We start from the raw sequence: 288,358 nt of genomic DNA, 5'->3' as shown, positions 1-288,358 counted from the left end.
TGAGGAGGAGAACATCATGATCTCTGACCCTGCTGTGCTTCTCAGAATGACCCAGTCTTGCAACCGAGAGCACCTCGATGAAGCCCTCAAAGACCCCTCAACTCTACTCCTCATCAAAAATTTGCATAAAATTTGCATAATTTTGCATAAAATTTGCAGCAGTAATTTGCATAAAAATGGTATGTGGGACATTTTTTCAGCTTGGGGCCATAGCTAGTCATTTTCTACACATTTTTTCCAATCTAGAAACACTGATTAGAAGTATATCTCCGGGGGGTGCAGGGGGACCTAGTCTTCCTACTAGACTAAGTAGTTAGCTGAGATGATGCCGTGTGTGTGAGAATTGAACAGGTGTGATTGCACAGGTGTGCAACTGGACAGGTGTGTGGAACAGTGTGTGAGTAATGAGTGTGGTGGATCAGCGCGAATGCGCTTGGGGAGAGAAGGGTGCAGGTGGCACCAGGTGTGAGAGCACAGGTGTGCAAGTGCAGGTGTGTGGAGAGAGTTGGAGTAAGTGGTACGGAGTGGTGTGCATGGTGCGAAGGTGTGAATGGGGGAAGAGTGGACCCCCCATCACGGATACCCGGGGCGGGTAGTGTAAGAGTTAGGTAGAGGGTACAGGTAAATTGTGGTTGGATATTGGCATCTGTGGTGCGGTTGGAAGAATGATGTTTGGATGGGTGCATTAGTGTTGTGGAAATGGCTGGGCGTGTAGCCTGTTAGTGTGTGTAGTTGGTTTGGGCACTCCACCACTGTAAGGATGTCGGCCAGGTGAGGCCGCAGGTGGGCTCTGGGAGCCGGTAGTAGTTGTTGTGGATGGGGCCCGAGGATCCGGAGGACGGACCCGGGTAGCCCAGTGCCAGAGGGCACCATGGGGTGACAGAGCCAGGAGAGGGGCTGCCCCCAGTTAGATAGGTTAGGGTGAGGAGCTAGGTAAGCTCGGGTGGCAACTACAGTGGTGGAGGTGTGCAGGTGGGTAGACCTGTTGGGAGAGCTACACGTCGCGGCCCAGAAATTGTGCGAGGGCACCAGGAGATGAATCGGGGGAGTGAGACCCCAAATTGAAAAGCACCACAGTTTGGCCAATGGGGATTGGTTGTTAGAACCCATAGTGTAAGTGGCCAATGGATTGGCAGGGGAAAGACCCCGGGTAGTGTAAAGTGTGTTAAAGTCATTTAGAAGATAGTTAGGATGAAGGATCTCCTCGCACCATCTGCACCCACTCACCGGAGGTGACAGGTAACTCCACACCATGCCATGTTTTATTATTTTTTATTGTGCAAATGTTTGGAATGTGAGACGCATCATGACGTGGGTGTGACATTGTGCTTTGATGTTCCATCTCTGCCTCCTTATGAGGATTGATGATGAATTGATGATGGCAAATTTTTGAAGTAGAGGGATTGTGGTGACGAATTTGATATAGGGGAAATATGGGGAAGACGTGACAGTAGTGACGAATTGGTAATGTGTAGGTTTTGTACATATGGGGTAAGGGCAAGGGTGGGCTAGGTAACAGGGGGGTGACGTACGGTAGGGACGAGCTTTCTCACTTCGCCCTCCGTACGCATTTCGCCTTGCATTGCCTTTTTGATGTGTACCCTTGAGACCTTACCCCTCGCTCATCTGTCTTGTCCCCCCTTTTGTCTCCCACATGAGGACCTGAGCGCCGTTGGGCGCCGAGGGGAGCGTGCGTGGGTCGGCCATTGTGCGCCCGAAATTCCCAGAACCAGCTGTCTGCATCGATGCACCACATTATGGACCACATGTCAGTGGCCGAGCACCACTTATGGACCCCATGGGTTGGGGCAAGGCCCCTCTGCTGGAACCGGCCATGAGGGCCCGAAATCTTGCTGGCGGACCTTGGCCACAGGGCACCGATGCCCCACAGGTGAACCACACGTAGTCGGCCCTGTGGGCCATAAATAAAGATAAATAAAATGGACACGTTTGGGCAAGCTTTATTGCAAATAGGCCGCCAGTAAGCAAAGCAAATGAAAATGACAACAACTGGAAGAAATAATGATAACCAGCAGAGGGAGCCGAAGAGCAAGAGACACCTGCAGGGTTGGGTTTGTTGGTTTTATTTTATTCATTGAACAATGGGGACTGCACCGATTGGTGCTTGGGTGTGTATTGGTGCGTTGTTGGGTGCTTTAATGGTGCATTGATGCAGAGCAGACTGTCCTCCCCCCAGAAAGAACAATTACGGGTCCTGGGTTAGTTTTGTAAATAAAATTAGCGTCAGTGTAAATAATGCTCCCCACCGTCAGTGTATAGTTTGAAGACCATTCCGCAATTCGGTTAACTGTGGGCGTAAGTCTGTTAGGCAGGGTGCAATGGAGCAGCGGGACACATTTATTTATGTTTTAAAACTGTCGCACTCAGGGTCAGGTTAAAAGTAGAGGGAACTACACCTCCATGCCACACTAAGGTAAAAGTAATAGGCCCGGGACGTGCCTAAGGGGAGGAGGGTGCAGTGTTGTGAATATGAGAATGTTTTTTTATTTTGTTGTGGTGGTAAAATGTTGTAAAAGGTTGTTGTAAATATCACCCCTCCTCCCTCCGTTGTGGTTGTATAAAGGTCAAAGGGCGTTCCCGTAGTTAGTCCATAAAAAACATACATGCAGGACACGATATATCTTTTCTTTTGATAGTTATCTCTTATTCTGTGTTTTAGGATAAGGCTGTCTCCCATTAATTAAAAGTACTCCATTGCACCAGTGAAAGAGAATAGACCCCCTTTCCTTCCCATCCCCAAAAATCTCCCTTTCCATCCCCTCCAAAACCTCCAATGACCTCATATTACATCCCCCTCTCGTCATTGCTGAGCCCTCGATTCCCAATCACCTCCCCTCCAATAACCGCCATTGACCACGAGGCTCGAGTCAGGGAAGAAAGGCGTGTCTCCACCTCGTCAGAGGAGGGGAGGGGCGCGCCCGCCCGTCGTCGTCCGGGGCGGAGCCCGAGGGTCGTGCGACCAGCCAGGGCCGAGGTGAGCGCCCCGATGGGCGTGTCCAAAGCGCCGGGGGCGTGATCGCTGGGGGCGCTATAAAAGGGCGCAACCGGGAAAAGAGAGGAAAAAGAAGAAGAAAGAGAGATGCACTCTGGGTTGGAAAAAGAAGGGTTGTGAAGAGAGGAGGAGTTGGTTGCAAGGAGTTGGTCACAGTCGGTTGCCAGAGAGGGGAGTCGGTGGTGAGAAGTGAGAGAAGCAAGAAAGAGTTGAGGGTTGAGGGACCAGACCAGTGAGACAAGTCCTGGGAACGCAGCGGACGGAGGCCGCCGCAGCAGCGACACCCGGCAACCGCCAAAGGGGGCCTGAACGGCGGTTTGGAGCAGGGCCAACAAAAAGGAACGGTGGCTGCCAAACGCACGATTGAGCTGCAAGACCCCCCCTTGGACCTTTCCTCTCCCGCCAGCCATCCACCTTCTGCCATCCCTGGCATTCCCCGCGTGAGTCAGCGTTCTGTTTGTTCTGTCCTGGGATATAAGTTAAGTCTGTAGGTAAGCTAAATTTGCACTGTGTCACCTGCGTCTTGTGCTTGTAAATAAACGTGACATCTGTCTTTTTGCTTGTGTGTAAATAGTAGGAATAAATGTAGTAGTATTTCAAACCTTTTTTTGTCTCCGTTTTCCTCTTGCATTGCGTCGCTTTTGTCTTTTCCCTCATTGAGCAGCTAGGGTGCGATACAACCAACGTTCGGGTGGAATCGGGTGAGTTTTGTTAGGTCGCGGTTTTAAACCACCGCTCGGTCTATAACATCCTAACCGCGATCTGTAACAATATATACATATTTATGTCGGGAAGTTTGCCCGGCAAAAGCTATACCGGGCATGCCCGGGTGTCAAGGGCGAGCCTTGGAAAGGCGAGTCTGGACCTGCCCGGGCGTATTTGGCTGCGGCCTGGCAAGTCGAGGCTGGGCGTGCCCGGGCGCTCTGGACGAGCATTGGAAAGGCGAGAGCGGGCATGCCCGGACGCTCTGGGCGAGCCCTGGAAAGGCGATAGCGGGCATGCCCGGGAAAGACGAGACCGGGCGTGCCCGGGAGGTTCGGGCGTGCCCGGGAACAGTGAGTCCGGGCATGCCCGGGAGAGGCGCGTCTGGCCGTGTTCTGGCCAGTGCAAGGCGATTGTGTGCATCCAGCGGTAACCGCTACAAGATAACCCTTAAAATAATTTTATTGTCAGATCAGATCTGTGACTTGCTCCAGGTACCATGTAAACCTGTACTAACCAGGTGAGCAGGGTGTATGGATATGCATACCCAGCAGGATTAAAAACAAGACCTGTCAAAGGCAGAGGAGCTTCGAGTGAGCCAACGACGATCCATATCTGGTGCCCAAACTGTGTCTATATGGACATACTTCTGCAGTTGGGTTGCCCGTTTCTAGGAGGTTGGTGGCAGGATTTGCCTTCCAGCCACCATAAAACACTTAATTCCACAACTTAAACAAAAAGCACAAATCAAACTATGAAGAACCCGTTCCGGGGGAGTATCTACTGTGCAGATATCCTTCACAGGGCAGCCCACTGGATGACGGGACTGGGGAAAAGCCTTTGATGATGGGGCAACCCTGCTGGGTCGAGTTGTGGTGGTGTGTGTCGGGTGGTGCTGAGGTGTCGTGCTTCAGGCGGTGATCTCCTCGTGTTAACCTGAGGCGGTCTCTTCGGGTGGGGTGTCATCTGACCTGGCATGACCTCACTCGAAGAGTCAGTCTCTGTTGTCATCTGAACTGCAGCGTGTGAACATGAGTATTGCAGCATTTTCTGAGGTTTGGAGACCGGATAGTGGTGATATATTGGTGGGTGGCTACACCGACTACAGGTGTGGTCGCTCTGATGGTTACCATTCCCAGGGTATTACTGTAGCTGTGTCCAACAAGCTGACTCCTATGGTAATCGAGGTAACACCGGTCAACAAGTGTATTATGTGGTTGAGGATTCGTCACTCTCTGTGGGTGACATTTCCCTTGTCTTTGTGTATGCTCTGACTGAGGCGAATTATCTCACTGAGAAAGAGACATTCTATGTCGCGCTCAAGTCTGTGGTTGATCAGTGCCCCGGGCTCGATACTCTTCTAGTCTTGGGGCTTTCAATGCATTGACTGGCACTGATAGCGATGGTTATGAGACATGTATGGGTCCCCATACACTACCGGTCAAAAGTTTTAGAACACCTCAATTTTTCCGGTTTTTATTGAAATTTACGCAGTTTAATGTCTCAATGTACTCTGTAATTAAGCATAGAACAAATAAACAATTGGAGATAAAAACGAAATCATAGAATCATTTTGTTTAACAAAATTTTATTTAATTTTTTGACTCAGCAAAGTGGCCACCTTTTGCAGATATAACCGCCGAACACACTCGTGGCATTCTTTCTTCAATGGAAATCGAATATTGTTCGGGAAGTTCTTCCCAACACTGTTGCAGAAGTTCCCACAAATGTGTTGCACTTGTAGGTTGCTTTGCTTTCACCCTTCTGTCCAGTTCATCCCAAACCATCTCGATGGGGTTTAAGTCTGGAGACAGTGCTGGCCATTCCATGATTTGAAGCCTACCGTCTTGTTCTTTTCCTCGAAGGTAGTTTTGGCATAGCCTGGAGGTGTGTTCAGGGTCACTATCTTGCTGTAGGATGAACCCCTGACCAACTAGGCGTATACCAGAGGGTATTGCATGGCGCTGCAAAATGCTGTGGTAGCCCTTTTGGTTCAGGGTGCTAGTCACTCTGTGCAAGTCGCCGACTCTGGATCCAGGAAAAGAGCCCCAGACCATCACGCTTCCTCCTCCATCTTTGACAGTTGGTGTCACACACTGAGGAACAATCTATTCGCCTACTCGACGACGTACAAAAACCCTGCGTGATGAACCAAAGATTTCAAATTTTGATTCATCGGTCCATAAGACCTTCTTCCAGTCTTCAGTAGTCCACTGGCAGTGCTTCATGGCCCAGGCAAGCCTCTTTTTCTTATTTTGCCATCTTAGCAATGGCTTTCTTACTGCCACTCGACCTGTCAAACCTGCAGCTCGAAGTCTTCTATTCACAGTTGAAACTGAGACTTGCTTACTTCGACCAGCGTTAAGCTGTGCTTGAAGCTGTTGTCCTGTGAGCCACCTATCACGCAAGCTGTTGACTCTCAGAAACTTGTCTTCTGATTCTGTTGTGGCTTTGGGTGTGCCAGACCTCTTCCTGTCAGAGTTTCCTCCAGTTTCCAATATACTACTTCCTGCAGTGCAATATTGTCCAAATAATGCTTCAGAGGGTGTAATAACAGTCTGTTCCAATACTGCTTTTATACAGACAGGGGGTTTGTAATCAAGTAATCAGCAGAGGTTGGGACACCTGTAGGAATTGTTTGCATAAACTTTCAAGGTTTAATTTACTTACATTGCTGCAGAACAGCTGTTGTTAACCCATTACTTGTTCCCTGAAGAAGGCCTTTTTTTACAATACAACTGTGCAATTTACATTATTTTCTCTCAAACAACTGAAGAATGAACTCTCAAACCTGTCTCCTTCCTCCAAATCCTGGTGGCGTCTGGTCAAATCCGTTTCTGGTGTTTGTTCCCCCTCCATCCCCTCCCTTACCTCAAATGGCCACACAGTTGACATCGCACGTGACAAAGCCGAATGCCTCAACTCTGTGTTTGCCTCAAAATCTTTAGTCCCAAACCCATCTCTCTCTGTTCCCACCTTTCCCAGTCGAACCCAACTGCTCCTGGACTCTGTGTCCTTCTCTCCTGACAAGGTGGAGGAGTTTTTGTCTAACCTCGACTCTGATTCTGCAACTGGACCAGACGGCATCAGCCCACGGGTCCTAAAATCCTGCTCTGCCGCTCTATCTCACCCTCTCTCTGTTCTTTTCACCCTCTCTTTTGCTGAAGGTCATCTGCCAGCATCCTGGAAATCAGCAAACATTACCGCTTTACACAAAAAGGTGCAAAAACAGATCCTTGCAACTACAGACCAATCAGCCTGCTCCCAATTATCAGCAAAGTCATGGAATCCATCATTGCCTCGGATATGAAATCTTTCCTCTTCTCCAATGGCTTGATCTCTGATCATCAATTTGGTTTCAGACCAGGTCACTCTACTCTGGACATGCTGCTTCTGCTGTCTCAACAATGGATGGAGGTCCTCAATGCCAAACAGGAAATCAGAGCTGTCTCCCTTGACATATCACGTGCCTTCGATATGGTCTGGCACCCAGCTCTGCTCACCAAACTCTCCTCCTATGGTATCCATGGAAATCTCCATGCATGGCTTGCGGACTTCCTCTCTGGTCATCGTCAACGTGTGGCCCTGAATGGATTTCTCTCATCTCCCCTTCCTGTTCAGGCTGGAGTTCCCCAAGGCAGTGTTCTGGGCCCTGTGCTTTTTCTGGTCTTTATCAATGATCTCCCCGACTCTCTGGAAAATCCTCTCTATCTCTTTGCTGATGACTCCACTCTCTGCCGCTCCATTCTTCTTCCCTCAGATCGGCAGTCTGCAGCCTCCTCACTCTCTGAAGACTTGGACAAAATCACAGACTGGTCAAACAAGTGGAACATGTCTTTCAATCCTGACAAATCTCACACTCTTACTATGTCTCTCCGAAAAGATCGACTGGACAACCCTCCCATCTACTTTCTCAACCATCCTCTCCAAGAAGTTCTGTCGCTCAAGCTTTTGGGTCTTGTTACATAGTTATGTGAATGTATGTGAATTACCATTCAGGTCTTTGCTTATCCATGTGTAATAGATTAAGGGTTGTTGTGGTTGGAGGGTCAGGAGCCCTTCTGAAAAGAGTCCGGAAATGGAAGTGACCGGAAACGGAAGAAAAAAAGACACGAGGAAGAAAAGCGACGAGTTTTCTTCTTCCTCGCCCCGCTCCGACGAAAGGTGGGATCGACCTTGCGCTGCGTGGAAAAGCGGCGTTCCGAAGCCCGTCTGGCGAGAGGAGTTACCGGGACGTGTACCTACCCGGTGGAGACGTCAAGTTGACGTGGGGCCGTGCATCGACCCCGCGTCTGGCACCGTTCGCGGCACCGTCTAAACAGACGCGTACGGGTCGCACGTTGGGGCCTAACACGCCTTGCAAGCGGCGTGGGGCTTTTGGCTTGCTTTACCGTACCCGCTTCGCGTGGCCACGAGGGGCTGCAGCCTCGCGTGGCCACGAGGGTGCCTGGTACGATACCTGCCCGGTGGAAACACGTCCACCCGGGGTTCGTTCAACCGCCCGAGTGCGGCGACGCCGACCAGCATCTCGGTCAGGAGGGGCCCAGAGACATTGTGAGGGGCAGAGACCAAAAGGGGGTCGTGAGTACAGAAGTGGACACACATATATAAGATGGCCATCTTAATCATATAGGGAATTGATTGTGGATTGGGAATTGTTGATGGTTGTTTGTTGTTGATTGCTCGGGGAATATCCGTGATTGTATCATTGAAATTGTATGATATCCTTACCCTGGAAATATATCATTGAACATCAGTTTCTCTTGGGTGGAATTCCTAGGGATTGCGTTGCGAAAGCGCATATATAATACTACTTTCTGGCGAAGGTCCTCTCACGGTCCGGGGGTCACCGAGACCAGGTAGTCACCGAGGGGACCACGTAACAGAATTGGGGGCTCGTCCAAATTACGAATTCGCAATTGGGTCTACGTCCGGGATCTAAAATTGTATAAAATAATAAAATAATATTTTTATTAATTAAAATTTATTAATTAAGTATTAATTGGAAAATTTTTGGGGAAATTGGGGTAAAGTCTTGGGTGAAGGTTAACAGGTGTTAACGATAGTCGCCATGGCGTTTGTGGCACAGAACTTTGCGGTAACACCGAGTGAGGCACAGTTCCGAGCGTTACTAAAGTCGGACCTCTTGAAATTGGCCAAACATTTTAACTTGGAGGTCCGAACTAATTTGAGGAAGGCAGAGTTGCAGGCCACGGTGATACAATCTATGGTGGGATTAGGAACATGGGACGAGTTAGCCTGGGAGTGGCTACCCGAAGAACCAGAAGATGTTGAGCTCCGGAAACTGGAGTTGCAATTACGGAGCCAGGAACGGATTAAAGAAGAAGAAAGGAAAGCAGAAAAGGAAAGAGCAGAAGAAGAAAGGAAAGCAGAAAAGGAAAGAGCAGAAGAAGAAAGGAACGCAGAAAAGGAAAGAGCAGAAGAAGAAAGGAAAGCAGAAAAGGAAAGATCAGAAGAGGAAAGGAAAGCAGAAGAGAGGAGAGAAGAGAAACAAGCAGAGGAAAGGAGAGTGGAACGAGAACTCCAGGAAAGGCTAAAAGAAGAAGAAAGGAAAGCAGAAGCGAGGAGAGAAGAGAAGCAAGCAGAGGAAAGGAGAGTGGAACGAGAACTCCAGGAAAGGTTAGAAGGGAGAAAAGCAGAGGAGAGGAGAGCTGCAAGGGACCTCGAAGCAGAGGAGAGAAAAGCGGAAAGGGAATTAAAGGAACGTGACATGGAGCTTCAGCAAGAAATCAAATTCAAGGAGCTGGAGTTAATGAGAGAACGGGGAGAGGCACCACCCTTGCTGACGAGGTCGACACCTAACCAGAAAACCTGGGATGTGGGCAGACATGTGAGGCTGGTTCCACCGTTCAGTGAAAAGGAAGTCGCGAAATTTTTTCCACACTTTGAGAAAGTGGCTCGACAATTAAACTGGCCGGAGGAGGCCTGGACCATACTCGTGCAAAGTGTGCTGGTGGGGAAAGCTCAGGAAATGTATTCGGCGCTACCAATGGACCAATGTGCAGATTATGAGGTACTGAAGAAGCACATCCTCAAAGCCTATGAGTTGGTTCCGGAAGCTTACAGGCAAAAATTCAGGAATGCCAGGAAGAGGGAGAGTGAGACCCATGTGGAGTTTGCCAGAGTGAAAGAAAACATGTTTGATCGGTGGTGTGAGTCAAAAGGAGTCGGGAAAGACTTCGAAACATTGCGGGACTTGATCCTGGTGGAGGAATTCCAGCAGTGTGTCCACGAGGACATCAAAGTGTACCTGCAGGAAAAGAAAGTACCAAAGTTGTGGGACGCAGCCACCATGGCAGATGATTATGCCTTAACCCACCGAATAGGGGTCCACAAACCTAACTCCTCGCCTAGACTTCAGCAGGGGAGTTATGGAACACCCGGTGCGGAGAACAACCTTACATGGCGGCGGCCGCGAGATGATTATGGGGACAACTATGATACCCCACCTGTTCGAAATCAGAGGGATGCGGGCCCAAGACAAACTTATAGTTCGGGGGGCCCGAGGCAGACCACGAGTTTTTCCTCCGGGCCTACTTGCGCTTTTTGCAAGAAACCTGGACACTTGATGTCCAGTTGTTACCGCATGAAAAGGGAAGACCCAGAGCGGAGTCCGACTATTACGACTCCAAATGCAATGGCCATTGTGAGAAATCGCCATCAAAAGGGTTACCAACAATTTATTTCAGAGGGGTTTGTGTCACGGGATGGAGCCTCGACTAACCGGAAACCGGTTAGGATATTGAGGGACACAGGGGCACATCAATCTTTAATGCTTGAAGGCATTTTGCCATGGTCCGAGGAAACGGCAACGGGGGATAGTGTTCGTTTACAGGGGATCGGGGGCGGTGTTAGTGCTCCCCTTCATGTCATCCATTTGGAGTCCGATTTGGTGTCAGGACCGGTCACCGTCGGTTTACAAGCCACGCTTCCTGTAGAGGGTGTATCTGTGGTTATCGGGAATGATTTGGCCGGGGGTCAAGTTTATGGTAACCTGAGGGTTGGTAAAGAGCCCAGCAGGGAAAATAACACCACACCAGCTCGGGATGGCGACAAAAGTGCCAAGTTATTTGTAGGGGGACTGAACTTCAAAACAGAGGAAGAAGTTCTGACCTCTGTCTTCAACAGATATGGGCCGCTGGTGGAAGTGCGGTTGGTAAGAGACTGGGAAACGCAACAGTCAAGAGGGTTCGGCTTTGTCACGTTTGCCAGCACAAAAGACGCCAGAGAGGCAGAGAAGAATTGGAATGGCAAGGATTTGGAGGGTCGGACCATAACAGTAGGGAAGGCATTTCGTAGGCGTCGAGAGGTCTACAGGAGAGGACAACTGGGCGGTAGTTTTGGTGGTGGCCGCAATCAATATTATTATGGAGGCTCCCTGAGTTACGGCCGCTCCCGAAGGAAGGATTGGCAAAGTAGTGGCCGAGAAGGAGACCGCTATTCATGGGACTACAGGGACAAGTGGTCCCACCCTAATTATTAGGGAAGTTCTGAGAAGTTGAAGCACTGAATGCGGCGGAGCCGCCGAGCCAAGATTCCTACACGGATTAACCGTGAACGCCGTTCCTAAAGGCGTCCATGTAGTGAACTTTCATGCACGGACTAACCGTGAACTCCACGTTCCTCAAGGCGCCCATGTAGAGAACTTTCCTGCACGGACTAACCGTGAACTCCACGTTCCTAAAGGCATCCATGTAGTGAATACTCGGCTTGGCCTCCCGGAAAAAGTGCTATCGAGTTGCTTAACTTTGGATCTTTGATCAACCCCTTAACCTTCATTCACAAGAAACTGACGGTCAAAGTCAGAGGGTCATGAGATGGAGTTTGATTTGGCAGGGACAATGTCGTTGCTGGTGCTTAGTCCAGAGGGAGTAATCTGGAGGGGTTGTGGTGAAATTTTGGTTGCTTTATTTTTAAGTGATAACTGTGCCCGGGGGGAACTGATAATGTGGGGGGGTTGAGTTATCTGGTTTGTTTCTCCAAATTGGCCGGCAAAGAAAGTTTTCGCTGGGTTCAAACTTTCTTTCTTGAAGGGGGGGAGTGTTACATAGTTATGTGAATGTATGTGAATTACCATTCAGGTCTTTGCTTATCCATGTGTAATAGATTAAGGGTTGTTGTGGTTGGAGGGTCAGGAGCCCTTCTGAAAAGAGTCCGGAAACGGAAGTGACCGGAAACGGAAGAAAAAAAGACACGAGGAAGAAAAGCGACGAGTTTTCTTCTTCCTCGCCCCGCTCCGACGAAAGGTGGGATCGACCTTGCGCTGCGTGGAAAAGCGGCGTTCCGAAGCCCGTCTGGCGAGAGGAGTTACCGGGACGTGTACCTACCCGGTGGAGACGTCAAGTTGACGTGGGGCCGTGCATCGACCCTGCGTCTGGCACCGTTCGCGGCACCGTCTAAACAGACGCGTACGGGTCGCACGTTGGGGCCTAACACGCCTTGCAAGCGGCGTGGGGCTTTTGGCTTGCTTTACCGTACCCGCTTCGCGTGGCCACGAGGGGCTGCAGCCGCAGTGCCTGGTACGATACCTGCCCGGTGGAAACACGTCCACCCGGGGTTCGTTCAACCGCCCGAGTGCGGCGACGCCGACCAGCATCTCGGTCAGGAGGGGCCCAGAGACATTGTGAGGGGCAGAGACCAAAAGGGGGTCGTGAGTACAGAAGTGGACACACATATATAAGATGGCCATCTTAATCATATAGGGAATTGATTGTGGATTGGGAATTGTTGATGGTTGTTTGTTGTTGATTGCTCGGGGAATATCCGTGATTGTATCATTGAAATTGTATGATATCCTTACCCTGGAAATATATCATTGAACATCAGTTTCTCTTGGGTGGAATTCCTAGGGATTGCGTTGCGAAAGCGCATATATAATACTACTTTCTGGTGAAGGTCCTTCACGGTCCGGGGGTCACCGAGACCAGGTAGTCACCGAGGGGACCACATAACAGTCTCACTATCTGCCATGATATTTCTTGGGAAAACCACATTTCCAAGCTGGCCTCCAAAGCCAGTCGCCGACTGGGCATCCTCCGTCATGCGAAGTCCTTCCTCGGCACACCTGAGCTCCTCACCACATACAAGGCTTTCATCCGCAGCTCAATGGAATACTGTTCTCCCCTATGGGCTGGTGCTCCTGCCTCACACCTAGCTCGGCTTCACGCTGTTGAAACCAAAGCTTTCAGAATTATTGGAATCTCCCGCGATGAAGCTATCTCTGAGGGCCTCTCACTCACTCACCGCAGGCAGGTAGGTGGTCTTTCTGTCTTCTTCCGACTCCTCTCCGGCCTTGCACCCCCAGCTCTCTCTGTGCTCTGTCCCCCAAAATATTCCTACAGGTTGCACAAGATCTGCCAGCAACCCTCTGATGGTTAAACTGCCGAAATCTCGGCTGTCTGCTCACCTTCACTCTTTCATTCCTCTTTTCTCCCGCCTCTGGGACAAACTCCCTCACTCCCTTCAATCCCAGTCCACCCTCCAGGTCTTTAAAACAGCTGTTCACCACCATTTCTTATCTTCCCCCATCCAAAACCCTGATCTTTTCTGCCCCCGCTAATTCACCCCAGATCCACCTTGTTTGAAATTCCAACTTCTTTCCTGGAAGTCCTGGCAGTGTCCATATGTTTTATACCTCTCCCACCCCCCCCCTTCCCATGCCCCCCCTTCCCATGCCCCCCCCCCCCCAAAGCCCTCTCCCTCTCACAGATCTCTCGATGTCTCCATGTCTCTCGGTCCCTGCTCTCAAATGTTGTGTTTGTGTCCTTCGCCCTCTCTCCCCATCTTGTCTACCGCTCCCGATGTTGTATGTTTTATGTGTCGGTTTGTCTTTCTGTGTGATTAATGTTCGCTCTTTCACGAGCCTCGATCTTGTATACAAAAAAAAAAAAAAAAATTCCCGTTTTTGCTAACCTAAGCTTTTTTTTAACCTCGAGCAGTTTACTGTTTACCTTTGTAGCATTTCAGGTTATTCACTGGACTTGAATTGCTTAAATTTCAATAAAAACTGGGAAGATTGAGGTGCTCTAAAACTTTTGACCAGTAGTGTAGATCTGGAACGAGAAACCAGAATTGCACAAAGTTCCTTGACTTCGCAAGATGTCGTGGACTTCGGGTGGCTGGCTCATGTTTTCAGCGCCTATAGCCACATCGTTGGACTTGGTATTCCAATGCTGATGGCAATGCAAAGAGATTGACCATGTTCTCATTGATGGTTGCTGGTGGTTGCTCCAGAACCGCAGGGTCTATCGGAGTACTCAGGTCCTCAGACACACCTCAGTACCGATCACAGGCTTGTAGCAACTCTGAATCTGCGGCTCAAATCGAAGAGAATGGTACTGTGGCGGACACAAAAGCCCACTGGCGTGGTGACATCATTCCACGCACCAAGTGGGCGGTGGCCACGCCCGAGGGGTAGGCGTGGCCTCATGATATACACCGGGCGACCAGCCCGGAGGAGTTCAGTGTTACAGTGTAGTCTTACAATAAAGACGTTTATATGTTACCGCTTGTCCGCTTCCTCCTTGCTCACAAGCAGCGCGCGTAACGCCGCGCTTTACTGGTGACCCTCGACGTTGGATCTGCCGTAGCGATCCTTCCGAACACGACGCCATGGCAATGGCCAACGACAAGGCAATGGCGATTAAACTTCCCGAATTTTGGGAGGCCCAGGCCGAAGTCTGGTTCGTTCAAGCCGAAGCCCAATTTCAGCTTCGGCGCCTCACCAACGACGACCTGCGCTACTGCCATGTCGTCGCCTCCCTCGGGCCCGGCACGGCCGCTCGAGTTGTGTCCGTCCTTCGCCACCCACCGGACGGCCAAAAGTACGAGGCACTCAAGCGGCTACTCCTAGCCACGTTCAGCCTCACGGACGAGGCACGGGCCGATTGCCTCCTGGATCTCCCCGAGCTCGGTGAGACGCGCCCGTCGGTCCGAATGGACCATATGCTGTCACTGTTGGGCGACGAAGCCCCCGGTTCGCTATTCCGGGCGCTTTTCCGTCGCCAACTTCCAGCGCAGGTTCGCCTCGCGTTGGCCGGGACCGGGCTAACGGAACCCCGAGCATTGGCGGCCGAGGCGGACAAGTACTTCGCCGCTTCGGACACGCGGGCGAGCGTTGGCGTGGCCGTCACGGCCTTCGACGCTGATGTTCCACAGCATCATCTTCTACAGCACGCTGATGTTCCACAGCATCATCTTCTACAGCACGCTGATGTTCCACAGCATCATCTTCTACAGCACGCTGATGTTCCACAGCATCATCTTCTACAGCACGCTGTGGTTCAGCAGCATGCTGATACGCACCTCGTGAACGCCGCCACGCCCCGCCCACCGCCGCGGCGAAAACCGCCACCGCGGGGAAACCCGTCGACTCCACCGGCCTGGTGGAGCCAGCCGTGCTCCTCCAGCTCCACCACCTGGTGCTGGTTCCACGCCAAGTTCGGCCACGAAGCTCGGCGGTGTCATCCGCCGTGCTCCTTCAACGGGTCGGGAAACGCCCGGGCCGGCGCTCAATTGTGGCGATGAGCGCCGGCCGTTCGAGCAGCCTGCTGTTCATAACGGACACCTTCTCCGGGCGCCGTTACCTGTGTGACACGGGAGCACAGGTGAGTGTCATTCCCGCCGGCACGTCAGACAAGCACGCCGCGGGTGGGGGCCCCGCGCTGCTTGCCGCGAACGGGACGCCCATCCGTACGTACGGAAAACGCTGCCTCTCTCTGCGCTGCCATGAAACGCTGCCATGCCCTTCGGTCTGAAGAATGCGGCTCAGGCGTTCCAGCGACTGATGGACAGCGTCCTGCGCGACTTGGATTTTGTCTACGTCTACCTGGACGATATCCTCGTCGCCAGCGCGTCCCGCGAAGAGCACCTACGCCACCTCCGCACGCTCTTCAAACGCCTGGGCCAGCATGGCCTGATTGTGAACCCCGCAAAGTGCCGGTTCGGCGCCGCCACAATCGATTTTCTGGGGCACCGTGTCACTAGGCACGGAGCCGTCCCCCTGCCGGCCAAGGTGGAGGCGGTGAAGGGGTTTCCGCGCCCCCGCACGATCAGAGGGCTGCAGGAGTTCCTGGGCATGGTGAACTTTTACCATCGGTTCCTGCCCCGTATCGCCCAGCTCCTGCGCCCCCTGCACGAAGCTCTCCGAGGTAAGCCGGGCAAAGGCGAAGTTACCTGGACTGAGCAGATGGACACGGCGTTCACGGGCGCGAAGCTCGCTTTGGCTAACGCCACCATGCTCGCGCACCCGGCGCCCGATGCACCGATCGCCCTCACCACCGATGCCTCGGACTACGCGGTGGGCGCGGTGCACGAGCAATGGGTGCGTGGAGCTTGGCAACCGCTGGCGTTCTTTAGCCGGCAGCTTCGCCCGCCCGAACGCCGTTACAGTACCTTCGACCGCGAGTTGCTCGGACTTCACTTGGCGGTCAGGCACTTCCGCCATCTGCTCGAGGGCCGGGCGTTCACTGCCTTCGTCGACCACAAGCCGCTGATCTTCGCGATGGGCAAGGTCACCGAGCCGTGGTCGGCCCGGCAGCAGCGTCACCTCTCGGCCGTGTCCGAGTACACGACGGACATCCAGCACGTCGCGGGGAAGGACAACCCGGTTGCGGATTGCCTTTCCCGGGCCGTCGCCCACGCAGTCCACCTCGGCATCGACTATGCCCGGATGGCAGCGGACCAGGCCGCTGACCCCGACGTCCAGGCCTTGCGGACCGCCGTCACGGGCCTCCGCGTCACGGAGGTGCCGTTCGACGGCGCGGGCGCGGCCCTCTTGTGCGACGTCTCCCTCGGGCGTCCTCGCCCCATTGTGCCCGCGGGCTGGCAGCGCCAGGTGTTTGACGCCATCCACGGCCTGTCCCACCCGGGCGCGAGGGCCTCCCAAAGGCTGATCGCCGACAAGTTCGTCTGGCATGGCCTCCGGAAGGCCGTCCGCGGCTGGGCCAGGACATGCCTCGCGTGCCAGCGCGCCAAGGTGCACCGGCACACCCAGGCCCCGTTGGCCCCGTTCACGGTGCCGGAACGCCGGTTTGACCACGTCCACGTGGACCTGGTGGGACCTCTGCCCCCCTCGTGGGGTTTCACCCACGTCCTCACCATGGTGGACCGCACCACCCGGTGGCCGGAGGCCGTGCCCTTGGCGTCGACAATGGCGGCCGATGTCGCGCAGGCTTTCATCGCCACCTGGGTCGCCCGGTTCGGCGCCCCCTCAGACATCTCATCCGACCGCGGCCCCCAGTTCACCTCGGAGCTCTGGGGGGCGGTTGCGCAGGGGCTCGGGGTCCGGCTGCACCGAACCACGGCCTACCACCCCCAGGCTAACGGCCTGTGTGAGCGATTTCACCGCTCATTGAAGGCCGCGCTCCGGGCCACCCTCCGCGACGGCGGCTGGGTCGACAGGCTCCCCTGGATCCTGCTGGGCCTCCGGACGGCGCCCAAGGAGGACCTGCGCGCATCCGCGGCGGAGTTGGTCTTCGGGCAACCGCTGCGGGTGCCGGGCGAGTTCCTCCCCGACTCCACGGCACCATGGTCCGCGGCACAGCAGCGCTCCGCTCTGCAAGAGACCGCCCAGAGGTTCGCCCCGGTGCCAACGGCATGCCACGGGCACCCACCGACGCACGTCGCCCCGGAGCTTCGCACGGCGGAGTACGTCTTCGTCCGCCACGATGCCCATCGGACACCACTGCGGCCCCCGTACGACGGGCCTTTCCGCGTGCTGGAGACCGGGGCGAAGCACTTCACCCTGGACATCGGCGGTACTCCTGACCGCGTTTCGGTAGACCGCCTCAAGCCGGCCCACCTCGATGTGGACCATCCACCGCCAGTGGCCCGACCCCCACGTCGGGGCCGCCCTCCTGCGGGCAGACCCCCGGCACCGCCCAGCCCCGCCGCCACGGCGCCCCCCGGTCCTGCACCCATCCCAGGGGCAGCCAGGGGCATCCCACCTGGTATCCCTGCACCCCGGACGCCGCCGATCGCCAGGGGGCGCTTCGGCCGGGTCATTCGACTGCCCCACAAACTGGCCCTCCAGGTGCGCGGGAATTCTGGGGGGGCGCGTGTGGCGGACACAAAAGCCCACTGGCGTGGTGACATCATTCCACGCACCAAGTGGGCGGTGGCCACGCCCGAGGGGTAGGCGTGGCCTCATGATATACACCGGGCGACCAGCCCGGAGGAGTTCAGTGTTACAGTGTAGTCTTACAATAAAGACGTTTATATGTTACCGCTTGTCCGCTTCCTCCTTGCTCACAAGCAGCGCGCGTAACGCCGCGCTTTAGTACCATCTTAGCCTAGGCTGGATGTTGGCAAGCTCAAGGTTGAAAGGTTAGCCGAGGAGTTTGCAGATAGGTTGAGTGGGTGGGGGCGTTTTTGAACACACACCCAATGTTTTTGAGACCAGACCATAAATCGACTGCAATCTATATACCCCAAAGAGGAATGACCCTTTCTGCCCCTCCCGCAGTTAACGGGTGTACTAGTATTCAAAAAGGGTGTTCGAACACACCTAAACTTCCCCGGCCGTGTGACTCATTAATTAAGAGCCCTCACGAAGCGGCTTAAGCACTCCAGCAAGCACTCCAACGAAATGGGTGATAAGGAACGGCTGGCTTGGCAAGCGATAGCAAGCTGATTGCTTCTGGTTGAAATGGCCGAGGAATTTTAAAAACAGATCGCAGATACAATGGAGTGACAACCCTACCCCATGGAATGATTAATTAAATTAAAATTATTATTAAGTAAAAAAAAAAAACAAACTAACCCCAGAAGGAGAATGACAGCCTCACTTAAATAAATGCATATATGCACTTAGTTATAAAAATCGCTAGAAATGGTAAATTTTGTCCGATTTCACTCCAGATTTGGACATTTATTTAATCTACAGCATCCAATGCTCATGTCCGAATCCAGATTTTGATAATATGCTTCAATTATGTAATGATATATTGTGGCGGACACGATGGCTCGCTGGCGCGATGACATCATTCCGCGCACCAGGAGGGTGTCGGCCACGCCCGAGGGGTAGGCGTGGCCTCGGGATATACACGGGGCTCACAGCCCCGAGCACGGCAGTTCTATAGTTTGATCCTTGGAATAAAGACGCTTTTGATTACATACGTTGTTGCTTCCTTTATTGGCAAGACAAGTCATGCACATAGCACCGCACTACATTGGTGACCTCCGACTAGTTCAGCCGATGCTGACCGACAGAACGCGCCATGACAAGCAGCAACGCGGTAGCGGTGAAACTCCCTGAGTTTTGGGAAGCTCAGGCGGAGATATGGTTCATGCAGGCCGAAGCCCAGTTTCAGCTTCGTGGCATAACGGCGGACGAGACGCGCTATTTCCACGTCATCGCCGCCCTCGGGCCCGGCACAGCCGCCCGAGTCATGTCCGTCCTGCGGAACCCACCGGCCGACCACAGGTACGAGGCACTCAAGCGTCGCCTCATCGCCACGTTTGGCCTCACAGAGGACGATTGGGGCGACCGTCTCCTGGACCTCCCCGACCTCGGCGAAACGTGACCATCGGTCCGAATGGACCACATGCTGTCGCTACTGGGGGACAAAGCACCGGATTTTTTTATTCCGGGCGCTCTTTTTACACCAGCTACCGGCCCAGGTACGCCTCGCATTGGCCGGTTCCAAGATAAAGGAACCCCGCGCGCTGGCCGTCGAGGCCGACAAGTTTTTCGTGGCGTGTGACACGCGGGCGAGCTTCGGTGCGGCCGTCGCGGATCCCGGGGCTGACGCTGATGCTGATGCACCACACCTCGGGGTTCCCGGGGCTGATGCACACCGCGTGGCCGCCGCCACGCCCCACCCACCACCACCGCGAAAACCGCGGCCTCCGCCTTCGCCGCAAACCTGGTGCCATTTCCACGCCAGGTTTGGCCACAAGGCGAGGAGTTGTCGCCCGCCGTGCTCGTTCGGCAAGTCGGGAAACTGCCAAGCCGGCGCTCGGTGGCGGCCCTGAGCATCGGCCATTCCGGCAGCCTTCTTTTTATAACGGACACCTTGTCCGGGCGCCGCTTCCTATGCGACACAGGTGCACAGGTGAGCGTTATGCCTGTCTCTACGTCCGACAAGCGAACCGCAGGCCGGGGCCCCGCGTTGCTTGCAGCCAACGGAACACCCATACGCACGTTCGGGAAGCGCTGCCTCTCCCTGCGGTTCGGAGGGCAACGCTTCAAGTGGTCGTTCGTAACCGCCGGAGTGCCCATGGCATTGCTCGGTGCGGACTTCCTCTGTGCAAACGGGTTGTTGGTAGACATGAAGAACAGACGCCTCATCCAGGCCGAAACATTCAGCTCGCTTGCTTGCGCGCTGAGCAGCTCGTTGAGCGGCTCACTGAGCGGCTCACCAAGCGGCTCGCCAAGCGGCTTGCTGAGCGGTTCGGTCCCGGCGAGGTTGGTTTGTACGCTTCCGGCAGCGGACGAGTTCATCCGCCTCCTCGCCAGTTTCCCGGCCCTCACGCGGCCCACCTTCTCGGCGATGGCCGTAAAGCATGGTGTGGAACATCACATAACCACCGTTAGGCCACCTCCGGTGTAAGTGTGTTTGCTCTGTCCTGGGCGTGTTAATTTAAGACTGTATAAGGCTGCCCTGTGTTACTGCTTCTTCCTCTTCAACTGTACATTACCTTTCGTTTTCTCTTCTAGTACTGTATAATAAATTATGTGTTCTTCCTTTCACTTTGGTTTCTTCTCCATTCGATCGCCTTAGTCTGTTTCCTTCAATTGAATATACGTGGCACGATTTGGCCAACCGCTCAGAATCGGGTTAGTCCTTTTGTTAATGGCTCGGGTTGCGGATTGCTAAACCGCTCGGCAATTACCATCATATCCGTGGCCCTGGCGGAAGTTATCTCCCTGTTTTGCGGAGAGATTGGCAAAGGTATCTGGGAGCCCATCTTGACCAATCACCATGGCCAATCTCAACCCCGCAAAGGAGCGTGTAATTTCCAGGACTGGGAGGATCGGCCAGTGTAAAAGACAAGGGGATTAACCCCCCCTTGGTAAGGGGAGCCCCGACCCCTAGATCCGCAACAATATATATATATATATGTATGTTATATATATATATATATATATATATATATATATATATATATATATATTGTTACGGACGCGGTTTAGATGTTACTTTGGGCCGAGCGGATGGTCCATCGCGACCGTTACAGGATCCCCGATTGGCCCGACTCCCCCAACGTTGACCAGATCGCACCACAGATATTCAATTTGGAAACCTCTAAAGCGACCGAAAGAGAAGGAAAAGAGAAGAAGACAGAGTACGGAGGAAGAACAGATTTATTATACACACACAAGCAAAAAGAAAGAGCGACCAAAATTATTTACAAGCAATGGATGGAAGAAGCAGTCACACAGTGCATCGTTAGCTTATACTATTCAATTTACTTAACCCCAGGACAACGATTAGGACAGACGACGTTCACACTTACACGGGGGATATTGCAGGCAGGTATGGCTTGAGGATGGATGGTTGTTTTTGGGAGGCAATGGAGGGTCCAGCGTGGATTGCTGCCTGGCGCGTCCTTTTCGTGGCCTGCGGCCCCTGAGCTGCCCCCTTAGCTGCAGCGCAGCTGGTCGCACGATGGCTCGCACACACCTGCTCGTTCAGGCGTCTTCCTTCTCCCCAGCAACAACGAGGGACAGCAAGCAAGAGGACGGGGTCAGAGCAAGAGCTGGAGGACGGGGTCAGAGCAAGAGCTGGAGGGGCAAGAGAGTGGAGTGCGTCCCGCGGCGGCTTATATTGGTTTCCTCTCCGAACCTTCGCGCACTTTCTCGGGGGTTCCCGCTCCGCCCTCTGTTAGCCAAACCCCTTGTTCTGGGTTGGCTGAGCGGGGCCGACTTACTCCTCCCCCCTATGACGAGGGGGCGACCCGTCTTCTCTAGCCACTCCCCTTGTTCGTAATGGCCGCAAATGGTGAAAACCGGTCAGCAGCTGCAGAGGTAAGGCGCCGTCACGTTGCACAGCAGTTCAGTACTGCAATAACCGGTTGCTGTGAAAGCTCAAGTGGGGGAATCCCTGGCACTTGAGCTGCCATGGATCATCGGAGGGGCCTACGCTTTATTTCGTTTGATGCAATGCAGAGTCAATCTAGTGGGAAACACATATTTAACCTACATAGAATAAGGAAATAAATTATTTAAAAAGATATATCGTGGCCTGTGTGTAAGTTTCATGGAATTAACTAGGAGGACGGCTGCGACCATTATTTACATTACGAGGGTGTTACACACAACAAAACCATACTTTTCACATTCGTTACACTTCCTCCAAAATTGTTACACTTTTCAAAACCGTTACACTTCTCAAATTCGTTACACTGCACCCTCCTTTCTTCAGGCCCGTGCTCGGGCCTACAAAACTTTAACTTAGTGTGACACGTAGGTGTAATTCCCTCTACAATTAACCTGACCCTGAGTGTGACAATCTTAAAACACAAATAAGTATGTCCCCCTATTGCATTGCACCCTGTCTAACAGACTCAAGCCCACAGCTAACCGAATTACGGAATTGTTCTCAAACTATACATTTACGGTGGGGAGCATTATTTACAGTGACGTTATTTCTTATTTACAACGCAACCCAGGACCTGTGTTTTTTTTTTGTTTTTTTTTTAGGGAACAAGAAAAAGAAATTCCTGTTGGGAGGGAGGAGACAACACGCATTGCATCGATGCACCAGTACCAATACCACCAAAGCACCCAAAAGCACCACCAAGCACCACAAAAGCACCAAAAGCACCACTCGATGCACAGTCACCACTGTTCATAATAAACACAACAAAACAACTGGTGGTGGTCTTCTCTTTCTCTGCTGGGCCGATGTTCTTCCCGACGTCTTCTGGCTTCATGCGGCCTACTTGGAAATAATAAAAAGCACAACTTAAAGCACAACTTGTGTTCATTTTTATTTAGGGCCTCAGGGGCCAACTAAGGGTGGTCCACCTGTTTGGCATAGGTGCCGCCTTACCGAGGTCCGCAAGCAAGATTCCCTGGCCACTATGGCCGGTCTCCAACAGAGGTGCCCTGCCCCAGAACCTGGGGTCCATCAAGTGGTACTTGGCCGCAGAACAGCGGTCCATAAAGTGGTACATCAACGCAATGCATGCTGGTTCTGAGAATCTCGTGCGCACAATGGCCATCTCACGCACGCTCCCCTCGGCACCCAATGGCGCACAGGTCCTCAAGTGGGAGACAAAAGGGGGGAAGACAAATGAGCGAGGGGTAAGGTCACAAGGGTACACGTCCATAAAGGCAATGCAGGGTGAAGTGCGTACGGAGAGCGAAGTGAGAAAAACTCGTCCCTACCGTACGTCACCCCCCCTGTCACCTACACTACCCTTGCCCTTACCCCATATTTACAAGAATTTACACCTTTACAAATTCGTCACTACGTCTTGTCTTCCCCATCTTTCCCTTCTACACCAAATTCGTCTCCAATCCCTCTACTTCAAAATTTGCCATCACCAATTCATCATCAATCCTCATAAGGAGGGAGAGATGGAATTACGCACAATGCCACACCCACGTCATGATGCGTCTCACAATCCAAACATTTGCATCATAAAAAATACTCAAAACATGGCATGGTGTGGAGGTACGTCATCTTTCCTTCAGGTGAGTGCATGTAGATGGTGCGAGGAGACTTCAATCCTAACTATCCTCTAAATGACTTTAACACCCTTTACACTACCCGGGGTCTTTCCCTGCCAATCCATTGGCCACTTACTCTATGGGTTCTAACAACCAATTCCCATTGACCAAACTGTGGTGCTTCTCAATTTGGGGTCTCACTCCCCCGATTCATCTCCCGGTGCCCTTGCACAATTTCTGGGCTGTGACGTGTAGCTCTCCCAGCAGGTCTACCCACCTGCACACCTCCACCACTGTAGTTGCCACCCGAGCTTACCTAGCTCCTCACCCTAACCTAACTAACTGGGGAAGACCCCTCCTGGCTCTGTCACCCCACTCGGTGCCCTCTGGCACTGGGCTACCCGGGTCCATCCTCCGGATCCTCGGGCCCCATCCACAACAACTACTACCGGCTCCCAGAGCCCACCTGCGGCCTCACCTGGCCGACATCCTCACAGTGGTGGAGTGCCCAAACCAACTACACACACTAACAGGCTACACGCCCAGCCATTTCCACAACACTAATGCACCCATCCAAACATCATTCTTCCACTCGCACCACAGATGCCAATATCCAACCACAATTTACCTATACCCTCTACCTAACACTTACACTACCCGCCCCGGGTATTCGTGATGGGGTCCATCCTTCCCCCATTCACACCTTCGCACCATCCACTCCACTCCATAGTTTCCACCATACTCACTCCACGACCATCCATCCCAATACGCCATATATCCCATACCATTTATTCCACACAACCATTCTCCATACCTGTTGTTGCACACCTGTGCACTCACACCTGGTGCCACCTGCACCCTCCTTTCTTCCTGGACCATTTGGTCAACACAACACGCAATCACCACTACTCCCTCATACACTGCTCCATACACCTGTTCAGTTGCACACCTGTGCAATCACACCTGTTCAATCACATCTGTTCAATCCTCAAACACACGGCATCATCTCATCTAACTACTCCCCTCTGAAACTTGCGCTTCCCAGTCGCCCCTTTAAACTATTGCGCTCCCACGTCATTATCATCCACGCTAATCTACCTGCGTCCCCACTACAGGTATCCTTGTCACTAACTAATCTTAACGTTACCTAATGTCATCTTCTTTGATGACAAAAAAAACCCTTTGAAAAACCCTTTCGGTTTTTATATCAGTCACTATGCGACCTTCATATCATCAGTGGAGAACCGCCAGCAAGGTGTCCCATACAGCTGCTGCTGCACCTTGCTGGGAGCGATACGCACCGCCTGCCACGCGGTGACTGATATAAAAACCGAAAGGGTCACAGAGTTACAAGTGTATGGAAAGCCTCACTGCGTTGCCCTGATGAAGCCCCAACAAGGGCGAAACCAGGTCGGTAACTGTGAGTTTTGCATGCACTTGTGACAGTATCTGTATTTATAATCCGTAATGACGCACTGCTAGATGGTTCCTCTGGAACTTTGCAGGCAAGGCGGACGTGCATGGCGATGACGTCATGTTGTCCGCTCATTAGGTTGGAGAACCAGATTACAGATACCATTATTAGTAACTCCCAACCGCAACGAGGTCGACTCCATATGATGAGTGGATACCAGAGATAACGTCACCGCGTGGCAGGCGGTGCGTATCGCTCCCAGCAAGGTGCAGCAGCAGCTGTATGGGACACCTTGCTGGCGGTTCTCCACTGATGATATGAAGGTCGCATAGTGACTGATATATATATATATATATATATACATATATATATATATATATATACATATATATATACATGAAGGAACTGCGCTCCAACGCGAGTCGAAAGAATTGACGCGACCAAAGACGGAATTCGTCCGAGTTGCTTTATTGAAACAAAACAGCTCAGGTATTCTGACAAGCCCGTTATCGGGCAGCAATATATATACACATTTATGTCGGGAAGTTTGCCCGGCAAAAGCTATACCGGGCATGCCCGGGTGTCAAGGGCGAGCCTTGGAAAGGCGAGTCTGGACCTGCCCGGGCGTGTTTGGCTGCGGCCTGGCAAGTCGAGGCTGGGCGTGCCCCGGCGCTCTGGGCGAGCCCTGGAAAGGCGATAGCGGGCATGCCCGTACGCTCTGGGCGAGCCCTGGAAAGGCGATAGCGGGCATGCCCGGACGCTCTGGGCGAGCCCTGGAAAGGCGATAGCGGGCATGCCTGGACGCTCTGGGCGAGCCCTGGAAAGGCGATAGCGGGCATGCCCGGACGCTCTGGGCGAGCCCTGGAAAGGCGAGAGCGGGCATGCCCAGGGAAAGACGAGACCTGGGCGTGCCCGGGAGGTTCGGGCGTGCCCGGGAACAGTGAGTCCGGGCATGCCCGGGAGAGGCGCGTCTGGCCGTGTTCTGGCCGGTGCAAGGCGATTGTGTGCATCCAGTGGTAACCGCTACACACGCCCCTCCAGAATCGACCTGCACCGGCAGGGTCAATTTAAGGGGGGGTCCGGATGACCCGGCCGAAGCGACCCCTGGAGGGTCGTGGGGAGGGGTCCGACGTGGTGGTGGGTGGTCGAGCGGGGGGAACTGTGGACGGGGGGGCGGCCTCGCCGCAGAGGAAGGGCCAACCGTGGTGGTCGGTCGACGTCCATGTGCGCCGGTTTGAGGCGGTCCACAGAAATCCGGTCCGGCCGGCCGCCGAAGTCGACGATGAAAGAGTTGTCGCCCCGTCGCAGGACCCGGAAGGGCCCGTCGTACGGCGGCCGGAGTGGCCCCCGGTGCGCGTCATGACGCACAAAGACGTACTCCGCTGTGCGAAGCGCCGGGGGGACGTAGGACTGGGGGCCACCGTGGCGGGATGTCGGCACGGGGGCAAATCGTCGGGCGGCCTCCTGGAGGTCCGAGCGCTGGCGAGCGGCGGACCAGGGACTGGTAGCGTCGGGCACGAATTCGCCCGGGACGCGAGCGGGCTGGCCGTAGACGAGCTCGGCGGCGGACGCCTGGAGGTCTTCCTTGGGGGCCGTGCGAAGGGCCCAAAAGGACCCACGGCAGCCGGTTGGCCCAACCGTCGTCCTGAAGGCCGGCCATGAGTTCCGCCTTCATGGAGCGGTGAAACCGCTCGCACAACCCGTTGGCTTGGGGGTGGTAGGCCGTGGTGCGGTGCAGCGTGACCCCCAACGAAAGGGCGACCGCGCCCCAAAGCTCAGACGTGAACTGTGGGCCGCGATCGGACGAGATGTCCGCTGGTGCGCCGAAGCGCGCGACCCAGGTGGCGATGAACGCCTGCGCCACGTCGGCGGTGGTGGTGGAGGCGAGGGGCACAGCCTCCGGCCACCTGGTGGTCCTGTCCACCATGGTGAGCAGGTGGGTGAACCCCCGCGAGGGGGGCAGGGGACCCACCAGGTCCACGTGGACGTGGTCAAAACGCCGTTCAGGCACAGCGAAAGGTGCCAGCGGGGCCTGGGTGTGGCGGTGGACCTTGACCCGCTGGCAGGCCGTGCAGGCATTGGCCCAGTCACTGATGTTTAGTCGAAGGCCGTGCCAGACGAAACGCGCCGACACCAGCTTCTGAGAAGCTTTCCGGCCCGGGTGAGAAAGGCCGTGGATGGAGGCGAAGATGCGGCGCTGCCAGGAAACGGGCACGATGGGGCGAGGCTGGCCCTGGGAGACGTCGCAGAGCAGGACGGTGCCCGCGAAGGGAATGTCGGCCAGGCGGAGGCCCGTGTCCGCCGCACGGAGTGCCTGCACCGAGGCGTCGGTGGTCTGGTCGGCCGCCATGAGCGCGAAGTCCACGCCGAGGTGGACCGTGTTCGCGCTGGCCCGAGAAAGACAGTCGGCCACGGCGTTGTCTTTGCCGGCGACGTGCCGGATGTCCGTGGTGAACTCCGACACGGCGGAGAGGTGGCGCTGCTGGCGGGCCGACCACGGCTCCGTGACCTTAGCCATTGCGTAGACCAACGGCTTGTGGGCGACGAAAGCCGTGAACGGGCGGCCCTCCAGGAGGTGTCGGAAATGGCGAACGGCCAGGAATAGCCCGAGCAGCTCGCGGTCGAACGTGCTGTAGTTTAACTCGTTCGGCCGGAGTTGCCGGCTGAAAAAAGCGAGTGGCTGCCAAACCCCGTCCACCCATTGCTCATGGACGGCGCCCACCGCGTAGTTGGAGGCGTCCGTAGTGAGGGCAATGGGCGCGTTGAGCACCGGGTGAGCCAGCAGTGTTGCGTCGGCGAGGGCCCGTTTGGCGCTGGCGAAGGCCGCGTCCATGGCCGCGGACCAAACAATGTCATGCTTGGCCGGCTTGCCCCGGTGGGCCTCGTAAAGGGGCCGCATGAGCTGAGCAGCGCGGGGCACGAATCGGTGATAAAAATTCACCATGCCGAGGAACTCTTGGAGGGCCTTGATGGAACGGGGACGCGGGAACGTGGTGATGGCCTCGACCTTGGTCGGCAGCGGCACGGCCCCGGTCTTGGTGATGCGGTGGCCCAAAAAGTCAACGGTCATCACGCCGAAGTGGCATTTGACCGGGTTGACAATTAAGCCGTGCTCGCTGAGGCGACCGAACAGTGTTCGGAGGTGGAGGAGGTGCTCGGCGCGGGACGTGCTGGCGACGAGGATATCGTCCAGATAGACGAAAAGAAACGGCAGGTCGCGCAGCACGCCGTCCATCAAGCGCTGGAATGCCTGGGCCGCGTTCTTGAGGCCAAACGGCATCCGCAAAAATTCGAACAGGCCGAACGGCGTGATGACGGCCATCTTCGGGACGTCGGCCGCCTGGACAGGTACCTGGTGGTAGCCCCGTATCAGGTCAATTTTCGAAAAGATGACCCGTCCCGCCAAACGGGCGGAAAAGTCCTGAATATGCGGGATCGGGTACCTGTCGGGGGTGGTAGCGTCGTTGAGACGGCGGTAGTCACCACACGGGCGCCATCCACCCCCCGGCTTTGGCACGATGTGCAGTGGCGAGGCCCACGCGCTATCGGAGCGCCGCACGATGCCGAGGTGCTCCAACGCGTCGAACTCGGCCTTCGCCATGGCGATCTTGGCCGGGTCGAGGCGGCGGGCCCTGGCGTAGACCGGCGGGCCCGTAGTGGGTATGTGGTGCTCGATCCCGTGCCGCACCGCGACGGCCGAAAACGTCGGCCGCGTGAGGGCCGGGAATTCCGCGAGCAGGCGAGCGAACTCGTTCGCTGCCGGGAGGGCGCACGCCAGTTCGGTCGGCGCGGAGCTGCTCATCGTGCACGCGAGGGAGCTGAAGGTCTCGGCGTTGACAAGGCGACGACGTTTGACGTCGACCAGCAGCCCGTGCGCGCAGAGGAAGTCGGCGCCCAGCAAAGCCATGGGGACGCAGGCGGTCACAAAAGTCCATTGAAAACGCTGGCTGCCGAAGCAGAGGGTGACGACGCGTGGGCCGAAAGTGCGTATGGCCGAGCCATTAGCAGCGACCAAAGAGGGGCCGCAAACGGCGTCCTGCCTGTCCTGCTCAGAGGCGGGTATGACGCTCAGTTGGGCGCCGGTGTCACACAGGAAACGCCGCCCAGACGCTTTGTCCCGAATAAACAGCAAGTTGCCCAAGTGGCCGGCGCTCATGGCTGGGAATGAACGCCGGCCCGGCCGTTTCCCGACCTGCCGAAAGTGCACGGGGGCCGGCACGTCCGAGCCTTGTGTCCGAACCTGGCGTGGTAATAACACCATGCACGGTCAGGTGGAGGCTCCGGCCGTCGTGTCGGAAGCGGGCGGTGCGGCGTGGCGGACGCCAGTTGCACCGGCAGTTCGGCCTCCAACCGCGCAGGGCGCTCGGGCGTCGTGGGCGTCACCTCGGACGGCGGCGGGCTCCAGGTAACCGCGCCGATGTGCTGGCCCGCCGAGGAGATCTTATCGGCTTCCCTGGCGAGGGCGCGGGAATCCGTGATCAACGTGCCAGCCAGGGCGAGGCGTACCGGGTGAGGCAGCTGGCGAAGGAACAGCTCGCGGAACAGAAAATCCGGAGAGTGCTCACCGAGCAATGAGAGCATATAGTCCATGCGCTCTGACGGGTGCGTGTCGCCGAGCTCGGGCAGAGCGAGCAGGCGCCGTGCGCGTGCTGCCGGTGAGAGGGCGAAAGCGTCGAGGAGGAGTGTCTTCAGCGCGTCGTATTTGTCAGCAGCCGGCGGTTGCTCGAGGAGGCTCAAGGCGTGGGCCGCGGTGGCGGAACCGAGCGCCGCCACAACATGGTGGAAGCGGGTGTCGTCCGCGGTGATGCCTCGCAGGGCGAACTGAGAGTCCGCCTGAGCGAACCAAACAGCGGCGTGAGCCTCCCAGAAGGTAGGCAGTTTAAGCGTCACTGCCGTATCCATGTCGGTAGGTCACCAATTAAGGAACTGCGCTCCAACGCGAGTCGAAAGAATTGACACGACCAAAGACGGAATTCGTCCGAGTTGCTTTATTGAAACAAAACAGCTCAGGTATTCTGACAAGCCCGTTTATCGGGCAGCAATATATATACACATTTATGTCGGGAAGTTTGCCCGGCAAAAGCTATACCGGGCATGCCGGGTGTCAAGGGCGAGCCTTGGAAAGGCGAGTCTGGACCTGCCCGGGCGTGTTTGGCTGCGGCCTGGCAAGTCGAGGCTGGGCGTGCCCGGGCGCTCTGGGCGAGCCCTGGAAAGGCGATAGCGGGCATGCCCGGACGCTCTGGGCGAGCCCTGGAAAGGCGATAGCGGGCATGCCCGGACGCTCTGGGCGAGCCCTGGAAAGGCGATAGCGGGCATGCCCGGACGCTCTGGGCGAGCCGTGGAAAGGCGATAGCGGGCATGCCCGGACGCTCTGGGCGAGCCCTGGAAAGGCGAGAGCGGGCATGCCCGGGAAAGACGAGACCGGGCGTGCCCGGGAGGTTCGGGCGTGCCCGGGAACAGTGAGTCCGGGCATGCCCGGGAGAGGCGCGTCTGGCCGTGTTCTGGCCGGTGCAAGGCGATTGTGTGCATCCAGCGGTAACCGCTACATACATATATATATATACATATATATATATACATATATATATATATATATATATATATATATATATATATATACATATATATATATACATATATATATATACATATATATATATATACATATATATATATACATATATATATATACATATATATATACAGTATATATATTGTTGCGGTTTTAGAACCCACACTTGTAAATATGACATCACTTGTAAATATGACATTAAAGGTTAAAGGTAGCACCCCTAGTTAGTCCACCAGCAACACGTAGGCAACCATAGGACTCAGGTATTTCATTAGTATGTGTTTTAGATAAGGCCGTGTTTCCAATAGTTGAATCTGCGTTGCGTCGATCAAATAAGAGTAGGTCCCAATTCCGTTCATTTTGCGACCTCCCTCTCCAAGCGACGCCATTACACGCCCCTACAGTTGGTGCCTCATGACCCCTCCCAATTCTGTTACGCGCCTTTGTTAGCGCTCGCTCAATGCCGCCATAAGACATGCAGTTAGGCCCGAGGAAAAAGGGGGCAGAACGCCGAGAAGAAGGTGTGGCATGTCAACCAGCCGTCAAAGGCGTGGCCGGTAAGCCCTCACCAGCCAACCAGGGCTGAGGTAACATCGCTGGCAGGCGTGGCTTTTTGGCGCGCGGAGTGATCTTTGCTCGCGTTATATAAGCGCGAACGCAAAGCCCTTTCACGGACTTGTCGGGAGCAAGCGCTGATCATAGAACAATTGGGAAAGGCGCGCTTGTTTCAAAGGACTTATTCAACGGTGCTCATGTGAAAGAACTTGGTCGGGAGAGCGCATTGAAAAGGGACTACTTATCGGGAGCGCTGGTGGCTTCAAAAGACTGATACGGAGTGCACATTTGGAAGAGGACTCCCTCGCTGGCGCTGATAAGAGAACTTGGAGAGGGTGCATTTAGCACAACCATACAAATATTACATACGCAGGACACCAGCCTTCCCCCCCCCCCCCCCCCCCCCCGCTATATATAAGGTCCGGTCGCGTTCCAAGATACGCGGAGCTGCCTGCCGGGTTTCGCCGCTGGACTGGTAAATCATCTGGAGCCTGGACCCCATCACCGGACCCTCTACCTGACTATCCACCAGCTACAATCCCCCGTGTGAGTGTGTATGTTTGTCTGGGGTCCTAAGTTAAGACTGTTTTTAAGACTGCCCTGTGTGCTGCTTCTTCCTCTTCCCTTAATGTACATTCTTTCGTTTCCTCTTCTTTCTGTACATTTGTAATAAACCCATCTTTGTTCTTCCTACTTTCTTGGTTTCCTCTTGTCTGATCGCATCTGTCCTTTCTTCCATTGGGTAAACGTGGCACGATCTACCGCTCAGAATCGGGTTTAGTCTCATTGTTAACGGCTCGGATCACGGATTGCTATCCGCTCAGCATTTTCCATCTTATCCGTGGTTCGAGCGGGAGTTATCTCCGTGCTTTACGGCCGGTGGTAGTACTTAGGTAATTGGACTAAGACTCGACCAACAACCCTACTTACCACCGACCAGAAGGAACGTTATAACTTCTAAGGACTCGGGTCGGTCAGTAAAAGACAAGGGGATTAACCCCCACCCCCCCCCCCTTGATAAGGGGAGCGCCGAGCCCCGAGATCCATAACAATATATATATATATCCCGCATAACAATATATATATATATATATATATATATATATTGATATATTGCTACGGTTTTGAGATTGGCACATTGAAGTCATTAAAGGTTAAAGGGTTGCCCCCCATAGTTAGTCACATGAGCAACATATTAGTTAGGTCCAAAACTTCAATTCCGTGACCATTTTCTGGCTACTAAGGTTTGACGATTGATTTGACTTCTATTGACATTTTATAACAAAAATAGCCTCTATGTCCCTCCCAAAAATCCCGGCATTTTTCGCCAGAGGCCCGAATCCAAGATGCCCGCCGGCACTATCTTGAAAAATTTAGTTTTGAACCAGAACACCTAGAATCACGTACAAAGACACTGTTTGGGGTAATTTGACCACGAGGATTCCGAATCTGACATTAGTTTGACGTTATGACATTATTTTGACCCAGAAATCCAAGATGGCCACCATCCAGTAGAGCGAAAATGCAACTTTTGTACTTCAACATGTTAAAGAAACTACCTCCATAAGGATATCTTGCAGTAAAGTAATTGATGATTGCATGACAAGTAAACTCATCACACTTCAAAATAAGCTATTTTTAATAGCTGTGACTTGAACAGTTTTCAAATGAAGTAATTAATCAATATGACCTTTAATTATATGATTAGTCCGAATCAGAGCATTCTGCTTCACTAGAATCTGAATCATCAGATTCCGATGAATCTCCCCGCCTTTGTACATCATCATCTCGCTCCTCATTCCCCTCCTGGCTCTCATCTTCCTCACTCTCTTCAGCTGGCCCTGGTGCAGGTAGATGTGTCGGGAGAGCAGGTTGCGTGTGGCGGACAGGGCGACAGCGACCACCCACCAGCTCCCAGCCATGTCCGAGAGGCGAGGGGTGGTGTTTCTTGGAGGGATGACGCACAAGATATGCCAAGTAGTTTGCTCGGAGGCAGTGTTGGCGTAGGCTGTCTGCATCTGGAGGGAGACGGATAAATGATTTGTTTTTCAGTGTCTTCCACTTTGCTGCACGGGCCTCAGCCATGGTGCTACTCTTTTCGTCGCCATAGATGACATGTCGTGTGAACTGGAAGAGCTCCTCTAGCACCTCCTCCTCAAGGTCAAGGCTATCTCCACACAGCGAGAGCTGCCGTCGAGCCACAGGGCTCTTCGCCACCCGGTCATACACCAACTTCTTACCCTTGCCATAGAAGCCTGAGTTGGCATCACAGCCTGTCATACAGTGCAGCTGCACAATAAAGTCTACCATCTCGTCATTAACCAGGCCATGACATAAGATAGTCTCCTTCTTCCTCTTGATACAGAGCTTTCTGGGCAGCTGCTGCGAGATGACTGCTGCCGCGACATAGGCATCGGTATCAGCGGTATCAATGACAACAGGGCCACTGTAGCCTGATTCACGCAGAACTGCGTAAGCAGAAAAGAGGACAGTATCAGCCTCAGACTGGTCAAAGCTGTAGTTCTCCATTGGTTGCTGGGTTGACAAATTGGTGCAGTGGGAGCCAACAGAGTAGACAATCTCTGCATCAACACTCTGCAAGGTCTGTCAGGTAGGTGCATATCAGCTTTTGCATCCGCCCCTTGTTGCTGACGCTACATAGAAGTGTTTTGAATGCTTGGGCAGAAGGGAAGGGGTCATTCAATTTCATGTAGGTGTTGGGTATATGTGCCTTACCCTGTACCCGCAGGTCTCGCTCGTCATCTTTAGTAGAGTATGGTGTGTCATATGGGTCATTCACACAGAAGATACGTTCAGCATCACCATGGCGGGCAAGGATGATGGAAGACACCTTGTGGACATAGTCTGACCACTTGTATGGGGTGCCATGTTGCATGTGATCCCCATGCCCAGCTTGTAGTAAGAGTCAATAAGCTCCTTGCTGCGAGTCATCCCATGAAGGGTGACGGTGGCGTTGATTGCGGTAGTGGTGGGTCGCTTTGTAATGTACTGCGTGATGAGAGAGGTGAGAGAGAGTGTGCTGGGAGACAGATCTACCTCCTTCTTCCCCTGCAAAGCAGATAGCAACTGCACCATGAGAGGCGAGAGCTCTTCCTCCTCTTCTAGCTCCTCGACTCTTGGCGGCCATGGGATGGGTTTGATTGACTTGACATCATCCTTGAGCCGCTTAGCCACATTGTGCACCAGTTGTTCACTGCCAACACCGATGGCGGAGAGTGCTGCGTCAACATATGAACCACCCCCAGACGTGTCATAGACTAGGTCGCTCTGGTTTCTCTGAGGGCGGGAGTGGAAGCCGATCTTGCCCTCAAACTCCCGGGTCAGGATATCTTTGATAAAGGATGACTTGATGCTGGATGTTGAGAAGCCATACCGAGATATGATAGAGCTGTAGTCTTTGAGGAGGCTCTGTAGTGACCTTAGCTCACGTTCCTCAAAGATAACTGTTCTGATGTGGTCAAAGAAGATAGTCTGAGCCTCACGGAGATTGACATTGTGCATGCGTGGGAGTTTGTCATCTTCACTCATTTTCTGGTAACTACGCACATATTTCAACCAGCATTTGTTGTGATATCTGATCTCAATCGCATATGGGTCATCAGCTGCATAATCGATCACACAGTTGATTCTGTCTCGCATGCTCTGATCTTCGAGGACCACCGTGTGACTCTTGAACGTTGCCCATGCATTATCATACGAAATCAGGGACAGCTTTGATTCTGGGTGCTTTGCCGACTCCGGTTTACAGCACCAGACACATTTTGTTTTTTCATGTATCAGCCCTTCTACACTTGATCGCAGCCGCTTGGCAGGTGGAGAAGCAGCCGGGGGGAAAGCCTCAGACATGGACGAAGACTGAGATTGGCATTCCTTGACTTCTCGTTTTTTCTGTCTTGTCTTGGCCTGCTCCAGTTTATTAGCATTCCATAAGGTCAGCCTACATGATTTATGGACACATTGTCTGCCGGGACCATTATCCCAATTGACTGTTGCATAAACGTCTCCGAACTTGTCAAGACCACTCCATAACAGGGCTTTTTTCTTGAGATTTTCCCAACTCTCAACGGAGGTAATGACATCAGTGGCTTCATTGCAAAGCCCACCACACTGGAGGACACACGGAATGGTGGACATTCTCTTGACAGCTATCTTCTGAATACTGCGCTTCTCAGTGCCGTCTCATTCGCTCGTATACTCCCTGGAAAGACAGAAATAAGTATATGACATTACACACACAGACAAATAAAAAACAAGAAAATAGCAATTCACTAATCAGGTCCTCAATTCCGTGGCCAGTGTAGATTTAGCCAAAATAATGTGTTAATTCATGATCATATGTTCTCCCATTTAAAAGTTGCATTTTTACTCTACTGGATGGTGGCCATCTTGGATTTCTGGGTCAAAATAATGTCATAACGGCAAACTAATGTCAGATTCGGAATCCTCGTGGTCAAATTACCCCAAAAAGTGTCTTTGTACGTGATTCTAGGTGTTCTGGTTCAAAACTTAATTTTTCAAGATAGTGCCGGCGGTCATCTTGGATTCGGGCCTCTGGCGAAAAATGCCGGAATTTTTGGGAGGGACATAGAGGCTATTTTTGTTATAAAATGTCAATAGAAGTCAAATCAATCGTCAAACCTTACTAGCCAGAAAATGGTCAAGGAATTGAAGTTTTGGACCTAACTAACTTTGGTTTTGGGCCCATTTGTAGTATAGTTATGTCTTAGTATGTGTAAGAATAGGCCATTTCCTCTCTTAGTGCCTGCATTGTGTAAAGACAGGAAAATAGGCTCTACTTGCCACAGATTTCCCAGCCACCCTAGCCTCGATCCAGTTTGTTAAGCATTGGCTGCCCACTAGTCGAGTAACACGAGGTAGGCCTAAAAAGGGTGGGGTCGGCGTTGAGATCGGGAGCGGCAAAAGGCAATGACGGTAAGAGCCACCAGCCAATCAGGGCTCTAGCGGCATGGCGTGAGAGGGCGTGGTGAGGCGCGTCTGGTGAGTTTGAGAAGGTTCGCGTGGCGTGCCTATATAAGTCGCTGCGCAAGGCCCTCGGGAGGACTTACCAGCAGGACGAGGACTTGAACGGCGGTGGCGAAAGGATAAGGACTTAACATCAGGACTTGACTTGCACCAGTGGCGCGATAGGACTTGAAAGGACTTGACTTGCACCAGTGGCATGATCGGACTTGCTTAAGGACTTATCAGCAGGACTTGGAGGACTTGACTTGAACGGCGGTGGCGAAAGGATTAGGACTCGCAAGTGGAGAGCGTTAAAGAACTTGCAGAGGATACGCGCGTTGTTTGAGGACTTGCGCAGAGAGAGAGAAGAAGAGGCGTTGAACTGTACAAAGTACGCGGGCGCAGCCAGACACGCCGGTAACACATATTGCACTTTCCAGCCACGCGAGTAATCGCGGCCATAGCCGCAAGTGAATAACCGCCAGCCGCGTCAAAGTCAGCTCCCTACCAATTCGCCCTGTGATAACTCACTCTGTTTAGACGACACGAAGAGACCTCCTGTTTTCACATACTTCCATCTCCAAGGGACGCGCCGGGGACCGGAGAGAGAGCTGCACGGAAGCCATCCCTGGACGCGCTGGTGAACATCGTCCTGCCATCTGCAATCCCTGTGTGAGTGTGTGTGTGAGACGGGCCCGTGTCCTTGGGTATTAAATAAGACTGTTTTTAAGGATTTGCTCTGTGTCTCTGCTCTTGAATCATTGTGTATAGTGTAAATAAACCTGTTCTTCCTTTCTTCCCAATTCGATCGTCTTTGTGAATTCGCCATTGACTAAGCGTGGTACGAATAGAACCGCTTGAATTGGGGTCTAATAAGTGATAACGGCGCGGATCGCGTGTACGCAACCGCTCGGTGTATCAACACACGTGGTTCTTGAGGGGCTTATCTCCTCGCTTCAGGGCAGCGCAGAGTATTTAGGTAATAGCGAATTTGGTCCTGATACCCTATTTCATGCTGTCCGGAAGAGATGTCATAGGTCCCGGGTCGCGCCAGGTCAGTCAAAGACAAGGGGACTAATCCCCCCTTGGTAAGGGGAAAGGCCGACCAGGAGATCCGCAACTATATATATGTTTTAGGAGTCGCGGAAGGCGAGAGAACGAGGCCATTCGTAGGGTTCGAAGATGGTTTATTGTAACAGCAAGATCCAGCACACTAAACTCGAACGGATGTCAGCATGCTTATATAAAGCCAAAAGCCCTCTTCGGAGGGCGTGGCTCCGGTGACCGCGCGTGCGTCACGTCCGCACAACCACAAGTCCAACAGGCCCGTGCACGTGTATTATGCCCAAATAAGGTAACTGCCACAATGTCATATATGTCATATATGTCGTATATATATATATATATATATATATATATATATATATATATATATATATATATATACTAGCATAAGTACCCGGCATTGCCGGGCGGGGGAGGGGGAAGGGGAGGGGAGGGGAACGGGGGGAGAGCGAGCCCCTTGGTAAAGTGAGCGATTTTTTTTTTCATAGCGTCATAGCGTCATAGCGATATTTTTTTTCATAGCGTCATAACGTTCATAGCGTTCATATCGTTCATAGCGTCATAGCGTCATAGCGATTTTTTTTTTCATAGCGTCATAGCGTCATAACGTTTCATAGCTTCATAGCGTCATCACGTGATCGCTCTGAGCGAATCAGCGCCCACCTGGTCTGATTCCGTGCGCTGAAATGCGCTGAGGTAAATATGAATAAAAAATATGGATCGTCAAATATTTTGAGTTCGGCCATGTTCGTCCCAGGCTCAATGGGCATGTCTATGCCAAATATCAAGCACGTAAGCCTCTCCGTTTAGGAGTCTATCGGTAACATTACACACACACACACACACACACACACACACACAAACTGTGTTTTATATGTATAGATACATATGTTATATATATGTATATATATATATATATATATATATATATATATATATATATATATATATATATATTGTTGTTAGTGGGGCGGCTTAGCCCAAATATTCAAAAGAATTGTGCATTTTGTGAAACAAGCACCAAATTTGGCACAAATGTACATTAATATGTTGCGAACATTTTCAGATATTGGGCCACTTGAAATTCCGTAATTTTTTTTTTCAAATTTTTTCAAATTTCGTAATTTCAAATTTTTCGGGTGACACCGTCACAATTTCGGTCTTCGAGGCCGGCCGATAGGCAAAGTGTGACCGGAAGGGACGAGGTTCTCCTGACCACGTGGCCCTCGATCTGGGAAGCGAGAGGCGTTCCATTAGTGGACGCGCCCCTCACGCCCGACTTTTGGGCGGCCCCGGCAGGCCGTTTGTTTTGACGTTCCGTGACAGGCCCCGCACCCCCACCTCCGGGCCGACCGGAAGCTTGTGCTGAGTACATCATACCTGAACAACTCAGTGAGGCAGAACACAGCAGTGCACACCAGGGTGACCCCTTCAGTGCATAAACCAATTAACCTGTCCACTGCAGGGCATATAGAAATGAAGTTATTTTCTGCATATAATAATAATATAAGTTCAGTTCTATATAACAATTTCTGTTATCACCACTACCACTACAACTACCACTACTACAAGCTTTGTCTGGAATTTTGTGGACTAACAGACAAACAGACATACAGACAAGCTGGGATCAAAACATTACCTCCTTCCACCATTGAGTGTAGAGGTAAACATCATGGAAATTATATCATGCCCTAGATTTAATTCATGCTTACCCGTGTATTTGCTTCACTGGTTCACAAGGTCTTTTGCATACATGTAATTCAGACTCTCGTCTTCATTGCTGACCACACAATGTTCGCAACATATTAATGTACATTTGTGCCAAATTTGGTGCTTGTATCACAAAATGCACAATTCTTTTGAATATTTGGGCTAAGCCGCCCCACTATATCGGCCGGCCTCGAAGACCGAAATTGTGACGGTGTCACCCGAAAAATTTGAAATTACGAAATTTGAAAAAATTTGAAAAAAAAAATTACGGAATTTCAAGTGGCCCAATATCTGAAAATGTTCGCAACATATTAATGTACATTTGTGCCAAATTTGGTGCTTGTATCACAAAATGCACAACAGGTTTGCTATGCTGCTACACTATGTGGAAATGAGAATCGTGTTTTTTTTATTGATGTAAAAAACATCACCCTCCTTCCTCCAGTTGTTGTGTATAAAGGTCAAAGGGCGTCCCTTAGTTAGGTCATATGCAATCACGTAGCCAAATCATAGATCTCCCTGTTCAGTAGTTATTTCCTTATTCTGTGTATTAGGTTAAGGCTTTGTCTTCTATTAATTAATACTCCATTGCACCGAATTCAAATAGGTAGTATCCCCTTTCAATTTCCCCAGAACCTTCATGGGAAGCCCCTTTTGGCAGCCGCATTACAAATTCCTCTGCGCGGTTTGCTGCAGTCCGCTGTTTCTTCGGGCTTGGGTTTTCGCCGCAGCTGCTGGGCGGTTTTCACCGCGACTCCATTAGCCACGAGGTGGGCTCGGAGAAGAGGGGGGAGGAGCCGCCGAATCCAGGGCGTTGGCCGCCCCTCGTCATCAAGGGCGGAGCCAAAAGAGGCCGTGCGAGCCAACCGGCACTGCAGTAGCGACCCGGTAGGCGTGCCCAGAGAGCTCGCGGAAGCAGGTCGAGGCGCGATATAAAAACGGGGGCGCATGCGTCAAACAGGGAGTTCTAGGAGTTGAGTGAGAGGGTTCAAGAGTGGCTAAAGAAGGAGAGTTGCGCTGGAGAGTTGCTGAGTTGCGTAAGGGAAGGACATTGAGTGTGGCGTGAAGTGGAGCTGAGGAGCCCAGAGTCCAGCACGAAGTGCCCATCCGCTCGCGGTGAACGATACGCGCCGCTGGACACCAAGGTTTTCCCGCCAAGAACGCGAGTCGACTCCTGGAGCCGGACCTCGACGCCTAAAGTGGCCTGGGCCTTCCCATTCCTCCTTCCAGCCAATCCACTCTGCAATTCCCCGTGTGAGTCTGTCTTTGTTTGTCTTTTCCTGGGGTATTAATTAAGACTGTAGGTAAGCTAGCGTTGCACTGTGTCTCCTTGATTCCTTCTGTCTTTATTTTATTATCCTTCCTCCTCCTTGGTTTCTTTTGGTTGTAAATAGTAGTAATAAATTATAGTCGTATTTCAAACCCTTTTTGTCTTCTTCTTCTTCACATCCGTTGTCTTTGTCTTTTCCAAATTGAATACCTGTGGCACGATTTGGCCAACGTTTGAGAATCGGGTCTAGTCATTGTTAACAGTTCGTGCCGTGGCTGCCATACGCTCGGCAAATTAAACATCTTATCTGCGGCCGCGAACGGGGCTGTGCACCGGCCTTTCCGGAGGTCGCGGTGCAGCTTCAGGGACCACGTCGGTCAGTAACAAACGAGGGGACTAATCCCCCCTCAAAGGGGAACCATAGGCCGACGTTGGGTTCCGTAACATTTGGTGTCGGGAGCGAGATTCGGACCTGAAGCGCTTAGCGCGCTCAAAATTACGAGTGGCCTGAAATTTTGTTTTATAAAATCTTAAATTTGAAAATCGTGCCATGGATGGTCAAGGCGAAGGGATGCCGGTGGGGGAACTAGAAGAGGGATTAGGGGTAACCCAGGACCAGAGGGAAGAAATGGAGGAGAGCAATGAGGAGGTGGTTGAGGGAGTTTCAGGTGCACAAAATGGCGCCCTCGCGCACGTGGTTGGAGAGGCGCAAAATGGCGCCTCGCACAAGTGCGCGGTAGCCGAGCCCGCTGTACCAGCGGGCTTTAACATGCAGCAGTTTAACATGCAGCAGTTCATGACACAATGCCTGGCGTACATGACTGAGCAGAGTGAAGAAAGGAATAAATTTAGCAGGGAAATGAAAGAAATGGAAGACAGAAGGAGGGCTGATAGTGAGAAAATGGAAAGCAGAATGATGGGGGCAATGAGGGATGTAGCGAGGGGTACCAGCGAACAGTTGGGGCATAAATTTGAGGGGCTCGGAAGCAAATTGGAGGGACTCAGAAGCAAATTTGAGGGATTCGGAAGCAGATTAGGGGACAAACTGGGGGGCATGGTTGGCCAAGCCAAATAAATTAATGAGGGGTTGGAGAGGGACAGAGACCGCAGGTTGGGCGAGCAGGTCCCACGGGTGCACGAGGAAGTAAAGCGGGTCGAGGAGCACTGGTTGAGCGAAGTGGAGAAAAGCACGGGTAAAATGACGGGTATAGAGATTGCGACCCGGGGTATGGGGCAGCCGGCGACCGCTGAGGTAGAGGGAATTTTATTAAAGCCAGCGGTCGTCGTGGTGAATAAAGAAAAAGAAATAATGGGCATAGTTAAAATTGAAGAGACGACGGAGGTAGCCCAGGAATCGGAGGAAGGAATGGAAACTGTACAAAGTCCGTGCTCACATCCTGATGCTGTGCTCATTAATCCTTATAAAGATTTGCAGGTGTTGGTGCAGGGAGGAAGAAGAACCCCGAAGGTGAGACGGGCTGTATGTGGTGCCGGGAGATCTTGGAAGAGAGGGTTTGGCGCGAAGAGAATTGTCGCGTGATTGGGGTCAATATGGCACCCGGGCGTTGGTGAAGGGTCCCGGGTGAGTGGAAATGGCGCGCGTGTGAGGAAAAAGTGTGCGTCGGCGAGTGGGTGTGTTATAAAGTGTGGGAGTGAAACCGAGTGCGAGCGAGAATGCACGTCGGGGTGTACGGAGTGTGACACAGAGAGTGAGTTGATGGTGGCGCGAGTGCGAGAGAGCACATCGGAGTGCGTTAGTGGGTGGATGCAAGAGTGCACGCCCATGGTGAGTGTTACGGAGGACGTAACGGAGGAGAGGTGTGGACCAAAGTGTGCAAACGGCGAGTGTGCGCAAGAAGGTGCGCGGGAGGTGTGGTGTGCAACAGGGAGTGCGTTGGTGGAATGGACGGAGTGTGTGGAATGTACGGACGGCGTTGGAACGCCGGGCTTTCTGAGTGTGAAACGGGTCGCGTGGTGTGAGCATGCAAGTGAAGCATCGACGTTGACCGGGTTATCAGCTAGGGCGACGGATAGCGGGCGCTCGGTGCGCGGAGCGCTTTGTTGGATGCGAAGCCTCGCACTGGGTGCGCTTTGTTGGATGCGAAGCCTCGCGCGGGGCGCGCTTTGTTGAATGCGAAGCCTCGCGCGGGGTGTGCTTTGTTGGATGCGAAGCTTCGCGCGGATCGATGCTGCTTCGCCCCGCTTCGGAGTGTCGCGCACGATTCGGGCCTGGCCCCGCCCCGCACGGTCGAGTCCGGGCCTTGTCGGGCGAGGCGATCGGTCCGGTTCAAGGGCGAGTAGGAGGAAGCGGGACGGAGCCCCCTGGCGGGGGCGGGGTTCCGACCAGGCGAGATTGAGCCATCGGGCCCGGGACCGCAAGCTACCGCGCCGAGATGGTGCGTGGAATCTCGGCCCGACCAAACCGCCTCCCTTGCACCGAATGCCGGACGGATTCAACCTGCAGGCGACCAAACCACCCGAATTCATTGCTCGGCTGTGCGAAGCCGGGCTTTGGGAATGTAACGACGCACCGAGGCTCAAGGTTAATGAACGGTGATGATGATAGTGTTTTTGAACCGAAATTTAGAAAAGTGGATATGATTGACAGAGATGATTGGCAGAGATGATTGGCAGATGATTGGCATATTTTGATTAGTTGGAATTTGGATGGGCCAAATTGATAGTGAGAGATACCCGATGTGATGGGATGGTAAATCCACCATCCCTCACAAACGGGGGCAAAGGAGCACTAGTTATGGGGTTTATGGCAGTGAAAACTAGCCCGGGAGGGTTAGGATATAGTGTGTAGGGACCGAGAGATTGACCATAGGTAACGGTAAGGTTAGGTAGTGACACCAATACCTGTAGTGGGGACGCAGGTAGATTAGTTGGATTATAATGACGAGGGAGCGCAATAGTTTAAAGGGGCGACTGGGAAGCGCAAGTTCCAGAGGGGAGTAGTTAGATGAGATGATGCCGTGTGTTTGAGAATCGAAAGTGTATTGAGCGTGGAGGTGTATGGAGCAGTGTATGAGTGAGTGATGGTGATGTGTGTTGTGTTGACCAAATGGTCCAGGGAGGAAGGAGGGTGCAGGTGTTTAAAGGTGTGATTGCACAGGTGTGCAACTGAACAGGTGTATGGAGAATGGTTGTGTGGAATACATGGAGTGTGGAATATATGGAGTATGGAATGGATGGTCGTGGAGTGAGTATGGTGGAAACTGTGGAGTGGAGTGGATGGTGCGAAGGTGTGGATGGGGGAAAGAAGGATGGACCCCATCACGAATACCCGGGGAGGGTGGTGTAAGAGTTAGGTAGAGGGTACAGGTAAATTGTGGTTGTATATTGGCATCTGTGGCGCGTGGTGGAAGAATGGTGCTTGGATGGGTGCATTAGTGTTGTGGAAATGGCTGGGCGTGTAGCCTGTTAGTATGTGTAGTTGATTGGGCACTCCATCACTGTGAGGATGTCGGCCAGGTGAGGCCGCAGGTGGACTCTGGGAGCCGGTAGAGTTGTGGATGGGGCCCGAGGATCCGGAGGACGGACCCGGGTAGCCCAGTGCCAGAGGGCACCGAGTGGGGAGAGCGCCAGAGGGCCTTCCCCAGTTAGATAGGTTAGGGTGAGGAGCTAGGTAAGCTCGGGTGGCAACTACAGTGGTGGAGGTGTGCAGGTGGGTAGACCTGCTGGGAGAGCTACACATCTCAGCCCAGAAATTGTGCAAGGGCACCGGGAGATGAATCTGGGGAGTGAGACCCCAAATTGATAAGCACCACAGTTTGGGCAATGGGAATTGGTTTTTAGAACCCATCGTGTAAGTTGGCCAATGGATTGGCAGGGAAAGACCCCGGGTAGTGTAAAGTGTGTTAATGTCAGTTAGAGGATAGTTAGGATGGAAATCTCCTCGCACCATCTACATCCACTCACCTGGGGTGACGTACCTCCACACCATGCCAGGTTGTTTTTATTATTTTATTGTGCAAATGTTTGGAATGTGAGACGCATCATGACGTGGGTGTGACATTGTGCTTTGTGTTCCATCTCTCCCTCCTTGGATTGATGATGAATTGGTGATGGCAAATTTTGAAGTAGTGGGGAGTGAAGACTAATTTGGTACAGGGGAAATATGGGGAAGACAAGACAGTAGTGACGAATTTGTAATGTGTAGATTTTGTACATATGGGGTAAGGGCAAGGGTAGTGTAGGTCACATGTGGGGGGGCGTACGCTAGGGATGAGCTTTCTCACTTCGCTCTCCGTGCGCACCTCGTCTTGCATTGCCTTTATTGATGTGTACCCTTGTGACCTTACCCCTCGCTCACCTGTCTTTCCCCCCCCCCCTTGTCTCCCACACGAGGACCGTGCGCCACTGGGCGCCGAGGGGAGCGTGCGGGAGTCCGCCATTGTGCGCCCGAAACTCTCGCAACCACAGCTGTCTGCATCGATGCACCACCTTATGGACCACATGTCTGTGGCTGAGCACCACTGATGGACCCCATGGGTTGGGGCATGTCCCCTCTGCTGGAACCGGCCATGAAGGCCCGAGATCTTGCAGGCGGACCTTGGTCACAGGGCACCTATGCCATACAGGTGAACCACATATAGTCGGCCCTGTGGGCCATAAATAAATAAAAGAACAAGGGACATGGTTGTGCACTTTTTTTTATGTCTAAATAGGCCACCAGCAAAGAAGAAAGTCAACATCTGGAAGATAACAATAGCCAGCAGAGGGAGCCGAAGAGCAAGACACCACCAAGGGTTTGTTGTTTTTATTTTTTATTGAACTGTGATGACTGTGCACCGATTGGTGCTTGAAGGTGCTTTGGTGCGTTTTGGGTGCTTCTGGTGCGTCGATGCAGGGCAGACTGTCCCCCCCCCCCCCCCAAAAGAACAATCACAGGTCCTGGGTTGCATTTTGTAAATAAAATAGCATCGTTGTAAATAATGCGCCCCCACCGTAAGTGTTTTAGTTTGAAGACCATTCCGCAATTCGGTTAGCTGTGGGCGTGAGTCTGTTAGGCAGGGTGCAATGGAGCAGCGGGACATATTTATTTGTGTTTTAAAACTGTCACAATCAGGGTCAGGTTAAATGTAGAGGGAACTACACCTACGTGCCACACTAAACGTAAAAGTAAATAGGCCCGGGACGTGCCGAGGAGGAGGAGGGTGCAGTGTTGTGGAAATGAGAATCGTGTTTTTTTTTGTTGTTGTAAAAAATATCACCCTCCTTCCTCCAGTTGTTGTGTATGAAGGTCAAAGGGCGTCCCTTAGTTAGGTCATATGCAATCACGTAGCCAAATCATAGATCTCCCTGTTCAGTAGTTATTTCCTTATTCTGTGTATTAGGTTAAGGCTTTGTCTTCCATTAATTAATACTCCATTGCACCGAATTCAAAGAGGTAGTATCCCCTTTCAATTTCCCCAGAACCTTCATGGGAAGCCCCTTTTGGCAGCCGCATTACAAATTCCTCTGCGCGGTTTGCTGCAGTCCGCTGTTTCTTCGGGCTTGGGTTTTCGCCACAGCTGCTGGGCGGTTTTCACCGCGACTCCATTAGCCACGAGGTGGGCTCGGAGAAGAGGGGGGAGGAGCCGCCAAATCCAGGGCGTTGGCCGCCCTCGTCATCAAGGGCGGAGCCAAAAGAGGCCGTGCGAGCCAACCGGCACTGCAGTAGCGACCCGGTAGGCGTGCCCAGAGAGCTCGCGGAAGCAGGTCGAGGCGCGATATAAAAATGGGGGCGCATGCGTCAAGCAGGGAGTTCTAGGAGTTGAGTGAGAGGGTTCAAGAGTGGCTAAAGAAGGAGAGTTGCGCTGGAGAGTTGCTGAGTTGCGTAAGGGAAGGACGTTGAGTGTGGCGTGAAGTGGAGCTGAGGAGCCCGGAGTCCAGCACGAAGCGCCCATCCGCTCGCGGTGAACGATACGCGCCACTGGACACCAAGGTTTTCCCGCCAAGAACGCGAGTCGACTCCTGGAGCCGGACCTCGACGCCTAAAGTGGCCTGGGCCTTCCCATTCCTCCTTCCAGCCAATCCACTCTGCAATTCCCCGTGTGAGTCTGTCTTTGTTTGTCTTGTCCTGGGGTATTAATTAAGACTGTAGGTAAGCTAGCGTTGCAGTGTCTCCTTGATTCCTTCTGTCTTTATTTTATTATCCTTCCTCCTCCTTGGTTTCTTTTGGTTGTAAATAGTAGTAATAAATTATAGTCGTATTTCAAACCCTTTTTGTCTTCTACTTCTTCTTCACATCCGTCGTCTTTGTCTTTTCCAAATTGAATACCTGTGGCACGATTTGGCCAACGTTTGAGAATCGGGTCTAGTCATTGTTAACAGTTCGTGCCGCGGCTGCCATCCGCTCAGCAAATTAAACATCTTATCCGCGGCCGCGAACGGGGCTATGCACCGGCCTTTCCGGAGGTCGCGGTGCAGCTTCAGGGACCACGTCGGTCAGTAACAAACGAGGGGACTAATCCCCCCTCAAAGGGGAACCATAGGCCGACGTTGGGTTCCGTAACTATATATATATATATATATATATATATATATATATATATATATATATATGTATATATACGTATATATATATATATATATATATATGTATATATATGTATATATATATATATATATATATATATATATATATATATGTATATATACGTATATATATATATATATATATATATATATATATATATATATATATATATATATATATATACTGTATATATATACATGTATATATATACATATATATATATATATATATATATATATATATATATATATATATATATATATATATATATATATATATATATATATATATATATATATATATATATATATATATATATATATATATATACTGTATACACATACATACATACATACACATGTTCGGTCGTCTACATGTGGAACAGTCGATAAATCACGATTTAATCCCTCAATTAGACTTCCTTATTTAATCCAGCATTCTCACCATGAAATCCCTCACTTTATAGTTTATCCTGCTCCGCGTTCCCCCAATACTCCCGTTCTTATATATTCTAACCACTGTCACACATCGTGCGTTTCCCCTCCATTTCAGTCTTTTTTTCTCTCTTCACATTCTTCTCTTCTTTCCTTCCTTCTCCCTCCAATCCCACTCGGTTTCTCTCCTCCTTCCTTCCCGCCCTTCCCATCCCGCCCGCACAGCCAGCGTCGGGAGGAAGAGCATACTGAGGAGACGAGCGTCCGAGTGTCACGGAGTCACGAGACTCAAACCAAGCCGGGTCAGGGTTCGAGCCGGGACTCGGAACCGAGCCGGGACTTATCTGGACGTCCGCAGATTCCGACCCTGCAACAAGTAAAGGGATCTTATTCCGTGAGTGCGTCCGTGCCTTTGAACGGTCCCCGAAACGTCATTTTCCCATAAAGCCGCTTTCCTTGTAATGACGAGTTGTGGAATTGGCGCTTTCACAATAAATGTGATTTTTATTGCACCTCGTTTCTTCACTTACGTTCGCAATGGACGTTCATTTATCCTCTCGTACACGCTTTGCCACTTCAGTCTGTTTTATCTTCGCCTTTATTAGTCCCCTACCGGTGTACACCGGAGGGGACTATAGGTTTGCACGCCGTCCCTCCCTCCGTCCGTCAGTCCGTCAGTCCGTCAGTCCGTCAGTCCGCCAGTCCGTCACGCAAAGAACAGTTTTCCGGACTTTTTTTCTAAACGCTTAAAGCTAATGATTTCAAACTTGGTACATGGTTTCCTCATGATAAGTTACATGTCAAGTTCGAACTTCACGACGTTTCGATCATTTTTGACAAAGTTATGGCACCTTGAACTTTGGGAATTCTGATAATTCTGATGATCCTTAACTCAGTGCCATTTTAAGTTTTAATTTCCATTCAAAACCAATTTCTCTGCAATAATAGGACCGATTGAGATAAAACTTTCACCATATGATGGACTCGGTCTGTAGAATATTTTAATGGCAATTATGACGTCACAGGTCACGTGTTTCGGTCGCCATATTGTTTTTCGTGAAAACACGAAAACCCCTTTTTCTCTGTGACGGCTAAACAGATCGAGGTCAATCTTTGCAGGCAGAATCGCATACCCATGACGAACAAAAAAGTCAGCGAGCATGACGTCATGCATCACATGGTTTCAGAGTTATGACGTTTTTAAGCATGAACCTTTAAAACCGAGCTCCTCCCTCATTTTTGATCCAATCGAGGGGAAACTTCACAGATCTGTTCAGCACTAAAATGTCCTTTTGGAATTTGCGATAGGGCACGTGGTTTGGCAGATATCGTAAAGTAAACGAAAATATTTAAAAAAAAAAAGAAAAAGGATATGTCTTGAATCGCTAGTACCTCAGACCACGAGTTGGTAATTATATAATTCACACAGTGCAATACGTGCAGGCCACTCCACGGAGCGACCTTGGGGGCTTATCAACGAGGCGAGGCGTGACACACGTGTCTCAGCATACCTCAGATCAAGTTTGAAACCAGCATCAACCGTGCAAAAATTTGCATATTCGATCATTTTTGACAAAGTTATGGCACTTTGAACTTTGGTAGGGGACATGCATTGCAGCGCAATACTCAGAATGCTTGTTTCACTAGTCCCAAGGAAATATTGATATATTGATATATTGATATATTGATATATTGATATATTTTTTGATATATATATTGATATATTGATATATTTTTTGATATATATATTGATATATATATATTGATATATATTTAATACAACTCCATATTTGTCATGGAGGTCGTACGAAGTGGAGGGGTTGGGGCGCGGTGAGCGACAAGCTGGGAATGAGGTTGGAAAGGATTTCGCACCTCGGAGTCGGGAGGAAAACTTTTTGACACTCCTGGGCCCTCCCCAGCAATGGTTTTATAAGATGTGTGTGTGATGTGATTTAACCACCATCGTTCTCCATTTGTTGCCAGCAGGGTTTATGTGTGTCCACAATAATGGCAGAACATTTCTCGCCAGGTGTCTTTCGAGATCCAATTATGATCCGAGTGTTTTCCACCTGTAGCTTGTGTACATTTGGCTCGGCTCGAAATACGTGCCAAACTCTCAACCTGTGAACCCTCGGCATTCACACATGGCAAGTGCATTGGAACGGACTGGAGCCGGATGAGCCGTGCTCTGCAGAAAGCCAGCACCGCATTGTTTGACTGTGGTGGAGCCAGGAAATTCATGAAATTCCCAGGGGACATTGCTCAGGATATTTTCTTTTTTTAGCTCCATCAGAATGCACATGTCGGTCCTGTGTGCATTACCGATGAGTTAATGCGCAGATGTTATAACATTACCGAAGTGGATTTTTCCCCCACCCGAAGCAAAAAGGAGGGTTAAGCAATCGATTCACTTCTGTCTGTTTGTCTGCCTGTGACTTCAAACGTCAGTTTATGATCGAGGAACAACTTAATTTCAATTGAATGTTATATTTTGAACACAATGCGAAACACGAATCGGAAAACGAAGCTGTGGTTTAGCAGTACGTTGGCTCGGAATTTGTCCCGACCATGCATGCACACAGAGCGAGAGGTTTGTTTTTACAGGAAAGGTCATGCATGTAGCAGCGAGGACTCTGCCATGTCCGACTATCAATAGGCGTTTATGGTTGAATAGCAACCTACCGGGCCACAAACTTACCATGGCCTCGGGACCGGGGGTACGGGAGTAGTCTCTCTGAGAAGTTCCCCTCATGGTACACCCCACAAACCCGGGCCGTAACAATAAATATGTACAATGCCTTCAGAACGTATATTCACACCCCTTGACCTTTTCACATTTTGTTGTTACAGGCTGAATTTAAAATGGATTAAATTGAGATTTTCGTCACTGATCTACACATAATACCCCATAATGTCAAAGTGGAATTTTTTTGGAGAAACTTTTACAAATCAAGTAAAAATTAATTGCAGAAATATATAATTTAAATTAAGTATTCAACCTCCTGAGTCGAGTCAACTTCGTAGAAGCACCTTTGGCAGCGATTACAGCTTCGAGTCTTATTGGGTATGTCTGTATCAGCTTTGCATATCTGGATTTGGGGAGTTTCTCCCATTCCTCCTTGCAGATTTGCTCAACTTCCATGAAGTTGGATGGGGAGCGTCGATGAACAGCAATCTTCAAGTCTTTCCACGTATTCTCAATGGGATTCACGTCTGGGCTTTGGCTGGGCCACTCAAGGACTTTCAAGTTCTTGTTCTGAAGCCATTCCAGTGTTGCTTTGACTCTATCCTTGGAGTCATTGTCCTGTTGGAACGTAAACCTTCCCCGCAGTCTAAGGTCTTTTGCCCCCTGAGCAGATTCTCAACAACTTGCCTGTATTTGGCTCCATTCATTGTTCCCTCTATCCTTACAAGTCTCCCAGCCCCTGCTGCTGAAAACTATCCCCATAACATGATGCTGCCACCATCATGCCTCAAGGTAGGGATGGTCTGAGATGGGTGATGAGCTGTGCTCGGTTTCCGGCAGACATAGCACTTTGCATTCAGGCCAAATACCTGTAGTTCAGTTTTCGTCTCATCAGACCACAGAATATTTTGCCTCATGCTCTCATAATCTTTGGTTCTGTGGATGCTTCGGTGGATGTGCAGAGTATCGTTCAGAGAGAGGAAGACAAATGATTAATTGCGAAAGATTATGGGAATAGAGCCTGTGATTGATGCTGTGAAGAGTAACAGGTTGAGGTGGTTTGGTCATGTGTTGAGGAAGGATGAAAGTGACTGGTTGAGAAGAGTGATGGAAATGAATGTCGTAGGAAGTAGAGGACGGGGAAGACCGAGAAAGACTTGGCTAAAGATGGTGGAAGAAGAAATGCAGGACAAGGGGGTTAACAAGGGGAGATGCAGAAAATAGGGCAAAATGGAGAAGATTGTCATGGGGACCGCAAGGCTAACCCCCACTCTAGCAGGGAAAATGGCCTTAAAATGCCTGTTGTTGTTGTTGTTGTTGTGTTTGTTGTATGCTCTCATAATCTTTCACGTGCCTTTTTGCAAGCTCCAGGCGTGCTGTCATGTGCCTTTTTATAGGTAGTGGCTTCCATCTGGCTACTCTCCCATAAAGCCTAGATTTGTGAAGTGCTGCGGAGACTGTTGGCCTGCTGGCAGGTTCTCCTGTCTCAGCCAAGGAACGCTGTAGTTCTGTCAGAGTGAGTGGTCTTTGGGTTGTTGGTGACCTCCCTGACTGACCAAGGTCCTTCTTGCCCGGTTGCTCAGTTTGGTCGGACGGCCAGCTCAAGGAAGAGTCTGGGTAGTTCCATATTACTTCCATTTCCTAATGATGGAGCTCACTTTGAGAACTTTTAACACTCGAGAAACTGTTTCATACCCTTCCCCCGATCTATGCCTCCTCACAATTCTATCTCAGAGTTCTACAGGCATTTTCTTGGACTTCATGGTGGAGTTTCTGCTCTGACATGTTCTGTCAACTGTGGGACCTCATATAGAAAGGTGTGTTTCTTTCTAAATCATGTCCAATCAATTGAATTGGCCACAGGTGGACTACATTCAAGTTGGAGAGACATCTCAAGGACGATGAAAGGAAATTGGATACCTCTGAGCGCAATTTGGAGTGTCATAGCAAAGGGGTTGAATACTTATTGACTCAAGACATTCTACTTTTCATTTTTACTTGATTTGCAAAAAATAAAAAACCCCACTTTGACATTGATGTGTAGATATTATTTATGGGGTATTATTTGTAGATCAGTGAAAAAAAATCTCAATTTAAACCATTTTTAATTCAGGTTGTAAAACAACAAAATGTGAATAAAAGTTAAGGGGTGTGAATACTTTTTAAAGGCACCATGGGCAAGTTATCACCGGCATGCTGAGAAAAGTAGAAATTCCTATTCCAGTCGAAATATTGCACCTCCAGAAAAAAAAGTATTGCCTCCAAATCACATTCAGTCGAGTCTCCTGCGCCACAGTGGCAATCTGTTATGGGTCGATTCCAGCATTGAAACGTTTCCCAACTTATCGTAAATATTTCCCGAGGTGTTAAGAGTACGGCCTTCATTCTTATTTTTTATAAGGACTTGTGTATTGAAACATTATAAACAAATACCCTTGACATATGTTGAACAATTGTGAGTACCTCATTTGTGTAACCTTTTCAATGCTTGTCGCGGTCTGGGAAAGTTTTACTATTATAATAGTATTATTTTACTATTATAATTATCTATCTTTAAAACACAGAGCTGTGGCCTACAAATTTCATTGCTTTTACCCAAAAATGCCATTGCTCTATTACAAAGGAAAACGTTGTCAGAAGCAGGGAGGTTGTTATAAACAACTAGAGGTACCCTCGCTATGCACGGATGGGAGGGAAAAAAATCTAAAAGAAAACGTTTTGAGAAGTTTTATGAAAACCTCCACCTACTTTAGGACACGTGCAGGGACCCCAAAAGCTGCACAGAAAATTGGTGGGGCTGGCCCCAAAACTGTGGGAGTAGTGCTGTGTAAAATCAATGTCGCATTAATGATGATGATGATGAAGCTGATAACAATGAGGAAGCCGTTGGCCGGAGAGGTGGGATGGTTACTGAACCAGCGAATGTTTCCACATGCGGTAAATGTCGAAACTGCTGACGCTGAATCCATTAATGAGTTTACATGCGGAGAGAGAGCAGCCTCGTATGGGTGGAAACTCATAATCATAATTGTATTGAGAAATTTATGAAACCTCCCACCCACCTTACGACTCCTGCTGGGGCCCCCATAGGTTTCACAGAAAGTTTGGCGGGGCTAGCCACAAAACTGAGGGCGTAGTTCGGGGACGGACGGACAGACAGACAGACAGACAGTCCTGGTTTATTATATAGGTGATGCAATGGGAATGACGTAATGATCATGAGATGGTGGGTTCTATTCAGTGCATGCAAATCAGGATTTTTGAATTGCTGGGAAATAATTCAATGCTAATTCTTCCTCGGTCTACAGACCATACTGTACTCATCACTAGTGTCCCATAAGTTAATTACTTAAAGGTTAGCAAGATCTTACAGTCTAGCTTGAGATTTCATATCTGGATCAGTTTGGCAATATCCAGACAGAGAGAAAATCTCCTCGAAATATTAATCACTGGAGGAGCAAGAAGGGCACTCGGTAGAGAGCAGACCTCCACCAGCCTGAACAGTTTGTTTTGTATCCCAATGATAGGCTGGATCTGCATCCGGACCTGGACCAAAATCTAATCGGCTTGTTCATGTCACATAACCAACTCATCCACCAAGTTTTGTCATAATCTGTCCATAACTTTTTGAGATATCGTGCCATAGATAGCCTATTCTTGAGGACGGAAATCCAGGCACTTGTATGCTAGTAGGGCCCACACTTCTGTCTAGCATCCAGTGCAAAGGGACAAACAACCCAGCCTGAAGGGGGATACGTGTATGTCCGCACTTGTGTTCTTACCGTGAGCAATATACGTTGTATTTCTCCTGTCAAACTTCACTTCATACCTGACTGAATTTTTTGTATTCGTCATTTATCAAGGGAAAATAAAAATGCTGAAGAGCTGCTGCGTGTTTGCACAAATTTTGCACAAATTCCAAGTGAAAATGCCCAAATTAATCCTTTGACCTGATACCAAACCTTGATACCAGCCCAGTCTGGCAAGTTTTCCATATACTGTCCTGCATTGATTAGACATGACGATGTCAAAATGGTACAAATTCCCCCAAAAATACGCCACAAAATGAAATGATGAGAGGTAGGACACATGACTTCAGTTTAGGTGGTGATTCGAGAGACTTTGCTGAACTGATACATTCACTACGGGCAGTCGCGTGTGATTTCCCCTTCACAGAGCGTTTGTTTTCTCCTTCGTATTACTAGGCGTAATCACTTGACAGTGACGTCATGCAGATCTCGAGGATCTCTCAACGGTGAAGAATCACTTTAAAATTTTCGGATCCGCGCACGGATCAGGATCTTCACCAAAATCGAATCAATTAGTCCTTGTGACACACCCAACCTGTCCACCAAATTTTATCCGAATTCGTCCAAGACTTTTTTTTAAGATATCCTGCTCCCAGTCAGGCAGACAAACAAACAAAAAACAGACCGACGTGGATGAAAACATAACCTCCGTCCACATTCGGTGGCAGAGGTAATACTTCAAAGTGATCATGTGGACGCAATTTTATAGGAATGAGGACTGTGGTTAAGATGTGCGCAAGGGAAAGTGGTTTGGAGAGAGAGATTGCTTTGGCATACACCGCGAGATGAAAAGAGATTGCGTGCGGATGGAAGGTCATTTATCATTTGTAATCAATACCATCAGATTCCGGGCAGCAAAGGCAGCAGCTGGTTGTGTTTGTCACTTGTTCCACTGCCAGCCAGGACACCTTTTGGAAAACGTCTTTGACTGCATGATCATGCTGGTATCTTGCAATGATGTAAGAGGCACCTACTGTGACAGCTCGCCAGCAACATACGGCTGTCTTGAAGACCTGTAGGGAAGAATGAAAGTGAATAGAATGTGGAAGTTGCTTCCACAAGTGGGGAAAAGGGAATGCAAATGAGTGGAAGTGAGCAGCGATCCTGGATTTTGGTGGTGATGGTGGACTGTGCGTGCCCTGTAGAAACCTTGGGAGGGGGGATGGAGAGGGAGAAGTACTGAGAGCAAGAGGGTGCAAGACCAGAAAGGAGGTGATAGAAGACAGAGAGACCACCGACCTGTCAGCGATGCCAAAGTGATAGGCCCATAGACTCTGCTTCATTGTGGACAATTCCAATGATCTTGAAGGCCTTGGTTTCCACGGCATCAAGCTGAGGAAGGTGTGATGCAGGGACATCATCCCAAAGGGAAGAGCAGTATTCCATGAAGCTGCAGATGAAGGCCTTGTTGCAGGTGACCATTTCCTTCCCTCCGGTCTCATCGTATTCCGTTCATTCTTTCCCTTACTTGTGCCAAATGCGTCACTGTCATTAGGTTGCCTTTTTCCCGGTCACCTCGCTCTTCCATCAGCCGACATCTTGTATCTGAAAACGAGTGTGCTTGGCACCTTGACTAAATTCCAAATTCCTCCCCTGACTACCACTGGCAACGGCAATGGCAAATCACCCAGAGAATTATCTGCCTACAGTCTGCATTGTCAGCAACAGTGGTCTGGGAAAGAATGTGGACATGGGATTGGGGCAATAAGGGAATGTGCAGGGTAATTGATTCACAACCGATAATTTTGCTGCTATGTATTGTGAGTAGATACACAACAACAACAACAACAACAGGCATTTTAAGGCCATTTTCCCTGCTAGAGCGGGGGTTAGCCTTGCGGTCCCCATGACAATCTTCTCCACCTTGCCCTATTTTCTGCATCTCCCCTTGCTAACCCCCTTGCCCGCATTTCTTCTTCCACCATCTTTAGCCAAGTCTTTCTCGGTCTTCCCCGTCCTCTATTTCCTTCTACATTCATTTCCATCACTCTTCTCAACCAGTCACTTTCATCCTTCCTCAACACATGACCAAACCATCTCAACCTGTTCCTCTTCACAGCATCAATCACAGACTCTATTCCCATCATCTTTCGCAATTCATCATTTGTCTTCCTCTCTCTCAACGATACTCCGCACATCCATCGAACCATTCGCATTTCCACCCTTTCCAGCCTTCGTTGCTGCTCTACGTTCATTACCCATGTCTCACTCCCATAAATCATAACACTTGTCACACATGCAGCATACACCTTTCCCTTCAGCTTCAACGACACTCCCCTCATCATCAGCACGCCACTCAGTTCCCGAAACTTCTTCCATGCACATCTCACTCCAGCAACCATTGCCGAGTCTGATGCACCTTCTCCATTCAGCATGTCTCCTAGGTAACAAAATGTTTGTTTTGTGAGTTATGTAGATATTGTGAGTTATGTAGATTGTAGTTATGTAAAAAAATTGTGAGTAGATATGAAAGATGGAAATGTCCCATCCATACTCAGAAGCACTTGCAAGTCCATTGGTACATTGCGTTCTGTTGGCGTTGAGTAACGTGTCTGTGGTATTGCATTCAGGCCTGGAAGTGCAGCGTGTGCATAGTTATTAGGAAAATATGTAAATGTATGATTTCTTTGTATAAATGCCTTTTTTGGCACGTCTTGGCCGATTATTATGATATCGTTTGTAAAACATTTTCAGCCTTCCACCTAATTGGGTTGTTGTTGATATCTACGTGCTTATCTGCCTTACACTCTCTGCAGCACTCTTCTATATCTCTGAATTTCTCACGCTCGTCCTTCTCGTTCTGTCCTGCTGATTAAAAAATATTTAGATTTTTTTTTTTTTCTAAATCGCGAACGAAGTCGTTGGAGGCATTATGTTTTCGGCTTGTCCGTCCGGCTCTCTGTCTGTGATAGGTTTTCGTTACCATCATAACTTGAGAACAACTAAGGGATTCATGTCAAACTTGGTACAGGTATGTATAATGATGTCAAGATGAACTGATTCGATTTTGGGGTCACGAGGTCAAATGTCAGAGGTCATTTAGGTAAAAAAAGACCTGTTGCTGCAATAACTTGTGAAACAATGAGCCAGATGGGATTTTGACCAAATTTGGTACAAATATGTATTATGATGCAAAGATGAAATTATTTCATTTTGGGGGAAAGAGGTCAAAGGTCAAATACCAGAAGTCCTGTTGGGTAAACATTCTGTTACAATGCTAACTTGTGAACCAGTCATGGGATTTTCACCAAACTTGGTAAAATTATATATTATAATGCAAAGATGAACTGATTCGATTTTGGGGTCAAGAGGTCTAAGGTCATGCTAAGTTACAATTATTACCTACGCCACCAAAGGTGGATGGCAGTTGTGTTTTCACCCCTGTCTGTTTGTCTATCCGTCCGTTTGTCCATTTTAAAACAAAATATCTCAAAAGGTTGCGGACGGATTAGGATGAAATTTGGCAGAGATGTAGCAAATGTGACAAGGACGAAATGATTAGATTTTGGTGAAAATCCGGATTCGGATCCGGCTACTAGAATTTTTAAATTGATTCTTCACCATTGGGAGATAGGGCCAAAAACGATACATAGCAGGATATCTCAGAAAGTTATGGACGAATTTGGACGAAACTTGTTGGACAGTTTCTGTGTGTGACAAGGAAGAATCGATTCAATTTTGGTGAAGATCCGGATCCGGATCCAGCGAGTATAATTTTTTAAGTGATTCTTCTCCATTGGGGGATATGGCCAACCAGGTGGAGGTATGCTCTCTACTGAGTACCGTTCTAGTTTTGTTGCTGCGATAACTTAAGAATGGCTGAAGGGATCTAAGTCAAACTTGGTGTAGGTAAGTATAACGATGGAAAGATGAACAGATTCGATTTTGGGGTCAAGACGTAAAAGGTCAGAGGTCATGTTAAGTAAAAATTATGTTACCGGGCCAACTTGTGAACCAGTGATGGAATTTTTACCAAAGTTGGTAAAAGTATATATTATGATGCAAAGAGAACTGATTTCATTTCTGCATCAAGAGGTCAAAGGTCAGAGTCTGTAATGGTTTTTGTTAACGCGATAACCTAACGGCTGAAGGGACCAAAGTCAAGCTTGGTACAAGTATGTACAATGATACAAAGATAAAGGATTACATTATGTGATGAAGAGGTCAAAGGTCAGAGGTCCCTTTAGGTTCAAAAAAAATCTGTTACTGCACTAACTTGTGAACGAGTGATGGGATTTTGACCAAACTTGGTACAAGTATATACTATGATGAAAAAATGAACTGATTAGATTTTGGTATCAAAGGTCAGAGGTCTTTAATAGGTTTTCATGACCGCAATAACTTAAGAAGGATGAAGGGAACAAAGTCAAACTTAGTCAAGTATGTATAATTATGTAAAGATAAATGGATGAAATTATGTGGTCAGGAGGTCAAAGGTCAGAGGTCCTGTTAGGTAAAAGATTTGTTACTGCGCTAACTTGCGAACCAGTAATGGGATTTTGACCAAACTTGCGATAAGTATATGTTATGATAAGATTAACTCATTAGATTTCAGCATCAAAGGTCAGAGGTCATGTCAGGTAAAAATGTGATACTTGAGAACAGCTGAAGGGATTTAAATCAAACTTTGTATAATCATGGAATAATGTAGGTGTAGGTATATCAGTCAACGTCGCAATGTCTCAGAGTGCCGTTCTAGTTTGTTCGCAATCTGCCTTTTCTTAATCTGTGATGACTTAAACCATCACCATTACATCTGGCTTGGTGTCAGTCCTCTAACGCTTCTCATAGTATTGCAACTAGTCCCTCTGTGACACATCCAGCTTTACCTCATCTGCTCGATTCCCAATCCTTATTTCTCTGAATGGTTTCTACTCTTTGCCAGACTTAATCATGTGCAAGTACTCCTCCAACCTTTATTATTCTTTGCCATCTTCCCTTGACTCCTCTGAACATGTTCTGACAAAAAATCACTGTCTTTCTGTTTGTCTTCAGGGATGCCACTAATCTGCTTGATTAAAATGCCAGTCTGGCATTTACATCCCTTCACACATCCACCTGTCCTGCCAGTGTGAACAGATTATTCTCTCTCTACCTGACCTACTAAGAATATTGCTTCCTAACAAAACAAGACATCGGCCTCAGCATTTGACAGAAATAACCGATACATGTAATGCCACTCTGCACAGTGCAACTAGTTTTTCGCCATTTTATCTCTTGTTTGGAAGGGATCCACAAATAGCAATGGATATCTTGCTAGGTCGTGATGAAGCCAGTGAAGAGGGAGAAACAGCGCTCAATGACTGGCGAGTTGGTCATCATTCCTCCTCAGTGTTGGCTTATGACAAATTGAGGAAGCAACTTGACATGGAAGCTGATCTTCGGAAATATACCTAAAACAGACAAACTAAATATGCGCCAACCAGTCGTGGCCAGCGAGTACTTTTAAAAGATGTGACAAGGTCCAAAACATATGGGGATATGAAGCGTTTAAAGTGGTGAAACAGCCTAATCCGAATAAGGCTTTCTTGATCGCCTGCAAACATGTCTGGACCACATTGTTGATTAGACAGTACAGATAAAAGAACTTGTAACTTTAGAGAGCATCTGGATGTCCAGACAAAAGTATTGAAGAGAAGACAAGAGTCTTACTCTTGAAGATCCAGATGATGATACTTACTCATCTGAAGATGGTGAACACACAATTTCCATTGATGATCTACCCACCTGCAGATGACTGTCAGTACACAGCACACCTAGGAAGGAACTGGACCTCAAGGTGGAAAGTAACCAGATGTAGTGGAGGAGTTAGAAGTTCCCTCAGTGGAAGTGGATAACTGGATAGAAAGGCTTTTAACCCCCATGGTCAAATCACCCAAAAAGCTGGAGAGCATTCAACGGTCTTCATAAAGCAACAGGGTAAAAAAACTGGTGGATGAGATACAATCTCACTTCATGATTAATTTGACCACTACCCTTGGAGAGCATCTTATGTGGACTGCAGTTCAGGAAATGAACGTCTGATTAAGGGATGAAGCCTCAATTGATGAGCCTTGATGTTTATTTTTTGGCACAAATTGTGATCAATGTATCCTGCAGGTGAAGTTACATTTAAGCCAGGTCGGTGCACTGCTCTTCAAGCCAGGTCGTCATGCTGCTCGTTCGTCGGCTAGAAACTCGAACGTTGATACTGGTTAATTGTGTTACCTTGAAGTATAACGTTTCCTGGCTATATGGTAAAAAGCTAATGAAAGATGTTGAACCACGTAGTATCCAGAGGTGGAAGATGTGCTGCCATCTTTCTTGCTCGGCACACTGCGCCGTGTTCTTCAGGATTTGAGACAATTCGCTGTTGTTCGATATGTAAGCAGTGCACTGCTTTCCTCTCATGGTATAAACTGGGCTCCCATGCGTCTGCTTCCTTCTCCTACCATTGAATAAAAGTGGCCTGAACCTCCACCTTTGTAAGTTGCCCAGCTTAAACCTCTCAGCTACATTCGAGACAAGCCATGAAATAAAGCAAGGTACATGTTGCTAAATATATCATCCAGCTGCCCACAGTGGGGGAGCATGCAATCTAGTTTCACAGAGTGCATTCCACCAGGCCGAATGCAAAGCTCCATCTGAAACCCAGTACTTCTACTTTGAAACCAATATCAATTTCAACCTTCTTTTTAAAATATTTGTGAACATTTTAATTTTATTTTGCCCTTTTTTAATGTGATTATATTTAATGCTGTAAATTGTATGAATGCCCCTCGTTGTCATGCAGAAATAACCAGTTCAGAGGTCAAGGCGTAGACTGACGGAGTGTGCAATCCAACACAAAGCTGCATGCATCATGGAGTTGTGTGTGTGGGTGGATGGTGCGCCCCGGGTAGTCTGCGGGGTCACAGTAGACACCACCTGCCAAGATGTGGTGATCGCACTGGCTCAGGCTATTGGTAAGGCCATTCTGCACTTAACAAAAACTGCAGTACATTAATCTGGCATATATACGTGATGCTATACATGATCAGTTGATATAACCCAGGCATGTTCAGTCTCCTTTCTTTATTCTTGGCATGCAAAGGTATAATGTATTTTTCTTGTAAGACATAATACCAGACGAGCAGCTCTTTATGGAACATTTTTGACATTTATATGGCTTTATCAGGCCTTTAATAATATGGTTTATTTCCTCCTGGCATGTTTTCTTGTGATCTTCTCCCAAACATCAAGGCCAAACAGGCCGTTTTGCTTTGATGGAGGCTTGGCAGGATGTGGAAAGGCCGTTGGCACCCAAGGAGCGACCGCTTGATGTGATTAGCCGTAGAGGGCTATGGGCGGGCGAGTCCAGCTTCATACTGCGACGCACGGGTTTGCAGATCGACCCAGGCAGCAGTGCAGCCTGGTTTGATCATGCAGCAGGCGAGATTGTCGGACATCCACGACAGCGCCGTAGCCTTCCGACACAAGCTCTGATCTCCAAAGCTGAAAAAGAGGCAAGACACCAAGGAGAGGTCGTCCGGCGTCTTCGATGCCGGGCCCAAACATTGACAGGAGTGCCAATCTTTCTACAAGCATTATCAAGTACAACCAGTGGATGTAGAACATTGGCGCTGGTGAGGCTGAATTCTTACCAGGAACTTCAAAAAGTCCTTTTTTGTACTTTCATGTGAAACAAAAATATAATTTCAAACACTAGGACTTGCGAGATAATTACCAATTTTGTATCACTTTCACATACTTGTATGAAAAAATAATGCACCATTAAGTTGCAAATGTATAACTTGGTAAAGTTTTGCAGTTTATTTCCTGGGAACAGAAATGTCTTCTGTGATGCATTTAAATGGCCTGATTATAATCTATATATATAAAAGAAAGTTTTTGTTTGTTTGTTTGTTTGTCTGCACGCGCTAATCTCCTGAACGTTGAAAGATAGGAGGAAACCTCTAAAACAAAAAATGTCGGGACGGGCCCCGGGAACGTTATAGGCTAGGTGGCAAGGCCGGTCGAGGCCCACCTCGGCCGGGCTGGGCCCATTTCGCAATTAAAAGCTGAGCTGAATTTTCGTAGTCAATCTTCTACGGCCGCAAGTAAAAGCTGAATTATAGTAGTAAATTCATTCAAAAAGAACTAAAAATGTCGGGACGGGCCCCGGGAAAGTTATAGGCTAGGTGGCGAGGCCGCCTCGGCCGGGCTGGGCCCATTTCGCAATTAAAAGCTGAGCTGAATTGTAGTAGTCAATCTTCTACGGCCACGAGTAAAAGCTGAATTATAGTAGTAAATTCATTCAAAAAGAACGCGGGCAACGCCGGGTGCTTTCGGCTAGTAAATTATAAAGTTAGTAATACTTCTAGATAAATGAAAATCATGATCATTGAAATATGAAATTGAAAGAGCCAATTGGGTTTTAGCATGCACAATGGCATCTGCTCATAACCAGATTGGCTTTTTCAATTTCAATAATCATTCTTTTAATTTCCCTAAAAGTGTTATTAACTTTATAATTCATTCTAATTGATGAAATTGATGTACCATACTCTTTTTTTCCTTTTTTTCTGTATGTAAAGTCAAAATTTGTGGATAATCTGGAACGTTGAATTGATTAGGATGCAACAGAACAAATGGAACAGTACAGAGAGGGGGGACACCAACAGCAAGGCTAAAGGACAAAATAGAGAGAGACTTGGACACATAATGGGTGTGGGGAGGAATGAGGGGTAGGGAAGAATGCATGGGGTGGCCAAATGGATACAGAAGCAAACACTTAGGAGGAAGAAACTGGAAATTTGGAGGGAGTTGGAGTTTGAAGAGGGGGGAGGTTAACTGGGGTAGAAAAGATGATTGGTTTGGATCGGGGATGATCTGAGATGGTCGTGAACAGCTGCCTCGAAGACCTGTAGGGAAGAACCTGATTGAAGAGAATGCGCAAGTTAGTTTCATGGGTGGGGAAAAAGAGGAACAAATGGGTGGTGAGCATTGATTCTGGATTTTGGGAGTTCCACCAGAAAAGGGTTGATGGTGAATAGCATCCAGCAGAAATCTAAGGGGGGACAAAACATGAAAAAAACAGAGGTTGCAAGACCAGAAAGGAGGGGGAAGAAGACAGAGAGACCACCGACCTATCTGCGATGGGAAATTGATATGTCCATTGACTCAGTTTCATCGTGAGAGATTCCAATAATCTTGAAGGTCTTGGTTTCCCCAGCATAAAGCTTAGCAGGGTGTGAGACAGGGGAGCCAAACCAGAGGGGAGAGCAATACTCCATCAAGCTGTGGATGAAGGCCTTGTAGATGGACAGGAGTTCAGGCATGCCAAGGAAGGACTTTGTACAACGGAGGATTGCCTGTCGGTGACTGGCTTTGGATGCCAACGTTGAAATGTGGTTTGCCCAAGAAAGATCATGGCTGATAATGAGACCCAGGAGTTTGAGTGACAACTTCCTTAACATAATTAAGAAAATAACTGGGGGGTTGCCATAGGGTCTTTTTGGAGAGAGGGTGAGAAAGAGAGAGAGGAAGTGAGAGAGGGGGATCGTGAAAGTGTGAGATTTGTCAGGATTGAAAAACATATTCCAAGTGTTTGACCAGATTGTGATTCCATCAAGGTCTGAAGAGAGTGAAGAGGCTGCAGCCTGCCTGTCTGAAGGATGTCACAGAAGAGGGTGGAGTCATCAGCAAATATATAGAGGATTTTCCAGAAAGTCAACCCTAACTCTTTACAGAGACAGGATGGCCAAGAGATATGTGAAGTCTTTCGTATGACTTAGCTGTGGTTTCAACCACCTTTTTCAGAGATTTTAGTTTGTCGCAAAAGTAAGTCGCTCGTGCGGTGATCGACGCACGGCAGCCATATTTACCAATGCTTCAACACGCAAAGCACCATTGATTGAAGCGAGCTTGTTCCTGGGTTGTTTTGTTTAAAACCACTTGAACGATAGTCATGCGGACATGACATCATCACTTCGGAGCTCTATACAGCACAACCTGTTGAATGACATTTATGCAAGTGCAGAGGGAGAAACCTCTACCGTAAAACTCACTCTTTCCCGTAACACTCACTGTCTGCTGTAAAGTCTCTGCCGTGAATTGCAAAGCCTTGTGGATTGGAAGGTATGACAAGATACTTCATTTATGAAGGATGAGGTCCCAAAACGTTCTGCTGATGCTTTCTAGATTCACCTTTACATATACTGTATGGGTACTATTCAAGCAAGTCATTCAGTACCTCCTCCTTATGTAAATATATGTGATCATGTGACCCTTTCTGAAGGGATCTATTTAATACATGTACATGGGGTTGGGAGGAGTGGGGAGGGAGGAAATTGGAAATGCCAACATTGAGAAAAGGAACAGAAGGGAAGAGGATAGGAATGGCGGTATCTCTTTTTATTTTGTACATGTAGATAGAGAGTAAATTGAGAAAATTAAAATTAAGGAAAAGAATAGAAAGTATAACATAAGAGAAGGAAAGGAGGTTAGCAAAGTTTGGGAGAGAAGGGGAAGAAGATTGGGAGGATGTAGGATTGTAGGAGTATGGGGATAGAATAGAAGGGAAGGAGCAGAGAAAGGCGAGAAGGTAAATTCTGCCATGTTGGCATACAAATTAAATAAATGACTCCTAAAGTGAAGGACAACAGGGTAACAGAATGTCTGAGTGGAGACAGATGGGACGGGAATATTGGACGGGATATTAAGGTATGGAAATGGGGAAGAGACTTGAATGAGATATATCGTTGAGTGTGGTTCAGGGGTTCCCCATGTAAACGCCCTCAAAATAATTTACTGGATGATGATGTCATTTACATCCGTAACAGGAAAATTAGAGTTAAACAAGTCAGAGAAAAACATGTTTTTAAAATGAAACTAACATGTAGGGATGTAATCCCCCCAAAAAACCAAATAAGACAGGAAGGAATTACAAGGTAGGAATAACACGACAATACAACACCATAATCCTTTTACAGATTGCTATCACAACATATTTTGGCATTTTTCCATCTCAATCCCACAACAAATAAAATACACAACAATTCGACAACCACCTCCAACATAGACATCTTCGTACAATTGTTACTATTGCCAACTATGACAAAAATTTCAAAAGATGTCGTGATAGCAATCCGTGAGAACTTCATCATTTTTTGCCAAGAAGATTGCTTGTATGAAATTTTATTGGAAAATTAAAATTCAACTCAATACCTCTTAGTGTGGTTAAGGGTTAACCATTTTTACCAATCAAGATGTCACAATTTCACAAGTGGCGAAGCACAATTAAGGTTTGTGTGTTCAACAGTAACTGCCGTTGAATGCATATATGCCGATTTGTGTTTGTGTGTTACATTTTAACCATATAAAACAAAATCTGTACCTATAAGCCATTGGATGCATATAATGGAATTTCGTGTGATTCTCGGGGTTTGAAGAACATCGAGTGAATAAATTGTTTTATTCAGCAGGAGGAAAAACTTGTGGGACAGAAGAGTCCTTGCAACCTTGGATGTACCGAAGAACGAACAGGGCAAGATAAAGCCAAGAATTGTGATCTTCGGCATGCGAGGAAAGAAATCGCGGCGACCCCTTTGTATTGGAAGGAGAAGATCAAAAACAATGCAACAAAAATGGTGGAAGGATGTGTGAGGACCCAAAACCAGGAAAGTGATGAAGTAGAGAAATCACTGCTGGTTCTAGAACAAGAACAAGAAATGTTTGATAATTACAAGAACACAAGCTTTCGTTCATTTTATTACCAAAACTGTAAACATTATGCTGAACCAGAGAAAGACGCAATGGATTTAAACATGGAAGACGTCGAGATTAAATGGATACAAGATACAAAATGTATTTCCTTGAGAGACGACGTCAACTTCTTTGAAACGATCGCAAGCATTGGAAAAGACTCTTTAGAATCCTACAAAAAACCGGAGTTAAAAAGTGGAATTATTTTGAAAATGAAACGAGTTTGTGGTTTAGGATCTGTTCCTCAGAACCTGGGAAAGATGAAGATAGGTGTATCAGAGGTAATCGAGGAGGAGCAAAACGATAAGAATTGCAACACTGAAAATACTAAAGGTGATGAAGAAGAAAGGGAACTCAAAAGGCTTGTAGATTTAGAAGAGGAAGAGGACTTTTGGCACAAAGAATTGTTAATGGAAGAGCGACGTGGCGAAGGGCTGGGTGCCCGACTGCTGGCACTTAGAACGGGCCTTAACGCCTGTGAAACAAAGCTGTTGGCGAGCGAAGAACAGCTGCTTTCACTCATGAAATGTGTCCAGCATGCACAGGTGATTGAGGGAATGGAGGTAGAGGGCAGATACAAACTTCATGACCGAGGCTGTTTTGAGGAAAAACATACATTACCTGCAGCAAATCACCAAGGATCGACATCATGTGTATGCATGGATGGAGATGGTCTTTCAACTTTTCCTGAAAGTGAAGAGCTTTATCATTTGGATCAGCAACGTGTTCCTCCAAGTCCTTTGCCAAATGAGCACCCAAAGTCCTCAAAGAGCAACTCCTACTGCACATCGCCATTGCCTTTGTCTCTTTCCATGACTGATAGGTGGCCTTCTGCATTTGGTGGCCTTTCCCTGTTAAAAGAAGATCTCCTACCATTGTCCACTAGTGAAACCGGTCCAGTCTTGGGCACCGAGGAGAAGCAAAACAATGAAGATGCTTCTGCCGGTTGCGACCGATTGCTGCCTCTGTATCTTTCTGAAAATAACTTGATAACGCCACTTGATGGACAGTGCAGAATTGACAGTCGAGAACAGATTTTAGCCTATTGGAACGAAAACAAGAGAATGCATGGAGAAGAAGAGAGCGATGCCATTTGTGTGGAAGAAAAAATCAAAGAGAGCAGTGAGAAAGAAGAAGGAAGGATTTTGAGGAGACAGCTGGCTGATGCGTTGAATGAAGCGACGCGCCTTGATCAAGAACATCAGAAGGTCGATGGAGCCTTGCTCCATGCTGCACACATTGCCAAGGTAACCACGATGGTAAATCTCAGTTTATTCAACACAGCGATATGTATTACCTGCTTGTCTTCAGTAGACATATTATTGGGGAAATTTGGCCTATTTAACCACAAATTGCCTATCATATCACATGACGATGAAGTAGAAGGAACCATTACAAACTGCAATTTGATATTACTAGTACACCCACTCCCTATGGAAGCGACAGGAAAGGTCATGTTATTATCTTATTTGGGGTATATAGATTACAGTAGATCTAGGCTTGGGCCCGTTAGTATGTGGTGGACACGATAAGCATATAATGTCTCAACGTTGTCGGGATTCCTCCAGATTTCTTTCAGTTTTGTGTTAAACAGCAGTAGCGACTGTTTAAAAAGCTAATCATACGTGTTTGTAGTTTATAATATATTTTTACTTCTGGCAGGCTTGGCCCACGATACGCCACTATGAGTTATTTATACACGTTAACACGGCATTTGTCGAAGGAGCAAAAACCCCTTGGGGAGAGGAGATATTATTATTGTTAATATTGTTTTGTAATAAAATTAATATTGTGCTATTATTATTATTTAGTATTACTTTTGTTATTAGAAGTGGCCTTGGTAAAACGCCATGATTAGCTATCTTAACACGGATATACACCTAAACACGGATTTCCCCCCAGGTGGTAAACCCCCTTGGAGAATAGAGGGAGGTGGGGGGGCAAAGGAAGTCGCTTCAACCTCCAACGTGTGACCCTTAGTCGTCGTGTCAAGTTTAGTTGAGATCGGATAAGTAATGACCGAATGTATCGAGCTCAGGCAGACAGACACCAAATTGCATATTTTAGTATGATTCGGCACCATTTTGTTACGTGTTATATTTGTTATATATAACATATATTTGTTATATTTGTTATGTGTGCTGGTGGAGGGAGGGCTGGGAGGTTGTTGGTTAGCGGATTTACGAACCACAATTGTTCCTTTATATTGTGACGGTTGGCTGGCACCCTGGATAACTCCAGACCAGTATGGCGAGTCGTTAAGCAACCACGATCACCAATCGTTCTGAAAACTTCTTTCCGGCTCGCACGTCCAGGACATGGATTAAATCACACTTAATGAACCAGATACTTGGAAACAACGATCGTTATACTAAAGATTTAACTCTTTTAGCTCCTAGAAGCTATAACCTCAACAATGTATTTGTTTCCCCCTCTTTTATTCCACTGTGGTCATTCTAAATAAATGTTGATTCAGTTTTTGTGATGTTATTGCTACTTTCAAGCATCATCATTGCACTGTGGGGGTTCAAATATGATTATGTGGGAAAGTTTGGGATAGTGAAGTGTAAATCAAGTCACTTTGCCAAATGCCGGGAGAAAAAGCGCCAAAAATCTTCCTCTCCCACAATGTAAATTAATCATGGAAAATGCAAGTACAAGATATTCAAACGCATTGATACTTTCCAGAATCGGGACACATCAAACACTAACCCTGCTTCAACAACAGCATAAAGGTACATTTATTCAACTATTCCCGACATACAATAGGTTTTATCGCCTGAAAGTTGACAAAGGCGTGCTGACCGCTATGGGAAGCAACCTATAAAGTTGAGATTTTGGGTGTTAGCCCTTCATCAGAGCAAGAGCTATCGCCCCAATCATCAGCATTACTTTTCTTCAGATGGCGGTTAGCACACCTTTGTCAACTTCCTTAACAAAGCCTTGACAAAGTATGGTATTCCTCTATTCCCGATGAAAGCCTTTCAGCTGTTGTCCATTGTCCACTGTCGCCCTTGTCATGGGAAAAGCGTCGATCACCTTTGCTTTGTTCAAGGGTACGAATTCCCGAACCAACTAACTTGTGCTGTTCTTGTCGGTTCTGACAGGGTCACAATCCCAGACAGCGTTGCACAATTCCCAACCCACCCTTATATTTTCCCAAGCACTGTATCTGAAACATTAACAAGTGGACTCAACCTTTGACAGGTGGTATAGCATGGCGGTGTCTAATCCGTCTCAAGATTATAAATACTGATCGATTGTATTTCCTTCACAATGGGTTGTTGCTCACGTTTGGAATTGACCACTACTGTATTTGGATTTTCAGGAGCGAGGTGCTTGTTGGGAGGCGCTGTGTCGGGAGCTAAGGCGACTCCATCTGCAGGAATTTATCCGGCACACCGGATCGAGAGTCTCCGTGCTACCTCCACATCCAGATATTGTCAGTGGCACTGCCCGCCTAGGTTGGTGGTCGATTGTAGGATGATGTAATGCATACGTACACCTAATGCTGTACACCCAATGCTCAATGCTGCCAGAAAGAAAAAGAGCAAATCGGAAACATATGTTTGAGATGCAACACATGCTCAACTCGAAAGGCACTTTGTCGAGCGCACACCTCCGCCACGCTGAACACTATGTTTTGTATCCCACTGATAGGCCAGATCTGGATCCGCACCTGAAAAAAAATCCAATGGGCTTGTTCTTGTCACCAAACCAACTCATCCACCTAGTTTTGTCATAACTCGTCCACAACCTTTTGAAATATCATGCTACAGTCACGTGAAAAAGTAAGTACACCCCATGTAAAGTTTTGATTTTTTCAACATATTTCAACATACAGCTATTTGATCTTCATTTCAACAATATTGATAGATAAAGGTGATATAATATAACAAATATCATGAAACATTTACATTTTGTAGTCCATTGTATAATTTAAATAAACATAAATGCAAATTTTGCATGTGGAAAAAGTAAGTACACCCCTACATTTATCACTACTTCAAATACCTAAAATTAGAATCAGGTTCACCAGCTCAGGTGCAAATGATTAGAACATCGTTAGAGAGGATCTTGGAGGAACCTGTCTCATTTAAATCTCAGACATTTAGTTTGGTTTGCTCTTTGTTGTTGAAGTGTGCGGCATCACCATGCCTAGATCAAAAGAGCCTTCAGAAAGAAGGTTATAGATGCCTACGAGTCTGGGAAGGGATTTAAAAAGATCTCCAAAGAATTTGAAATCAATCATTCGACTGTCCTGAAGATAATCTACAAGTGGAGATGATTCCAAACAACTGCCAACTTGTTCAGGCCAGGCCGCCCCAGCAAGTTCAGCCCGAGAGCAGACCGGAAGATGCTGAAAGAAGTCTCTAAGAACCCCAGAATGTCATCACGGGACATACAGGTAGCTCTTGCCACTACTGATGTCAAAGTGCACGAGTCTACCATGAGAAAGAGGCTGCACAAATTTGATCTACATGGGAGGTGTGCCAGGAGGAAGCCTTTGCTGTCCAGAAAGAACATCAGGGCAAGACTAAAGTTTGCCAATGAACACCGAGGCAAAGACCAGCACTTCTGGAACAATGTGCTCTGGACAGATGAGTCAAAGATAGAGCTATTTTGCCACATTACCGGAAGACATGTTTGGTGAAAACCAAAGACAGCATTTGACCACAAGAACCTGATACCAACTGTAAAGCATGGTGGTGGAAATATTATGGTTTGGGGCAGCTTTGCTGCATCAGGGCCTGGGCAGCTCACCATCATAGAATCCACTATGAATTATTCATTGTACCAGAGGGTGCTTGAGGATAATGTGAGGCCATCTGTCGGAAAGTTGAAGCTCAACCGAAGGTGGACCTTGCAACATGACAATGACCCTAAACATACCAGTAAATTCACCAAGGAATGGCTGAAAAGAAAGAAATGGAGGGTTCTGGAATGGCCAAGTCAAAGCCCGGATCTAAATCCCATCGAGATGTTGTGGGGGGATTTGAAACGAGCTGTGCATGCAAGAAACCCCTCAAACATCGCACAGCTGAAAGAATTCTGCATGGAGGAGTGGGCAAAAATTTCTCCCAGTCGATGTCAGAGACTGGTAGATAGTTATAAGAAACGCCTACTTGAGGTTGTTTCTGCCAAAGGAGGCAATACCACCTATTAGAGCCAAGGGTGTACTTACTTTTTCCACATGCGAAATTTGCACTTATGTTTATTTCAATTATACAATGGACTACAAAATGTAAATGTTTCATGATATTTGTTATATTATATCACCTTTATCAATCAATATTGTTGAAATGAAGATCAAATAGCTGTATGTTGAAATATGTTGAAAAAGTCAAAACTTTACATGGGGTGTACTTACTTTTTCACGTGACTGTATATATAGATTTTGACCCCATCTCTCAATGGTGAAGAATCATTTTAATTTTTTTTTCAATCTTGTATCCGGATTTGTGTTTGGATTTTCACCAAAATCGAATCAATTCATCCTTGTCACACACCCAACCTGTCCACCAAGCTTCGCCTGAATCAGTCATCAACTTTTAAAGATATCGTGCTGTATATATAGGTTTTATCCCTATCACTCAGTGGTGGTCACTTAAAAAATTATTTGATCTGGAATCGAATCTTCACCAAAATTGGATCAATTCTTCCTTGTCACACACCCAAGCTGTCCACCAAATCTTGTCTGAGTCCGTCCACATCATTTTGAGATATCCTGCGATATATTATATATGGCCCGATCTCTCAGTGAAGAATCACTTTGAAAAATCTCTAATCCCAATTTGGATCTTCACCAAAATTTAATCAATTCATCCTTGTCACACACACAAATTCTCCAACAAATTTCGTCCGAAACTGTCCACAACTTTTTGAGGTATCCTGTTGACAGACAAACAAATGAAAAATCGGTCAGAGACCGAGGACTTGCCGGAATGCACTTTTTTATCGGCCATTTCGGACAAATATGGCGGCCGAACCACATGACCGATGACGTCATAATTATTTGTTTTCGAAACTAATTTATTCCTTGATGATGCTCAAGAAATTTCATCTTGATCAGATGAAGTTTTGTACTTGTCGAATTATGACGTCATAACGGAGGCACCTATGACATCATTAACATATTTTATTCCCCATGGAGAGTTCTTTACAATGAGTAATGTCTCAATTTTTTCTATTCAGCACTTTCAGAGATATAGTGGTGCAAAGTTTTTCTGTTTTTCCAAGATGGCGGCCGAACCACGTGACCGATTACGTCATTATATATTTTTTCTCCACCAGTTTATGCCGTCATGTCGCTCAAGAAATTGCATCTTGATTGGATGAAGTTTTGTACTTGTCGAATTATGACGTCATAATGGAGGCCTTGGGCCGAGAGAGTTAAAAGTTGGGCACAGTCTATTCCAGGGCAAGACAAATATGTGTGTAAAGTTTGGCAATTATATGTGCAACGGTGTAGATGTAGTGCTGCGCACAGTCAGGCAAACAGACAAACCAACCAACCAACATGCAGTACTTGCCGGCATCTTTTCCGGCAAGTAACAAACAAGAAATATGTCATTGCATGATACTTGTGAAACCCCCAAAACAAGTTGTTGACCTTTGGCCTATGTTGACCACAAAAATAATTGGTGGTTGAATTCAGTGACCTGATATTAAAATCCTTTTCAAATTTCAAGTCAATTGGATGAAAATTGACGATTTTAGAAATTACACCTCAGTTGTTGCCCTTTAGCCTATTTTGACCTTTTGGCCTATGTTGTCATGAAGAATTGTTGGTGGTTGAATTCAGTGACCTCGTATGCAAATCCTCTTCAAATTTCAACTCAATTGGATGAAAATTGAGGATTTTAGAAATTCGACAAAGTTGTTGACCTTTGGCCTATGTTGACCTTTTGACCTCAAATACAACAGGCTTCTTGGTTATGATGAACTCTACCAGGTGGTGAAGTTTCGTGAAGATCGGAGTAAAAATGTTACCTGCATACAAACAGACAACAAACACAGAAGACAGATTAATGCACACGACCAACCAATATACTTGAAAAATCTTCGATTTTAGCAAGGTAACAAACAGACATCCTCTGGTGGAGGGGTGAAGACAACCTCTGTCCACCTCTGGCGGAGGAGGTAAAAATGCAAAGTAGGGAAGGCCGATGAAGTCTATAATCTATATCGATGGAGTGTTACTCTCTATGTGGACTGCGGTACCTGCACCACACCTTAAGCATTCACTTGACATGATGGAGGCTAAAGTTTTTTTAAAATATTGACATTGACATAGTTTCATAGTGCAACACATTTCATACTTGGGCGTAACATACAGTGCCCTCCATAAGTATTGGAACAGTGAAGTGAAATTTGTTATTATTTCTATATACTCAAGAAATTTGGAGTTGAGATCAAAATATGAATACGAGGCAAGAGTACAGAAGGTCAGATTTTATTTCTTGGTATTTTTTATGAATATATGTTTTACCATTGTAGAACAATAGCACTTTGTATGTTCAGTTCCCACATTTTAGGTAAGCATAAGTATTGGAACAGATTAACTTGAAGTAAATTAAAGTAGTAAATAGTTAGAACAGTATTTGGTTGCATATCCATTTTATGCAATAACTGCATCAAGCCTATGTCCTATTGACATTGCCAAAATCTTGGTATCTTCCTTGGGGATGCTTTGCAAAGCTTTTACTGCAGCTATTTTCAGTTGTTGTTTGTTTGGGGTTTTTTTGACTTGTCTCCTCTTCAGCAAGTGAAATACATGCTCCATTGGATTTGAATCAGATTGACATGGCCAGTCTAAAACCTTCCATTTCCTCCCTTGATGAACTCCTTGGTTGCGTTGTCAGTGTGTTTTGGGTCATTGTCTTGCTGTATGGTGAAGAGCCACCCAAAGAGTTTGGAGACATTTTCTTGTACATAGGCAGACAAAATGTTTCTATACACTTCCAAATTCATTCTGCTGCTGCTATCATTAGTTACATCATCAATAAACATGTGTCAGCCAGTTCCAAACGCAGCCATGCAAACCCAAGCCATTAAACAATCTTTACCATGCTTCATAGGTGAGGTGGTATGCTTTGGCCAAATGGGACATGCAGTTATGCAGTTTCTTCCTTTTTGCACACTTTCACCTTTCCATCGCTTTTTCCATCATTTATCTTTGTCTCATCTGTCCATAAAACTTTGTTCCAGAATCCTACTAGCTCACCTCTGTACTTATTGGCAAATTCTAATTTGGCTTTTCTATTTTTGGTGCTGATGATAGGTTTGCATCTTGCTATGTAGCCTTTGTAATTCTGCTGCCGAAGTCTTCTGCGAATGGTAGATTGTGATACTTTCAATCCTGCACTCTGGAGGTTGGTGGTGATGTCACTGACAGTTGATTGCATGAATGAATGATCGTTTTAAGGCCATTTTCCCCGCTAGAGCGGTGGTTAGCCTTGCTTAGCCTTGCGGGCCCCATGACAATCATGGTTCCCTGTTTGAGGCAATGTTTTTATGGCCGGATGCCCTTCCTGACGCCAACCCTTGGTCGCCTCTTACGATGCGCAGGGATACGGTGTACCTATTCTAAATCGGGGTGCACACCAGGATCATTCATCCCAGCAAGCTGGTACTCAATTTGCCGACCTTGGAAGGATGACAGGCTGAGTCAACCCCCCTGGTGTTAATTCAGCAATCGACCGGGATTCGAACCCAGGATCCTAGGATCCCAAGCCGGCACCCTAACCGCTAAGCCAACACCAGGCTAACACCAGGCCAACACCAACACTGACAGTTGTTTTAGGGTTTTTCTTCACAGCTCTGATGATTTTTTTTCTGTCATCAGCTCCAATTGTTTTTCTTAGGCAACCTTGCCGTTGTAGATTGTTCAGTGCACTCGTGGTTTCTTTATTTTTCAAGATATTCTAAATTGTTGTATTTGCTATGCCCAATTGTTGTGCTATACAACAACAACAACAACAACAACAACATGCATTTTAAGGCCATTTTCCCTGCTGGAGTGGGGGTTAGCCTTGTGGTCCCCATGACAATCTTCTCCATCTTGCCATATTTTCTGCATCTCTCCTTGTTAACCCCCTTGCCCGCATTTCTTCTTCCACCATCTTTGGCCAAGTCTTTCTCGGTCTTCCCCATCCTCTACTTCCTTCTACATTCATTTCCATCACTCTTCTCAACCAGTCACTTTCATCCTTCCTCAACACATGACCAAACCATCTCAACCTGTTCCTCTTCACAACATCAATCACAGGCTCTATTCCCATCATTTTTCGCAATTCATCATTTGTCTTCCTCTCTCTCAACGATACTCCGCACATCCATCGAACCATTCGCATTTCCACCCTTTCCAACCTTCGTTGCTGCTCTACGTTCATTACACATGTCTCGCTCCCATAAATCATAACACTTCTCACACATGCAGCATACACCTTTCCCTTCAGCTTCAACGACACTCCCCTCCTCATCAGCACGCCACTCAGTTCCCGAAACTTCTTCCATGCACATCTCACTCTAGCAACCGTTGCCGAGTCTGATCCACCTTCTCCATTCAGCATGTCTCCGAGGTAGCAAAATGTTTTCACACCTTCCAGCTTCACGCCGTCTCCAAGATCCAACTCAACATTTCCTCCATCTGCAGCTCCCTCTGTGCACACCTTACATTTGAATGTAGTTACAACCCTTACAGCACACTGGTTAATGACCCTCTCAGACCACTACATTTTGGATGAACCCACTCAGCGCACATTGTACATTGAATGGAGTTCACTCCGACACCCTTACTGCACACAGCACAGGGCCACTTCCTAGTTCTTTCCACCTCACCACATGCTTTACCACTTGCCATCACCTTCGTCTTTCCGATATTCACCTTCAGACCTTTTGTCTCCATACATTCCTTCCACTTGTTCATCTTTTCCTTCAGTCCATCCATACTTTCCGCAATCAACACCAGATCATCTGCATACAACAACTCCCACGGTAAACCCTCCTTTATGTTCTGAGCCAGCACCTCCATCACAGCTACAAATAGTAGTGGACTTAGTACCGACCCCTGATGCACTCCCACCTTCACCTCAAACTCACCACTGTTCCCGTCCTTCGCCCTTACAGCTGTGCTCGCTCTTTTGTACATTGCCATCACTACTCTGATCAACCATTCCTCCACTCCTAACTTCCTCATTGCCCATGTCAATACTTTGCATGGAACCCTATCGAATGCTTTCTCCAGATCAACAAACCCAAGAAACAACTTCTTCCTCTTCTCCATGTACTTCTCCTGCAACTGCCTCACAATAAAAAGCGCATCTGTCATTCCTCTTCCTGGCACAAATCCAAACTGCATTTCGTCCATCTTCACATTCTTCCTTATCCTCCTCTCCAACACCCTTTCCAATACCTTCATTCCATGCTCCAATAACTTTATCGCTCGGTACGAGCCACACTCTAGAGGGTCACCTTTCCCCTTGTATAGAGGGACGAGGGTACTCCGTTCCAAATCCACTGGAATGCGGCCTTCTTTCACCGCCAGATTACAGATCTCTGTCATTCTCTTCACACCCCAACTTCCTGCTGCCTTCAACATATCTCCCACAACTCCTGTCGGCCCTTCCGCTTTTCTACTCTTCATTGCTTTTATCGCTTCCTCAACTTCCTTCTCAGTTATCTTCTCTGCCGGTCCTAAAACTGAGTTACTATATTGCCATCCCATTCATTCTCTGTATTCAACAGCATTTCCATATATCTTTTCCATCTTCCTTTAATTCCATCTGGGTCCACAACGATTTGTTGCACTTCATCCTTCAAGCAACTCACCCCCATCACATCACACCTCTTTCGCTATCTGCTTTGCAATCCTGAATACTGCTCTCTGACCCTCTTCCGAATCCAAGCGTTCTCCGAACATTTTCCTCCATGCCTCCTGCGCCTTTGCTACCTCTTTCTTTGCAGCCTTCTTGGCTGCCTTATAACTTTCATGCTCTGCTGTTTCTGCTCCCGTACCCTTCACCTTCTGCCACTCCTTGAACTTCTTCCTCTTCTCGTCAATCCTCTTTGTGCTTCGTTCTAATTTAATTATTCTGTTCTTTCAGCTTCCAAATTGCTTGCTTTTCCTTCATAGACATTTCGCTGGTCTTCATGTTGGTTTATGCCTACTGACTCCAAAGGAAGACTCCCAAGGCAAAAGCAAAGGCTAAAACCAAGACTAGATATTCAGCTCTTTTATGTGTGAACGATCAATGCATCAAGAAACACCTGAGTACCAAGAACACCTCTCAGTCATTTGGTCCAATACTTATGCTTATCTAAAATGTTGGAACTGAACATAAAAAGTGCTGTTGTTCTACAATGGTAAAACATATATGCATATAGAAATACCAACAAATAGTAATAGTAATTAGAGACCGATGGCCTATGTGTTTGTTGAAGAGTGGTGTATCGTGATAAATTGAGGAACGTTTATATGCTAGGTCCGATCCTGGATAGGTCGACATTTAGACGCAGCAATACAGTACTGGTACAGGAATTCGTAATTTGTTCAGGGAACCAGCGATAGCTCATACCTACTCTTTGTTAAAGACACTGCGGGATCTTGAACGTCCACCAACATTAACAAGTAGTTCTGGCAGACAGGTCCTCTGGCTTAGCATATCCTGCAAACTACAGACTCACTGGTGCCTCACTTTGCATGTAAATCATCTGGGTGACCGTTTGTAGCAGAGTAGAGATTCAAACCGAGGTGAGCGGCAAGACATCTCAGAAGCGAGTGTGTGTGCCTCTCCTATAGGATATCCTGTCCTCCCATTTGACATCCTATGGTGATATAAATAGAAACGTGTGCTGCCTTGTGGTTCGGTATGCAATTCAAGTTACGTTTGGATCCAATGACATGAAATGATGACTGTTTATAACTGTACCTTGATTGTCTTTTGCAGATAATTACATTATCAAATTGATTTTATTTGTAAAATGTTACTGTGATATGGATTGTGGGCTGGCAGTATGGCCGGGAGGTACGCATACTCGCCTCCAAGCAGTCTACCCTAGGTCTGCCAGCATTAGTTGGTGTGTTAAAGATCCTTTCAAGAAGTGTAAGCGAGCTTTCGCCAGCACCATTAACAAATTCCTGCCCTGACTTCCTGAGTCAGAGTGGCGACCCGGCCATGATTGTAGTCTCTTAAATGTTTCGGCAACACCAGTGCTCTGCATAGGCCATGGCACATGATGATGATGATGTATATGGATTGTACCTTATCCGCATTCATCATTTCATGAGTGCCACGATCCTTCTGCAAAATCCAGACCCATTAAAGGTACTGTTGGGATGTTTTTATTACATATTTGCACCTGCCATTTTGCCATCATGGAGTCGGAAAAACGTGCAAATGTTGCAGTCAGCAAATGGCTCTACACTTTTGCAAACTCAGCCACTTTCTTTGTATGAGGTCTGTTCCCCAAAAAGCTGTGGTTTAACATGTTAAGAAATGTTTTCAGCAAAATTGGAAAAGCCAAATACCATATTACACATGGTGCTTGATATTGGACCTAGGCTTGTTCTGATGTCTCTGCGTCATATACTTCCCTCCCGATTGTTTATTACCCTCACCAGAGGAGAGGGTATTGCATTTGAGTCCGTTTATTTGTGTTTGTTTGTCTGTCTGTTTGTTTGTCCGCACAGAATAAATATGATTTTCTCTGCAACCGTTGGTCCGATTGACAGAAAATTTTCACGATAGGTCCAACTGAACCTGTAGAATCTTATAATGATAATTATGACGTCATAGGTAACGTGGTTTGGCCGCCATCTTGGAAAAACCGAAAAACTTTGCACCTCTATATCTCCGAAAGTGCTGAATAGAAAAAACTGAGACATGGCTCATTGTAAAGAACTCTCCATGGAGAATAAAATATGTTAATTATGATGTCATAGGTGCCTCCATTATGATGTCATAATTCGACAAGTACAAAACTTCATCCAATCAAGATGAAATTTCTGGAGTGCCATGTCAGCATAAACTGGTGGAGAAAAAAATAATAATGATGGCATCATTGGTCACGTGGTTCGGCCGCCATCTTGGAAAAACCAAAAAACTTTGCACCTCTATATCTCTGAAAGTGCTGAATAGAAAAAAGTGAGACATGGCTCATTGTAAAGAACTTTCCATGGGGAATAAAATGTTAATGATGATGTCATAGGTGCCTCCATTATGACATCATAATTCCACAAGTACAAAACTTCATCCGATCAAGATGAAATTTCTTGAGCATAATTTAGGAATAAATTAGTTTATAAAAAAAAAATGATGACGTAATCGGTCACGTGGTTTGGCCACCATATTTGTTTTAACACAAAAGCCTTAAAAACCACTGAAAATACATCCTGGCGAGGGTTTGCAAGCTCTGATTGTCTTTTTCTTGTTTAACTTGCAGAACCCAAACCCATCGCTGTGGCTCCACCACGTCACGTGTCCTGTTCACCAAGACCAACGACGCCTTCACCGTCACGGCCATTACCCAGCAATCCCAGAGCTCTACAGAATGTCGGTGGTACAGAAGGGATTTACGTTTGATGTTTGTTTCAATCCACACTTGGCCTTCACTCTGAGTAAGGACGTCATTATGAGCTTTTTATATACTCGTATTTTTTGTAGATAAGATCTTGGCTCATGGAAGACTGAGGTGACAGAAGGTAAAAATGCAATTGTACTGACAGTGGAGCAGTGAGCAGCAACAGATGGACACAACAAGCAAGGGAAGGATGAACAGGAAACTAGAGAAAGACAGTAAACCAGAAGTAAGAGAGTTGGGTTAGATAGAGTTAATGGGGTAGAAAATATCACAGGTATGGATGGGGGATGACAGGGGCTGGTCGGGAAGTCCAAATGAAGCGTCTCAAGAAATCAGTTGTACATAAACAAAAGAGTTGAGGTGTGCAGTGAGCCTGGATTTTGGAAGTTTAATCTTTTACTGGAAGAAGGAATGTCTCACAGAGGAGCTGGGGAGAGCCAAAGGGCTGAGGGAGCCGGACTGTAGGAGAGGCAGTAAAACTTCGAAGCCACCAAAATGTTGGTGATGTGAGAACAGCAGGTTTGGTGCCGTGAATGCATTACACGATTTTATGGTGAAATGTACAGGATATACAAAGCAGTATGTATGTCGATTATCAGAAAGCAACTCACTTTTACAGCACTACCATGTTGCCTGATAAGAAGATATAATTGTTTTTATTTTAAAGGAAACATATTTCCTTTGGTGATTCCAATGCATTGATGGATTCCTAAATGGTGTATTGATGTTACCAGGTGGGTGATATTTATTATCTGTTTGAAGTACATGGTGCATACCCTTTATGAAACTTGAATTGTTTACGAGGATGGTTCAACTCTCACGTGGACTTTGTTTGTAAACGGCACAGTGGGTGTGCAGATTTTGAGGGACTAGTCAATGCTCCCTCCCTCTGGTAGGGGCCAGTGGTCCACTGGTCCAGCCACTTACACTATATTCCACGTGTACAGGTGAAAATCGCAAGTTGTCTCCGCACACTCGCAGGACTCGACAGGAAGGGGGAGGATGGGATTTATTTAATGCCCATGACCTGACTCTAGCTACCCCTAGCACGAATGCAAAATTTGATGGAGGTCGGCCAAGCCGTTTTCAATTCCATAATGTACGGGCATACAGGTACACAGACATTGCCTTATTTTGGTTCGAATTTGTCTTTATAGTGTTCTTATACAAATGGCAGGATGGCCTAAAGGTACGGACACTCGCCTCTAAGCTGCCTAACCTGGGTTAGAATCCCGACCCAGCTATAAAATGTAATCCCGATGTTGCACAGGCAGAGTGATTCATCAATGTGCTGTCCCTCGGATGGACGCTAAACCTGTGTCCCGTCTGCCGGCACCAGTTGGTTGACTTTAAGGATCCCACGGTGTCCTTCATATAGAGTAGGCGAGCTATCGCTGGCAATGTCAATAAATTACTAACTCATGCCCAAACCATATTCGAACGTCAGGCCGGGCCAGCCGGTCCGTGAAAGACTTGGGCCAAGCTTCCCCTGGCCAACACCACAAGAAAGTGGGAATAATTGTGGCCATAAAAAAGGACTGTGCTTCTACAAATAAATATCGCTCTTCCATAAGCTTCGATTTTATATAAAAAAAATTGTGTTAACCATTTCCCATAAACACTCGTTTCTTGCTTCTTTATACAAGAGTCTCGGCTCATAAAAAAGCTAATGAGAAATGTCAGCGCAGGTTTATAAATTACATTACCAAAGGACATAGAGGGATGGACATACACAATGGGGAAAAGGAGGAATAAATCAAACACGAGTAACAATTAAGGTCCTGGAGAAGATTAGAGTCAGAGTGAGCATGTGTAGAGATCATAGATGTGCATGGACAAGAGTACAATGTAATGATGGGCAGTGCATTTTAAAAACTGAAGTGTGGAGGATGAGACAACAGGCACAGGGAGATGATTCTATAATTGGGAGAACAAGGGGATGAATGCCTGCAGGTGGGGTGGGTAACCAGGCTAGACCTCGGGAGGGTGAGTCTTTGGCAGTGGGTGAGTCAATGACAGTCTTTGGGAATCCACCTCCTAACTTGAGATACCAATGTGGCAGAACATCTTGTTTTTAACCACCTCAAGAGGAGAAAGGCGAGAAGCAGGAGCACCGACCCAAGGTGGTGTCAGGTGTGCCATAGTCCATGAAGCTCCATATGAAAGCAGAGTACAGCGTGACGAGCCTCAACTCCATGGAAAACACCAAGACAGCGGCGACTGGCCTTTGTTCCAATTAGCCAAACCTCCTGCTCCAAGTAGCTGACTATCAGCTTATGTTGTCCAGGTCTGACGAAAGTAGGGACCGGCCTTTTCACAAGTGTGACGTGTTGTTCCGTACAGGGTGGAGTCGTGAAGAGAATCAGACAGTTATTTTGTACAGATCAAGAATAATGTAGGTTTTAAGACCTGCTTTGTGGAACCCCAGCCTTAAGGGATAGATAGCATTAATGCATGTGCTGAAAATCAAGATGGCAGAAAGTGAGATAAAGAGGGAGGAACAGTATTTATGTTCAATTAAAATGATCAAGCCTGTTCAAATCGAGAGGTGAATGGTTGCACAGAATGTTGATGATTGCCTGTCATGGACCTTCGTTTTAGGAGCCAAGCAGCATACCGACTATGTATACACGACATAATTCTACACTAAAGGCAAACAAAAACCTCCACTGCAATTGGTCAGGTGTGTCTCCAAAGTTAGAGAACACCTTTAAAAGTAATGTATTCTTTTTATAACATACAAAACATGTTAGAACGGTTATCTTTATAAACAAAATGTTCGGTCATTTTGAACCACCCCAATATGCAATGCAATCAACGTAAGGCAAAATGAAGGGGATAATGTATGTTTGTTTTTCTACAATGATACAAGGCTCATGGAGGAGCTTGTACATGTACATATATCACATGTACAAAGTCATTAGTAGATAAATTTTTACATGAATTACAAGAACGTTACTAGACATGTACTTGAACCTGGGTTCCCTGCATCATGAGGCACCAATCCACATGAGGTACACAAAAAAGCCAATCCAAAACGTTTGAAGTGTGCCATTGTGAGGTAACCACTTACTGGAATTCTTCCTTATTATTTAATGTGGTCACCTCAATTTATTTCATGACTTTGACTCCAGGTCCACAGTTGAACATGAGTAATATATACAGTCATGTGAAAAAGTAAGTACACCCCATGTAAAGTTTTGACTTTTTCAACATATTTCAACATACAGCTATTTGATCTTCATTTCAACAATATTGGTAGATAAAGGTGATATAATAAAACAAATATCATGAAACATTTACATTTTGTAGTCCATTGAATAATTTAAATAAACATAAATGCAAATTTCGTATTTTCGTAAATTGGAAAAAGTAAGTACACCCCTACATTTATCACTACTTCAAATACCTAAAATTAGAATCAGGTGCACCAGCTCAGGTGCAAATGATTAGAACATCGTTGGAGAGAATCTTGGAGGAACCTGTCTTATTTAAACCTCAGACATTTAGTTTGGTTTGCTCTTTGTTGTTGAAGTGTGCGGCGTCACCAGGCCTAGATCAAAAGAGCTCTCTGAGGCCTTCAGAAAGAAGGTTATAGATGCCTACGAGTCTGGGAAGGGATTTAAAAAGATCTCCAAACAATTTGAAATCAATCATTCGACTGTCCGGAAGATCATCTACAAGTGGAGAGGATTCCAAACAACTGCCAACTTGTTCAGGCCAGGCCGCCCCAGCAAGTTCAGCCCGAGAGCAGACCACAAGATGCTGAAAGAAGTCTCTAAGAACCCCAGAATATCATCACGGGACCTACAGGTAGCTCTTGCCACTGTTGATGTCAAAGTGCACGAGTCTACCATTAGAAAGAGGCTGCACAAATTTGATCTACATGGGAGGTGTGGAGGAAACGACAGGAGGAAACTTTCGCTGTCCAGAAAAAAAACATCAGGGCAAGACTAAAGTTTGCCAATGAACACCCAGGCAAAGACCAGCACTTCTGGAACAATGTGCTCTGGATAGATGAGTCAAAGGTAGAGCTATTTGGCCACAGTACCAGAAGACATGTTTGGTAAAAACCAAAGACAGCATTTGACCACAAGAACTGTAAACCAACTGTAAAGCATGGTGGTGGAAATATTATGGTTTGGGGCAGCTTTGCTGCATCAGGGCCTGGGCAGCTCACCATCATAGAATCCACTATGATTCATTGTACCAGAGGGTGCTTGAGGATAATGTGAGGCCATCTGTCGGAAAGTTGATGCTCAACCGAAGGTGGACCTTGCAACATGACAATGATCCAAAACATGCCAGTAAATCCACCAATGAATGGCTGAAAAGAAAGAAATGGAGGGTTCTGGAATGGCCAAGTCAAAGCCCGGATCTAAATCCCATTGAGATGTTGTGGGGGGATTTGAAACGAGCTGTGAATGCAAGAAACCCCTCAAACATTGCACAGCTGAAAGAATTCTGAATGGAGGAGTGGGCAAAAATTTCTCCCAGTCGATGTCAAAGACTGGTAGACAGTTATGAGAAACGCCTACTTGAGGTTGTTTCTGCCAAAGGGGGCAATACCACCTGTTAGAGCCAAGGGTGTACTTACTTTTTCCACATGCGAAATTTGCATTTATGTTTATTTAAATTATACAATGGACTACCAAATGTAAATGTTTCATGATATTTGTTATATTATATCACCTTTATCTATCAATATTGTTGAAATGAAGATCAAATAGCTGTATGTTGAAATATGTTGAAAAAGTCAAAACTTTACATGCGGTGTCCTTACTTTTTCACGTGACTGTAGCTGCTTGCTACGAGACAATCGACTCGTTCTTTGGACATTTCCTCAATCATTCCATTTTGTACCTTTTTGTATTCTCCGTGTTCATTCTTACTTTTTCATTCAATAAAGGATTCATGCGCGGGCTGCCATGGTATTGCCTGTGTGTGTGTGGTGACAAGTTCAATGTATATCACAATGGGTTGTAATGAGCTGTGAGTTATAATGCACTAACAGCACTGACAGTTGTAATGTGCATTCATCTTGGATGGTTAACTGGATTTATCTTGGATCTCTCCATGTCGGAAATGCCAGAAAGGCAGTCATATTAGATTTCACAAAAACCATAATTTATTCATTCCATAATCCAAGCTGCCCTTTCACTCACCAATTTCCTATTTGGTAACAGATATACGACCATGTAATAAGCTCTGATTTATCGGCTGAGCCTCAACACCATTAGAATCGAGAATTACAATTAAAATCTAGAAGTACTTCCAGGTCAAACCCATGACCCAATGCCATGACAAAATGTACACTTCAGCCAGATCTTGGGAAGAAGGCATCGAATGATAAACAAATAATACCTCAACATCAAGAGGGATCATGGGAACTTAGTGGAGGTGTTCCATCTTCGGAGATATCTTTAAACACACACGAAAGCCCTTTTCAGTACATTAAATAATCGCGTCAATTTAATCATATTTGCAGCAATTCCTTCTTTCTTTCTTTATTTTTCACTAGTGGTGATTTGGCATAAATGTACTTGGATATATTCTACCTGTCAGGAACCGAGGTAGCGACTTGTAATTTTTTTTTTGGAAAAGATGCAAATGTATTGCATTGCATTGTCTAAACTAGAACGGCACTCAATAGAGAACATACCTCAGCCAGGCTGAACAGTTTACGTTTTGTATCCCACCGATATGCCTGCTTGTCACACACCAAAATCGAATCGGCTTGTTCTTGTCACCTATCCACATCATCAACCAAGTTTTGTCTGAATCCGCCCATAAAATCTTAACATATCATGCTATATCGTTTTTGTCCCTATCAATCAATGGTGGCTTAGTGGTTAGGGTGCCGGCTTGGGATCCTAGGATCCTGGGTTCGAATCCCGGTCGATCGCTGAATTAACGCCAGGGGGGTTGACTCAGCCTGTCATCCTTTCGAGGTCGACAAATTGAGTACTAGCTTGCTGGGATGAATGATCCCTGTGTGTATCCCGGTTTAGAATAGGTACACCGTATCCCTGCGCATCGTAAGAGGCGACCAAGGGTTGGCGTCAGGAAGGGCATCCGGCCATAAAAACTGCCTCAAAAAGGGAACCATGAGGTCATGGGGCCCGTAAGGCTAACCCCCGCTTTAGCAGGGGAAAATGGCCTCAAAAACGTTCATTCATTCATTCAATCAATGGTGAAGAATCACTTAAAAAGTTATCGCATCCGGATCCGCACCAGAATTTAATCAACGTGTCTGTGTCACACACCCAACCTGTCCATCTCCAGGTTTAGTCCGAATCCGTTCATAACTTTTTGAGATATCCTGCTCACAAACAGCTGAATACATAACCTCCGTCCACCTTTGGTGGCAGAGGTAAAGAACAAAACATTTTATTGTCGTACCTCTTTTGAAATCAAGATGAAAGATGGTTGTTTTATTTGTTTTAGGTACAATGAGGACTGCTAAATAAATTTTGTAAAAATATGGTTTTCAACAATGCAGAGCCTCGTCAGGGTATACAAGTTCAGATCTAAAAATGAACAATGTATATTAAAGTAGATCTGTGTGCGGACTCACCCACTCACAGACACACAGACCAATTATGATAGGCTTTCTCTTTTGTGCTTGGCCAACCATGAACAGGCACAGCCAGTCAGCTTGGAGAACAAGTCTTGTGTTCGACTGATGCCAATCAATCATTGTTGTAGTAACGCCTCTTCATGGCACGGTATTTGTGCACGTGGTACAATGCCTGGAGTTCCCGCGCCATGTAGTTCCCGCGTGCAATCAACTTCCGGATCTCGTTAGGGTCCGACACATGCATGTTCTTCCGAAATGCCTGACGGAGGCGCTCTTTAAACAAGTCTTCGCCAGCAGGGTAATCACGTCCCATGAAAATCAACTGAAATACAAGAGAGGGAGGTCAGAAATGGAGAGGGTTCAAAGCTACCAAATTTTATTAACTCAAGGCAGTAAATAACATTTCAAAACTACAACAGCACTCGGTAGAGCGCAAACCTCCGCCAGGCTGAACAGTTTATGTTTTGTATCCCACTGATAGGCCGGATCTGGATTCGGACCTGACAAAAAACTATAATCGGCTCGTTCTTATCACTTAACCAACTCGTCTACCAAGTTTAGTCATAACCCGTCCATAACTTTTTTTAATATGTTACTTATCGCTTTTTGCCTGATCTTTCAATGGTGAAGAATCACTGAGAAATTAAATAATTCTCGTATCCGAATCCATATTCGGATCTTCACCAAAATCGAATAGATTAGTCCTTGTTAAACACCCAACCGGTCCACCAAGGTTTGGCCAAATCCGTCCAAAACTTTTTGAGATATCGGTTTTGGCCCTATATCGGTTTTGGCCCTATCACTCAATGGTGAAGAATTTGCCTGCTGTTGCCTTAGCGGTTAGGGTGCTGGTTTGGGATCCGAGGATCCTGAGTTTGAATCCCGGTTGATCGCTGAATTAACACCAGGGGGGTTGCCTCAGCTTGTCATCCTTCTGAGGTCAGCAAATTGAGTACCAGCTTGCTGGGTTGAATGATCCCGGTGTGTACCCCGATTTAGAATAGGTACACCGTATCCCTGCGCATCGTAAGAGGCGACTAAGGGTTGGTGTCAGGAAGGGCATCCGGCCATAAAAACATTGCCTCAAACAGGGAACCATGATTGAAATGGGGCCCACAAGCACAAGGTTAACCCCTGCTTTAGTGGGGGGAAAATGGCCTTAAAACGATCATTCATTCATTCATTCACTCAATGGTGAAAAGTCACTTTAAAAATTCTAGTCGCCGGATCTGAATCCGGATCTTCACCAAAATCTAATCATTTCGTCCTTGTCACATGCACTACCTCTCTGCCAAATTTCGTCCGAATCTATCCACAACTGTTTGAAATACCTTGTTCACAGACAGACAGGGGTGAACACATAACCTCCATCCACCTTCGGTAGCGGAGGTAAACAGAGAGCTACCACATCCAATCCTTTTATAATTGTTCACTTCGCTTCCTAATCTGAGAAATGCACCATTAAAGTAGCAAGGAAAACTTCAATCAACTTTGGGTAATTTCAGCACAGGCCGCCTCACGCTTCGCTTCAAATCTTCGGCTTCAAATAACGCTTCGTAGATTTCTGATTGGCTGTGAAATGTCACGTGCTCATTAAATGTTTTTATTTAATTTTATTGCCATCGTTCTAACACTGCAATGCCACATTGGCAAATTCCACTCCAATGAAAAATTGCTCTGACAACCTCGACTCAACACCAGTGTATACCATTCCATTTGCCAGAAAGAGTAGCTGCTACTAAAACAGTCTCACGGAAACATGCACCGGATGGTAATTTGCTATTGCCTTGTGGCAGGGTCGGGATTTGAACTTGTGTTCACCAACCAGATTTTGATGGAAGGTCAACCCGTTTAGCCGGCCGGGAATCCCCGGGAAGCCCGGCGTGAAGGAAACAAACACGGACGGTCATTTAAAAGAGCCAACTCACATTTTTGTACAGCTGAATGACCTTGCTCCTGAGAGGATTGGCCATGGCTGGTCAGGTGACTTCAGGACAGCCAATATTACTGCAAGGTCATAGAGAATGAACGAGGGGTGGGATTCAACTTCAAAAAGCTTGCATCGGATCTTGGAAAAACAAATAGGACAGAAATGATACCGGAAGAAAAACTCAAAAGCATTTATTTGGCAGAACACAACAAAACAACAACAGGCATTTTAAGGCCATTTTCCCTGCTAGAGCGGTGGTTAGCCTTGCGGTCCCCATGACAATATTCTCCATCTTGCCCTATTTTCTGCATCTCCCCTTGTTAACCCCCTTGCCCGCATTTCTTCTTCCACCATCTTTAGCCAAGTCTTTCTCGGTCTTCCCCATCCTCTACTTCCTTCGGCATTCATTTCCATCACTCTTCTCAACCAGTCACTTTCATCCTTCCTCAACACATGACCAAACCATCTCAACCTGTTTCTCTTCACAGCATCAATCACAGGCTCTATTCCCATCATCTTTCGCAATTCATCATTTGTCTTCCTCTCTCTCAACGATACACCGCACATCCACCGAACCATTCGCATTTCCACCCTTTCCATCCTTCGTTGCCACATTATTGGCAGAATAATTTATCAATTTGCAGCACATGGTATTGAGAAGGCAATTCGAACACGGAATACTATTCAAACACCCACTCTGTTAATCTGAATACCATGGCAAGTGATCATAAGACTTTAACCTCATTTACACAGCAAACATTTGGCTCGTGGAATTAAACCTCCGTTTTACATCAGCTTGGATTGAACTGCATTTGACTGCCTTGTGTGCTTCGCCTCTCCAGCCATAAACCTGTGTTTGATGCTGAAAGGTAACCTGCATTTCACCTTGCTATTGAGGTGCACTCAGTCTGTCTTCCGTACTCACAATACGTGTCATCCATCCCGTGTACCCAAACGCTTCCTGCTTATGGCTAAACCCTTCACTCAGCTGCATCTTTAACAGCCTCAACGATAACTCACCGACTCTTCACAAAGGATCTTTAAATGTATTGTACACTAACTTCTTTCTTCTTTTGTGTGGCATGTCTCTGAGCTATTGGTCTATAGCGTGAAGTTAGCAGTTTTCAGGCAGCTTTGGGCCCTTATTGTCAGGTGCTGCAGTTCTTGCCATCCTCCCTCTAGGTCTCGGGCCTAGACGATGCATGGGACAGTCTTGCACAAGATGATCTGCAGTCTGGGAGAGGTCACACTTGCAGTTGGGTGAGTCAGCAGGGTCCGAGGAGAACATGTGATTGAACCTGCCAACACCCGTTTGGAGCCGATTAAGGCGACGCCATTCCTTCCTCGGGAGATCAGGGGGCTTGTGAAGCAGGGAAGGTGGTGTGGATGGCCGCTGGGTTGGTAGGTACACTATTGCTTAATCTGCCTTGTACGTTAGCTCAAGTCATCGTCTGCTCTGATACAAGTTTGGGCTACTCCAATAAAGGACTTGTGGCTCTTCAATCTTTGGAAGAAATGGGGAGGGGGTTAGATCTTATCTTAGCTTGATGTGCAAGAGGTGGTCAGATTTTTTTTTTTACACTAATGCTAACATATGGGACACCCAGCTTAATATCCATCTGGAATACGACACATTTGGTGATGCAACCCCTTACCTGGACTGCACAAATCCGATAGTTGATATAGTTTGAAACCAGGCTAGACAGATCAAAGGTAAGTGCAAGTACGCATATATCTAGTACCGGTTCAGTACGTACACCAGACAGTGCCACCGCTGTAGAGGTTTACGTATCAGGTATATGCCATGGGATGCGTGTTGGTGGTAAGATAATGCTTGTCTTTGGTCTGGTAGACCACTATGAGGCGGCCATCTTGGAAAAAATATCAAAAATCTGGAAAATGTCAAACAGTAAAGAGCCCCCTCCTTTTCTTTGAAAAGCCTGGACGAGAAACTAATAATTTATTTTACTTGTTCATCATACAAAGAAAAATAAGGTTATTGTCATAACCCATAAAGTTCTGGTTTTACTGGTTAGTAGCCCAGAAATGTTTATTTGTCATCGGCTTTTCCCCACCAATTAGAAGCAAGCTTACATAAGTTACCCCGGGTATTGTATATTGTAAGAAAGATAATGATTGGTTCTTTCGGTTGACGTCAGTTTAAACTCATTTGCATACAAATCGTGGCTAGAACACGCCCATATAATGACCATATTTGGTAGGGCCACGATCGTGGGTTAAAGCCTCCAACCCCAACCTATTAACCCACAATAATGAAGTCAAATAAGATAAATAAATAAGTCACAGTGCCGCTTGTTTGACGTCATGAAAGACACGACGTGACATGGCATGACATAAGACATGATTGGCAGGATTTATTATTTAACGTGACATTAATATGGCATGACGCGAAAACGATGTGACATGGCATTAAATGTTGGGACGTCACCCAACATCATGACATGATACCCAGCTTAACCTTCACCAAACAGGTCGATTTAGGCGGGATGCAATGGGCCTTTAATTCGGCCATTCTATACTTCAGTATGATTGTAAATCCGATCAACTACATACTATACACGCGCTACACAATACATGCTGTTCCTACGTGTCCTACCTTTCCTTTCGATTTCTTTCTTGCTCGATTCCTCGTTTGGTAGCACGACCCATATCATATGTCATCACAATTTGTACGTTATAATTATTCATAGAATCTCCCAATGTAGCAAATAACGCATTCACGGAAAACCTTTAAATGTATGGTATGATATGCTCGCTGTCGATGATACAGAATACAAAATAAGAGATCAACACGGCAAGAATAAAATCAAACATTTCTACAACACCGGTTAGTGTACCACCAGTTACACCGCCTAAGGCAGGCTAACAATTTATTCTTGAAAAAAAAAAGATAGCAACTTTTTCTCACTCTTCAGTTCATCTTCCTCACAACAACGTTACTTATTCATGACCTTCGTTGTTTAAAAAAGCTATTCTTCTTCTTCATGCATTTATTAAAACCGCTTTAAAATCATTCGCATCACATCATTAAAAGAACGAAGGAAGTTAGTCCCAGCATCAAGATCAAGACGTACGTTCGTGGAATAACATAAACTTAGCATTCGAAATGAAACAAAATGCATTTTTCAGATGGAGAAAGATCTTTTACAAATCCCATTTGTTTTTCCAATAGTTTATATGTATGTATATATATATATATATATATATATATATATTTGTCAGAAGCTGTGAAGTTTTCATAGATTGTAAATGATTGTAACTGAGTGATAATTCACGAAAGACAACGATCGGATAATGCGCTCAAGTGTTTAGGCGGTGTATACGTTTAGCATAATTTGATTATTTTGCCATTCATTAAATAGTATCCTTTGCTTATGAAAAATATATTTCATCGTTCGACAATCAAAAGGAAATAACAAATGTCATAAAACTCAAAAAAAAGATACGCCTGTTTGGAAAGAAGGGTTTAAATACCGCCGAAGAAGAAGAATAAGGTTCAGATGTGCATCTGCTTTTAAAGTTTGGTTTGCTTCTGCTTCTGCTTGTGATTGATAGTGCATGTGCGGTTCATGGTTGAATTACGAGACATAGCCTTTTAACATTAATTCGAAAGCGAGTAGTTTCGGGTATGGCGGGTTTTTGGTTCTGGTTCTTCACCTGTTGTGCTTTGATTTCTACATTTGTCTCTTCAGACTTTGACTTTCCTGCGCAAAACGTTACAGGTACACCTTCACCTTGTTACGTGCATTTATGGAAATTTTAATGTATTCTCGGGGTAGGTAGGTAAGTAGGTTGGATGTAGTGATTGAGACTTTTCACATGTAAGTGGACCCGACGTATCCACGAAGCCGGAACTATTCAGTATTCTCCGCTTTATGACTACTAGGGCATTGCCCGTACTATATCTATATCTAAAATTATATCCCCCCCCTCTATTTACATGAAATGGTTTGGTCCAAAGCGAACGGCTTCCGGAGTTTGGTAAAGAAATCGCCATCGCGTGCACAAACGCGCAGGAAAGCGAATGAATCGCAAATTCGTTTTTATTAGTTTTAAAACATCGTTTAACGCCAACATAGCGCCAACATAGTTTGCAAACGTGAAATAAATGAATACGCTCTGAAATGTGCCATCCGAGGCAGAGTGTGTCCGCCACGTTCGGCACACGCGATAGTTCGCTGCTCTCTGATTGGTTGAATCGTTTTTTGGACATAGCTCGGTAAGTAATTGGCCGATTAATATGAAACCTTGAAAAGGCACATCCTCGGGTCCCCAGCAATATACCTGGCAAGTTAAAAGTATATCGGACCCGTGGTTGTCGAGAAACAGCGGTCACAAACAAACGTACAAACAGAGATTACTGGAATTATAGATAGATGCAAGGTGCTGTCTTCGCTCGATTCTCTTTATCCAGACGTCATGACGTGTGGCAATATGTGTTTCGTTGTATAATACATTACGATTACCTTTTAGCTTTTCACATGATAGTTGTAAGATTAATTTTGTGAAAATCGGCTGGAATTTCTTGTCGGGCTACTGTATTTATTTATTATGTACGCAGTTGAGGTGAAGGAGCTAAAATGAAGGTCGTTATGGGATATTTGAGGTTAAGGGAGTTTGAGTGAACTGGAAGGATTGTAAGTATAATTGGATTGAATGAACTTTCATTGAACTGATTGAGGGAAAAGCGGGGTAATTAGGCCAAATGTGCGTACGTAATAAATAGATAGCCACCTTGCTGTTTTACAAACTCTGAATGTGTCTGAACCTAACTTGCTCTTTGATCCTTGCAGGTGATGAGCTGGATTTGCCCGTAGGCCGGTTCTCATTGGTAGTCGTGCCTGTAAATCGCACGCTGAAGGTGTTCGTACCCCTCTCTCCGAGCATCAGCGTCCTGGTTGTTCAGGCACATGCGACTGATGCTGTGCTCACCGCTTCACTCACCGAGGTGAGTTGTCATGGAGCTCGATTTCACTGCAACGCGTTCCGTTTGCCTGGTTTGTCTCGAACAGTTCTCATGCTGGGTTGTCTCGGTGCGAGTGGGACTGTTGGTAGGGTTTTCAGATCAAAATTCATTTCATCATAAAATAATAATAATCAAATGCTTGTCTACCTCTGACCAAGTCCCCAAAAGGTGAATGGAACTGAAGTGGAATTTGGGGTTTTGTACCGTTGCGATTGTCCGAGATGAGTATATGCCACGATGATGGCGAATTGTATTGCTGTTCTGGGTAGTTGTGACTACTTGGGTGGACAAGAAACGACTTGCTCATTTTGAATCTGAATCGGCCAATTGGAAAAATGTTTGGTACTGTGATGTGTTCCAGGACTTCTCCCAAGGCAATGTATATCAGGGTGCTAGTGTCGGCATGGTCCTCAAGCCTGCAGTCTTGAGCCAAGTGACCTCGTGGTACCTCCGAGCTGATCGAGCTACGCAAGCACTCGTCGCTGCTTTGTCGTATTCTGCTGAGGGTATGCTTGCCATATTGGTCTTGTTGTTTTGTAGGATTGCTAGGCCTTGTGGGAAAACTTTATGGTGTTCCCAAGTCGATATTGAGACCAGGTATTAGAAAAGTAATAAAATATGACTCCACTCGGTAGTATTTCAATTGTAATCAAGTTCTTTGATCTAATCAACCATAGCTCTGATAACCACAGACTGATCCTTCTGTTCCTTATTCCACCCACATCTTAACTTTTTATTTGATTGCAACCTGTCTCTGTCTCTGTCCCTGTCTCTGTCTCTCCCTCTCTCATGCCCCTTCCCTCTCCACACCTCCCATCATCGTTTCCATCCTCGCCAGCTCCTGTACCTGGTGGATGTAACCTTGAGTTTAACCTTGAAACAGACCCGAACCTGCACATTGCTTTCAAAGATGTTGTCGAGCTTGAGTTTGCACCTGCCAACATTGGATGGCCATGGTAGGTAGCGCCAAGTGCTGGTTGCCCAGGTACCTCAGGTGATATGTTAACGAGCCAGAGTAGCATGAATGGAACTGAAGTGGAATTGGAAGCTTTGTGCCATTGATATTGTGTGTGAGATGGGTGTATCCCATGATGATGACAGTGTATATTGTATTGTATTATTATTATTCTGGGTAAGTATGACCACCTGGATGGGCAAGAGGTGGACAAAAAAAGACAAATTTCTTAATCTGATGGGGAAATGTGCTTGTAGTGGCTCGGCCTGCTCGGATAATGCTATCGGCATGGTAACTGCACCTTAAATTATTGGAATTTCCTTGTTTCGTGCTCTTGAAGAATCTTCACCAGAGTTTCTTTGTTTATATTGAGGTTTGTTGCCGAGCCACCCTGTGACGTGGGCACTGGAGCGGGTACGCGCTGGCGGTTGGAATATGACTTGTTCTGTTGGGTGTTGCCCACAAGCTTTAAGAACAGTGTGGAGTGGTACCAGTTTGCTCGCATGGCCATGCCTGGCAGCACCCTTCGCTTTGGTTCCAAGGTGTGAGCGAGAGCTTTCGGCATTCTTGTAAATTTGAAATTGGGTCTTTTGAGTCATTGTGTGACTGCTTCCATCTTGTGGCCGTTCCAGGTTACCACCCTGCCATCGACTTCCCTTCCACGTGTGCTCATCACTACGGCTCCACGTCTCTCGATTATTTTTGCCCTGGTTGTTCATGATCCTCTTACGCGCACATCTGCATCATACGTCCCCATACTTGTTCCTGGCTGCACAACCTGCGGCGGTATGTGGTTCTCGCCTCTGCACATGGCAGAACCACCCGACATGATAGCTCTTGGTTCTGACACCCTGACCGCTGTGCAGCACTGAATGCAGTTCTCATTTAGACGATTGAGGAACCTTTATCTTTACTCCCATGAGCCTTCCTTGCTGATATCAGTGTTTCCTCTTTCATTTGGTATTCTGTTTGCCCTATCTCCATGGTCGTTATTTACTTGCTGGTTGTGCCCAATTGCACCACTACCCCACTGCTAATTTAACCTTGCTCTTCCATGAGTCTCGCTGTTTTATCGGATGCTTGTGATGGAAGGATTTTGGAGTGGAGGAACGTGTAGTGCGCATTCCCTTTCAATGATCCATGCATCCTTAACTAGTCACTTTTCAGTAGCCATTGTGTCGCTTTTCTTGTTCCTGGGGGTGTTTTGATTTATTTATTGTGGGTGTACTATTCCACAAACCTATTGACGTGTTGTGTGTGCATGCTGCCCACAGATGGTGTCCTTGTCATTCTCCTGTGTGTGTCTATTGGCACACTTGGCCTCATCCTTTGCTTCCTTGGACATTACTTGTACCGCGTCGGTAGGTTTCGAACTTCTCCCATTTACTTGCACTGCTGGTGATCTCTCTGCAGCGTTTACAGTTTGACTGTTGTAAACATTTTGTATATTGTATTTGTCATGCTAAACGCATGAATGAAATTTGGTTCGAAGAGTTTACACACACTATGATTTTGAAATTGAGTGCAGAAGAAATTGCTAAATGTGTATGAAATATGATTGAAGTTTGGAGTTTTCTTCTGATACCTTACCTTCTGATACCTATGGTATACCTGATACTTCTGATACCTATGGTATACCTGATACTTCTGATACCTATGGTATACCTGATACTTCTGATACCTATGGTATACCTGATACCTTCTGATACCTATGGAGTTTTCTTCTAAATGTGTATGAAATATGATTGAAGTTTTGAGTTTTCTTCTGATACCTTACTTGAGCTGCCATGTCCATTTCCTGCTCATTTGTGCTCCTCTGCCTTTGTCTTTTCTGTGTGCTTTGCAGAAACGTTTTTGAGCGCGTTTGCTGTTACAGCGAGCCTGACAACCGTTCTGATAATAAGATTCACGGAATTTACAGATTACGGTATTTAATCTTTAATCACCACCACATTGGAAGTGTAACCAGTTTTGTCCTTTTGGAGCAGCTTGCCAAATGTTGTGCAGTCTTGATTTCCCCTGCCCCCTCCCTCCTCTCTTCTTCTACTGTTTAAAAATATTCTTTTGTTTGTCAGCCTTGCCGTCGGACAACTGAAACGAAAGGCAAGGGAAGGATTTTTTTTTTTTGAAGGAATAAGAATCCTGCAGGTAAATGTGCTCTCGTGTGCTGATGCAGCGGCCTTGGCCATGGGGCTTGGCGCTGCCATGCTGGCTGGTTGCATCGCGCTCCTCGTTTGGTGGCGCTTTGGATCGGTGCTTCTGTGCTCTTTGATTCTTTCTCTGCTCCTAGGAGCACAAGTTGCGCTCATTATCTTCGCAACACCGATTGGTAAGCAATGCAGAGAAACGAAAGAAGGCTGCTTTTATTTTATTACCCTCGCCAGAGGAGAGGGTATTACATTTGAGTCCCTTTGTTTGTTTGTCTGTTTGTCCGCACAGAATAAATATGATTTTCTCTGCAACTGTTGGTCCGATTGACGGGAAATTTTCAACATCGGTGCAACTCCACCTGTATATATATTTTTAATTATAATTATGATGTCATAGGTCACGTGGTTCGGCCGCCATCTTGGAAAAACCGAAAAACTTTGCACCTCAATCTCTGAAAGCACTGAATATAATAAAAATTGACATGGCTCATTGTAAAGAACTCTCCATGGGGAATAAAATGTTAATGATGTCATAGGTCCCTCCATTATGACGTCATAATTCGACAAGTGCAAAACTTCATCCGATCAAGATGAAATTGAGCATAATCGGAATAAATTAGGTTAGAAAAAAAAGTCATCGGTCACGTGGTTTGGCCGCCATATTTGTTTTAACAAAGCCTTAAAAACCACTGAAAATACATCCTGGTGAGGGTTTGCAATCTCTGATCTTTTTCTTGTTTTTATTTTGCATTGTGCCAGTCATCCTGATGTTTTCCTCTTGGCTATTTAACACAGCCTCATTTTATCAACTCGCTCCTTTATGCACACCTGGAACAGACCTTCGTGTTCATTTCCCAAACGACTTTTTTTTTTCTTCTTTTTTTTCGTGAATATAAATGGTAAACTGATGTTGATGAAACGATTTTCTCGATTCAAGTATGTTGCATGCAAAAAAAAAAAATTTGACCAGCAATTCTATATTCCTATTTTACTAATTCGGTGGGTTGGGTTTCTGCCCAATACTATTCACTGCAGCCTCCTAATTGAGATGAGGTACTTGTTGCATTGAATATGGCAGGCTGTAGTCGGAGCAGAAATTTGGAAACTCTCTCCAGTGCTGGCACAAAGTTACTCTGTCAATCCAAGTCGTATGTTAGAAAAAAGGAGATGCTCGATTGACGAGGCCTTTCACTGTAGCTCGAAGGAGTACTGCTCTCCCCTATGGGTTGGCACCCCAGCTTCACCTCTGTCAAGATTTTTGTAGAATTAAAGAAAACTCGATTATTCAAATCTCTCACGATGAGGCCGAAGCGCATCAGCGTGTAGTCATCAGCAAAGCGTGGAGTCATCAGCAAAGAGATGGAGAGGATTTTCCAGAGAGTCGGAGATCATTGAGGAATACCAGAAAAAGCACAGGGCCCATAACACTACCTTGGGGAACTCAAGCCAGAACAGGAAGGGGCAATGAGAGAAATCCATTCAGGGCCACACGTTGACTACGACCAGAGAGGAAGTCCGCAAGCCAAGCGTGGAGATTTCCATGGATACCATAGGAGGAGAGTTTGGTGAGCAGAGCTGGGTGGCAGACCGTATCAAAGGCACGTGATATGTCGAGGGAGACGGCTCTGATTTCCTGTTTGGCATTGAGGACCTCCATCCATTGTTGAGACAGCAGAAGCAACATGTGCAGAGTAGAATGACCTGGTCTGAATCGAAATTGATGATCGGAGATCAAGCCATTGGAGAGGAGGAAGGATTTGATATCCGAAGCAATGATGGATTTCCATGACTTTGCTGATAATTGGGAGCAGGCTGATTGGTCTGTCGTTGCAAGGATCTGTTTTTGCACATTTTTTGTGTAAAGCGGTAATGTTTGCTGATTTCCAAGATGCTATCAGATGACCTTGAGAAAAAGAGGGTGAAAAGAACAGAGAGAGGGTGAGATAGAGCGGCAGAGCAGGATTTTAGGACCCGATGCCATTTGGTCCAGTTGCAGAATCGGAGTCGAGGTTTGACAAAAACTTCACCTTGTCAGGAGAGAAGGACAGAGTCCAGGAGCAGTTGGGTTCGACTGGGTAAGGTGGGAACAGACGGGTTTGGGACACGATTTTGAGGCAAACACAGAGTTGAGGCATTCGGCTTTGTTACGTGCGGTGTCAACTGTGTAGCCATTTGAGGTGAGGGAGAGCGGATGGAGGGGGAACAAACACCAGAAACGGATTTGACCAGACGCCACCAGGATTTGGAGGAAGGAGACAGGTTTGAGAATTCATTCTTGAGTGTGGAGAGATAGTGCTTCCTGGCACTCCTGAGGGTAGACTCGCACTTGTTCCGAGCTTGGTGGAAGGAACTGAGATTGCCTTCAGTTGGATTAGCCTTCCAAGAGGCAAAGGCAACTTGTTTTAGGGCAACTGCCTCACCACAAGATTCAGTGTACCATGGACAAGGAGGAAGGGTAAGACAACTGAAGACAAGATGGGATAAATCTGTGCATGAGAGAGAGCAGTTTGCTTTGGAAGAATTCCCAGGAAGAATTGAGGTCAGAGGCAGTAGAGATGGGAGACCAGTCCAGATGATTGATGGCTGTTTGCAGCCCGTGCCAGTCGGCCTGAGTGAAATGCCAGACTCCGATGCTGAGGAGGCTCTGAGAATGGCCAGAGAGTGGTCCACTTTAACAAGCACATGATCAGAAGAACGGATTGGAGCAGAAGAAGAGCAGCAGACATTTGCAGGGAAGTTTGTCATAACCAAGTCTAGAAGAGAAGATACTCCATTGACTGAGATCCAGGTCGGGAAATTGACAGATTGTGTCAGTCACAGAGTCACAGAAGTCCTTTGCTGAGGTGCCATGGCTGGTGAGAGAGGAACCCACACCCAGCCAGCTGGCATGATGACAGTTGAAGTCGCCACATATGAGGAAGAGAGAGTTGGGATGAGTTGATGGAAGTTGGTCCATGTTGTCAGACAGCGACATGTAAATGGAGTCATCACTGTTAGGAGGACGGTACAGAACACATATGAACAAAAGGTGGGGGCGGAGAGGAAGCCGTGGCCAGAGGTACTCCTGGGGGTGGGGTGGAGAGAGGGCAGTGCAAAGAGTGAGGAAGAGTTTTTGATAAACGTAGCAACCCCACCACCACGACGAGGCTCAGGTCTATCATACCAGAGGAGGGAGTAACCAAGAAGAGATATTAAGGAATCAGAGACATCTTGAAGGAGGAAAGTTTGTGTTAAGCAGATCAAGTCTGGATTGTCAGAAGCAACATGAATGGAGAGATCAATCAGGTTTGAGTGAAGGCCCCAGATGTTTGAGGTCCATATCGTTAATGAGGAGAGAGGGGGAGCATCGGGTGCAGGAGAGGGGAGGGTTGGGGTAGGGGCAGATGAAGGATGGGCGGGGGAGGTAGGAAGAGCAGTTAATAGTGTCAGAGATTACAGAAGAGTTACAAGAAAGGGAAGGATAAGGACGAAAGGTTTGATGGTTATGGGATGAGGCACAGTGAGGCGTTCTTTGAGGGGTGGCAGAGGAAAGTAGAAGGTTGGGGGAGGTATGAGATCGAAGGGAGATGCAGTCGGGAGGAGGCAGCTTTGGGGAGGGAGGAGGGAGAATTGGAGAGGGATGGTAGGGGGGAGATTTGAAGGGCGAGGGGTTGGGGGAGGGGGGTTTGGGAGGGGCAAGGGGGGAGTTTAGGAGGGGAGGGGCAAGGGGGGAGATTTGGAGGGGAGGGGCAAGGGGGGAGTTTAGAAAGTGGATGATTAATGAAAGACGAACATTTATAACAAATTGGGTTTATTGTGATTTTCAAGTTAGCGATCCGTTTAAGAACAATGGAGGAGGGGTGGAATGAATGTGAATTTAGAACACTAGGACGTGCCCGTACGTGGGTGCCCGTACGTGCATGCAAAAAAACATGCGTGCAAACAACAACAACAAAAAAAAACTTTGAAACCACGTGGCAGTAACGACCACAGAACCCCCCCCCCTCTATTTACATGAAATGGTTTGGTCCATTCGCAACGACCACAGAACCCCCCCCCCCCCTCTATTTACATGAAATGGTTTGGTCCATTCGCAAAGCCAAAGCGAACTGCGAACGGCTAAATCGCCATAGCTCGGTAACTACTTCTCCGATTAATATGAAACCTTGAAAAGGCACATCCTCGGGTCCCCAGCAATATACCTGGCAAGTTTCAAGTATATCGGACCCGTGGTTGTCGAGAAACAGCGGTCACAGACAAACAGACATACACACAGACATACACACAGACATACAGAGATTACTGGAATTATAGATAGATAGATGTAGTGATTTAGAATTATGAGATTTAATTTATTTTTTTTTGAAGTAGAATGAGTTGGAGAGGAAATTGAAAAGAGCCTTTTAAATAGGAAGAAAAACAGCGTGTTGTAATATACCACTGAATAAAATACTGCAGGGGAAAGTTTTGTTTTTTTTTGTTTGTTTGTTTTTTTTTTGTATACAAGATCGAGGCTCGTGAAAGAGCGAACATTAATCACACAGAAAGACAAACAGACACATCAAACAAATAACATCGGGAGCGGTAGACAAGATAGGGAGAGGGGGAAGGACACTAACACAACATTTGAGAGCAGGGACTGAGAGACATGGAGACATCGAGAGAACTGTGGGAGGGAGAGGGCTTTGGGGGGGAGGCATGGGAAGTGTGGGGGTGGGAGAGGTATAAAACATATGGACACTGCCAGGACTTCCAGGAAAGAAGTTGGAATTTCAAACAAGGTGGATCTGGGGTGAATGAGTGGGGGTAGAAAAGATCAAGGTTTTGGATGGGGGAAGATAAGAGATGGTGGTGAACAGCTGTTTTAAAGTGGTCAGAGAGTGGTTTAAACATATTTAAACAGAACCGTGAAGAACAATCTAATATTCACGAAAAAAAAAACCAACGGGGAGAGGGAGCCTTGAGGGGCAAACACGAGTCACGTGAACAGGGCAAAAGGTGTCGGCAAAAAGAACAGGGAAAACGGATCTGGGGAATCGCGTGAAAATGGGGGTGAAACACGTGGTCGAAGAACGAAAAGAACAACTTTTGTGTTAAAACAAATATGGCGGCCGAACTACGTGACCGATGACGTCATCATTATTTTTATTTCTAAACTAATTTATTGCTAGATTATGCTGAAGAAATTTTATCTTGATCGGATGAAGTTTTGTACATGTCGAATTATGACATCATAATGGAGGCACCTATGACGTCATTAACATATTTTATTCCCCATGGAGAGTTCCTTACAATGAGCCGCGTCAATTTTTTCTGTTCAGCACTTTCGGAGATATAGAGGTGCAAAGGTTGTTTTTTTGGGGTTTTTTTTTTTTTTTTTGGTTTTTCCGAGATGGCGGCCAATCCACGTGACCCATGACGTCATCATTTTGTTTTTCTCAGTTAATACCGACATGGCGGTCAAGAAATTTCATCTTGATTGGATGAAGTTTTGTACGTGAAATCATGACGTCATAATGGAGGCACCTATGACATCATCATTAACCACCTTTAGAGGCCATTTTTCCCCACAAAGCGGGGGTTGGCCTTTTTCGGGAACCGTGGTTGTTGTTGGTTTTTTGGTCCCCTTTTTGAAGCAATGTTTTACGGCCGGATGCCCTTCCTGACGCCAACCCTTTTTGCCGCCTTTAACGACAAACAGGGAATTACCAGTGAACTGGTACTCAATTTGCCGACCTCGGAAGGATGACAGGCTGAGTCAACCCCCCTGGCGTTAATTCAGCGATCGACCGGGATTCGAACCCAGGATCCTAAGCCGGCACCCTAGCCGCTAGCCCAACACCAGGGTTTTTATGACCATCATTAACATATTTTATTCCCCATGGAGTGTTCTTTACAATGAGCCATGTCTCAATTTTTTATTAGCGCTTCCGGAGATAGAGGTGCAAAGTTTTTCGGTTTTGCCAAGATGGCGGCCGAACCACGTGACCTACGTCATAATTATCATTTAAAAATTCCACAGGTGGAGTTGCACCTATGGTGATAATTTCCTGTCAATCGGATCAACCGTTGCAGAGAAAATCATATTTATTCTGTGCAGACAAACAAACGGACTCAAATGCAATACCCTCTCCTCTGGCGAGGGTAATGATGCAGCGCCTTGCCTGTGAAGCACTGCGTTAAATGTGAACTTGAGTTGTATTGTGTCGGGAATCAAATGTATATCAAACAACCCACCTCTGAGCTATCCCGTTTAATTTATATGTCGTATGTTTATTTATTTATTTATTATTATTGCTATTTGGGAAAAACTGGGGGAGGGGGTGATATTGTAATCGGCTTATGTCTGTCTTATGTTGTCTCCTCCAAAAGGGTTGTGCACAAATTAAACAAACTATAGTTATGATCCAACACATGGCACAAAGGTGCAAGAGCAGTCATTTGTGGCCTCGACCCCCCCCCCCCCCCCCCACTCCTCCCTCCCCCTGGGCTTAGGTAAAAAGGTCAAATACCTAAAAATATAATTACAGGCACATTTTAAAGGTTTTTTTTTTTTTTTTTTTTTCATGAACATTGCACAGTATATGCAATCAACATTAGAATTAGAGGAAGCATGAAATATGTGATGAATTTTTGGATTTGAACCTGGCTCATGTCCCAGGGGTGGGGACTTAGTGTCATCGGGGTCGAAAGAATATTTTAACACAAAATTTCATATTGGGTCAATCCTGGTGGAACGTTTTGCTATCTTTCAACTTTGTTTTTGGCGGGAAGCATGGGTATTTGCGACGGGGTGCCTTCGCTTTATTTATTTGTTTTTTACATCTTGTAAATGTTATACATTTGTTTTGTTTTGTTTTTTGTGCAGGAAACTTGGCCGTGTTTAAGAGCGATTTCAACTTCTGGATGTGCTTTGTTAGCGTCGTCCTACTTGGTCCCCTCCTTTCCTTGCCCTGCTTAAAACTGGTAAAGTGATGCGCACACTTGACCCACCCACAGTACAAGGAATTGTGTTAAGTACATAGTGTGCCAAACATTAACACCATGTCAACATGGTGTTGTGTGCAAGTTGGTGTTTTGAAAGGTGTAGTGGTATCTGCAGTATTAGTCCTTTAAACTGGTACCATATTACCCTATTTATTTCATAAGTGTCCTGTCCATAGCGATTAAAATCAGCATTGGACGAATAGCCGAACAGTTCTACTCCCGAGGCGGCAACCCGAAAAATGGCGGTATTTTTGGCGTGGGAGGGATGAAGGAATGCGAAGCGTTTACCTGAACGGAACACACGGGTTTATTCCGAAACCACAAAACGCGCAAACGCCACAATAACTGAACAATAATGATTTAATGAAAATGACTGCAGGACGAAAATAAATGTTGAAGTAAAAGCTAAATTCTCTACTTTGAGGATCCTCAGTCATGAATACAAACACACAGGGGAAAGTAAAACGAAAATTAAATGTCCCTTTAAGGTGCTGGCATTTAGCTCGTGTCCCAACTGGTCCTTTTTAGTGAGTGGTGGCGATTGTGGTGAAGCTCAGAGTTGGATGTCACTCAGGCGGGAAGCTGCAAATATGGCGCCGACGTCGAAAGCGCTTCGTATGATTGCGTTGGTGGGCATGCCGACGGCCCTCCTTCCTTTTTCTGCCGTTTGGGGAAAGACAGCCTGGCCTCTAGCCCCCGAAGAGCCAGCAATCGAAGCTCCCTTGCAATGCCACACACAACGCTCTCCTCAAGGAACATCACACAATCGATCTCCCTCAAAAGAATCGCCAGCGTTCTGCTCCTGCAGCTCTGCTCTCTCTCAGCTTTCGAAGCTTCTCACTGACATCATCCCCCCACCCCCCTCCGGCCCTTGTCACTCCAGGGGCGTAGCCTGTCGTTTCTGCTCTTCTCAGCCAATCGTACCACTCCGGGGGCATGGCTTCTTGTTGCAGGTGTTCATGTGGCCGGGCTTACTTACCGTGAGTGTTCATAGGGCTGGCGCTGGTTGTAATTTAAGGGCTGGCGCTGCTACAAAATGTTCAGGATTGATCACGGGGGAAATCACACATGGGGAAAACTAACTTTAATCCCTACACTAATTAGCATGCCTTCACTCCCCCCCCCCCCCCCCCCCCCCCGTGTAAAGAACACTTAAACAACTTGAGCTACAGTTTCCTACTTGCTGTACATCGAGATTTCTCCTACACATCTATGGTCCATGCTACTTCCTATACAGTGCTACCTTTCCTACGGTACGCTTTCACCTACCCCCCATAAACGTAACAATAGTTTGTTCAAGTTTCTCTGCTAGGTGCATTTAAATCATCGTAGTTTGTGTTGTCAATTGGAATGGCTTTGCCATGCTCGCCTTGTGTGATAGAGGAATCTATGAAGTGCTTGTGTGTTTTACCTTGTGGGACAGTCTGCTGTGGTGGCATGCTCAGTGATTGGTGCTGAAATGGTTGTGCTGGCCATTGCTTGGTTTGTGCCCTGTGCCCTTCCTTACCTGCTCATCATTGTACCTCGTCGTGCAGCACATCCCTCTACAGCACTTGCCATAAACTCCCTTCCGCTGCAGCCCTACGGTGAGGTCTGGTGCCACTGGGAAACAATTTCCACTGTATTGTCAAGCTGTTAACAGGGCACTTATTGTTGCACATGTGTATGGAGCCGGAACTGTGCCCCTCTGTCCACAATCTCTGCAAATTATTTGAGTCTACTGAATGGCTGTTCTGTTTATGATAAGACGAAGCTATGGTCCAAATATGATTGTTTTGAAAGATTATGAGGGATCATTGACCTATTAGTTCGAGGTCAATCAGTGGACTTCCTGAATTTTCAAATTTGTCAGTCCTTGCGTCGTCTCAAATCCACATGTGCGTGTGTCCTGTCCTGTCATGTCATGGCCTTTGTCTTGGCAACTACATACCCATATAGATTAAATGAAATTATTAATAACTCGCTGAATGCACCTGGCATTGCCCGGGTTCTTTTTGAATGAATTTACTACTATAATTCTGCTTTTACTCGCAGCCATAGAAGATTGACTACTATAATTCAGCTCAGCTTTTAATTGCGAAATGGGCCCAACCCGGCTGAGGCGGCGTCGATCGGCCTCGCCACCAAGCCTATAACCTTCCTGGGGCCCGTCCCGACATTTTTGGTTGTTTTTGAATGAATTTACTACTATAATTCAGCTTTTACTCGCGGCCGTAGAAGATTGACGACTATAATTCAGCTCGGCTTTTAATTGTGAAATGGGCCCAGCCCGGCTGAGGTGGCCTCAACCGGCCTCGCCACCTAGCCTATAACCTTCCCGGTGCCCTTCCCGACATTTTTTGTTTGAGGTTTCCTCCTATCCTTCGCCGTTCAGGAGATTAGCGCGTGCAGACAAACAAACAAAAACTTTCTTTTACATATATAGATAAATATGCACCTAACTGCCAAAGCACAATCACCTGTTTACAACACCTTACCAAGAGACTTCCAGATACGGAGTTCATGATTATGGGCATGAATGTCCAGTTGTGGACATGCCACAACTGGTCGCAATGGATTAGTTGTATCTCAGCAAATGCAAAATCTGTGGATTAGGTGGTAGCAGTAGAATTAAGATCAATACCTGAAAAAAAACAAAAAGAAACAAAGGTTTAATGAATCTTTAACAGATTAATTGGAGAGTATTATGAATAGCAATTCCCAATCCAGCTCTTGGAAGCCATTCTGGATATAATTGACAAAATGTACAAATAACTACAACTACACTCTTCGAAGTCATGATGTCGACCGATATGCCTTTGCCCACATTATTACATCATTAAACATACTTGCACAAAGTTTGATTGAAATCCATTCAGCTGTTCTCACATTACATTTTTACCTGACATGACCTCTGACCTGACCCAAATCACCTCACTTCTCACCTTTGATGCCAAAATATAATCAATACGTCTTTGCATCATATATACTTATATAAAGTTTGTTCAAAATCCCATCACTGGTTCACAAGTTTGCGCAGCAACATAATTTTTACCTAAATGACCTTTGACCTCATGACCCAAAAATCGAATCGGTTCATCTTTAACTCATTATACATAACTGCACCAAGTTTGACTAAGATCCCTTCAGCTATTTTGAAGTTATTGTGGGAACGAAAACCTATCGTGGTTTTAAATATTTAATATATGTATTTAAATATTTCCTGCATGACAATCGCAAAGCGTATTACTCTATCACTTCTGGGGAAAAACCCAGGCACGGCATAAGAACATACTCACTCGGGGCCTGAACATAATTTGTGGTGTTGACAAAAAATCACTGCAACCCCAACATACGATCCTCAACTTGTTACTAGATTTCTCCCCAGAAAAAAAAAAATCACAGGCTGTGTATTAGCACAAGACCCGATTGAGGCCCAAAGGGCAATGATCTGATTTAAATTTTTTAGATATTTACTTTATCCAAACATAGCCCTCAACCTTCCTCTGAATGAAACGTGGGTAGGTGGGGTTGACATAATTATTTTGACCTTGATCTAATTTTAAAGTTAATGACATAATTATAGCCATTTAAACATTTTTCACCATACCTTGACTAAGCTTTGGCTGATCAGAACAAAATTGCCCTCAATAGCCTGAAGGAAGGTGCATTTACGCTTTATTTACATCATTCCCCTCTGGGTTATAGGTCAAGGTCAAATGGAGGTCTGAAAAAAAAAAAAAAAACTTTTTTGGCAATGTGGAATCTCAAAGATCGTTCGGCCTTCCAAGATGTTCTTGCATTGTAATAGTGTACATGCACTGAAGTTATGCACCTGATATTTGATTAGTGGATTGTGCCTTGACCTACCTTTTTGGATTGTGACTTAAGTAACAAAAAAACACCTTTTTGATCACAACTTGAATAATTTTCCTCGTATTTCCATGAGTTTTATGGATGGATTGTGGATGGGAGAACACGTTGTTAATTTCCACTTTCCCTAAACGTAGAAGGTCAGTCATACGTTGGTCTGAAAAAAATATAGCCATCATTGAATCGCAGGCCAAGGGTGAGTTGTGGGGGCTTAAAAAAAACAAACAAAAAAAAACACCACGTGTCTTTCATAGAACATGGGCCCAGCTAATGATCGATCAATTGTCCAAGAGTCGAGGGTCTTCATTTAGGTAAACACCTATTTTGAGGTTTGCAATTGAGATAAGGTTAAGTGCAGTGATGTGCAGTTAGTATAATTTATATCAACCTTTAAATGTTGATGTAATGCTTCAGGAATAGCAGATACTGTTTGGATTGATTGGATTTGTCAAATCTTGTGAAAAACCGAAGTGTCTTTTTCTCAGATTTGCTCTTCATGGCACTTTGGCTGTTGCTTGCGATGTCCGGGACAGTCATTCAGTGCCAACTTCTCTGTGACCGTCCACCTTTCCCTCCTTGCCCGTACGATCACTGGCGGGAAGAGCGAGAGCGCAGGCGAGACGACCTGCTTAACCCTCGGCACCATCGGCAAGCACGCAGGTCATGTCCTCAGCCCGGCGGCTGTGGGGAACGCACTCCGTTATTGCTAGCGCATTGATGCGCCATGCAAGTTGGATGTTTTGCTTCGCCTGAAGCATTTCATGATCACTGATGCAATGATTTTTTTTCTTGTTGGGTGCGATTGTGGATAAAGAATATATTTTTATATCAATCAATATATATATATATGTACACACAAAGAATTTTGAATTACAGGTTTGTAAAACTATCCCTTGTTGGTTTTTTTTTTTTTTTACTTCCTACATCACTCAAGTTTAGCATTGTACCTGCAAGCTTTGTGAATGTAAAAAGTTACTGTTGGATTGACCCGTGCCATAAATGAGCTCTACAAAAGTCGGTATGATGGACATGCCCTCAAAACCCAAGGGTCGTGGTTGGTGTTTTCATGGCATTGCCAAAGCCTGTACCAATAACCTGTAGAAATAGCTGTTGTCTTGTGGCGAAAGATGAACTATTCCACCTGAGGATAGTTGAAACCGGTTCAACGTATTTTGGGGTATATCCTTAGTCTATTGATCAACCAAAATGTAATGCAGTGGAATATTTTTTTTGTTATATATATACTATATACAATATCGAGGCTTGTGAAAGAGCTACCATTAATCACACAAAAAGTCAAACCGACACAAAACATAATAAGGGGAGCGGTAGACAAGATGGGGAGAGAGAGGGGGAAGGACACAAACACAACATTTGAGAGCACGGACATCGAGAGAACTGTGGGGGGGGGGAGGTGGTAGAGGTATAAAACATGGACACTGCAAGGACTTCCAGGAAAGAAGATGGAATTTCAAAAAAGTGTATCTGGGGTGAATTAGCGGTGGTAGAAAAGATCAAGGTTTTGGATGGGGGAAGATAAGAGATGGTGGTGAACAGCTGTTTTAAAAACCTGGAGGGAGGAGTAGGATTGATGGGAGTGTGGGAGTTTGTTCCAGAGGCGGGAGAAAAGGGGAATGAAAGAGTGAAGATGAACAGAGAGCCTAGATTTTGCAGTTTAACCATAAGAGAGTTGCTGGCAGATCTTGTGCGACCTGTAGGAATATTTGGGGCACAGAGCTGGGGGAGCAAGGCCGGAGAGGAGTCGGTAGAAGACAAAGACCACCAACCTGCCTGCGGTGGGTGAGTGAAAGGCCCTCGGAGTTAGCTTCATCGCAGGAGATTCCAATGATTCTGAAAGCTTTGGTTTCAACAGTGTGAAGCCGAGTTAGGTGTGAGGCAGGAGCACCGGCCCAGAGGGGGGAACAGTATTCCATTGAGCTGCGGATGAAAGCCTTGTATGGTGAGGAGCTCAGGTGTGCCAAGGAAGGACTTCACACGACTGAGGATGCCCAGTCAGCGACTGGCTTTGGAGGCCAGCTTGGAAATGTGATGGGTCGCAGTCAGGTTTTTAAGGTGGTAAACTATTCAAATGGAATTCTTTTTTTCTTTTTCTTTTTCTTAAAGGATATAAGGCTCCTGGTGAATAATACACGAGAGACCCAACACAGACTGTTAGATGAGACTAACATCCAGTGATTATTATTATTATTATATATATATATATATATATATATATACACATACATATATTCAAACAAAAATTTATTCAACCGGCTCATTCAATTACATGTGGGAGATTTTTGCTGTTTCCATAACAGTTTAACCACAACTGTATATTATAACGCCACTGATACTCATTGCTATCTACTTCATCATATAATTCGACGTGTCAAAAATTCCGTATCGTATTCCTGATGTTTAAGGCTGTCTGCATTGACAATATGGATTTCATTTTGAAAGCCAAAGAAATGCCTGTTCTTCTCGAACCAGGGCTCGCCAACTTCATTTGTGGAAAAGGTTCAAAACTGCATCTTCCATACTGACAGTCTTTTCAAAAAGCCAAACAAGATAATCGGCAAATACCTCTCACCTTGGTTTATCTTCCTGACAAGCTTGCAGTTAAAAAAAAATCATCCAGAAAAATCTTGGAATACTACACAAGGACACATATACATCTTTTATCTTCTCTCGAACACTGTTCCTTCCATTCAAATGGGGCAAAAGTTTGAGAAATTGCCCTGTCAGACACTACCTTCACCTCTCCAGGCAGGTATGTTCAAATGCGCACACAGCCTGTGCAATACCTACAACGTCATCAACCCCACCGAACCATTGCCAGGACCGAACAACATCACCATACACTACCGGTTAAAAGTTTTAGAACACCAATTTTTCCAGTTTTATTGAAATTTACGCAGTTTATTGTCCAGTTAATAACCTGAAATGGTACAAAGGTAAGCAGTAAACTGTTCGAGGTTTAAAAAAAAGTTTAGGTTAGCAAAAACGTAAAAATAATGTAAATTGCAGTTATATTGTTAAAAAAGGCCTTCTTCAGGGAACAAGTAATGGGTTAACAACTTACAGCTGTTCTGCAGCAATGTAAGTAAATTAAGCCTTGAAGGTTGATGCAAACAATTCCTACAGGTGTCCCAACCTCTGCTGATTACTTGATTAAAAAACCCCCTGTCTGTATAAAAGCAGTATTGGAACAGTGTTATTACACCCTCTGAAGCATTATTTGGACAATATTGCACTGCAGGAAGTAGTACATTGGAAATTGGAGGAAACTGAAAGGAAGAGGTCTGGCAGACCCAAAGCCACAACAGAATCAGAAGACAAGTTTCTGAGAGTCAACAGCTTGCGTGATAGGCGGCTCACAGGACAACAGCTACAAGTACAGCTTAACGCTGGTCGAAGTAAGCAAGTCTCAGTTTCAACTGTGAAGAGAAGACTTCGAGCTGCACGTTTGACAGGTCAAGTGGCAGTAAGAAAGCCATTGCTAAGATGGCAAAATTTTAAAAAGAGGCTTGCCTGGGCCATGAAGCACCGCCAGTGGACTACTGACGACTGGAAAAAGGTCTTATGGACCAATGAATCAAAATTTGAAATCTTTGGTTCATCACGCAGGGTTTTTGTACGCCATCGAGTGGGTGAAAGGATGGTTCCTCAGTGTGTGACACCAACTGTCAAACATGGAAGAGAAAGCGTGATGGTCTGGGGCTCTTTTCCTGGATCCAGAGTCGGCGACTTGCACAGAGTGACTGGCACCCTGAACCAAAAGGGCGACCACAGCATTTTGCAGCGCCATGCAATACCCTCTGATATATGCCTCGTTATTCAGGAGTTCATCCTACAGCAAGATAATGACCCTAAACACACCTCCAGGCTATGTCAAAACTACCTTCGAGGAAAAGAACAAGACGGTAGGCTTCAAATCATGGAATGGCCAGCACAGTCTCCAGACTTAAACCCCATCGAGCTGGTTTGGGATGAACTGGACAGAAGGGTGAAAGCAAAGCAACCTACAAGTGCAACACATTTGTGGGAACTTCTGCAACAGTGTTGGGAGGAACTTCCCGAACAATATTTGATTTCCATTGTAGAAAGAATGCCACGAGTGTGTTTGGCGGTTATATCTGCAAAAGGTGGCCACTTTGCTGAGTCAAATATTTTAATAAAATTTTGTTAAACAAAATGATTCTATGATTTCTTTTTCATCTCCAATTGTTTATTTGTTCTATGCTTAATTTCAGAGTACATTGAGACATTAAACCGTAAATTTCAATGAAAACTGGAAAAATTGAGGTGTTCTAAAACTTTGGACCGGTAGTGTATATTCCTTCGGCTGTTCGGGAAGTCGTCAACTGTGATTTTGTCTATTAATACCGTACTGTTTGAACGCTGTATGCTTCCTGTCTATTCATTATGTACGTCTATTAATTACGGATTGTTGGACTATACCTTTCGACCCTTTAGACTGCTGAGATCCCTTAGACCTATGAAGACCCTTTAAGTTCCCCAAGACCCTAAAGACCACCAAGACCCCCCAAAAAACCTGAAAACCCCGAAGATCCTTAGACTCAAAAGACCCAAAGGATGCAAAATAACCAGAAGACACAAAAGACACCAGTTAAGCTGTGATTATGTATCTATTAATTAGGTACTGTTTGAACAACGGTTGCATCCTGTCTATTAATTCTGTACGTCTATTAATTACGTATTGTTGGAATATACCTTTCGACCCTTTAAACTGCTGAGATCCCTTTGATCGTTGAAGACCCTTTAAGTCCCCCAAGAGCCTTAAGACCCAAAATACCCAAAATATCCCAAAGAACCAAAAGACCTCAAATACTTCAGAGGACCCAAAAGACCTAAAAGACACTGAATACCCAAAAGAAAGACCCCGAACACCCAAAATGCCCCTAATACGCTTAAAGACTGAACACCCAAAATACCGCAAATACCCAAAATATCCCAAAGACCTAAAATATCCCAAAGACCCTCAAGATCCTTAAGACCACTTTTACCTTTAAGACCCTTTCAATACTTTCGACACCTTGAGATCTCTTCACCCTTCCAACCTTTTATACCCTTAAGCCTTTATTTACACCATTTCAGTCCCTTTAGACCCCTCAGACCTTAACACCATTTAGACCCCTTACACCCTTCAGACCGATTAGACAGCTTCGACCCTTGACCATTTGGATTTTAGACGTTGGAGCTTTACACCACATGGACCTTTTTTGATTACAAATAAATAATATCAACAATATTACAAATAAATTTGTACAAAAAAATTGTTTGTATTATGATTGGTGTAAATGATGACAATACAGCAATTCTTCAGTCAGCTCATTATCCTGAGTTTGAACAAGCCCGTGCCTCTGCAGCGACGTGGTGAGGAGAGCGTAGCGAGCCGAGCCACGCTATTTCGATAATTTCACATGCATCTCATCCAATGTCATTTACTGTATCATTCGGTGGGCGGAGGTATGTTTTCTCACTACCTCCACCACCGAAGGTGGATGGAGGTTATGTTTTCACCCCTGTCTGTCTCTTTTGTTACTTGCCAAAAAAAAAACTTTTTTTTTTTGCAAGTATGTTGATCACTCTGGTTTGTGTGTTTGTGTTTGTGTGTTAGTCTGTCCGCTCACTTATACTTGCCTACAGGTCACAATTTTAAACCGAACTTCACCAAATGGTTGCGTTTGTGGTCCGACAAAATCCTATATATTTTTATGGTCGACATAGGACAAAGGTCAACCACTTCTTTCCAAAATTCTAAAATCCTCAATTTTCATCCGATTGATTTGAAATTTGAATAGGATTTTCATATCAGCTAAATGAATTCAACCACCAACTATTTTTGAGATCAGCGTATGCCAAAAGGTCAACATCGGCCAAAGGTCAACTACTTTTTTCCTATTTCTAAAATCCTCAATTTTCATCTGATTGATTTGAAAATTGAAAAGGATTTTCATATCGGCTTACTGAAACTAACCACCAACTATTTTTGAGGTCAACATAGGCCAAATTTCTAAAATTGTCAATTTTCATCCGATTAACTTAAACTTTGAAGACGATTTGCATATCAGGTCACTGAATTCAACCACTAATTATTTTTGAGGTCAAAAGGATGCTCTACTGAGTGCCATTCTACTTTGATCTGTTTTGCCAAGTGTCGCTCCATGAGTGATTTTTCATTTGTCTGTCTGTCTGTCTGTCTGTGAACAAGATATCTCAAAACGTTGTGGATGGATTCAGATGAAATTTGGCAGAGAGGTAGCGTATATGACAAGGACAAAATGTTTAGATTTTGGTGAAGATCCGGATTCGGATCCAGCTAAGAGAATGTTTTAAATGATTCTTCACCATTGAGTGATCGGGCCAAAAACGATATACCTCAAGATATCTCAAAACGTTATGGACAATTTTGGACGAAACTTTGTGGACAGGTTGCGTGTGTGACAAGACTGAATTAATTCGATTTTGGTGAAGATCTAAATATGGATTCAGATACAGGAATTATTTCGTTTTTTAAGTGATTCTGCACCATTGAGAGATTGGGCGAAAAGCGATATATAACATGATATTTAAAAAAGTTATGGACGAGTTATGAATAAACTTGGTGGACGAGATGGTTCAGTGACGAGAACAGGCCGATTCGATTTTGGTTCACGTCCCAATCCAGATCCTGCCTGTCAGTGGGATACAAAACGTAAACCGTTCAGCCTGATGGAGGTATGTGCTCTACCGAGTGCCATTCTAGTGTTCACTCGAACAAACTGGACAATTACTTGGAGATCACATTCGTGAAATCTCAGTGTCATGTTACTTCAACCTTGCAGGACACAGTTAATCACATGTCGGTCTGTGGTTTCACACTATTCCATGGGAGAAATGGCTCCTGGAAACTCGGAACAGCAAAGCATCCATAAACGTGGAACAATAGCACCACTCAGTTTGGATGAGAAGTTTTCTTTCAGCTGAAATAACCAAGATTCTTCCTTCCCATCCCTTTCCTTTCTTGTCTTTGTGTCCACTTCACGCAGCACGTCGGCGATGACGGAATTGCGTAAATCTTCCTGTTTGACCCTCTGCCCCGATTCTTCTGTCTTTTGCTCTGACAAAGAGTAAGGCCCAAAACGTCAGTTTTTCCTTTTATTCAAGGCTGATCAACCACCATTTAAGGTAATTTCTGTGGATTTTTGCAGCCACTGGACTCGGCAGAAGTGCCATCACTTCCTGGGGCACTGTGGGTACCAGCGACATTGTGGGTACCCAATTGTTAAATTTCTTCTACCAAAGTCATCTGAAGTTCTCTCCTAATCTGGCAAAGGGTATTTTCTTTATGCTCTTCAACAATGGCCTTTTTGGAAAACTGTCACTGCATATCACTCCACTCTGCTTCTCTTACATCAGTGAAAGAGTCTTCATCCTCATCCTTGTTCACCGATTTGAAGAAATAGCTCAATCACATGGAATGTCATTCAATGCTTCCAAGTGCCACAGTCACTTTCTTTACATGAAGACCATATGGCTAACCTTCCGGTTTATCCTCCAACCAACCCCTGGTCGAGGTCTTTGCTGCTCCTTGGATTTTAACGTCTCGTGTAGTCTGTGCAGCACATTGGATTAACAATCCGCCATGACTTTTGTTTCTCGATGAAACAATCCCACCTCGAAGTCTCCAGCACCCTTTGGAGTCCCTCGCATCAACGCTTTCCTCAGCTCCTTATGGCTTACAAAGCTTTCATCTCAGGTGCTGTTGAGTGTATGGACGTCTTGTGTGGGCTGGTGCTTCCTGATCTCATCTTGTGCCCCTAAAAACTGTGAACTCCAAGGCACGAAGGCTAATTGGAGTTGCCCAAAAGGGGGCTGAGGTGCAAGACCTGCCATTGCAAGCACTTTAGTAAGGGCTCATTCATCTTTTTAGAGGGCTCACACACATTGATGCCTCGCCACGTCTGCGAAACACCAAGGTGGCACTAGGCTGAGATTCAAACACAGGCTAAACAGCGAAAAGACGAGTATGCTTACCTGTAAGGTATCTGACCAGCCGAGTGAATAGATTGGAAATAACAAGTCTGGGCTTCTTCTATACAGGAACCAAGGTTCATGGAGGACAAGAATGAGGAAAGAGAAAGTGAGGGCAAAGGGAAATGGTATGACAACAACATAAGCAGGGGGTACAAGGAGGGTAATTTGTGGGAGCAGGATCCTGAGGTGGGGTGGTGTAAAAATTCAAAAGATCCATCATTGCTTCTAAAAGTCTTGTTGAAATGTCATTGGTAGAATTAGGAATGACATCACCTGTACTTACAATGCCTTCAGAAAGTATTCACACCCCTTGACTTTTTCACATTTTGTTGTGTTACAGCCGGAATTTAAAATGGATTAAACTGAGACTTTTTTGTCACTGATCTACACATAATACCCCATAACGTCAAAGTGGATTTTCTAAATAGAAATTTTTACAAAATAATAAAAAATGAAAAGTTTAAATGTCTTGTGTCAATATGTATTCAACCCCCTTTGCTATGACACTCCAAATTGAGCTCAGGTGCATCCGATTTCCTTTGATCACCCTTGAGATGTCTCTACAACATGATTGGAGTCCACCTGTTGCCAATTCAATTGATTGGACATGATTTAGAAAGAAACACACCTTTCTATATGAGGTCCCACAGTTGACTGCATGTCAGAGCAGAAACTCTACCATGAAGTCCAAGGAAGTGACTGCAGAACGCTGAGATAGAATTGTGAGGAGGCATAGATCAGGGGAAGGGGATGAAACAGCTTCTCGAGTGTTGGGCCTGACGTTCGACTAACATTTGGCAGGAATTTGGAATACGGCCAGGGTGCCGGCGATAGCTCGCCGACTCTTCGCGAAGAACACCATGGGGTCTCTATCATCCACAAGCTAATTTCGGCGGACAGGACGCCAGTTTAACGTCCATCCGAGCTGATTGCCCTGTTCACGTGACTCGTGGTGGTCCCTCTCGGCTCTCCCCCCGTTGGTATTTTTGTGCACATAAGATTGTTCACGGTTCTGTTTAAATATTATTTAAATATGTATAACCTTTCCCCTTCAGTGTTTTACTCAGTGGTATTTTACAACACGCTGTTTTTCTTCCTATTTAAAAGGCTTTTCTCAATTTCCTCTCCAACTCATTCCACCTCAAAAAAAAGAAATTCAATATCTTATACGTCTCCCTCACTACATGGTCTAAATTCACATTCATTCCATCCCTCCTCCATCATCCTGAACCGGATTGCTAACTTGAAAATCACAACAAACCCAATTTGTTTTCAATGTTCGTCTTTCATTAATCATCCACTTTCTAAACCCCCCTCTTGCCCCTCCCATCCAAATCCCTCCCCTTGCACCTACACTCCTAAACTCCCCCCTTGCCCCGCCACTCTTAAACTCCCCCCCTACCCCTCCACTCCTGAACTCCCCCCTTGCCCTTCCACTCCTGAACTCCCCCCTTGCCCTTCCCCTCCTAAACTCCCCCCTCACTCCTCCCCTTCAAAACTCCCCCCCAACCCCTCCCATTCAAATCTCCCCCCATACCATTCCTCTCCAATTCTCCCTCCTCTCCCCTCCTCCTCAAAGCTGCCTCCTCCCCACTTCGTCTCCCTTCTATCTCATACCTCCACCCCCCCCCCAACCTTCTTCTTTCCTCTGCCCCCCCCTCAAACAACCCCTCACTGTGCCTCATCCCTTCACCTTCAAACCTTTCATCCTCCTCATCCTTCCCTTTCTTGGAACTCTTCTGCAATCGCTGACACACTAACAACTGCTCTCCCTACCTCCCCCTCCCATCCTTCATCTTACCCTACTCCTCCCCTCCCCTGTCCTGTACCCGATGCTCCCCCTCTCTCTTCATTAACGGTATGGACCTCAAACATCCGGGGCCTTCGCTCAAACCTGACTGATCTCTCCATACAGGTTGCTTCTGACAATCCAGACTTGATCTGCTTAACAGAGACTTTCCTCCTTCAAGATGTCTCTGATTCCTTAATATCTCTTCCTGGTTACTCCCTCCTCCGGTATGATAGACCTGAGCCTCGGCCTGGTGGTGGGGTGGCTATCTTTATCAAAAACTCTCTTCCTCACTCTCCTTGCACTGCCCTCTCTCCTCCTCACCCCCAGGAGTACCTCTGGCTACGGCTTCCTCTCCGCTCCCACCTTTTGTTCATATGTGTTCTGTACCGTCCCCCAAACAGTGATGACTCCATCTACATTTCACTGTCTGACAACATGGACCAACTTCTAACCACTCATCCCAACTCTCTCTTCCTCATATGTGGTGACTTCAATTGTCATCATGCCACCTGGTTGGGTGTGGGTTCCTCTCTCACCAGTCATGGCACCTCAGCAAAGGACTTCTGTGACTCACTGGGATTGACACAATCTGTCAATTTCCCGACCCGGATCTCAGCCAATGGAGTATCTTCTCTTCTAGACTTGATTATGACCAACTTCCCTGCTAATGTCTGCTGCTCTTCTTCTGCTCCAATCGGTTCTTCTGATCATGTGCTTGTCAAAGTTGACATCTCTCTGGCCATTCTCAGAGAGCCTCCTCAGCGTCGACGAGTCTGGCATTTCACTCAGGCCGACTGGGACGGTCTTCAAGCAGCCATCAATCGTCTGGATTGGTCTCCCATCTCCACTGCCTCTGACATCAATTCTTCCTGGGAATTCTTCCAAAGCAAACTGATCTCTCTCATGCACAGATTTATCCCATCTCGCCTTCAGTTGTCTTACCCTTCCTCCCGTCCATGGTACACTGAATCTTGTGGTGAGGCAGTTGCCCTGAAACAACTTGCCTTTGCCTCTTGAAAGGCTAATCCAACTGAAGGAAATCTCAGTTCCTTCCACCAAGCTCGGAACAAGTGTGTGTCTACCCTCAGGAGTGCCAGGAAGCACTATCTCTCCTCACTCAAGAATGAACTCTCAAACCTGTCTCCTTCCTCCAAATCCTGGTGGCGTCTGGTCAAATCCGTTTCTGGTGTTTGTTCCCCCTCCATCCCCTCCCTTACCTCAAATGGCCACACAGTTGACATCGCACGTGACAAAGCCGAATGCCTCAACTCTGTGTTTGCCTCAAAATCCTTAGTCCCAAACCCATCTCTCTCTGTTCCCACCTTTCCCAGTCGAACCAAACTGCTCCTGGACTCTGTGACCTTCTCTCCTGACAAGGTGGAGGAGTTTTTGTCAAACCTCGACTCTGATTCTGCAACTGGACCAGATGGCATCAGCCCACGGGTCCTAAAATCCTGCTCTGCCGCTCTATCTCACCCTCTCTCTGTTCTTTTCACCCTATCTTTTGCTCAAGGTCATCTGCCAGCATCCTGGAAATCAGCAAACATTACCGCTTTACACAAAAAAGGTGCAAAAACAGATCCTTGCAACTACAGACCAATCAGCCTGCTCCCAATTATCAGCAAAGTCATGGAATCCATCATTGCTTCGGATATGAAATCTTTCCTCTTCTCCAATGGCTTGATCTCTGATCATCAATTTGGTTTCAGACCAGGTCACTCTACTCTGGACATGCTGCTTCTGCTGTCTCAACAATGGATGGAGGTCCTCAATGCCAAACAGGAAATCAGAGCTGTCTCCCTTGACATATCACGTGCCTTCGATACGGTCTGGCACCCAGCTCTGCTCACCAAACTCTCCTCCTATGGTATCCATGGAAATCTCCATGCATGGCTTGCGGACTTCCTCTCTGGTCGTAGTCAACGTGTGGCCCTGAATGGATTTCTCTCATCTCCCCTTCCCGTTCAGGCTGGAGTTCCCCAAGGCAGTGTGCTGGGCCCTGTGCTTTTTCTGGTCTTTATCAATGATCTCTCCGACTCTCTGGAAAATCCTCTGTATCTCTTTGCTGATGACTCCACTCTCTGCCGCTCCATTCCTCTTCCCTCAGATCGGAAGTCTGCAGCCTCCTCACTCTCTGAAGACCTGGACAAAATCACAGACTGGTCAAACATGCGGAACATGTCTTTCAATCCTGACAAATCTCACACTCTTACTATGTCTCTCCGAAAAGATCGACTGGACAACCCTCCCATCTACTTTCTCAACAATCCTCTCCAAGACGTTCTGTCGCTCAAGCTTTTGGGTCTCACCATCTGCCATGATCTTTCTTGGGAAAACCACATTTCCAAGCTGGCCTCCAAAGCCAGTCGCCGACTGGGCATCCTCCGTCGTGCGAAGTCCTTCCTAGGCACACCTGAGCTCCTCACCACATACAAGGCTTTCATCCGCAGCTCAATGGAATACTGTTCTCCCCTATGGGCTGGTGCTCCTGCCTCACACCTGGCTCGGCTTCACGCTGTTGAATCCAAAGCTTTCAGAATCATTGGAATCTCCCGCGATGAAGCTATCTCTGAGGGCCTTTCACTCACTCACCGCAGGCAGGTAGGTGGTCTTTCTGTCTTCTACCGACTCCTCTCCGGCCTTGCTCCCCCAGCTCTCTCTGTGCTCTGTCCCCCAAATATTCCTACAGGTCGCACAAGATCTGCCAGCCACCCTCTGATGGTTAAACTGCCGAAATCTCGGCTCTCTGCTCACCTTCACTCTTTCATTCCTCTTTTCTCCCGCCTCTGGAACAAACTCCCACACTCACTTCAATCACACTCCTCCCTCCAGGTCTTCAAAACAGCTGTTCACCACCATCTCTTATCTTCCCCCATCCAAAACCTTGATCTTTTCTACCCCCACTAATTCACCCCAGATCCACCTTGTTTGAAATTCCAACTTCTTTCCTGGAAGTCTTGGCAGTGTCCATATGTTTTATACCTCTCCCACCCCCCCCCCCCCCCTTCCCATGCCTTCCCCCCAAAGCCCTCTCCCTCCCACAGTTCTCTCGATGTCTCCATGTCTCTCGGTCCCTGCTCTCAAATGTTGTGTTTGTGTCCTTCCCCCTCTCTCCCCATCTTGTCTACCGCTCCCGATGTTATTTGTTTTGTGTGTCTGTTTGTCTTTTCTGTGTGATTAATGTTCGCTCTTTCACGAGCCTCGATCTTGTATACAAAAAAAAAAAAAAATTCACCTTGCTTGTGAAACACCAGGACGCCAGTTTAACGTCCATCCGAGGTGATTCACCTTGCTTGTGAAACACCAGGATGGCAGTTTAACGTCAATCCTAGGTGATTCACCTTGCTTGTGAAACACCAGGATGGCAGTTTATTGCTGGGTCGGGATTCGAACCAAGGTTGGACAGCTTCGAGGCGAGTGTGCGTAACGATCCTGCCAGCAAATCTACCTTTACATTATATATGTAATAACGGTGGCAGCTAAGGTACAATATATAACTGTGGAGTTGACGTTGTTTACCTTTACCAAGTCTGAGGATGCAGGTTAGAGGTGACGCCGACACAGAGTGCAAATCGGGGATCTCGTTTCCTCCAATCACCATTCGCATTTCCATTTCGCCATGTGACTGGCTCCGCCCCTCCTTACCAATCTGTCCGTTCTGTCGAGCCTTTTGATTCTGATTGGTTGGTACATCGTGTGTGTTTTTTTTTTTTTTTTTTTCGCGCGCAGGTGCCTCGAGGTTCTACCTAAGAACTTCGTACGTTGTACCTGTGCGTTTTCTCGGAACTCAGAAGGTATGTACGATTGGCGCCTTGTGACCATTATTGTGTACATATAATGACTCGTTTTGATTGATGAGGACAACTCGTGGCGGTTTCACTTTCATCTTGATCGATTCTTGCTCTCTGTATCGTTTAGTCGATGAACTGGTTGTTTGAAAAAAAATAAAAAAAAATGAATGAATATGAGCCGTTTATTTTCTAATACTCTGTACAAGGGTATAGTATAAGGTATAAATAAATACTAATTCATGTGTGATACACCGAGTCGGATACTTTTAGTAGCATTTCCAAAATAAAGTGAAACTTGTGATGAAATTAAACGGATTAAATAACAAGACAACGTCATGCGGAGCATGATACTTGCAAAATCCCCCCCCCCCCCCAAAAAGTTTTCCATTGATACAGCAAATTGTCCATTTCATGAAGATTAAAATTAACAATCTTGATCAAAGCTCGGGTCAACAGGATGAAAAGTGACGATTTTTCAGATGAAGAATGATGATTTTGGAAGGTTGACCTTGAGATGACCTTTGACCTTTTGACCTCAAAAATAGTTAGTTTCCCTATTTAGTGACAATGTGCAAATGCTGTTCAATTTTCAAGTCAATCAGATGAAAATTGAGGATATAAAAAATTTGGCCTATGTTGATCTTTTGGCCTATGTTGACCTCAAAAATAGATGGTGGTTGAATTCAGTGACCATATATATAAATCCTCTTAGAAGTTCAAGTCGATCAAATGAAAATAGGTGTTTTTAGAAATTTGGCCTATGTTGACCTTTTGGCCTGTGTTTACCTAAAATATAATACGTGGTTGAATTCAGTGACCAGATATGCAAGTCCTCTTCAAATTTCAAGTCAATTCGATGAAAATTTAGGATTTTAGAAATTTGACCTTTTGGCCTATGTTGACCTCAAGTATACTTGGTGGTTGAATTCAGTGACCAGATATGCAAGTCCTCTTCAAATTTCAAGTCAATCAGATGAAAATTGAGGATTTTAGAAATGTGGCCCATGTTGACCTTTTGGCCTATGTTGACCTCAAATATACTTGGTGGTTGAATTCAGTGACCAGATATGCAAGTCCTCTTCAAATTTCAAGTCAATCAGATGAAAATTGAGGATTTTAGAAATGTGGCCCATGTTGACCTTTTGGCCTATGTTGACCTCAAATATACTTGGTGGTTGAATTCAGTGACCAGATATGCAAGTCCTCTTCAAATTTCAAGTCAATTGGATGAAAATTGAGGATTTTAGAAATTTGGCCTATGTTGACCTTTTGGCCTATGTTGACCTTTTGGCCTATGTTGACCTCAAAAATAGATGGTGGTTGAATTCAGTGACCATATATATAAATCCTCTTGGACATTCAAGTCAATCAAATGAAAATTGGTGATTTTAGAAATTTGGCCTATGTTGACCTTTTGGCCGATGTTCACCTAAAATATAATACGTGGTTGAATTCAGTGACCAGACATGCAAGTCCTCTTCAAATTTCAAGTCAATTGGATGAAAATTGAGGATTTTAGAAATTTGGCCTATGTTGACATTTTGCCCGATGTTGACCTCAAATATACTTGGTGGTTGAATTCAGTGACCAGATATGCAAGTCCTCTTCAAATTTCAAGTCAATCAGATGAAAATTGAGGATTTTAGAAATGTGGCCCATGTTGACCTTTTGGCCTATGTTGACCTCAAATATACTTGGTGGTTGAATTCAGTGACCAGATATGCAAGTCCTCTTCAAATTTCAAGTCAATCAGATGAAAATTGAGGATTTTAGAAATGTGGCCCATGTTGACCTTTTGGCCTATGTTGACCTCAAATATACTTGGTGGTTGAATTCAGTGACCAGATATGCAAGTCCTCTTCAAATTTCAAGTCAATTGGATGAAAATTGAGGATTTTAGAAATTTGGCCTAAGTTGACCTTTTGGCCTATGTTGACCTTTTGGCCTATGTTGACCTCAAAAATAGATGGTGGTTGAATTCAGTGACCATATATATAAATCCTCTTGGACATTCAAGTCAATCAAATGAAAATTGGTGATTTTAGAAATTTGGCCTATGTTGACCTTTTGGCCGATGTTCACCTAAAATATAATACGTGGTTGAATTCAGTGACCAGACATGCAAGTCCTCTTCAAATTTCAAGTCAATTGGATGAAAATTGAGGATTTTAGAAATTTGGCCTATGTTGACCAATTGGCCTATGTTGACCTCAAAAATACTTGGTGGTTGAATTTATTGACCAGATATGCAAGTCCTCTTCAGATTTCAAGTCAATCGGATGAAAATTGAGGATTTTAGAAATCTAGCAAAGTTGGTGACCTTTGGCCTATGTTGACCTTTTGCCCTATTGACCCCCAAAACAATAGGCTTCTTGCTTTTGACCAACTCTACCATTTGGTGAAGTTTCGTGAAGATCGGTTTAAAATTGTGACCTGTAGGCCGGTGACAAACAGACAAACAGACAGACAGACAGACAGAACCACAAACACAACCGACCAATATACTTGAAAAATCTTCGATTTTGCAAGTAATAAACTAGCTATCACCTGTTCACCGACGATTTATAGTGAAATCATCATTTGTGCTCAGATCGATCATAATATATCCACGTTGTTGATGTGATTGAGACATTACATTATACGTTATGTTTCATATATATGGTGAATCCCATGAAGCATTAGAACGTTTAAACTTGGTGTTGGCTGAACGGTTAAGGTGTCTGGCTTGGGATCCTATAGGTTCCTGAGTTCGAATCCCGGTCAGCGGCTTAATTAACACCGGGTGGGTTGACTCAGCCTGTCATCCTTCTGACGTCTGCGAAATGAGTACCAGTGTACAGGTGATAGGGGTTACATTTGTTTATGTTAAACTGCATCTGTCAATTAATTTATTTGCCCAATGGATTAAAGTATCTAGACGTTCCTGAATCTGATCAACCCCCCCCCCCTCCGCCTCCCCCCCCCCCCAATCCACCACCTCTCATACCGTGCAATCAACGTTGATGTTCGGTTTAAATTATTATGCAAAACCGAAAAACAATAAAATATTCAACAACAACCACCACCGCAGCACAGTTATAATTTCGAATTAACCGCGCACCAGACCAACACACCAAGTGGTGAGAAAACAGGTTTACTATAGGAAGCCTGGTGTTGGTTTAGCCTGGTGTTGGTTTAGCCTGGTGTTGGTTTAGCCTGGTGTTGGCTTAGCCTGGTGTTGGCTTAGCGGTTATGGTGCGGACTTGGGATCCTAGGATCCTGAGTTCGAATCCCGATCGATCGCTGCATTAACGCCAGGGCAGAATTCTTGAACTCAGCCTGTCATCCTTCCGAGGTCGGCAAATTGAGCACCAGCTTGCTGGGATGAATGATCCCGGTGTGTACCCAGATTTAGAATAGGTACGCCGTATCCCTGCGCATCGTAAGAGGCGACTAAAGGCTGGCATCAGGAAGGGCATCCGGCCATAAAAACATTGCCTCAAACAGGGAACCATGAGGTCATGGGGCCTTCAAGGCTAATCCCTGCTCTAGCAGGGAAAATGGTCTTAAAACGATCATTCATAGGAAGCAAAGTGGGATAGGGATAACAAGGAAGGCAAACGCTGATGGGTTTCTGTCCACAATACATATCTCCACAAACTGCGATGGCTAACGCGATACCTTATCCAGTTCCACCACAAAGTCAGACAGGGATAGGTCACAAGACAGAAAATCCTTGTCCCCGTGCGATGCTTGTCCGGGGTTGGTGTGGGCTTGTAGAGAGAGGGTTATTGGTGGGAGGGAGGGATGTGTCTGGCTGCGTCTCAACCACACTTCGTATCTCTTGTACACACACACACACACACACACACACACACACACACACACACTCGTATGATGTCGCTGATTCTCCCCTCGTACTGTTACGTCAGACCTGCTGGGCTCCACAGAACTCACCTCGACCGCACTCTCAAACCGTCAGCTCTGCACTGCTCGCCGAACTGCTCTGTGCTTGGTCATGTCGAACTCTCTCAAATGAACGGAACTGTTCTGTCTGTGCCCCTTTGCTTTTATTACCTTGCAACCTTGTGCTCATTGGCTATAGTTCAGCTTCTTGTAGCTTCTTGCCGCATTTGCGGTTATGAGTAGGTCCATGTGGTCCCCAGCCTGGGTGTAGCCCTTACCTTGATGCATGGTCGCATTGCTTTAGTTTCGCCTTCCTCGGGGGTGTGAGGGAGGAGCCCTCTCGCCTTTCCCGGGGGGAGTTGTGGAAATTTTCTGGGGTTACAGTGGCTTGTGGAGCAGGTGAAATTATGAAACACACAGACAAATTACAAAGGGAACGATTTGTAGGATTTATGAGGGGGAATGGTGGGAAGCTTTTAGACACATTATGGTGTGGACGGGTCACAATTATCAGCTCCTGAACAAACTTTCACACCTGCCCTAGCATTCTTCCACAGAAACCGCACACTAGTGCTGAACGTTTATTAATGACATAACTAGTCTACACCCATTACCCACTATCACGATTCCCACAACAATATATTGTGACTGTGGCGGAATTTTAACCACACCAAAGAACCACCAGGCGGGTAGGGGATGAGTGGTCGCCGTGTCTGCCTGAGATCTGCGTGCAGATCAATGGTTTAAGAATCATGCGACGATCCAAATCTGCCCCCCCCCCCCCCCCCCCCCGAGGAATGCTGAAGGACAGTTTGGTTATAACTTAATTGTGCATTAGCGTGCCAATTCCCAATTGTTCCCACTTGCAGGTGCTTAACCCAAATTAGCGAAATGTGCTTGGACTTCCACATCCCCCAATGGCCACAAAACAGGTTCTCATCAAAGTTTATGAACAACAATAAATTGTGCAGGGGAGAGGAGAAGAGAACACAGCCAAAAGCGGTGAAACAAACTGAACAAAATGAATGTTGAAACATGTGGAGCTACATTAAAAGTACGCCGTCCCCATGCCAAATAAATAAATAATATATCTCCCAGAGTGCAGTATTGTCGGTGCGCCTTCGGTGCGCGACCATGTTGCCGGGCAGCACACGGAGGTGGAATTGAGACGGAGCGGTGTAAAAATATCCCTCATGTCCACTTGATGACTTAATTATTTAACCTCATATCTGTTCGATTGTACATCTGGACTTATATGTGGGGCAGTCCATCGACTTCCATCTCTCTCTATAGAGGAATGTACAGAGCATACATAACAGAGAGCAGAGCAGTTCCATGAGCAGGTATGAAGCACCGACCTTCCAGACTGCCACTGAGGTGTGTGCACGTGGTCTCAAACCGGAGGAACCGGAACTCGCTGGGTTTGCCCAACCTTAGCTCTTTTATTCCTGTCATTCCCCTCTGTCCTCTATCGTGTATGCATGATGCCTTAAGGACTTAAATATTTAAGGTGGGGCTTTGTTGGTTCGTGGGTTAAGGAGTTTGTGGTCTTGTTATAATTGATTAATTGCTTCTTGTTAATGCTTCCCCATGCATCATTGAGTGTTTATTAAACCTGCTTTGGTGTCGGGTGAATTCTGCTTAATTTGGTGGTTTCTATGAAGACCCTTTGAGGGACCATTGGTAGTAGTCTCCACAACATTTAGAAGATCACGTCACGTGACCTGGTTTGCTCGGCCTAAGATTAGATCCAGTCACGTAGCCCCTGTCAGCGTGACGCTGGGCACCTTCGGGATATTCAACCCGCACAGTAATGCGGTCTTCAGATGCAGATCCAGCAGGGAGGCCTTCGAAAGCGGTGACACTTGTGGTTACTTTGACACAACCTGCTGGATTCAAACCGGGCAACTGGAACAAATCACTACTTTAAAACGAATCACTTCCTCAGTAATATTGTATTACTCCTCCATCCACTGAGGGAGCGATGGAGCTTATCTTTCTGTTGTTGATAATATTCATAAGGTTTAATGTCATGGTACTTTTGATGGACTATTATAATCAATAATAATAAAGCTGTTTTGGAGTACATTGGAGGTAATTATTATGAAATAATAATTATTAATTTGTCTTCCTGCTCCCACCTGCCTCACCTCTCAATGACCGTTCACAACTCAAGCAGAGCCCCTGTCATTGTGCTGTGTGCCTTCGGACACGTCCGCTGCCTCAACCAGAGGCTCTCGGTTCCCCTCGTGTGTTACCTCGACCTGCTCCCTGCCCACTTCTCCTTGTTATCAACGTTTTATTTCTCATTGTTATCGTTATTATTCACCACACATCATTCATATTCCCAACTTCCTATTTTTTATTCCCTTTAATGAAATGTATTGTGTCAATAGCTACTTTCTATGTCAGATGACTTGGTTCATAAGAGGAATCGTCAAATTATGAGGTTGTCGTTCAACTTTACTCTTTATAAAATGCCAGCAGGGTTACCTGGCGTTGCCCGTTCTTGTTTTACTCCTGTTGGCATTTTGAAAGAAAAAAAAAATTCTTATTTTTTTGTGGGGGCCTCAAACACCTCCCTACGTCCACTATGGAATGGGGTCGGGGATCATTTAATATTATCTTTCACATCGCTACAAAGACATAGATAGGCACCTGTATATAGAGCGATTTATATATAATTTCTTTTGTTGTTGTTGAATTTTAATTTATTATTTTTGTAAATCCAATATCTTTTTTTTCAAAATATTTTTAGATTTTTCGCGTAAAACGCTCTCCGATGAACCTCACTGATGAGTGATGAACCTTTGAAAGTTTGGCAAGGATCCGTTCAGCCGTCTCTGAGAAAAATGGCAACACACATGCATACACAGACAAACATCTCTTATAGTATTGACTAGCAAAATGTACTCCACCTGAGACGTCAGGTGAGAAGGAAAATCCCCGGCAGACTTTGAAGAGTTTATAAATCCGTTCGATAAAAAATATTTATGCCTCTTGTAAGCAACATATCTGTGCCATACTTCTAATTATGTGAACTTGAAAAAATGCATCTAATGGAGTGAATTGATGTATTCTCAAAAGAAACTTTTCTGTACAAGCTGACAGTGGGTGGAGGAAGCGGAGCGAACATCACTACTTTTTTTTTTCTTTTTTTTGTATACAGAATCGAGGCTCGTGAAAGAGCTAACGTTTATTTCACAAACAAATCAAACAGACAAACAAAATATATAAAAAGAGGGAGCGGTAGACAAGATGGGGAGAGAAGGGGAAGCACACGAACACAACATTTGAGAGCAGGGACATCGGGAGATGTGTGGGAGGGAGAGGGCTTGGGGGGAGGAGGCATGGGAAGGGAGGGGGCTGGGAGAAGTAAAAAAACACAAGGACACCAAGGACTTCCAGGAAAGAAGTTGGTATTTCAAAAAAGTGGATTTGGGGTGAAACTAGTGGGGGTAGAAAAGATCAAGGTTTTAGATGGGGGAAGATAATAGATGGTGATGAACAGCTGTTTTAAAGACCTGGAGGGTGGAGTGGGATTAAAGAGAGTGAGGGAGTTTGTTCCAGAGGCGGGAGAAAAGAGGAATGAAGGAGTGAAGGTGAGCAGAAGTCTTGATTTTGGCAGTTTAACCATAAGAGGGTTGCAGGCAGATCTTGTGCGACCTGTAGGAATATTTGGGGGACAGAGCCCAGAGAGAGCTGGGGGGGGGGGGGGCAAGGCCAGAGAGGAGTCGGTAGAAGACGGAAAGACCACCAACCTGCCTGTGGTGAGTGAGTGAAAGGCCCTCGGAGTTAGCTTCATCGCGGGAGATTCCAATGATTCTGAAATGAATGTCACAACGAGGAATGAACATGAACGAGGAATGAATTAAGAAAGGAATGAGGAATGAACGAGGAATGAATTACACAACACAATAAGAGGAGGAATGACCACCGTACGGAGCATTACCATGTATCTCCCCCCAAAAAGGGGCATTGGTCACATGGATTTTTCTGAAGATTTTATCTCCATGCTTGCTCTTGGACAGTGCTGTCCAATCACTGTCATCAAGACAAAATGCTTTGCCTTTTTCTTTAAGGTTTAAACAAGCCAGTCCTTTTTTGCAGCTCTAAAAGCATTAAGGGCTTCCATGAATGCAAGAAAGTGAACGTCACAAAAACCTTTACTGACAAAGTCATAAAGAAGCAAAGGTATAAATAAAAGTAGAGAGGAATGAAAAGTTCGACTATAAGACAGAAGGGGAGAAATTAAAGAAGATCAGCAAAGACAAATGTATTTTATGGCGTCATGAGTGGTTTAACCACCTACCGAGAAGGAATTGTGGGAGAATCCTCAACCAAGATGAATCATAAGTCCAGGGGAGAGGTGTCCACGTGGCTATATCAGAATATGGAAGGAGAAAAGCGCAGAGTTGAGATGAATTCAAAACTCGCAAACCTCAAAGTTTGCCACCAATGGCAAAGACCGGTTCGTCCAACCACAAATCCAATGCAGACAACACAACAATACTACTGTCGCCAAAGGACACGTTACGATATGCTTCATAATCACTTTGCTTGGAGACATTTGATTGTGTGGAATTGCAACAGACATTTGGATTGCGCAATGTTTCAGTTAAATAGGCACCTGTGGTTCACTTTTCAAACCCACATGCCCCATCTGCAAACATTTAATTGCATCTCTTGTAAAATTAAAAAAAGGATTTTATACAAGTGCATTTGAAAAGTGTTCTACCCTGTTGTTGCATAAAAAATAATCGAACAAAAGCTTCGTTTTCATCTTCACGAGATTAATGACGTTTCATATGATGGTCATTAGGAAGAGGTAGTGTAATTATTACAGTGGTAACCGGGTCATGGCTGGGGAACAAGCCTAAGAGACGCCACGGCGAGGGTTCAAAAGCAGGTCGGTCTGCCCAAACCACAGCCAGGAAGCACCACCTTATCATGCGTTTCCTCTTTCCCTACGTGGAGCCAACCTGGCCCACGTGGGGTGAGTCAGGCTTTGCTGCTCTCTACGTTGTGAGATTTGTCAAGTGAAGATCACTATGGTTTTCTGTCGTGTTTGTCCATTAAACATGAATCTATCCTCATGTCATTGTTCTGAACGAGGGGCATATATGTATGTACAAGCGTCTACATTAGTGTTGGACTTGAGAAAATGCAGAAAATGAGCAGAAAATCAAGGAAGTCTGATGGTTTTGAAGTGGGATTATTAAAAGTAAAATACCATGATCACGTATTTTTTTGTATACAGAGTCTAGGCTCGTGTAAGAGCTAACACACTAAACACAAAAAATATAAACGGACACGTAAAACATATTGTTGCGGATCTCGAGCTCGTCGACGTACTGAGGGCGGGGGGTTAAGCCCTGGTCCCCCTCGAGCTTCGAATCCACGAGGCCGCCACCCACACTACACTCGTGGGGGACGGATTGCTAAGCAATTCCAGCCGCCGAGCCCACAGCCACGCGTGGAAGGGTTAACGGTCACGACCCGAGTACCTTCGACACACGCGGCCGTGAGAACGGGGACTGAACCTCGCACGAGTCACGCTGGTATTGAACGCCCGAGCGGTTTGTGCGTCGCGTAACTCGTGCCGTTAATCACTATTGAACCCGATCGAGCGGTTTTAATTCGTGCAATGCTAGGCCAATGCTGGAAGGACGAAAACGGCCAGGTTGGAAACAAACCACAAGATTTATTCACAAATGTACAGTATTCATAGAAAAAGGACACAGCGAAGAATCTTGACGGCCTTACTTACGTTCCCAGACAAGGGCCCTCAGACTCGTTCGGGGAAGGGGAAGAAGAGGGGAATGCACCACGAGGCCCACAACCCTCTCCCTTCCACAGATCTCCCGATGTCCCTCTTCTCTACTGTCGTGCTTGTGTGCTTCCCTCTCTCTCCCCATCTTGTCTCCTGCTCTCTTTATTATATTGTTGCGGTTTTGTAAACTAGGGCATTGCCCGTACGTGGGTGCCCGTTCCTTGCCAAAAAAAACAAAAACGCTACCCGTACGCTCTACCCCGCCCGTACGCCCGTAAACAAAAAAAACAACGCTCTTCGCTTCCGCCCTTCGCTCTGACTGAATTGGGAGAAATAATGCGCATAAGAAATCGAATTACGTACCGTAATGGCGGTCAGCTCGTAACGCGCTCAGCTCCGCTCGTCTCACATCGGCCACGCCTACGCAACAAAGCGTTCTGTGATTGGCTGCCGGAAGTTCGCAAATCGTCGCAGTTACGATGAATCGTTTTAATTTAATCGCAGTTTGAATTCGTTTTAAAACATAGTTTAACGGCAACATAGTTTTCCAACGTGAAATAAATGAATACGCTGTCAAATGTGCCGTCCGAGGTAGAGTCTGATCGCCACGTTCGGCACACGTGATAGCTCGCTGCTCTCTGATTGGTTGAAGCGTTTTTTGGACATAGCTCGGTAAGTACTTGTCCGATTAATTTCAAACCTTGAAAAGGCACATCCTCGGGTCCCCAGCAATATACCTGGCAAGTTAAAAGTATATCGGACCCGTGGTTGTCGAGAAACAGCGGTCACAGACAAACGTACAAACGTACAGAGATTACTGGAATTATAGATAGATAAAGGCACCCCCCCCCCTCCCCCATAGTTAGTTACACCACAACATGTAGCCTCACTTAGTTAGTTATTTCCTATTAAATGTGAAGTATAGTCTCCTTCCCAGTGTTAGTATGCGTTGAGGCAGGTAGAGTAATGGTAGGCCTCATTGCAGCCTGAAATGCCCTGTCATGGGCTTAGGACAAGTCTTGCAGGCCCGAGGGAAGAGCTGGAGGGTGTGGCCGGAGAGCAGCGAACAGCCAATGGAAGCTAGAGGGAGTGGCCTATAAGTTACAGCCAATGGGAGATGAAGGGAGTGGCTAAGGGTGATTCCATCTAAAATCATCAATTTCCATCTGAAAAATGGTCAATTTTCATCGGATTGACATGGAAATTAAACAGCAATTGCATATTGCCTCACTGAATTGGGAAACCAACTATTTTTGAGGTCAAAGGCCAATTCAAGGTTAATCTTCTAAAATCACCAATTTTTCATCTGAAAAAATCATCCATTTTCATCCGATTGACCAGAGTTTTGATTTGAGATCAATTTTAATCTCAAGGTCAATTTTAGTTTGAATGAAATGGACAATTTGATGTATCCATGACAACTTTTTTGAGGGGCGAGGGTGTATTTTGCAAGTATCGTGCTCTGCATGAAGTCTGTTTGTCTGTTTGTGAACAGGATATCTCAAAAAGTTATGGACTGATTCAGACGAAACTTGGTGGACAGGTTGAGTGTGTGACAAGGACAAATTGAATCTATTTTGGTGAAGATCTGAATATGTATCTGGATACGCCAATTTTTTTTAAATTCTAAGTGATTCTTCACCATCGAGTGATAGGGCCACAAACGATATAAAACATGATATTTCAAAAGGTTCTGGACGAGTTGTAAAAAAACTTGGTCGATGGGTTGAATAAGTGACAAGAACAAGCCGATTTGATTTTGGTTCAGCTCCGAATCCAGATCTGGCCCATCAGTGGGATAAAGTTCAGCAACATACAAAACATATTACATACAAAAGCAGTAGCCCAAAACATATTACATTACATACAAAACGTTAACTGTTCACCCTGGCGAAGGTATACTCTCTACCAAGAGCCATTGTAGTTCTTCATTATTTTTTCTCTATAAGTGTGTGTGTGTGTGTGTGTGTGTGTGTGTGTGTGTGTGTGTGTGTGTGTGTGTGTGTGTGTGTGTGTGTGTGTGTGTGTGATTTGGTATGCAGCCTGTGGCTGCTTGGCTGCATCATTTTCTGAGGGAGCACCTGTGCCACTGATGCAATGTCCCTTTACCAGTCAGCTGGTATTCATTTTGCCGATCTAGGAAGGATGATGGGCTGCGTCAACCCACCTGGTGTTAATTAAACAGCTGACAGGGACTCGTAGTCAAGACCTAAGATCTCAAGACAGCAGTCCTAACCGTTAAGCAAACACCAGGCTTTGTGTGTGCATGCGTGCGTGTAATATTTAATGCTGTATACCAATATAATCCAGGAGAGACAGAAATTATGCTGTGGCAACAGACCATGGGAAAGATCAGCACTCCAATGAGCTACAGACAAAAGCCTTGTAGACTGTAAATAGCTCTGATTTACCAATGAAAGATTTGGATCGGTGGAGGGAGGATGTCAAGTCTGCGGCTAACTTTGGAGGCCAGCTTTGGTATGTGGTCAGCCCAGGAATTATCATGAGGCCTATATGGTCAAGGGAATGAAGCTCTTCTAGTGTCTGACCAGGGAAATAGACAGATTAGTTTGATGATCATTCTGGAGCAACATGGGGGTCTAGATGTCCTGAACGCCAAACAGGAAATCAGAGCCGTCTCCCTTGACATATCTCGTGCCTTCGATACTGTCTGGCACACCGCTCTGCTCACCAAACTCTCCTCTAATGGTATCCATGGAAATCTCCACTCATAGCTAGTGGACTTCCTCACCTGTTACAGTCAACATGTGGCTTTAAATGGAATTCTCTCATCTACTCTTCCTGTCCAGGCTGGAGTTCCTCAAGGAAATATTCTGGGCCCTGTCCTTTTTCTAATCTTCATTAATGATCTCTCCGACTCTCTGGAAAATCCTCTCTATCTCTTTGCTGATGACTCCACTCTCTGCCACTCCATATCTCATCCCTCAAATCGGCAGGCAGCAGCCTCTTCACTCTCTGCAGACCTGGACAATATTTCAAACCGGTCAAACAAGTGGAACATGTCTTTCAATCCTGACAAATCTCACACTCTCACTTTGTCTCTCCAAAAAGACCATCTGGAAAACCCCTCCCATCTACTTTCTCAACAATCCTCTTGAATAAGTTCTTTCACTCAAGCTTTTGGTCTCACTGTCTGCCATGATCTTTTCTGGGAAAGCCATGTTGCCAAGCTGGCCTCCAAAGCCAGTTGCCTTTCTTGTGAAGTCCTTTCTTGGCACGACTGAGCTCCTCACCATATAGAAAGCTTTCAACTGCAGCTTGGTGGAGTACAGCTCTCCCCTCTGGGTTGGTGCACCTGCCTCACATCTAGCTCGGCTTCATTCTGTACAAACCAAGGCTTTTTAGAATCATTGGAATCTCCCGCGATAAAGCTGACTCTGAGGGCTTTCACTCTCTTACCGCAGGCAGGTTGGTGGTCTTTGTCTTCTCCCCACTCCTCTCCGGCCTTGCACCCCCTGCCCTGTCTGTGCTATGTCCCACAAATATTCCAGCAGGACGCACAAGATCTGCCAGCAACCCTCTTCTAGTGAAACTGCCAAAATCAAGACTCTGCTCACCTTCACTCCTTCATTCCTCTTTTCTCCCGCCTCTGGAACAAACTCCCTCACTCTCTTCAATCCTACTCCTCCCTCCAGGTCTTTAAAACAGATGTTCACCATCATCTCTTATCTTCCGTCATCCAAAACCTTGATCTTTTCTACCCCCATTATAACACCCCAAAACCAAATCCTTCAAATTCCCAGTTTTTTTTCTTTCCTGAAAGCCCCTGCAGTGTCCATCTTGTTTTTCTTGTGTACCCTGCCCCAACCCTCTCTCTTCCACAGATGTCTCTGTTGTCTACTGTTGTTGTACTTCCCCTTCTCTATCCCTCTTTACTCCCGCTCCCTTTATTTCATGTTGTATGTTCGGTCTCATACGAGCCTAGAGTTTGTGTGTGTGTGTGTGTGTGTGTGTGTGTGTGTGTGTGTGTGTGTGTGTGTGTGTATATATAAATATATAAAAACAGGGTGAGACAGTGACATTTTTCCAGGATTGAAGGAATCACCTTTAGAGGCCATTTTTCCCCGCAGAGCAGGGGTTGGCCTTTATCGGGCACCTTGGTCCCCCTTTTTGAAGCAATGTTTTATGGCCGGATACCCTTTCTGCCGCCAACGCTGTTAGTTGCCTCTTGCTTCACACGGGGAATTACCAGTGAACTGGTACTCGATTTGCCGACCTCGGAAGGATGACAGGCTGAGTCAACCCCCCCTGGTGTTAATTCAGCGATCGACCGGGATTTAAACCCAGGATCCTAGGATCCCAAGCCGCACCCTAACCGCTAAGCCAACACCAGGCTTTTTTCCAGGTTTTTTTAGGATGTGTTCAATTTTCAAACCAGCATCTAATCAATTCCATCTCAGCAGAGAGTGATGCGGCTGCTGTTTTGCCTAGCAGTGGAATTGGGATAGTGCACAACTCATTGTGAAGTCATTTGGAAAAGGAAGAGTGTTTTCCAGAGTATCGGAGAAGTCATTTATACAGACGAGGAACAGGATTGGTCCCAAAACAGTGCCTTGGGGAACTCCAGCCTCCATTGGGAGAGGGGAGGGGACAGGGTTCCATTGATGGTAACACCTTGACTGCGCGAGTAGAGGAAGTCAGAAATCCAGAAATTAAGGAGGCCTTGTGTGCCACAGGCAGAGAGCTTGGGAAGCAAAGCAGGATTATTTGCTCCTGATAATATCTAGTAAGGTGAGGTAGGGATACAGGTGTGCGCTTGCGTTCTTCATGCTCATGTGCAATTTGTATGTGATGATCTGCTGAGCTTTTTACTTAAATGGCCAATCCTATCGAGTTATTTTCTGACCCGGTTTATATCTGGACTTGTTTCTCGAGAAGAGGTGTGTTTTTCACGATAAGTGGAGCTCCTTGAATAATTGTCGCTTCCCCCCAACCCCGGGATATTTATGCAACGTTTTTATATCTCTTGTACACTTGTTTTCTGAAGCCTACTTTCGTGCACTATCGCTTTGTTTTTGTCGTTTATTCAAAGTAAAATCGATGCGCATTTGGCACATTTTCCAAGTCCAAATTCCATTTCAATATCGTCGGTATTGTTTTACCGACTTTCGATGTTTCGGGTTTTCATCATTTGGCGTGAAAACGGTTGGTGTACACAGGGCTGGTGCGTGAATTTGTTTGTTCCTTTGCATTTATTTCCTTGTTTGGTACATTACACCTGCGTATTTGTCCGCTGATCAGTCCGAAGCTATCGGCTGAATAGTCGAGGGGGAACACCAGCTCCATGAAGAATGCTTTGTATCCTCACATCTGGGATTTGAATTGTTCCTTATAAATGTTGTACTGTAGTTGTTCTTTCCCAAGGTTGTGCTCCAAAGTTTCATTGTGTCTTCGGTGGCTTCAATTTTCACTGTTGCATGCATTGCATGATGCGCAGGTGCGGGACGCAGTCTTCTTGTGGACTGTCCATGCCGTTGACGGTTTGGTCCCTCTTTTTAGCTCACCTGGAATGTAGTCGCGGTGAGCTTATGCAATGACGCGTCATCAGTCCATAAACACAAATTCTTCTCCGAAACTGCTGATGGGATTGTGACCAAACTTGGCACAAATGATATACGGTATTACATGTTTCAACTCGTTTGTTCATGGCATTAAAAAAATCGGGGTCTATTGGGGGTCAAAGTGGATCCAGGTTTGATCCCCCTCAAGATAGGTATTTGCTTTCTTCTGTGAAACTACACACACGATTTCAATGAAACTTTCACCACCCGTGTTGTACCAGAGTCTGTTCATGGCATCAAAAATCGGGCCAAACTAAGGAGGTGTATGTGGTTGGGGGTTTCCCCCCCAAAATAGGTATTTGGTTTCTTCTTAGAAACTGCACATACAATTTTAATGAAACTTGACCACAACGTTCCGTCCATTACCTGTGATGTACCAATGTTTTTTCACGGCATTAAAAAAAAATCTGGAGTCTGAGGTTGTCTATGTGGGGGGTGGGAACAACCATTGAAATTGGTTTAAAACACCGTGATACTGTTTAAAATACCTTTAGTCGGTGTAGTAGACTGCTTTATTCCAACAGGTGAGCGCCCAGGGGTTTTGCCCCTATTTTTATTTGTTTATTTATCCCTTTGACCATTTTCTCGGATGGCTTTGCAGAGCGAGACATCATCCTCAGCTCCTCGATGGTTTCTCTGCATCCTTTCTTGCCCTGCTTCCAGGCATGTTGAATGGTTATATGAGTACATCTCCTCTGTGATTATCGGAGTTTGTACCTTGTTGGTAGGCATGTTGAATGGTTATACGATAAGATCTCCTCTGTGATTATCGGAGTTTGTACCTTGTTGGTAGGCATGTTGAATGGTTATATGAGTACATCTCCTCTGTGATTATCGGAGTTTGTACCTTGTTGGTCGGCATGTTGAATGGTTATATGAGTACATCTCCTCTGTGATCATCGGAGTTTGTACCTTGTTGGTCGGCATATTGAATGGTTATATGAGTACATCTCCTCTGTGATCATCGGAGTTTGTACCTTGTTGGTAGGCATGTTGAATGGTTATACGATAAGATCTCCTCTGTGATTATCGGAGTAGTTTGTACCTTGTTGGTAGGCATATTGAATGGTTATATGAGTACATCTCCTCTGTGATCATCGGAGTTTGTACCTTGTTGGTCGGCATATTGAATGGTTATATGAGTACATCTCCTCTGTGATTATCGGAGTTTGTACCTTGTTGGTCGGCATGTTGAATGGTTATATGAGTACATCTCCTCTGTGATCATCGGAGTTTGTACCTTGTTGGTAGGCATGTTGAATGGTTATATGAGTACATCTCCTCTGTGATTATCGGAGTTTGTACCTTGTTGGTAGGCATGTTGAATGGTTATATGAGTACATCTCCTCTGTGATCATCGGAGTTTGTACCTTGTTGGTAGGCATGTTGAATGGTTATACGAGTACATCTCCTCTGTGATTATCGGAGTTTGTACCTTGTTGGTAGGCATGTTGAATGGTTATATGAGTACATCTCCTCTGTGATTATCGGAGTTTGTACCTTGTTGGTAGGCATGTTGAATGGTTATATGAGTACATCTCCTCTGTGATTATCGGAGTTTGTACCTTGTTGGTCGGCATGTTGAATGGTTATATGAGTACATCTCCTCTGTGATTATCGGAGTTTGTACCTTGTTGGTAGGCATGTTGAATGGTTATATGAGTACATCTCCTCTGTGATCATCGGAGTTTGTACCTTGTTGGTAGGCATGTTGAATGGTTATACGAGTACATCTCCTCTGTGATTATCGGAGTTTGTACCTTGTTGGTAGGCATGTTGAATGGTTATACGAGTACATCTCCTCTGTGATCATCGGAGTTTGTACCTTGTTGGTAGGCATGTTGAATGGTTATACGAGTACATCTCCTCTGTGATTATCGGAGTTTGTACCTTGTTGGTCGGCATATTGAATGGTTATATGAGTACATCTCCTCTGTGATTATCGGAGTTTGTACCTTGTTGGTAGGCATGTTGAATGGTTATACGAGTACATCTCCTCTGTGATTATCGGAGTTTGTACCTTGTTGGTAGGCATGTTGAATGGTTATATGAGTACATCTCCTCTGTGATTATCGGAGTTTGTACCTTGTTGGTAGGCATGTTGAATGGTTTCTATTTTTGAGATGTTTCGATTTTGGGACAATGACGTCTAGTTATTGGTGAACAGTGCGTCCACTCAAGCATACTTGTGGAGATCATTGAATTGCTTTCTTCAAGAGTTTGATCCTCCCTCTAGACCAGGGTTTTTACAATTTTACGTTTTCATTCATTACATCCACCACCGAAGGTGCACGGAGGTTATGTTTTCAACCCTGTCTGTCTGCCTGTCTGTGAGCAGGATATCTCAATGTTTTGGACGGAAGTTTGTGGGCAGGTTGGATGTGTGACGACGAAGAATTGATTAGATTTTGGTTCAGGTCTGGATCCAGATCTGGCCTATCAGTGGTAAGTGGATCAAGGGGTCTCACTCCTATTGAGAGGAGTGCTCCAATGGTATGACCATGCATTGTGGCCCTTCGGGGGCATGATGCATGTGTTTGAATGACCATGTGCTTCAGCCTTGGGGTTGAGGCGCATGTGTAATGTTAGAGGGACAGCCTTGATAGACGGTGTGCCTTGGCCATGGGGTCAAGGTGCACGTCCGAGGCTGTTCAAATGTTTGATTTTTTACCTTTTTTCATCGTAAAAAAGGCAGGCCTTAGCTCTGGCCTCATTACAGCCTGGCCGAGGTATGCTCTCTACCCAGTGCTGTTCAAATTGTTTTTTTGGTTTTTTTCTTCATTAACGATCACCCGAGGAATTTTCTCCATTAAGGGATTTTTTTTTTCATTTTAAGCCTTCGGATCCATTGTTCCTGCATGTGCTATTCTGGGTCCTCGTCATGTTTTGACTTTTTTACTGGAGGGTTTGCCACATCTTGTTTAATTTTTCCTTTGTTTCGGAATTCTTTTATTTTTTATTTTAAACGTGATTTATTTTCTTCTATTGTTTGTCTCCTCACAGTTTTATGTATGTTTTCTAAGGTCACAATATAATACTGTGCGTTTATTTTGGCTTTAAATGACGTTTGGTTGACCTTGTGTGAAATGTAGCACCGATTGATGCATGTCTTCACAGAATTCGCGCATACTGGCACGACAGGAAGTGACATCAGCAAGACATGAAATGGCTGACGTGCCATCCCTTAATAAGAGCCAACTGACGTTGACAAGTGGATTCAATGAATCCGAAGGATTTCCTATGTGTGGTAAGATATAGCATTTAGTATTTGACAAAAATCATCATGCTTGTTGTTGTTGTTGTTGTTTGTGAGATAGTTCGACCAAAGCATCAGGTGTGCTATAAATTATGCACCTGGCAATCAAATTGTCGAAGCAACTGTTGAATTTCCAACAATGGACTACTTCCGGTGTATATACCCCCTTTCTGAGCATTAGTTTTACATTAGGGAGACAAAAAGCATTATATTTTCATACAAATTTACAATTAACACACTATAATATATTGCTTGGAGTAAACATTGAGCTGTTTTAGTGGTTTGTGGTTTATTACCCTCGCCAGAGGAGAGGGTATTGCATTTGAGTCCGTTTGTCTGTCTGTTTGTCTGTCTGTCTGTTTGTCCACACAGAATAAATATGATTTTCCCTGCAACCGTTGGTCTGATTGACAGGAAATTTTCACCATAGGTGAAACTCCACCTGCACAATTTTTTTCATGGTAATTATGACGTCATAGGTCACGTGGTTCGGCCGCCATCTTGGAAAAACTTTGCACCTCGATATCTCTGAAAGCGCTGAACAGAAAAATAATGAGACATGGCTCATTGCAAAGAATTCTCCATGGGGAATAAAATATGTTAATGATGATGTCATAGGTGCCTCCATTATGACGTCATAATTCGACAAATACAAAACTTCATCCGATCAAGATGAAATTTATTGAGCATAATCTAGGAATCGATTGGTGGAGAATTTTTATTTATTGATGACGTCATCGGTCACGTGGTTCGGCCGCATATTTGTTTTAACACAAAAGCCTTAAAAACCACTGAAAATACATCCTGGCGAGGGTTTGCAATCTCTGATTGCTCTTTCTTGTTTATTCTTTGTTATACATGTAAATCAGTCTAAAACAGAATTTTGCTTACATTGCAAAGTGTATATAAACTTCTTCTTCTTAAGTCAGCTCTCAGGCCATGTCTTCAATATTATTCTGAAAAACAATCATTTTCACAATGCCCTGTTTCTGCATACCTGAGCCGAGCGTTTCTTTGTAGATATTCAAACATTTTGTGAATAACTAGTTTGCAGGCCGACTGATGCCCGAACTATGTCGTGTTAGTATAGACAATGCAAGTATATACAAGAAGGCTGTTTCAAGCTTGCTCAGTTGTTATTCCAGTCCCTTGTGTTCAGAGGTGACGGTTTCGTCCATCACACCTGTTCTCTATCCTCATTTAATTATCTCTTCTTGACTCATCCTATATTGACTGCACTTTAGGCCATGACCTTTTTTTAGTACAGTACATGGGCTAAGGCTCGTAGTAGAGCTGACACACACACATACACACACACTGACGAGACAAACACTTAACACAGCCACTGAGCTTGGGGTAAGTGACGTCACTACCGCCACTTCCTGGGATACTCTCGGTACCAGCGACATAACAATGGCACTGCTTTTCTCACCGTACTCAGCGGGGCATTTCCTCAAGAGGAATTTTCTCCTCCCCATGGATGCCAACCGATGGGGTTTCTCTGTGCTCTATCATTTTAAGGAAGGAAGCAGCACGTACCTTTTTTTAAAGTCTTTGGTGTGACTTGAACCGGTCCAAACCGGATGAGTGTTTTTCAGGAGACACCATCTCCTTACTGGATGGCCGTTTGCTCCCTATGGGAGCTCATCCGCCCTTTGCCAGGTGTTGTTTTTGGTCCTGGCAGGGTGTCAGTCATCCTCCCCACCAGAAAAGCCAGTGAGACGTGTCTGTTTACTCGCCGACAACCAGACCATGCTTGCAGAAAAAATTGTGGAATTACAAATTTAGGCAGGTACGTAGTTTTAGGCCGGGTACGTGGCATGTACGTTTCAAAATTTAGGCAGGTACGTAGCAGGTACGTAAAAAAATTTAGGCAGGTACGTAGCAGGTACGTTTCAGTAGGCAGGTACGTAGCACTGGGTTACATGTTACCAGTGGCAATCCCAAAAGACTCACCTGACGTTAATCATATATTAAAGCGCGATGCTGCGCGCGCTAATGCTTACGCAAGGAGCAAGCGGACAACGCGGTTCATAAAAGAGTCTTTATTGAAAGTACTCAAACTGCAGCACTAAGCTGCTCAGGGCTGCGCACCCCGTGTATATCGTGAGGCCACGCCTCTCTCCCTGGCGTGGCCCATCCCCACTTGGTGTGCGGGGTGATGTCACCACGTCAGTGCTTTCGTGTCCGCCACACGCGCCCCCCCAGAATCCCCGCGCACCTGAAGGGTCAGTTTGCGGGGCAAACGGATGACCCGGCCGAAGCGCCCCCTGGCGACTGGCGGCGTCTGGGATGCAGGGATGCCATCTGGGATGCCTCCGGCTGCAGGACCGGGGGGCGGCGTGGCGGCGAGGCTGGGCGGTGCCGGGGGTCCGCCCGCAGGGGGGCGGCCCCGACGTGGGGGTCGGGCCACTGGCGGTGGATGGTCCACGTCGAGGTGGGCCGGCTTGAGGCGGTCTACAGAAACGCGGTCAGGAGTACCGCCGATGTCCAGGGTGAAGTGCTTCGCCCCGGTCTCCAGCACGTGGAAAGGCCCGTCGTACGGGGGCCGCAGTGGTGTCCGGTGGGCATCGTGGCGGACGAAGATGTACTCCGCCGTGCGAAGCTCCGGGGCGACGTGCGTCGGTGGGTGCCCGTGGCATGCCGTTGGCACCGGGGCGAACCTCTGGGCGGTCTCTTGCAGAGCGGAGCGCTGCTGTGCCGCGGACCATGGTGCCGTGGAGTCGGGGAGGAACTCGCCCGGCACCCGCAGCGGTTGCCCGAAGACCAACTCCGCCGCGGATGCGCGCAGGTCCTCCTTGGGCACCGTCCGGAGGCCCAGCAGGACCCAGGGGAGCCTGTAGACCCAGCCGCCGTCACGGAGGGTGGCCCGGAGCGCGGCCTTCAATGAGCGGTGAAATCGCTCACACAGGCCGTTAGCCTGGGGGTGGTAGGCCGTGGTCCGGTGCAGCCGGACCCCGAGCCCCTGCGCGACCGCCCCCCAGAGCTCCGAGGTGAACTGGGGGCCACGGTCGGACGAGATGTCTGAGGGGGTGCCGAACCAGGTGGCGATGAAAGCCTGCGCGACATCCGCCGCCGTCGTCGACGCCAAGGGCACGGCCTCCAGCCACCGGGTGGTGCGGTCCACCATGGTGAGGACGTGGGTGAAACCCCGCGAGGGGGGCAGAGCTCCCACCAGGTCCACGTGGACGTGGTCAAACCGGCATTCCGGCACCGTGAACGGGGCCAACGGTGCCTGGGTGTGCCGGTGCACCTTGGCGCGCTGGCACACGAGGCACGTCCTAGCCCAGCCGCGGACGGCCTTCCGGAGGCCATGCCAGACGAACTTGTCAGCGATCAACCTTTGGGAGGCGCTCGCGCCCGGGTGGGACAGGCCATGGATGGCGTCAAACACCTGGCGCTGACAGCCCGCGGGCACGATGGGGCGAGGACGCCCGAGGGAGACGTCGCACAATAGGGCCGCGCCCACGCCGTCGAACGGCACCTCGGTGACGCGGAGGCCCGTGACGGCAGTCCGCAAGGCCTGGACGTCGGGGTCAGCGGCCTGGTCCGCTGCCATCCGGGCATAGTCGATGCCGAGGTGGACTGCGTGGGCGACGGCCCGGGAAAGGCAATCCGCCACCGGGTTGTCCTTCCCCGCGACGTGCCGGATGTCCGTCGTGTACTCGGACACGGCCGAGAGGTGACGCTGCTGCCGGGCCGACCACGGCTCGGTGACCTTACCCATCGCAAAGATCAGCGGCTTGTGGTCAACGAAGGCCGTGAACGCACGGCCCTCGAGCAGATGGCGGAAGTGCCTGACCGCCAAGTGAAGCCCGAGCAACTCACGGTCGAAGGTACTGTAACGGCGTTCGGGCGGGCGAAGCTGCCGGCTAAAGAACGCCAGCGGTTGCCAAGCTCCACGCACCCCTTGCTCGTGCACCGCGCCCACCGCGTAGTCCGAGGCGTCGGTGGTGAGGGCGATCGGTGCATCGGGCGCCGGGTGCGCGAGCATGGTGGCGTTAGCCAAGGCGAGCTTCGCGCCCGTGAACGCCGTGTCCATCTGCTCAGTCCAGGTAACGTCGCCTTTGCCTGGCTTACCTCAGAGAGCTTCGTGCAGGGGGCGCAGGAGCTGGGCGATACGGGGCAGGAACCGATGGTAAAAGTTCACCATGCCCAGGAACTCCTGCAGCCCTCTGATCGTGCAGGGGCGCGGAAACCCCTTCACCGCCTCCACCTTGGCCGGCAGGGGGACGGCTCCGTGCCTGGTGACACGGTGCCCCAGAAAATCGATTACGGCAGCGCCGAACCGGCACTTTGCGGGGTTCACAATCAGGCCATGCTGGCCCAGGCGTTCGAAGAGCGTGTAGAGGTGGCGTAGGTGCTCTTCGCGGGACGCACTGGCGACGAGGATATCGTCCAGGTAGACGTAGACAAAATCCAAGTCGCGCAGGACGCTGTCCATCAGTCGCTGGAACGCCTGAGCCGCATTCTTCAGACCGAAGGGCATCCGCAGGAACTCGAAGAGTCTGAATGGCGTGATGACCGCCGTCTTCGGGACGTCCTCCGGCCTGACGGGGACCTGATGGTAGCCGCGTATGAGGTCCACCTTCGAGAAGAAGGACATGCCCGCCAAACGGGCGGAAAAGTCCTGAATGTGGGGGACGGGGTAGCGGTCGGGGGTTGTGGCGTAATTGAGACGGCGATAGTCCCCGCACGGTCGCCATCCCCTGCCGGGCTTCGGCACGATGTGCAGCGGCGACGCCCAAGCGCTCTCTGGGCGCCGAACGATGCCGAGTCGCTCCAGGGTAGCGAACGCCGCTTTTGCCACTGCCAGCTTCGTCGGCTCGAGGCAGCGTGCCCGGGCGTAGACCGGTGGCCCGACGGTGGGGATGTGATGGGCCACCCCGTGCTTGACGGCCCCCGCCGAGAAGGTGGGCCGCGTGAGGGCCGGGAAGCCGGTGAGGAGGCGGGTGAATGCGTCCGCTGCCGGAAGCGTACAGATCAACGTGGCCGGAACCGAACCGTTCGGCAAGCCGCTTGGCAAGCCGCTCGTTGAGCTGCTCGACGAGCTGAGCAGCGCACAAGCGAGCGAGCTGAACGTCTCGGCCTGGACAAGACGTCTGCGCTTTACGTCGACCAGGAGCCCATTAGCGCACAGGAAGTCCGCGCCAAGCAGTGCCATGGGCACGTCGGCGGTGATGAACGTCCATTGGAAAACCTGCCCTCCGAACCGCAGAGAGAGGCAGCGTTTTCCGTACATACGGATGGGCGTCCCGTTCGCGGCAAGCAGCGCGGGGCCCCCGCCTGCGGCGTGCTTGTCTGACGTACCGGCGGGAACGACACTCACCTGCGCTCCCGTGTCGCACAGGTAACGGCGCCCGGATAAGGTGTCCGTTATGAACAGCAGGCTGCTCGAACGGCCGGCGCTCATCGCCACTATTGAGCGCCGGCCCGGGCGTTTCCCGACCTGTTGAAGGAGCATGGCGGATGACATTTCCGAGCCTCGTGGCCAAACTTGGCGTGGAACCAGCACCAGGTGGTGGAGCTGGAGGAGTGTGGCTGGCTCCGCCAGGCCGGTGGAGTTGGTGGTTTTCCCCGCGGTGGCGGTTTTCGCCGCGGTGGTGGGCGGGGCGTGGCGGCGGTCACGAGGGGCGTATCAGCATGCTCCGTATGCTGTGTAAGCTGATGCTGTGGATCAGTATCATCAGCAGCATCAGCAGCATCAGCCTCGAGGTCCGTGACGGCCACACCGACTCTCGCCCGCGTATCCGAAGCCGCGAAGTACCTGTCCGCCTCGGCTGCCAATGCTCGGGGTTCCGTTAGCCCGGTCCCGGCCAACGCGAGGCGAACCTGCGCTGGAAGTTGGCGATGGAAAAGCGCCCGGAATAGAGAACCGGGGGCTTCGTCGCCCAACAGTGACAGCATATGGTCCATTCGGACCGACGGGCACGTGTCGCCGAGCTCGGGGAGATCCAGGAGGCGGTCGGCCCGTGCGTCGTCCGTGAGGCCGAACGTGGCTAGGAGTAGCCGCTTGAGTGCCTCGTACTTGTGGCCGTCCGGTGGGTGGCGAAGGACGGACACAACTCGAGCGGCCGTGCCGGGCCCGAGGGAGGCGACGACGTGGCAGTAGCGCGTGTCGTCGCCGGTGAGGCGCCGAAGCTGAAATTGGGCTTCGGCTTGAACGAACCAGACTTCGGCCTGGGCCTCCCAAAATTCGGGAAGTTTAATCGCCATTGCCTTGTCGTTTGCCATTGCAATGGCGTCATGTTCGGAAGGATCGCTACGGCAGATCCAACGTCGAGGTCACCATATAAAGCGCGATGCTGCACGCGCTAATGCTTACGCAAGGAGCAAGCGGACAACGCGGTTCATAAAAGTCTTTATTGAAAGTACTCAAACTGCAGCACTAAGCTGCTCAGGGCTGCGCGCCCCGTGTATATCGTGAGGCCACGCCTCTCTCCCTGGCGTGGCCCATCCCCACTTGGTGTGCGGGGTGATGTCACCACGTCAGTGCATTCGTGTCCGCCACAATATAATCATTAATCTTATAATTTAATTACCTTGCATCGGAATTCGTGTGCACGTAATTACAACTTCACATTACACTTGCATACACGTCCCATTGTATTCTGCCGGCCCGGTGAATGAATAGCCTGGCTACCTGCCTGAAGGCCTACTTCAGTGAGAAGTACAATTGATTATTTTGCATCCATGCATCAGTGCAGACATACAGGACAGCTGGCTTAAGGCCCTCTCTAGGTGGAGATGAGTAGTATCAAATTATATGTAATGCAGATTACTACGATGCCAGAAGCTTGAACTGTGATACGTTCCACAATATATTGTAATTATGAATTGGACTAAAAATTGTTGTTCAAACTTGGCTCTACACCTTCATCCAGTCATTTCAGATGTCACTTAATAAATGATGGAACAAGTCCTGTGCTTACGTTGTACTACCTCGGTATTTATCTGATGAGGGAAACACACTTCCTATAGTAGGCTGGGAGGTGAAACTTTTGAGCACGTGTGTCGATTCAAACGGCTTTTCTTGTCATTTCCCTCCCACTTTGTAAATAGTGTGAATGTGACAGCTGAATTCTGTGGCGTCGGTGGATGCGAGTTAACTTTGTAGTGTATTTGACAAAGGCATTGCAATGGTGGCAAACTGCAATGTTCTCTTCAATTTTATCGTTTTATGGGCAACCATGGGCAACATACAATGCGTTCGTGTTCGGTAAATAATGTCCCTTTTCAGCAACACTGTCCAGACTCAATGGTGCAATGGTTAGAGCATTGCTCCGAGTCTGGGAGGTTGGTGGTTCAAACCCCATCCAAGTAGTAACAAAGACTATAAATTGGTACGTGCTGCTTCCTTGCTTGATTATCATTGAAAAAGATAAGGGCATGGACAATCCACATACAGTAGATTGGCATCAATGTGGAGGAAGAAATCCCTCCTTAGGGAATGCCCCGCTGAGTGTGGTGAGAATGGCGGGACATTTGTTGTGACGTCACTGGTACCCAGAATGCCACAGGAAGTGATGGAACTTTCCCCAAGCTCAGTGGCTGCTTGTCTCATCCAACAGTTGTCTTGCGTGTATGCATGTGTGTGCGCGTGCATGCATGCATGTGTGCGTGTGTGTTCCATTACGAACCTTAGATCCTGTAAAAAATAAAACAAAAGCAACAACAAATTCAAGCAGAGGTAACGTAGTTTCTAACTTTTTTTTAATCAACTGTTAGTTTCCACTTGTCAATTTGTAATCAAACCATTCAAAAATCAAAAGGTAGTTGAATACGCATTATTAAAAATGTAAACCGCAGTAAACCGGTATACCTGTAATACCATGTACGGTACCTGTACCTATAAACGAGATTTTCAAGTCAATTTTGCAGATTTTTCTGAGACTCCCATTGGGCAAATTTCAATGAGAAATTAACGACCATCAATTTTGCAATGAACTTTCAGTTTGACAGTCGAAAAGACATGTTGTGTGTGTGTGTGTGTGTGTGTGTGTGTGTGTGTGTGTGTGTGTGTGTGTGTGTGTGTGTGTGTGTGTGTGTGTTTGTATATATATATATATACGTAGTGTGTTCAAAAAGTATCCGACCTTTATTTTTCGTGCGTAAAAAAAGAAGAAGCTAGGGAGGCGTTGATTGGTGCACGTATGTAGGTGATCCTAATGCGCACGCGTGAATTTTTTCCCACCTGCAGAAGCTGTCATTCGACGGCAGACCGCCGATGAGTGAGGAAATGTAAGTGAGCGCCGTCGGATTTTCGTTTTTGACAAAATGATGGAAAAACTTGAACAACGCTACTGCATCAAATTTTGTGTAAAGCTTGGCGATTCCCAAGTGGAAACGATCCGCAAGATTCAACACCGTTCATTCCGTTATGAAGGAGGATTTGGGCTTCAGGAGAATCTCAGCGAAGTTCGTACCAAAGCTGCTAACGATTGAGCAGAAGCAACTCCGTTTGGAGATCGCACAGGACATGCTGGAGACTGTGAACAGCGATCCCAGCTTCCTCAACACAGTGATCACTGGCGATGAGTCCTGGGTTTATGGGTACGACCCAGAAACCAAGTTGCAGTTTTGATGCAAGTTTGATGAAACACAAAATTTGAAACACAAAACACAAAATTTGACAAAACACAAAACACACAAAACACAAAAAAATCCGTAACAATATATATATATATATATATATATATATATATATATATATATATATATATATATATATATATATATATATATATATATATAGTTACGGTTTCCACGCGACCCTGCTGCCCTTACCAAGGGGAGATTAAGCCCCTTGTTCTTTTTGGGTCAGCGCAACCGAGAGACTTGAATCGCCACTCCCGGGCAGATGCAAGGTAGGGTTTCGTGACAATTTTGCACGTACCTAAATACCTGCGCCGCCGCGGAAGTGGGGATCAAGCCTCGCACGAACCACGCATAATTTGGGTATGTCCGAGTGGATGACGTACCACGTGGTCCGTGCAGATCTCTGGTATTGGAACCCAATTAGAGCGGTTTTATTCGTACCACGCTTAGTCAATAGATGGAAGGGACGAGACGGTCGAATAAAAGGAAGAACACAGGTTTAATAATTATTTACACTATTATGTACAAGGATAGGTAGAAAGCAGAGACACGGAGCAGCCTTATACAGTCTTAACTTAATCCCAGACACGGGCCCGATCACACTCACAGGGGGAATTGAAGGGAGGATGATGTTCACTCGCCGAACGCGCCAACTTTGTCATCCAGGAACGGCTTCGCCCGACATGGCTCTCCCCGGTCACAGCACGTCCGTCGATGAAGGCAAGCAGGCGGCGAGACGGATTCTTGCAGCACGTCTCTCGAACAAAGGGCAGAGCAGGCAGGCGGGAAAATGTACGTGTCTCACGCCAGGCTTGGCGCTTTCTCACAGCGCTATTAAATAACGGTGCGCTCTCACTCGCGTAACTCAATCGAGGGTTTTTCCTCAAGCTCAACCGAGCATTTCATTTGTAAGAGCGCCTTATAACTTGGTTCATGCGTGTCTTCTCTCTCTCTCTTTGAACTCGTTCAACAAGCGCCTCTCCCTTCTCATAACTTGGTACAGCTCACCGCTCCGCAGAACTGCTGTGGGGGGCTTTGCGCAACGGGTTATATTGCCAACCCCCTTAGCTCGCTCGAATGTTCTAACCATGCCTTTTGACACAGTGACGCAGCCACTCCCTTCGAGCCCTGATTGGCAGCTCGCTCTTACCGTCGGCTTCTCCTCCGCCTTCCTTCGGTCTTGCCTCGATTTGTCAGGCCTGCCTCGTGTTAATTTGCGCCAAAAGCCAAAGGCGGCATAAGGCGGCATAAGGCAATGGAAGCGGCCTAACTCTCATTAATCTACTCAATGCAAGACTAACACAGGAAAAGGACTATGCTTTCATTTACTATGAAATAACCAAACTATCGCGAGGCAACGTGTTGTAGTGTGACTAAACTATGAGGGGGAAAATTAACCTTTATTGTACAAACTCAAAACCGCAACAATATATATATACTTCCGCTGAACTTGGGGACGACTAAGAAGAAGACCTTTGTTGGTCGAAAGCTTGTCGAGAATTAAAGATCGACCGTCCTGAAGCTACGTCCGCGTCTTTAATCTCCCGATTACATATATATATATATATTGTTGCGGTTTTGAGAACCCACACTTGTAAATATAACAGCATTAAAGGTTAAAGGTTGCACCCCATAGGTAGGCCACAAGCAACATGTAGGTCACCTTAGGACGTCAGTTATTTCATAGTCTGTGTTTAGATAAGGCCATTACCAATAGTTGCATCTGCGTTGCGTCAAACAAATAAGAGTAGGCCCCTTTGTTCATTTGGCAGCCTCCCTTCATCGATGCCATTAAGCGCTCTCCAGTCTGCACCCCATGGCCCCTCCCAATTTGGTACACTCCTTTGCCAGCAGCCTTCGCTGCCCTTGGGCTCGCTCAACCCAGCCAAAAGCCACAAGGTGAGGCCCGAAAAGGGGGTGGAGCGCCAGGATGAAGGTGCGGCCACATCAACCAGCCATCAAGGCGGATCCGGTAAGCCAACACCAGCCAACCAGGGCTGAGGTGAGGTCGCCTGACCGGGCGTGGTTTTGGGCTTCGAGAGCGTTCGCTGGTTTGGGTTATAAAAGCGCGCACGCAAAGCCCTTAAATAGGACTGTGCGGAGAGGACTCGCTGGCGCTGATTACAAAGGACTGGTGGGGAAAGTGCAGTGTGTAAAGGACTTACGGAGCAGCGCTCATTGCGAAAGGACTGGAGCCAAGATTGGTACTACAAAAGAACTGGCACGAGAGTTGAGTACGGAAGGGAGAGACGCGCTGTGGCAACCCGCTGTACTAAGGGCGAGCGCGCGGCACGCATTGCCAAGAACTGCAGCGTGCAGGACATTGGGGAGGGGGCGCTTGGAGCGAGTAAGACCGGTAGCGCGAGTACAAAAGCGCCGGTACACCAATTACGTACGCCAATAGCCCAGCTTACCTTTCCCCGTCACGATAATTGTCCGCTCGCGCTACGCTACGCGGCGAGCTGCCTGCCGGGTTTCATCGCCTGGTACGGGTCGAGGACCGGAGCCTGGACACCATCGCCGGACCTTCCACCCTACCATCTGCATCCCCGTGTGAGTCTGAAGTCTGAGACCGAATCTGAGAGCGATCGGGCCTGTGTCCAGGGAATAGAATAAGACTGTCTAAGGCTGCCCTGTGTACTTTTCCTTCATCTTTCTTTCGTGTACATTCTTTCTTTTCCTCTTCTTATTTGTACATAATTAATAAACCAATCTGTTCTTCCTATTTTGCTGGTTTCCTCTCAATCCGATCGTATCAGTCTCTTCTCAATTGGGTAAGCGTGGCACGATTAGGAACCGCTTAGAATCAGGTCTAGTCCTTGTTAACGGCACGAATCGTGGCTCGCTTCGCTCGGCGTGTCCACTAACGCCATGGTTCGGGTGGAAGTTATTTCCTTGCTTCACGGTCGGTGTTAGTAATTAGGTAATAGGACTAATTCGACCAACAACCCTATTTAATACCGACCGGAAGGAACGTGATAACCCCCAGGACCGTGTCGGCCAGATAAGAGACAGGGGGATTAACTCCCTCTTGATAAGGGGAGAGCCGATGTCGGAGATCCATAACAATATATATATATATATACATATATATGTGAGCAGATAACCCGGTAACACCGTGCTGTTGTAAGGGAATTTGTTCCCAATAGAGAGTGGAATATTTAGTGAGTTTGCTGGAAATGTCCTTTAACAGCGTAATTGTCACTAACTGTGAAGACTGCTAAGGTTTCTAGGTAAAGTAAATCGAAGAAAAGGCATTTATATGTTGGACGGAACTGACTGAATAGTTTGTGGTTATATATATTTTTGCTTTCGGTAAATGTGCAAACTAGCAACCCTCTGAACATATATACACACCATCTGTGTATGCAACAAAAATGCACATAAATCGAAATTGCGTGAATATCAATATTTCTATACCTCCCCATGCACTGTACTATATATATATATATATATATATATATATATATATATATATATATATACATATATATATATATATATATATATATTGGGCAACTACAAATTAATCTCATGGACATATGTTTCATAAATTTGGCCCCAAAATGTTACCACAAACAGCTTTTGGCCAAAATGAGTACAAGCTCGTCCAGGCTCACAGTTGTTGATGTTGGTCATGAGTCGGACAGAGGTAGAAAAAGTGAAAGTTGAAAAAAGAAAGACAGAAAGAGGCTTTTCATGTGTCTGTTAATTTTTGAATACCTCAATGGGAGGTTTCCCAATAGGGCAGTTAATGGATAACAGACAAGCAAACAATGCAGTTAGAGATGCTTTTACATAAGCAGGGAGTGTATGTATGATAAGGGATGATGGGTAAGAATATTTAACTTCGTTTGATTTTTTTTTTTGTTGTTTACTCTGTGAGTTGGCAAAGGCAAAGTGAAAAAAATAATATTTTTAGATTATGACTTCACAGGAGGATTTTTGCACCACTCATGGAATGAATGGCATGACATATGAAGCATATGGTGCATATGTAAATAATGATACAAAGAGTAATCTCTATAGGCCTGAGTACTATGGAACACCATGCACAAATGGTAAGCATTGTACTATGGTCACATGGGTTTGCACAAGTTTACATCAACAGGCCTATTTTGGACTTAAATTCCATTGCCAGAAAGAAAAAGCAATCATCCAGGAAGCCAGCAATGCAGCTACGAAGCATCGTGACAGCAAGGGTAGCAAAAAAAGAGACTGCGTTGCTTTCATTTCAGTGGCGGAGGTTATATTTTCACCCCTGTCTGTTTGTCTGTCTGTGGATAGGTTGGGTGCGTGACATGGACAAATTGATTCGATGTTGGTGAACATCCGAATCTGGATCCAGATCCGAGATGTTTAAAGTGATTCTTCACCATTGAGTGATCGGGCTAAAAACGATACATAGCACGATATCTCAAATAGTTGTGGGTGGATTCGGACGAAACTTGGTGGACGAGTTGGGTCGGTGACAAGAACAAGCCGATTCGATTTTGGTTCAGGTCCCGATCCAGATCTGGCCTATTAGTGGGTTACAAAACGTAAACCCTTCAGCCCAGTCTGGCAGAGGAATGCGCTACCCAGTGCCGTTCTTGTCTTTTAATGTGAAGAAAGAGATCACTTGGTAGCCATAACTTCGTGTTTGCCTCATTCAACCTTAAATTATTGTAGACCCATAACACGCCGGTAAATATGAAAATGATGAAGTGGCACCTTTAAATACAAATAAGAGGAAGGTAAGAACAGAGAGTATAAGATGAAGTAGTTTTACAAAGACATCTTCACAGGGCACTACCACGTGCAACATGTGCCAAAGTTGGTTTGTGAAACACTTTCAAAGGTAAGCTCGATGTATTATTTTGCGCTAAAGGGGTTCAACATATATGTGGTGTATAAAGAATATTTGCTGAACAATCAGGTGAGCAGATGCGGTGCAAGGTAGCAATGGCATTGGAGTAGTACCACACCTGGCCTGTCAAGGCTTTTGTTGGTCTGCATTGGCAAACAATTGAAATGATAAGTTTCATCAACTGGAAGTTGACAAAGGTATGATAACCACCGTACTTTGCTTCCCACATTGGTTCGCATACTTTTGTGAACTCACCTTGTTGATAAAAGTTTTGGTACAAATTGCATTGGGTGAATTGGTGCTCCATCAAAACCTGTGACTCTTCTTCCTCAAATGTCAGGTTCAGATCCAACATACTGTTGATTTTGCGATTTTAATTTATTTTTACACTGATGGAAGCTCATGCTGGGCCTTGAACATGTATTTACATACAGGAAGAAGATAATAAGAGACTGTGTATTTTTTTTGTCCCCCGTCGCACAGCGGAGCGAAAGGGGGACTATGGCTTTCCCCTCCGTCCGTGTGTCCGTCCGTGCGGGCGTGCGTGTGGGCGTGCGTGTGTGCGTGCGTGTGTGCGGGCGTGCGTGCGTAAGCGAAGGACCGCATTCGAATTTGGTGTGTGGGTGCAACCCACGTCAAAATCCAAGATGGCCGCCGCCATGTATGTCTGATGCCATGTATGTCTGAACCTTGTAACCTGCATATCTTGAAAAATAAGCGAAGTACCAACTTCTAATCTGGTGTGTGGGTGTATCTAGGCATAAGGAAGAACGCTATTGAAAATTGGGTCGTCAAGTCAAAATCCAAGATGGCCGCCACCATATATATGTCTGAAACTTGTGAGCGAAATATCTTGAACAATAAGCGAAGTACCAACGTCTAATGTGGTGTGTGGGTGTATCTATTGGGTCGCCACGTCAAAATCCAAGATGGCCGCCGCCATGTCTGTCCGAACCTTGAGATGAATATCTTGAAAAATAAGCGAAGTACCAACTTCTAATTTGGTGTGTGGGTGTATCTCGCCATAAGGAATAACGCTATTGAAAATTGGGTCGCCACGTCAAAATCCAAGATGGCCGCCACCATATATATGTCTGAACCTTGTGAGATGAATATCTTGAAAAATAAGCGAAGTACCTTCTGGTGTGTGGGTGTATCTCGGCATAAGGAAGAACGCTATTGAAAATTGGGTCGCCACGTCAAAATCCAAGATGGCTGCCTCCATGTATGTCTGAACCTTGTGAGCGAAATATCATATCATAGCATGTTTTCTGCGTGTTCCACTTTGTCAACTCGCATCACTTCCCCGACGGGGGACCTAGGCGTAACGCTTGTTAACAATAATGCAACGTAATTTTTGCAAAACCTTTTTTTTTGTGATGCAATGCCCTGCTTATTAGGCACCAATTTGACAGGTTATAGTTGAGTCTGGAATGAAACCCAGACCAGACCGCTCAAAGGTAAGTACGCTACCGCTACACTATCCTGTCACTCATGTAAAAGTACATTGGCATGTCATAATATGCACAGCCTACACGAGGTATATAGGGTAGTCCATATGTGTGGTTATCCATGTGTTTGTTTTTCCTCGTATATAAATTTAATTATTTTTTATCATTTTTTTATTCCCTCACCTTTTGCAGACCCTTTTACTGAAGGCCTAACTCATGATGAGGCTTACGCTAGTTATTACGGCCGTGGTCAAATGGACAGCCTGAAAACCTGTTTCCAGGACACGTCGGCCCCTCCCCCCATACACATACCTTTGCCGACCATTATCCCACGCATGGGTGGTCGGTGTCGAGCAGACAGAGTCACTAGTGGTCACTTTGGAGTGGGATCGACCGGGTGGCGAACAGGACGGGCAACTGAAGACCTGTGCTTAGTGTGTGGAGACAAGGCATCGGGCTATCACTACAATGCACTTACCTGCGAGGGCTGCAAAGGTACGGCTGTTATTTCATGTACAGCTGCTGTTGTATATGTTGCTGCAGATTATACATATACATATATATATATATATATATATATATATATATATATATATATATATATATATATATATATATGTTGGACGATTATACATAAATCTGGAATGACACATGTTTGAATTTAACAGCAACGAGAACAACTAAAAATCAGAACAACGATTGGGGATGCCTCTTTATGGTTTTTTTTTTGGTTTGTTTTTTGTATACAAGATCGAGGCTCGTGCAAGAGCTAACATTGATCACAAAAAGACAAACTGACACATAAAACATAAAACATATGATAAAGGGAGTGGGCGAACAAGGTGGAGAGCAGGGACATCGGGAGATCTGTGGGAGGGGGAGGGCTTGGGGGAGGAGGCATGGGAAGGGGGGGGGGGGGGGAGAGGTATAAAACACATGGACACAGCTAGGACTTCCAGGAAATAAGTTGGTATTTCAAAAAAGTGGATCTGGGGTGAATTAACAGGGGTAGAAAAGATCAAGGTTTTGGATGGGGGAAGATAAGAGATGGTGGTGAACAGCTGTTTTAAAGACCTGGAGGGTGGAGTGGGATTGAAGTGAGTGGGGGAGTTTGTTCCAGCGGTGGGAGAAAAGAGGCATGAAGGTGAGCAGAGAGTCTTGATTTTGGCAGTTTAACCATAAGTGGGTTGCAGGCAGATCTTGTGCGACCTGTAGGAATATTTGGGGGACAGAGCACAGAGAGAGCTGGGGGAGCAAGGCTGAAGAGGGAGTCGGTAGAAGACAGAAAGACCACCAACCTGCCTGCGGTGAGTGAGTGAAAGGCCCTCGGAGATAGCTTCATCGCAGGAGATTCCAATGATTCTGAAAGCTTTGGTTTCAACAGCGTGAAGCCGAGCTAGGTGTGAGGCAGGAGCACCAGCCCAGAGGGGAGAGCAGTACTCCATTGTGCTGCGGATGAAAGCCTTGTATGTGCTGAGGAGCTCAGATGTGCCGAGGAAGGACTTCGGACGACGGACGATGCCCAGTCGGCGACTGGCTTTGGAGGTCAGCTTGGAAATGTGGTTTTCCCAGGATAGATCATGGCAGATAGTGAAACCCAAAACGCAAGTCGGGTTTGTTGTTCCCCAAATGCAAGTCGGGGGCCAAATCTTTCTCATTCTATCCTGCTGCTGCCCAGATTCATCAGGGCAGCATGGTCACGGTCAGAGTATCGATTGGTCCCCATGGACCAGTGCTTTCCCTCTTGTCTGTTCTCTCTCTCTTACCCTGTGTGGCCCTGACTGTGAAGGTGGGGTACACCATCCTGGATGTGGGGGATCTCCAGGTCGCTCCTGCGAGAGAATTGTCTGGGGCTATGAAACAACAACAACAACAAAACATTAGATGCCCTAAAGTATTAAACCATTGTTTTTAGTGGATGGAATGCACAAACATTGATTATAAATATGAATAATCCACATCAGAGATGGTCAGAACAAAAAGTAACTCAAGATCAACTTTGTTTCTGTCACTAATAGTCATCGGTAAATTACAGAACAACTCTAATTAACCAAAACCTAGTTATTCAATCATTGAACTTTCTGCTGGCAAGGAAGCAAATTGAATTTGCAGGCCGACCTTGATTTTATCAAGGGCTGATAGGATAGCTCTTAGGTAGCACATCACCTTTGACCTGTCTAGTCTGGGATTAATTTCCAACCTGACTGTAGCCATGAATTTAAAGATGGATTTGAGGCATCTGCTGATCACGTGAGAGGCAAAAATAATTCATGGTTGTCACCATAATCATGTACCGTGCGTGCCTCATTTGTTTGGGCTTGGTGGCTCATTTTGGTACATCGAACCGATGAAATACTCGTTGATTCAACATCCTGCCTGATAAGTGAGAAGCACCAGTCTGACAGGTTAGAGTCGAGTTGAGAATCAAATCAGAATCGACAGCCCGAAGCGAGTTTGCTATCTCTGAGATATCCAGCAGTCCTAAGCAAAACTCAAGGTTGGCCTATAAACATAAACTTTATGTTGGAGTTGTATAATGTGTGTTTTGTGGTAATGGGTGAAGTCGTGTGCTGGCAGTTTTCATTTGTTTTGGTAGTGTGTTGTCAACGTGATGCTGGTTTTTCAACCCCGATGTGTTCCAAATCCCCCAAGATGAACAGGGGACTAACTTTATCTTAGACACGTGCTAGCCTTTCCTTCATGCTCAGCGGTGTGATTAGTCACTGTTTCTTCCTGCTCATGTGTGTGAGAGAAGTCTCCCTCTTCCTTCCGGCCCAGATCAGTAAGATTTTCTCATTGGTGTTTGTGGTGCAGCTTTCCTGCTTTGCTGCCTAGATACAATGCCCCCCATAAGTATTGGAACAGTGAAGTGAAATTTGTTATTATTGCTTTATCCATTTTATCTTATCTTATTATTTATTATTTATTTATTTTATTTATCTATATATATAAAAGAAAGTTTTTGTTTGTTTGTTTGTCTGCACGCGCTAATCTCCTGAACGCTGAAAGATAGGAGGAAACCTCTGAAACAAAAAATGTCGGGACGGGCCCCGGGAAGGTTATAGGCTAGGTGGCGAGGCCGGTCGAGGCCGCCTCGGCCAGGCTGGGCCAATTTTGCAATTAAAAGCTGAGCTGAATTATAGTAGTCAATCTTCTGCGGCCGCGAGTAAAAGCTGAATTATAGTAGTAAGATCATTCAAAAAGAACCCGGGCAACGCCGGGTGCTTTCGGCTAGTATGTATATAAAAGAAAGTTTTTGTTTGTTTGTTACCTGCCGGAATAGATTCCGGCAAGTTGGTTGGTTTGTCTGTCCGTCTGTCTGTTTGTGCACAGTACTATGTCTACATCGTTGCACATAGCATCACCATACTTTACACACATATTTGCCTTGCCCTGGAATAGACTGTGCCCAATTTTTAACTCTCTAGGCCCAAGGTCAAGCTCAAGGTCACCCAAAACGTGAAATCAGGGGGGTCGAGTTTTCATTTAAAATATATTTCAAACCACTATAACTCTAAAAGTACAAGAGATATGCATACACTTACTGTTACTGACATATAGGAAGTCACATACGACATTTCATTTGGCACCATGACCTTTGACCTTGAGTGACCTTGAAAGGTCAAACTCAAGGTCAATAAAAAAGTACATTCCGGCAAGTCCTCGGTCTATGACCGATTTCTAGTTTGTTTGTTTGTTTGTCTGCATGCGCTAATCTCCTGAACGGTGAAAGATAGGAGGAAATCACTAAAACAAAAAATGTCGGGACGGGCCCCGGGAAGGTTATAGGTTAGGTGGCGAGGCCGGTCGAGGCCGCCTCGGCCGGGCCAGGCCCATTTTGCAATAAATCTTCTTCTTCTTCTTTCAAATTTATCTTGAAGTACAACTTATGCACATAATAGGAATATCTGACTGATTGCAACACATGCTTTCAAAATTCCCTCTCACGGGGCCCGACAGAAGAAAGAACAAGGAATCGTTGAGCACGAACTGATCCTGGGCTCGTGTCAGACATATGTACAGAAGATTAAATTCATTCAAAAAGAACCCGGGCATCGCCGGGCGCATTCAGCTAGTACTCAATAAATTTGGATTTCAGACCAACAGATGAATACGAGGGAAGAGTACAGAAGGTCAGCTTTTATTTCCTGGTATTTCTATGAATATATGTTTTACCATTGTTGAACAATAGCACTTTTTACAAAAAATGTTCTCTCAAGTGATGTCGCAGAGTTCGTCATTTCTCATCATCAATACTCTCGACTGTGTCAACGAACATGTGGTGTAGAGGTCATTGTAGCTCCTAGGACTTGGACCTCTGGTGGAGGTCTGGCTTTTGCAGCTCATTGGACGAACAATCTGGATGACCATTTCTACTGGGTTAAACAATCCACTATCCAAGCTGGTCTCCTCGACAGGGACGCAATATGGGATACTCCACAGAGTTTAGTTGCTTGTCGACTGCTTTTAGCTCCTAACAGTGTGCAAAGACTTAATCTGCAGTGCCATCCTGTATGGGTGTCCTCTGTGTGCTGGTTTTACCAGACCTCAACTTGTGCCCCTGAAAATGGTGGAATTCAAATTGGAGTAACTCACCAGGAGGTTAAGGTGCAAGGCCTGCTCTCCCACTGCAAATAGGTTGTGGTCTAGCAGTTTTATATTCCCTTGTATCTGGTCTTGCCCAACCTGTCCTGTTTGCTATTTGTCCGTGAAAGTCTGACCAGACTCCAAACCTGGTTACTTGGTTACTTTCCACAACTCCAGTCTAACTGCCGATTTGGATTCCACCCCCTCTTCTCTCACCTCAACTCATTTCTCCTCTCATCTCTCGACTATGAATTGCCTCCCTGAATCAGTCCAGTAAAGTTCTTCTCTCCAATGTTAAAAAATGGCAAGCCATCACCATGTCACATTCTCCTCGATTCCCTTCTATGTCCAGCTGCACTGTTCCACATTTGCCCTATTTGCTAAATTTTCCTGTTTTATATACCGTAAACAGTCACGTGAAAAAGTAAGTACACCCCATGTAAAGTTTTGTCTTTTTCAACATATTTCAACATACAGCTATTTGATCTTCATTTCAACAATATTGATAGATAAAGGTGATATAATATAACAAATATCATGAAACATTTACATTTTGTAGTCCATTGTATAATTTAAATAAACATAAATGCAAATTTCGCATGTGGAAAAAGTAAGTACACCCCAACATTTATCACTACTTCAAATACCTAAAATTAGAATCAGGTGCACTAGCTCAGGTGCAAATGATTAGAACGTCGTTAGAGAGGATCTTGGTGGAACCTGTCTTATTTAAACCTCAGACATTTCGTTTGGTTTGCTCTTTGATGTTGAAGTGTGCGGCGTCACCATGCCTCAATCAAAAGAGCTCTCTGAGGCCTTCAGAAAGAAGGTTATAGATGCCTACGGGTCTGGGAAGGGATTTAAAAAGATCTCCAAACAATTTGAAATCAATCATTCGACTGTCCGGAAGATCATCTACAAGTGGAGAAGATTCCAAACAACTGCCAACTTGTTCAGGCCAGGCCGCCCCAGCAAGTTCAGCCCGAGAGCAGACCGCAAGATGCTTAAAGAAGTCTCTAAGAACCCCAGAATGTCATCACGGGACCTACAGGTCGCTCTTGCCACTGTTGATGTCAAAGTGCACGAGTCTACCATTAGAAAGAGGCTGCACAAATTTGATCTACATGGGAGGTGTGCCAGAAGGAAACCTTTGCTGTCCAGAAAGAACATCAGGGAAAGACTAAAGTTTGCAAATGAACACCTAAGCAAAGACCAGCACTTCTGGAACAATGTGCTCTGGACAGATGAGTCAAAGGTAGAGCTATTTGGCCACAGTACCAGAAGACATGTTTGGCAAAAACCAAAGACAGCATTTGACCACAAGAACTGTAAACCAACTGTAAAGCATGGTGGTGGAAATATTATGGTTTGGGGCAGCTTTGCTGCATCAGGGCCTTGGCAGCTCACCATCATAGAATCCACGATGAATTCTTCATTGTACCAGAGGATGCTTGAGGATAATGTGAGGTCATCTGTCGGAGAGTTGAAGCTCAACCGAATGTGGACCTTGCAACATGACAATGACCCTAAACATACCAGTAAATCCACCAAGGAATGGCTGAAAAGAAAGAAATGGAGGGTTCTGGAATGGCCAAGTCAAAGCCTGGATCTAAATCCCATCGAGATGTTGTGGGGGGATTTGAAATGAGCTGTGCATGCAAGAAACCCCTCAAACATCGCACAGCTGAAAGAATTCTGCATGGAGGAGTGGACAAAAATTTCTCCAGGTCGATGTCAGAGACTGGTAGACAGTTATAAGAAACGCCTACTTGAGGTTGTTTCTGCCAAAGGGGGCAATACCACCTATTAGAGCCAAGGGTGTACTTACTTTTTCCACATGCGAAATTTTCATTTATGTTGATTTAAATTATACAATGGACTACAAAATGTAAATGTTTCATGATATTTGTTATATTATATCACCTTTATCTATCAATATTGTTAAAATGAAGATCAAATAGCTGTATGTTGAAATATGTTGAAAAAGTCAAAACTTTACATGGGGTGTACTTACTTTTTCACGTGACTGTATATTTTTTATGCCTCTGCCGACGAAGTCGTCTGAGGCATTATGTTTTCAGGTTGTCCGTCTGTCCGTCCGTGATCGGTTTTCTTTGCCGCGATAACTTGAGAAGGGCTGAAGGGACTTTAGTCAAACTTGGTGCAGTCATGTATAATGAGGTAAAGATGAACTGATTACATTTTGGGGTAACAAGGTCAAAGCTCAGAGGTCATGTCAGGTAAAAATCCTGTTACCATGATAACTTGTGAACCACTAATGGGATTCTGACAAAATTCGGTACAGTTATGTAGAATGATGTAAAGATGAACTGATTAGATTTTCGGGTCAAGAGGTCAAAGGTTAAAGTCTGTACTAGGTCTATAACTTCAGAACGACTAAAGGGATCTAATTCAAACTTGGTACACATATGTATAATGATGTAAAGATTAAATGATTAGATTTTGGGGTCCAAAGGCCAAAGGTCGTAGGTCATTTCATGTGAAAATGTGATAACTTGTGAACAGCTGAAGGGATTTAAATTAAAACTTGGTACAGGTATGTATAATGATGTAAACATGCACTCATTAAATTTTGGGGTCAAGAGGTCAAATATCAGAGGTCATGTCAGGTAGAAATGTGATAACTTGAGAACAGCTGAATGGATTTAAATCAAACTTGGTACAAGTATTGTAATGATGTAATAATGTGGGCGGAGGCGTATCGGTCGACGTCGTGACGTCGAAGAGTGTCATTCTAGTTATTACATGTTCCTTGTCGACTCAGCCCAATTTCCAGTTTCCTTGTCTTGCATTGATGTCCTTATTTGTGTGTTTGTTCTTTCCCCCTTTCTCCTTCCTTTCTTGTATACCAACTCCCTAGGCTCCATTTCTATGTTAATGTCACCTTCCCTGTCATTCAGCTATTCTAGGAGCATTGATCATAATAAAATTTTTTTATAGTAGTTTTACAGAAATCTTGAGTGCTAATAATATTTCATTAAAACTATGCATACAATTGTAAGAGTAAGCATTGATTGCCTTGCAGACGATAAGTTGATTATAAAAAAAAATAACCACATTTAGAGGCCATTTTTCCCCGCAAAGCGGGGGTTGGCCTTTTTCGGGAACCGTGGTTGTTGTTGTTTTTTGGTCCCCTTTTGTAATGTGTTTTGAACCGTGTTTGTAATTACGATAAGTTGATTGATTATGGCAAACTCAGGCTTCACAGAAGGTTTCTCTACCTCACAGGGTTTTTCCGCAGAAGCATCACCAAGCGGGCCGTATACACCTGCAAGAGTGTCGGGGCATGTGAAATGGACATGTACATGAGGCGGAAATGTCAACATTGCCGTCTGAGGAAGTGTCACCAAGTCGGCATGTTGGCTGAGTGTACGTGCACGTATCCTACTATGACAGTCCAGTTAATTTACTCATTTACTGATGACCGCTGAGCTTTAGATTAATCTATAACCTTTCTTCTGGTACTATTCTAACACCTGTTTGCAGTTTCTTTGAAATGGTAATGTTTGAGTCTAACTAGCCTCCAGAAACCCTTTCACTTCCGAGTTGGCCTGGCTGGCATTCCTCTCTAAGCCTATTGCAGGTTCATGATTCTGGAATCCCAGGTTGAAGTCTCATGTGCAGTATTCATCTTCTTCTTCCGTATGCAGCACAATGTTGCGGGTAGCATCATTACCTGAGGGCATGGCTGTGCCGTTGATGCAGTAACCACAGTAGGTTCGGGCAGGAATTTAGGATTTGTTCCTGGTGCAGGTGATAGCCCTCCTACTCATTACGAAGGGCACCGTGGGACTTTAACATCCACCAACTAATGTCAGCAGATGGGACGCCAGTTTAATGTTCATCCGATGGACGGCACACACATTGATGAATCACCCTGCCTGTGAAACACCAGGATGACAATTTATAGCTGGGCCGAGATTCAAACCCTGGCTAGACAAATTCGAGGTAAGTGTGTGTACCTCTAGGCCATCCCGCCAGCCCTCATGCACAGTGGCTTTGACCTTGTAATTGATGTAAAAAAAAATGGAGTGATATTTCCTCATTATTATGTGATGAATGTGCATGATGCACCTCCATGGTTGTTTGGTCTCTACAGTGAAAAAGATATTGCAGGTCATACGTAAAAATTTAAGGAATCTTCTTCTTTGTTCATATGCAGCACAAGGCTGTGGGGTAGCATCATTGGCTCTGGGCACGGCTGCACAGCTGATGCAATGATTTAAGGGATAAAGTAAAGTTGATAGAGAATAAAATGTTGCACTGACATGGAAATTATGGGTCCTTTGAATTGGTTGCCTCTGTTTCTTTGCAAAATTTGTCAATTCAACTCGAGAAAACACACACACACACACACACACACACACAAACACACACACACACACACCTTAAAAGAGGGCCATCCTATAGATGATGCCTTTCTGCCACAAAGTGACAAACTAATCGTGTTTGTAAGTTTATCTTCAGGAATGCTCTTATGGAAGGGAAAAGGGAGAACCAGTTGCATTCTTCTTCCTCTTCTCGTTCATCTGCCTCCTCCAAATAAGAGCTTCTTGGGATGCAGTTGTCTTCCATTCCAGCAAGATGACCTTGCCAACGGAGATTTTTGGCTGCAAGAGTATGCTCTAGTCTAGTGTCTCCTTCATCCCAAACTGTCTTGCTACTTATACACTCCTAATATGCCCTATCCACTGTTGAGCCTTAATGGTACCTAATATTTTTCAGAGGTACCGGTACCTGTCATGAAAGGCCTCAATCTTCCTGGAAATATATCTCTTGTTTATCCACATCTCAACCACATACGATAAGTTAGCGCTACAGCACAGCAAAAAAGTCTTTTCATCTTCAGGGAAAGGTCCTTGTTTTGAATATAGGTCTGTGCAGGGCTCCAAACATTTTTGAGCACAAGCAATCCTATCATCCTCCCTCTGCCCTTTTCACCCTGTCATCTGCGCTAGGTCGTCTTCCATCTGCTTGAAAATCCGCCAACATCACTGCTCTACATAAAAAGGTGAAAAAACTGATCCCCTAAACTACAGACCTATCAGCTTGCTTCCAATGATCAGAACGACATGCTGCAGCACTCACTCCACCTTGGACATGCTGCTTCAACTCACACAACAATAGATGGAGGTCCTCAATGTCACACATGAGATCAGGGCCATATCTCTGGACATCTCGTGCTTTTGATGCATCCTGCCTTGCTCTCCAAACGATCTGCTTGACTTGATCCAAGGTCAACTTCACACATGGCTTACTGACTTCCTCTATTCTTATAGCCAAAGTGTTAGTAGGGGAGCTCCCAATAGAGTTCGTGACCATTTTCCCGTGATCAAGGTTTGAAGGTTGATTTTGAAAGATAAAAATATATATAAAAAAATAAGCTTGGGTATCTTTTTTTAAAATGCGGGCTAACTCGGCCAGAGGACAAAATCCAAGATGTCCGCCAAAACCGCGAAATCGGGCATATTTCCGCCTACGTGAATGCTACATATACATATTGGGTGTCCATATGTGGGTTTTTCTGGGCCCATATCTTGCATCTTACATCAGTCAAGTGATATTGTGACTTAAAATGATATTAAATGATTAATGTTGACCAAAATCCAAGATGGCCGCTGCAAAAAACCATGTATTGTATATGTTCATAATTGTGCATACCATAGATTCATCGCTGGCGTCTAAATACAGTTTTACATGACTAGTGTTTTCATTTATAACCTTACTGTTACTATGAATGACTTTTTGAGCAGGTAACGAACCAAGATGGCTGCCTCTCGCCCGTTAGATAAGCAGTTATGGCTACTGTACATTGTATCTATTGCAACGTCTTTTATTTGACACAATGTTCAAGGTTTTCATTTGCAATCAGTAAGAAAGAATTTATCTTTCTCTATTTTGTTTTATTATATTTACAGTGACATGACATTACATTTACAAGCAGTGATACACATTGCACAAGTAGCATATACGGTAGGGTTGAAAATGACAATAGTTGTTATAACAGTTTGTTTGTGTTGGATAGATTGAAATTGTTATTCACTGTCCGAATCGTCCGTCTCGGACCCAGACTCGACTGGATCATCCATAGTTGGGCTGCTTTCCAAAGCCTGAGTTATTTTTTCTGGGAGTGCTGGGTGAATGTACCTCAATGGAAGACACATGCCTTCCTCGAGATGCCAGCCATGAGATAAAGGAGACGGTGGCGCATCAGGTTTTTCGTAGTTGAGCAACACGTAGGTTTGATAGTTCACTCTCTTGACTTTCAAATCGTGGGATTCTTTGTCTGGTGGAAGCCGCAGTATTGATTTCCTTTTCATTTGTCGCCACTTCCTGGCCCGAGCATCACACAGAGTGGTACTTTGTTTGTCCTTGTATATGTACCGTATGGTGTACAGCGTCATATGATCAAGCACCTGCTGAGGGACCGGTAGGTGTTTCCCTACTTCACTGAGGAACGCTCTAGCTTCAGGTGAAGTGGATGATATGTCGAAGATGGTTTTCTTCCCATGTCCAAAGAATGCTGCTGTTGTGTCTGAGCCGCTGTGGACGTGAAGAGGAACTATGATATCTGCTATTTCCTTCGGGCAGAAAGCTGTACAATCTATGAACTGCTTTTTGTACTTCATTGCGAGCACCCCTTCAGTTCTATGAGCAACATACGATGCCAATACAAGCACGTCCGTATCTTCTGCGTCGATGATAACAGGTGTTTATATTCCAGCTTTACGTATTTGTGAGTAGATGAAGAACATGCATGTGTCTGCTTCTAACTGTTCACACTGGAAGTCTGTAACAGGCAAACCTGTCGATAGATTGACACATGTGGGCCCAACGCAGTAGACAAATTCAGTGTTAGAATAGTTTCGGTACAACACGCTGAACTCGTTTCTGAGAAAGATCTGTAGGTGCTGCTTGTTTGTTGCATTGTGGAAGAAGTCTTGAAATCCTTTGGCAGATGGGAATTTGTCCGACTGCTTGAAAAATACATTCTTGGAGCCATCTGAAAATCCAGAAGTGCTTTTTCGAAGCTTGCGTTCGCTATCCTTGACGGTCAGGGAAACATCATATCTGTCATTGACAAACACAACTTGTGATGCATATTTATGTCTGCTCATAATGACGGCGAACACCTTCGATGTGTAGTCTCCCCAGGTGTAGGAAATTCCATCAGCCTTTTCCCTGTCTTCTACCGATGGCGTAGACAAACGCCATATAAATCCCATGTCCAGGATCGCCGTGTACTTGTCTGGTGTTGGTTCCAACGCATGTAGCTTGAATTTTTCTACCAACTTAGATTTTTGCACTTTTTTCATGGTGCCGTTGATATTGAATATTGGCAGACATTCATCTGTGACTCGGTACGACATTATCTCTGACAAGGTGAAATTTTCGGTGTCATTTTCAGCAAGTGAGACAACTGCTGCCATCGCTCTGTTCTCCATTGCGTCTGACTTCATGATGCGCTCGCCAGTCTTGACTGAAGGTGGGTTGCTGAAGTTCCGTCTCAAATTCCTGTGAATGGTTGCATGGAAAGGTTTGTTGCTGCTGAACATTCTGTCTTCACAGAATGCCTTCAAGCATTTCTCGCCATCGGTGTGGACCGATTCAAAATCTTGAATGAGGTCATCAGAAGCTACCATTCCAGACTGTAGTGACTTCAAGACCTTGTTTTCTTCATTGAAAGGGTCACAGCCGAATTCAGTGATGCAGTTGTTAATATCTTGTACAGCTTGTTCGTCTTCCTTCATGCGAGTGGGAGCATTTTCACTGTGATGTCGTTTTGATTCTGATGTGCTGGCAAGATCATGCAGTGAGGATCGGACTCTATTAACATTGTTAGCATTTCGGGAATGTGACAGCAGCATCTTTTCGTTCTTCAAAATTTTGAGCCAGCCAGCTTTCATCTTTGAACCCTTGTTCATTGTCATCTCGATCCAGAGATCCAATGGCAAACATGAGTAAGGCTTTCCCGACATGGATTGAGCAAATAAGCCATCTCGCATGTATTGTGCTACATCCTCTGGGAGGGATTCCATTTCCAGCCAATACTCAACCAACCACCGTCCATATTTATCGTTGTCATAAATCTGGATCCATGGTAGCATTAAACGTAATGTCGACTTGAATTGTTCCCAGTTCTGGATTCTCAACGCATGCAGATTCATCATCAATATTTCAGTCATCTCCATAAATGTGATCCAGTACTTTGCCATTGAACCACCGGACTCCTCAATTCTATTGAACTCATCTGCCACCAATGAAATAACCTATTGGTTGGCTTCCAGAAGTGCATAACATTCCTGCCGTTCTTCTGCTGTTGAGGAAGGATTCCGCAGGACAGTCAAGTGAGCTTCAAGTTCATCTGAGATGCTTCCCCCATTCTGTAGTGACTGTTGTATGATTCTTCTCAGCAGAGTTTCATACATCAATCGGAGACATCGTATGCTCCTCTTGTAGTGTTTGCCCCGTAATGCCTGGTCCACAGACCCTTCTGCAATAACATCTGCCGCAACGAGGATGTCAGACAAGCCAGACCCGTGAAAACGCTTATTCATGGCAGAAATGTAAGACATGTGAATATGAAATGGGCCCATAGAAGGCAACACGACACTGAATTTATCAGGGTGTTCGTATCTCATTTGCACTATCAAGGCATACACTGGTTGATCTCCTACCAACTGGATGAAGGGCATGTTCTTTTTGCCTGCTGCATCAACCATCCGGCACATTATTTCGTGCACTACAGATTTTCCAGGAGGATTTGGAAAAGTCAAGAAGTAATACGGCTTGCTTTTGACAACATGCGGCTGAACTGTTGACTGGAAACCTGCAAATCCCCCAACTGTTTGACTGCATGGTGCAGGTGGTGTATGAGTCTCATCTAGACGTGCCATGGCATGAATGAGTCCTCGCTGCCTCTGGACTTTAGTATCTGAAGGAGTAATGTCAACACCTGTTCGCATACTTGGAGCTCCACGCTGGACAGTCTTGTAAGGATGGACTTTATGCTGATCGATGCAAAGATGCTTCATTTCTTTAGACTTGGGAATTGTTAATTCTGGGGCCGATTCCTCTGGAGCATGAACCAAATCAAGTGGCTGGACAAACATAACATTTGTACGGTGTGAAGTGTTCGCGCCAGTTAGCGTGTCCTCAGAAAAGTCATCATTGTCCATTACTGCTGTCCCTGGCATACCCAGTGCAAGCTCCTCTGGACATGCTTTGTTCTGCTCAATATCGTACTTGGCCCAAGCATCATAGAGATGTAGCACGTCTTTGTAGCTGATCCCAATTGAGAATTTTTTCAATAACTCGACAAGTTCCCGGCTTCTGGTTAGTCCGTGTATCATAACAGACAACCTTGTTCCAAATGAAGTTCGTTTGCCTGTCATATATGAAGAGAGCAAGGCAGTCAAAGCGATAACTGCAGAGTCGTCATCCTCCATATCAAGGTCACGCTGAGGTTTTGAAGACTTTAGACGGGAAATGAGCTGTTTCAGTAGGCTGCTTGTTTCGTCCTCATTGAGTAAATCGTCAATGTGAGGTGGCCAGATCATTGGCGATACTTTTGCTGCTTCAGCTCTAATTCGTTGCGCTACAATTGAGACGAGTTGGTCATCAGTTGCACCTAGGCAATTTACAGCAGCTTCTATGTATGTTCCACCAGCTGACGTGTCAAAAACCATTGAGCTCTTGTTTTTTGTAACTCTTTCGTGGAAACCAATTTGGTCGCTGAATTCCGTTTGGAGCATAGATTTTATTGTGCTAGACTTCACAGTGTTCACAGTCATGCCAAAGTTCACCAGCATTTGCGTGTAGTCTTGTAGAAGGCTCTGTAGTGTTCGGAGTTCATGTCTTTCAAAAATTACAGTGCGCACATGTTTGAAAAACATTTGACGTACTTCTGCCAGTCGTACATTGTGCATGTGCAAATGTTGATCATTATAATCATGGACTTTGATGTATTTCGTCCAACATGACCGATGGTAGCGGATCTCTGTGGCAAATGGATCTGACGTGGAATCAATCAGTGTCAAAATGCGATCCCGCATATTCTCGTCGTCCAGATGGACTGTGTGACCTTTGAAGACATGCCATGCATCCATTTGTTGCATGATGTGCCACTTGTCCCGTCCAGGGTGTTTCAGGTCTTCTCCCTTCATACACCAAATACACAAATGTTTGTCTTGTATAATACCGGTTTGTGATCGTGATTGTCTCTGAGCGCAAGATGGTCCAGGTGCTTCGTCAGCTACATCATCGCTGCGAGAGATTTCTGTTTCAAAACATTTCTTTTGTCGCTTTAGTGCCTGCTCCAATTTATAGTTACTGGCCAGTTGAACTTTACACAGTTTGTGGAAATATATTCCAGCTGGTCCATTGTGCCATGGCACTGCATCAAAGACTTGACCGTATTTGTCCAATCCTCTCCATCGTTCTGCTTGTTGTTGGAGATGCTGCCAGGCTTCTGGGCTTAAGCTACTCTTTTCCTCATCACAATGCTTATGACAGAGGATACACTCACTGGAGCTTGATAGTCCTGGAGGCTGGTCCTCATCTTCACTCTTTCTCTTCTTTCCTTGAATGGGTGGTGTCGCCATGGTATACTCTGCAATGAAAAATAAAACCTATTACTTACTGTACATACCGTACATCAGACAGCATGATATGAATGATGTTAATACTTAACTGAACTTAAATATTGAACAGGACAGATCTTTATCTCTTAAAGAAAGGGACTTAACTAATATTTTAACTATTATTAGTTGAATATACTTAACTGTAATGCCTTGATCCATTGTCCACCCTGGTACTCCCTGGAAATTAATACTAACAACTACCTGTGAACAAATACCTGTGAAACTTAATCAAACCATCTTGTAGATAAGGCAGCAATCTTGGTTCGTTACCTGCTCAAAAAGTCATTCATAGTAACAATAAGGTTATAAATGAAAACACTAGTCATGTAAAACTGTATTTAGACGCCAGCGATGAATCTATGGTATGCACAATTATGAACATATACAATACATGGTTTTTTGCAGCGGCCATCTTGGATTTTGGTCAACATTAATCATTTAATATCATTTTAAGTCACAATATCACTTGACTGATGTAAGATGCAAGATCTGGGCCCAGAAAAACCCACATATGGACACCCAATATGTATATGTAGCATTCACGTAGGCGGAAATATGCCCGATTTCGCGGTTTTGGCGGACATCTTGGATTTTGTCCTCTGGCCGAGTTAGCCCGCATTTTAAAAAAAGATACCCAAGCTTATTTTTTTATATATATTTTTATCTTTCAAAATCAACCTTCAAACCTTGATCACGGGAAAATGGTCACGAACTCTATTGGGAGCTCCCCTACTATGTGGCACTCAACGGAATGCTTTCATCTGCTCTCCCCGTCAAGGCTGCAGTGCCCAAATGCAGTGTTCTGGGCCCAGTCCTATTCCTGATCTTCATAAATGATCTCTGACACTATAAATTCTCGTTATCTATTTGCTGATGACTGCACCCTCTGCTATGACATCCCTTTTCCTTCAGACAAGCGGGCTATCACTTACAAAGCTTTCATCTGCAACTTCATGGAGTACTGCTCTCCCCTCTGGCCAGGCTCCCCTGCCTCACACCTTGCTCAGCTTGATGCCGTGGAAACCAAGGCCTTTAAGATTATTGTAATCTCCAGCGATGAAGTTGAGTCTAAATTGGCTTATCACTTCAACACAGCAGACAGGTCGGTGGTCTCTGTCTTCTACCGCCTCCTTTCTGGTCTTGCACCTTCTGATCTTTCCGTGCTTTGTTTACCCCAGCTTTCTGGAGGACTCACACAGTCCACCCTCACCCCCCTTCTGGCGAAACTACCTAAATCCAGGATCACTGCTCACCTCCACTCATTTGTTCCTCTTTTTCCCACCTGTGGAATCAACTTCTACATCCTCTTCAATCTCATTCTTCCCTCCAAGTCTCCAAGACAGCTGTTCACCACCATCTTAGATCATCCCCAATCCAAAATCATAAAATTTTCTACCCCAATGCACTCCAATTCCCACTCCTTCCAAACTTCCAGTTTTTCTTCCAGAGTTTCATTCTGTAGCCATCTTGTCCACCCCATGCATCCTCTCCAGCCCCATGCATCCTCACCATGCATCCTCACACACCCATTGTTGTGGGAAGGATTGTGGGTCAGAATGCACGTCCACCTCATGCTTCCTGGCCTTTAACTCTGCTGTTGGTGTTTCTCTCTCTCTCCCTCTTCTGTTCCTTTTGTCCTTTGCATTCCGTTCCATTTAGTGTACTCGTAAACCATGAGCCTCGACTATGTATACAATTTTTAAATACTAACAATATACTACGCTCGTAATGCTGCCATCAACCTCCATGCGAATGTGCATGGTCAAACATCCAATATTTAGCCCGTGATATTGGCATTGACCATCACAACTGCCATGGGCCACTAACCAGTGACTGAGGCCTCATGCCATCTATCGCAGCTTTTCGTGTGAACCTGAATATACAGTGAGAACTGAGGACTTGCAAGGCTACTGCCCTGCAAAACCACAGCCCTTTCATGCTAAACTTACATGACCACAACAAATACTGCATGACTCAACAGTACCTTTTATATTAGCAAACAGATTAAAAAGTCGAGGAGGTATGACGTGCACAGGGAGCGGGGGCCAGAGATTTGGCAGACCCGAGTGGAAGGAGGGCCTGAGATTTGGCGGACCCGAGTAAACATGCAGGGATCATGATTTGCACATACACATGCATGATTATGGTTTATATACGTTTGACACATGCATGGATTGTGATTTACACGTACACATGCACGATTATGGTTTATACACGTTTGACTTTGGTTTTACTTTTGGTTTTGCTTTGGCATGTTTTTTCTTGTTTTGTGTGACATCATATGCTGTGTATAGCACATCATTTTAATGTGTTATATATATACATATTGTGCACATGTTGTATTGTATACACACGTTATATGTGACATGTACAGTGGTATGTTGTGTACATGCGTCTTGTGCATGACATATTGTACATATTTTGTACACGCATGCGCACACACACACACACGAAGGTGGAAACATCGAGGCCTGGGAGGGCTCTCTTCCACCTTCTGAAACCCACATTTGGAAATAACAACCAAATACATACATATACACACACCAATGTTTTACCGGTTATCCACCTTTGCTTCAGGCTTGTTGACAGAGGTGCAGTGCAAATCAAAACGTCTTCGCAAAAGCATGAAGAAGAATATGGACATCAATCCAAACCAGAACGACAACAAATTGGTTTCATCAACCACCAGAGTTTGCGAGGTAATTCATATCACATAATGATTATTCTGTTTGGCTTTCCCTTTAAGTTATCAAGTCACCAGCTCTCTGCAAGAAGGAAAAAATACCTGTTAGTACAAGACAGGTGGTGACATCATTCACATAATCATAATTTTAAAATAATGATTCATGCATGCACAATAATTTGGCCACTAAAGAGAGCTGATTGTAATATGTAAGCAACTTTGGCTACCAGTTCAAATCCTCACATTTTGCTTAATCTTTGATATCAATGTGAATTCAGATGATATTCTATTGTTGAAACACACACACACACACACACACACACACACACACACACACACACACACACACACACACACACACACACACACACACACACACACGTTTGGATTCTTTTGAGACCTGAGAGGGCTCCGTTCCACCTTCTGAAACCCGCATATTGAGATACAGTGCCTTCAGAAGAAAGTATTCACACCCGGTGACTTTTTTTTCACATTTTGTTGTGTTACAGTCTGCATTTAAAATAGATTAACTTGAGATTTTTTTTGTCACTGATCCACACATAATACCCCAAAATGTCAAAGTGGAATTTTGTTTTTACAGAAATTTTTACAGGGTATATAGGGTGACAACAATGATGTCATTAGTGAAGTGGTTTTCTCACCATAATTGGTTGAATTGAAATCCTTATCCAAAAATTGAAGTTTCATATATCTGATTTATGACCTGATGTAATGGGGTAATTTAATTTATGACGTCATATGTCACATGGTATTGCAGCCATATTGGATTAAAGGGGAAAAAATTGAACGTCATTTTCCCCAAAACCACTCAACGAAAAACATTGAACCTTGGCATATGTCATCAACTCTTCATGGGGTATATACGGTGATAACGATGACATAATTGGTGATGTAGTATTCCAACCATAATTGGTTGAATTGAAATCTTTATCTTCACATATCTGATTTATGACACGATGCGAGGGAAGAATTAAATGAATGACGTACATACTTAACCCATGACAATAAACGGTGATATAATAGGGTGCATGGATTGTACGGGTACATTGGCCATAATAGCAGTGGGACATAATAGTACAGTGCGTATCAAAAAAGAAGGTAATCCGAATTCAAGGGGTTTATATGCAATGGTTATTTAGTTTGACAATTTACATGTGGTTTACCAATTATGAGGAGATCCTCAGCTTTCCAGTGATGCCTTTCATGCATCACACATGACCGAGTACATGTTCATTGAAAATGACGAGTTCAAATCGCATTTTTACAAGTTTGGCTAATCGGTGCAAGACAGTTTTAAATGGACGCATTACTTGTCGACTGCCAAGTTGATTATGTAAAATTGTTAAGCTGGTCTGGTAATCGTCGGTTGCGTCGTCCTTTGTTTAAGATGGGTATTTAAGATGGGCCTACAGTGTATGGGTTCAGAGACAGTCTGAGTCATTGAAAAGATGGTTCAACTTACAACTGAACAGCGGACCTTCGTGGTTACAACCTTTCACCAAACTGGAAGTTTGCAGCGAACTCGTGATGCGACCAGGGAACGTTTCCCAGAATGGGAGCCTCCAGCAGCCAAAACTATCTGGGCGAATGTTAGAAAATACCAAGAGCATGGCACTAGCCTCGACTGCAACAAGGGGAATTCTGGTAGGAGGCGCACTGGGCGATCGGAAATGAACATTGCAGCAGTAAGGCAGCAAGTTTTGGAGCATCCTAGGAATACCAGCGCAAGACGAAATGGGACGGGATTGCCTTCGGCAACATTCAACCGAATCACAAGACTGGACCTCCACCAACATCCATATCGGATTCACATCCGGCATCAACTTACGCCAGGGGATTTTGCCAGGAGGCTGGTGCTTGCCGGATGGTTGATAGCACGTTGCGAAGCAGATGTCAATTTCCTGCGGTATCTCATTATCGGCGACGAAGCTGCTTTTGCCATGGACGGCAAGGTCAATACCCATAATGTTCTTGAATATGCACCGACAGGACAACCCCCGGAATTTAATTTTGACACCAACATGAATCGACAAAAGTGGCCTGTTTGGTTGGGACTTTGTGGAAGTGGTCAGGTGATCGGACCATTTTTCTTAAAAAGGAATGTCAATGGTAACAGGAATCTGCAGATGATCAATGATGAAGTTTTACCGCAGCTGGAGGAGAACTTTGAGCGACAGGTTTGTGGTGTCTTCAGATATCTCTGGTGGGCCCAAGACGACGCCCCAGCACATCGTCTTATCGCTGTCCGAGATCGACTGAGGGAACTCTTTGGAGACCAAGTGATCACCCTCAACCATGCAGTGGAATGGCCGCCAAGATCACCTGACCTCACACCATGTGATTATTTCCTTTGGGGACATTTAAAGAACAAGGTGTTCGTAACTCCTCCCCGTGATCTTGACGAATTGCAGGGCCGTATTCGACATGAAGTGGATGCTTTGCGCAATGACCCGGCTATGGTGAGACGAGCAGTTCAGGGCATGCTCCGCCGCTGTGAGCTTTGTGTTGAAAGGGGAGGTGGACATGTTGAAGGTGTGGGTGCATAAAGGCCAATCATTCCTGAGAAATGTTTCACATCTGACGTTCATTTTGCACCAATTATCCTGACTTGCATCGATTAGCCAAACTTGTAAAAATGCGATTTGAACTTGTCATTTTCAATGAACATGTACTCCGTCATGTGTGACACCAATGATGCATGGAAGGTATCAATGGAAAGCTGAGGATCTCCTCTTAATTAGTAAACCACATGTAAATTGTCAAAATTAATAACCTTTGCATATTAACCCCTTGAATTCGGATTACCTTTTTTTTTGATACGCACTGTAGAAGTGTTCAGTTAACGAGGTTTTTGTTCAGAATGAACTTGTGAGGAGAGACTATGCGCTCTATGAGTGTCATTCTAGTTGGATTTGCAGTACTATGGTGTGGGCCCTTATTTCAACCAGCATGACAACGCACCAATTGCATTGTTTGTAATCAAGATGACCGTCTTCAAAATATTGTCCATGAACAGAATATTGACTTGAAGAAGGTGTCATGAATTTTCCATTTCTTAATGGCCTGTTATGTTTTTGTCACAACCACAGGGTTCGGAACTGACTGCAGAGCAGCAGGAGCTCATCGACAGGATTATGGAAGCTCATAGACAATACAGGTTGCCCCATGACCTTGTACGGATCTCATTCTGTCCCTCCACATATACTTGCATATGTATCTGTAGTATGTTTGTCTGTTTGTCTGGCTGCGTGTCACAATCTTTCTCCGAGATGGTCAAACGGATCTTTATCAAGCTTTCAGTGGTTATTCAGTCACTGCCTGGGAGTGCTTTAGGCAAAAACGTTTTGAAGATTTGGGAAAAAAATCGTTGCATTTTTTCATCGTTGCAAAAAACAAGGATTTTGCTTTTAATCACTGTGTTGTGCCTAAGCCTTTGTAACTATGTGAATTGTAGCTTTGTAGCTATATTAAATGATCCCGACCCCATTCCTTAGTGGGTGTAGGGAAGTGTTTTAGGCCCCCACAAAAATAGAGAAAAAACAAAATTTCATTCCCTCAAAATGCTAACAGGATTTGAATAGTATCGGGCAACACCGGGGACCCCTGCTAATTATCCTCACCTCCCCTTCCTCCCCCAGCATAGTGGGATAGGGGTGTGTGTGTGTGTGTGTGTGTGTGTGTGTGTGTGTGTGTGTGTGTGTGTGTGTGTGTGTGTGTGCATGTACGTACATATGTGTGGCAGTTTTGCTTTCACCCCTGTCTGTGCACAGGATATCTCAAAATTTATGGATGGATTCAGACGAAATTTGATGGACAGGTTGGGTGTGTGACATGGCCGAAATTATTATATTTTGGTGAAGATTCGGAGTTGGATCTGGATACTAGAATTTTTAAAGTGGGACACAGGGCCAAAAACGATATATAGCATGATATCTCAAAAAGTTGTGGACGAGTTATGACAAAACTGGGTAGGTGACAAGAACAAGCCGATTTTTTTTCCCCAAATTTTTTTTTTGGCCTAAAACACTGATAAACACATTGGCACTCACTGATGAACCTCCCAAAGTTTGACGAAGATCCATTCAGCCATCTCTGAGAAGAATGGTGACACACGGACAGACAAACGGCTCTCTTATAGTACAGATTGAGCTTCAGTGTGTCTGTCTAAAGGTGTGTTCAGTTACCAAGTTTATTGTACAGCACTCGCCAAGTGGCTGAAATACTCGAGCAAGCACTCCATTCGAAACTGTTGATAAGGAACAGCTGACTTGTCAAGCAATAGTTAGCTGATTGGTAACTGAACACAACTCAGGCCATAACGTTTTTACACATTGAGCTTTTGTCTTCAACAAACCTTTATTATGAGAATATGGAGAAAATAAATGAATAAAATGTACAATTTTTCTAACTGACGTTTTATCAAGTTCAAGTTTAGTCCCCCCCCCCCCCTCCCATGCCTCCGCCCCCAAGCCCTCTCCCTTCCACAGATCTCCCAATGTCCCTGCTCTCAAATGTTGTGCTTGTGTGCTTCCCTCTCTCTCTCCATCTTGTCTCCCGCTCCCTTTATCATATGTTTTATGTGTCATTTTGTTTTTTTGTGATCAATGTTAGCTTTTACACGAGCCTCGATCTTGTATACAAAAAAAAAAGTATAAAGCGGGCATGTGGACGGGCTTTGTGTTTTGAGATGGTTTCTAGTTGCTGATATGTCTTGGTTAGCAGAACATTCATCAGACTTTATCTTTCTTATGTTGTAATTGCCCTACAAGAGGAAAATCACTCGCACATGGTGGCTTAGTAGTAAGAATATTGGCCTGGGATATAAAGGTTGCAGTTCGAATCCGACTGAAAGCAGCAGCATGAAGGATTTGGATTTCAATCCTCTGGAAACCGATCGATCTCAGAAGAATTTATCATGTTGTAAATGGATCATCAGTTAAAAACCCAGCTGACTTAATGATTTGAGAATTAATTTTTAATTTGTGTGTCCCAGCTGATCTGGTCTACACATGATGCTAGGCCACAGATGGCGGTTGCCTCTTAATGCCCTGGGGGCAATCTAAGACGGGCACAAAATTGTTGTGTGAAAAGTTCGCCACCAAATGGACTCCCCTCCCCCACCTATCCTATCGAATAGAAAGTGATTGATCTTTGCTCTGTTGCTGATATATAATTGGTCATAATGTTGAGCCTGGTGTTGGCTTAGCGGTTAGGGTGCCGGCTTGGGATCCTAGGATCCTGGGTTCGAATCCTGGTCGATCGCTGAATTAATGCCAGGAGGGTTGACTCAGCCTGTCATCCTTCAGAGGTCGGCAAATTGAGTACCAGCTTGCTGGGATGAATGATCCCGGTGTGTACCCCGATTTAGAATAGGTACACCGTATCCCTGCGCATCGTAAGAGCATGACCAAGGGTTGGCGTCAGGAAGGGCATCTGGCCATAAAAACATTGCCTCAAACAGGGAACCATGATTGTCATGGGGCCCGCAAGGCTAACCCCCGCTCTAGCGGGGAAAACGGCCTTAAAACGATCATTCATTCATACTGTTGATTTTGCATCTCTGAAAGACGAAACAATTGTATTTTCTATGCCTGCGAGTGCTTTAGATGATTGTGTGGGTGTTGACTTAAATGGTCCATTTCTGGTTGCGGAATGTAGGAGGAGAATGAGGAACAGCAGCACGATGTGGTGGAGCTGTTTCACCTTTCGGAGTTAGCCACAAAACACGTGCAAGCACTAATCGAGTTCACGAAGAAACTGCCAGGTGCTTCATCAACACAGTACATCAGTGTGTCAAGCTCTAACATGGAATGGTACTCGCAGTGAGACCTATGGGCTATGGTCCGTTGGGAATACCATTGGTGGATGTTCTTGTAAGGGATGAAAGAAATCGCACCCGTTTCCGAAGGAAGCGTTCAGTTTTGCATTTAAAAAATGAAATGGGCAAAGCCTAGAAACGAACGAAACCCTTTCGAATTATCCACTACAATTACCCTTTAGGACCCCTTAGAATTACCCTTTATAATTACCCATTAGATTTACACTTTAGAATTACACTTTAGAATTACACTTTAGAATTACCCGTTATAATTACCCTTTAGAATTACACTTTAGAATTACACTTTAGAATTACACTTTAGAATTACACTTTAGAATTACACTTTAGAATTACACTTTAGAATTACACTTTAGAATTACACTTTAGAATTACACTTTAGAATTACACTTTAGAATTACCCTTTATAATTACCCTTTAGAATTACACTTTAGAATTACACTTTAGAATTACCCTTTAGAATTACACTTTAGAATTACACTTTAGAATTAACCCTTTAAAATTACCCATTCAAATTATCCTTTAGAATTACCCTTCAGAATTAAACTTTATAATTATCCTTTAGAATTACATTTTAGAATTAACCCTTTAAAATTACCCATTCAAATTATCCTTTAGAATTACCCTTCAGAATTAAACTTTATAATTATCCTTTAGAATTACATTTTAGAATTAACCCTTTAAAATTACCCAATTCAAATTATCCTTTAGAATTACCCTTTAGAATTAAACTTTTGAATTATCCTTTAGAATTAACCCTTTAAAATTACCCATTCAAATTATCCTTTAGAATTACCCTTTAGAATTAAACTTTATAATTACCCTTTAGAATTACACTTTAGAATTATCCTTTAGAATTAAACTTTATAATAATCCTTTAGAATTAAACTTTATAATTACCCTTTAGAATTAAACTTTATAATTACCCTTTAGAATTAAACTTTATAATTACCCTTTAGAATTACACTTTAGAATTATCCTTTAGAATTACACTTTTAGAATTAACCCTTTAAAATTACCCATTCAAATTATCCTTTAGAATTACCCTTTAGAATTAAACTTTATAATTACCCTTTAGAATTACACTTTAGAATTATCCTTTAGAATTAAACTTTATAATAATCCTTTAGAATTAAACTTTATAATTACCCGTTAGAATTAAACTTTATAATTACCCTTTAGAATTAAACTTTATAATTACCCTTTAGAATTACACTTTAGAATTACCCTTTAGAATTAAACACAGTGGGTTAGAAAGGTTTCCTCTTCTTCATTTTTGATGGATGGATAGACTGTTTATTTTTAAACAGTGAAGCCACTTCAATATTTGGCAATGTTTGGTTCTCCTGTAGGGTTTACGTTACAAACAAAAGCTTCTCAGCGAAAGCCCATTCTGCTTATTTGAGAGAGGTGAGGCATTGAATATCCTTGGGTTTATCATATTTTTTTGTATAAAGTCAAGACTTTAGAAGAGCTAGAACACTGAACAGAACAAAATAAACAGTAGAGGGAGGAGTTGGTGGGGAGAGAGGGTGAGGGGGGTTAAAGGTGGGGGAGGGGGTAGCACCTATATTGAGCATGAAACACCTGAGTTTTATTAAGGGTATGAACATTGTCGATTCAAAATATGGCATAAAAATGACAAGCTCACCGATTGCTCTTTGACTGTTCTCCCGGCAGGCTTTCAGACCCTGGGCCACGAAGACCAGATTGCTTTACTCAAGGGTTCAGCCATTGAGGCCATGATGCTCCGTTCAGCACTCACTTACAACGGAGATCAGCTTGCTCGAATGTCACCAGGCTTCAACGCCCAGTTGCTGCGCAATGCCGGTATGTCGGGATTCCGACCTTACAACGGCATGTCAGTTTTTTGGCTTTTAAGGGTTGTTCATTTGGAGTGAAGAACAAGATCAGACTTCGTACATAAACGGCGACATTCTGGGGGGTATGAATATGTATATTTTAAAGTCATCTTGCAGCTGGAAGCATCTCCATCAAATTAACCCATTATTCCAGGAACAAACTTTGACCCAGAGGCCCAATTGACCTAAATTCCCAGTGAGGTTTTAATTAATTTGTATGCATTACCATTTTATGACAAGTAGTATTGGTTTAGACTGATATAATTTAGACGCCACTCGCCTCCACATGCTGTCTAGCCTGGTTTGAATCCCGAACCAACTATAAAATGTCATCCTGGTGTTTCACAGGCAGGGCGATTCATCAATGTGTGTGTTGTCCCTTGAATGGACGTTAAACTGGGTGTCCCGTCTGCCAGCATTAGCTGATGGACGTTAAAGATCCCACGGTGTCTTTTGTGAAGAGTAGGCGAGTTATAACTGGCACAATTAACAATTTCCAAATTCCTGCCCTAATTACTGCTGGGAGAAAGATGGAAAACTAACAAGCATGGCCACAAGCCAGGAAACTGCTTCAGAAGAACCAACACTCTGAAATACAGAGTATGGTACATCGGAGTGTGGGTTTTTTTAATGGAAAAATGGAGGTACAGGTCCCCTAGGTTGAGGAGTTTACACATCATGCTAAAATACGCCATTTGTGTTTGTCTGTCTGCTGAATATTTGATGCCAATACATGCCGTCGTTACTTATCCAATCTCAACCAAACTTGACAGGATGACCAAGGGTTACATAATGAAGGTTGTTATGGAGTTTTCTCCCCCCGAGCGTGTTTCCCCACCATTGCCGTGAATGGCATTGTATGTTGAGGTGTGTATGAATGTTAAATTAGCTTTATCGTGGAGTTTTTGCAAAGACGATTTTAACAACAAAATGAATGATAATCGCATATTGTTAATGTTATTACAAAACAATATTATTACGAATAATGTCCCACTTCCCCAAAGCGTTTTTCCTGCAGTGATAACGTGTATAAATAGCTTATAGTTATAATGGCGTCCATGGGAGCAATGGCTTCTACAGGAAGTAAAAATATTATAAACCACAAACACGTATGCTTAGCTTTTTAAACAGTCGCTAATGCTCTTTATAACACTAAATGAAGAAATTTGGAGGAATCCCGACATCCGTGAAGTCAGGTTTACTTACAAAACTGAGCGAAGATCTACTGTACTCTATATACCCCACAAATGTTGGGTCAATAACATGGCCCTTTCTGCCACGACCGTCGCATTTTTTCATAGTGAACTTTTGAAACTCGCTCCTGCTGTTTGATACGAAACTGAAAGGGAGGAAGACCAGGGTGTGCTCATTTACCAAGCAGCTAGCTAGCGCTTGCTAAGCCAGCCGTTCCTTAACGGTTTTGAATGGAGTGCTGGCTTGAATGCTTAAACCACATTGGCGATCTCTCCACAAGAAACTTGGTAAATGAACACACCCAATGTTCTTGAGACCCGGCCATAGATTGACTGTAATCTATATACCCCAAAGAGGAATGACCCTTCTTGCCGCTCCCGTAGTGAGCGGGTGTACTAGTATTTATAAATTACCAAAGTTTTGTAAGAATGTTCATTTTATTGCAATCAAAGTTACTTCACTGCTTTGCTTGTAAAGTTAGTCATTAACACCATGCTGTACTTATTAATTGTAGTTTCCTGTTCAGGGATAAAGGATGAATACATTGCACCGATGTTTAAATTCTACTACAGCATGGGAGCACTGGGTGTGACTGAGATGGAGTATGCATTGCTTACTGCCACTACCATCCTTTCTGCTGGTAAGAAAAACCACACACACACACGCGCACACAAGCATGCATGCACGCACGCCCACACACACACACAAAAATGAAATGGCAACAAATACAGCCCCAACAATTGCAAAAAAGACAAAATAAATATATTAAAAGAAATGTCAAGAAACATGCACCAACAACTAGGAGAATGATAAAAGAGCAGGAAATAAAAAAATAATTGGACAGAGTGGGGATAGACAAAGAAGGCTAATTGGAATGGCTAAGAAGAGGTCAGCTCAACTGGGACGGCGAATGAATCGTAATAAATGCCCAAGATCAAGGGCACTATACCAATGGATTTAAAAAGATGGCGGGACTGAGCCAGATGGACAAGTGTAGATTCTGCAAGGCAGAAACAGGAAGTACTAGTCACCTGCTCTTGGGACGCAAAAAAACTATTATCAGAACAACTTTACACACAACCACACAACAAAGTATGCAAAGTGATTCATTGGCATATCTGCAAAAATTTCAACATCCCAGTACCAGAAAACTCATGGAAACATCACCAAGGGCAATCATTGAAATTGAGGACGTCATGCTCACGTACGACCTGATGATTCCATCGAGAGTGAACATAGAAAACAAAGCATTGCGTCCGGACATTGTACTCGGGAACAAAAAAAGAAAGGACAGCATTACTGATTGAAATATCAGTACCCAGTGATTTTGGCCTAAATACTGCAGAAATCAAGAAAATGACCAAATACCAGGACCTCAAAAAAAGAGGTCAAGAGATCTTGGAAGCCGAAGAGCATCAAAATTGTACCAGTGATAATTGGAGCAACAGGAATGATAAAGAGGAACCTCACTGAGATTTTAAAAACCATCCCCGGGAATATTACCACAAATTAACGACAACTGGGGGCAATCCGGGGGTGTTCGGTGACGATCCTGGAAAGAGCCCTTGGAACAAAACTCTGAAAAAGTTGAACAGTTTGGTCCATGAACCGTGATCCCTTACAGGAGCGGAGGTGGATACCTTGGGTCCGGGGAGCACTCCCTTTCACCTCCTGAAACGGACAAATGGAGAAAACAACCAACGAAACACACACACACACACACACACACACATATGTATATATATATATATATATATATATATATATATATATATATATATATACATATATATATATATATATATATACATATATATATATATATATATATATATATATATATATATATATATATATATATATATATATATATATATATATATACACACACACAGACTTGGCATTTAATATGGAATATTTTTTTTTTCTTGACTTGGGTTTACTTTCTTAACTCAGTATATCAATCTGGTGAGTTTCTTTTACACTTTGGTGATTTATTTGTTAAAAGAACCATGTCACTGATTGTCTGTCGCAGCAAGAAGTCAACAACAGGATTATATCACAGGTGGTGTGGCAAAATGTACGGACAGGTGCATTTGATGATTGGCTTCACAGTCGGGTATACAAGGGTTGTTGCATTCTGTATTAGTGGAAAACAACTGCTGCACGTCTCCAAAAGTTATTGCCGCTTCCTCTGGAGATGGTCCGTCAACTCGACAATGCTCTTTGTCATGGAGTGGTGGCTTTACGAAATTACGGCATGAAACAGCTTGCTATTGCTCGGCAGTATGGCATCACGCAAGGTCAGGTGTCAAAGATCCTGAAACGAAATGCTCAGAGGGGTGTCCCTACTCCAATACCGAGGCCAGGACGTCCCCGCAGAACCACAAGGAGGGATGATCGCCAGCTGCACTGGTTAGTCCGCAATGGCCATACAAAGTCAGCTAATCGGATTAGGGCTGAGTGTCAGCAACTGACAAATGTGCCTGTATCCAGAAAGCTAGTCAACCAACGACTGGTTCAAGCAGGCTATCGTGCCAGGTGACCCCTGAGAAAGCCACGCCTGACCAGACAACACCGCCAGCGCCGATTGCAGTGGGCCAGAGAGCACCGTCAATGGCAGCCAGGACACTGGAATCACGTGATCTTCAGTGACGAGTCTAGATTTATGGTCTATCGTCAAGATGGCCGCGTCCGAGTGCGCAGACAAGTGCATGAAGCCTACAACAAAGATTGTATAGTGCCAAGTCCAAGCTGGAGGTGGTGGGGTGACCGTTTGGGCTGCTTTTCATGCAGGGGGCAAAACTGACCTGGTTGTTCTGAATGGAAACCTGAACCAGTTCAAGTACAGGGTCATTCTGGAAGAAACATTGCTTCCATTTGCTCGTGCAGCCTTTCGAGGAAACTTTGTCTTCCAAGATGACAATGCACGGCCTCATCGTGCTCGCATGATCCAACACTTTCTTGCTGACCATGGTGTAGAGCATATGGAGTGGCCTGCCATGTCCCCGGATATGAATCCGATAGAGAACTTGTGGGCAGAATTAACGCATCAAATCGACCACTTGGACCAGCAGCCGACCTCTGTGCGTGAATTGCAGCAGGCTATTGTCACTGCATGGCAAGCGATTCCTGTCCAAACCTTGGCAAATCTCATGAACAGCATGCCTCAACGTGTACGTGCTCTCCTGAATGCTTTTGGGGGTTACACTAAGTACTGAACTGTAATTTTACTGTCCGTAATCCCAGTCGTAATTTAACTTTTGTTTTTGTTAAAAATAAATTTGGCTAAGGTGCAAAATAAAGAGATACTTCTGGAAAACATACAGAAGTTTAACACAGTACTGTCCATGAATTGAGTTCGATATCAGTTTACATCACTTTCAAGGATCAATTTATTTGTTTCGAAATGTCAAATGTGTTTTTTGTTTCGTTTATTAAAGGTCACATTAACAAAATCTAGAATAATTTCAACATAATTCCAATGAACTTTTGGTTCTAAGACATCTTGAAAAGTAAGTTCACCCCCACAAAAAAAAAAATTCCATATTAAATGCCAAGTCTGTATATATATATATATATATATATATATATATATATATATATATATATATATATATATATATATATTATATATACACACTCACACTGAACAATGAATTTTCCATTGTATAGTGATATACAAATTAAATAAATATAATATATTTTACAAGTGTTGGTCAAAATGTTTTCCCCTTGACGATTTTGTTAAAGGCTGGCAAAAATATTCTAAGGTAGCATGCTTACCTTTCAGCTTCCTCGTCTGGGTTAGATTCTGACACGACTACAAACTGTCAGATTGGTACTTCACAGGCAGGGTGTTGCATCAATGAGTGTGCTGTCCTTTAAATGGATGTTAAGGTTGGCACCTACCTCAAACCAGTCTGCGAGTATCACTTCGTGGACCTTAAAGATCGCACGAGATATTTGGCAAAGAATAAGGGAGTTATTCCCAGTACCCTAAACAAACTACAAAATCCTTCCTAACTTGATGTGGTGGTTCTGGAGGGCCACCACACCTACCATTATGATGATGAACAAATGTTGGTCCTTTTTCCCTCTCCAGTTCCCAGCCAGATTTACACAATATATTTTCCAGGATGTATGTACAGTGCTTAATTTATATATTTACTAAAGTGTATATTTTCTGGCCCACCCCACGATGTGAACTGTTTTGTTCTATCTCAAAACATCCAAATCTTTGCCTCAACTCCCCCCAACCCTCTTCCACTTCACCCCAACCTCAAAAGACCGACCGTACGTCCATGACCGGTCTAGGGTCGAGCGCCTTCAAGCTCCCCTCGTCTCCACGCTTGAGGCCGTTTCTCGACTGAGCAGGCCCCACGAGCCACAACGCTTCGCCCGGTTATTGAGCAAACTTACTTCCCTTCGAACTCTGAACCACAACCACTCCGAGCTGCTTGTCGCGTGGAAGAGGAAAGACCACAAGCTTACACCATTGTTGTGTGAAATCTGGGATATGCAGTAAGTGTTAAAGAAGATGAATTGAAGAGATTTGTGTGACAATCAGTCTTGCCTCAACCAAAGCTTGAAACAAAAGTTAACTTTGGCATCGATGTGACTTATCCAGAGTCGTTTCCATTTTGGCCTAGTGATGGTGTGTAAGGGCGAAAAGCACTTTATAAGCACTTAAAAGCAACATGCTGCTCCAGTGCAGGATAATCCATCATTTCATATTAAATTAATTGTTTAACATCGTGATTTGAAACCTATTTAGTTCATCATTCTCTGAAAATAAATAACCATTCCATCCTCATCTGCTGCATGCTACTTCATCTAACGCTCCTACCTCCTCAGACTTTTCTATTTCAAGGAAGAATCATTCATTGCATGACTATTCCATCTTTTTGTGACGACGTCTCACCAGACGGAGATGGGATGGTTATGTTATTTTATCACAGTTGGAGTAATCACCTCTGAGCTGTCTCGTATGAGTTTTGATTTTAAAATGTCATCCTCGTGCTACTTTGCAGGCCGTTGCGTCAATGAGTGTGCGGTCGGTCACCAAGAGGGGACATTAAGCCTGCTGTCCCATTGCTCACATTTGTATATGGTCAGGAAGGATGTCATGGCTTCCAAAGGAGTAGACCAGTGTTGTTCTCCACAGTGGCTAGGGATCATGAAGGAACCTCTTTGGAGGATCATGGAGGAACATTACATGCAGACATGCACATTAGAAGACATATTTCATGTCATTTACAGGAATTACTAGAGAACCAGGACACAATGAGGGGAAAAAAAAATACAAAATGGTATATAAGTTATGTATATACAGTGCCTTCTATAAGTATTGGAACAGTGAAGTCAAATTTGTTAATATTACTTTATACTCAATAAATTTGGATTTGAGATCAAAAGATGAATATGAGGCAAGAGTACAGAAGGTCAGATTTTATTTCTTGATATGTCTATTCATATATGTTTTACCATTGTGGAACAATAGCACTTTTATGTTCAGTCCCCCCATTTCAGCGAAGCACAAGCATTGGAAGAGATGACTGTCAGGTGTTTCTTGTTGCATTGATCGTTCACACATAAGAGCTGTAAATGTCGTCTTTTTTTTTTTTTTTTTTTTTTTTTGTATACAAGATCGAGGCTCGTGAAAGAGCAAACATTAATCACACAAAAAGACAAACCGACACACAAAAAACAAGGGGAGCGGCAGACAAGATGGGGAGAGAGGGGGGAGGACACAAAAGAGAGGGGGAAGAAGGGGAAGGACACAAACACAACATTTGAGAGCAGGGACATCGGGAGGACTTGGGGGGAGGTGGGAGAGGATTAAAACATATGAACACTGCAAGGACTCTGGGGTGAATTACCGGGGGTAGAAAAGATCAAGGTTTTCGATGGGGGAAGATAAGAGATGGTGGTGAACAGCTGTTTTAAAGACCTGGAGGGAGGAGTGGGATTGAAGGGAGTGGGGGAGTTTGTTCCAGAGGCGGGAGAAAAGGGGAATGAAAGAGTGAAGGTGAGCAGAGAGCCTAGACTTTGGCAGTTTAACCATAAGAGGGTTGCAGGCAGATCTTGTGCGACCTGAAGGAATATTGGGGGGACAGAGCACAGAGAGAGCTGGGGGAGCAAGGCCGGAGAGGAGTCGGTAGAAGACAGAAAGACCACCAACCTGCGGTGCCTGCGGTGAGTGAGTGAAAGGCCCTCGGCGTTGACTACATCGCAGGAGATTCCAATGATTCTGAAAGCTTTGGCCTCAACAGCGTGAAGCCGAGCAAGGTGTGAGGCAGGAGCACCAGCCCAGAGGGGGGAACAGTATTCCATTGAGCTGCGGATGAAAGCCTTGTATGTGGTGAGGAGCTCAGGTGTGCCAAGGAAGGACTTCGCACGACGGAGGATGCCCAGTCGGCGACTGGCTTTGGAGGCCAGCTTGGAAATGTGGTTTTCCCAAGAAAGATCATGGCAGATAGTGAGACCCAAAAGCTTGAGCGACAGAACTTCTTGGAGAGGATTGTTGAGAAAGTAGATGGGAGGGTTGTCCAGTCGGTCCTTTCGGAGAGACATTGTAAGAGTGTGAGATTTGTCAGGATTGAAAGACATGTTCCACTTGTTTGACCAGTCTGTGATTTTGTCCAGGTCTGCAGAGAGTGAGGAGGCTGCAGACTGCCGATCTGAGGGATGAGGAATGGAGCGACAGAGAGTAGAGTCGTCAGCAAAGAGATAGAGAGGATTTTCAAGAGAGTCAGAGAGATCATTGATGAAGACCAGAAAAAGCACAGGGCCCAGAACACTACCTTGGGGAACTCCAGCCTGAACAGGAAGAGGAGATGAGAGAAACCCATTCAGGGCCACACGTTGACTACGACCAGAGAGGAAGTCCGCCAGCCATGCGTGGAGATTTCCATGGATACCAAAGGAGGAGAGTTTGGAGAGCAGAGCAGGGTGCCAGACCGTATCGAAGGCACGTGAAATGTCAAGGGAGACAGCTCTAATTTCCTGTTTGGCGTTGAGGACCTCCATCCATTGTTGAGAAAGCAGAAGCAGCATGTCCAGAGTAGAGTGACCAGGTCTGAAACCAAATTGATGATCAGAGATCAAGCCATTGGAGAAGAGGAAAGATTTAATATCTGAAGCAATGATGGATTCCATGACTTTGCTGATAATTGGGAGAAGGCTGATTGGTCTGTAGTTGCTGGGATCTGTTTTTGCACCTTTTTTGTGCAAAGCGGTGATGTTGGCTGATTTCCAAGCAGATGGCAGATGACCTTGAGCAAAAGAGAGGGTGAAGAGAACAGAAAGAGGGAGTGAAAGAGCAGAAGAACATGATTTTAGGACCCGTGGGCTGATGCCGTCAGGACCAGTTGCAGAATCAGAGTCGAGGGTTGACAGAAACTTTTCCACCTTGTCAGGAGGAAAGGACACAGAGTCCAGGAGCAGCTGGGTACGACTGGGTATGGTGGGTACAGAGAGGGATGGGTTTGGGACACAAGATTTAGAGGCAAACACAGAGTTGAGGCATTCAGCTTTTTCACGTGCGGAGTCAGCCGTTAAGCCGTTTGAGGTGAGGGAGGGGATGGAGGGGGAACAAACACCAGAAACAGATTTGACCAGACGCCACCAGGATTTGGAAGAGGGAGACAGATAAGAGAGTTCGGTCTTGAGAATGGTGAGATATTGTTTCCTGGCTCTCCTGAGGGTGGAGACACACTTGTTTCGGGCTTTGTGAAAGGAAATGAGATTTCCTTCCGTTGGATTTGCTTTCCAGGAGACGAAAGCAAGTTGTTTCAGGGCAACAGCCTCACCACAAGATTCCGTGTACCATGGACGGGAGGAAGGGTATGACAACTGAAGACGAGATGGTATAAATCTGTGCATGAGAGAGAGCAATTTACTTTGAAAGAATTCCCAGGATGAGTTGATGTCAGAGGCGGTAGAGATGGGAGACCAGTCCAGATGATTGATGGCTGCTTGAAGACCGTGCCAGTTGGCCTGAGTGAAATGCCAGACTCGTCGACGCTGAGGAGGCTCTCTGAGAATGGTCAGAGAGATGTCCACTTTGACAAGCACATGATCAGATGAGCCGATTGGAGCAGAAGAAGAGCAGCAGACATTTTCAGGGAAGTTTGTCATAACCAAATCCAGAAGAGAAGAAGCTCCATTGACTGAGATCCGGGTCGGGAAATTGACAGATTGTGTCAGTCCCAGTGAGTCGCAGAAGTCCTTTGCTGAAGAGCCATGGCTGGTGAGAGAGGTACCCACACCCAGCCAACTGGCATGGTGACAATTGAAATCACCACATATGAGGAAGAGAGAGTTGGGATGGGTAGATAGAAGTTGGTCCATATTATCAGACAGTGAGATGTAGATGGAGTCATCGCTGATTGGTGGACGGTACAACACACATATGAACAAAAGGTGGGAGCGAAGGGGAAGCCGTAGCCAAAGGTATTCCTGGGGGTGAGGTGGAGAGAGGGCAGTGGAGGGCGAGTGAGGAAGAGAGTTTTTTTATAAAGATAGCAACCCCACCTCCAGGACGAGGCTCAGGTCTATCATACCGGAGGAGGGAGTAACCTGGGAGAGATACCAAGGCATCAGAGATATCATGAAGGAGGAAAGTTTCTGTTAAGCAGATCACATCTGGTTTGTCAGAAGCAACCTGTATGGAGAGGTCAGTCAAGTTTGAGCGAAGGCCCCGGATGTTTGAGGTCCATACCGTTAATGAAGAGGAAGGGGGAGCATCGGGTCCAGAACAGGGGGGGGGAGGGGTAGGGTAAGATGTGGAAGAGGAGGAAGAGGTAGGGAGAGCTGTTGAAGGTGTGTCAGAGATTTCAGAATAGCTTGGAGAAAGGGAAGAATGGGGCAGACAAAAGGTTTGATGGAGATTGGGTGAGGCACAGTGAGGTGTTATTTGAGGAGGGGGAAGAGCAAGGCAGGAGGTTTGGGGAGATGAAGGTGAAAGTTGGAAGGAGGAAGAAGCAGGGAGGATGCTTTGAGGAGGAGGGGTGAGAGGGGAGTCTAGGAGGGGAGGAGCGAGGGAGAGTCTTGGAGGGGAGGGGTGTGGGGGGAGCTTAGGAGGGAGGGGAGGGAAGGGGCAAGGGGGGAGATTTGAAAAGGATGGGTGATGGGGAGGATTTGGAGGGGAGGGGTGAGATTGGATTTTGAAAAGTGTACGATTCATGGGAAACGAACATTTTTTGCAAAATGAGTTTGAGACCTTCGAGTCAAAAATACGTTTGAGGACACTGGAGGAGGGGTGGAGTTCTGGATAGTTTAGGGAATGTAGAAAGGAGGAACTGTAAGAGATGGTATTATATATATTTTTTGGAATGAATAGATTTGGTGAGCAAGACGAAAGCATCCTTTTGTAGGAAAAGAAGAAAAGGGTGTTATAATATATGAGAGAAAATAGTTGTTCAGGGGAGAGATTATACATTTCTAACCGCGTGATCGCGAACGAAGAACGAACGAACAAAAAGAACAACAAATAAACGAATAAGACCTGGGAAGGATTTTTTTTTTGGGGTTTTTTTTTTTTGTTTGTTTTGTGAGTACAGATATTAAACAAGGAGGTACGGGGTGAACGACTGGTACGAAACAGAGAACGAAAATAATATCAGCGCATTCGACGAATCGCTGAGAGAAAAACAAACCACAAGGTCTGAGACGGTACGGTAGTCTCAGCCTACGAGTACTAGGCCGCAGAATACTCGATACCATTAACCGACGATTGTGTATACATGAACGAAAAATTAGCACCGAAAATTTTCCAAAAGATACGCTGTAGGTACATACACCGAAAGATAGATACAGTCTCGACAAAAACACAATTGAGAAATATCACTTAGCTTCGAAAGCGTGAGCGCATGGTAGCAGCTTCGAAAAGACCAAAGACTTCTAGTCTTGGTTTTAGCCTTTGCTTTTGCCTTGGGAGTCTGAAAGCATAAACCACCATGAATACAAGGAACTGTCTATGAAAGAAAAGCAAGCAATTTGAAAGCTGAAAGAACAGAATAATTATATTATAACCATAGCACACCAACTGGACATAGCACATTCAACTAGAAATCATCTGTAAATGCAAAGCCAGTCGCTTCCGTTTATATTCAGACACCGTCTTCTTCTTCCGTATGCTCAAAATAACGAAAACGGTTAAAAAATATATATACAAGATGAAAGTTGTTGATTTTATGCAGCCTTGACCTTTGAGCTTTCGATCTAAAAAAATAATCAGCTTCTAACTTTTGTTTGGTGAACCAATTCTGTGACTCAATATGCAAATTATTTAAATTTTAGGTCAATCGGGTGAAAATTGATGACTTTACACAACCATGTCCTTTGACCTTTTGATCTAAAAAAACCAAAACAATCGCCTTGTCGCTTTTGATTGATGAGCCAAATGCAGTGATCCAATATACCGATTCTTTAAATTTCAGGTCAGTTGGGTGAAAATTGGCGATTTTACACAACCATGACCTTTTGATCTAAAAAAAAGAAAAGCAATCGGCTTCTAGGTTTTGATTGGTGACCCAATTCAGTGATACAATATGCGAATTGTTAAAATTTGAGGTCAACCAGATGAAAATTGAAGATTTTGTGACAGACCTTGGACCTTTTCACCAAATTATTAATTTGCCTTCTCCATATTTTCATAATAAAGCTTTGTTAAAAATTTCATGACAAAATTTCATAAATTTTGTTTATTTCATCCAATTCAATCCATTTCAAAAATTTCATCCAAAATATGGATGGTTCATCAAATGGTAAATTTTAATTTCAGGTCAATTGGATGAAAAAAAAAAGAAGATTTTGTGACATTGACCTTTGATCAAATTATTAATTTGCCTTCTCTGTATTATCATAATGGAGCTTTGGTGAAAATTTGATGACAATAGCTCAAATGGTAAAAAAAAAAGGTGCTAATGCATTTGTGAAAAGAAATAGAGTCAAATCCCACTATAACTTTTGCCGGAAGTAGGATAGCCGAGAGGTACGTATACTCTTCGCCTCTGAGCTGTCTAACCTGGGTTTGAATCCCGACCCAGCTATAAACTGTAATCCTGGTGTTTCACAGGAATGGTGATTCATCAGTGTCATTCTTCGGATGGATGTTAAAAGTTGGTCTAAGGTATTAAATACATATGTACACATAGTGTTGTCTGTCACATTAGTTTGTTAATGTTAAAGATCTCACGGCATCCTTCCTGAAGTTATCGCCGGCACCCTGGCCAAATTCCTGTTCTATCCTACAGGGGGCTGCATCAGCGGCAGCAAACGATGCTACCGGCAGCCATGTAGTGCATACCAAAAAGATGATGTCAGAAGCAGTGCCAGCAGTGGGCACTGTATCATAGATCATTCCGTTCTTTGGAGGGGACATTTAGTCAGCTTTCCTTTCCGGTGGTACTCACTTATCGATGGTTCGAATTTCACGTTGATTTTTTTTGAAGGGTAAACCTTTGAGGCTATACCTTTATTGTGCAGGTATAATGGTGAGGGTGGGTAGATATTGTGCCAGCATATCAGCGCCAAACCCAGAACCTAGTTAGTAGGCTACAATCTGGGAAATTAAGATGCAACCAGCAGACTAAACATTGCTCACATATGCATTCCCTGCACATAGATGATCACATCCGCAAATTTTACCTTTTATTCACTTCAAAATACACTCTCAGCCTATTAGAGCCAAGGGGTCAAGGCTGTGCATTGTCTTTGCCCAAACAATTCTCCATTGAAGTAACAGAAGATGCCTCGTCTGATACAGTTTTATCCATTGGACCTTGAGAGACCTTGGTGATAAAAGTTAAACTTGTTTCTCATTTTTAAGTGACTGGCTGGGGGTGAGTATGAAAGTCCCAGTGCTATATTCCCTCCATTTGGTGAGGGTTTTGCTGCAGAAGTACCTCTGCTAAAAATCATTCAAGTTGTCGTGATAAATTGTGATTTTGCAATGTTTCTAGTGATAAATTGTGATTTTTGTGCTATAAAAAGATTGCAATGCACAATTTGACTGTAGGTTAATCCTTAATGCCTACTCTTGTTTAATATTCAACTGACATGTTTACTGCAGGAAATAAAAACACTCGTGTGTTGTGAATATGAGAAAATTAACGTATTTTGTCATCTGTACCACGGATATGAGTGAATGTTATTACCAAAGGATTAAGGTATTTTGACTTTCCCTTTTCTTTTTTTTTTGTATACAGAATTGAGGCTCGTGTAAGAGCTAACACATATAACACAAAAAACATAAACGGACACATAAAACATAATAAAGGGAGCGGGAGACAAGAGGGGGGGGGGGAGGGGAGAGAGAGAGGGAAGCACACAAGCACAACAGTAGAGAACAAAGATATCGAGAGATCTGTGGAAGGGACAGGGCTGGAGGAGGTGGGCGTAGGGTACACGGAACACTACTAGGAATTTCAGGACATAACTTGGGGATTGAAAGAGGCGGATTTGGGGTGTTTTAACGGGTAGAAAAGATCAAGGTTTTGGATGGGGGATAAGATAAATAGGAGAGATTGAAGAGAAGAGATTTTGGCGAACAGCTGTTTTAAAGACCTGGTGGGAGGAGTGGGATTGAAGAGAGTGAGGGAGTTTGTTCCAGAGGCGGGAGAAAAGAGGAATTAAAGAGTGAAGATGAGCAGAGAGTCTCGATTTTGGCAGTTTCACCAGAAGAGGGTTTCTGGCAGATCTTGTGCGTTCTGCAGGAATATTTGGGGGGCAGAGCACAGACAGAGCAGGGGGAGCAAGGTCAGAGAGGAGTCGCTAGAAGACAGAAAGACCACCAACCTGCCTGCAGTGATCGTGAAAGGCCCTCAGAATCAGCTTCATCGCAGGAGATACCAATGATTCTAAAAGCTTTGGTTTCCGTGTGGCCATATGGAGGGTGGCTCTTGTGCTATGTAGCTTAGGGGTTAAGGGTAAAATGATTCTAAAAGAAAGGCCCCTTCTCTGGTTATACAGCATTACAAGCATGCATGCACGTGCACACACAATGAATGAATGAATGATCGTTTTAAGGCCATTTTCCCCGCTAGTGCGGGGGTTAGCCTTGCGGGCCCCATGACAATCATGGTTTCCTGTTTGAGGCAATGTTTTTATGGCCGGATGCCCTTCCTGACGCCAACCCTTAGTCGCCTCTTACGATGCGCAGGGATAGGGTGTACCTATTCTAAATCGGGGTACGCACCGTGATCATTCATCCCAGCAAGCTGGTACTCAATTTGCCGACCTCGGAAGGATGACAGGCTGAGTCAACCCCCCCTGGCGTTAATTCAGCGATCGACCGGGATTCGAACCCAGGATCCTCGGATCCCAAGCCGGCACCCTAACCGCTAAACCAACACCACACACACACACACACACACACACACACACACACACACACACACACACACACACACACACACACACACACACACACACACACACACACACACACACACACACACACACACACACACACACACACACACACATTCATTCACACACACACACGTTTGGCAATGGAATACCTTAGGCCAGGTAGGATTGTATAGGTAGTGTGCTCCGACTGTCGTGAAGAAGAAAAAACCTGTAACTTAAGTCAGATCCGTATGTTCGGATTAAGTGTGACGTGTGGCCATACGGAGGGTGGCTCTTGTGCTATGTAGCGTTGGGGTTAAGGGCAAATCCTCTGAACGTAAATGACCTCTGTGATTTTTCCCTTGTTCCTTATGACACTACACTACACACACTACCAGCCAAGCGATTGGCGCGTAATTATAAACATTAAATGAACTGACCGGATTCAGACATTTGAACAATGCCACTGACGCTGCCAGCCGATTCATCACAAGGGCACAGGAGGGGCATGAGGCCCCGCCCCGAGGGGTGATGATTGGTCGGTACCATGAAGCGATGAGATGGACTCTTTGATTGGAGCATGCGCAGACGTCATCAGATGACGTTCGAGACCGGGGAACAAAAAGGCTGAGGACCGCCATTTTCTCTCTTGCGCTGGGTTTTCAACACGAGCAGACGCATCTCTTTTGTGTCCTGAGCTGATAAAAGGCGGGCGCAGTTAGTGCTCCTTTTCTCTTCCTCGTCTTTGGTCCTGACATTGGCGGTCGCAGCTCGTGGACTCTGACACGCTTGGTTTGTGGCTTCGTGAAGGCTGTGTGCCATGCCGTGTGAGCTTGGAGAGACCGCGGTGCTTTGTGGAGCGGACAACGAGGAAGGAGCGAGGGCCTGAGCGCTGCACGTTGGCGAATGGGGTGAACGCAGCTGCGCACCAAGGCCTGTTTCGCACGCACAGACCAGGGACCCGTGCGACACCGACCGGGTTGGGGACCGCTTGAGGAGACCACGGAGTTCAGGCAAATGCACCACACAAACACATTTTTACTTTCGTTCTTTTATATCTCCCTTTGTCTGTTTTACGAGTCCGTATGGGGTGCGCCCCAAATAGGAATTTTAGTACTGCACATTTCTTGTTCCCTGGCATTATTTTTATTAAATCTCTTATTTGTTGAACTTTCATTCCTTGTCCTGTCCCGTTTATTTGTTGGTGGTTCGGAAAACCCGCTTCGCGCCCGTCCGTCCAGGTAAGCTTCGCATTCCTCCACTACTCCCTCGCACGTATAAATAACTCCACCTTAGGTTGACTGAATGCCTCGGAGGTAAGCTCGATCGATCATTCGTCCGAGGGCAGTCTTTACCGGCATGGACATGACAATATACAGTGCATTCAGAAAGTATTCAGACCCCTTCACTTTTTTCACATTTTGTTGTTGCAGCCTTATGCTGAAATCGTTTAAATTCATTTTTTCCCTCCTCAATCTACACTCAATACCCCATAATGACAAAGAGAAAACAGGACTTTAGAAAGTTTTGCCAATTTATTAAAAATAAAAATCTGAAATATCACATTTACATAAGTATTCTTCAGACCCTTTGCTATGACACTTGAAATTTAGCTCAGGTGCCTTCCATTTCTCTTGATCATCTTTGAGATGTTTCTACACCTTGATTGGAGTCCACCTGTGGTAAATTCAATTGATTGGACATGATTTGGAAAGGCACACACCTGTCTATATAAGGTCTCACAGCTGACAATGCATATCAGAGAAAAACCAAGGCATGAGGTCGAAGGAACTGCCTGCAGAGCTCAGAGACAGGATTGTGTCGAGGCACAGATTTGGGGAAGCCTACAAAAAAATTTCTGCTGCATTTTAGGTTCCCAAGAGCACAGTGGCCTCCATAATTCTTAAATGGAAGAAGTTTGGAACAACTAGGACTCTTCCTGGAGCTGGCCGCCCAGCCAAACTGAGCAATTGGGGGAGAAGGGCCTTGGTAAGAGAGGTGACCAAGAACCCGATGGTCACTCTGGCTGAGCTCCAGAGATCCTGTGTGGAGATGGGAGAAACTTCCAGAAGGACAACCATCACTGCAACACTCCACCGATCTGGGCTTTATGGCAGAGTGGCCGGACGGAAGCCTCTCCTCAGTGAAAGACACATGAAAGCCCGCTTGGAGTTTGCAAAAAAGCACCTAAAGGACTCTTAGACTGTGAGAAACAAGATTCTGTGGGCTTTCATCACACACACACACACCATGTTGAATTTACCATCTATAAATTTCCAATTGCTATTTTTAGAGGGGTGGACACTTATCCAACCAAGATATTCTAGTTTTGTATTTAAATTAATTTCCTGAAATTTGAAGAATTTGTTTTTCACTTGGAAATTGTGGGTTACAATGTGAAATTAAAGTTGGAAAAAGTCTCATTTAATGCAATTTAATTCCAGGATACAAGGTAACAAAAGGTGAAAATTTTGAAAAGGGGTGTAGACCAGACAATCAAGAAGTATTACTGAGCACTACTACCATTTTGAAACAACCAGGAAAGACCAAACTTGGCCTGAGGTGGTTTCATTTGTGGTCCACAAATTTCCTCGGGCCTATGTTCCATTTCCTGCCATGTAATGGCAATTTTAGATTCAGTTTGCAAATCATATCTGGCCACATGCCAATTCACTGAGTGTTAGACCAATGCCGTACCATCATTGTCATTGGTGTGCTCTTTACTGTGTTGGATTTAGCATGATCTATCTGGCGTTATTCAGTTGTACATGAGCGGTTTTACGAATATTGTTCTGTCAACATGATTCAACTTGTAAAGGTGTTTGACCTCAATCATCGATTCGAGTTTTTTCTGCTGGCATCGCTTTATCAAATTCAATATATAAACAGGAGAAGTGGCATATTCCATTATTCACATCCACGCACAGCTTGTGTAATTGTTTTAATGCCTCTCACTGGTTACGTTCCATGTGCAGTACGTGTAAAAGTTTCAGCTTTAGTTCAAAAGTACACGAATTATGCAACATTGTAAAAATCAGGTGTCGTGCAAAACAGCATGCAGGCTGCCCTGTGGGCTGTGCATTGTAAGATGATTTTATCTAGCTGATGAAATGGAGGCAGAAGCATATCCAAAACAAGTTTGAAATGAGGTTGCATACTCATTATGGAGTATTGTACAGTATTTGGAGATATTTCTCCCCTCTAAAAAAAAAAAACTTTTTGCAAAGCAGAAGTGTCCTTTATTCCAAGCAAACTGCAAGAAAAATTCAATCGTATTAAAGAACATGTGGGTACAAAGTTATGCAAAAATGTATCAATTCATTGAAAAGTTAAGATCAAAGCCAGATTACCGGTATATTAATTAATAGGATGTTTATTTAATCTTTTCTGATGTACAGCTTCATTTTGATAGCAAAAGTCCATATTTGCAGCGACGTCTCTCCTTGTTTCACCTTTTCACCCAACTTGCCACTGGGATGGGAAAATATAGTGAAAGCAATCAGAGATCTTTCACCTTATTTATATACCATAAAGTAAACTTAAAACTCCTAAATGAAATGTGATACTTTCTTTATTTGGCACTTGAGGTTGGTACAAAGTGGCATAATGAAGTTGTATTTTTCGGTTTATCTACCAATTAGCCAATACAAGTTCACTATCTACCAGCTACATGCTGAATAAGTAAGGAATAATGAATAATAAGTAATGAATGAATGAATGAATGATCGTTTTAAGGCCATTTTCCCCACTAGAGTGGGGGTTAGCCATGCGGGCCCCATGACAATCATGGTTCCCTTTTTGAGGCAATGTTTTTATGGCCGGATGCCCTTCCTGATGCCAACCCTTGGTCGCCTCTTACGATGCGCAGGGAAACGGTGTACCTATTCTAAACCGGGGTACACACCGGTAAATAATAAGTAATGAATAATGAAAGTAAAAAAATAAGTAATGAACATCATGAATAAGTAATGAAATAGAATGTTTACCTTGGAGGAAGAAGGCATGACCACTTGCACTCTCGATAGACAAAGGATTTTTCAGTAGGAATTAAAAAAAAAAAGTGATTCTTCACCATTGAGAGATAGGGCAAAAAATATGGGCACTACCCCTGGGCACTCACCTGGTAGAATAAAGCAGTATACTACACCGACTAAAGGTATTTTAAACAGTATCACGGTGTTTTAAACCAATTTCAATAGTTGCTCGAAGACGGGGCAGCATGTAGGACACCTAAAAACGATATGTAGCGCAATATGTCAAAAAAGTCGTGGACGGATTCGGATGAAACTTGGTTGACAGGTGGGGTGTGTGCAGAGGATTAATCGATTCGACTTTGGTGAAGATTTGAATCCGGATCCAGATCAGAGAATTGTTTAAAGTGATTCTTCACGATTGAGTTATTGGGCTATAAACGATATACTGTATAGCACGATATCTCAAAAGGTTATGGACGGATTCAGACTAAACTTGGTAGACAGATTGGGTGTGTGACAATCGATTTTCGTGAAGATCCGAATGCGAATCTGGATACATAAGTTTTTAAATCTTTTAAATGATTCTTCACCATTGAGTGATAGGGCCAAAAACGATATATAGCACGATATTTTAAAAAGTCGTGGACGACTTATGACAAAACTAGGTGGATGAGTTGGTGAGGCGACTAGAACAAGTTGATTAGCTTTTGGTTCAGATCTGCATTCACATCCGACCTATCAATGGAATACAAAATGTAAACTGTTCAGCCTGGTGTAGGCGTGCTCTCTACCGAGTGTCGTTCTAGTGAATTTTTTGAGTTATTCCTCCTTCTCTCCTTGTGTATGTCCAACCCCTCTCCTCCCTTAACCCCCCACACCCTCTGCTACTTTGTGAACTTGCTGCCCTCTCTTATTCAGCTCTTCCATGAGCTTAGACCCTGTATAAAAAAAAAAATCCTTAATGTACAAGGAAACAATCCTTATGGGCTTCAAAATCGATGATTGTCAATCATGGGCTTCAGTTGTCATACCCTTCCTCCCGTCCATGGTACACGGAATCTTGTGGTGAGGCTGTTGCCCAGAAACAACTTGCCTTCGTCTCCTGGAAAGCAAATCCAACGGAAGGAAATCTCATTTCCTTTCACAAAGCCCGAAACAAGTGTGTGTCCACCCTCAGGAGAGCCAGGAAACAATATCTCTCCGTTCTCAAGACCGAACTCTCTTATCTGTCTCCCTCTTCCAAATCCTGGTGGCGTCTGGTCAAATCCGTTTCTGGTGTTTGTTCCCCCTCCATCCCCTCCCTTACCTCAAACGGCTACACAGCTGACTCCGCACGTGAAAAAGCTGAATGCCTCAACTCTGTGTTTGCCTCTAAATCTTGTGTCCCAAACCCATCCCTCTCTGTACCCACCATACCCAGTCGTACCCTGCTGCTCCTGGACTCCGTGTCCTTTCCTCCTGACAAGGTGGAAAAGTTTCTGTCAACCCTCGACTCTGATTCTGCAACTGGACCCGACGGCATCAGCCCACGCGTCCTAAAATCCTGCTCTGCTGCTCTATCTCACCCTCTCTCTGTTCTCTTCACCCTCTCTTTTGCTCAAGGTCAACTGCCATCTGCTTGGAAATCAGCCAACATCACCGCTTTGCACAAAAAAGGTGCAAAAACAGATCCTAGCAACTACAGACCAATCAGCCTTCTCCCAATTATCAGCAAAGTCATGGAATCCATCATTGCTTCTGATATGAAATCTTTCCTCTTCTCCAATGGCTTGATCTCTGATCATCAATTTGGTTTCAGACCAGGTCACTCTACTCTGGACATGCTGCTTCTGCTGTCTCAACAATGGATGGAGGTCCTCAATGCCAAACAGGAAATTAGAGCTGTCTCCCTCGACATATCACGTGCCTTCGACACGGTCTGGCACCCCGCTCTGCTCACCAAACTCTCCTCCTTTGGTATCCATGGAAATCTCCACGCATGGCTGGCGGACTTCCTCTCTAGTCGTCGTCAACGTGTGGCCCTGAATGGGTTTCTCTCATCTCCTCTTCCTGTTCAGGCTGGAGTTCCCCAAGGCAGTGTTCTGGGCCCCGTGCTTTTTCTGGTCTTCATCAATGATCTCTCTGACTCTCTCGAAAATTCTCTCTATCTCTTTGCTGATGACTCCACTCTCTGCCGCTCCATTCCTCTTCCCTCAGATCGGCAGTCTGCTGCCTCCTCACTCTCTGAAGACCTGGACAAAATCACAGACTGGTCAAACAAGTGGAACATGTCTTTCAATCCTGACAAATCTCACACTCTTACTATGTCTCTCCGAAAAGATCGACTGGACAACCCTCCCATCTACTTTCTCAACAATCCTCTCCAAGAAGTTCTGTCGCTCAAGATTTTGGGTCTCACTATCTGCCATGATCTTTCTTGGGAAAACCACATTTCCAAGCTGGCCTCCAAAGCCAGTCGCCGACTGGGCATCCTCCGTCGTGCGAAGTCCTTCCTCGGCACACCTGAGCTCCTCACCACATACAAGGCTTTCATCCGCAGCTCAATGGAATACTGTTCTCCCCTATGGGCCGGTGCTCCTGCCTCACACCTAGCTCGGCTTCACGCTGTTGAAACCAAAGCTTTCAGAATTATTGGAATCTCCCGCGATGAAGCTATCTCTGAGGGCCTTTCACTCACTCACCGCAGGCAGGTAGGTGGTCTTTCTGTCTTCTACCGACTCCTCTCCGGCCTTGCACCCCCAGCTCTCTCTGTGCTCTGTCCCCCAAATATTCCTACAGGTCGCACAAGATCTGCCAGCAACCCTCTGATGGTTAAACTGCCGAAATCTCGGCTCTCCGCTCACCTTCACTCTTTCATTCCTCTTTTCTCCCGCCTCTGGAACAAACTCCCTCACTCCCTTCAATCCCACTCCTCCCTCCAGGTCTTTAAAACAGCTGTTCACCACCATCTCTTATCTTCCCCCATCCAAAACCTTGATCTTTTCTACCCCCGCTAATTCACCCCAGATCCACCTTGTTTGAAATTCCAACTTCTTTCCTGGAAGTCCTGGCAGTGTCCATATGTTTTATACCTCTCCCACTGCCCCCTTCCCACGCCCCCCCCCCCCCAAAGCCCTCGCCCTCTCTCAGATCTCTCGATGTCTCCATGTCTCTCGGTCCCTGCTCTCAAATGTTGTGTTTGTGTCCTTCCCCCTCTCTCCCCATCTTGTCTACCGCTCCCTATGTTATATGTTTTATGTGTCGGTTTGTCTTTCTGTGTGATTAATGTTCGCTCTTTCACGAGCCTCGATATTGTATACAAAAAAAAAAAAAAAATAAAAAAAAAAAAATACCTTGAGGCCTGTTCCTGTAGACTCAGCAGAATTCTGCAATTTGTCCTGTTGTTCTTCCATCTGTTTCCGACGCCTCGCTGCACCCTCAGGATCCTTAAGACCTCTGGCATTGGACTAATGGTGACACATCCATGGTAGGTTATCGGCAAATAAAATGTATAAAACATTGTTTTGGAGAGGGGAGAATGTTAAAAGACGTTAACAGCGTTGATGAGGAACATTCAGAGATTGAACTTTTCAAAGTGGTGATTTGATTGAGCATAATCCTATTAAAAGAAAATGGTGGTGGATGACCAAAGCATGTGATCAGATGAACAAGGTGTGTGGGAGAATGACCAAGGCATGGTGGGAGGGCAACAAAGGCAAGGCCAAATACAGTGCGAAAAAGGCACAGCTACAGGGCCAGAAAGGTGCAGCGGAAAGGAGCCCAAGGCATGTAGGGGCAGAGTGCAACAAGAGGCAATGTGCAGGGGATTTGTGACCAAGGAGCAGGTCAAGGCATGGAGGGGCAAGGTGGTCAAGTCGAACGACTGAGAAAAGGTGGTCAAGGCACGGAGGCAAGGCGACTAAGGCACATGGGGGGCAGGGTGCACAAGGGCCAAGGTGTGGGGGCAGAGTGCCCAGTGCATGTGGACAGTGCGCCTAAGGGACAAGCTGTGGGAGCAAGGCATCCAAGGGCCAAGGAGCGGGGGATGGGGGGCAGCGTGAATAAGGCATGGGGCAGGGTGCCCAAGGGACAAGATGCGGGAGCAATTCACCCAAGAGCCAAGGTGTGGGGGCGGTGCGAAAAAGACATGGGGAGAAGCAGGGCACCCAAAGGCCAAGATGCAGGGGCAAGGAACACAAGGCACAGGGACAGGGTGCCCAATGGACAAGGTGTGGGTACAAGGCAGCCAAGGACCAACGTGCGGGGGCAATGCGAAAAGACGTGGGGGCGAGGTGCCCAATGGAGCGGAAGCAGAGCGCCCGGGTGCCAAGACATGGGGGCAGGGCACACAAGGCACCAAAAGGTGCGGTGGTGACAGGGCAACCAAGGCACGGCGGTGACAGGGCAACCAGGGCACGGCGGTGACAGGGCAACCAGGGCACGGCGGTGGGAGGACAAAGGCTCAGGGGAGGTATAACATTAGCGTGACCGCCGCTCACAAAAGCACAACAGAGAAGGAAATGCAATGTCATGAGTGCCAAAATATTTTTGTAATATGCTGTACGTAAAAGGACAAATCAAAATCCTTTTTGTCACACCTCCTCTTGACGCTTCTCTGCTGCTTCAGCCAATTGCCTTCTCCGAGTCTCCTGTGCACACAAGCATCAGAACATGCATTATCCAATTGCCTTTCAGGAATCCTAATTCAGTGTTAAAAAGCACCTCAACAGGTATGCTGATACTATGAAATTATCATTTGGTGCCATCTATTTCAATCATAGACATATTTATTGATCTGACTTGTGTCGCACAGGATGGTGCAGAGGTAGCACACTTGCCTTTGAGCTACCTCGTATAGGTTCAATTCCTGACCAGCCTATAAACTGTCGGAATGGTGCAGGCCAGGCATTGCATCAAAAGTGTCGTCCATCAGGTTTGATGTTAAGCTCGGTGTCTTATCCACCAGCATTAATTTGTGCGTGTTAAAGATCCCATTGTGTATTTTGCAAAGAGTCGGCGAATTATCACCAGCCTCCTGAACAAATAATAAAATAACAAATTCCTGCCGAAACAACTTTGGTTAAACCCTGGCCAGCTGTTTCGTGAAAGTCTTGGGCCAAAAACTTTCCCCGGCTGACCTCAAGACAGTGGGAACTAGAATGGTACTCGGTAGAGCGCATACCTTCGCAAACAGTTTTGTCATAATCCATCCACAACTTTTTGAGATATCGTGCTAAATATCATTTTTGCCTTATATCTAAATGGTAAAAATATAATTTTAAAAAACTCTCAGAACTGGATTCCTATCTTCACCAAAATCAAACGAATTTATCCTTGTCACACACCCAACCTCTCCATCAATTTTCGTCCGAATCCGTCCACAACTTTTTGAGATATCCTGTTTGCAGACAGACAAATGAAAAATCACTCATCGAGTGACACTTGGCAAAACAGATCAAAGTAGAATGGCACTCAGTAGAGCTTCCTTTTGACCTCAAAAATAATTAGTGGTTGAATTCAGTGACCTGATATGCAAACCGTCTTCAATGTTTAAGTTAATCAGATGAAAATTGTCAATTTTAGAAACTTGGCCTATGTTGACCTAAAAAATAGTTAGTGGTTGAATTCAGTTAGCTAATATGAAAATCCTATTCAAATTTCAAGTTAATCGGATGAAAATTGAGGATTTTAGAAATCTGACAAAAGTGGTTGACCTCAAACATGGTTGGTGGTTGAATTCAGTTAACTGATATTTAAATCCCATTCAATTCTCAAGTCAATCGGATGAAAATTAAGGATTTTAGAAATTCTTATTGATCTTTGGCCTATGTTTACCTTATGACCGATGCTGATCTCAAAAATAGTTGGTGGTTGAATTCAGTTAACTGATATTTAAATCCCATTCAATTCTCAACTCAATCGGATGAAAATTAAAGATTTGAGAAATTCGAAAAAAAGTGGTTGACCTTTGGCCTATGTTGACCTTTTGACCTCAAAAATATATAGGATTTTGTCGGACCACAAACTCTACCATTCGGTGAAGTTTCGTGAAGATCGGTTTAAAATTGTGACCTGTAGGCAAGTACAAGTGAGCGGACAGACAAACCGGAGTGACATTCTGACATTTTGACAGTGAGTGACATTTTGACATTCTTGTCAAATAATTTTTTTGCCAAGTAACAAACGGGGGTGAAAACCTAATCTCAGTAATGGGGCCGGTGAAGTACGTACTAGTAACTATTGGTAGTCGGAACCATACTTGTCATAGATTCGTTGAACTGAGATGGGATAACCCATCCGTGCCTTGTGTTGTCATAACATTGATATAATGAGCTAAGTGCGAAGATGGAAATCTAAGTAGGCAAAATAAGGCAATTCAAATGACACACAAGGAACTTTAACACAAGGTCATTTGACCAATCATGCCTGTGCTACATCAACAGCGCAATCAACCAGTCCTGCAAATATCCTTGTACGATGTACCCCTCTATCCCCAATGCTTTTAGATATACCTACTTCCAGTTTTTCTGCCACTACCTTTCATGAAAGTTGTTTTCTTGTACTTTCGAGTTTGAATGCAACATATCGAATACCGGTAAATCAGTTTATTGGCGGCAATGGGAATGGAAAGGGTGAGACCAAGCTCTCAAACGTGTTTTCAATCAAAAACTCAAAAAGGGTTTGCTGTTCCTGTTCGACAATCAGACTGAGCGATCACTTCTGCTCACCTGGTCTGGGGTCTCATTGGCCGTGCTGCCTTCCAGGCACGGCCAGCACGCATTTCCCATGACTCACGTATCCTCAGACGCACGTACTCCAAAAAGCACCGGCGATGCTTCGGCCATCTGTCGTTGTCGTTGTTGTTGTTATTGTTGTTGTTTACAGTATTTTTTAGCTCCTTAGATATGATTAGGGTCAAACAACAGAAAAACGTGAAGAAACGAATGTGAAAACAAATAAATTGCCTTCGTTAAAACGAAACGATAGCGGTCCACGTCACATGCCCAAGGTTTCAGGAAGAAGAACAAGAAGAATTAGAAGAAGAAGAGGAAGAAGCATTTTGGGAGAAACCGCGGAGCAAGGACTTCAAGGTTCAGCAGAGGGCGCAGTCTGATTGTTCTTTCTCTCAATGTAAGTGAAAATATTTCGATGGCTTCACCATCAGAATGACGAACCATAAATATGAGGGATATAATGAACGGCTTATGAAGGATGTTATTCTTGGTAAATTTTAAATCGAGCACGAAAATGAAAATACCTCAGGGCTCAGGCGAATATCGGGAGGCCGAGAAAAGCCTCGTTGACCGAATCCATGGTGTTGATGCTGATCATGTGACCGCAATAATAGTAATTGAAATTCCGTCACGTATTTCATGTTTCCTCATATTGTTCATGCATTTTGAGGGAAATGCAGTTTTATTTTTGCTTTTGCCTGCAGGTATAAATTTACCTTCGTTACCCAACCTGTGCCACTTCACTTCACAGCGACATATATAATTATTATTATATAAATAAAATAGCATTTTTAAAAATGTTTTTAATTTTTATTTTTATTTTTTTTGTATACAAGATCGAGGCTCGTGAAAGAGCGAACATTAATCACACAGAAAGACAAACAGACACATAAAACAAATAACATCGGGAGCGGTAGACAAGATGGGGAGAGAGGGGGAAGGACACAAACACAACATTTGAGAGCAGGGACCGAGAGACATGGAGACATCGAGAGATCTGTGGGAGGGAGAGGGCTTTGGGGGGGATGCATGTGAAGGGGGGGGGGGGGGGGTGGGAGAGGTATAAACATATGGACACTGCCAGGATTTCCAGGAAAGAAGTTGGAATTTCAAACAAGGTGGATCTGGGGTGAATTATTGGGGGTAGAAAAGATCAAGGTTTTGGATGGGGGAAGATAAGAGATGGTGGTGAACAGCTGTTTTAAAGACCTGGAGGGAGGAGAGGGATTGAAGGGAGTGTGGGAGTTTGTTCCAGAGGCGGGAGAAAAGAGGAATGAAAGAGTGAAGGTGAGCAGAGAGCCGAGATTTCGGCAGTTTAACCATCAGAGGGTTGCTGGCAGATCTTGTGCGACCTGTAGGAATATTTTGGGGATAGAGCACAGAGAGAGTTGGGGGAGCAAGGCCGGAGAGGAGTCGGTAGAAGACAGAAAGACCACCTACCTGCCTGCGGTGAGTGAGTGAAAGGCCCTCAGAGATAGCTTCATCGTGGGAGATTCCAATGATTTTGAAAGCTTTGGATTCAACAGCGTGAAGCTGAGCCAGGTGTGAGGCAGGAGCACCAGCCCATAGGGGAGAACAGTATTCCATTGAGCTGCGGATGAAAGCCTTGTATGTGGTGAGGAGCTCAGGTGTGCCGAGGAAGGACTTCGCACGACGGAGGATGCCCAGTCGGCGACTGGCTTTGGAGGCCAGCTTGGAAATGTGGTTTTCCCAAGAAAGATCATGGCAGATAGTGAGACCCAAAAGCTTGAGCGACAGAACTTCTTGGAGAGGATTGTTGAGAAAGTAGATGGGAGGGTTGTCCAGTCGATCTTTTCGGAGAGACATAGTAAGAGAGTGAGATTTGTCAGGATTGAAAGACATGTTCCACTTGTTTGACCAGTCTGTGATTTTGTCCAGGTCTTCAGAGAGTGAGGAGGCTGCAGACTGCCGATCTGAGGGAAGAGGAATGGAGCGGCAGAGAGTGGAGTCATCAGCAAAGAGATAGAGAGGATTTTCCAGAGAGTCGGAGAGATCAATTGATAAAGACCAGAAAAAGCACAGGGCCCAGCACACTTCCTTGGGGAACTCCAGCCTGAACAGGAAGGGGAGATGAGAGAAATCCATTCAGGGCCACACGTTGACTACGACCAGAGAGGAAGTCCACAAGCCATGCATGGAGATTTCCATGGATACCATAGGAGGAGAGTTTGGTGAGCAGAGCTGGGTGCCAGACCGTATCAAAGGCCCGTGATATGTCAAGGGAGACAGCTCTGATTTCCTGTTTGGCATTGAGGACCTCCATCCATTGTTGAGACAGCAGAAGCAGCATGTCCAGAGTAGAGTGACCTGGTCTGAAACCAAATTGATGATCAGAGATCAAGCCATTGGAGAAGAGGAAAGATTTCATATCCGAAGCAATGATGGATTCCATGACTTTGCTGATAATTGGGAGCAGGCTGATTGGTCTGTAGTTGCAAGGATCTGTTTTTGCACCTTTTTTGTGTAAAGCGGTAATGTTAGCTGATTTCCAGAATGCTGGCAGATGACCTTGAGCAAAAGATAGGGTGAAAAGAACAGAGAGAGGGTGAGATAGAGCGGCAGAGCAGGATTTTAGGACCCGTGGGCTGATGCCGTCTGGTCCAGTTGCAGAATCAGAGTCGAGGTTTGACAAAAACTCCTCCACCTTGTCAGGAGAGAAGGACACAGAGTCCAGGAGCAGTTGGGTTCGACTGGGAAAGGTGGGAACAGAGAGAGATGGGTTTGGGACTTAGGATTTTGAGGCGAACACAGAGTTGAGGCATTCGGCTTTGTCACGTGCGATGTCAACTGTGTGGCCATTTGAGGTAAGGGAGGGGATGGAGGGGGAACAAACACCAGAAACGGATTTGACCAGACGCCACCAGGATTTGGAGGAAGGAGACAGGTTTGAGAGTTCATTCTTGAGTGAGGAGAGATAGTGCTTCCTGGCACTCCTGAGGGTAGACACACACTTGTTCCGAGCTTGGTGGAAGGAACTGAGATTGCCTTCAGTTGGATTAGCCTTCCAAGAGGCAAAGGCAAGTTGTTTCAGGGCAACTGCCTCACCACAAGATTCAGTGTACCATGGACGGGAGGAAGGGTAAGACAACTGAAGGCGAGATGGGATAAATCTGTGCATGAGAGAGATCAGTTTGCTTTGGAAGAATTCCCAGGAAGAATTGATGTCAGAGGCAGTGGAGATGGGAGACCAATCCAGACGATTGATGGCTGCTTGAAGACCGTACCAGTCGGCCTGAGTGAAATGCCAGACTCGTCGACGCTGAGGAGGCTCTCTGAGAATGGCCAGAGAGATGTCCACTTTGACAAGCACATGATCAGAAGAACCGATTGGAGCAGAAGAAGAGCAGCAGACATTAGCAGGGAAGTTTGTCATAAGCAAGTCTAGAAGAGAAGATACTCCATTGGCTGAGATCCGGGTCGGGAAATTGACAGATTGTGTCAATCCCAGTGAGTCACAGAAGTCCTTTGCTGAGGTGCCATGACTGGTGAGAGAGGAACCCACACCCAACCAGGTGGCATGATGACAGTTGAAGTCACCACATATGAGGAAGAGAGAGTTGGGATGAGTGGATAGAAGTTGGTCCATGTTGTCAGACAGTGAAATGTAGATGGAGTCATCACTGTTTGGGGGACGGTACAGAACACATATGAACAAAAGGTGGGAGCGGAGAGGAAGCCGTAACCAGAGGTACTCCTGCGGGTGAGGAGGAAAGAGGGCAGTGCAAGGAGAGTGAGGAAGAGAGTTTTTGACAAAGATAGCCACCCCACCACCAGGCCGAGGCTCAGGTCTATCATACCGGAGGAGGGAGTAACCAGGAAGAGATATTAAGGAATCAGAGACATCTTGAAGGAGGAAAGTCTCTGTTAAGCAGATCAAGTCTGGATTGTCAGAAGCAACCTGTATGGAGAGATCAGTCAGGTTTGAGCGAAGGCCCCGGATGTTTGAGGTCCATACCGTTAATGAAGAGAGAGGGGGAGCATCGGGTACAGGACAGGGGAGGAGAGGAGTAGGGTAAGATGAAGGATGAGAGGGGGAGGTAGGGAGAGCAGTTGATAGTGTGTCAGATGTTGCAGAAGAGTTCCAAGAAAGGGAAGGATGAGGAGGATGAAAGGTTTGATGGTGAAGGGATGAGGCACAGTGAGGGGTTGTTTGAGGGGGGGCAGAGGAAAGTAGAAGGTTTGGGGGGGTGGAGGTATGAGATAGAAGGGAGACGAAGTGGGGAGGAGGCAGCTTGGAGGAGGAGGGGGGAGGAGGGAGAATTGGAGAGGAATGGTATGGGGGGAGAATTGAATGGGAGGGATTGGGGGGGAGTTTTGAAGGGGAGGAGTGAGGGGGGAGTTTAGGAGGGGAGGGGCAAGGGGGGAGTTTTGGAGGGAAGGGGCAAGGGGGACGTTTAGAAAGTGGATGATTAATGAAAGACGAACATTGATAACAAATTGGGTTTGTTGTGATTTTCAAGTTAGCAATCCGATTCAGAACGATGGAGGAGGGATGGAATGAATGTGAATTTAGACCATGTAGTGAGGGAGACGTATAAGATATTGAATTTCTTTTTTTTGAAGTGGAATGAGTTGGAGAGGAAATTGAGAAAAGCCTTTTAAATAGGAAGAAAAACAGCGTGTTGTAATATACCACTGAATAAAACACAGAAGGGGAAAGGTTAAACATATTTAAATAATATTTAAACAGAACTGTGAACAATCTTATATTCACAAAAAATACCAACGGGGGGAGAGCCGAGAGGGACCACCACGAGTCACGTGAACAGGGCAAACGGTGGATGGCAAGGAGATAATGGGGGCGGGGTGAACAGCACACCTGGACAGAAAATACAGGATGAGACAACATTTGGGGGGGGGGGGGGGGTGGGGATTTCGAACGTTAGACAGAGTATTATGTTCGGGGTAGAAGGGAAAAAACCAAGAGCCAAGCAAAACACGCTTAAGTTAACAAAACACCGACGGGGGTACAACTACAAGGCCACACACGAGGAGCAGAACACGATTAATTAATTACGAGTTACAGGAAATTCAAACCAAAACCAACTATAATTAAACAATATCGCATGGACGATAAAATAACGAGTTGAAATTTGACAATCTATCTGGGGAAACGGGGGAGAAACACGTGGTCGAAGAACGAACGAACGAATAAGAATGAATAAACGAATGAGCACAGAGAAGGTAATTGTCTTTTTTTTTTTTTTTTTGAGTTGAGATTTACATAAGGAAGTAGGCTATGGGGTGAAAAGACTGGGAAAACTGAGAGAACGAAAGTTATTGGATCACAAACGACAGACCGCTGAGAGAAAAACAAAGCCTCAAGGTTGTACAGTGTACACTGTACAAGGCCTCAAGACGACACGAATTAACATGATTTTCAATACAGGTATGAAAGATTTGCACCGAAAATCTTTGTCGGGACAATATACGTACATACACCATAAAATAAATACAGTTATAACGAAAATACAAATGGGAACAATTACTTAACTTCGATTTCGATGGAGAGCGTGTGGAGCTGCGAAAAAACGAACCCTCGCCAGCAAGACCGGAAACGGAATCCGTTTGACTGCATTAGCCATTATTTGCATATCATCCATCGAGAAAACTTCTCATCGTCGCCGATGTTTGTGCGTGTGCATGGGCCCCGAAAGAAAACGCCCCCAGGGCGGGCCCTTCAAGAAAACGCCCCCAAGGCGAGCTCTTCAAGAAAACGCCCCCAAGGCGGGCTCTTAAGGAAAACGTCCCCGGGGCGGGCTCTTAAGGAAAACGCCCCCAGGGCGGGCTCTTAAGGAAAACGCCCCCAGGGCGGGCTCTTAATGAAAACCCCTGGGGCGGTCTGCTCCTATTGTGTTGGGATCCTTACAAATACAATTGTTATTAGCTCTAGCATTAGGTCATCTCATCTCAATTCTTGAAGAGATGAACTTATAAAATGGGTCGTTATGTTCGGATGTCTGTCCATCTGTCTGTTAGTTAATTCTTTGCTATTTTTGACCCGTTTGATGTTTCTGAAATCTGACATGAATACAAGACAGTATCCCGCACAATCGCTCGGGCTTCGATTTCGGATCATGGGAGGCTCCTAGGAAGGCTTAACCCCCAATCTTTCGATCCCTGCTCGTGTCTTATTAGTCCCCTACCGGTGTACACCGGAGGGGACTATAGGTTTGCACGCCGTCCCTCCGTCTGTCCGTCTGTCAGTCCGTCACGCAAAGAACAGTTTTCCGGACTGTCTTTTCTAAACTCTTAATGCTAATGATTTCAAACTTGGTACATGGTTTCCTCATGATAAGTTATAGATCGAGTTCGAACTTCACGACGTTTCGATCATTTTTGACAAAGTTATGGCACTCTGAACTTTGGGAATTCTGATGATCCTTAACTCAGTGCCATTTTAAGTTTTAATTTCCTTTAAAAAAGATTTTCTCTAATAATAGGACCGATTGAGATCAAATTTTCACCATATGAGGGACTCGGTCTGAAGAATATGTTAATGGTAATTATGACGGCACAGGTCACGTGGTTCGGCCGCCATATTGTTTTTCGTGAAAACACGAAAACCCCTTTTTCTCTGCAACGGCTGAACAGACCGAGGCCAAACTTTGCAGGCAGAATCACATACCCATGACGAACAGAAAAGTCAGCGAGCATGACGTCATGCGTCACATGATTTCAGAGTTATGACTTTTTTAAAGCATGAACCTTTAAAACCGAGCTCCTCCCTCATTTTTTATCCAATCGAGGGGAAACTTCACAGATCTGTTCAGCATGTCAATCTACTAAAATGTCCTTTTGGAATTTGCGATAGGGCACGTGGTTTGGCAGATATCGTTAATTAAACGAAAATATTTAAAAAAAATTGATATCTCTTGAATCGCTAGTACCTCAGACCATGAGTTGGTAATTATATGATCCTTAACTGATCTGATGTGCCATTTTGCCATTTTGCTAACAGTGCCATTTTAAGTTTTAATTTCCTTTAAAAAAGATTTTCTCCGTAATAATAGGACCGATTGAGATCAAATTTTCACCATATGAGGGACTCGGTCTGTAGAATATTTTAATGGTAATTATGACGGCACAGGTCACGTGGTTCGGCCGCCATATTGTTTTTCGTGAAAACACGAAATTGATATTGATATCTGAAAACACAAAATAATTCACACAGTGCAATATGTGCAGGCCGCTCCACGGAGCGACCTTGCGGGCTTATCAACGAGGCGAGGCATGACACATGTGTCTCGGCATACCTCAGATTAAGTTTGAAAACCAGCATCAACCGTGCATAAATTTGCATATTCGATCATTTTTGACAAAGTCATGGAACTTTGAACTTTGGTAGGGGACATGTATTGCAGCGCAATACTCAGAATGCTTGTTCACCAACTGATTGCTCTGAAACCTGACACAGCTTTTCTATTCGATGGTCCACATGATCACTACGTCTTAGATTTTTTTTATCAGGAACCTCCCAGTGGGGGCAAGAGGGGATGGTTCAGGGAGAGGGGCTCCCTCAAACCAGCAGAAGTCTGAACTACAATCTCAGGAGATGACCGTCAGCCCATTCGGGGGGGGGGGGGAGGGGGGGGGCAAGACCACTTCTGTGCTGTTTTTTTTTTAATGCGACAGGGTGGTGCAGAGGTAGCACACTTTTAGCATATTTGCGCTGTCGAGCTTGATTCCCAATTAGCCGATTGGAAACGTTTTCTGATTGGTGCTCTGCCAGCTGTGTGTTTCATTACATATTGCGCCATCCTTCCGGTGGACGTTAACCTGGGTGTCCCTTCTACTAACATGGACGTTAAAGATCTCACAGTGTCTGGTGAAAAGTAGGTGAGTTATCTCCGCACCCTGAACAAATTACAAATTCCTGCTCTAACCAACTCCAGTCTAATGTCAGGCCTGACCAGCTGGTTCGTGAAAGACCTGAACCTAAAGTCCAACTATATTTGATGTTTATTTGAATAAAAGGCATCAATCATGTATCATGTATGTGGCACAAATCACAAGTTCCTTCATATTAGAGGCACTAATCATATAAGAGGTTATTCATTTAACAGTTTGTTTTTCTGCAGGACTGAGACAGAAAAATAACTAAAATGCAGCAATCCACAAAGAAACCTGATAAGTTCCCCTTCTACGTCTTTCCTGGGAAAAACACGAACCTACCTCAAAATCTTCACTCCACGCTGCCTCTTCCACAGGTACTGAGCTTACAGGATTCTTGCAGAATGAAATCACAGGCTGGACCTGCCAGTTATTTTACAGGTGCTTGTCTGTTCTGTGTTCCATTTTTTTTTCTAAACATGATCGAGGCTCATGGAAGAGCTAGAGCAGAATGCAAGGGAACAAAATGGAAACGGGAAACACACCAACAGTGGAGTGGAAGTGAAAATGAGATCAAGGGGAGGGGGAGAAGCACACATGTGGTGAACAAGCTGAATGAAACACAGCAAGAAGGGGAAAACAGGAATAAAACAGAAAAGGAACAAACCAACCAACAACTAACAAACGAAAAGAGGTGAGGGAGAGGGGGGAGAAAAATTCCAATAACTTGGAAAAAGCGAATGCTTGGGAATGGTTCATTTGGGGTAGAAGAGATCATGAGTATGGATGGGAGATGACCCGAGGTAGTGGGGAACAGGTGTCTTGAAACTCTGGAAGGAAGAATGGACTGAACAGACTGGATAAGTTGATTCTACAGGCGAGATAAAAGAAGAACAAATATGAGAAGGTGAGCAGTGAGTCTGAATTTTGGGAGTTGAACAAGAAGACGGTTTAATACCAGCAGACGGTGTGCTTCCTGCAGAGAACTAGGAGAGACAGACACAAAGGAGGACAAACAAGACCAAAAATGAGGCGGTAGAATACAGAGAGCTCACCAACATGTCTGTGATGTGGCAGTAACAGGTTTAGCCACTCAGCTTCATTAAGGGAGATCCCAATGATGATGAGAGCGTTGCTTTGAATTTACATGGTAAGGTGTGAGGCAGGGTACAGCCCAAAGGGGAGAGCAGTACTCCATCATGCTGCGATTTGAAGGCATTGTATGTTGTCAAAAGTTCAGATTGTCCAAGGAAAGATCTTACATGATGAAGGATGCCCAGTCAGCAGTTGGCTTTGGAGGCCATCTTGGAAATGTAGTGTGCCCAAGAACTATCATGGTTGATGATGAGGCCAGAAGTTTGAGTGGCTTAACTTCTTCAAGTGGTTTATTTATGAAGTAATTTAAATAGCGTTATTGTTGTGTACACCATAACTTAATCTACTATAAGTGTGTGTGTGTGTGTGTGTGTGTGTGTGTGTGTGTGTGTGTGTGTGTGTGTGTGTGTGTGTGTGTGTGTGTGTGTGTGTGTGTGTGTGTGTGTGTGTGTGTGTGTGTGTGTAAGAGAGAGGAATGTTTTTTGTGGAATTCTACTGGAGCTTTCTGACGTGGAATGGGATACACCGAAATGATCATCCTCATTTCCTGAGTTGATTAGGCTAATTAACTACAAATAATCCAGAAGAATTCCTATGTTTTGGTGCCATGTCAAGATGTATAGAGCAGCTTAATAGGTCCTTCCATGGCATGGCATTCTAATTGCAAAATAAATAACACATAAATGATAACATTGTAACAAAGCACACATTAATTTATACTAATCATATTAACAACAATAATTGTAGCATCATTTGGCAATAATAAAAACTAACGTACAACCCCACACCCCCTTATCCCCTCCGCCCTGGCCCAGGCACATCTGGGTTTGGTGATAGGCAAGCTAATTGCTCAAGCAGTACGGCAGTGAAGTATGTTACTAGGCCGTGGAGACCAATGAAAATTTGCTCCAATGGACCAATGGGCCCACTAGTTCATTAAACTGGGAACTCAGGTGTGTACGGTTTGTGTTTCCATCAAGTTGTTAGTTGGGGTGTGAAGAGAATGACAGAGATCTGTAATCTGGTGGTGAAAGAGGGCCGCATTCCAGTGGATTGGGAACTGAGTACCCTCGTCCCTCTATACAAGGGGAAAGGTGACCCTCTGGAGTGTGGCTCGTACCGAGCGATAAAGTTATTGGAGCATGGAATGAAGGTATTGGAAAGGGTGTTGGAGAGGAGGATAAGGAAGAAGGTGAAGATTGACGAAATGTAGTTTGGATTTATGCCAGGAAGAGGAACGACAGACGCGCTCTTTATTGTGAGGCAGTTGCAGGAGAAGTACATGGAGAAGAGGAAGAAGTTGTTTCTTGGGTTTGTTGATCTGGAGAAAGCATTCGATAGGGTTCCACGCGAAGTAATGGGCATTGAGTGACATGGGCATTGAGTGACATAGTGACATGGGCATTGAGGAAGTTAGGAGAGGAGGAATGGTTGATCAGAGTAGTGATGGCAATGTACGAGAGAGCGCACACAGGTGTAAGGATGAAGGACGGGAACAGTGGTGAGTTTGAGGTGAAGGTGGGAGTGCATCAGGGGTCGGTACTATGTCCACTACTATTTGTAGCTGTGATGGAGGTGCTGGCTCAGAACGTAAAGGAGGGTTTACCGTGGGAGTTGTTGTATGCAGATGATCTGGTGTTGATTGCAGAAAGTATGGATGGACTGAAGGAAAAGATGAACAAGTGGAAGGAATGTATGGAGACAAAAGGTCTGAAGGTGAATATCAGAAAGACGAAGGTGATGGCAAGTGGTAAAGCATGTGGTGAGGTGGAAAGAACTGGGAAGTGGCCATGTGCTGTGTGCAGGAAGGGTGTCGGAGTGAACTCCATTCAATGTACAATGTGCGCTGAGTGGGTTCATCAAAAATGTAGTGGTTTGAGAGGGTCATTAACCAGTGTGGCAGCTACCTACATTCAAGTGTAAGGTGTGCATAGAGGGAGCTGCAGATGGAGGAAATGTTGAGTTGTATCATGCAGGCGGTGTGAAGCTGGAAGGTGTGAAAACATTTTGTTACCTAGGAGACATGCTCAATGGAGAAGGTGGATCAGACTCGGCAACGGTTGCTGGAGTGAGATGTGCATGGAAGAATTTTCGGGAACTGAGTGGCGTGCTGATGAGGAGGGGAGTGTCGTTGAACCTGAAGGGAAAGGCGTATGCTGCATGTGTGAGAAGTGTTATGATTTATGGGAGCGAGACATGGGTAATGAACGTAGAGCAGCAACGAAGGTTGGAAAGGGTGGAAATGCGAATGGTTCGGTGGATGTGCGGAGTATCGTTGAGAGAGAGAGGAAGACAAATGATGAATTGCGAAAGATGATGGGAATAGAGCCTGTGATGGATGCTGAGAAGAGAAACAGGTTGAGATGGTTTGGTCATGTGTTGAGGAAGGATGAAAGTGACTGGTTGAGAAGAGTGATGGAAATGAATGTAGAAGGAAGTAGAGGACGGGGAAGACCGAGAAACACTTGGCTAAAGATGGTCGAAGAAGAAATGCGGGCAAGGGGGTTAACGAGGAGAGATGCAGAAAATAGGGCAAGATGGAGAAGATTGTCATGGGGACCGCAAGGCTAACCCCAACACTAGCAGGGAAAATGGCCTTAAAATGCATGTTGTTGTTTGTATTGCAGACGCAGCGACCATTGGGATCCAGCTTTGAACAGCTACGTTCAACTCTTCAGTCATTTACCAAATGCAAGCCGGCGGGTTTGTATTTCTCATAACCATAATCTGTTTAAACCGAAATGTGATCACGAGAAGAATACTTTCTACATTGATATCTATACTCTAATTGGGTTGTGCAACTTGTACAAGAGTGAGTGCATCCGTTCGAGACAGCGAAACGTCCCTTCCACCACTCTTTCCCTGAACTAAGCCATACCTCCTGTGAGGAATAAGCGAGTAGCGCTCCCTCCTTCCAGCCTCTGCCCCTACCCCCTTTGCCCTCCGTCTACCTTCCAGTCCTGGATTAGACGTCCAAGGTCACATCGCCACCCTATGGGAACGACCGGCCACTGGGTAGTGATATGATCTTAGAAATGCTGCCTTGTGATTGTAGGGGAGTGAGAAATTGTACCGTGTCATTGTAGGATGGCTGATGCAATTACCCTATGGAGGGGGGGGGGGGGGGGTGAGGGGGGAAATCACCCTATGTGTGATGTGCTAGTTATATTTCATAGGGTAGATTTAGAAAAATTGATAGTCAGGGAATTTTACATGAATATTATAAGGAAAAAAAAAAAAAGGGAATTTTCTTTAGACCGACATTCAGAAGGGATAGTTTGCCATTAACCTTTTTGGGGAAGATTCTAATTTTCTGTTAAAATAATTATTGTAGGAAATTGATTACTTGAAACTTACTTGTGAATGGGCCCATAGTTATGCGTACTCGCCTTTTAGCTGTCTAGCCTGGGTTTGAATCTCGACCCTGCTATAAACTGCCATCCTGGTGTTTCGCAGCAGGACGAAACATCAATGTTTGCGCCAATGTATGCGTCCATTGGAAGTAAGTTAAGATGGAGGACCTGTCTACCAGCATTGGTTGTTGGTGGATGTTAAAGAGCCCACGGTGTCTTTCGTGAAGAGTGGATGAGTCATTTCCGGCATCCTGAACAATGTACAAATTCCTGCCTAAAACTGAGTAACAAGTGGTCTCGTCTTTTTGGAGGTTCCTTGACGCCAGTTTACACTGCTTGCTATCTGAGTGGTTGTTGGCCGGGCAGTAGCTCCTACATTATAAACAAAATCACGTTCACAGGAATGACATATCACAACGTGTATATGGCTGTTTTCTGGTCCCAAGGGCAACCATCATGGCTTGTACGTATAAATAGGTTAGAAAAGCACCAGTAAGTGCCTCTCACACCATCTATTAAGATTAAGATCACACTGAAGGAGCTCGGGCTCCCACGTCGATCGGAAGAATGGACGCGACAAAAAGCTGGAATTCGTCCGAGTTGCTTTATTCAAACAAAACACTCAGGTACTCTGAAAAGCCCGTTTATCGGGCAGCAATATATATACACACATTATCCCGGAGCGTTTGCCCAGGAAAGGCGAGAGGGGGCGTGGCCGAGCGTCCTGGCTGCGGCCTGGCAAGTTGAGGGCGAGCCTGCCCGGGCGTCCTGGATGAGCCCGGCATGGTGATCGCTCCGCGTCCTTGATAGGTGCAAGGCGATTGTGAAAACCCAGCGGTAGCCACTACACACGTCCCCCCAGAATCGACTTGCACCGGCGGGGTCAATTTGAGGGGGGTCCTGATGACCCGGCCGAAGCGACCCCTGGCGGGTCGTGGGGGGGGGGGGGGGGGGGTAGTGCTGTTAGCTAGATTCAAAATCCCGTCTCGGAACCGTCTCGATAAATTTTCAATTTTCATAACGGGATCTCGGATCGGCTCGTTCCCGGCAAAGTAAAAAAAAAAAGGAATTTCATTACAATATATAAACAACAATGAAAAAAATTCATTTCTGATGTTGAGTACTTAAATTCCGACTTAGCTTCCATTTACCGGGATGAAATAAAATACACCGCCTACATGCAGATGATCGGCCACCGACGGGACCGGGTTATCTCATTACAGTTTGTATTGTCGTGTAATTTCTTGCTCGGAATGTCAGAGGGAGAAAATGTTTCTGCCCAGGCATATTCGAGTCCCGGTTGGAGTTTCATTATCATTTTGTGAGTTGTGATCGCCAAGGGGCTCGCTCACCCCCCCCCCCCCCCGTTCCCCTCCCCTCCCCCGCCCGGCAATGCCGGGTACTTCTGCTAGTAAATTATAAAGCAGGCGGTGTAGTGATCACCCCCCCCCCTCCTCCTTATTTTGACTCTGTGACTAAAGTAAACGTAATCAACTTATCAGGCCTAAAGTGGAGATAAGATAACCAAAATACTTTCACATTCAAACCGTCAAACCAAACCCCGAGGGATTCTTACAATTTATAGATTTAGCGTTGCAATTAAACATAAACGTTCATCAAAAACTCATTTCATAAAACTACATAATGTATTGTACTTGTATTAATACATTGTGTGTAGAATAATCCGTTATAAACGTGTTTTTCATCTAAATAAACATCGTCCCTCCAATCACGGAGCCTCGAGCGAGTCCCTCGATATTAATGTGCAAAAGACCATAGCAACCACATTCCGTAACTCGTCTCCAAGGACGGACACGTGACCGCAGCGTAAGGCGGGGCGAGGCGGAGTGATACAGCGGAAGGATTCAACGGTTTAAATAAAGTCGTGATGAGGCCGATTTTCATTGGGACCTTTCCTTTATCCTGATTTCGTTACCTGCGCCACCAAAGGTGGATGGAGGTTATGTTTTCACTCCTGTCTGTTTGTCCGTTTGTTTGTGAACACAATATCTCAAAAAGTTGTGGACGGATTCGGACGAAATTTTGTGGAGATGCAGCGTGTGTGACAAGGACGACATGATTAGATGTTGGTGAAGATCCGGATTCGGAATTCGGATTCGTTTGCAGTGCATTGTTTGTTGACAAGGGGAAAATCCTGGAACAGTGAGTTTACTTTATCTATCATCGTTTGTGTCAGTTCAGCTGCACTTGCGAAAAATGATGCTTGTGCAGAAGCAGAGTAATGAAAGCAAGGCTCAATAAATGCCTCTATTATGGAAAATATCTGCAAGAAGTTGGAATTTTAACCGGGATTTTTTTACCGAGAAATTGCGTCAATCAATTTATCTCGGGACCGTCCCGAGACCGTCTCGAAAGCCGAAACCGCCGGGATTTCGTCCCGGTCTCGGCTCGGTTGACAGCCTAGGGGGGGGGGGGGTCCGGTGTGGTGGTGGGCGGTCGAGTGGGGGGCACCGTGGACGGGGGGCGGCCTTGCCGCGGCGGAAGGGCCACCCGTGGTGGTTGGTCGACGTCCACGTGCGCCGGCTTGAGGCGGTCCACCGCAATCCGGTCCGACCTGCCGCCGATGTCGATGACGAACGACTTGTCGTCCCGTCGCAGGACCCGGAAGGGCCCGTCGTACGGCGGCCGGAGTGGCCCCCGATGTGCGTCGTGACGCACAAAAACATACTCCGCTGTGCGAAGTGCTGGAGGGACGTAGGACTGGGGGTCACCGTGGTGGGATGTTGGCACGGGGGCAAACCGTCGGGCGGCCTCCTGGAGGTCCGAGCGCTGGTGAGCTGCGGACCAGGGACTGGTAGCGTCGGGCACGAATTCGCCCGGGACGCGTAGCGCCTGGCCGTAGACAAGCTCGGCGGTGGATGCCTGGAGGTCCTCCTTGGGGGCCGTGCGGAGGCCCAAAAGGACCCACGGCAGCCGGTCGGCCCAACCGCCGTCTTGAAGGCCGGCCATAAGCGCGGCCTTCATGGAGCGGTGGAATCGCTCGCACAACCCGTTTGCTTGGGGGTGGTAGGCCGTAGTACGGTGGAGCTTGACCCCCAGGTTGCGGGCGACCGCGCCCCACAGCTCGGAGGTGAACTGTGGTCCGCGGTCTGACGAGATGTCCGCCGGTGCGCCGAAGCGGGCGACCCAGGTGGCGATGAAAGCCTGCGCCACGTCGGCGGTGGTGGTGGAGATGAGGGGAACGGCCTCCGGCCACCTGGTGGTCCTGTCCACCATGGTGAGCAGGTGTGTGAACCCCCGTGACGGGTGGAGGGGGCCCACCAGATCCACGTTGACGTGGTCGAAACGTCGTTCGGGCACGGTGAAAGGTGCCAGCGGGGCCTGGGTGTGTCGGTGGACCTTGGCCCGTTGGCAGGCTGTGCAGGTGCTGGTCCAATCGCGGACGTCCCGACGAAGGCCGTGCCAGACGAATCGCGCCGACACCAGCTTCTGGGAAGCTTTCCGGCCCGGGTGGGAAAGGCCGTGGAGGGAGGCAAAGATGCGGCGTTGCCAGGTGACGGGCACGATGGGGCGAGGCTGGCCTTGGGAGACGTCGCAGAGCAGGACAGTGTCCGCGAAGGGGATGTCGGCCAGGCGGAGGCCCGTGTCCGCCGCCCGGAGGGCTTGCACCGTGGTGTCGGTGGTTTGGTCCGCCGCCATAAGCGCGAAGTCCACGCCCAGGTGGACCGCGTTCGCGCTGGCCCGGGAAAGACAGTCGGCCACGGCGTTGTTTTTCCCGGCGACGTGCCGGATGTCCGTGGTAAACTCCGACACGGCGGAGAGGTGGCGCTGTTGGCGGGCCGACCACGGCTCCGTGACCTTGGCCATTTCATAAACCAACGGCTTGTGGTCGACGAACGCCGTGAAAGGTCAGCCCTCCAGGAGGTGGCGGAAATGGCGGACGGCCAGGTGTAGACCGAGGAGCTCACGGTCAACCGTGCTGTATTTGAGCTCGTTCGGCCGGAGCTGCCAGCTGAAAAAAGCGAGTGGCTGCCAAACCCCGTTCACCCATTGCTCATGTACGGCGCCCACCGCGTAGTCGGAGGCATCCGTGGTGAGGGCGATGGGAGCGTTGAGCACCGGGTGAGCGAGCAGTGTTGCATCGGCGAGGGCCCGCTTTGAGCTTTGGAAGGCCGCGTCCATTGCTGCGGACCAGGCGATGTCGTGCTTGGCCGGCTTGCCCCGGAGGGCTTCATAGAGGGGCCGCATGAGTTGAGCAGCGCGGGGCACGAAGCGGTGATAAAAATTCACCATTCCCAGGAATTCCTGCAGGGCCTTTATGGTGCGGGGACGCGGGAACGTGGTGATGGCCTCGACCTTGGTTGGCAGCGGCACGGCCCCGTTCTTGGTGATGTGGTGGCCCAAACAATCAACGGCCGTCGTGCCGAAGTGGCATTTGGCCGGGTTGACGATAAGGCCGTGCTCGCTGAGGCGCCCGAACAGTGTTCGGAGGTGGAGGAGGTGCTCGGCCCGGGACGTGCTGGCGACGAGGATGTCGTCCAGGTAAACGAAAAGGAACGGCAGGTCACGCAGCACGCCGTCCATCAAGCGCTGGAACGCCTGAGCCGCGTTCTTGAGACCAAACGGCATCCGTAAGAATTCGAATAAGCCGAACGGCGTGATGACTGCCGTTTTAGGGACGTCGGCCGCCCTGACAGGTACCTGGTGATATCCCCGTATGAGATCAATTTTCGAAAAAATTACCCGTCCCGCCAGACAGGCGGAGAAGTCTTGGATGTGCGGGATCGGATACCTGTCGGGGGTGGTAGCGTCGTTAAGGCGGCGGTAGTCGCCACATGGGCGCCAGCCGCCCCCTGGCTTTGGGACGATGTGTAGTGGCGAAGCCCACGCGCTATCGGAGCGCCGCACGATGCCGAGGTGTTCTAAAGTGTCGAACTCGGCTTTGGCCACGGCGAGCTTGGCTGGGTCGAGGCGGCGGGCTATGGCGTAGACCGGCGGGCCCGTGGTTGGTATGTGGTGCTCGATCCCATGCCGTACTGCGACGGCCGAAAACGTCGGCCGCGTGAGGGCCGGGAACTCCGTGAGCAGGCGAGCAAACTCGTTCGCCGCCGGGAGGGCGCATGCCAGCTCGGTCGGCGCGGAGCTGCTCAATGTGCATACCCGGGGAGCTGAAGGTTTCGGCGTTGATTAAACGACGCCGTTGGACGTCCACCAGCAGTCCGTGTGCGCAGAGGAAGTCGGCGCCTAGCAGAGCCATGGGCACGTTTGCGGTTACAAACGTCCAAGTAAAGCGTTGGCCGCCGAAGCAGAGGGTGACGTTGCGCGGGCCGAAGGTGCGGATGGCCGATCCGTTGGCCGCAACCAAGGAGGGGCCGCAAACTGCGGACTGCCTGTCCTGGTCAGAGGCGGGTATGACGCTCAGTTGGGCGCCGGTGTCGCACAGGAAGCGCCGTCCGGACGCTTTATCCGTGATGAACAGTAAGTTGCCCGTGTGGCCGGCGCTCATGGCTGGTAAAGAACGCCGGCCCGGCCGTTTCCCGGCCTGCCGAAGGTGCACGGAGGTCGGCATGTCCGGGCCTTCTGTCCGAACCTGACATGATAGTAACACCACGCTTGGTCAGGTGGAGGCCCCGGTCGTCGTGCTGGAGGTGGTCGGCTTGGTGTAGCGGCCGCCAATTGCGTCGGCAGTTCGGTCGTCGACTGTGCCGGGTGCTCGGGCGCCATGGGTGTTGCGTCGGACGGCGGTGGGCCCCAGGTCGCTGCTGCGATGCGCTGGCCTGCGGCGGAGATCTTGTCGGCTTCCCTGGCAAGGGCACGGGGATCCGTGATCGTCGTGCTTGCCAGGGCGAGGCGTACCGGGCTAGGCAGCTGACGGAGGAACAGCTCCCGGAACAGGAATGCCGGAGAGTGCTCGCCGAGCAGCGAAAGCATGTAGTCCATTCGCTCGGAAGGGCGCGTGTCGCCGAGCTCGGGCAGGTCGAGCAGGTGCCGTGCGCGTTCCGCCGATGGGAGGGCGAAAGCGTCGAGGAGGAGCTTTTTAATCGCGCCATATTTGTCAGCGGCTGGCGGGCTCTCGAGGAGGCTCAGGGCGCGGGCCGCGGTGGCTGAACCGAGCGCTGCTACCACATGGTGGAAGCGGGTGTCGTCGGCCGTGATGCCTCGCAGGGCGAACAGGAAGTCCGCCTGTGCGAACCAAACCGCCGCGTGAGCCTCCCAGAAGGTAGGCAGTTTAAGGTCGACTGCCGTGTCCATGTCGGTAGGTCACCAATGAAGGAGCTCGGGCTCCCATGTCGATCGGAAGAATGGACACGACAAAAAGCTGGAATTCGTCCGAGTTGCTTTATTCAAACAAAACACTCAGGTACTCTGAAAAGCCCGTTTATTGGGCAGCAATATATATACACACATTATCCCATCTGTGTATCCTGGGCGTTTGCTGGGCGTTTGCCCAGGAAAGGCGAGAGGGGGCGTGGCCAAGCGCCCTGGCTGCGGCCTGGCAAGTTGAGGGCGAGCCTGCCCGGGCATGCCCGGGCATCCCGACCGAGGCCTGGCAAGTTGAGCGCGGGCCTGCCCGGGCGTCCTGGACGAGCCCGGCATGGTGATCGCTCCGCGTCCTTGATAGGTGCAAGGCGATTGTGAAAACCCAGCGGTAGCCGCTACAACACCATCATTAAGAATTTTGAGGTCTAACCTATTTGAGGTCTTGCGAGATCTTGGAGACAACGTCACGGATTTTCGAAGCTCCACACGGTCTCCACGTTTTCAAAGTTGTCTGTTTACAATTGTATTTTGTCGAAACTGTATTTATCTTTCGGTGTGTGAACCTATAGTGTGCCCCTTGGAAGTTTATCTTTTCTACCCTCACTAATTCACCCCAGATACACTTTTTTTGGGGGGGGAAAATTCCAACTTCTTTCCTGGTAGTCCTTGCAGTGTTCATATGTTTTATACCTCTCCCACCTCCCCCCAAGCCCTCCCCCTCCCACATTTCTCCTGATGTCCCTGCCCTCAAATGTTGTGTTTGTGTCCTTCCCCCTCTCTCCCCATCTTGTCTACCGCTCCCCTTATTTTTTGTGTTTTATGTGTCGGTTTGACTTTTTGTGTGATTAATGTTAGCTCTTTCACGAGCCTCGATCTTGTATTAAAAAAAAAACAAAAAAAATTTCAAGAAGTTAAAATTCTTTCTTCTCTACTACAGAACTTTGGTACCTCTGATCCACCTCACATCTCAAGTTTTTCCTCTCAATTTTATTAATTGCCCAATTTGTATATATGCAATTAAGAAAAAAATCTCTATAAAAGCCAACAAAGTCGCCGGAGGCATTAATTATGTTTTCAGGTTGTCCGTCTTTCGTTACCGCGATAACTTGTGAACGGCTAAAGGGATCTTAGTCAAACTTGGCAAAGGTATGTATAATGAGGTAAAGATGAACTGATTATAATTTGGGGTCATGAGGTCAAATGGCAAAGGTCAGAGATCATGTTAGGTAAAAATACTGTTACCGCCATAAATAGTGAACCAGTGATAGGATTCTGACCAAATTTGGTACACTTATGTAGAATGATGTAAATATGAACTGATTAGGTATTGGGGTCAAGAGATCAAAGTCTGTAATAGGTCTATAACTTGAGAATGGCTGAAGTTATCCAATTCAAAGTTGGTGCAGGTGTGTATAATGATGTAAAGATTAAGGAATTCGATTTTGGGGTCGTAGGTCAAATCTTTAAAAAGTCTATAACTTGAGAACAGCTGAAGTGATCAAATTCAAACTTGGTACAGGTTTGTATAATGATGTAAAGATTAACTTATTAGATTTTTAGGTCAAAGGGCAAAGGTCAAATCTGTAATAGGTCTATAACTTGAGAACGGCTAAAGTGATCTAATTCAAACTTGGTACAGGTATGTATAATGATGTAAAGATTAAGTGATTAGATTTTGGGGTCAAAGGTCAATGGTTAAATCTGTAATAGGCCTATAACTTTAGAATGGCTGAAGTTATCCAATTCAAATTTGGTACGGGTATGTATAATGATGTAAAGATTAAATGATTAGAATTTGAGGTCAAGAGGTCAAAGGTCACAGTCTGTGATAGGATTATAACTCGAGAATGGCCAAAGTTATCTAATTCAAACTTGGTACAGGTATTGATGTAAAGATTAACTGATTAGATTTTGGGGGTCCCAAGGTCAAAGGTCAAAGGTCATGTCAGGTGAAAATGTCAAACCATGACCATGTCAAAGGTCATGTCAGGTAAAAATGTGAGAACTTGTGAACAGCTGAAGGGATTTAAATTAAAACTTGGTACAGGTATGAATAATGATGTAAACATGAACTGATTAAATTTTGGAGTCAATAGTTCAAAGGTCAGAGGTCATGTCAGGTAAAAATGTGCCAACTTCGGCACAGCTGAATGGATTTAAATCAAACTTGATGCAAGTATTGTAATAATGTGGGCGGAGGCATATCAGCCAACGTCGTGATGTCGATGAGTGCCGTTCTAGTTTTTGTGTGAAACAATCTTTGCACCAAAGAAATACGTGAAGCTAACAAACAAAAAAATGTTTTGTAAATGCATCAGGTGGCAACGGAGACAAAGAAATTTGTTCATTAATTAATAGTTGTCCTGCTTAGCTGAAGATAGCCATTTGCTGGTGACATGTGAACAACCTGAGAACAATCTCAGGCTAGATTCAAACTCAGGCTAGACACCTCAGAGGCAAGTAATGCATACTTCTACACTATCCTGCCAGCCTGACAAATAAGCAAAGAAAGTGCATTCAACATGACATGGCCTCTTTGGTATTCCCATTGAGCACAATACGTGCTAGTATCTCTTCAGATATGTTGATTTGTCCTTGTAATTTACATTAAAGTATATTGATCTCTCCTCATGTCCTTGTCCTGAATTTTGCATGTGTACAAGCTTCTCCATGAGCATTAGATCACTAAAAATAAAATATTAAATAGGTTCTCAGGAAGTATACCTGTGTTAAATATATTCTGAGAGGCAAGTCAATATGGACATTTTGGCATTTATTCAACGCAAGTACAATTTCAACACCGAAGGCATTTTGTCGTGATGTAAAACCGTGATTCTGGCAATAAGATGTTAATGGCGGAAGGAATGAGTGCTGCGCTGTATCCTTGTGTGCGATTGTACTGTGCAGTGCCGGACGTGTGCTTCGCCCCGGTGGAATCAGTGATACAGGAAGGCAATGTGAGGAAGAGTCAGCACATTGAGCAAGACGTTTCGAATCTTGCTACATGTGTGAGTCACTAGTTTATAAACTCACTGCGGCAATCCTAGAAACCATATGACAGACATTGATCAATGATTGCATGTTTTTTCTTTTGATATTCCTTCTAATTGTTTTCATTTGAATTCATTTTATGTTGTTTAACTTATCTGATCTGAACTTCTATTAAAATGTTTTGAGTGAAAAATATTGTGGAGTCATAAACTCCCACTTTGTAGATGGACAACCAGCCTAATGCACCACTGAAGAGGAAACATGCTCCACAATTCTGCACCTCCTCCTGGCATTGCACCTAAGGGCACTTTTTGTCAGATTTGATTTCTCTTGGAGTCAAAATCAGGATTAGAGATTTTATCGATGAGTACTGAACTTTTTTTTTACCATTAATTTAGTTTAGTGAGGAATATATTGTATATTGTGTTGGTGACATTGGAGCATGCATTAATAATTCCCTTTCCATAAGAGGATGTGAGATTCAGGGAAGCAGTTAGAGAAACCAACAGATGGGATTGCCCAAATGAAATCATATCTCTAACAGTGCCAGTCATATCTCTAACAATGTTATGTATTTCTGGTGAAGTATGTAAGCCTTTATGTGCAGACTACCGGCCAGATGTCCAGCCTGCATGCAAAGCTGTTCCAAGAGGCCCAAAAGATCTGCAAGTGGAAGATGACCATGGAGTTTGAGCTACGTCAGCGTGACGACCTGGAAAAGGATCAAAAGCGGACCATTGATGCTCAGAGGCAGTCTCTGCTTAATCTGCAGGTCACATTGGCACATAATTCTGACATGGCTTGTGGAATGTTTTTGCAAGTGTATGGAAGTAAAATAAAGAAAGGTATGAGTATATAAGTGAGGCCTTGTAGGCCAAGCTGTAAATCAAGAAACTTCAGGTGAGGAGAGAAAATTCCTGGCACAGGAAAGAGCTGTTTATCCTATAAAATCTGTTTGCACATTCATCCGAACATTTTTCTTTTGATATTATTTTTCTTTGAAAGCAAAACAAACAATTAGGCTCATTTTAAAAATAGATGTTATATGCCTCGTCTGTTGATTGCTAAGAATGGACCTGGTGAGTGCAGTACCGTAATGGAGTACAGTATGTATGATTTGGGCATTTTACCATTCTATTTCTAGCCTCCAGTTACCTGCCTGTTTCACTTTTTATCAGATATACTGTCTCCCCTTTCTGACAGAATGTACCCCACACCACTCTGTTTTTGTTTCTGTTCTTTTTGCCACATTTCACATTTGAAAAATATCATTGTCCAACTATTTTTAATATCCCACAAGCCAAAAAGGGCTACCTAACTTGTGAGAGCAAAATTCTAAACGAAATTCAATTTTTTTTAAATTTAAAACAAAAGCAGTTTTAATTTATTGTTTCATTCAATACTTTGCTTGTTTTTCAGCTCGACAATGAAAACTTGAGTCAAAAAATGCAGGAAGAAATGCACAAGCAGAAAGAACTCACAGAAAAGTAAGGATCATTGGAACACTTGATGTTGGACTTGAAGCTGGGTTTTAAAATTCAATAATCTTTTCTTTCCTTTGTTGAGTTATGTACTGTGTTTGACTTTCTTCCAGGAATACAAACACACGGGAACTCTGCAATGCAGTGAAGAACTATAGTACAAAAGTAAATGCCTCTGTGAATAAGAGTGAGTGATGCAGTTAATTTGTTTTGTTTAATTTTGCACTTTCAGCTATTCTTGTTGTATGGGATTGTTTTCTGACTTCGGGTCTTTTTAACAATATACATTTTTTGTCAATATAATAGCTAGTTGTTATATAAGGTGCATCTTCTGAAACATGATGAAGCTGCTTCAGGTGCACGACTTTAGGACAAATTAAAGTTTTGTTGAATTTGTCGTAAATGACAGTTCATTTTTAACACAATTGTTAACAATCAAAACAAAATTATAAGCAACTGTTTTAAGTGCAGTAGATGAAATCATCATGACGTTGATTGATGTATAACAACCGCTATTGGGAGTAAGCAGAAGCTGACTTGTCAGGCGTTAACCCTTCATTGAAGCCAAAGTGTTTTAAAGGTCGGAGCATTAACCCCTCTTTTGTTCTAACAAAGGGTTAACATCCAAAACGTCAGCTTCTCCCAAAACGGCAGTCTTTACAGAAAGGAACATAAACATAGAGTACAGAAAACTCAGATAGGCAGATTTACACTTAAAGTATGTTGGGAACTTCCTTTGTATATCAAGTATTTTTCCACTTCGAACAAGCTGGCAGCAAAGAGCTTTGATTCCAACATGCTAGACTTCACAAATTTGAGAGAGAGGAGAATACACAGCTTACAGTTTCTCTGATGAACCCTAGGAACATTGCTGTTCCTGCAAATGGTCTGCAGTGTACCCATTGCTACACACCTTGAGCCATGTCATGGCAGAAATTCCTCTTGTGACCCAGTCCATCTCAAACATGATGTTGGAAATAAGTACATTTATGTATAGTTTTGGAATATTGAATCATGCCCCAGGTGCTGATTTATTAGTGATCGTTTCCATTTATTGTCTCATGAAGGACTGTCGATGGGTGATCAGCAGCAATTACTGGAATTCCCTGCATTTTACATTCACATATTTTGCTGTTTCTAGATGGTAAGATTCAGAGAAAAGACAATTCAGATAAGACTAAAGTATGGAACACTCTCATACAGCAAGCACATTAAGCATTCTGTAAAGTAAAAGAAAATAAGTTGAAATTGACAAAAGTATTTGGTGTCCACAATTCTTTATTTCACTGTTAATATTACAGAACCTTTGTTTTTGATTCAGAACTTAATATATCCTTTTAAATCAAAAAATAAACAGAAATGACATTGACAAAATTTTAAGCAAGTGTTTAAGCAAAAATTTGGACAAAATAACTGCAGTCAAGTGTTTCCTACACCTCTCTACTGGCAGTTTGTCCCACTCTTCTTGTGCAAACTGCTCCAGTTCTCCCAGATTTGACGGGTGCCTTCTCCCAACGGCTGTTTTCAGATCTCCCCACAAGTGATCAATGGGATTTATATCTGGAATCATTGCTGGCCACTTCAGAACAGTCCAGCGTTTTGTCTTGAACCATTCCTGGGTGCTTTTTGGAGTGTGTTTGGGGTCATTGTCCTGCTGCAAGACCCAGCTTTCTGACACTTCATTTTGTTTTCTGTTAACATAGAGATGATGTGCTTTACCAAAAAGCTCTAATTTGGTCTCATCTGTCTACAGGACATTCTCCCACAAGGATTTTGGCTTGTTCAGGTGCGTTTGGAAAACTCCAGTCGAGCTTTCTTCTGTCTCTCAGCAGTGGTGTCCTACCATGGAACCCCCTTTCATTGAGTTGGCGACGGATGGTGCGAGTTGAAACTATCGTACCTTGTGTCTGAAGGTCAGCTTCAATCTGTTTGGCAGTTGATTGAGGTGCTTTCTCCACCATTTGAACAATCCTTCGCTAAAATCTTCGATCAAGCGTTCTCAGTTTTCTCTTGCAGCCACGTCCAGGGAGGTTGGCTACAGTGCCATGGGCCTTAAACTTCCTGATAACATTGCGTACGGTGGACACAGTAACACAAGGTCTCTGGAGATGGACGTGTAGCCTTGAGATTGTCCATGCTTGGCTACAATCCTATGTCTGACCTCCTCAGACAATTCTCTGGTTTTCTTTCTTTTCTCCATGCTCATTGCGGTACACAGTGACACAAAACAGAAGAATAACTCCTTTTCTCTATTAAAACTGGTTGAATGAGTGATTTTTATATTGCAGGCACCTGCAACTCACCATAGGTGAGTCCAATTCCAAAGTAAAGGAGAATCACCTGCTTTAAATCTAATTATTTCTAACAACTTCTAAAAGGTGCCAATAATATTGTCTGGGCCATTTTAGGATTGCTGTGTGGAATAAGCGAAGATTTCTTAATTTTTCAGCTTTTTTTGCTTTGTTCCACTGCAAACCAAATAAAGACATATGTGGATACCAAAATGTTTTTTAATATCAACAATTTTCTGGAAGGAATGGTGCATTATTTGAAAGAAGTGTAAGATGCCAAAATGTTTGGCCACGACTGTGTGTATATATATATGTGTGTGTGTTATACAGTCACGTGAAAAAGTAAGTACACCCCATGTAAAGTTTTGACTTTTTCAACATATTTCAACATACAGCTATTTGATCTTCATTTCAACAATATTGACAGATAAAGGTGATATAATATAACAAATATCATGAAACATTTACATTTTGTAGTCCATCGTATAATTTAAATAAACATAAATGCAAATTTCGCATGTGGAAAAAGTAAGTACAACCCGACATTTATCACTACTACAAATACCTAAAATTAGAATCAGGTGCACCAGCTCAGGTGCAAATGATTAGAACATCATTAGAGAGGATCTTGGAGGAACCTGTCTTATTTAAACCTCAGACATTTAGTTTGGTTTGCTCCAGGTTGTTGAAGTGTGCAGCGTCACCATGCCTAGATCAAAAGAGCTCTCTGTGGCCTTCATAAAGAAGGTTATAGATGCCTACAAGTCTGGGAAGGGATTTAAAAAGATCTCCAAACAATTTGAAATAAATCATTCGACTGTCTGGAAGATCATCTACAAGTCAAGAAGATTCCAAACAACTGCCAACTTGTTCAGGCCAGGCCGCCCCAGCAAGTTCAGCCCGAAAGCAGACCGCAAGATGCTAAAAGAAGTCTCTAAGAACCCCAGAATGTCATCATGGGACCTACAGGTAGCTCTTGCCACTGTTGATGTCAAAGTGCACGAGTCTACCATTAGAAAGAGGCTGCACAAATTTGATCTGCATGGGAGGTGTGCCAGGAGGAAACCTTTGCTGTCCAGAAAGAACATCAGGGCAAGACTAAAGTTTGCCAATGAACCCGGCCACAGTACCAGAAGACATGTTTGGTGAAAACCAAAGACAGCATTTGACCACAACAACCTGATACCAACTGTAAAGCATGGTGGTGGAAATATTATGGTTTGGGGCAGCTTTGCTGCATCAGGGCCGGGGCAGCTTTGCTGCATCAGGGCCTGGGCAGCTCACCATCATATAATCCACTATGAATTCTTAATTGTACCAGAGGGTGCTTGAGGATAATGTGAGGCCATCTGTCGGAAAGTTGAAGCTCAACCGAAGGTGGACCTTGCAACATGACAATGACCCTAAACATACCAGTAAATCCACCAAGGAATGGATGAAAAGAAAGAAATGGAGGGTTCTGGAACGGCCAAGTCCAAGCCCGGATCTAAATCCCATCGAGATGTTGTGGGGGGATTTGAAACGAACTGTGCATGCAAGAAACCCCTCAAACATTGCACAGCTGAAAGAATTCTGCATGGAGGAGTGGGCAAAAATTTATCCCAGTCGATGTCAGAGACTGGTAGACAGTTATAAGAAACGCCTACTTGAGGTTGTTTCTGCCAAAGGGGGCAATACCACCTATTAGAGCCAAGGGTGTACTTACTTTTTCCACATGCGAAATTTGCATTTATGTTCATTTAAGTTTTATAATGGACTACAAAATGTAAATGTTTCATGATATTTGTTATATTTTATCACCTTTATCTATCAATATTGTTGAAATGAAGATCAAATAGCTGTATGTTGAAATATGTTGAAAAAGTCAAAACTTTACATGGGGTGTACTTACTTTTTCACGTGACTGATGTTATATGTTTGTATGCATTGCATGTATGCAGAGTGTACATACATACATGACTACCTGCAGAATCGAGAAGTCAAATCACTCATACAGTATAGCACTTCCTTAACTTGTGACATAATTTTAATTTTACTGTCCACCTATACCAACCTTTTTAGTTCTCACTTTAGTTTTATATGAACAACAATCTTTACATTCTCACATCAGTTCCATGTCATTCATGTCTGTGTTTTTGCAAACTCACAGCGAACACACAGTGTGAGGAAACAAAGCAGGTGTACATGGCAATGAAAGCACAAATGGAGGTAGGTTTTGACTTGGAGTGAGCTCATTGACTTGGAATAAAATTCTTTTAGACAACATTCACTCAATACATTGTTTGCAATTATGAATAAATGCTTCTTAAACATTGTATTCCATTAGCACATGCACACACATACTACTGACCTTAACACATTACATTAGATGGTGATATTTGCATTACAAGCTGCTGTTTCTTTCAACAGAAACTCCACGATGAATTTAGCAATCTGCATATAACCACTCAGAAGGCAGCCAAGGACATGATCAGTAAATGTAAGGCAGCCTCCTTCTTTCTCTTTCTTCTTGAGCTTGGCATGCTCCCGAACGGATAGATAGATCATTGTAATTGGTCTGTGTGTCATTGAGTGTGAGTCCATATGAAGATCTACAGTCACGAGAAAAAGTAAGTACACCCCATGTAAAGTTTTGACTTTTTCAACACATTTCAACATGCAGCTATTTGATCTTCATTTCAACAATATTGACAGATACAGGTGATACAATATAACAAATATCATGAAACATTTACATTTTGTAGTCCATTGTATAATTTAAATAAACATTAATGCAAATTTCACATGTGGAAAAAGTAAGTACACCCCTACATTTCTCACTGCTTCAAATACCTAAAATTAGAATCAGGTGCACCAGCTCAGGTGCAAATGATTAGAACATCGTTAGAGAAGATCTTGGAGGAACCTGTCTTATTTAAACCTCAGACATTTAGTTCGGTTTGCTCTTTGTTGTTGAAGTGTGCGGCGTCACCATGCCTATATCAAAAGAGCTCTCTGAGGCCTTCAGAAAGAAGGTTTTAGATGCCTACGAGTCTGGGAAGGGATTTAAAAAGATCTCCAAACAATTTGAAATCAATCATTTGACTGTCCGGAAGATCATCTACAAGTGGAGAAGATTCCAAACAACTGCCAACTTGTTCAGGCCAGGCCGCCCCAGCAAGTTCAGCCCAAGAGCAGACCGCAAGATGCTGAAGGAAGTCTCTAAGAACCCCAGAATGTCATCACGGGACCTACAGGTAGCTCTTGCCACTGTTGATGTCAAAGTGCATGAGTCTACCATTAGAAAGAGGCTGCACAAATTTGATGTACATGGGAGGTGTGCCAGGAGGAAACCTTTGCTGTCCAGAAAGAACATCAGGGCAAGACAAAAGTTTGCCAATGAACACCGAGGCAAAGACCAGCACTTCTGGAACAATGTGCTCTGGACAGATGAGTCAAAGGTAGAGCTATTTGGCCACAGTACCAGAAGACATGTTTGGCAAAAACCAAAGACATCATTTGACCACAAGAACCTGATACCAACTGTAAAGCATGGTGGTGGAAATATTATGGTTTGGGGCGGCTATGCTGCATCAGGGCCTGGGCAGCTCACCATCATAGAATCCACTATGAATTATTCATTATACCAGAGGGTGCTTGAGGATAATGTGAGGCCATCTGTCGGAAAGTTGAAGCTCAACCGAAGGTGGACCTTGCAACATGACAATGACCCTAAACATACCAGTAAATCCACCATGGAATGTCTGAAAAGAAAGAAATGGAGGGTTCTGGAATGGCCAAGTTAAAGGCCGGATCTAAATCCCATCGAGATGTTGTGGGGGGATTTGAAATGAGCTGTGCATGCAAGAAACCCCTCAAACATCGCACAGCTGAAAGAATTCTGCATGGGGGAGTGGGCAAAAATTTCTTCCAGTCGATGTCAGAGACTGGTAGACAGTTATAAGAAACGCCTACTTGAGGTTGTTTCTGCCAAAGGGGGCAATGCCACCTATTAGAGCCAAGGGTGTACTTACTTTTTCCACATGCGAAATTTGCATTTATGTTTATTTAAATTATACAATGGACTACAAAATGTAAATGTTTCATGATATTTGTTATATTATATCACCTTTGTCTTTCAATATTGTTGAAATGAAGATTAAATAGCTGTATGTTGAAATATGTTGAAAAAGTCAAAACTTTACATGGGGTGTACTTACTTTTTCACGTGACTATATGTTAATATGGATCTCATTCTCAGATATACTGTAATCTATATACCCTAGTGAGATTTGCAGCGTTAAATGCTGGTATATTAATCTCAGAATTATCCTCTTAATTTTTAGCTCACCTGGAACGTAGTTCCGGATAGCTTATGCGATGGCACGTCGTCCGTCCGTCAGTCCGTAAACACTTGCAACTTCTTATCCGAAACTAATAATGGGATTGTGACCAAACTTGGCACAAATGATACTTGGTATGTTGCAACTCAAGTTTGTTCATGGCATTAAAAAATTGGGGTCTAATGGATCTACCGGGGTTCAAAGTGGATCCAGGTATGACCACCCAAAATAGGTATGTGCTTTCTTCTCTACAGCTGCACACACAATTTCGATGAAACTTCACCACAACCTTCATCACCTGTGATGATGTACCAGAGTTTGTGCATGGAATTTAAAATTGAGGTCTAATGAAGTCTATGCGGGGTTTGAACCCCCTTATGTTAGTATGATTCTACATGCTGTCCTGTCTTCTAGCAACCATTGAAATTGGTTTAAAATAACATTATACTGTTTAAAATACCTTTAGTCAGTGTAGTATGCTGCTTTATTCTGCCAGGTGAGCGCCCAGGGATACTGCCCTGATTTTAGCTCACCTGGTTAATTGGTCTCGCCCAGAAGGGGATGCGAGGCTGTTGTAATGTCCCTGTCTGTGTGTCTGGCTGTCTGTGTGTCCACGTCCATTTATTTTTGCTTTAAAAATGGTTTTCTCTGCAACCGCTTGTCTGATCCATGCAAAACCTTAAACATAGGAGGGACTCCCCATTGAGAATATTTTATTGCTAACTCTGACGTCATAGATCACATGTTATGGCAGCTATATTTGATTAACGGAAAAAAATATGGACATCATTTTCTCCAAAACCGCTCAAAGAAAAAAAAATTGAAAACTGGTCTGGGTGGTCTTGATATATTGTATACTTCTCCAGGATGAGTTTAGCTTGGCAGGATGGTCTTAATATACTGCATACTTTTCCAGCATTGAAAGGGGGGTAAGGGTTTTCCCATGACAGTCATCAGCTCCCCATGGGGTATATAGGGTGAGAACGATGACATAATCAGTGAAGTGGTATTCCAGCCATACTTGGTTGAATTGAAATCTTTATCCAAAAAATCTGAAACTTCATATATCTGATCTATGATCAAACATGAAGGAAGAATTAAATTTATGACAAACACATCCCATGCCAAAAAACTATGTGGGGGGAAAAACAACAACTATAGGGTGTGTGACAGGTTTGGTTTATGACAAGGAGGAATTGATTTGATTTTAATGAAAATCCGGATAATGATCTGAGAATGTTTAAGTGATTGATCACCATTGAGTGATATGGCTAAAAACTATATATAGCACGATATTTCAAACATGTTGTGGACGGATTTGGATGAAACCTGGGGGATAGGTTGGGTTATTGACAAGGACAACCTGATTAGATTTTGTTGAAGATTCGGATACAGATATGGAATTTTAAAAGTATTTCTTCACCAATGAGAAATAGAAACATAGACGACATATGATATCTCAAAAAGTTGTGGATGGGTTATGCCAAAACTTGGTGGATGAGTTGAGTAGGTGAGAAGAACAAGTTGAATAGATTTTTGGTTAAGGTCCAGATGCAGATCCAGTGTGTACCCTGGTTTAGAATAGGTACACCGTATCCCTGCATGTCGTAGGAGGCGACTAAGAGGGTTGGCGTCAGGAAGGGCATCCGGCCATAAAAACATTGCCTCAAAAAGAGAACCATGACAATTACAACTACATATGGGCAGGGTACAGCCCGAAGTGGAGATTGGTTTCTGAGATTTGGGACATGGAATGTAGGGACAATGACAGGGAGATCAGGAGAAGTGGTGGAAGTATTGGTCAGAAGAAGAGTGGACATATGTTGTGTGCAAGAGACGAGATGGAAGGGAAGTGGTGTGAGAATGGTGAAGGGTAGGCAGGGACAGAAATACAAGTTTGTGTGGCAAAGGTGCCCGGAGGGCGTGAATTGTGTTGGTGTCCTGTTTTCTGAGGAGTTTGTAGACAGTGTGGTGAGTGTGACTAGAGTGAGTGACAGCTTGATGATGGTGAAAATGATGATTGGAAAGCTCTTGGTGAACGTCATCTCGGGATATGCTCTGCAGGTTGGTCAGAGCGATGAAGAGAAGGACAAGTTCTGGTGTGCGATAGAGAAGCTGATGGAAAACGTGAAAGATGAGGAAGTTGTTGTGGTAGGAGGAGACCTAAATGGACATTTGGGAAGGAGTATGGACGGTTTTGAGGGAGTTCATGGGGGTTACAGATATGGTGTGAGAAATGGAGAAGGTGAAAGGATTTTGGAGTGAGCTGATGGAGCTGATTTGTTGATTTGTAACACTCAGTTACAGAAAGAGGATAATAAGCTTGTTACATACACGTCAGGTGGTTCGACGACAACCGTTGACTACCTGATGTTGCATAGGCGAGATAGGGGGCACCTCCGGGACACAAAGGTGATCCCGAGGGAGGAGGTTGTTTCACAGCACCACTTGGTTGTCTGCGACCTAAGGGTGAAAGGTGCGAGGAGAGCTCGGCGGGTGAAGTACCAACCGAGAATGAAGGTGTGGAGTTTGAAAGAGGTGACAGCAAGGGAGGCATTAAAAGAGAGGCTGAGTAGGGTAGAGGATGATGTGGTTGAGCTTGAAAGTGGTTGGATGTCAATGAAAGATAGTCTGTTGGGAGCCGTTGGTGAGGTATGTGGATGGACAAAAGGACCACCGAGGCACTCGGAAACATGGTGTTGGGATGATGAAGTTGGAAAGAGGATTGACGAGAAGAGGAAGAAGTTCAAGGAGTGGCAGAAGGCGAAGGGTATGGGAGCAGAAAAAGCAGAGCATGAAAGTTATAAGGCAGCCAAGAAGGCTGCAAAGAAAGAGGTAGCAAAGGCGCAGGAGGCATGTAGGAAAATGTTCGGAGAACGCTTGGATTTGGAAGAGGGTCAGAGAGCGGTATTCAGCATTGCAAAGCAGATAGCGAAAGAGAGGTGTGATGTGATGGGGGTGAGTTGCTTCAAGGATGAAGTGGGACAAATCGTTGTGCACACAGATGGAATTAATGGAAGATGGAAAATATATATGGAAATGCTGTTGAATACAGAGAATGAATGGGATGGCAATATAGAGAGTAACCCAGTTTTAGGACCGGCAGAGAAGGAAGTTGAGGAAGCGATAAAAGCAATATATGAATATGAATGATCGTTTTAAGGCCATTTTCCCCGCTAGAGCAGGGGTTAGCCTTGCGGGCCCCATGACAATCATGGTTCCCTGTTTGAGGCAATGTTTTTATGGCCGGATGCCCTTCCTGACACCAACTCTTGGTCGCCTCTTACGATGCGCAGGGATACGGTGTACCTATTCTAAACCGGGGTACACACCGGGATCATTCATCCCAGCAAGCTGGTACTCAATTTGCCGACCTCGGAAGGATGACAGGCTGAGTCAACCCCCCTGGCGTTAATTCAGCGATCGACCGGGATTTGAACCCAGGATCTGAGGATCCCAAGCCGGCACCCTAACCGCTAAGCCAACACCAGGCAAGCGATAAAAGCAATGAAGAGTAGAAAAACGGGAGGGCCGACGGGAGTTGTGGGAGATATGTTGAAGGCAGCAGGAAGTTGGGGTGTGAAGAGAATGAAAGAGATCTGTAATCTGGTGGTGAAAGAAGGCCGCATTCCAGTGGATTGGGAACTGAGTACCCTCGTCCCTGCATACAAGGGGAAAGGTGACTCTCTGGAGTGTGGCTCGTACCGAGCGATAAAGTTATTGGAGCATGGAATGAAGGTATTGGAAAGGGTGTTGGAGAGGAGGATAAGGAAGAAGGTGAAGATTGACGAAATGCGGTTTGGATTTATGCCAGGAAGAGGAACGACACACGTGCTTTTTATTGTGAGGCAGTTGCAGGAGAAGTACATGGAGAAGAGGAAGAAGTTGTTTCTTGGGTTTGTTGATCTGGAGAAAGCATTCGATAGGGTTCCACGTGAAGTATTGACATGGGCATTGAGGAAGGTAGGAGTTGTTTTTTTGTTTTTTTTTGTATACAGAGTCGAGGCTCGTGAAAGAGCTAACATTTATCAAACAAACAAGCAAACAAAGTATATAAAAAGGGGAGCGGTCGATAAGATGGGGAGAGAAGGGGAGGAAGCACACAAACACAACATTTGAGAGCAGGGACATCGGGAGATGTGTGGGAGGGTGAGGGCCTGGGGGGGGGGGGGCAGGATAGGTATAAAACGCAAGAACACCAATAACTTCCAGGAAAGAAGTCGGCACCTCAAAAAGTGGATTTGGGGTGAAATTAGTGGGGGTAGAAAAGATCAAGGTTTTGGATTGGGGAAGATAAGAGATGGTGGTGAACAGCCGTTTTAAAGACCTGGAGGGAGGAGTGGGATTGAAGAGAGTGAGGGAGTTTGTTCCAGAGGCGGGAGAAAAGAGGAATGAAGGAGTGACGGTGAGCAGATAGTCTTGATTTTGGCAGTTTAACCATAAGAGGGTTGCAGGCAGATCTTGTGCGACCTGTAGGAATATTTGGGGGACAGAGCCCAGAGAGAGCTGGGGGAGCAAGGCCGGAGAGGAGTCAGTAGAAGATGGAAAGACCACCAACTTGCCTGCGGTGAGTAAGTGAAAGGCCCTCGGAGATAGCGTCATCGCGGGAGATTCCAATGATTCTGAATGCTTTGGTTTCAACAGCGTGAAGACGAGCTAGGTGTGAGGCAGGAGCACCAGCCCAGAGGGGAGAGCAGTACTCCATTGAGCTGCGGATGAAAGCCTTGTATGTGGTGAGGAGCTCAGGTGTGCCAAGGATGGACTTCGCACGACGGAGGATGCCCAGTCGGCGACTGGCTTTGGAGGCCAGCTTGGAAATGTGGTTTTCCCAGGAAAGATCATGGCAGATAGTGAGACCCAAAAGCTTGAGTGACAGAACTTCTTGGAGAGGATTATTCAGAAAGTAGATGGGAGAGTTGTCCAGTCGGTCTTCTCGGAGAGACATCGTAAGTGTGAGATTTGTCAGGATTGAAAGACATGTTCCACTTATTTGCCCAGTCTGTGATTTTGTCCAGGTCTGCAGAGAGTGAGGAGGCTGCAGACTGCTGATCTGAGGGATTAGGAATGGAGTGGCAGAGAGTGGAGTCATCAGCAAAGAGATAGAGAGGATTTTCAAGAGAGTCAGAGAGATCATTGATGAAGACCAGAAAAAGCACAGGGCCCAGAACACTGCCTTGGGGAACTCCAGCCTGAACAGGAAGAGGAGATGAGAGAAACCCATTCAGGGCCACACGTTGACTACGACTAGAGAGGAAGTCCACCAGCCATGCGTGGAGATTTCCATGGATACCAAAGAGGAGAGTTTGTTGAGAAGAGCGGGATGCCAGGCCGTATCGAAGGCACGAGATATGTCAAGGGAGACAGCTCTAATTTCCTGTTTGGCATTGAGGACCTCCATCCATTGTTTAGACAGCAGAAGCAGCATGTCCAGAGTAGAGTGACCTGGTCTGAAACCAAATTGATGATCAGAGATCAAGCCATTGGAGAAGAGGAAAGATTTCATAACCAAAGCAATGATGGATTCCATGACTTTGCTGATAATTGGGAGAAGGCTGATTGGTCTGTCGTTGCTAGGATCTGTTTTTGCACCTTTTTTGTGCAAAGCGGTGATGTTGGCTGATTTCCAAGCAGATGGCAGTTTACCTCGAGCAAACGAGAGGGCGAAGAGAACAGAGAGAGGGAGTGAAAGAGCAGAAGAACAGGATTTTAGGACCCGTGGTCTGATGCCGTCAGGTCCAGTTGCAAGTGGAGTGGAGGAATGGTTGATCAGAGTAGTGATGGCAATGCACAAAAGAGCGCGCACAGCTGTAAGGACGAAGGACGGGAACAGTGGTGAGTTTGAGGTGAAGGTGGGAGTGCATCAGGGGTCGGTACTAAGTCCACTACTATTTGTAGCTGTGATGGAGGTGCTGGCTCAGAACGTAAAGGAGGGTTTACCGTGGGAGTTGTTGTATGCAGATGATCTGGTGTTGATTGCGGAAAGTATGGATGGACTGAAGGAAAAGATGAAAAAGTAGAAGGAATGTATGGAGACAAAAGGTCTGAAGGTGAATATCGGAAAGACAAAGGTGATGGCAAGTGGTAAAGCATGTGGTGAGGTGGAAAGAACTGGGAAGTGGCCATGTGCTTTGTGCAGGAAGGGTGTCGGAGTGAACTCCATTCAATGTACAATGTGCGCTGAGTGGGTTAATCAAAAATGTAGTGGTCTGAGAGGGTCATTAACCAGTGTGGCAGCTACATTCAAATGTAAGGTGTGCACAGAGGGAGCTGCAGATGGAGGAAATGTTGAGTTGGATCTTCGAGACAGCGTGAAGCTGGAAGGTGTGAAAACATTTTGCTACCTTGGAGACATGCTGAATGGAGAAGGTGGATCAGACTCGGCAACGGTTGCTGGAGTGAGATGTGCATGGAAGAAGTTTCGGGAACTGAGTGGCGTGCTGATGAGGAGGGGAGTGTCGTTGAACCTGAAGGGAAAGGTGTATGCTGCATGTGTGACAAGTGTTATGATTTATGGGAGCGAGACATGGGTAATGAACGTAGAGCAGCAACGAAGCCTGGAAAGGGTGAAAATGCGAATGGTTTGGTGGATGTGCGGAGTATCGTTGAGAGAGAGGAAGACAAATGATGAATTGCGAAAGATGATGGGATTAGAGCCTGTGATTGATGCTGTGAAGAGGAACAGGTTGAGATGGTTTGGTCATGTGTTGAGGAAGGATGAAAGTGACTGGTTGAGAAGAGTGATGGAAATGAATGTAGAAGGAAGTAGAGGACGGGGAAGACCAGGAAAGACTTGGCTAAAGATGGTGGAAGAAGAAATGCGGGCAAGGGGGTTAACAAGGAGAGATGCAGAAAATAGGGCAAAATGGAGATTGTCATGGGGACCGCAAGGCTATCCCCCGCTCTAGCAGGGAAAATGGCCTTAAAATGCATGTTGTTGTTGTGTTGTCCAGATGCAGATCCAGCCGATCAGTGGGATACAAAATGTAAATTGTTCAGTCTAACGGAGGCGCCGTTCTAGTTTTTCTGTTGTACGTATGTGGAGAACTGGAAATAAACTTCTGCACTTTCTCATGTTTTCAGTGGAAGGTGAAAGACAAGAGAAGGAAAAAATTCAAAAGATGCACAAATCTAAGATAATGGAAAAGGATCAGGAGGTCAGTTACACATCCACACTGCAGTTTGTATCACACAGGTGCACACAAGACTTTATAACCATAATGCTCTAATCATAATGCCACTGAGTCTGGCATTTTGTTTTGAAAATATCCCCGATTCTGTTAAACAAGATTGTTTGTATCATGCCAGTTGTGTACGTTCTTTAACCTGTTTGCCTCAGTTTGAAGAACTCTGGAAAAAAGCATCACAACAAGAGGAAGAGTTGAATTCAACGGTTTCCCAGCTGCAGACATATGAGGACAAATGCAACCAGCTGGGGGATATTAAAGGCAAATAACTCAATGTGAACATTCACCATATTCTCTGAAACATGGGCTTTCCAGCAAATTACAAATTATGCATTTTAGTAACTTGAAACACCAGCTCCCTGTGGGAGCGGCGAAGGGGTGGGTCATGTGTATGTGTGCACCAGTGTTAATATTATTATTTTTATTATTGTTATTATTATTATGACTAGGGCATGCCCGTACTATATATATATCTAAAATTATATCCCCCCCCTCTATTTACATGAAATGGTTTGGTCCATTCGCAAAGCCAAAGCGAACGGCTTGCGAGTACGGTGACAATCCCCCCCCTCTATTTACATGAAATGGTTTGGTCCATTCGCAAAGCCAAAGCGAACGGCTTGCGAGTACGGTGACAATCCCCCCCCTCTATTTACATGAAATGGTTTGGTCCAAAGCGAACGGCTTGCGGAGTTTGGTAAAGAAATCGCCATAGCTCGGTAACTACTTCTCCGATTAATATGAAACCTTGAAAAGGCACATCCTCAGGTCCCCAGCAATATACTTGGCAAGTTTCAAGTATATCGGACCCGTGGTTGTCGAGAAACAGCGGTCACAGACAAACACACACACACACACACACACACACAGACATACACACAGAGATTACTGGAATTATAGATAGATTACTAGCAAAAGTACCCATCCCCAGTGACAGGTTAATGTATCATTATGTATCAAGTGTAAGTTAATGTATCAATTGAAATTCTTTCATGGAATTTGAAAAGGTTAAACCAAAACTCTGAGCTACTTATATCGCCCACCGCAAAATGGTGGTGCAACATTGGGTGGTGGAAGTTCAATTTGTCTGAAAAGAAAGCAAAATAAAATTTGGCATCAACATTATTCATGCCTGTTCTCCTGTCATTTCAAAAGTGAATGTTGAGCTTTTCAAATGCAGCTCAAAAAGTGGCCGCTGTAAATGGGACACAGACAAATGCACAGACACCATGCTTCACAACATATAATAAATGTCTCTTTAGTGAGCACATTTTGAAAACGCATACTTTACTTATTTATTTGTTTATTTACAGTTTTTTAGTTTATTTATTTTTATATAACACTGATCCAAGTCACCGAGAGGAGTTTATAATAAGCACATGTAAGACAAGGCCATTGGGACACAACAGATAAACTTTTAAAGATAAATTGCAAAGACTTGACAAAGATGAACAAACAAATACAGTATATGAGATTTGAAACGTGTAATCCCAGCATCATGAGCTGTGTGCTCAGATGGGAACTCCAATGAGGACACTCAACACTGGGGTAACTTTTAGAGCATGTAATACTCTAAATCTGGATGTTTTTCTCCTTTGTGAGCAGATAAGTTCCAGCAATTGCTTGAAGAGGCCATGTGCAAGGTTCAGAGCGTCAATGCTCATCTTGCAGAAACAAAAGCTGCACTGGAGTCTACCAAAGTAACTCGCTCCATTGTTTACCTTATAATTTAAAAGTGTGAATGACCACCGCTTCCCATTTTTCTATTTATCATTCATGACTTATCACTGTATAACTTCCTTGATTTTCAGTAATCTTGTGTGTCTCTTGTGACAGTCACAAAATTAATTGAATGGAAATGGAATTTATTTTCCATCTCAGACAAAAACACTCTTCATGGCATTTTGATGTGGGATAGATCAGTGGTCTTGTAATTTATTATTTGAATTTATATTGTCAAGTCTGAGTTTGTTTTTTCTAATGGAATACGATTAATTAAAAAAAAAGAAAAAAAAAAAGTCATGCTTGCGCTTTGCAGACTGTAGGACATTGCTTCATCTTCTATATAAATAAAACACAGTTTGTGTGTGTGTGTGTGTGTGTGTGTGTGTGTGTGTGTGTGTGTGTGTGTGTGTGTGTGTGTGTGTGTGTGTGTGTGTGTGTTACCGATAGACTCCTAAACGGAGAGGCTCACGTGCTTGATATTTGGCATAGACATTGCCATTGAGCCTGGGAAGGACATGGCCTACCTAAAAATATTTGACGAGATCCATATTTCTTTTTCATATTTACCTCAGCGCATTTCAGCGAGGAACATTATACATGGAGTCTCAGCCGGTGCCAGAGCAGCTCGCTGATTCGCTCAGAGCGATCACGTGATGTTCCATCCTCGCTGCCAGACCACTGAACGGAAAATATATATAATGACCATTGCCATTCACACCACATAGGTGGAGATGCAGCTACCGGGCGCCATCTTGGTTGGCAATCGATGCTGGGTGATGGTGATTTCCGTCACGCGTTTGCACGTAGTTCAGAGCGATTGCGTTTTTTCACCTTTTGTGCCGATTTTTGTCGATTTTGTGCGATATGAATTAAACGTTTTTGAAACAGCTGTGAAACGTCTTTCCACAACCCTTCCGTAACCGATTGGAGCCGTTTATTGCCGCACAAAATGGCATTTTAACAGTTGTCTGGCTTTTAAAATCTGGGACACGTTCAAAACAAACGAGATCCGCGAAGCGAGTTGGTCGAGTCGTGCTAACCAAGATGGCGACACGGCGGCTACACTTTTCACGGAGTATGAGCGTTCTATATATTTTCAATTCAGTGCGCCAGACTCGCTCACGTACTTGATTTGTGGCACAGACATGTCCATTGGGCCTTCACGGTGTAATTTGTGCGAGGCTTTTGTCCGAGTGAGCTTGAGTCGAGAGGGCGAATGTACGGGTTGGGAATGTACGGGTCTCCCTTCCCCCGCCCGGCAACGCCGGTACTGGAGTGCGTCACAGGATCGGTGAGTCTCCAAAATCCGCTTTGTGCTGTTGTTGCGAAGATGCAGGATGATGTCGCGATTGTTGTCCTGCTCTCCTCCCATGAGAACTGCAACGTCATTGTTGACTGGCCCGACCCTTCCTCCCCTCCCCTTCCCCCTCCCCTTCCCTAGAGTCCCTTTATAGAGAGAGTAGCGACAACTAACGATTTGACGCCATTTTGAGTCCATTCAGTGCGGAGCCGCCGTATGGCGCTAGTGCATTGAACCGTGTATTCCATTATGTTCTCTATGTATGAGAGATGGGAATGGTCTTTTCCATGTTGATAATGAACAAATTATGTGAAGATGACAAAATAGAAGATTTCCGACAACTAAGAGCCATATGATAAAGAAGAAAATCGCAGAGCTGGTTGTGATTTAACAGTCACAGACATTTAGAACCATGACAAAGAAGGAATGAACTAGACAGGTACACGTGCTGCTTATTTCAGCCTCATTTTAATTTCAGGGAGGCGAGAGCGAGACTCGAACTCTCACCTCCCTGCTTATACATGTACATGTACAATACAATGTTAAGAGTTATCTTTGTATTTCTGCAGTTGTTTGACCTTGTTTATCATGTGTGGGTATATATTTGTGTTTGTTTAATTTTCATATTTAAATTATTAATCTAAACTTTGCTGCATGTTGCCGATCATATATTAATCCCACCAAAAATAGATTAGCCCCCCTACCCCCGGCCTCCTCTTTCCCTCTCTCCCTCTATCTCTCTCTCTCTCTCACACACACACACACACACACACACACACACACACACACACACACACACACACACACACACACACACAATCTCTAATACACATACAAATTATAAATTGAAAGTCACACACACAAACACAAGTTAATGTCCTCACACATTGAAATCAACAGACAAATACATACATTCAATGCATGCCCCCCCCCACCCCCTTTCTCAGTTGTGGCATACAACTGTATCACTGGCATGAATTGGTTTCTAGCAAATTCTTTCTGAAGCATCATTGAAAATTTTGAATGACAATAATCCTATCTTCCATGTGAAAGTACAAAAAATAAAACTTATTTTATTATTTGTTTTACGAAGGTCTCAGAGACCATTGTGAAAGGCTTTGAACTCATTTACGATTAATACTCATCCGTGAACCTGTAACCTTCCACTTTTATAGCAAATTACATAATTTTGTTAAAAACAAAGCATGTCATTCACTTGTTGGAGTACTAACTACCACAGGCAGGAAAGTGCCTTTAGCAGAGGGCATTGGTACATGTATATAAACAACAATTTGTAAGTTTTGATTCATGTACCTCAAAACAGAGTATACAACTATACATGCTCAAATTTTAAATAAAGATGCCTTCCCCTTCAAGTGCGAATTAATCCACGAGCAATGGATAACAAGCCTGTAAAGCCAAAGCAAAGGCCAGTCTCACTCGCAGCACACAAATATACGCATATGGGACCATTACCACCATCACACTGACCTGGCAGAGAACTGACGAAGAAGTTACTTTCCATCCAACACGACTGACTCTGTTCTCCCAGATTTTCCGTCTTTTAGCATCTGATGGAAATCTATACATCTTGAATCCCTTCTCCGTTCTATTTGTGCACCCACAGGCGCTACAACCTGTCATTTTGTCGTAAAATCAATGTAAAACACGAATGAGAACGCTGCGTACAGCGGGAACGTTAAAACGCTGACCGATATGCGTCCGATCCTGATCCTGTCCGCGATGGACTCAAAATGGCCCCACGCAATCACGTGACTAGATTTTTCCGGACCCTCTATGTCGCAACTCTGTATATAAAGGGACTCTACCCTTCCCTCCCCCTCCCCCCTCCGTCCTCCCCTTCCCACTCCCCTCCCCTTCCCCCTCCACTCCCCTTCCCTCCTCCCCCTCCCCTCCCCTCCCCCTCCCTTCCCCCCCTCCTCCTTCCCCTCCCCCTCACCATACCCTTCCCCCATCCCATTCCCCCTCCCTTCCCACTCCACCTTACCCCCTCCCCTTCCCCCTTCCCCTTCCCCTTCCCCTTCCCCCTTCCCCCCTCCCCTCCCTTCCCCCTCCCCTCCCCCCTACCCCTTCACCCCTCCCCCTTCCCCCTACTCTTCCCCCCTCCCCCTCCCCCCTCCCCCTCTCCTCCCCTCCCCCCCGTTCCCCTCCCCTTCCCCCTCCCTCCCCCACCCGGCAATGCCGGGTACTTCTGCTAGTAGTAGATAATCCTTTGAGAGGCTTATGAACAAAACAGGCTCTCCCGCATAAGCTGCATTGTGGTCATTAAAGATTTTGTTGTCCTTTGTAACATTCGGCCTTTAAATCAGTATTTGAGCAGTTTGTAAATTCTTGCCTCTGTTTTAAAGTGTTGCACATCTCTGGCTAATATCATGAGCAGTGCTGAGAGCCTGAATCATATGGTTGCAGTGGTATTACACATACTTCATCAATGTTTAGTCAGTGTTATTGAGGACAGTGCACCTGTTCTGGATTGTTCGTTAATTGCATACTGTAAAACATTTTAAGGGTTGTTGTAGTGGATTTTGTTTTCTGCTTTGCAGGCTGAAAAAGACAACATTGAGGGTGACCTAGTTACTGCACAGATAGCCCTGGAAAAAGTAATGCATGAGAAAGAAAAGGAGTTGCTAGAGTTTGATCAGAAAGAGAAAAGCTTGCAACTGCAACAAAAACAACTTGAAAGCACAAAAATTGATCTGGAAGAGAAACTTTCTGATTGCACTAAAACGTGAGTTCCTCTGGGATATTTGTAGGTTGGTTTAAATGGCCTCTGCATCTCAAAGCATCAAGTATCCTTCATCTTGACTGCTAAGTGAATCAATTACCTTGCGCTAACTTTTACAGAATCAGTCTCACAGCTTTACTTGCCAGGCCACACACAATATGATAGTGGTTAATGACCTTGCAAAGCTGTAAATTGGATCAGTTGTCTCAGAAAGACGAAAAAAAAAAAATTCTTTACATTTCCGCAGGAGTTTCTAATTTGATGTTTGTACTTCTATCAGATAAAGATAAATTAAATGTTTAAAGTGCAGGTGATGGAAAGATATTTATGTCACAACTGCATTGGCTTGTGGGAGGAAAAAGGTGGACTTTTAGCTTTGATAAAATTCTATTTTATGCAGAATTTTATATCAGCAAATTAATGATGAGCTGTTAAGAAAAAATATTATGAAAATGTTTCAGAAATATTAGGAATGGTTTGTGGGGTGGAAGTTGTTCTAATGATTGAAAGTGCCATTAATTCTGGACAGCCTGGAAGATCTCAAGAATGGTTATGCAGACCTTCTCATAAATTCACAGCAATGCATCGAAGAACACGGTAAAGCTTTTTGCATATGTAAGCCGAGCAGTGTTCAATGGCTTACTCATTACACAGTTGTGAATTTTAAAAATATTTCCATGCACATGAGCATCTGAACACTGGGTAATTGAACTGTTGCAATCCACTCCATTATTGGAGCTTTGACCCATTTTAATGAACACTTACAGGAAGGGTGGATTCACACAAGTGAGGTTCTTGTTGTGTGCAGTAAATATAAAATTCACCAACAGATGACAGTTCATACATTTCACTGTATGTTCATTCAGTTACAAATGGTATTCACTTTAACAATTGCTGAACAGACTGTTTTCTTTGTTATGTAATGCATTGTTCATTAGCCTCACACCATTCCCGAAAGGATGGGAGAGACTAAATTATAATTGGCTTGTGAGTTGGTGAGTGCGTGAGTCTTCCGACAGATCTATTTTAATATAGATCGTTGATTTTCAGGTTCAACGGAATATATATACACAGACTTGGCATTTAATATGGAATATTTTTTGTGTGGGGGTGAACTTACTTTTCAAGATGACTTAGAACCAAATGTTCATTGGAATTATGTTGAAATTATTCTAGATTTTGTTAATGTGACCTCTAAAAGAAACAAAAACCACATTTGACATTTCGAAGCAAATAAATTGATCCTTGAAAGTGATGTAAACTGATATCGAACTCAATTCACGGACAGTACTGTGTTAAACTTCTGTACGTTTTCCAGAAGTATCTCTTTATTTTGCACATTAGCCAAAAAAAATTTCAACAAAAACAAAAGCTAAATTATGACTGGGATTACGGACAGTAAAATTACAGTTCAGTACTTCGTGTAACCCCCACGAGAATTCAGGAGAGCACGTAGACGTCGAGGCATGCTGTTCACGAGATTTGCCAAGGTTTGGACAGGAATCGCTTGCCATGCAGTGACAATAGTCTGCTGCAATTCACGCACAGAGGTCGGCTGCTGGTCCAAGTTGTCGATTTGACGCGTTAATTCTGCCCACAAGTTCTCTATCGGATTCATATCCGGGGACATGGCAGGCCACTCCATATGCCCTACACCACGGTCAGCAAGAAAGTGTTGGATCATGCGAGCACGATGAGGCCGTGCATTGTCATCTTGGAAGACAAAGTTTCCTCGAAAGGCTGCACGAGCAAATGGAAGCAATGTTTCTTCCAGAATGACCCTGTACTTGAACTGGTTCAGGTTTCCATTCAGAACAACCAGGTCAGTTTTGCCCCCTGCATGAAAAGCAGCCCAAACGGTCACCCCACCACCTCCAGCTTGGACTCTTGGCACTATACAATCTTCGTTGTGGGCTTCATGCACTTGTCTGCGCACTCGGACGCGGCCATCTTGACGATAGACCAGAAATCTAGACTCGTCACTGAAGGTCACGTGATTCCAGTGTCCTGGCTGCCATTGACGGTGCCCTCTGGCCCACTGCAATCGGCGCTGGCTGTGTTGTCTGGTCAGGCGTGGCTTTCTCAGGGGACGCCTGGCACGATAGCCTGCTTGAACCAGTCGTTGGTTGACTAGCCTTCTGGATACAGGCACATTTGTCATTTGCTCCACTCAGCCCTAAGCCGATTAGCTGACTTGGTACGGCCATTGCAGACTAACCGGTGCAGCTGGCAATCATCTCTCCTTGTGGTTCTGCGTGGACGTCCTGGCCTCGGTATTGGAGTAGGGACACCCCTCTGAGCATTTTGTTTCAGGATCTTTGACACCTGACCTTGAGTGATGCCATACTGCCGAGCAATAGCACGCTGTTTCATGCCAGAATTTCGTAAAGCCACCACTCCATGACAAACAGCATTGTCAAGTTGACGGATCATCTCCAGAGGAAGCGGCAATAACTTTTGTAGATGTGCAGCAGTTGTTTTCCACTAATACAGAATGCAACAACCCTTATATACCCGATTGTGAAGCCAATCGTCAAATGTACCTGTCCTTACATTTTGTCACACCACCTGTGATATAATCCTGTTATTGACTTCTTGCTGCGAAAGACAATCAGTGACATGGTTCTTTCAAAAAAGACATCACCGAAGGGTAAAAGAAACTCACCAGATTGATATACTGAGTTCAGAAAGTAAACCCAAGTCAAGAAAAAAAAAAATTCCATATTAAATGACAAGTCTGTATATATATATATATATATATATATATATATATATATATATATATATATATATATATATATATATATATATATATATATACATACATACATACATATACTAGCTTGGCTCGGCTCGCGTCTTTACTGAGGAACGGGCTTATTTTAGCTGAGGATAGTGACTGTACCTGAGTTGTTGTGTTGTCATGATTTACAGCAATCATAATACAATCAATTATTTTGCACAAATTTATTTGTAGTGTTTGTGATATTACATTTTTATAAGCAATTTAGGTTGAAGATTTAGGTTGAAAAAATATATAAAATTCAAAAAAGAACCCTTCAGCACACACATACGGGAGGGGTAGGTGCAGACTGGAAGTTTGGGATGATTACACCTCACCACCACGTAATTCAAAACACCTCACCACCACGTCATTCAAAACACCTCACCTCCATGTAATTTAAAATACCTCACCCGCACGTAATTTAAAACACCTCACCTCCACCAAATTTAAAACACCTCACCACCACGTAATCCAAAACACCTCACCCCCATGTAATTCAAAACACCTTACCACCATGTAAATCAAAACACCTCACCACCATGTAATTCAAAACACCTCACCACCACATAATTTAAAACACCTCACCACCACGTAATTCAAAACACCTTACCGCCATGTAATTCAAAACGCCTCACCACCACATAATTAAAAACACCTGAACACCAACTAATTCAAAACACCTCACCATCACGTAATTCAAAACACCTCACCACCATGTGATTCAAAACCACTACCACGTTATTAAAAACACTTCACAACCACGGAAACAAAAGTTTCAGGGAGTAGTTCAGTGACAACAGACACTGCCCAGATATGTAGATATATAGATAAATGACTGCACCTGAGTTGCTGTTTTGTCATGGTTTACACCAATCATAATTCAAACAATCATAATGCACAAATGTATTTGTAATATACGTGATATTACATTTTATAACAATTGAAGTTGAAAACTTAAGTTGGGAAAAAAATAATTTCCCCCCAAAAAAATATTAAAAATTGGAAAACTTTTCAAAAGAAATACCTTGAGGACATACCGACGGGAGATGTAGGTGCATACCAGAAGTTTGGGAGGATTTCACAAAACTTTGAGGAAGTAGTTCAGTGACAACACAACACAGAACAACACAGGACAGACACTGCACAACAACAACGACAACATGCATTTTAAGGCCATTTTCCCTGCTAGAGCGGGGGTTAGCCTTGCGGTCCCCATAACAATCTTCTCCATTTTGCCCTATTTTCTGCATCTCTCCTTGTTAACCCCCTTGCCCGCATTTCTTCTTCCACCATCTTCAGCCAAGTCTTTCTCGGTCTTCCCCGTCCTGTACTTCCTTCTGCATTCATTTCCATCACTCTTCTCAACCAGTCACTTTCATCCTTCCTCAACACATGACCAAACCATCTCAACCTGTTCCTCTTCACAGCATCAATCACAGCCTCTATTCCCATCATCTTTCGCAATTCATTATTTGTCTTCCTCTCTCTCAACGATACTCCGCACATCCACCGAACCATTCGCATTTCCACCCTTTCCAGCCTTCGTTGCTGCTCTACGTTCATTACCCATGTCTCGCTCCCATAAATCATAACACTTCTCACACATGCAGCATACGCCTTTCCCTTCAGGTTCAACGACACTCCCCTCCTCATCAGCACGCCACTCAGTTCCCGAAACTTCTTCCATGCACATCTCACTCCAGCAACCGTTGCCGAGTCTGATCCACCTTCTCCATTCAGCATGTCTTCGAGGCAGCAAAATGTTTTCACACCTTCCAGCTTCACGCCGTCTCCAAGATCCAACTCAACATTTCCTCCATCTGCAGCTCCCTCTGGGCACACCTTACATTTGAATGTAGCTGCCACACTGGTTAATGACCCCTCTCAGACCACGAGATTTTTGATGAACCCACTCAGCGCACATTGTACATTGAATGGAGTTCACTCCGACACCCTTCCTGCACACAGCACATGGCCACTTCCCAGTTCTTTCCACCTCACCACATGCTTTACCACTTGCCATCACCTTCGTCTTTCCGATATTCACCTTCAGACCTTTTGTCTCCATGCATTCCTTCCACTTGTTCATCGTTTCCTTCAGTCCATCCATACTTTCCGCAATCAACGCCAGATCATCTGCATACAACAACTCCCACGGTAAACCATCCTTTACGTTCTGAGCCAGCACCTCCATCACAGCTACAAATAGTAGTGGACTTAGTACCGACCCCTGATGCACTCCCACCTTCACCTCAAACTCACCACTGTTCCCGTCCTTCGTCCTTACAGCTGTGCGCGCTCTTTTGTACATTGCCATCACTACTCTGATCAACCATTCCTCCACTCCTAACTTCCTCAATGCCCATGTCAATACTTCGCGTGGAACCCTATCGAATGCTTTCTCCAGATCAACAAACCCAAGACTCAATTTCTTCCTCTTCTCCATGTACTTCTCCTGCAACTGCCTCGCAATAAAAAGCGCGTCTGTCGTTCCTCTTCCTGGCATAAATCCAAACTGCATTTCATCGATCTTCACCTTCTTCCTTATCCTCCTCTCCAACACCCTTTCCAATACCTTCATTCCATGCTCCATTAACTTTATCGCTCGGTACGAGCCACACTCCAGAGGGGCACCTTTCCCCTTGTATAGAGGGACGAGGGTACTCAGTTCCCAATCCACTGGAATGCGGCCTTCTTTCACCACCAGATTACAGATCTCTGTCATTCTCTTCACACCCCCAACTTCCTGCTGCCTTCAACATATCTCCCACAACTCCCATCGGCCCTCCCGCTTTTCTGCTCTTCATTGCTTTTATCGCTTCCTCAACTTCCTTCTCAATTATCTTCTCTGCCGGTCCTAAAACTGGGTTACTCTCTATGTTGCCATCCCATTCATTCTCTGTATTCAACAGCATTTCTATATGTCTTTTCCATCTTCCTTTAATTCCATCTGGGTCCACAACGATTTGTCCCACTTCATCCTTCAAGCAACTCACCCCCATCACATCACACCTCTTTCACTATCTGCTTTGCAATCCTGAATACCGCTCTCTGACCCTCTTCCGAATCCAAGCATTCTCCGAACATTTTCCTACATGCCTCCTGCACCTTTGCTACCTCTTTCTTTGCAGCCTTCTTGGCTGCCTTATAACTTTCATGCTCTGCTTTTTCTGCTCCCATACCCTTCGCCTTCTGCCACTCTTTGAACTTCTTCCTCTTCTCGTCAATCCTCTTTCCAACTTCATCATCCCACCGCCATGTTTCCGAGTGCCTCGGTGGTCCTTTTGTCCATCCACATACCTCACCAACGGCTCCCAACAGACTATCTTTCATTGACATCCAACCACTTTAAAGCTCAACCACATCATCCTCTACCCTACTCAGCCTCTCTTTTAATGCCTCCCTTACTGTCACCTATTTCAACCTTCACACCTTCATTCTTGGTTGGTACTTCACCCGCCGAGCTCTCCTCGCACCTTGTACTGTTATGTCGCAGACAACCAAGTGGTGCTGTGAAACAGCCTCCTCCCCCGGGATCACCTTTGTGTCCCAGAGGTGCCCCCTATCTCACCTTCGCACCATCAGGTAGTTAACAGTTGTCGTCGACCCACCTGACGTGTGTGTCACAAGCTTATTATCCTCTTTCTGGAACTGAGTGTTACAAATCAACAAATCAGCTCCATCAGCAAACTTCAAAATCCTTTCACCTTCTCCATTTCTCACACCATACCCGTAACCCCCATGCACTCCCTCAAAACCGTCCATACTCCTTCCCACATGTCCATTTAGGTCTCCTACCACAGCAACTTCCTCATCTTTCACGTTTTCCATCAGCTTCCCCATCGCACACCAGAACTTGTCCCTCTCTTCATCGCTCCGACCGACCTGCAGAGCATATCCCGAGATGACGTTCACCAAGAGCTTTCCAATCATCATTTTCACCATCATCAACCTCTCACTCACTCGAGTCATACTCACCACACTGTCTATAAACTCCTCAGAAAACAGGACACCAACACCATTCACGCCCTCCGGGCACCCTTGCCACACAAACTTGTATTTCTGTCCCTGCCTACCCTTCACCATTCTCACACCACTTCCCTTCCTTCTCGTCTCTTGCACACAACATATGTACACTCTTCTTCTGACCAATACTTCCACCACTTCTCCTGATCTCCCTGTCATTGTCCCTACATTCCATGTCCCAAACCTCAGAAACCGATCTCCACTTCGGGATGTACCCTGCCCATATGTAGTTGTAATTGTCATGGTTCTCTTTTTGAGGCAATGTTTTTATGGCCGGATGCCCTTCCTGACGCCAACCCTCTTAGTCGCCTCTTATGACACGCAGGGATACGGGGTACCTATTCTAAACCAGGGTACACACCGCCACTGACATAAAGCCCAGATCGGTGTAGTGCTGCCGTGATGGTTGTCCTTCTGGAAGTTTCTCCCATCTCCACACAGGATCTCTGGAGCTCAGCCAGAGTGACCATCGGGTTATTGGGCACCTCTCTTACCAAGGGCCTTCTCCCCCGATTGCTCAGTTTAGCTGGGCAGCCAGCTCTAGGAAGAGTCCTGGTTGTTCCAAACTACTTCCATTTAAGAATTATGGAGGCCACTGTGCTCTTGGGATCCTTCAATGCAGGAGACATTTTTTTGTAGGCTTCCCCAGATCTGTGCCTCGACACAATCCTGTCTCTGAGCTCTACAGGCAGTTCCTTCGACCTCATGGCTTGGTTTTTGCTCTGATATGCATTGTCAGCTGTGAGTGTGTGCCTTTCCAAATGTGCCAGGTTTGTGCCTTTCCAAATCATGTCGATTTAATTGAATATATCGCAGATGGACTCCAATCAAGGTGTAGAAACATCGCAAAGATGATAAAGAGAAATGGGAGGCACCTGAGATAAATTTCAAGTGTCATAGCAAAGGGTATGAATACTTATGTCAATGTGATATTTCAGTTTTTTCTTTTTAATAAATTTGCAAAACTTTCTAAAATCCTGTTTTCTCTTTGTCATTATGGGGTATTGAGTGTAGATTGATGATAGTCCAGCAGATAGGTGCTAAAAAATGAACAAATTGTGCACTTTATGATAAAAGCATGAAACTTGGCAGACTCATACTAGACATCATGAGGATCATTTTAAAGATTGGAGGCATTCTGTATCTGTCCTGTGTCCACCGTAGCGGCCATTTTCCAAAATGGCTGCCATCGAGGAGATTTTGCCGATAAGTGAATGACAAAAATACCTCTATTAACATAAAATATATATGTTCATGCTATATATATAGTAACTTACTCAAACACAAGAATTATAAATATGCCCTAAGAATATATATTTAATGGACATATGGACCAATATAGGTATTTTTATGGTCAAAATATTAAATAAAATGAACAAATTACTTTATATCACTTTATTTTTTAAAGATAAGGATCATATTATATTATTAGTTATAAGTTTAGAAGTAGAAATTGTTAGTAGTCATTATAGATATAAGTTGTTATATTTGTTATTAATCATATGTTATAAGTAAAACATGTTTTAAATAATTAAGTAGATTAATTAAGGTGGTTTTTTTGCAGATCAGATCCAGAATTCTTGCAATATTTAAGAAATATAATTTTCTATAATTTATTGAATTGGTGTGGTTGTGTTTCTAATAATCATTGCTTCTGTCTGTTTAAGATTGTTGTGAGTGTTAATCTAATCTACTGCTCATCATCATGAAGAAAGTCTTCAAACTAGTTCAAGCTAGCAGTGATATCACCATGTCTGTGAATGAGGACGATACACCGATGGACTGGAATAAGTGTCTCATCTGCCAGGAAAGCACCAGTGAGAAACTCACGTGCCCAGCAGACTTTGCAGAAAGGTTCCAAGGAGCTGGGTATATGTCTATTGTTCAAACTTTATCAGCATTCAACGAACTCGGTTGCTTGCCGCCAAAGCTTAAGTTGACTCGAATCTCGCGAGATCACGGCGAGGTCACGTCTTTTCGAAGCTGTTCCATGCGCTCACGCTTTCGAAGCTAAGTGATATTTCTCAATTGTGTTTTTGTCGAGACTGTATCTATCTTTCGGTGTCTGTACCTATAGCGTATCTTTTTTGAAAATTTTCGGTGCTAATTTTTCGTACATGTATACACAATCGTCGGTTAATGCGTATCGAGTATTCTGCGGCCTAGTAGTAGTACTCGTACTCGTAGGCTTCGGCTACCGTACCGTCTCCAACCTTGTGGTTTTGTTTTTCTCTCAGCGATTCGTCGAATGCGCTGAAATTATTTTCGTTCACTGTTTCGTCCCAGTCGTTCACCCCATACCTCCTTGTTTAATATCTCTGCTCACAAAACAAAAAGAAAAACCCAAAAAATATTTCCTTCCCAGGTCTTATTCGTTTATTTGTTGTTCTTTTTGTTCGTTCGTTCTTCGTTCGCGATCACGCGATCACGTGGTTAGAAATGTATAATCTCTCCCCTGAACAACTACTTTCTCTCATATATTATAACACCCTTTTCTTCTTTTCCTACAAAAGGATGCTTTCGTCTTGCTCACCAAATCTATTCATTCCAAAATATATATATAATACCATCTCTTACAGTTCCTCCTTTCTACATTCCCTAAACTATCCAGAACTCCACCCCTCCTCCAGTGTCCTCAAACGTATTTTTGACTCGAAGGTCTCAAACTCATTTTGCAAAAAATGTTCGTTTCCCATGAATCGTACACTTTTCAAAATCCAATCTCACCCCTCCCCTCCAAATCCTCCCCATCACCCATCCTTTTCAAATCTCCCCCCTTGCGCCTTCCCTCCCCTCCCTCCTAAACTCCCCCCACACCCCTCCCCTCCAAGACTCTCCCTCGCTCCTCCCCTCCTAGACTCCCCTCTCACCCCTCCTCCTCAAAGCATCCTCCCTGCTTCTTCCCCCTTCCAACTTTCACCTTCATCTCCCCCAACCTTCTGCCTCGCTCTTCCCCCTCCTCAAATAACACCTCACTGTGCCTCACCCAATCTCCATCAAACCTTTTGTCCGCCCCATTCTTCCCTTTCTCCAAGCTATTCTGAAATCTCTGAAATCTCTGACACACCTTCAACAGCTCTCCCTACCTCTTCTTCCTCTTCCACATCTTACCCTACCCCTCCCCCCCCTGTTCTGGACCCCCATGCTCCCCCTTCCTCTTCATTAACGGTATGGACCTCAAACATCCGGGGCCTTCGCTCAAACTTGACTGACCTCTCCATACAGGTTGCTTCTGACAAACCAGATGTGATCTGCTTAACAGAAACTTTCCTCCTTCATGATGTCTCTGATGCCTTGGTATCTCTCCCAGGTTACTCCCTCCTCCGGTATGATAGACCTGAGCCTCGTCCTGGAGGTGGGGTTGCTATCTTTATAAAAAACTCTCTTCCTCACTCGCCCTCCACTGCCCTCTCTCCACCTCACCCCCAGGAATACCTTTGGCTACGGCTTCCCCTTCGCTCCCACCTTTTGTTCATATGTGTGTTGTACCGTCCACCAAACAGCGATGACTCCATCTACATCTCACTGTCTGATAATATGGACCAACTTCTATCTACCCATCCCAACTCTCTCTTCCTCATATGTGGTGATTTCAATTGTCACCATGCCAGTTGGCTGGGTGTGGGTACCTCTCTCACCAGCCATGGCTCTTCAGCAAAGGACTTCTGCGACTCACTGGGACTGACACAATCTGTCAATTTCCCGACCCGGTTCTCAGTCAACGGAGCATCTTCTCTTCTGGATTTGGTTATGACAAACTTCCCTGAAAATGTCTGCTGCTCTTCTTCTGCTCCAATCGGCTCATCTGATCATGTGCTTGTCAAAGTGGACATCTCTCTGACCATTCTCAGAGAGCCTCCTCAGCGTCGACGAGTCTGGCATTTCACTCAGGCCAACTGGCACGTTCTTCAAGCAGCCATCAATCATCTGGACTGGTCTCCCATCTCTACCGCCTCTGACATCAACTCATCCTGGGAATTCTTTCAAAGTAAATTGCTCTCTCTCATGCACAGATTTATCCCATCTCGTCTTCAGTTGTCATACCCTTCCTCCCGTCCATGGTACACGGAATCTTGTGGTGAGGCTGTTGCCCTGAAACAACTTGCTTTCGTCTCCTGGAAAGCAAATCCAACGGAAGGAAATCTCATTTCCTTTCACAAAGCCCGAAACAAGTGTGTGTCCACCCTCAGGAGAGCCAGGAAACAATATCTCACCGTTCTCAAGACCGAACTCTCTTATCTGTCTCCCTCTTCCAAATCCTGGTGGCGTCTGGTCAAATCTGTTTCTGGTGTTTGTTCCCCCTCCATCCCCTCCCTCACCTCAAACGGCTTAACGGCTGACTCCGCACGTGAAAAAGCTGAATGCCTCAACTCTGTGTTTGCCTCTAAATCGTGTGTCCCAAACCCATCCCTCTCTGTACCCACCGTACCCAGTCGTACCCAGCTGCTCCTGGACTCTGTGTCCTTTCCTCCTGACAAGGTGGAAAAGTTTCTGTCAACCCTCGACTCTGATTCTGCAACTGGTCCTGACGGCATCAGCCCACGGGTCCTAAAATCATGTTCTTCTGCTCTTTCACTCCCTCTTTCTGTTATCTTCACCCTCTCTTTTGCTCAAGGTCATCTGCCATCTGCTTGGAAATCAGCCAACATCACCGCTTTGCACAAAAAAGGTGCAAAAACAGATCCCAGCAACTACAGACCAATCAGCCTTCTCCCAATTATCAGCAAAGTCATGGAATCCATCATTGCTTCAGATATGAAATCTTTCCTCTTCTCCAATGGCTTGATCTCTGATCATCAATTTGGTTTCAGACCTGGTCACTCTACTCTGGACATGCTGCTTCTGCTTTCTCAACAATGGATGGAGGTCCTCAACGCCAAACAGGAAATTAGAGCTGTCTCCCTTGACATTTCACGTGCCTTCGATACGGTCTGGCACCCTGCTCTGCTCACCAAACTCTCCTCCTTTGGTATCCATGGAAATCTCCACGCATGGCTGGCGGACTTCCTCTCTGGTCATAGTCAACGTGTGGCCCTGAATGGGTTTCTCTCATCTCCTCTTCCTGTTCAGGCTGGAGTTCCCCAAGGTAGTGTTCTGGGCCCTGTGCTTTTTCTGGTCTTCATCAATGATCTCTCTGACTCTCTTGAAAATCCTCTCTATCTCTTTGCTGACGACTCTACTCTCTGTCGCTCCATTCCTCATCCCTCAGATCGGCAGTCTGCAGCCTCCTCACTCTCTGCAGACCTGGACAAAATCACAGACTGGGCAAACAAATGGAACATGTCTTTCAATCCTGATAAATCTCACACTCTTACGATATCTCTCCGAAAAGACCGACTGGAAAACCCTCCCATCCACTTTCTTAATAATCCTCTCCAAGAAGTTCTGTCACTCAAGCTTTTGGGTCTCACTATTTGCCATGATCTTTCCTGGGAAAACCACATTTCAAATCTGGCCTCCAAAGCCAGTCGCCGACTGGGCATCCTCCGTCGTGCGAAGTCCTTCCTTGGCACACCTAAGCTCCTCACCACATACAAGGCTTTCATCCGCAGCTCTATGGAATACTGCTCTCCCCTCTGGTCTGGTGCTCCTGCCTCACACCTAGCCCGTCTTCACGCTGTTGAAACCAAAGCGTTCAGAATCATTGGAATCTCCCGCGATGAAGCTAACTCCAAGGGCCTTTCACTCACTCACCGCAGGCAGGTTGGTGGTCTTTCCGTCTTCTACCGACTCCTCTCTGGCCTTGCCCCCCCAGCCCTCTCTGGGCTCTGTCCCCCAAATATTCCTACAGGTCGCACAAGATCTGCCTGCAACCCTCTTATGGTTAAACTGCCAAAATCAAGACTTTCTGCTCACCTTCACTCCTTCATTCCTCTTTTCGCCCGCCTCTGGAACAAACTCCCTCACTCTCTTCAATCCCACTGCACCCTCCAGGTCTTTAAAACAGCTGTTCACCACCATCTCTTATCCTCCCCCATCCAAAACCTTGATCTTTTCTACCCCCGCTAATTTCGGTCCCCTTGTGTTTTATACCTCTCCCCCCGCCCTCCCCCTCCCACGCCTCCTGCCCCCAAGCCCTCTCCCTCCCACACTTCTCCCTGCTCTCAAATGTTGTGGTTGTGTGCTTCACCTTCTCTCCCCATCTTGTCTTCCGCTCCCTCTTTTTGTGTGTTTTGTTTGTCTGGTTGATTTGTTTGTGAAATAAATGTTAGCTCTTTCACGAGCCTCGATTCAGTATACAAAAAAAAAAAAAAAAAAAAAAAAAAAAAATGGACGATGGTAATGGACTGGAGAAAACATTTTCAAATAGGAAAGCAACATTTCATAAAACATGCAGACTTAAATTCAACCAAAATGAACTCAAACGTGCAGCTAAGCGGAAGATATGTGTAACGGACAAGAGTTCCTCTTCTGGTGAAAAGGAAAAATTCAAACGTCAAAAGGTCCCCAGGACTGGTGATGCTGTTAGCCATTGTTTCATCTGTGAGAAGCCCGCATCTGATTCCCTACCTCTCCATAGAGCCTCAACGTTTGGCCTTGACACTCGAGTGCGACAGTGTGCAATTAATCTACAAGATGAGTGTCTGTTGGCAAAGCTCAGTGAAGGAGACTTAATCGCTACAGAGGCTGAGTACCACAGCCAATGCTTAGTGTCATTGTATAACAGAGATCGAGATAGACCAACAACATCACATGACGAATGCAACACAAATATTGCTCATAACACTGCATTTGCTGAACTTATTTCATACATGCAAACTGCTCTTGAGGATGACAACATTGCCCCTGTTATCAAACTATCTGTATTGAAAAAACTATATACTGATAGAGTTAACCAGCTGGGAGAGGGCTCCTCTGTAGTTCACTCTACACGATTCAAAAATAAAGTTCTAAGCTACTTTCCTGAGTTAGAAGCGCACAATGAGGGTCGCGATGTGCTTCTTGTCGCCAATGCAAATATTGGTAAATCGCTAAGAAGTTCGTGCCAGCTCGACGGTGACAGTGAAGCAGTGTTCATCTCTCGTGCTGCAAACATTGTTCGTAGAGACATGTTAAGAATGAAATGCTTACCATTCAGTGGTTCATTCAAAGAGGATTGTCAAGAAAATTCTGTGCCTCACTCACTGCTGATGCTGGTCACAATGATCATGTATGGGAAAGATATCCAAAACCAAGAAAACTACTTGTCACAGCCAGCTTTGTCTGTATCACAATTGATGACATATAACAGCTGTGTGCGTCGACGACAACAACCATCATTGGAAACAAGACATACTGAACAGCGTGAGACACCACTTCCACTATTTCTCGGATCATAGATCTACTCAAGGACAAGATCTCGAGATCTAGTTGATACACTTTATAGGCTTGGATTGTCAGTTTCATACGACCATGTGCTAGGCATGTCTGCAGATCTAGGAAACTCTGCCATCAGCCACTTTGAAAGCATTGGAACAGTGTGCCCACCTCCACTCCAAATTGGAGTATTCACAACATCAGCAGTCCACAACATTGACCATGACCCGACAGCAACAAGTGCGCATGGATCTTTCCATGGAACGGGCATCTCCTTGTTTCAGCACCCTGACACTGAAAATGGTGGGACTGAGCAAATGCGCATACCTTTAACAAAATCTGGCAAGAAGGTCCGAAAACTACCAGAAAGCTACACACTGGTACCTGCTGTCTCTGCACTGAAGAACGGGCCACCAGTTCCAGAAGTATGTGGCCTCATGCAATCAGACTGCAGTCTAATGACTGCAGCAGTGGCAGAAGAGCAAAGGTGGTGTGATCCTATTAGCAACATTGTTGATGACGGAAATGCAGAAAAGGATATACATGTGTCATGGGGTGCATATCACGCCACAAGAATAGAATCATCAGAGACCACTGATAATGGCCCCACAGCAGTCAGTGCTCTTCTCCCTCTATTCCCTGACGACTCAAAGTCAATCGCAATGATAAGACATTCAATGGAGGTGGTGAAAAAAGCTGTAGCCATACTCAATCCGGGACAAATTCCAGTCATAGCGTGTGATCAGCCATTGTTCAAACTTGCCAAAAACATTCAGTGGATGTGGCCAGAAACATATGGCAAAGGCTCATTTCTGGTAATGTTGTGTGGTCTGCACATCAAGATGATTCTGCTTAAGGCACTTGGTGATCTGTTAGGTGGCAGCGGTTGGATATCGGCAATAGTGCAAGCTGACATAGCTACACCAGGAACTGCAGACTCATTTTTGAAAGCGACTCATGTCAAGAGAACTGCTCGTGCACATCAAGTGACTGCATGCACACTGCACAAGCTTCTCCATGAATCTTATACCAACTACCAAGTATCCCAGGCAGACACTGATGCTGTATCATTTGAAGAGTGGTGCAAATGCAGAGCAGAAGCAAGTCCACAATTCTATTTCTGGCAGCTTGTGCTGGAAACACAGTTGAATATACTGGTCTGGGACAGATCTATTCATGAAGGCAATTTCCTTTTGTATGTGGATGCCTTGACACAGCTGGAATGGCTCTTCTATGCTCTTGACCACTACAACTATACAAGGGCTGTGTCCATTCACTTGCGGGACACGGTGGTGCTTCGCGACAAACAACCAGGTGTGTTTGCAGCTTTTTGCAAGGGAAAGTTCACCGTCAACAAGACATGCCGACCATTCTCAAGGATGTCTTTGGACGAAAGCCATGAACAGAACAATGCCTGTGTGAAAGGTGATGGGGGGAGCAGTTGGTCTCACCGAAAATCCAGCAGCACTATTGAGGTGGATGGTGGCTGGACCAGAGATTTCCCGGGTGGTTGGTGAGTTTCAAAGTGAACTGGACAGGAAGGAAGCAGCATCACACCCACACCATCACGAGGACAAGCCAGGTAGGTCTTATAAGTATCTCCATGAAATTTGGCTAGTTTTTGTATTGCATTACTTGTTTTGTAAAACTAAATATTTTGACAGTTGTGTAACCCCCAATTACTATATATTTTCAGGAACACAAGTGGCATTCCTCAAGAATGTGAAGTCTCTGATTTTAACAATGAAAACTATGGGCAACCCCTTCTCTGACCAGTGGAGATCTCTTGGTCCTCGACACGTGAGAGGTGGTCGATTCATCTGTTGTTGATTCTGTTTGCAAAATGAAACTACTTTGTGAAAATCAACACAACGAGTTCTTTAAGAGTCGGCTGGTGGAGCGCACAACTGCACTCAATGATAGAATAACAAAGAACAATTTGCCTTTGTTCAGATGGCGTCCTGAGAAAGAAAAGTCTCGCACCCAGGAGCAGCTGCTGTCCATGAAACGTAACCGCAATTTATTTTCAACATTGTACATTGCCAGTCAAATACGTGGAGCTGACCTGGAAGATTTTTTCCAGCATGAAAATCAGTCATTTCCACCTTCAATATCAGACTACGGGAAAATGAGACTTGGCAAAAAGTCAGACTTGCTCCAGTGCCTGGAAGATCTGGTGCCACATAGTGATGATGCCGACCACACTACATCTGAAGTAGACATGGTCATCATTGATGGTGCAGCTATTGCCAACGTGATTACGCCTGGTACATCAGAGACATTCAATAAGTATTCTAAAGAGTTCATGAACTATGTACGGAGGCAATTCACAGGCTCTGTTTGCCATGTTGATGTGGTATTTGATGTATACAGAGAAGATAGTCTGAAGGCCACCACAAGAAAGAAGAGAGGGAAGGGCATACGGATAAGAGTGGAAGGAAACAAGAAGCTGCCTGGAAACTGGTCACAATTCCTACGGGAAGATGGTAACAAGACAGAACTTTTTAATCTCCTGAGTGAACGAGTGACAAATGAAACATTTCCTGGTATAGTGGTCATGACTCACGGAGAAGAGCTGCGTTGTTCAGAGACAATTGACTCAGACTGGTTGTCCCCTTCTACACAGGAGGAAGCAGACAAGAATGCTGCTGCATGCAGCAGATGGGGCCAGGCAAGGTTGCAAGAACATCTTGCTTAGAACTGTTGACACAGATGCAGTCGTACGAGCAGTCAGTCTTGCTCACAAGCTTGACAGTGCACAGCTAACTGTAGCATTTGGAATGGGGAAATCTTTCTGTTACCTAGACGCAACTCACATGGCACAGACGCTGGGAAATGATAAGTGCAATGCAATACTTGCTTTTCATGCACTGACAGGGTGTGACACCACATCCAGTTTCACCGACATAGGAAAAAGAACAGCCTGGTCATCATGGAATGCGTTTGTTGATGTCATGCCAGACTTGTGCAGACTTGCACAGACTCCAACAACAGCTAGCATAACCCAGCTTCTCCCAAACATCGAGAGGTACATTGTGCTTATGTACGACCGTGGAAGCTCTGATGATAATGGGAACATGGCCAGGAAGACTCTGTTCACACAGAAAGGCAGGAGCATTGAAAACATACCTGCGACTCAAGATGTTCTCTATCAGCATCTACTTCGAGTTGGTTATCAGGCTGGCCATGTATGGGGTCAGGCCCTGTTAAAAGCACCTCACCTGCCCAGCCCAGTAGAGTTTGGATGGACGCGAAATAACAATTTGGCCGAATGGGAAGTGATGTGGAGGAACCTGCCCCCTGCTGGTGCAGCATGCCGTGCTGTTATTAAGTGTGGCTGTATTAAAGGCTGCAGAGGAAGATGTAAATGTGCGGAAGAAAATCTAGCCTGTACATTACTCTGCAAGTGCGGTGGTTGTGAGCGAGAAGGGTGACAAGAGAACGGTTGACATTGAAACATGAGTGTTCTTGGACGTCATTGTTCTATCTCATGCACACCAAAAAACTTTTGTACTTCTACAGTGTAATTTTCTGAAGTGTTTTCCTAAATGAAAGGAAGATAACGCTTTGTACAAATAAACTAGTTTATCGAAACCAGTTTGTGTTACTTTATTCCTGGAATTTTGCATTTTTCCCCTCCAAATGCCCTTAAAGTGACACATAGAGGTCCCCAAAACAATCAAAAATGAATATTTATGTTATCATATATAATCCTTGGTGATACTTTACTGTGCAGATGATATTAAAACAACAATTTGATATTTTCTGATGTAATATAAATTTATTCTAGCTAAATAATGATTCTGACTAGCGGCCATTTTAAAAATGGCCGCCACGGGTGACACAGGACAGATCCAGAATGCCTCCAATGTTTAAAATGTTCCCCATAATGTCTAGTATTAGTGTACCAAGTTTCATGCTTTAATCATAAAATGCACGATTATTCACCTATCCGCTGGACTATGAGGGAAAAAATGAATTTGAACGATTTCATCATAAGGCTGCAACAAAACAAAATGTGAAAAAAGTGAAGGGGTGTGAATACTTTCTGAATGCACTATATGTGTATGTATGTATATATGTGTATGTATGTATATATATGTATATATATATATATATATATATATATATATATATATATATATATATATATATATATATATATATATATATATATATATATATATATTAGGGTGGTCCTCAAATGTACACCAAAAAATAAAATTGGACTTTTTTCAGGTGCTTGTTGCTAAAATTGTTCCTTATTGTGAAAAAATGAAATGTGCCAAAGATGGTTTCTATACGACTTTATTTACTACTGTCACACATGGGTTGAAAATTACAATGTTTCAGTATCCACACACAAATTTTTTTTTCATAAACTAACACTCAGATGTAATCCCAAATCAGTAATAATGTATGACAATCATCATAAACACACAGAATAAGAGTCCTCCAGACCATTGATTCCTCATTAATAAGTTCTGTGGTAAATAATTTTTTCCTTATCTTCTTTGCATCGGGGAACTGATGGCGATGCCACTCAACAACTTGCAACAAACAGGTACTGGCGCTGCTGTTCATCCTTTGTCAAGACTTGATTGTAGTCCTGTATTAATGCTACACCACGTTCTGCAAAGTCGTTGACAGTGGCAATACCACGCAAGACTTGCTGTGATGACTGAAATGATGGGTCAGCGGCCCACTCACCAGGGTCCTTTTCTAGGAAGTCAGTATTGACTTTGATTGCAGTAAAAATTCGCAGTGAGGCAGAAGTTAAAAAATCTGCAACAGTCTTGGCAGCGATGGCTTATTTTGCTGTAAGATGCACATGTACCCGTGGTTGAGGATTCTCTTGGCATTCTTCTTTAAGAGCAGCTACTATCATTCGCTTGACATCAAGCTCAACACTATCGTCAAACAGAGCAAGTCCTGCCAGTTCTTCACTGAGGTACCACAAGTGATTGGAAAGCTTTTTGCTGGTGGCTTCGGCAATCACTGAATCAGGATAGAAAATGAGTGCTTTTAAGAGAGCTAGGTCTCCAGCGGGAGCACCAATGGCAGATGGAGTGCTGAACCAGGCTTTGGTATACACTGCTCCAACAAATGCTGTTAAACGCTTTATGCCAGTGAGTTCCTTTGGGGTCAGTCGAAACTGATCACGGAACAAGTAGATCTTGATTCCATAAATCACACGGGCCATCCATCTTGCCCGATGCATGGCTCCTGGCTGCATGAACCTGAATCCTCTCGGAGGACGCTCACCAAACAGAATAATAGTCAACTCAAGAAGTTCACGGTAGTCATCTCGTAGTTGGCCCGATTCCAGTTTCTGGATGCAGAATGAAACGACATCTTCTTTGCAACTTAAAAATACACCTGAAACTACAGAGTCCAGGTCATCAGGCATCATTGGCTTAAACTTGCTTTGGTCAATGGAATTCCAGTTTGACTGGAAACGCTTGAAGACGGCTATCTCAGGTCCTTTTGATGGACCAATAAATGGTTTGAATGCTGCCATTGCTGCCTCTACCACTAGTTCCAGAATGTGATGCCGGCATGCAAAATATAATAGTGTCGTCCAAGCTTTTGCTGCAAAATAGTGCATGCACCAAGTGCTGAACCAGTGTTGCTGGCTGTCGTGTCAAAGCTCATACCTGCCACCACGTCTTGCAAATGCCATTCTTCGAGGCATTGCATAACAGCAGCAGCTGTTGCTAGTCCAGTTCCTGCTGGCAGCTTTGGCACACCCAGAAGCTTTCCAGTTCCTTGAGGGTCACTGACAATGACAGGAAGGCGATCAACTTTTTTAGTCCCATCGTCTGGAAGGAGCTTGCCATCCCAATGAACCACCAGACTTGTGTTTGGAGCATAGGATGCCTGGATGTCACCTGCAATTGTCTTCCGTTGGATCCGCCTGGATTTCCTGCTCGATGTGCGGTTGATGGCCAACTCTGAAGGGTCGTGTCCCAGAGCAGAGGCTGCTGCTGACAAGATGTGAACAGCTGATCGATCGCTAACCTTGGTGCAGTCGAGAGCTGCTGTTAGGTCCGGTGTAACAATGCTACTTGCACGCTTTCGGCTCTGCCTCTTTGAAGCAGATAGAACAGCAGAGTCGTCATGATCACTGGCTTCAGCACTGCTGTCTGTTGATGATGCTAGCTCAAGAGTCTCCTCTCGGGCTGCTTGCTTCTCTTTTTCATGCTGCTCTCTTTCAGTCAACACCTTGTCGCGTTGATGTGTCCGCTCCTCTTTTCCTTCTAGCACCTTGTCAACACCAACCATAAAGCCCCGTCGACCTGGCTCCCGTTGTGCCTTAAGGAATTCACGGTCCTCTGGTATTTTGATCAGATCAAGGACATCAACATGAGCAATGTCAAATAAGTCACGTAGACCGGTTTGAAACTGCTCTTCTTTCTTTATCTGAGGGACAGATCGCCGGCTCTTTCCTTTCAGGATGGATCTGTATTGTTCTACTTTTCTCTCTAGTTTTGCAATGATATTCCGCCCATCTGCAGTGGGGATCCGTGCTTTCTCCCAGATGCATAATGTCTCACGAACAACAGTTGCTGTGGCACTGCTTATGTCCAATTTCTCAGCATGATGTAGCTTAAAGTATCGCTGCAGAATCTCTTGCCAAGATGGGAGCCGAGTTTCTGGTAGTTTTTCAATATGGCAGCCTATCAGCCACTCATGGTTCTTTTTTCTGGTTGCTCTTCTTGAAGTACTTGCACTCGCCATCATAACTGAAACAAACCGAAATAATTTCTGTATAGTGCTGATTAGCAGATTAGCAGGGGCCATGTGACAGTGGCAAAATTTTTCAAAATGAAATGAAATTTTACCCAATTTGTTCTCTCTACAGGTGTAATAAAAAAATGGAAAAGCACTTTAGAAAAGTTAATGTTTACATTTGAGGACCACCCTATTTATATATATATATATATATATATATATATATATATATATATATATATATATATATATATATATATATATATATATATATATATATATATACACCCTAGTGACTCAGCTGCCTTTGTTTCCGATTCATGTAAGATTGTCCATCAAAAATTCCAAATATTGAATAAGCATGATAAAAACTTTATTGATGCAATAATTCCAATATAAACTGGAAAGAGCAATCAGAGATTGCAGACCCTCTCCAGGACGTGTTTTCAGTGGTTTTTAAGGCTTTGGTGTTAAAACAATATGGCGGCGGAACCACGTGACCGAAGACGTTATCTTTTTTTTTTTTCTCAACCAATTTATCCCTAGATGATGTTCAAGAAATTTATTCTTGATCAGATGAAGTTTTGTACTTGTTGAATTGTGATGTCATAATGGAGGAACCTATGACATCATTAACATATGTTATTAGACATGGAGAGTTCTTTACAATGAGGCATGTCTCAATTTTTTTCAATGCAGCGCTTTCGGAGATATAGAGGTGCAAGGTTTTTCTGTTTTTCCAAGATGGCGCCCATACCACGTGACCTATGACGTCATAATTATCATTAAAAAAAATTCTACTGGTGGAGTAGCACCGATGTTGAAAATTTCCTGTCAATCGGACCAACGGTTGCAGAGAAAATCATATTTATTCTGTGCGGACAAACAAACAAACAAACAGACAGACAAATGAAAATTGGTCAGAGACCGAGGACTTGCCGGAATTTACTTTTTTATCGGCCATTTAGGACAAATATGGCGGCCGAACCACGTGACCGATGACGTCATCATTAACATATAAGTTTTCCGGTTTTTCCAAGATGGCGGCCAAACCACATGACCGATGACGTCATTACTAACATTTTATTCCCCATGGAGAGTTCTTTACAATGAGCCATGTCTCAATTTTTTCGATTCAGCACTTTTGGAGATATAGAGGTGCTAAGTTTTTCGGTTTTTTCAAGATGGCGGCCGAACCACTTGACCGATGACGTCATCAATTGGGCACTATTCCAGGGCAAGACAAATATGTGTATAAAGTTTGGCGATTCTACGTGCAATGGTGTAGACGTAGTGCTGCAAACAGACAAACAGACAGACAGATGAAAAATCGGTCAGAGACCACGGACGGACTTGCCGGAATTTACGTTTTTATCGGCCATTTAGGACAAATATGACGGCCGAACCACGTGACCGATGACATCATCATTAACATATTTTATTCGCCATGGAGAGGTCTTTGCAATGAGCCATGTCTCAATGTTTTCTGTTCAGCACTTTCGGAGATATGGAGGTGCAAAGTTTTTCGGTTTTTCCAAGATAGCGGCCGAACCACGTGACTGATGACATCATCATTAACATATTTTATTCCCCATGGAGAGTTCTTTACAATGAGCCATGTCTCAATTTTTTCTATTCAGCACTTTCGGAGATATGGAGGTGCAAAGTTTTTCGGTTTTTCCAAGATGGCGGCCGAACCAAGTGACCGATCACGTCATAATTTGGTCAAAGTATATTAGAGGGAAAGTCAAATACGTGTGAAAAGTTTGGCGATTCTACGTGCAACGGTGTAGACATAGTGCTGCAAACAGACAAACAAACAGAGATGAAAAATTGGTCAGAGACCGAGGACTTGCCGGAATTTACTACCACGTGACCTATGACATCATCATTAACATATTTTATTCCCCATGGAGAGTTCTTTACAATGAGCCATGTCTCAATTTTTTCTGTTCAGCACTTTCGGAGATATAGAGGTGCAAAGTTTTTCCAAGATGGCGGCCGAACCACGTGACCAATGACGTCATCAATTGGGCACAGTCTTTTCCACGGTAAGACCAATATGTGTGCAAAGTTTGGCGATTCTACGTGCAACGGTGTAGACGTAGTGCTGCAAACAGACAGACAGACAGACAGATGAAAAATCGGTCAGAGACCGAGGACTTGCCGGAATGTACTTTTTTATCGGCCATTTAGGACAAATATGGTGGCCGAACCACGTGACTGATGACGTCATCATTAACATATTTTATTCCCCATGGAGAGTTCTTTACAATGAGCCATGTCTCAATTTTTTCTGTTCAGCACTTTCGGAGATATGGAGGTGCAAAGTTTTTCGGTTTTTCCAAGATGGCGGCCAAATCACGTGACCGATGACGTCATCGTTTGGGCACAGTATATTAGAGGGCAAGACAAATACGTGTGCAAAGTTTGGCGATTCTACGTGCAACGGTGTGGACGTAGTGCTGCAAACAGACAAACAGACAGGCAGACAGACAAACAAACGAACAGATCAACATACTTGCCGGAATTTTTTTCCGGCAAGTAACAAAAGAACAGATCAACATACTTGCCGGAATCTTTTCCGGCAAGTAACAAACAAACGAACAGATCAACATACTTGCCGGAATCTTTTCCGGCAAGTAACAAACCACCCGATCAACATACTTGCCGGAATCTTTTCCGGCAAGTAACAAACCACCCGATCAACATACTTGCCGGAATATTTTCCGGCAAGTATGTTGATATATTTGCCGGATATATCAACATACTTGCTTTGTTACTTGCCGAATATTTTCCGGCAAGTAACAAACAGACAAACCAACCGATCAACATACTTGCTGGAATCTTTTCCGGCAAGTAACAAACAGACAAACCAACCGATCAACATACTTGCCGGAATCTTTTCCGGCAAGTAACAAACAGACAAACCAACCGATCAACATACTTGCCGGAATCTTTTCCGGCAAGTAACAAACAGACAAACCAACCGATCAACATACTTGCCGGAATCTTTTCCGGCAAGTAACAAACGGAGTCAAATGCAATACCCTCTCCTCTGGTGAGGGTAACAATGTAAACAAGACTGAGTATTTAACAATGAGGCTCTTTAAGACTGAGGTTCCAAGACTGAGGATCTGCATTGTTAAATATTCAGACTTGTTTACATTGGAATATTGCATCAATAAAGTTTTTATGATCCTCTGACAATATTTGCAATTTTTCATTGAAAAGGTCACATTAATTGGAAACGCAGGCAGCTGAATTTGAATATGTTTTCTTGAGGAGATTCAATTTTATGCTTCAGAGTTAATGGCTGTCATCATAAAACTTGCACACTGTGCATAGTGAGAGCCACCTGAGATTGAAGCCACCCAAGCTGCATCATCTCCAAATATAGTGGTTATTGATGTTGTCAGGGAAGTGGTGGGTGAGACTCAAGACGCCAATGGTCGGAAACAGGTTTTACAAAAGGTCACAACTTTATTAACTGGTTATTCACTTCATTCCATTACCAAATAATATCGTTTAACTCAATGGACCAGGTTAACTCTATCCGCATAGTCCTTCTTGTTCGGCTGCAGCGCCGAACTCGTGGTACACGTTCATTCCGTCGTGCAGGGCTTCTGAGGATGAGTGCTCTCTTGGCTCAAAGTCCCTTCTGTTTATATCGGCACACTTCATTTAATCCTCTGTCCGCTGAAATCGTAATCCCTTCTCCGCTGCTTACTCAGTCGCCTCACTGGCACCAGCTCACTCCCCAAACAATAGGGGGGTGCTCCAGCCTGGGGCTGTGACCAGGTGGACAAGAGATTACCATGTTCGTGCACATTCCTGACTTTCATTTACGAAATCGTCTATCTGCTTCGTTACCAGCCCTAATCAATGAGTTACCATTCCCAATCAATGAGTTACATTTCCACAATTCCCTCATCTTTTTGTTTTTGTTTATATTAACCATTAATCTAAACATCAATATAAGTAAACAATCAATCACTACAAGTAAACATCAATACAAGTATAAGTAAATAATCATAACTTTGGTAATCAAATTCCCTTAGGCATACACCGTCATCCTGCAAGAATCACAAAACATTTCGTTGGTCATTGACTCCTTCCATATTGTTCAATCTATTGCATTTGCATCACAAATATATTTTCAAAACAACACTTCACCATCACCAAGATACAACAATTTCACTTCATTTTCAAGTTTTGTAAAGCATCTGCACCATCTGGCAAAAACGTTTGCCTCCACACAAATGTTGACTTTGTTTGAAAGGAAGGGCTGATCACTTGTGTTTGAATCCAGGTATGAAACATTTTCTCCTAATGTCTTCATAGCTCCTGCACTACTTCGTGTAGGATTTCGCTGTTGTGGTAACATTGCGGAGTCATAGACTGACCCTGCTCTCCTTGTAGCATTCTTGCCACTTTTTGCTGTAAACCATAGTAATTCCTGAACAAGGCCTTCACCCAGTTGTAGTCGACTTGCCTCCTCCCTCATTGTGAGTGGGCAGCAAGTATTGGTGTGACGTTGATTGGCCAGCAAGATGTGGAACAGGGATGCCGGATGCATCCACAATGATGTTGGGACCATGGTGTTCAGGTCATCCATGGTCCATACCAGGAGTGGCCCGCAGAATCGCGCACAGCTGTTGTGAAAAGGCACAGCCATTGGTTTGCAGCTCCATGCTGGCTCCCCGGAAGTTGGTGAAGTAATAACATATGTCCCCGCATTTCACAGAGGTTGCAGGTAAAATGTCGTTGTCCTGCAACTTCTGATGTGATGAATGTTCGAAGCCTTCGAACAAGAGTAAGTGATCGCCTTTCTTTCATATGTTGCAGTGTGATCCAGGCAAATGGTCACATAAATTTCCTTGGTGAAGGTAAGCATTCATCTCCAAGTTACACGGGAGAATGTCTTCATCATTCTTTGAGAAAGAGGGTGTATGCCACGATTAACTTCATTTTTTTTTTAGCCACCAATTTTCTTTCTCGAACTTCTTCCCAATTCCGTTAGCACTCCCTTCAAAATGTGATCTCGTCTTATCCTTATGCTCAGTCACATCTGAATCTGCTTTCCACACACACTGAATCAGATAGGGTACATCTTACCATGAAATCAGCATAATCATGTATATCTTCCGACAGTTTCACATTCAACAATTTGTTGTTTTCCCTTACAACATTCAAAAAGTTATATTCATTTATATGCGTCACACAAATAATATTCAATCAGGTATGTATTTCACTACTAAACTAAGAATAGCATCCACAATTGCTTTCAGGTTAATATAGTTCAAGAATTAACTCATGCAGGTATTTTAGCACTACTCTAAGAAAATAAATTGTATATGATTACAATCACAAACGGGAATATCTAATTCCCAACAACAATTTTCCCAAACCAACAAATTAAGCATAATGTATTATTACCATAATTCCTCTCCACTTTTTCTTTTCCCTCTTTTTTTTTTTTTTTTTTTTTTTTTTTTCCTAACAGTGTGTCACTCGTGGTGATATGAGTTCACTGATATTGTAATTGACACAACTCATAACATTGTCGTTATGCCATTATCTTAATTCTACTGTATTCATTTGCAACATCACTTGATTTAATCTTTTAATCTCAGTAATTATGTCGCCATAAAAGTCTTCCTTTTCTGGTTCCACATTTCTTTCCTCATTTGTCACTTCATGCGTTATCATCGTGTTGTTGGTTACCTTATTCAAACACACCGTCACTAAGGCTTTCAAGCAAGCCACCACTAAAACAATTGCCAATATAACTACTAACCCAACAAACAAGTTTGCTACTCCTTGTATATATTCATACCTATGACATAATTATATGTCGATGACATTCAACATTATATACCAAACTAACAAGCTTCCTAAAAGGTAAATAAAGAAAATCCCTTAATATGTAACATAAATCAGATTATTTGTCTTACCCTTATCCCCCTATCTCCCGGGGTTGAACTCAATCCCCTGATCATGAGTGTAGTTGTGATACATTTTTCACTCATGTTGTATTAATATCAGCAGGTAATTGTATGTCATGTAGGCAAATAAATGTCACTATCCCAAGTAGGAATATCACATGTTGAAAATGTAATGTTTATCAATGCAAGGGGTGTTAAAATGTAATTCAAATGACTGTAAATCACGACTATCATTTATCTGCCACTGAATGTTCTGCTGGGCTGCTAGGTGCAGCCTCATTTTCTGTGGGATCGTCCACCTTAGCCCCATGTGCTTGTTTGCAATGAGGGGCATGAATCCAACTTTCTATTTTGGGTCCCTATTTTTTCCTATTCTTATCAATCTCCTATGGTTTATCATTTCGTTCCAAGATACCGCAACCAAAGGTTTTAACCAAAGCTCTACCAAACTATTTCCAATTTGAACAAAATATGCCAGTGAAACAATGATTCAAAGAATTAACTTCAAGGGGTCAATAAATTTATTCTATAGCCAGATCTAATTTTCCCATCCAATAGTTTGCCTTGCCACATGTCATATTATAACACTTTAATAAACCTTCGAAAAATGTTTCCCATCTCAACAAATTTCCTTTTTTTCAAATAGCCATGTGTAACTTACGTATTTAACTACAATTTCCTCTCAATTTGTTTGGCCTAACTGGCCGCAAAAGTGGCTGCCAGCATGCAGTACCGTTTTTTATCTACCAAGGAAGTGTTCGTCCACACAAGACCTCTACCAAAATGTTGTTTGTAAAAACAAATCTGGGATTTCTGATTACATGGATGCACACTCTCAGGACATTTTCAGGCTGCTGTTAACAATCCACTACGATAAATTAATTCCTTTACCCACAATCAAATAATTAGTACAAATTGAGGATATGATAAAATTCAAGTTTATATATATAAAAATCCATGAGCAGAGTACTCTGGGAAGTCAGTGTAAGACCTCTCCAAAATTTGGCTAATTTTGTACTCCCACATTTTTATGAAGCTCATATCCATAAATAGCTTTGATTCTCATATAAATTCGATCACAATGGAATCCCAAGATTACTCCCAATTTTTACTATTAATGAATAGCTGCTCATAACTCAGCAAATCAAATCTTTATTCTCCATCTCCCTTGACAAAAGTGATAATTTTCATAATCAAATTATATTTATATATTTTTTTATTTTACGAATTCTCTCGATATGCGATCCCATCCCCATGGAACTATCTATTTTCCAGACAAGGCACACTGTCGGTGTCAACAATCTTGTAAGATTGATACACAAAAACACTAACATTGACACACAAAATACCCACGAATTCAATTTCTCAAAATTTGTCCTTCAATTTTATAAGCGCTAATACACAAATGTACCAAAAAGTTTTTTTTTTTTTTTTTAGAAAACCCCTATGATGTCACATTGAAATTACCCTTTCAGTTCCCACCATAATTTATCCAAATTTGACTACACACCCATTTGCATGTCAGTCGACCACTGACCTATCAATCATGCGGAACACTAGTCCGAAATTCCCACCTGATCATCCTGTGACTCTTGTCACTTGGTTTCAAAAATTTGCAAAGCAATTGTTCCAACTTTGTAAATTTAAAATTTTGTGCCCAACATAAAAGATCCAATTTCGGCATTTGATCAATTAATTACTAATTTGCTTACAAGCAAAAGAAAAAATGAATAATTCTTGCTCCGAAAACCTTTTCAGACACAAGAATCATCGACAGTTATTCATGTTTGTCCAGTAATCTAATCTGTTGAGGCCAATCGTCATTTGGGATTTGCCGCAATGAAGGCCTAATCATTGTCTGAGGTATCGGTCAGCACTGGTACCCTTGATCTTAGTTTACCCTATGAACTTGTCTTCCTTTTGGTATACGGACATCCTCTTTTCCAATGTCCCATCCGTCCACACTTGAAACACCGGTTTCTGTCGTTGCCTGGTCTGTGCACCTGTGCACTTGTATTGCTGGGCTGCATCTCTACATCCCTGAGTTGCCACTGCAATCTCTCGTTATCTCCCGAAACACGAAAAAATTCTCTGTACCGTCCTTTTTGGGGAGACAACTGGAAATCAGATGGGACAACTGTCCCTTTCATTCCTAATTTCGAGGGCAGTTGTGCATTTGTCTCCTCCACTGTATCCTGTATCCTTTTTATTTTAAGTTCTAGATCCGTTATCCGTTCTTGCTGTTCCCGTTGTCTGGATTCACCATCCCAAAGATGGAATGCAAGCCAGTCTACCGTTAGATTCTGTCTCTTCCTGGCTTTCAATCTTTGTTCCAATCTTTCCAATCGACTTCGCTCAAATGTACCATCTCTTGGAAACTCCTCATCATGTCCCTTTGTCCACAAATACCAATTCTCGACCTGCCTTATAGCTTCGGCACCATAACGGTCGTACATATGATGTGTACAAGTACCTTTTTGTGGAATCTCTGGTTGTCCTTGTGTATTCTTGCAGGCTCCATTTCCCATTCTGCCTTTTATCAAAGTAGCGTTGGATGTGTTGTAGTTTGTTCCTCTAAAGCTTCACTCGTAGCTCCAGGAAGGATCTCTCCACCTGTTCAAACGGTGATTTCCAGAGAATCTCCCTCACCTGTGGCTTTTGCACAATCCAATCTCACAGATCAGTATTTGCAGATGAGCCAGAGGGTCAGTATGAAATGGGTGAATCCTCAGGTGTCCGCTCTGTTGAAGGGGAAATCATACAATGGTAACCGCACATATATATCTATATTTAAACTCACCACCTTGCTCAATTTTCCAAGGTTGTCTTCACATTGATAATATCTCACAAAGATATTAAAGCTTCTTTCTTGAGACCGCATTTTCATCAATCAAACGATCAATATATTCAATTTAATTTATTCAATTCAATTTATCCAATTAAATTTATTCAATTAAATTCAATCAATTAGATTCAATCAATCAACAATTCAATCAATTATTCAATTTCAATTAATTCATCAATATTCATCAATAAATCAAATTAATCATTTTGGATGACTCCTTGCATAAGCCCTTTCCCCAATGATGTCAGGACAGGTCCATCCATTGACTGAGATCGAATCTCATCGGTCGTCACCTCTGGTTCATACCTCATGTCAATTGATGAATCACCGTCCTGTCCTTGGGTCATATCTGACATATTTCCCCATTTTGCCTGGTCTCAACAAATTTTCTTTGCAACCACTAAAGGCAACTCATCCTTCATTCGTGAGACAGCCAAAATGGATGGCAGATATTAAAGTTCATTGGGAAAAATATCTCATCATTTTTTTTTTCTTTTAATAGTACCCAAAATCTCTTGCCAATATAAATTTCGTAAAACTCCTGAAATAAGACTGTAAAATTCCTTCAATCATGCTAAATTTTGAAACTCCATCGCTTGTAACACCCAATTTATCCCATAGGGCTTGAAAGTTCTTTCCCAAGTTCATGCAATCATTCTGCATTTGAACCCTATGATATCATTCATAATAATCATCATGATTTTATAGTCATGGTCCTATCATAATCATCTATTTAAAACGAACATTTCCTTTATCACCACAGCTATGTGGTATAATCAACAATAGAATAAAACTGTACATAGCAACAGGCTACCTCATGGCCACTTAGTATACCTATTGACAATAAGTCATAACAATATCGAATAATCATTGAACAATTAAAAAATCGCTTCCACTGCTCCAGCCGCAGCATTCGTCATTTTGTCTGCTCATCCGCGTGACCAAAACGAAATAAAGGGAGCTCAACCATTACACAGCGCTTTTAATGGCGCATGCCCTAGGAACTCAACGCAATTTCGACTCGGCCAGAAAACGAGCAAATTTTGCAGGATGTTAACTGGAATTAGTCGTGAAAATATATCCAAAATACACAAAAATACACACCCACAAAAATAAACAACAAAACCCAAACAAACCCAAGGTCGACCATCTTACACAGTAAATTACATCATTTCAGCATCGTATCGATTGCTGAAATATTCCAGGGTTTATACACACCTTAAAAAGAGGTATGCGTGGTGTTGCCCCCTCCCACGTTTATTCCAGGGTTTATACACACCTTAAAAGAGGTATGCGTGGTGTTGCCCCCTCCCACTTTTAATTACTCATTAAATTACTCATTAAATTACTCATTAAATTACTCATTAAATTACTTATTAAATTACTCATTAAATTACTCATTAAATTACTCATTAAATTACCCATTAAATTACTCATTAAATTACTCATTAAATTACTCATAAAAATTACTCATTAAATTACTCATTAAATTACTCATTAAATTACTCATTAAATTACTCATTAAATTATTCATTAAATTACTTATTAAATTACTCATTAAATTACTCATTAACTTAACTTACATAGTTTCAGCATTGTATTGATTGCTGAAATATTCCAGGGTTTATACACACCTTAAAAGAGGTATGCGTGGTGTTGCCCCCTCCCACGTTTATTCCAGGGTTTATACACACCTTAAAAGAGGTATGCGTGGTGTTGCCCCCTCCCACTTTTAATTACTCATTACATCGTTTCAATTAAAAACATCGCTTCTACTGCTCCAGCCGCAGCATTCGTCACTTTGTCTGCTCATCCGCATGACCAAAACGAAATAAAGGGAGCTCAACCATTACACAGCGCTTTTAATGGCGCATGCCATAGGAACTCAACGCAATTTCGACTCGGCCAGCAAACGAGCAAATTTTGCAGGATGTTAACTGGAATTAGTCGTGAAAATATATCCAAAATACACAAAAATACACACCCACACAAATAAACAACATTTATTCCGTTCAACAGAACAAACATTTCCTATATCATGACATGCATGTCTTCAAAATTATATGACCAAGAGAAAAAGTAAAACTAATTAAAACTGCGGGCAGTGATAATCCGGGGACCATACCGCTCCATCGTGATTGGACGGGTGCGTGCTAGAGTCGTTAATAACGACAGTCCAGATCCGATTGTTCAAAATTTCAACTCAATCGATCGAAAAATGAACGCAGGGATGCATTTTAAAGGTGCAGTGGCACTAACTGAGTTGCCACGAATATGGCCACGAAATTGCCAATATGGCCATCACAAAATATTTTCCTTAATCAATTGGCTCATAGCATAACCAATCTGCAAGTATCTCATCCGAAGATGTATCTCTGAGGAATTTTAATTAAATAAGTCATTTATAAATCAACGAGTTAATTTATTAAATGATTAATCAATAAATCAGAATTTTCCTTGACAGCCACATCACTTGGTCAGTGTCATGTCCAAATATCAGCTTCCTTACTCAAAAGGTGCCTGAGTTAATGTAATGTAATGACTGTAATAAGATTACTGCAATTACTGTAATGATTACTGTAATTACTGTAATTACCGGAACTGTAATTACTGTAATTACCTCAGGTAATTACTGTAATGTAATTACTGTAATGTAATAAGAAATGTTATTAATTAAATAAGTACTTCATTAATCGCTAATGATCAAAAATCCTTAATTTTCATCCAATTCACTTGACTTTTGAATTGGGATTTATATATCTGTCAACTAGTTCAATCAACAACTATTTTATTCAACATAGGCCAAAAGTCAACAACAATTTCAAAATCCTTAATTTTCATCCAATTCACTTGACTTTTGAATTGGGATTTATATATCCGTCAACTAGTTCAATCAACAACTATTTTATTCAACATAGGCCAAAAGTCAACAACAATTTCAAAATCCTTAATTTTCATCCAATTCACTTGACTTTTGAATTGGGATTTATATATCCGTCAACTAGTTCAATCAACAACTATTTTATTCAACATAGGCCAAAAGTCAACAACAATTTCAAAAATCCTTAATTTTCATCCAATTCACTTGACTTTTGAATTGGGATTTATATATCCGTCAACTAGTTCAATCAACAACTATTTTATTCAACCTAGGCCAAAAGTCAACAACAATTTCAAAAATCCTTAATTTTCATCCAATTCACTTGACTTTTGAATTGGGATTTATATATCCGTCAACTAGTTCAATCAACAACTATTTTATTCAACATAGGCCAAAAGTCAACAACAATTTCAAAAATCCTTAATTTTCATCCAATTCACTTGACTTTTGAATTGGGATTTATATATCCGTCAACTAGTTCAATCAACAACTATTTTATTCAACATAGGCCAAAAGTCAACAACAATTTCAAAAATCCTTAATTTTTCATCCAATTCACTTGACTTTTGAATTGGGATTTATATATCCGTCAACTAGTTCAATCAACAACTATTTTATTCAACATAGGCCAAAAGTCAACAACAATTTCAAAATCCTTAATTTTCATCCAATTCACTTGACTTTTGAATTGGGATTTATATATCCGTCAACTAGTTCAATCAACAACTATTTTATTCAACATAGGCCAAAAGTCAACAACAATTTCAAAAATCCTTAATTTTCATCCAATTCACTTGACTTTTGAATTGGGATTTATATATCCGTCAACTAGTTCAATCAACAACTATTTTATTCAACATAGGCCAAAAGTCAACAACAATTTCAAAAATCCTTAATTTTCATCCAATTCACTTGACTTTTGAATTGGGATTTATATATCCGTCAACTAGTTCAATCAACAACTATTTTATTCAACATAGGCCAAAAGTCAACAACAATTTCAAAAATCCTTAATTTTCATCCAATTCACTTGACTTTTGAATTGGGATTTATATATCCGTCAACTAGTTCAATCAACAACTATTTTATTCAACATAGGCCAAAAGTCAACAACAATTTCAAAATCCTTAATTTTCATCCAATTCACTTGACTTTTGAATTGGGATTTATATATCCGTCAACTAGTTCAATCAACAACTATTTTATTCAACATAGGCCAAAAGTCAACAACAATTTCAAAAATCCTTAATTTTCATCCAATTCACTTGACTTTTGAATTGGGATTTATATATCCGTCAACTAGTTCAATCAACAACTATTTTATTCAACATAGGCCAAAAGTCAACAACAATTTCAAAAATCCTTAATTTTCATCCAATTCACTTGACTTTTGAATTGGGATTTATATATCCGTCAACTAGTTCAATCAACAACTATTTTATTCAACATAGGCCAAAAGTCAACAACAATTTCAAAAATCCTTAATTTTCATCCAATTCACTTGACTTTTGAATTGGGATTTATATATCCATCAACTAGTTCAATCAACAACTATTTTATTCAACATAGGCCAAAAGTCAACAACAATTTCAAAAATCCTTAATTTTTCATCCAATTCACTTGACTTTTGAATTGGGATTTATATATCCGTCAACTAGTTCAATCAACAACTATTTTATTCAACATAGGCCAAAAGTCAACAACAATTTCAAAAATCCTTAATTTTCATCCAATTCACTTGACTTTTGAATTGGGATTTATATATCCGTCAACTTGTTCAATCAACAACTATTTTATTCAACATAGGCCAAAAGTCAACAACAATTTCAAAAATCCTTAATTTTCATCCAATTCACTTGACTTTTGAATTGGGATTTATATATCCGTCAACTAGTTCAATCAACAACTATTTTATTCAACATAGGCCAAAAGTCAACAACAATTTCAAAAATCCTTAATTTTTCATCCAATTCACTTGACTTTTGAATTGGGATTTATATATCCGTCAACTAGTTCAATCAACAACTATTTTATTCAACATAGGCCAAAAGTCAACAACAATTTCAAAAATCCTTAATTTTCATCCAATTCACTTGACTTTTGAATTGGGATTTATATATCCGTCAACTAGTTCAATCAACAACTATTTTATTCAACATAGGCCAAAAGTCAACAACAATTTCAAAAATCCTTAATTTTCATCCAATTCACTTGACTTTTGAATTGGGATTTATATATCCGTCAACTAGTTCAATCAACAACTATTTTATTCAACATAGGCCAAAAGTCAACAACAATTTCAAAAATCCTTAATTTTTCATCCAATTCACTTGACTTTTGAATTGGGATTTATATATCCATCAACTAGTTCAATCAACAACTATTTTATTCAACATAGGCCAAAAGTCAACAACAATTTCAAAAATCCTTAATTTTCATCCAATTCACTTGACTTTTGAATTGGGATTTATATATCCGTCAACTAGTTCAATCAACAACTATTTTATTCAACATAGGCCAAAAGTCAACAACAATTTCAAAAATCCTTAATTTTCATCCAATTCACTTGACTTTTGAATTGGGATTTATATATCAAACACAGGGAGCAGAGGAAAAAACACGAAAAAGCAACAGCCCTGGCTTTGCTTCCTGGAAGCTTCCTGGAAGCTTCCTGCAAAACGCTTTGCTTCTCGCAAAACGTCCGCCAATGGGAACTAGAGGGAGGGGAAGGAGCGGGAGCAAGAGACAGGTAGCCGGAATGAACATGAGGGACAATGAGGGACAGTGAGGGAGTGTCGGTATGCAATTTTCATCCAATCGCCATCTTTCACAATAATTCTGGACCGGCATGAGATGGCGTTGTCTGTCATTAATTGATATTGTAATCAAACGAGTTTTAGACATGGCGGGAAAACTGAAAAAAAATTATTTATTTATTTATTTAAAACGGGTGTACACGATTGTACACGTGTACGGACCTTACCGAACCTTACCGAACCGGCAAACAAATCGCCTCATGGTGCACTCATGGGCCGATTCGCCTCCAGAACAGAGTAAGGCTTTTAATACCCAGCGTATAATATCCTCGCAAGCTCACGAATAAATAGAATCATTTAAAACGTTCCATCCTTGGATTACCTATGGACAATCACAAGTCCCACACACATCCTCCACCATGATTCAGAATTCACATTTCATAATGGACCATCCCCAAGACGCTATGCTTACCTTGGCGACGTCCACTCGAAATTCCAGCGGTGCCTCCAGATTGTCAGGGAAGTGGTGGGTGAGACTCAAGACGCCAATGGTCGGAAACAGGTTTTACAAAAGGTCACAACTTTATTAACTGGTTATTCACTTCATTCCATTACCAAATAATATCGTTTAACTCAATGGACCAGGTTAACTCTATCCGCATAGTCCTTCTTGTTCGGCTGCAGCGCCGAACTCGTGGTACGCGTTCATTCCGTCGTGCAGGGCTTCTGAGGATGAGTGCTCTCTTGGCTCAAAGTCCCTTCTGTTTATATCAGCACACTTCATTTAATCCTCTGTCCGCTGAAATCGTAATCCCTTCTCCGCTGCTTACTCAGTCGCCTCACTGGCACCAGCTCACTCCCCTCCTGCTGCGAGTTCCATTTACCAAACAATAGGGGGGTGCTCCAGCCTGGGGCTGTGACCAGGTGGACAAGAGATTACCATGTTCGTGCACATTCCTGACTTTCATTTACGAAATCGTCTATCTGCTTCGTTACCAGCCCTAATCAATGAGTTACCATTCCCAATCAATGAGTTACATTTCCACAATGTGCTGCACATACATCGTGTGTGTGGTCTAGCTTCATAAAAGCAGACTCTTTGTGAGATTTATTAATTGCCTTGTGTACTGCAATGTGTCTGGCATTTACCCTCAATGCTTTAGTGCCATGACAAATTGTATATGTTTTGGAATCTTGTGCTAGTTGTTAGTTTTTCACTATGGACAATCATACTGATGTCAGGAAAGACACTGCCTTCTCTTACTTTGATCAGAACAACATGAGGCGATGCAAAGGCCTCATCATGTGTTCTTGTTTCACAAAGTCATGGGTAGTTTGTACGTTTGGTGATGATTTTATTTTTCCCAGACAAACTCAAGAAAGAGAATGACATGCGAAAAGGTGAACTGGACGATACACTGGTAAGAGAGTTTGCATTATCTCAGTGACTAACTTTCAAGGAGCGCGATCGCTCTCGTGCACCATCGCGCTCATCAATTTTCGTCTTGTAATGTTATTGATCATGCACCTGGAATGTATTTGTATAATTGTATATTCCTGTGTTTAGAAAAACTTGTTTAAAACCATGTATCTTGATCACATTCACCACTTAAAGCTAGCGAAAATTTGCACAGAAACTTCCCTTGTCCACTTCCGCTATGCATGACCAGTTATTTATTTCATGAGTACTTTCGATTTGCAAACTAATTTTTCGGCAGAGGTAGAGAATGCACATATTTACACATACTGAAGTACAATGTACCATCGCTAATCCGGCACCCTTGGGGCTGAATAGTTGTTGGATCTTGGAATTTGTTGGATTGTATAAACTGAAACGAGAAACATCTGCTCAATACGAGAGCGACGGGGGACGGGGCTGGACATAAGTGGCTGGAGTGGGTGGGAGGAGTTGGGGATAGGGGGCAAGGTGAAACGTTATTTTGTTCTCCTCTTGCCAATGTCTGAAATTACTCTCAACATAGAACTTCAACAGCTTTTCACATTGCTTCTCAATGTCATATGTTGTTGAAGAACCGACATAAGTATGGTAACATAAGCTTTGCACTGACTAACCCTTATGATACGTATCTAAAATTTGCATAATTTCTACTTTCTGCATAATCGTTAGAGCAATGCGCTTTCTCTTCACACCACTCTTCGTCACTGTACCTTGAATGTTTCTTGAACACCATTATAAGAGCCAAAAATGCAGTGCAGAAAATTAATGGAATGGCTATAATGTATAGACCGGTATAATGGCTATACTATATACCGGTGTGTACCCTGGTTTAGAATAGGTACACCGTATCCCTGCATGTCGTAAGAGGCGACTAAGAGGGTTGGCGTCAGGAAGGGCATCCGGCCATGAAAACATTGCCTCAAAAAGAGAACCATGACAATTATAACTACATATGGGCAGGGTACAGCCCGAAGTGGAGATCGGTTTCTGAGGTTTGGGACATGGAATGTAGGGACAATGACAGGGAGATCAGGAGAAGTGGTGGAAGTATTGGTCAGAAGAAGAGTGGACATATGTTGTGTGCAAGAGACGAGAAGGAAGGGAAGTGGTGTGAGAATGGTGAAGGGTAGGCAGGGACAGAAATACAAGTTTGTGTGGCAAGGGTGCCCGGAGGGCGTGAATGGTGTTGGTGTCCTGTTTTCTGAGGAGTTTATAGACAGTGTGGTGAGTATGACTCGAGTGTGTGAGAGGTTGATGATGGTGAAAATGATAATTGGAAAGCTCTTGGTGAACGTCATCTCGGGATATGCTCCGCAGGTCGGTCGGAGCGATGAAGAGAGGGACAAGTTCTGGTGTGCGATGGGGAAGCTGATGGAAAACGTGAAAGATGAGGAAGTTGCTGTAGTAGGAGACCTAAATGGACATGTGGGAAGGAGTATGGACGGTTTTGAGGGAGTTCATGGGGGTTACGGATATGGTGTGAGAAATGGAGAAGGTGAAAGGATTTTGGAGTTTGCTGATGGAGCTGAATTGTTGATTTGTAATACTCAGTTCCAGAAAGAGGACAATAAGCTTGTTACATACACATCAGGTGGGTCGACGACAACCGTCGACTACCTGATGGTGCGTAGGCGAGATAGGGGGCACCTCCGGGACACAAAGGTGATCCCGAGGGAGGAGGCTGTTTCACAGCAGCACTTGGTTGTCTGCGACATAAGGGTGAAAGGTGCGAGGAGAGCTCGGCGGGTGAAGTACCAACCGAGAATGAAGGTGTGGAGGTTGAAAGAGGTGACAGTAAGGGAGGCATTAAAAGAGAGGCTGAGTAGGGTAGAGGATGATGTGGTTGAGCTTGAAAGTGGTTGGATGTCAATGAAAGATAGTCTGTTGGGAGCCGTTGGTGAGGTATGTGAATGGACAAAAGGACCACCAAGGCACTCGGAAACATGATGGAGGGATGATGAAGTTGGAAAGAGGATTGACGAGAAGAAGAATAAGTTCAAGGAGTGACAGAAGGCGAAGGGTACAGGAGCAGAAAAAGCAGAGCATGAAAGTTATAAGGCAGCCAAGAAGGCTGCAAAGAAAGAGGTAGCAATGGCGCAGGAGGCATGTAGGAAAATGTTCGGAGAACGCTTGGATTCGGAAGAGGGTCCGAGAGCGGTATTCAGGATTGCAAAGCAGATTGCGAAAGAGAGGTGCGATGTGATGGGGGTGAGTTGCTTGAAGGATGAAGTGGGACAAATCGTTGTGGACCCAGATGGAATTAAAGGAAGATGGAAAAGATATATGGAAATGCTGTTGAATACAGAGAATGCATGGGATGGCAACATAGAGAGTAACCCAGTTTTAGGACCGGCAGAGAAGATAACTGAGAAGGAAGTTGAGGAAGCGATGAAAGCAATGAAGAGTGGAAAAGCGGGAGGGCCGACGGGAGTTGTGGGAGATATGTTGAAGGCAGCAGGGAGTTGGGGTGTGAAGAGAATGACAGAGATCTGTAATCTGGTGGTGAAAGAAGGCCGCATTCCAGTGGCTTGGGAACTGAGTACCCTCGTCCCTCTACACAAGGGGAAAGGTGACCCTCTGGAGTGTGGCTCGTACCGAGCGATAAAGTTATTGGAGCATGGAATGAAGGTATTGGAAAGGGTGTTGGAGAGGAGGATAAGGAAGAAGGTGAAGATTGACGAAATGCAGTTTGGATTTATGCCAGGAAGAGGAACGACAGACGCGCTCTTTATTGTGAGGCAGTTGCAGGTGAAGTACATGGAGAAGAGGAAGAAGTTGTTTCTTGGGTTTGTTGATCTGGAGAAAGCATTCGATAGGGTTCCACGCGAAGTATTGACATGGGCCTTGAGGAAGAAGTTAGGAGTGGAGGAATGGTTGATCAGAGTCGTGATGGCAATGTACAAAAGAGCGCGCACAGCTGTAAGGACGAAGGACGGGAACAGTGGTGAGTTTGAGGTGAAGGTGGGAGTGCATCAGGGGTCGGTACTAAGTCCACTACTATTTGTAGCTGTGATGGAGGTGCTGGCTCAGAATGTAAAGGAGGGTTTACCGTGGGAGTTGTTGTATCCAGATGATCTGGTGTTGATTGCGGAAAGTATGGATGGACTGAAGGAGAAGATGAACAAGTGGAAGGAATGTATGGAGACAAAAGGTCTGAAGGTGAATATTGGAAAGATGAAGGTGATGGCAAGTGGTAAAGCATGTGGTGAGGTGGAAAGAACTGTGAAGTGGCCATGTGCTGTGTGCAGGAAGGGTGTCGGAGTGAACTCCATTCAATGTACAATGTGCGCTGAGTGGGTTCATCAAAAATGTAATGGTCTGAGAGGGTCATTAACCAGTGTGGCAGCTACATTCAAATGTAAGGTGTGCACAGAGGGATCTGCAGATGGAGGAAATGTTGTGTTGGATCTTGGAGATGGCGTGAAGCTGGAAGGTGTGAAAACATTTGCTGCCTCGGAGACATGCTGACTGGAGAAGGTGGATCAGACTCGGCAACGGTTGCTCGAGTGAGATGTGCATGGAAGAAGTTTCAGGAACTGAGTGGCGTGCTGATGAGGAGGGGAGTGTCGTTGAAGCTGAAGGGAAAGGTGTATGCTGCATGTGTGAGAAGTGTTATGATTTATGGGAGCGAGACATGGGTAATGAGCGTAGAGCAGCAACGAAGGCTGGAAAGGGTGGAAATGCGAATGGTTCGGTGGATGTGCGGAGTATCGTTGAGAGAGAGGAAGACAAATGATGAATTGCGAAAGATGATGGGAATAGAGGCTGTGATTGATGCTGTGAAGAGGAACAGGTTGAGATGGTTTGGTCATGTGTTGAGGAAGAATGAAAGTGACTGGTTGAGTAGAGTGATGGAAATGAATGTAGAGGGAAGTAGAGGACGCGGAAGACCGAGAAAGACTTGGGTAAAGATGGTGGAAGAAGAAATGCGGGCAAGGGGGTTAACAAGGAGAGATGCAGAAAATAGGGCAAAATGGAGAAGATTGTCATGGGGACCGCAAGGCGAACCCCCGCTCTAGCAGGGAAAATGGCCTTAAAATGCATGTTGGTGTTGTTGGCTATACTGTATAGCACAGCAAACTATGGCAAAGTTGTTGTGTGGGCTATGTAAGTACTGTACAGTCGGCTATATACAAAAAGTGCCAAGTCCGAGAAACGCACACATTCCCGGATTCCGAAAGAGCAATTGCCTGTTTTTTAAAAAATAGTGAAGATGCAATTGTTTTCTTTTAAAATGGTCCGTTTGAAAATTGTGCCACATTTTAGGATTTGCTAGATTTTAGAATGCTCCATAGACAAGACAGGAAATAATAGCATGCCCACTGAGTACGTTGTTTTACCAGAGGAGTTCAGAGAGAGGAATGCCAGGCAATGAGTCTGACATAAAAGGGAACTGTGTGCAGTTAGCAACATTTTTGAACTGAAACACTGGTGGCATGATCAGCCACAAGACAACCTGTGATAATTCAGGCAGAGTCATAAGACAACCTGTGATAAGTCTACTCATTTACTCTCACCCCATAAAAATATAGGAGACAGAGTAACGTATAGCTCTCGCAGAGCATATTTTACAAACACAAGTCTCTGTTATCTGTTCCCTATGTTTTATTTTCATGTATCTGCAAAAGCTTGGCTTGCTGTCCAAGTATTGTGGGGAAAGATCTAACCATAATCACAATAACTGCTTGTAGAAAATATTATACAAATACAGGAAACTTCAGAATCATTGGAAACTCCTGCGATGAAGCTAACTCCGAGTGCCTTTCACTCACTCAGCGCAGGCAGGTTGGTGGTCTTTCTGTCTTCTACCGACTCCTCTCCGGCCTTGCTCCCCCAGCTCTCTCCATCCCCCAAATATTCCTTCAGGTCGCACAAGATCTGCCAGCAACCCTCTTAAGGTTAAACTGCCAAAATCTAGGCTCTCTGCTCACCTTCACTCCCCTTTTCTCCCGCCTCTTGAACAAACTCCCCCACTCCCTTCAATCCCACTCCTCCCTCCAGGTCTTTAAAACAGCTGTTCACCACCATCTCATATCTTCCCCCA

General features: G+C 45.1%; 6 protein-coding genes and 1 long non-coding RNA gene across 17 annotated transcripts; 5 read left to right on the top strand and 2 right to left on the bottom strand.

Moving 5' to 3' along the window:
- The first annotated feature begins 47,064 nt into the window (after positions 1 to 47,064).
- On the top strand, positions 47,065 to 78,832 carry RASSF8 (Ras association domain family member 8). 3 transcript variants are annotated; one of them, XM_078782199.1, is made up of 6 exons: positions 47,065 to 47,280; positions 60,154 to 60,325; positions 60,603 to 60,985; positions 64,823 to 66,352; positions 68,434 to 68,569; positions 78,552 to 78,832. In XM_078782199.1, the coding sequence occupies exons 2-6, from the start codon at positions 60,223 to 60,225 to the stop codon at positions 78,689 to 78,691; spliced, it is 2,292 nt and encodes a 763-aa protein (XP_078638325.1). In that variant the 5' UTR covers positions 47,065 to 47,280; positions 60,154 to 60,222; the 3' UTR covers positions 78,692 to 78,832. The 3 variants fall into 3 exon arrangements, with proteins under 3 accessions (XP_078638325.1, XP_067955935.2, XP_067955937.2); XM_068099834.2 differs by lacking the exons at positions 68,434 to 68,569; positions 78,552 to 78,832 and having other exon boundaries at positions 47,108 to 47,280; positions 64,823 to 66,658; XM_068099836.2 differs by lacking the exons at positions 68,434 to 68,569; positions 78,552 to 78,832 and having other exon boundaries at positions 47,132 to 47,280; positions 64,826 to 66,658.
- A 6,276-nt stretch (positions 78,833 to 85,108) lies between these two features.
- On the bottom strand, positions 85,109 to 89,934 carry ETFRF1 (electron transfer flavoprotein regulatory factor 1). Of its 2 annotated transcripts, none has more exons than XM_068097298.2 (3): positions 89,817 to 89,934; positions 87,198 to 87,337; positions 85,109 to 85,591 (listed from the first exon to the last, which is right to left on the bottom strand). In XM_068097298.2, the coding sequence occupies exons 2-3, from the start codon at positions 87,240 to 87,242 to the stop codon at positions 85,382 to 85,384; spliced, it is 255 nt and encodes an 84-aa protein (XP_067953399.1). In that variant the 5' UTR covers positions 87,243 to 87,337; positions 89,817 to 89,934; the 3' UTR covers positions 85,109 to 85,381. The 2 variants fall into 2 exon arrangements, with proteins under 2 accessions (XP_067953399.1, XP_067953400.1); XM_068097299.2 differs by having other exon boundaries at positions 87,198 to 87,276; positions 89,817 to 89,898.
- Positions 89,935 to 90,666: 732 nt separating this feature from the next.
- TM7SF3 (transmembrane 7 superfamily member 3) lies at positions 90,667 to 106,998 on the top strand. 5 transcript variants are annotated; one of them, XR_013624167.1, is made up of 14 exons: positions 90,696 to 90,942; positions 92,014 to 92,168; positions 92,548 to 92,692; positions 93,025 to 93,142; positions 93,515 to 93,683; positions 93,774 to 93,927; positions 94,416 to 94,502; positions 94,988 to 95,068; positions 95,318 to 95,470; positions 102,139 to 102,236; positions 103,141 to 103,237; positions 103,405 to 103,510; positions 103,681 to 103,843; positions 106,595 to 106,998. XR_013624167.1 is itself a non-coding variant. In XM_078782202.1 (13 exons), exons 4-13 carry the CDS (start codon positions 92,590 to 92,592, stop codon positions 106,825 to 106,827), a joined length of 1,359 nt encoding a protein of 452 aa, XP_078638328.1. In that variant the 5' UTR covers positions 90,675 to 90,739; positions 90,913 to 90,942; positions 92,014 to 92,168; positions 92,548 to 92,589; the 3' UTR covers positions 106,828 to 106,998. The 5 variants fall into 5 exon arrangements, 3 of the variants coding, with proteins under 3 accessions (XP_078638327.1, XP_078638328.1, XP_078638326.1); XM_078782202.1 differs by lacking the exons at positions 103,141 to 103,237; positions 103,405 to 103,510 and having other exon boundaries at positions 90,675 to 90,739; positions 90,913 to 90,942; XR_013624168.1 differs by lacking the exon at positions 103,405 to 103,510 and having other exon boundaries at positions 106,595 to 106,734.
- A 12,660-nt stretch (positions 106,999 to 119,658) lies between these two features.
- Positions 119,659 to 184,789, top strand: LOC137413776 (bile acid receptor-like). Of its 4 annotated transcripts, none has more exons than XM_078782196.1 (10): positions 119,659 to 119,735; positions 138,090 to 138,219; positions 153,319 to 153,621; positions 160,963 to 161,103; positions 170,955 to 171,076; positions 174,171 to 174,254; positions 176,740 to 176,845; positions 178,598 to 178,747; positions 180,500 to 180,613; positions 184,263 to 184,789. In XM_078782196.1, exons 2-10 carry the CDS (start codon positions 138,138 to 138,140, stop codon positions 184,499 to 184,501), a joined length of 1,341 nt encoding a protein of 446 aa, XP_078638322.1. In that variant the 5' UTR covers positions 119,659 to 119,735; positions 138,090 to 138,137; the 3' UTR covers positions 184,502 to 184,789. The 4 variants fall into 4 exon arrangements, with proteins under 4 accessions (XP_078638322.1, XP_067955315.1, XP_067955313.1 ...); XM_068099214.2 differs by having other exon boundaries at positions 180,488 to 180,613; XM_068099212.2 differs by lacking the exon at positions 119,659 to 119,735 and adding an exon at positions 137,302 to 137,417 and having other exon boundaries at positions 180,488 to 180,613.
- An 11,471-nt stretch (positions 184,790 to 196,260) lies between these two features.
- Positions 196,261 to 204,170, bottom strand: SVIP (small VCP interacting protein). The gene is made up of 4 exons (XM_068099827.1): positions 204,014 to 204,170; positions 201,884 to 201,934; positions 200,639 to 200,752; positions 196,261 to 196,803 (listed from the first exon to the last, which is right to left on the bottom strand). Exons 1-4 carry the CDS (start codon positions 204,071 to 204,073, stop codon positions 196,789 to 196,791), a joined length of 240 nt encoding a protein of 79 aa, XP_067955928.1. The 5' UTR covers positions 204,074 to 204,170; the 3' UTR covers positions 196,261 to 196,788.
- A 177-nt stretch (positions 204,171 to 204,347) lies between these two features.
- On the top strand, positions 204,348 to 243,426 carry LOC137413774 (synaptonemal complex protein 1-like). The gene is made up of 13 exons (XM_078782195.1): positions 204,348 to 204,416; positions 212,122 to 212,250; positions 215,596 to 215,671; positions 225,451 to 225,551; positions 226,142 to 226,306; positions 226,954 to 227,021; positions 227,129 to 227,202; positions 231,456 to 231,514; positions 231,716 to 231,785; positions 240,709 to 240,782; positions 240,965 to 241,073; positions 242,418 to 242,512; positions 243,110 to 243,426. The coding sequence occupies exons 2-13, from the start codon at positions 212,146 to 212,148 to the stop codon at positions 243,167 to 243,169; spliced, it is 1,056 nt and encodes a 351-aa protein (XP_078638321.1). The 5' UTR covers positions 204,348 to 204,416; positions 212,122 to 212,145; the 3' UTR covers positions 243,170 to 243,426.
- A 3,055-nt stretch (positions 243,427 to 246,481) lies between these two features.
- On the top strand, positions 246,482 to 283,260 carry LOC137414384 (uncharacterized). The gene is made up of 3 exons (XR_010981883.1): positions 246,482 to 246,586; positions 247,113 to 247,180; positions 283,224 to 283,260. It is a non-coding gene; the product is annotated as an uncharacterized LOC137414384 (long non-coding RNA).
- Positions 283,261 to 288,358: the final 5,098 nt, after the last annotated feature.

Source organism: Myxine glutinosa, chromosome 7 (assembly GCF_964187855.1).
Source record: "Myxine glutinosa chromosome 7, kmMyxGlut1.1, whole genome shotgun sequence".
Lineage (NCBI taxonomy): Eukaryota > Metazoa > Chordata > Myxini > Myxiniformes > Myxinidae > Myxine > Myxine glutinosa.
Note: the sequence above shows the minus strand (reverse complement) of the source record. Positions and strands in the feature narration are given on the sequence as shown.

Bases quoted from the DNA above. Each gene is read 5' to 3' on its own strand.
- SVIP (XM_068099827.1), bottom strand. From the start codon at position 204,073: ATGGGAAATGCGTGCTGGCCGTGCCTGGAAGGCAGCACGGCCAATGAG. The intron at 201,935-204,013 runs GTGAGCAGAAGT...TTGTGTGCACAG, and splicing joins CCAATGAGACCCCAGACCAG to GAGACTCGGAGAAGGCAATT. The intron at 200,753-201,883 runs GTGTGACAAAAA...TGTCACCATTAG, and splicing joins CAGAGAAGCGTCAAGAGGAG to TCCAATGCCAGAGGTCTTAA.
- RASSF8 (XM_068099834.2), top strand. From the start codon at position 60,223: ATGGAGTTGTGTGTGTGGGTGGATGGTGCGCCCCGGGTAGTCTGCGGG. The intron at 60,326-60,602 runs GTAAGGCCATTC...CCAAACATCAAG, and splicing joins CGCACTGGCTCAGGCTATTG to GCCAAACAGGCCGTTTTGCT. The intron at 60,986-64,822 runs GTGAGGCTGAAT...TGTTTTATTCAG, and splicing joins GATGTAGAACATTGGCGCTG to CAGGAGGAAAAACTTGTGGG.
- LOC137413774 (XM_078782195.1), top strand. From the start codon at position 212,146: ATGCAGCAATCCACAAAGAAACCTGATAAGTTCCCCTTCTACGTCTTT. The intron at 227,022-227,128 runs GTAAGGATCATT...ACTTTCTTCCAG, and splicing joins CAGAAAGAACTCACAGAAAA to GAATACAAACACACGGGAAC. The intron at 231,786-240,708 runs GTAAGGCAGCCT...TCATGTTTTCAG, and splicing joins CAAGGACATGATCAGTAAAT to TGGAAGGTGAAAGACAAGAG.
- LOC137413776 (XM_068099212.2), top strand. From the start codon at position 137,352: ATGTGTGACGACGAAGAATTGATTAGATTTTGGTTCAGGTCTGGATCC. The intron at 174,255-176,739 runs GTACGGATCTCA...TGCGGAATGTAG, and splicing joins ACAGGTTGCCCCATGACCTT to GAGGAGAATGAGGAACAGCA. The intron at 180,614-184,262 runs GTAAGAAAAACC...CAACCTCAAAAG, and splicing joins CACTACCATCCTTTCTGCTG to ACCGACCGTACGTCCATGAC.
- ETFRF1 (XM_068097298.2), bottom strand. From the start codon at position 87,242: ATGGCCAATCCTCTCAGGAGCAAGGTCATTCAGCTGTACAAAAAT. The intron at 85,592-87,197 runs GTGAGTTGGCTC...CTTGTATTTCAG, and splicing joins TCATTCAGCTGTACAAAAAT to TTGATTTTCATGGGACGTGA.
- TM7SF3 (XM_078782200.1), top strand. From the start codon at position 90,849: ATGGCGGGTTTTTGGTTCTGGTTCTTCACCTGTTGTGCTTTGATTTCT. The intron at 93,928-94,415 runs GTATGTGGTTCT...TGCTGCCCACAG, and splicing joins TGGCTGCACAACCTGCGGCG to ATGGTGTCCTTGTCATTCTC. The intron at 102,237-103,680 runs GTAAAGTGATGC...CTTGTGGGACAG, and splicing joins CCTTGCCCTGCTTAAAACTG to TCTGCTGTGGTGGCATGCTC.